General features: G+C 49.1%; 21 protein-coding genes, 1 long non-coding RNA gene and 1 pseudogene across 54 annotated transcripts in view; 14 read left to right on the top strand and 9 right to left on the bottom strand.

Moving 5' to 3' along the window:
* Positions 1-36,504, top strand: part of M1AP (meiosis 1 associated protein) — a 71,534-nt gene extending 35,030 nt beyond the window's left edge. Inside the window, exons 5-11 of the mRNA XM_032410612.1 lie at positions 14,234-14,407; positions 17,883-18,045; positions 19,245-19,386; positions 32,925-33,131; positions 34,224-34,364; positions 34,866-34,877; positions 35,384-36,504. Of these exons, the coding sequence (XP_032266503.1) occupies positions 14,234-14,407; positions 17,883-18,045; positions 19,245-19,386; positions 32,925-33,131; positions 34,224-34,364; positions 34,866-34,877; positions 35,384-35,563 (1,019 nt within the window). The 3' untranslated portion in view covers positions 35,564-36,504. The remainder of the gene's footprint in view (positions 1-14,233; positions 14,408-17,882; positions 18,046-19,244; positions 19,387-32,924; positions 33,132-34,223; positions 34,365-34,865; positions 34,878-35,383) is intronic.
* Positions 36,505-36,623: 119 nt separating this feature from the next.
* On the bottom strand, positions 36,624-39,926 carry DOK1 (docking protein 1). Of its 3 annotated transcripts, XM_032411150.1 has the most exons (5): positions 39,416-39,926; positions 38,809-39,108; positions 38,547-38,640; positions 38,160-38,344; positions 36,624-37,905 (listed from the first exon to the last, which is right to left on the bottom strand). In XM_032411150.1, exons 1-5 carry the CDS (start codon positions 39,758-39,760, stop codon positions 37,093-37,095), a joined length of 1,737 nt encoding a protein of 578 aa, XP_032267041.1. In that variant the 5' UTR covers positions 39,761-39,926; the 3' UTR covers positions 36,624-37,092. The 3 variants fall into 3 exon arrangements, with proteins under 3 accessions (XP_032267041.1, XP_032267042.1, XP_032267043.1); XM_032411152.1 differs by lacking the exon at positions 38,160-38,344 and having other exon boundaries at positions 37,799-37,905; XM_032411151.1 differs by lacking the exons at positions 38,160-38,344; positions 39,416-39,926 and having other exon boundaries at positions 38,809-38,901.
* A 401-nt stretch (positions 39,927-40,327) lies between these two features.
* LOXL3 (lysyl oxidase like 3) lies at positions 40,328-57,593 on the top strand. 4 transcript variants are annotated; one of them, XM_032410615.1, is made up of 14 exons: positions 40,328-40,415; positions 41,702-42,114; positions 43,784-43,947; positions 44,588-44,802; positions 54,366-54,585; positions 54,830-55,010; positions 55,150-55,304; positions 55,527-55,694; positions 55,827-55,989; positions 56,179-56,422; positions 56,514-56,629; positions 56,709-56,845; positions 56,952-57,063; positions 57,248-57,593. In XM_032410615.1, the coding sequence occupies exons 2-14, from the start codon at positions 41,802-41,804 to the stop codon at positions 57,319-57,321; spliced, it is 2,262 nt and encodes a 753-aa protein (XP_032266506.1). In that variant the 5' UTR covers positions 40,328-40,415; positions 41,702-41,801; the 3' UTR covers positions 57,322-57,593. The 4 variants fall into 4 exon arrangements, with proteins under 4 accessions (XP_032266506.1, XP_032266505.1, XP_032266504.1 ...); XM_032410614.1 differs by having other exon boundaries at positions 41,790-42,114; positions 56,952-57,341; XM_032410613.1 differs by lacking the exon at positions 40,328-40,415 and having other exon boundaries at positions 41,431-42,114; positions 56,952-57,341.
* Positions 57,594-57,741: 148 nt separating this feature from the next.
* On the bottom strand, positions 57,742-60,966 carry HTRA2 (HtrA serine peptidase 2). Of its 2 annotated transcripts, XM_032410617.1 has the most exons (8): positions 60,377-60,966; positions 60,072-60,276; positions 59,787-59,981; positions 59,542-59,574; positions 59,224-59,329; positions 59,003-59,072; positions 58,216-58,311; positions 57,742-58,108 (listed from the first exon to the last, which is right to left on the bottom strand). In XM_032410617.1, the coding sequence occupies exons 1-8, from the start codon at positions 60,880-60,882 to the stop codon at positions 57,943-57,945; spliced, it is 1,377 nt and encodes a 458-aa protein (XP_032266508.1). In that variant the 5' UTR covers positions 60,883-60,966; the 3' UTR covers positions 57,742-57,942. The 2 variants fall into 2 exon arrangements, with proteins under 2 accessions (XP_032266508.1, XP_032266509.1); XM_032410618.1 differs by lacking the exon at positions 59,542-59,574.
* Positions 60,967-61,168: 202 nt separating this feature from the next.
* AUP1 (AUP1 lipid droplet regulating VLDL assembly factor) lies at positions 61,169-64,580 on the top strand. Its single transcript, XM_032410619.1, is given in 13 exon segments — positions 61,169-61,207; positions 61,210-61,304; positions 61,385-61,522; positions 61,602-61,752; positions 61,949-62,133; positions 62,377-62,449; positions 62,545-62,618; positions 62,864-62,930; positions 63,032-63,134; positions 63,267-63,386; positions 63,502-63,617; positions 63,803-63,921; positions 64,031-64,580. Coding segments are annotated over 13 exon segments (1,317 nt in total). The 3' UTR covers positions 64,068-64,580.
* A 134-nt stretch (positions 64,581-64,714) lies between these two features.
* On the top strand, positions 64,715-71,326 carry DQX1 (DEAQ-box RNA dependent ATPase 1). Its single transcript, XM_032410620.1, has 11 exons — positions 64,715-65,345; positions 65,589-65,782; positions 66,165-66,549; positions 66,880-67,113; positions 67,208-67,307; positions 67,412-67,570; positions 67,654-67,845; positions 69,661-69,780; positions 69,940-70,130; positions 70,452-70,642; positions 70,869-71,326. Exons 1-11 carry the CDS (start codon positions 65,109-65,111, stop codon positions 71,023-71,025), a joined length of 2,160 nt encoding a protein of 719 aa, XP_032266511.1. The 5' UTR covers positions 64,715-65,108; the 3' UTR covers positions 71,026-71,326.
* Positions 71,327-73,011: 1,685 nt separating this feature from the next.
* TLX2 (T cell leukemia homeobox 2) lies at positions 73,012-74,410 on the bottom strand. The gene is made up of 3 exons (XM_032411082.1): positions 74,011-74,410; positions 73,380-73,617; positions 73,012-73,228 (listed from the first exon to the last, which is right to left on the bottom strand). Exons 1-3 carry the CDS (start codon positions 74,408-74,410, stop codon positions 73,012-73,014), a joined length of 855 nt encoding a protein of 284 aa, XP_032266973.1.
* A 5,282-nt stretch (positions 74,411-79,692) lies between these two features.
* On the top strand, positions 79,693-83,520 carry PCGF1 (polycomb group ring finger 1). 2 transcript variants are annotated; one of them, XM_032411153.1, is made up of 10 exons: positions 79,693-80,368; positions 80,794-80,899; positions 81,057-81,209; positions 81,379-81,450; positions 81,573-81,678; positions 81,857-81,890; positions 81,990-82,076; positions 82,211-82,291; positions 82,395-82,438; positions 82,606-83,520. In XM_032411153.1, exons 1-10 carry the CDS (start codon positions 80,276-80,278, stop codon positions 82,661-82,663), a joined length of 834 nt encoding a protein of 277 aa, XP_032267044.1. In that variant the 5' UTR covers positions 79,693-80,275; the 3' UTR covers positions 82,664-83,520. The 2 variants fall into 2 exon arrangements, with proteins under 2 accessions (XP_032267044.1, XP_032267046.1); XM_032411155.1 differs by lacking the exon at positions 82,606-83,520 and having other exon boundaries at positions 79,695-80,368; positions 82,395-82,532.
* A 5,001-nt stretch (positions 83,521-88,521) lies between these two features.
* LBX2 (ladybird homeobox 2) lies at positions 88,522-90,389 on the top strand. Its single transcript, XM_032410509.1, has 2 exons — positions 88,522-88,877; positions 89,938-90,389. Exons 1-2 carry the CDS (start codon positions 88,673-88,675, stop codon positions 90,309-90,311), a joined length of 579 nt encoding a protein of 192 aa, XP_032266400.1. The 5' UTR covers positions 88,522-88,672; the 3' UTR covers positions 90,312-90,389.
* Positions 90,390-93,185: 2,796 nt separating this feature from the next.
* On the bottom strand, positions 93,186-101,298 carry TTC31 (tetratricopeptide repeat domain 31). 4 transcript variants are annotated; one of them, XM_032410636.1, is made up of 13 exons: positions 101,204-101,298; positions 100,955-101,043; positions 97,694-97,796; positions 97,333-97,574; positions 97,080-97,163; positions 96,539-96,595; positions 96,358-96,438; positions 96,041-96,235; positions 95,740-95,791; positions 95,562-95,652; positions 95,332-95,473; positions 95,013-95,114; positions 93,187-94,830 (listed from the first exon to the last, which is right to left on the bottom strand). In XM_032410636.1, the coding sequence occupies exons 1-13, from the start codon at positions 101,283-101,285 to the stop codon at positions 94,531-94,533; spliced, it is 1,620 nt and encodes a 539-aa protein (XP_032266527.1). In that variant the 5' UTR covers positions 101,286-101,298; the 3' UTR covers positions 93,187-94,530. The 4 variants fall into 4 exon arrangements, with proteins under 4 accessions (XP_032266528.1, XP_032266527.1, XP_032266529.1 ...); XM_032410638.1 differs by lacking the exon at positions 97,694-97,796 and having other exon boundaries at positions 101,204-101,288; XM_032410637.1 differs by lacking the exons at positions 97,694-97,796; positions 100,955-101,043 and having other exon boundaries at positions 93,186-94,830.
* Positions 101,299-101,481: 183 nt separating this feature from the next.
* On the top strand, positions 101,482-108,035 carry CCDC142 (coiled-coil domain containing 142). Of its 2 annotated transcripts, XM_032410622.1 has the most exons (9): positions 101,482-102,571; positions 102,891-102,977; positions 103,055-103,204; positions 103,339-103,469; positions 103,542-103,655; positions 106,746-106,860; positions 107,069-107,246; positions 107,374-107,573; positions 107,732-108,035. In XM_032410622.1, the coding sequence occupies exons 1-9, from the start codon at positions 101,503-101,505 to the stop codon at positions 107,986-107,988; spliced, it is 2,301 nt and encodes a 766-aa protein (XP_032266513.1). In that variant the 5' UTR covers positions 101,482-101,502; the 3' UTR covers positions 107,989-108,035. The 2 variants fall into 2 exon arrangements, with proteins under 2 accessions (XP_032266513.1, XP_032266514.1); XM_032410623.1 differs by lacking the exon at positions 102,891-102,977.
* Positions 108,036-108,962: 927 nt separating this feature from the next.
* MRPL53 (mitochondrial ribosomal protein L53) lies at positions 108,963-111,477 on the top strand. Its single transcript, XM_032410648.1, has 3 exons — positions 108,963-109,150; positions 109,251-109,363; positions 109,473-111,477. Exons 1-3 carry the CDS (start codon positions 109,059-109,061, stop codon positions 109,604-109,606), a joined length of 339 nt encoding a protein of 112 aa, XP_032266539.1. The 5' UTR covers positions 108,963-109,058; the 3' UTR covers positions 109,607-111,477.
* MOGS (mannosyl-oligosaccharide glucosidase) lies at positions 109,798-116,409 on the top strand. The gene is made up of 5 exons (XM_032410621.1): positions 109,798-109,883; positions 112,428-113,048; positions 113,242-113,468; positions 113,938-114,134; positions 114,373-116,409. Exons 2-5 carry the CDS (start codon positions 112,706-112,708, stop codon positions 116,114-116,116), a joined length of 2,511 nt encoding a protein of 836 aa, XP_032266512.1. The 5' UTR covers positions 109,798-109,883; positions 112,428-112,705; the 3' UTR covers positions 116,117-116,409.
* Positions 116,410-116,489: 80 nt separating this feature from the next.
* Positions 116,490-119,032, bottom strand: WBP1 (WW domain binding protein 1). Of its 2 annotated transcripts, XM_032410646.1 has the most exons (5): positions 118,693-118,907; positions 118,262-118,363; positions 117,641-117,743; positions 117,337-117,513; positions 116,490-117,167 (listed from the first exon to the last, which is right to left on the bottom strand). In XM_032410646.1, the coding sequence occupies exons 1-5, from the start codon at positions 118,759-118,761 to the stop codon at positions 116,713-116,715; spliced, it is 906 nt and encodes a 301-aa protein (XP_032266537.1). In that variant the 5' UTR covers positions 118,762-118,907; the 3' UTR covers positions 116,490-116,712. The 2 variants fall into 2 exon arrangements, with proteins under 2 accessions (XP_032266537.1, XP_032266538.1); XM_032410647.1 differs by lacking the exon at positions 118,262-118,363 and having other exon boundaries at positions 118,693-119,032.
* Positions 119,033-119,036: 4 nt separating this feature from the next.
* On the top strand, positions 119,037-146,363 carry RTKN (rhotekin). 10 transcript variants are annotated; one of them, XM_032410627.1, is made up of 15 exons: positions 123,063-123,153; positions 129,062-129,181; positions 130,466-130,647; positions 130,755-131,609; positions 139,724-139,923; positions 141,677-141,738; positions 141,855-141,908; positions 142,006-142,123; positions 142,329-142,538; positions 143,285-143,379; positions 143,483-143,589; positions 143,826-143,954; positions 144,616-144,784; positions 144,944-145,048; positions 145,629-146,363. In XM_032410627.1, exons 4-15 carry the CDS (start codon positions 131,499-131,501, stop codon positions 145,961-145,963), a joined length of 1,695 nt encoding a protein of 564 aa, XP_032266518.1. In that variant the 5' UTR covers positions 123,063-123,153; positions 129,062-129,181; positions 130,466-130,647; positions 130,755-131,498; the 3' UTR covers positions 145,964-146,363. The 10 variants fall into 10 exon arrangements, with proteins under 10 accessions (XP_032266516.1, XP_032266518.1, XP_032266525.1 ...); XM_032410625.1 differs by lacking the exon at positions 123,063-123,153 and adding an exon at positions 119,037-119,241 and having other exon boundaries at positions 130,466-131,609; XM_032410634.1 differs by having other exon boundaries at positions 130,466-131,609; positions 145,442-145,716.
* On the bottom strand, positions 119,280-122,993 carry INO80B (INO80 complex subunit B). Of its 2 annotated transcripts, none has more exons than XM_032410640.1 (5): positions 122,790-122,955; positions 122,366-122,573; positions 122,032-122,150; positions 121,692-121,861; positions 119,280-120,054 (listed from the first exon to the last, which is right to left on the bottom strand). In XM_032410640.1, exons 1-5 carry the CDS (start codon positions 122,845-122,847, stop codon positions 119,524-119,526), a joined length of 1,086 nt encoding a protein of 361 aa, XP_032266531.1. In that variant the 5' UTR covers positions 122,848-122,955; the 3' UTR covers positions 119,280-119,523. The 2 variants fall into 2 exon arrangements, with proteins under 2 accessions (XP_032266531.1, XP_032266532.1); XM_032410641.1 differs by having other exon boundaries at positions 119,287-120,054; positions 122,366-122,558; positions 122,790-122,993.
* Positions 146,364-146,455: 92 nt separating the features above from the next.
* On the bottom strand, positions 146,456-150,409 carry WDR54 (WD repeat domain 54). 4 transcript variants are annotated; one of them, XM_032410645.1, is made up of 10 exons: positions 150,326-150,409; positions 149,653-149,785; positions 149,276-149,338; positions 148,820-148,886; positions 148,674-148,727; positions 148,217-148,344; positions 147,227-147,327; positions 146,990-147,152; positions 146,722-146,796; positions 146,456-146,642 (listed from the first exon to the last, which is right to left on the bottom strand). In XM_032410645.1, the coding sequence occupies exons 2-10, from the start codon at positions 149,725-149,727 to the stop codon at positions 146,511-146,513; spliced, it is 858 nt and encodes a 285-aa protein (XP_032266536.1). In that variant the 5' UTR covers positions 149,728-149,785; positions 150,326-150,409; the 3' UTR covers positions 146,456-146,510. The 4 variants fall into 4 exon arrangements, with proteins under 4 accessions (XP_032266536.1, XP_032266534.1, XP_032266533.1 ...); XM_032410643.1 differs by having other exon boundaries at positions 146,999-147,152; positions 149,506-149,785; XM_032410642.1 differs by having other exon boundaries at positions 149,506-149,785.
* A 106-nt stretch (positions 150,410-150,515) lies between these two features.
* CUNH2orf81 (chromosome unknown C2orf81 homolog) lies at positions 150,516-156,543 on the top strand. Of its 2 annotated transcripts, XM_032411156.1 has the most exons (4): positions 150,516-150,609; positions 153,789-154,019; positions 154,113-154,334; positions 154,502-156,543. In XM_032411156.1, exons 1-4 carry the CDS (start codon positions 150,592-150,594, stop codon positions 155,888-155,890), a joined length of 1,860 nt encoding a protein of 619 aa, XP_032267047.1. In that variant the 5' UTR covers positions 150,516-150,591; the 3' UTR covers positions 155,891-156,543. The 2 variants fall into 2 exon arrangements, with proteins under 2 accessions (XP_032267047.1, XP_032267048.1); XM_032411157.1 differs by lacking the exon at positions 150,516-150,609 and having other exon boundaries at positions 153,930-154,019; positions 154,133-154,334.
* A 33-nt stretch (positions 156,544-156,576) lies between these two features.
* LOC116636385 (retinol dehydrogenase 12-like) lies at positions 156,577-162,015 on the top strand. The gene is made up of 6 exons (XM_032411167.1): positions 156,577-156,782; positions 156,914-157,153; positions 157,397-157,486; positions 160,023-160,211; positions 160,710-160,816; positions 160,929-162,015. The coding sequence occupies exons 1-6, from the start codon at positions 156,605-156,607 to the stop codon at positions 161,115-161,117; spliced, it is 993 nt and encodes a 330-aa protein (XP_032267058.1). The 5' UTR covers positions 156,577-156,604; the 3' UTR covers positions 161,118-162,015.
* A 7,403-nt stretch (positions 162,016-169,418) lies between these two features.
* Positions 169,419-179,275, bottom strand: LOC116636162. The gene is made up of 3 exons (XR_004300291.1): positions 178,859-179,275; positions 173,428-173,552; positions 169,419-169,726 (listed from the first exon to the last, which is right to left on the bottom strand). It is a non-coding gene; the product is annotated as an uncharacterized LOC116636162 (long non-coding RNA).
* On the top strand, positions 173,124-203,550 carry DCTN1 (dynactin subunit 1). 7 transcript variants are annotated; one of them, XM_032410652.1, is made up of 32 exons: positions 173,124-173,229; positions 186,091-186,336; positions 186,603-186,681; positions 186,882-186,916; positions 187,641-187,661; positions 190,069-190,086; positions 191,472-191,492; positions 192,737-192,928; positions 193,282-193,479; positions 193,631-193,835; positions 193,912-193,990; positions 194,113-194,272; positions 194,385-194,489; positions 194,667-194,858; positions 194,946-195,062; positions 195,290-195,442; positions 196,060-196,220; positions 196,327-196,495; positions 196,768-196,836; positions 197,061-197,123; positions 197,236-197,385; positions 197,548-197,709; positions 197,792-197,923; positions 198,135-198,260; positions 198,508-198,650; positions 198,938-199,104; positions 200,440-200,454; positions 200,646-200,779; positions 200,895-201,087; positions 201,350-201,429; positions 201,963-202,052; positions 202,665-203,550. In XM_032410652.1, exons 2-32 carry the CDS (start codon positions 186,109-186,111, stop codon positions 202,800-202,802), a joined length of 3,795 nt encoding a protein of 1,264 aa, XP_032266543.1. In that variant the 5' UTR covers positions 173,124-173,229; positions 186,091-186,108; the 3' UTR covers positions 202,803-203,550. The 7 variants fall into 7 exon arrangements, with proteins under 7 accessions (XP_032266543.1, XP_032266546.1, XP_032266541.1 ...); XM_032410650.1 differs by lacking the exon at positions 173,124-173,229 and adding an exon at positions 184,054-184,388; XM_032410651.1 differs by lacking the exons at positions 173,124-173,229; positions 200,440-200,454 and adding an exon at positions 184,054-184,388.
* A 6,938-nt stretch (positions 203,551-210,488) lies between these two features.
* On the bottom strand, positions 210,489-222,745 carry LOC116636432 (annotated as a pseudogene).
* Positions 222,746-241,674: 18,929 nt separating this feature from the next.
* SLC4A5 (solute carrier family 4 member 5) overlaps positions 241,675-249,519 on the top strand; it is an 82,774-nt gene continuing 74,929 nt past the window's right edge. Inside the window, exons 1-2 of the mRNA XM_032410657.1 lie at positions 241,675-241,753; positions 247,722-247,913. Coding sequence (XP_032266548.1) covers positions 241,675-241,753; positions 247,722-247,913 — 271 coding nt within the window. The remainder of the gene's footprint in view (positions 241,754-247,721; positions 247,914-249,519) is intronic.

The following is a 249,519-nucleotide window of genomic DNA, read 5'->3' on the forward strand; positions in this document are numbered from 1 at the left end:
AGGAAGGGAGGAAGGGAGGGAAGAGAGGAAGGAAGGGAGGAAGGGAGGGAGGAAGGGAGGGAAGAGAGGAAGGAAGGTAGGGAAGAGAGGAAGGAAGGGAGGGAAGGGAGGAAGGAAGGAAGGAAGGAAGGAAGGAAGGAAGGAAGGAAGGAGGAAGGAAGGAAGGAAGGAAGGAAGGAAGGAAGGAAGGAAGGAAGGAAGGAAGGAAGGAAGGAGGAAACAACCCCCCAGTCTCAAAAAGACACCATAAGAAAGTGATAAGACAAATCATAACTCTGTATCTAATTCAAATGACCAATAAAGACCTGGTATCCAGAATAAACAACTTCTTAAAAAAATCCAATTTTGAAATGAGCAAAAGATCTGAATGGACATTTCACAGAAGAGGAAGTGTTAGTGGCAAATTAATATAAGAAAATTTGTCACCCTCATTAGTAAGCAGGGAAATACAAATTGAAATAATGATATACGATTTTATGCCCGCTAGTTTGCAAAAAATTAAGAAGTCTCACTGTAGTGTTAACAGCAGAGCAGTGTAAACTCTTATACACTGAAAGAGTGTAAATTTGGTACACAACTTGTCATTTTGTTGTAAAGTAACATTCACAATATCCTATAATCCAGCAATTCCATTCCTAGGAGAATATCTCCAGAAAAACTTCTACAAATGTGTACCTAGAAACACATACAGGAATGTGAATATTGATATTATTCAAAAAGCCAAAAAATTAGAAATCACTCAAATGTCCATTGAATGAGGAATGAATAAATATTATAAGGTATATTCACAAAGTGGAATATCATATAGTTATGAAAATCAATGAACCACAGCTACATACAACGTGGATGAATCTTCTCAATATGGAGAAAAAAGCAGATAACCAAAGATATAAAATATGATACCTCTTTATAAAGTTCAATCAAAATTAAAATAATAAAACATTTGTTTAAAATAATGAACATTTGTTCGTTAAAAACATTTGTTTAACTACTTTTAAAAGGAAAGGAATGATAAAAAAACAAAATTCAATGTGGCAAGGTTTCCCTTGGAGAAGATCAAGACAAAGCATACAGATATCTTAGTAGTATTGTTGATATTCTACATCTTAAGTTGAATAAAGGATCCATGAATGTTCCTTTTGCTATTATGCTTGTAGCTTACATATATGTTGCATGTGTTCGTTTGTATATAATAAAAATTTTATAATAGCTTTCTAAAGAATGACTAACTAATAAATATGCCAAAATTAAAATGGCTGGTATGATCAATGCACTTTGGCATCCAGAGGGCATCTGTCCAGATTGACAGCAGCGTACTGGTTGAGTATGTAAGTCTTTCAGCCAGTTACATATCAACCTAACGATGCTGTCAGCCAGCCTGCACTTCTCAGCCTTGTACACAAGGGTATCAGGTTCCCTTTCTAAGTGCTCACAAACCATCTGTTTAGTATTTCCTCCAAACTTTGCTAAGGATCAGTGTCAGCTCTTTTGGAAAGCTATTGTATCCATATGTGTTCTCAGGAAACACCAAATGTTAACAACCCAAACATAGAAGGTAAAGATTCATTGCTTCCTAAAGGAGTCCAGAAAAAAAAAGTAAAAACAAAAACAAAAAAACCCTATCTTATGCTTCATGCTTCAGTGCAATTGTCAGACTCCATATATTGATTGTTTCCCCCTTCCAGTGTCTTGGAAAATAGACCAGAAAACGCAGCTGTTCACTGAGTTTGTCTTTGATAACCACAGTAAAGTCATTTCCCTGTGGTGTTAAGACTAAATTAGAACCACCATTGTATTTATTACCTAAAGATTTTCAACACAGAGAGACATCTGCTTATTTCATTAACAGAAGCCATGGTCTCAGAAAATGTTAGTTCTTCCCTTTTTTTAAATTGAATTAAAGAATTTTTTTAGAGCTCAACAAAAAATCTAAAGTTATTTGAAAATAGAGGTTTAATAAACATTTCCTCTCCAAGATTATGAAGGAATAATTTACATACTATACATTGCACCCATTCAAAGTATAAATTCAATGAGTTTTGAAAGTTGTATATGCCCACAAGTCATCACCACAATCAAAATACAGAACATTTCTATCATCCCTAAGATTCCTTTTGCCCCTTTACACTCCTTCCCTCCCTCATTCCCTAGTGTATGCCACTGATGTGCCTTTTGTCTGTAGATGAGTTTGCATTTTGTATAAATGCAATCATACAATATTCTTTTATGTCTGACTTGTTTCTTTTAGACTTTGAGATTAATCCATGTCATTGTTTATACCATAGTTTCTTGTTATTGCTGACTAGTAGTATATTGTATGAATATGCCACATTTTGTTTAACCATTCACCTGTTAATGGGTGTTTCACTTGTTTCCAATTTTTGTCTGTTGTGACTAAAGCTGCTACAAATATCCATAAACAAATCTTTGTATGATATGTTTTTATTTTTCTTGGGTCTTACTGTGTTTATGGTTCACCTTTTTTCATCCATTTGTTTCAACCCATTTGTGTCTTTATACTAAAGTGTATCTCTTATAGACAGCCTGTAATTGGGTCTTGCTTTTTACCCATTCTACTAATCTCTGCCTTTTATTTGGAGTATATAATCCCTTAACATTTACCATAAGTATTGTTATGGTTGGATTTAGGTATACCATTTTATTTTTTGTCTTCTCTGGTGTTTGTTCACCCTTTCCCTGCTTTCCCACTTTTTTTAGATTATTGAATATTTTTAGAATTCTGTTTTAATTTATATTTTGTCATTTAGCTATATTTCCTTGCATTACTTTTTAGTGGCTTCTCTAGGGATTATGTTATAGATCCTTAATTTTTCACAGTCTACTCAGAGTCAGTATAGTACCACTTCATATAAAACGTAGAAGCCGCAAGATTACAATACTTTAGGGTGCCTAGCTGGCTCAGTTGGTGGAGCATGAGACTCTTGATCCCGGGATTGTGAGTTTGAGCCCCACATTGGGTATAAAGGTCACTTAAAAAAATAAAATAAGAGGGGCACCTGGGTGGCTCAGTCAGTTGTTTGCCTTCAGCTCAGGTCATGATCCCAGGGAGCCCCACGTCTGGCTCCCTGCAGAGTGGGGAGCCTGCTTCTCCTCCCTCTGCTACTACCCCCCCACCCATGCTCTCTCTCTCTCTCCCAAATAAATAAATAAAATAAGATTATAATATTTTACATAAAATGTAGAAACCTTACAGGCATTAAAAGATATTTTTTAACTTTTATGCAGCCTACTTAGAATTAATATAGTATCATATCATGTGAAATATAGAAACTTTGCAACCATGTAGGCCCAGTTATCCCCTTCACACACAAACAGACACACACTGTCTTTTATTTTGTAGTTGCCATGTGGATTACATCTACATTATAAATTACACAAGACATTATTATAAATTTTGCTTTAAACAATAATATGTATTTTAAAGAAACTAAGAGAAAAATATTCTTTTCTTTTCCAATGCTCTTCATTCATTCCTGAAGATCCAAGTTTCCTTTGGATATTATGTCCTTCAGCTCAAAGAATTTTTGTATTTCTTTTTTTTTTTTTAATTTTTTTAATTTTTTTTTTTTTTTTTTAATTTGAGAAAGACAGAGATAGTGAGAGAGAGCACAAGCGGGAAGGAGGGGGGAAAGCAGACTCCTCGCCGAGCAGGAAGCCCTATGCGGTACTCGATCCCAGGACCCTGGGATCATGACCTGAGCCAAAGGCAGATGCTTAACCGACTGAGCCACCCAGGCACCTGAATTTTTGTATTTCTTATAGCTAGTTCTGATGGTGACAAATTTTCTTAGTTGTTATTTATCTGAAAATGCATATTTCACCTTCATTCTTGAAGAATATTTTTCTTATATATAGAACTATGTGTTGAAAGAATATTTTTTTTCTTTCAGCATGTTAAATATGTTGTTCCACTATCTTCTGGTCTTCAATGGTTTCTAATTAAATATCACAGTCCTTGAATCACTTTCCCCTGTATGTAAAGGATCATTTATTTATCTGGCAGCTTTCAAGAATTTTCTCTTTATGTTTGTTCTTCAGCAGCTTTATGATGATGTGACTAGGCACAGATTTCTTATTTAGGGTTCACTGAGCTTCTTGAATCTATAACCATACTGTACCCAATTTCGATGTGTAGGGGCATTTTCCCACAAGCAATTCTACACCAGCTGGGTGTCCTACAACTTAACTCAATTCCGGCACTATCCGGAGATAGCATCAGATCCACAAACTAAGGGCTCAGTCCCACAAAAAAAAATCTCACACACGCACACATGCACACACACACACATACCAGATACCAATCACAAGTCCAGGTTGTCACCTATGCTTCTGACTGATCAGGTATAGGTCAGAAATTCCAATGACCCCCTCCTTGGATTTATTTAATTTGTCAGAGCGGCTCACAGAACTTAGAGAAACATTCTACTTACTAGCTTACCATTTTATTATAGGAGGAGATAATTCTGGAACAGCCCAGTAAAAGAAATGCATAGGGCAAAGTGTGAGGACAGAGGATCAGAGCCTTCAGGCCCTCTCCCAGAACACCACTCTCCCCAAATCTCTACATGTCATCAACCCACAAGCTCTTTGAACCACGTCCTTTTAGGGGTTTTCATGGGGAATTCATTACATAGGCACAGTTGATAAAATCATTGGCCATTGACAAGTGATTCAACCTCAGGGTCCCTTTCTCCTCCCCAGAGGTCACAGTGTGGAACTGAAAGTTCCAACCCTCTAATCACAGGACTATCTCCTCTGGCAACTGACCCCATCCTTAGGTGCTTTCCAAAAGTTGCCTCATTAACATGACTAAAGATATCTTTATTGCTCTCTCACTTCGGAAATCCCAAAGGTTTTAGGAGCTCTGCCAGAAACAGGACAAAGACCAAATGTATATTTCTTATTATAAGCCACAATATCACAACCTATAAATTTATATCCTTGATTCAATTTGGGAAATTTCCTGCCATCGTCTCCTCAAATATTTTTTCCATCTCATTCCCCTTTGTCTCTTTTTCTGGGAATCCAATTACCCACATGTTAAACCTTTAAAATTGTTTTTACAGTTTTCCAAGCCTCTGTGGTTGGTTTTATTTGTTCAGAATTTTTTCTTTCTCTTTTTTAGATTAAATTATCTTCATTGACCTATCTTTAAGTTTACTGCCTCTCAGCTCTCATTCCCAAGCCCATGCAGTGAATTTTCTTGTTCAGATACTGTATTTTTCAGTTCTAAAATTTCCATGTTATTCTTTTTTATATTTTTTATTTCCCTGTTATTTCCTATATGGTCATTCATTATGAACATATTTTCTACTCCTCATTGAGCATAATTATAATTTATATGTATAGTTATATAATTATGCTGCTTTAAAATCTTTGATAAGTCTGATACCTTTATCATCTTGGTGTTTGCATTTGTTGATTGTATTTTCCTTTGAGACTGGGTCACATTTTCTGACTCTGTATGCCAAAACATTTGGGTTGTATTTTGTGAATGTTGTTATAGGGACTCCAGATCCTAGTATATTACCCTGAAAAGTGTTTGTTTTGGTAGACAGCTAACTTTGTTAGACGCAAACTGCGACCTGTCATGGCCTGCAGTAGTCAGGGACTCAGATCTCAGTTGCATTCGTTAAGCCTCAACTATGAGCTGCTTTCAGTTTGTCCCATACATGTGTGGTGCAAGGGTCAGCAAGGTGCATGGACTGAGTTTTAAACACATAATTTAGGGTTCTCAGGCTCCCTCCTTTCTTGGATTTCTTCCCCACTTTCTGGAGGTTCTCTTTGCCTCTGGCTCCTTCCCCTGGTAAGGCCAGTGAAAGAGGGAGGCCTTTCTATTGAAGTTTAAGCTGCTATGCTAAGTTCACACTGTTACAACTGAGGCCACCCTCGGGGAACTCATTCTTTGCTGGTCACTTGTTCCCAAGTTTCAGTTCCTCTCTGAAATCTACCTTTGTTCAGTCTCCACAGTCCTCAGACAGTTGTCCTCAGATAGTTGGTTTATTTTTTTAACTATATTATCTAGAGTTTATAGCTATTATTTATAAGGAAATTAGAACTCAACCAGACTGGAAGGCCCTCTTCATTGTTGATCAGTTTGGTTCTTTCTTTTTACTTCCTTTTCTATATTCACTTTAGTAAGTGCTCCATCATTTCTCTCTGTCTTTACAAGACTATGACTTAAAAGTTCTTCTGACTAAATCCCAACTCTACTCTCCTCCTCCTTTCTCCTTCTCATCCCCTAACAATTACAGATGCACATACCCCTGCTTCACTTGGCAGATGCCCTGTGTTATTTCCACCCAACCTTGGACAGTCTGGCCACTTGCCCATCTGAGATTGGCCCCATCGTATCCCTAGCACTGGAGCCCTGGTTAGCACAACACAAGGACTAACTGGGGACAGAAATAGACATGAGTACAGGTATAAATTTAGTACAAGATAAAGGTGGCCTCTCCAATTACAAGGGCAAAGATGGACTTGTTCCAAAAGTGGTGCCAGGCAACTGGTTACCATCTAGAAAGCATTCCAAGTGTACCAGGGACCTAACTGTAAAGAATAATATTTAAAGAGTAGTAAAAGAAAACATTGGTGAATACCTTTATAATCTTAGAATAGGGAAAGTTTCTCTACCTATGACTCAAAATCCATGTGCAGTAATTTATTTAACTGCATAAAAATAAAAATATAGCAAAACAAAAATATGGCATGGCAAAAGGTACCCTAAATAAAGTCAAAAGACAACTGAAAAAATTGGAGAAATTATTTACAAGTTATATCTTGGGTGGGGGGTGGGGACATAGAGAGGAAGGGCTAATATCTCTAATATAAAAAGAACACTTAAAAACTTAGGGGAAAAAGACCAAAAACCCTACAAAAAATGGATAAAAGACATGAGTAGATAATTCAAAAGATATTTTTAAATGGCCCTTAAACATATGAAAATATGCTTAACCTCACTCATAATTAGAGAAATGAAAATTAAGACTGCACCAACATACTACTTACCACCTATCAGGTTTGCAAAAGTTAAAAAGTATGAGAACACATTTGCCTTGCTGATAGAATGCACAGTGGCACAACACTTTTGGAGGGATATTTGGCAATACCTAACAAAATGACATGTGTGTTTACTTTTTGTTTTGTTTTTTTGTTGTTGATTCATTTATTGAACATTTATTTTTTTATTTAATCTTACTCTCTAGGTCCATCCAATGGTAAATGGCAAGATTTCATTGCAAAGGCAAGATTTCTTTTTTATGGTTGAGTAATATTCAATTATATATATATCACATCTTCTTAATCCATTCATCAGTCTGTGGACACTTGGGCAGTTTCCACAGTTTAGCAATTGTAGATGATGCTGCTATAAACATTGGAGTGCATGTATCCCTTTGAATTAGTATTTTTGTATTCCTTGGGTGAATACTTAGTAGTGCAATTGCTGGGTCATAGAGTAGTTCTATTTTTAACTTTTTGAGGAACCTCCATACTGTTTTCCAGAGTGGCCGCACTAGTTTACATTCCCACCAACAGTGCAAGAGGGCTCCCCTTTCCCCACATCCTCACCAACACCTGTTATTTCCTGTATTGTTGATTTTAGCCATTCTGATAGGTGTGAGGTGATCTCTCATTGTAGTTTTGATTTGCATTTCCCTGATGATCAGTGATGTTGAACATTTTCCATGTGTCTGTTGACCATCTATATGTCTTCTTTGGAAAACTGTCTATTCATGTCTTCTGCCCACTTTTTAATTAGATTATTTGGTTTGGGGACATGTCCATTTACTTACCACTCCCACTTCTAGAAATCCAATACCTTGAAGATACACCTCCAACAATACAAAAATGCATACACATATGCAGAATCACAAAGCTGTCACATAGTCTGTCTAGACATATGTTAGGACTTTCTTGGGTTTCCATGTCTTTTTAAAACTATTCCTTCTTCCTCCTAGCTCCCCAGTAAGTATTCTGTTCTTTCTTGGTTCCTCCTACTTTTGTTTTCACCTCAGAGTAAATCTTGACCTTGGCTCCCTTGGACATTATAGAGGCAAACAAAGCTCCTTGGGCTAGTTCTTGGGGCCATACCAATAGATGTAATGCCTTCCTAGCCCCACTTCCTCTTCATTCAAACCTCCTAAATAACCCATTTCCCTGTTCTCCCTCACCGTACTGCCTATGAAAACACTTTCTCCCAGTCAACTTTTCAGATTTGCATTGCAATTTACAATAAATGCTTCTTTGTTTATAGAATATGTAAACACGTTTGTGCAGAAAAAGAAGACTCTTTAAATACCTTCTAAGTCTAGTGTTTTCCAAGTTAAACTATGTTTAGACTTTGGTATGTCTCAGTCAGTAGGGACCAACCTCTTTTGCACGTGGGTTGCATTTTTTTTTTTTTTTTTTTTTTTGTAAAATGAAAATAGAGCTCTTAAGGCCCATAAATAAAATGTATTTTCTTACAACTTGGATCATAAACTTTCCTGAAGAGAAAAATGTCACACACACACACACACACACACACACACACACACGCCATACCCTTATCTTGCTTTATTTTTCTTCATAGTACCTATCATTATCTGTAATTGTTTTTTGTTCCCATTGTTTGTTTATTGTTTGTTCTCCCAATAGAATGTAAGCCACAAAAGCAGAGAATTTATCTCTTTCATTGTTGACACAATCAGTGCCTGGATCATAGAAAGCACTAAATAAATAATTATTTGAATGACAAATGAATTGAATGAAAGGATGAATGAATGAATGACATCTCTACTCTCCCTGAGAAGAGTTCTGGGAAATAAAGTCTCTCTAGTCTCATTACAGTTCTAGTGATGTTTTGCTCTCTTATAGATTGGAACCCTAGGAAGATGATCACCACTTGCTCAGTCCTGCACTCACCTCTCTAGAGAGTCTACACCACTATAATCATCACTACCCTACTACCTCCTTTCAAGGAGCTTCCCCTTTTTTCCAGGGTCCAAGCATCATCTCCATAAATGAGGGACATGAGCTCAGAAAGATAAGCCAGGCTGCGCCCAACATTGTGAGCTATTGGAGATTATCCTCATGCCATTGTTGATTTAAAGACAGTGGTTAAATGACTCTGCACAGTTGTTCCTGAGCAAACTTTGTCCACTCTGATTACTTATCCTAGTTATTAACATTCTGTACTACTCCTATATTCAGAAACTAGACAGCACTGATTGCAAACTGGCCCAGGGAGGCTAAGATATCACAATTCCATAGTTTTTGCAGTGGCTCTTGACCTTTTTTTGGAGTCACAGCACTCTCAAGAATCTGATAAAAGCACAGGACCTGTCCCCTTCCTCCACCCTATTAGAATACACCTCTACACGTACAGATGGAATTATATATAATTTCAGGAGGTTCCCAGAACCCCTAAAGCCCATCCTGCTCAAGGACAGGCCATATGAGGGCCATTTGGAAAGGAACAGGTCTGGCCTATAGGTCAGGGCCTTTGTAGGACAAGGGAGGATCTACAGGACTGAGCTGGAGCACCATTTTCCTAGGTCTTTACTTTAGATATTCTATGTCTGTGTATTAAAGTGTTACATTCTATCTTAAATACATTTCCATTTTGCAACCTTGTTTTAGGGTTGAATTCTGAGAAGGACTGCTTTAGGCATTACCTTATTTTCAATCATTTGGCTCTGTTAGTTTTTCCTATTATTGTGGCCCTTCCGCAAAAGTTCAGTAAAAGGTGTCACTACTTGTGGCCACAGGAGGGCAGGGCAAGTCCAAACACTGAATGTGAATGCTGACTGCAGCCTGGCTGCAGTGAACCAGTCCTTCCTTGTCCTCACCACCCAAACACTTAAGAGCCCCACTCACTCCCGTAACCTTCCTGTTTCATACTGTCAGGGGGACCGGCTCATTCAGTGCCCAGTGCCCTGCTCGCCAGTCAAAGTGGGAGCTGCTCTTCAACATCTGAGAAGTGACAAGTCTCTTCCCCATTCCCCAGATTTAGCACATTGCTTTTTTTTTTTTTTTTAAGATTTTATTTATTTATTTTTGAGAGAGAGGGAGGGAGAGAGAGCACAAGGGGGGAGGGGCAGAGGGCAAAGCAGACTCCCTGCAGAGCAGGGAGCCCGATGCAGAACTGGATCCCAGGACCCTGGGATCATGACCTGAGCAGAGGGCAGACGCTTAACCAACTGAGCCACCCAGGTGCCCGGTTTAGCACATTTCATTGTATTTGTGAGGATCACAATTCTCTGCCTTTGGTGTTCTTACATATGTCAGTGGTGGGGAGAAAACAGTCACCAAGGGAAGTGATGGGGAGGCAAGTTTAAAAAAAAGGAAAGCACATTCTTATCCTGTAAGAGCAAATCATTTTGTTGATGAGAGAAAAGGGAAAAAATGCCATTTGTTGGACCTAGGCATGCCATTCATAGATAATCATCTCACTTCTTATGCCTCATATAACTATGAAATAGGTTGTATTATATCCACTTTGTCCAAAGTAATATAACCCTGCTCTTCCCATCACATCCCACCACTTTTCATAAACTCACAGAAAGAGAAGAAAACCCTTCTGAAGAAACAGATTAGCAAGAGTAATTAGTATCGCCCAGATGAAGCCCACAGATACCCAGGAGTTGATGATTAAACCCAAATAAGGGAGGATATAATTAAGCATAACTTCCGGGACAGAGTCAGTTTGGAGTTGAGTTTTGGGGGAGGAGCGAGCCATGGATTGACAGAGTAATAAAAGCGCTAAGGAAGGAAGGAAGTCATGTGGCAAGGAGACTAATTTAGTTGAAGCAGAAGAGTTACAGGAAAAAGTAATGAGAGCTGAGGAGGGGGAGCAAATGTTGAACTCAACAGGCATTTGCTAAGCTTCAGCTCTAAGCTAGCTACTGAGCTAGGGAATGGGGAATGAATGCGCATATAGGATCTCGACAGCAGGGGGTGGGGAGGAATCTTATGAGCCATCACAGAAGGGAAGAGTGGGATATTTGAGGAATAATGAGTAGAACCAAGTGGTACAGGGTGAGTGAGGGGAATAAAGAAAATGACCAAGGAAGGCAGTATGTGCTCTTTAGCAAAGGAGGGAACTGATGAAACCATGTTTTAGAAAAATTAACTGGTAGTAGTACGTAAGAAATACTGGAGGGGAAGGAATGGAATTGATAGGACAATTAAGACGCTTACTGCGATCCAGGCCTAAGGAAAAGAATGCCTGAACCAGTGACAGAGAAATGGATAAAAAAAAAGTTCTCCCTCTAGTCTGTTCTGGTTTCCACATTAGTCTTTAGCTTGGCCAATGTGACTGTCCCTCAGAAGCTGCTGACTCCCTTCTGAGCCTGCAAAACTGTGGACTCAAATCTGAAGCACGGAGCCTCTATGGAGATTACATGAGAACTTTTGCAAAGGAAGAAGCTCTGTGGCTCTCCCAAGAACCTGTAGGTTAAGAAGTTGGAAAAAATTTCAGGAACATTGATGGGGTATCTGCAGGGAAGGCTGGTATTTTCCTTCATAAAGGCACCATGTTTTAGGCTTGGTTCTTCAACTTTGCAGGATCAGAAAGTTGATTTTGTCAGTAGTCTCAGAGGTAGACTCACCTTACCAAGCTCAAGACCAAAGTATAAGTCAGAATATCTTAGAGAACCATAACCACCATAACATCAAGAATAGCAGAGACTCGACAAACACATCCTGCCATCAGGACATGTCATTGAGCCAGCATGCCCTCTCCTCTGAGCCACACTTGGATGGGCACTGCCTGCGCATTCTTCTGTTGCTCCCCTTCTCTGTGTTCCATTTCTGGCCAACCCTCTCCCCTTCTAATGGACACATTCATTCTTTGGATAAGCCAGTCTCATCCATAGGCTATAGCCAAATCTTGCTCTGGTCTGTAAGCCATTCTCTTTTCTTAAGGTAACTGTTTTTCATTGGCCTCACTACTCTGTAGTACTCTGTTGATACTGTAGCTTAACTAAGGAAAGTCCTATTTTTCTATTGGAAGAGAACTTGCTGTGGTCTCCTTATACTGCCATGGTAGGAGTTTCTAATCTTCCACCCTTTCCCCGGGGAAAAGAAAAGAAACATTTCTCTTCTGCAAAATCTGTTGTTTGAAATCTAAACCATATTATCTTCTCCACTTTTGGAGATCCTTTGCTCAATTCCATTTCTTTCATTTTGTATCTGCCTTCTCATGCTTTAATACTGATTTTGCCTCACTGAAGTTTTGGGTTCAGTTCTTTCCGTACTTGTTACTCAAATTGAAGTCCAGGCCTCAGGCTCAGTAAAATTAACTTACTTCTCGTTTTGCCTGTGACAAAATAAAATTCATGTTATTAAAAAGATACTTTCTCTTTACTCACGAGGAACATTTCTTGGGCAGTGACTTCATACTTATCACTGTAGTACCTAAAATATAATGTGGCAGATGACAGTTTGAAGAGGAATGGTCAAGAATAATGTAGCTTTACAAACTCCGTAAGAGAAAAGAGCATCATATAATCTTTGTACCCTGTACAATATTTCATATTCTATATAGTACACAGTAAAAAATTACTGCTTGATAGAATGAATGAAATACTTGGTTAATGAATCCTCAGAACTGTTCATGGAAGATGGCAGAGTTTTAATCATACTGGTCAAAGAGAAATGCATTTGGAGCCCCTTTTCAGGCACAGAATAAGTCATTAAGTATGACATGAAGTCATCTGAGTCTCACCACACCTCCCTGTGTGGGTACCAACACGCTGGACTGAAGCCCTTTGTTCCGTTTGGAAAGTCTGGTACCTCTGCCGCGTTGTCCTCAGGAATGTCGTTCTAGAAATAAACCAGCCTTCTCCCTGGGGTCTATGAGTCATACACAGAAGTTAATTCATCAATTTTCTTAGGCTCTTTGTAAAAGTATTTCAGAGAGTCCTTCATGGTAAGGCAAAAAAAAATCAGGTTCCTCTTCTGTTTCTTTCCAGCTCTTGCCTCATTTCCTCTTTCTGTGCTTCCTCTACTACCTTACATTTGGCTTTTACTGATAACCTTTACCTGCAGACCCAGACCCCAGTGCCTGAGCGAGTGTTGCCTAAAACAGGAAGTAGACCAGCAAAGCCTCATCGCCCCACATACCCAGTTCCATTCACTCAGATGTGGAATCAAATCACACTCCACTAGACCATTTCTGTCTTCCTGGCTGCTAATTACCCTTGTGAGTTACAGCATGCCAATGACAAATTTGTATAATCTATGTCTGAGGTGAAGCCTGGAAGTGCACCATTTTTTTCTTTCACGCTTTTTATAGCAAAAGTAATAATTAAATACATTTTTACTGTGAAATAAGAGCTGAAGAAGCAGTGCCTGGGTGGCTCAGTTGGTTAAGCATCTGCCTTCGGCTCAGGTCATGATCCCAGGGTCCTGGGATCAAGCCCCATGTCGTCGTTGGACTCCCTGCTTAGCGGGGAGCCTGCTTCTCCCTCTCCCTTTGCCAGTCCCCCTGCTTGTGCTCTCTTGATCTCTCTCAAATAAATAAATAAATAAAATCTTTTAAAATAAATAAATAGCTGAAGAAGCTGAAGCTCCCCCTTGTTAACTAAGTATTTAACTTGCATTGCTGTATTATTTTTTGGCTGTTTTTGTATTCCAGAGTGTTTTTTAAATACAACAAAATTTAAGCAGAAGTATGAATAATAAAAAGGAAACATATTTTAGAACTCTGCCCTGTTTCCACTCCTGCCCACCATTAACAGTTTGACGATAGCCTTCCAGACCTTTGTAAAATGCATTTACATACATATGTATGTACTTAGGCCAAGGGTTTCATTTTTATTTTTTTTATTTTATTTTTATATAAATGGTTCATACTATACATCTGTTCTACAACTTTATTTACTCACTATCTCTTAGCTTTCCTTGCCAGTGCATTTAACTTTACTTTGTTAACAGCTGCGTAATTCTCCAAAGGTTGAGTGTGCCATAATTTATTTAAACATTCCCCTATTGATGGGTATTTGAATTGCTTCCTGTTTGAGGTTTTGATTATTTGTTATTACAACAATGCTGTACTGAATATCTTTGCATATGTGTCCATGTGTACTATCTAAGAATGTCTCTAAGTTAGATATCCAGGGGATAGAATTGGTGGGTCAAAAGATGGGCACATTTAAAGTTTTACATTTTTCAAAGTTTACAATTAAAGAATTAAACACTTTACCCACTAATTCCCTTTCTTCTGCAGAGAGTTCTATCCTGGGAACTGACATTGACCTTCAGACTATAGACAATGATGTTGTCAGCATGGAGATTTTCTTCAAAGCCTGGCTACATAACAATGGAACAGACCAAGAGCATATCCATCTTCTTCTTCCTTCACGATGTTTCAGCAACATTTCCAGAGCCAGAGATGATTCAAGTACACAGCCCCAAAAGACCTATTATATAGGCTATGATTATCCTAGTCTTGGATTAAGATTCTAGATTTGTGAGTCGTCAGAATACACATTAGTTGAGGTTTAGAGACTGAAGGAGGCTGTGCAGTGTAAGCACAAGGAGTAAGAAAAGAATTTCTAAAAAGTAACCACAGTTAGAAAAACTGAACCTAATTAAGCCTAGACAGCAAGGGCCAGTTAGTTTAGGAGCAAAGACTTAGATACCTCAATAATAGGGCAGCACCTAAACTAAACAAGAGCACAATGAATCATATATTTTTCTCAAGTTTTTCATTTTGAATTGTAATAGATATTATTGACATAATAACTTGAGGCATGCTGGTACCTCAACAATTATCAACAGGGCCTGTGAGAAGGTAAAGAACAAAGATTAAACCAAGATTAAATAGAGGTCTTCCGGATAGGAAGACATCAAACTGAGGTAAACTAAAACAACTACAGAAGCAGGTCCCACAGAGGACAACTAGTAGCCCAACTAGTAGAGGCGGGAGTTCAATGAGAAATATGGGTATAGACTCCCACTCCAAAAGGGGAAGACACATGGTGGTCCTTTCTTTCTGGGGATAGCCATCAGATCTTTACCCGCCACCCCTCCCCACACCCCCATTTCAACCTAGGGCCTGGGATGCCTTTGATGACTTACCTTGATTTCAATCTGTCTTTCCTTGGTGTGTAAATCTTCCCTGGACCTCCTTTCCACTCCTTTTGTCCAAGGCTGATGGTGCCAATTCCTCCCTGTCCCCTCTTCTGGAATCCACTTCATATCTGTTTTTCCCAAGCACTATGCTACCTCCTTTTCTGCATTATCTCATTTCATCTTCACCCACCACCATGAAGCAGGTACTGTTACCATATGTCATTGAATCTAAGATGCTATCAGTTATGAGATACACCATTACTTTATGTACCACGAAGAAAGAAAAACACTGCCAATTAAACATGACACAGTGCTTTCTATCACTTAGAAATATTATTTTATCCTTACTGAGAAGTTAAAGTAGTAAATAAGTGTTTGGAGTGTGTGTCTGGCCAATGGCAATTGTAAGACACATATAGAGATGTTAGTATGTGGGGGGGGAAATGTGTCTTAGAATCAATTAAATACCGATATTATCTCCCTGTTTTACAGATGAGAAAACTGAGACTTAGAGAAATTAGACATTTTCCCAGGACAACACAGAAAAATTAATAGCAGAATTTGAAGTTTTGCAACTCCAGAGCCCACTCTTAACTCTTAAGATTAGAAATCTATATTTTGTACATTTGACCACACTCAGCCCAGAAAACATTCATCAAACCCAGGTCTGTCTGCCTCCAGAACCTGGACCCTTACCTACTACACAGCCTGCTTCATGCTGGGCAGTTGTGAACAAAGATGCTGCCTCGTGCTGGGCACTTCTCTCATAAGGAGGGCTGGGGCCCTCCAAGGCCAGGAACTCCAGCAACCAGACTTTCAACTGTTGTACAGCACTTTCCCATGGTATAGTTGAGAATTTCTCTACCTTTCCCCTCCCTCTTTCCATGGCTTTCAGTACCAGGGTCAGAGCCAGAATGTTTATCTCCATCTGCAATCATTTTTCAGAAATTTGCAGGTCTTCTGGGTGCATGGTGGAACTTAGACCCAGATTCATCAGCTCTTCTACTAGGGAGGCCTACACTGGAATCCAGATGTTCAGGCACAATTGGAGTGAGATCTGGGGAAAGTAGCCCTCCTCCATGGTGGGTATGACCAACCTGAGAGTTTATACAACTACAATAAAGACCATACTATAGTTATCCATTGTTTAAAAAAAAAAAACTGCTGCATTACCACACTGGATTTCTGGAAATGTGGCTCACTATAAAAAATAAAACAAAACAATACAGAACGGTGAGCTCTTCTACTCTAGAATCTTTTGAGGACTGCTCCTCAGATGTTCACTCTGACTCCTTACAAGGTTCTCCACCCACTCCACCTTCTTCTGTAGCTGCCCAGGGCCCTTCCCCCCCACCCCTTCTCTAGGTGCTTCCCTCAGAGGCCTCCTTCTGACAGAGTGCACAGTCAGCTTCAGATGAGTGTCTTTTCTCGTTTCGTGGGTTTGGAGTCAGCCACCTCTGCATCTGGGTTCAGGGTGGTGAGAAGCACACCTGATTCTAGACTCTAGTCCTGGTAAGACAGTTTTCTCAGCTTTGGAATACTGTCGAGATTATGGTGCCAGTAGTTCTCAGCCCTGGCTGCAGTAAGAATCACATGAGGGACTTTTTAAAAATACCAGTATCTAGATTCCATCTCCAGAGATCCCACTTTCCTAGTGTGAGGTAGGGTCCAGACATCAGTGTCTTTTAAAAGTTCCTTAATAAAAAGGTGATTCTTATTGCAACCAGAGTTGAGAATCTCAGCCAGATGAACACAGCTCTCCAGTCCTAAAGCCCAGATATCTAACAATGGAGAAGTCAGGCACAGAGGAAATGAGGGGAGTCCTAGGCCAAGCCCTCCTACTGACTTCCTGGGCTCTGAGACACAGCAGGCCAAGACTGTCTTACCCAGAATTAATGTCTGCATCTGACTGCTGGGCCCAGGAGGGCCAGATGGATCTGACCTTTAATTCTGCCATCCTATCTCTTTTTCTACATTATTTCTGCTTTCGTTTTTATGTCATGTTTGTTAACAGTATTCAAACCTGGTATACATTTTATTGAAAAACTTTGTATTATCAAGACTGCAAGCCTAGTGCAACAGTATATTGTACACTGTGGCATGTGAATGTACCTGCCAGAGCAGAACCTTAATATAGAAGGGCATAATACCTTGATGAATAATTCATACCTAGGTGAAGCCCCCTCAGAATGGTTGTCTGTTGCCACAGTGATGCTCCAGAAGGTTCTACCTTCAGGTTTCTTTGGGGAATTAAAAAATAAACCATTTCAGGAACTTATTCCTCCCCCTCCCCTGAATGTCCCTAGAAGAGCCCACAGAGAAACAGTAGCTGTCAGCTGACTCCCTGACTTCTGCTTTCCTGCTCTTCCTTCATCTGACCTATAGTCTTGCCAAAGCTTAGCCAGAGGGAAGCAGCAGAGATCCCATCTGTGATTGCAAAGGGCCTCTGCATATCATAGTGTTGGCTGCCTCCTCCACAGAGGGCCCATGTTCCTCTCGGACTGGATCACAAGCTAGATCTCTCACTATGAGGCAACTGCTCAGCCAGCCCAGAAGTAAAACAAGTAAAAACCATATCAGATGCAGAGAATAAGTTAACTATTGTATTGAGCAACACTGTAGGTCCAGACCTGCTCTGCCTTTCCAAACCAATCATACTTTCCCCTTTCCACTCCCCTGCCTCCTCCCAAGCCTTACTTGCCTGGTGGATGTGGAATGGGTAGCAGATGTTGTCTCTTAATCACATAGCCTGAGGTAACTTGTGACAGACTATCCCTCCCCCAATGCCATTTTTATTGTAGTGTGCCTGAAATGTGATCTCCAAGAGCGACTCCTCAGCCCGTCCCTTCTCCCTGGCACAGCTGATGGCTCCTTGAGAATGGATGACCCCAAAGGAGACTTCAGCACACTCTACCAGATGGCCTCCCAGTCGTCAGCCTCTCGTTACAAGCTCCGGGTGATCAAGTATGGGATAAGGGAACTTCCCCAATCCATGCAAATGCTTATTCTTCCTGGTTCCAACTAGGAAGTCCTGAGGTAGAGGGCATCTCCAAGTGTCAGGCAGGTGGGAGTCAGTTCCAAAGCAGAAACTAGTTATGGGAGTGAAAGAGCAAGCTCAGGCTGCTCAGCATGTGGAGACAAATGGGCAGATGGTGGATGATATGCCTCAGTAGGACATTCTGAAACCTGGATGAGGTTTGGAAATCCAGAAAGTCTCTGAACACAAAGAAAAACAAGATCAGCAGTGTTTATCTATTCAGCAACTGTGTATTGAATACCCTGCTGTGTTTAGGCATCAGGACAGAGGTCTGACCTTCAAGGAACAAGGGGGTAGATAGGATCTACTCCTGCCTTGCCATTTCTCTAAGTACTAGAATTCCTGCTTCCAGGGGAACCAGTTCTTGGGTAAAATTAGCAATGATGGCAAAGACCACTTTTACTGCTTCCTAGGTCCTATCACAGTGCCTGTGCACAAGTATCTGAGTAAGCTTGTCCATGAGTTTGTGACTGCAGATGCTGCTGGGGAACTTTCTTAAATTTATTCTCTTTTTCTTTTTTTTTTTTTTTAAGAGATCAAGAGTGAGTCGGGGGGGGCGGGGGGGTGAGAGAGACAGAGGGAGAGAATGAATCTTAAGCAGGCTCCATGCCCAGTACAGAGCCCAACACAGGGCTTAATCTCACCACCCTGAGCTCATGACCTGAGCCAAAATCAAGAGTTGGACACTTAACTGACTGAGCCACCCAGGTACCCCAATTCATCCTCTTCTTAAATGCATCCTCTCTCAGCACTTGCCACAAGAGAGCCAGGACTGGGATGCAGATGGTTAGCATACTATCATGTTACATGGTTACTATAGCAGGGGTGTTCTGGAAGTATCCCCAGAAAAGTCACTTGGAATGGAATAAGCTCAGGAGAAGAAACATCCATCAGAGTCTAGATGGCTTTTCATGATGATGCTTCATTCATTGATTAACAGGCTTTGAGCATCTGCTATGTGCCAGATACCTTGCTAGGTGCTGGCCATGCTAAGGTAAATAATTCACAGGCCCTAACCCAAAGGATTTCACAATAGAGTCTTAGACATAAGCTGAATTTAAGCTGATCTGATGTCAAGGTTCTGCATATCACCGAGGAGACTTTCACTGCCATTGTCTCTTGCCAGGGCTCTAAATTCCAATGGGATCTGCGAGTCATTGACATATGGACTGCCCTTCATTCTCAGACCCACAAGCTGTTGGCAGCTGGACTGGGATGAGCTGGAGACAAATCAGCAGCACTTCCATGCCTTGTGTCACAGCCTGCTGGTAGGTGTCCATGTTCCCAGGTGAGGAGGTAGAAGAATGTTAAGGCACCAACCACAGAAGAGTAGCTAGCTTAATCCTACCTTGATCCCAAACCTGTCCCAGTTCTCAAGAGGACAGGAAAAAACTGGAACTACTCTGAAATGTGGATTAAATATGACTTGTCTTTGTTGGTTTCATGCTTAGAGAATACTTCCTGAACTCAGTTATATGACAGTAAACTTGAAAATCCCTAATTTTGTACATTTAAATGGAAACAGGGTATTTTCCGTAAGTAACTATATTTTAACACTTCTCTAACACTGGGCTGGACATTATGGTTTATTTAAATGAAGAACACCTAGACTGTGCCAGACATCTTGCTAAACTGTAGATATTCAATGGTAACATGAGAGACATTATCCATGGCCTCAAGAAACTTACTCTGTAATAAAAGAGACAGAATTTTATATATATGTATATATATACGTATATATAATATGTATATTATATATATTTAGAATTATATATAAATTACATAATTATAAAATGTAATTATGTATATAAATATTTAATTGTGAGAAGTTTATGAAGGAAAAGAAGAGCCTGGTGCCAGAAAGCCTCTCTGTGAAATGACATTTAAATTGAGACCTGCCAGTTTATGGGAATGAGAATTAGCCAGGTGAAGGGTGGCGGGAAGAGAATGCCTGGGAAAGGCATGTGCGAAGATCCCAAGCCTGGAAAGAGCTGAGAGAAGAATCAAGAATGGAAAGGCCATTGTGACTGAAACAGAGAGCCAAAAGGTGGGCTGGAGAAGTGAGCAGGGGTTAAATCATGCAAAGCTTTGTAGGTCAAGTTAAGGACCTTGGACTTGAAGTACAAAAAGAAATCATGAGAGATGATTTGAGTTTTTAAAAGATTACTTACACCAAACATTGGAAATGAACTGGCAGAAGCAAGAATGGGAACAAGAAAATGAGGTGGGAGAGGATTGTTGTAGTCTGGGCAAGAGATGATGGTGGCTTGGACTGGAATGTTGAAGTCAAGAAAAGTAAACCAATTAAAGAAATATTTTAGGGGCACTTGGGTGGCTCAGTTGGTTAAGCATCAGACTCTTGGTTTCAGCTCAGGTTGTGATCTCAGGGTCATGAGATGAGCCTGGCATCGGGCTCCCTGCTCAGTGGGCAGTCTGCTTGAGTTTCTTTCTGCCTTCTTCTCCCGCCCCCTCTGTTCCGCCCCCTCTTTTCCTCCCCCTCTGCTCCTTCCCCTGCTCCTATGCTCTCTCACTCTCTCTATCTCTCAAATGAATGAATAAAATCTTTAATTTTTTTAAAAAAGACATATTTTAGAGAGAGAGTCAGAACTTGGTGAAGGATTGGATGTAGGGAGTGAGGAAGAGGAAGGTATCAAATAACTGCTTGGTTTCTGATTCAAATATCTAAGTGGGTGCCCATTTCCTGAAATGGAAAAAAATAAAAGAGCTTAGGAACACTTAGAAAAGAGCATGAAACACTTGAAAAGCAAAATAAAACTGCAAATATAATCGAGGACAGGTCTAACTGCAAGTGGAAATAGAGGAACAGTTTGACCTAGTAGCATATGGGTGATCAGACCAGCACAGCAATGTGTCTCTTTCACTATCAGAAGCAGGCTTCTTTTTTCCTGTTTCAAAGCCCACACTCCCTTTTAGGCCCACCCACAGAGTTCCTGTTTCCTATCTGAAGAACACCCATCCCCTGTCTTTGCAGAGCCGAGACAACAGATACATCCTGACCGTCAGAGCCCAAGAGCTCAGTTGACTATTTACTCCACCCTATTCCTCAGGATCTGAGAGATGCTACATCACTCAGGAAGAATTTCCCTCAAGTGGCTTCCCTACATTCTTATAGTACATGATATTTTAAACAGACATTTGCATTTTAATACACTGCTAGAAGGAGTGTAAATTTTCTGGAAAGTGGTAACTACTTCAAAACTTTAATTTGATTGCTGGGAGTGTATGTAGGACAGGAAAACAATCAGCAAAGGGAGCACAGATGTATATACCAACATGCTTATCTCAGTGTTATTTACAGTGGTAAAAAATTCAAACCACCTAAATGTCCTAAATAGAGAAATGGTTAAATCAAAATAAGGGAAAGGTTATGGGAACAACAGTTCAGCCAAACAATTAAATATTATGTAGCCGGGGCGCCTGGGTGGCTCAGTCATTAAGCGTCTGCCTTCAGCTCAGGTCATGATTCCAGGTCCTGGGATCGAGCCCCACCTCGGGCTTTCTGCTCCGCGGGAGGCCTGCTTCTCCCTCTCCCACTCCCCCTGCTTGTGTTCCCTCTCTCGCTGTGTCTCTCTCTCTGTCAAATAAATAAATAAAATCTTTAAATAAATAAATAAATAAATAAATAAATATTATGTAGCCATTAAAAATAAGGATGGGAAAGAGTATTCTATTCCCTCCTGGCTTACATATATAAATCAGACTCTTCCTGCCTCTGAATTTGACATTTGAGCATCTAATATTTATTTATTTATTTATTCATTCATTCACTCACTCATTCATTCATTAACAAATATTTATTGAGCACTATATGCCAGGTACCATTATAAAGGCCAAAGAGACTCTTATTTATCACTTCTCTATCGTGGAAATTCACAATTATGTGGCTGACCCATCACTAGTAGATTACCCATGATTTGGAGCACTTACTAGGGGCTAGTCACTTAACCAAGTGCTTTGCATGCTTTATCTCACTTAATCCTCACAATAATTCTGTGAGATAGGGATTGTTGTCCCCATTTTTACACGTGTAGAAGACTGAAGTCTATAGAGATCAAGTGACTTACCAAAAGTCACATAGCTACCAAAGTGGCCAAGTCAGAATTTGAACCTAGTTCATTGACTACAAAGCCCCATGCTTTTAACTTTCTTGCTAAATTCCCTACCCGGGATGTAGCCAGATAAACATAGCCTACAACCCTGATGCTGATTCTCCCCTCACTTAACACCCCAGGCTTCTGTACTTCGCTGGACTTGAATTCACTTAAGGTGATGGGGTACTTGTAATAGCTCCTCACCCATCTTGTGTTACTGTTGTCTCTACTCTGTGTTTGTTCCACATCAGCAGATTAAAGAACACGCTCCTTTTCTGGAAAAGACAGAAGCAAAACAGTGTTTGAATGGCTCTTCCTTCTTTGCTTTTCACATGACATATCCGAGTAGCAAAAATCCTAAAAGGCAGTGTGTTATACAGGGGAGAATTCCCCACAAACCTCTTCTGTTGCATTCAACAACAAATCTTTCTCCAGTACCTACTATGTGACAAGACCTTATTTAGAGTTTGAACCTCTCTGATGCTATATTTACAAGTTTTCAGCACTTCTCTAACTCCTTGATTTTCTAGTCTTTCTTACACCTTTTTCATATGTTCTTTTAAAATCTGATGTCCTCAGCTCTCTGTGTAACTCTAGTCTTCTGTTTCTTACTGTGATATTTCCCCTCCAGCTAACTTCTCATTCTAACTTCTGTCTTTCTGTTAATAGCGGCACCACCATTGTCTGCTCATCCAGGCTTGAAACCTCAGTGACCTCCAGCCTTCTTGTCCTTTACACCCACTTCATCACTAAGTCATATCAGTTTTCTTCTCATGAGTTGTAACTGTCCCTTCCTTCCTGTCCCTGCTGTTTATTCTCACCAAGGCTTCTTCAGTAAACTCCTAACTAGTTTCCCTACCTCCAATTTCTCCCTCTTCTAATTTGCCCTGTTTGTTAGACCCCGTTAATCTTCCTGAAGCACTCCCCTGACTGCCACATGTTTTTCAGAGGTGCCAATACCCAGCGACGTAAGCCTTGCCTGTTCTCTCCCCATGGCATCTGCTGCATGTTTTTCTCCTCTCCATTCTTATCATCACCATCCTAGTTCAGAGTCTGTTTACCTCTTCCCTGTAATGTTGCAATAATCTCTTGTCTCAGTGCCTTTAGTGTTTCCCTTCCCAGTCCATTTTATATACTGCCACCAGTTTAATCTTCTTGAGACACAGCACTGATCCTGCCACTCTTCAGCTTAAAGATATTTTGTGGCTTATTATTGATTATACTTTAAAGTTCATATTCCTTAGCCAGTATTCAGACTCTAGTCCATCTCCCATCATCCCCTTTCATGCACCATAGAGTCCAGCCAAATTAATATACAAACTTTAAATTGCCACACCTTTGAACCTTTGTTCATATTGTCCCTTCTCCTCTCTCACCATATGTTCAAACCCTACCCCATCCTGAAAAACTCAGCTCAAATGGTACTTCTGCAATGAGGTCTTTCTGGATTCCTTTATTTATCATTAGACATTTGTGTGGTCTATTTTCTTTTTAGGGAAAAGAATGTTTCTATTAGCTTTTCAAATATATGATCTTATGATTTGGGTTAAAGTCTGTGATATAAGTCTGACTACCCAGACTCCAAGTTAATAGGATTGCCTCTTCCTGGCATTTCTACCATTTTCCCATTTTACCAACTAATTTCTCAGCCTTAGTCAAAGTTAAGTTCAGAGTAGAAATTCTCCCTTTGTTACCTCTCTTTTTGGGGAGTCAAGGCAAGGAAGCTTCCTAATCTATTGTGGTAAAATGTAGTTTGTATTGTCCATGAAAAGCATGGGCTTCGAAATCAGATGGCCCTAGGTTCCTGACAGCTTCATTATTTCCCAACTGTGTGAATTCAGGTAACATATTTAACCTCTCTATGCAACAGTATATTCATTTATTTGAAACCTTAACAAACCTAGTGGCCCCATTTGGCTAATCTCTGCATAAATGGTACACAAAGAAGCACTATCCAGAGGCCAAAAAGTAATTTTAAAATTTATTTGTACTTTCAAAGAACACCAAAGAGGAAATAGTTCATAACCCACAATGACATTTCTCAAATATTCTTCCTTCACTCCTCAATTATATCTAACCAGGAGCTATTCCAAGAGCCTTTCACACACACACACACACACACACACACACACACACACTTTAAAAAAAATAAAACTCTATCTACATCACCAGTCCCTGTTCCTCTACCTTCTTCCCTCTCTCAGCTATATACATATTCTATAGATTGGCTTAGCCCCTCTGACATAGTCTGCCTCCCCCTCAGGTCCTGTCTCTCTCTTCCTATTTAAAACATCCAGGAATAGAATTCACAAGGCTTCTCCTTTTGTGAGTAGAAGTAGAGTGGGGGAGAATGAAAAAAGTAGAGTGGGGGAGAATGAAAAAAGTAGAGTGGGGGAGAAAAAAAAAAGGTGCATGACAGACACACATTAGTAACTCTTGTCCCTGTCACATGTTAAATAGAGACAACAGGATATATCTCATATAGTTTTTAAGATGATTAAATAATATTGCATGTTTAAAGCACCTAGCTTATGTCTGGCATATGATTTGCATGTGGTGGTTGGTTAGCTGTTCTATGATTTACATTTGTTTCTTTTTTTTTAATAGATTCTAATTCTCTGGAGATATTCTCCATTTTTTCACCTATTTTTTTTTAAAGATTTTATTTATTTATTTGTCAGAGAGAGAGAGTATAAGCAGGGGAAGCGGCAGGCAGAGGGAGAAGCAGGCTCCCTGCTGAGCAAGGAGCCCAATGTGGGACTCAATCCCAGGATCCTGGGATCATGACCTGAGTCCAAGGCAGACACTTAACTGACTGAGCCACTCATATGTTCCTTTTTCACCTGTTTTCTTGAACATACTAATCATAGCTATTTTAAAGTTCTTGTATGCCAATCCCAATACCTGGATCACCTGTGGCTTTGTTTTAGCTCTCTTTTTTTCTTCTGATTTTCAGACATGTGGTCCTGTCTTTTGGTGTACCTGGTAATATTCTAATGAAAGATGCTCAGTGTGTCTAAATAAATCGCAGAGGCTCCAGTTGGTATTCCTCTAGAGAGGGTCCATCCTGACCCTGCACTATGCAGATAGAGTGATGACACATCATCCTATTCTACTCAGAAGCTGTATTGAGTCCAGGCTGGACTGCAGTCCTACTAAGGCTCCATCTACCCCTGGTTTGCTCTTGGCCTTCCAGGATTTTCCCCTGAAACCTAGTATATTATGTGCATCCCCTTCCCTTGGACAACCCCAACTCTAATCACTCTATCCCAAGTCTGTTAAAATACACCGCTTCTAAAGGCTTTCTCTTGGGCGTTTTTGCCTCCTGCTCCATGTAGCCCCCATATTTGGTAAATGTGCTGAGTGAAAAATTGGTTTGAGTACCCACCCCACCCCTGGCTGGTCTCCTTCAAAAGATCTGCTGGTTTCTCTGTTCCCTTGCAAGTGCCTCAGCATATGCAAATCCTAGATTCTCAGCTCCCACCTGCTCTCCCTCCAACTCAGAATCAACATGCACCCTCAGGGTAAAAGCAGTTGCAGTAATTTCCTCATCTCTCTGGATTCTTCCCTCTCCAGAAACTTAGCTACCTCTCATTTTCATTGTCTCAGCATCTCCTCACTGCCTTCAGACAAATGGTTTCTGTATATTCCAGCTTTTCTAGCTGTTCTAGGCAAGAGAACCAGTGTGCCTCTGGCCATTCCATCCCACTCAGATGTAGAAGGAGATGCTTATTAAATGTTCATTCATCCCCCACTTCACATCCCTTATTCAGCTAGACAGCCTGTAATACATTTTCTGGTTTACTCTCAGCCAGTTGGCTGGCTCCACCAAGTTCTCATTTTCAGGTTCCTGGGTTTCCTTACAACTATAAGCATAGCTCAGTTCATTCAATGCTGTCTCTTTCTCTGCCCCCTTCTTTTAGAGTAGTTCTTCTGAACAAAGTCCACACTGCCATAATTAAATTCTAATCCTTAGTACCAGCCCACCAGTCCTCATCAACTATAAACGTCATGTAACTTTTCTAATTACACTTTACACATGCTCTAAATCTTAGTTGACTACAGCCTTAAATGTTGTTCCATCCCCTGATTTTCTTAGGTGAGAATTGACTGTTATATCTTTCCATCCTCCTCATAGATTATTTTGTTTTATTTGAGTATTTTACTTCCTTTTCCTCAGAAGAATATCACTTCATCAGATAAGCAAGGCTCTTGATAAACCCATTCCCTGGCCCTTCCTGAAAGATGTGTGCCATCCATCCATTCCCATAAATTTCACTCTTAGATCAATCCAGACCACAAGAGAACAATGTGTTTTTACTTCATTCTCTGGAACTTTTATAGATCTATATCTAAGAATTATACATTACTTTTAATTTCACAAAATTTAGTAAATATTATCTAATAATTATTCAATATATTTTTGTTAAAAAAGTTAACACTTCATGGTGCCAGTTGTTTGCCTGAAGCAGTTCTAAAGACTTCACAAATATTAATTTATATATTTATAAACCATCTGTTGAAGTAGGAATAATTATCTTTTTTTTTTTTACAAATGGAGAAATTGAGGCCTAGAGAGGTTAAATAGTTTTCCAAGATTACACAGCTAGTAAATGGTAGAGCCAGGATGGAATCCAGAAAGGTTGACTCCAGGACCCAAACTCTTAACCACTCTATAACCATATGAAGTTCATTATCATATTGATTGCAGGAGTTCTCTGAAATACATCCACTCCTCAGTAAGGATCCATAAGATAACTTCTCAAACACTTTTATCAGGAAAAGCTGTGGAGCTCCCTTTTAGCAAAAGTGGGTGGTTTGCATTTCTCTGAGCTTACCTAATCTTGGCTCTTTTATTGCCCTACCCTTATTTTTCCTTTGTCCAATCCCTTGTGTATTTTATCTTTTTTGTATTGTTGCATTTTTCTAAACTGGCATAACTGCGGAATGTGGTAGAGAATTAATATATAAATAAATAAATAAATAAATAAAATTAATTTTTCTAAGTATTTATGAGATGAATTTATCCATCACCAGGAAAACATAATTTCAATTACCAAATCCTACTGTGTAGTCTCAGTTATGTAGCTAATGACTCACTTTCCACATCCTCATTTCTCTTACAAAGTCATGTCTGTATGAACTAGAAAAAGAAATGAAAATACCACCTAGGTCTTTCAATTTCCTACTTAAAATGTCAGAGTCTCTTGAGACACATTCCAGAGCTTTACAGGCCATGTCTGCCCTAATTGGCCACAGCAGTGACAGAATTCAAGCCAGGATGTGTCCAGCAGGAGAGTAACTACATAGGCAATGACCTGGTTGGGCTGTAAATGGGTGGGGAAATGGAAAGTCCTTGGTTACATTAGGCAAAGAGTCAAGAACAAGAATCCAAGCTGAGAGTGGGGTGATAGCAGGTCAGGAGCCATTAAAAAAAAAATCAGAATGAAGTTAGTGTGTTGGGCTGCAGGGGAAACAGACAGATGCTAGAACAGACAGCAGGCTAACATGGGATCCATGGGCTTCTTGTGACCCAGCCTTGTCTGTTTCTCTTGCTTCTTTTACCATGCCCCTTCCATCCTTTATTCCAGTCACACTAATAAATTGCTAAATGTACCCCAAATATGCCAAACTGTTCCACACCTCCGTACCTTTTTTTTCATGCTGCTTCCTTTCTTTTGCCTCTCCCTGACAAATATCTACCCATTTTTTCCAGATTCTGCTTAAATACCTTCACTAGGAAGCTATTCCTGCCCCCACCACAGCCTGCCCCCACTCATTTTTTTGCCCTTTACCCACCCATATACCTGGTGCTCACATCTATCTTGACCTTCACAGCAGTGGTAAAGGGTATGAGGGTGTACCTTAGCATTCTGATGTGAGAAATGTCATATTGTATTTTTTTCTAACCCAAGTTTAGAAAATATTAATCCCCAAGAACTAGGATGTTGACACACCCAATATCTTTATGAGTGCCTCTCCCTGACTCATACTCAAAATCCTAGAGCCCTTAGGGCGCCTGGGTGGCTCAGTCGTTAAGCGTCTGCCTTCGGCTCAGGTCATGATCCCAGGGTCCTGGGATTGAGTCCCACATCGGGCTCCCTGCTTGGCGGGAAGCCTGCTTCTCCCTCTCCCACTCCCCTTGCTTGTGTTCCTGCTCTCGCTGTCTCTCTCTCTGTCAAATAGATAAATAAAATCTTAAAAAAAAAAAAAAAATCCTAGAGCCCTAATAGTCCAGAAAATGTGGAAAATGGCCCTCTGGTCTTCAATACACCTCCAGTACAATGTTGAATAGAATTGGCAAGAGCAGACATCTTTGTCTTGTTCCTGACTTCAGGGGCAAAGCATCTGGTCTTTCATCACTACTTATGATGTTAGCTGTGGGATTTTTGTAGAACTCTTTGTCAGGTTAAGTTCCACTCTGTTTCTCATTTGTTCATGAAAGGGTTTTGGATTTTATCAAATGCTTTTTCTGCATGCATTGAGATGATTATGTAGTTTTTGTCCTTTATTCTAGAAACATGGTGTATTACATTGTTTGATTTTGGGGTATTAAACCAACCTTGCATTCCTGGGATAAATCCCACGTGGTTGTGATATATATAGTTGATCCTTGAACAACGTAGGGGGCTAGGGGTACCAACCTCCCATGCAGTCAAATCCATGTATAACTTTTGACTTCCCAAAAACTAATTGCTGAATTTGGTCCCAGGACATCATATTGATGGCAGACCAAGGAAGTGCCAGTTTGGTGAGATTAAAGATCTTACCCGTTATAATAAATTCCCATCCATCCTGGCAAGGCCTATACTGGTATCATTAAACTTGTCCTTTCTACTTCTGTCTCCCCATTAGCTATATCCTCTTCCTTTCCTTTGCTATCTGTAAAGGACCCCTTTGGCTGCAACTAACAGACCAATCCAACTCTAACTTAAGTAAGTAAGAGTTTATTTTTCTGATATAACAAGAAATGTGGGGACAGGCAATTCTGAGACTGATACCATCAAAGACCCAGGATCTTTGCATTTTTCCACTGCAGCCTCCATAGCAAACGTACTTCATCCTTATGCCTGTTCCTCATGTGGCTATTGTGCCTTAAGACCAAGCCCTATCCTAAGGAAAAGGAGTATGGTCAAGAGGCAAAAAGCCTGCCAGCATATTATAAAGCTTTTCCAGAAATCTCACACAGCAACTTCTGCTTATGTCTCATTATTTAAATCTAGGTCACATGTCACCCCAGACCAATCACTGAAAAACTGAAAAATGTGTAGAGAGAAAGGAGAGGGGCAGGGAGGGTAGTGGCCAGTCAACCAACAGTGGTTACCACGCCTTCTTTCCCAGCCTTAGAAATTAGAAGTTAGGGCAGAGGTGGGGGAGAATGAGCTTGGAGTATGGCATGCCCTTCAACTCTGCCGCTGTCCATACCTGTTCTAAACAGAATCAGTGCCCACCTTCTAAAATCTAAGCTCCCTAGCACCTTCTGTAGCAAACACAACAAATACAGATACATTTTTTACCTGCTTTCTGGTAAATTCAGCATCTAACTCATTCTCCTTATTTTAGAATTAGCGAAGGGGCACCTGGCATGTGACTCTTGATCTTGGGGTTGTGAGTTCAAGCCCCGTGTTGGGTGTAGAGATTACTTAAAAATAAAATCTTTTTTTTAAAGATTTTATTTCTTTTTATTTAGTTGATAGAGAGACACATGAGAGGGAGCACAAGCAGGGGGAGTGGCAGAGGGAGAAGCAGGCTTCCCGCTGAGCAGAGAGCCTGATGCGGGGCTCGATCCCAGGACCCTGGGATCATGACCCGAGCCGAAGGCAGACACTTAACGACTGAGCCACCCAGGTGCCTCTTAAAAATAAAATCTTAAAAAATAGAATTAGCAAAAACAGATTTTGTCATCTGCCATCATTAAGCATTGTTCAATTTGAAGACCCCAAAAGCTAATCTTCTGGGACATCCCATGTCTTTTCTCAGCCTCACATACCTGCCCTGGCAGCTAAACATTTCCATCACAGGTACAACTGCCTGTACCTACAAGTCAACCCATGACCTGGATCAAGCTTGGATCCTGGACTTCAGATCTCTAGTGCCATTAACCACTATCCGGATAGGAAAGGGTTAGAAATTCAGAGTCCAAAATAAGGACCTTAAAATTCAACTTCCCTATCTCTCACTTTCCCCAAATGTTCCTGGGAATTACAGATTAAGTTAATATATTTATCAAACTCTAACAAGTGCATTTGCCTCTCTTCCTTCCAGAGCCTTCTGCTAACCTCTCTGTAAACCGGCCCAGAGGTTCTAAAGCATTCTGTAAAATCCTTTCAACTCGATCTCTTGCCAGTCCTCTGATATTCCACACATCAGGAGTTACTTTTGAGAGGCTTCATTCAATCCTGCATACTATTTCTCTAATAGGAACTTAGCTATTGTCTCAAAATCCATAGGCACAAATTCTAGGGATCATACTTTTTCTGTGTGCAACATTCAAAGTTTCTTAGTAACGCCACAACATAGCAGTCATGAACTTATTCCATTAACACCGAGGTGTAAGAAATGTCACATTGCTTTAAAAAAAAAGTCCAGAAAATGTCTATTGCCATAGTTTAGCCCCCCAGGGACTTGCCACAGTGACAAGATTTTCTATTCTCTTTCTCACCCTAATTAGAAGGGTGACCAACCACCCCCATTTGCCCATGACTGAGGGGTTTCCTGGGATGTAAGACTTTCATTACTAAAAATGGGCAAACCAGAAGAATTGGTCATCCTAAATACTGGACTAACATTAATTTACAAACCTTCCATTTACTATATTATAAGCTCTCAAGGGGCAAGGAACATGTCTAATGAATTTCTGTATACCCATGCCTAGTGCTTGGGACATAACAGGCACTCAATACATTCTTAATAAATAAACTAATTCACAAACAATGCATAAACGAGCATAAAAATAGAAGATTAAATAATTGTAATAATCCAAGCCTGATCTACATCAGAAGTTATTTGAGCCAGTTAAAATGGAATGCCCCGCCACTTGCTACTTACCCCTTCCAGAGAACATCCCTTCCAGGCTTAAAGAGGCCATGTCCTCAGAGCAGGGGCAAATCTCCCCACACACAAAAACACACCATGATTTCTACATCATCTATTTACAATTTAATGAATTTGAGAAGGATCAGGTAGACTTTCCATCGCATTTTGGGTCTGTTTTTCAAGAAGACAGCACATTACCAAATATAAGCAAAATGTTAAGAAAGCATAAACTTCTGAAGGTAGCTACCACCCGCCCAGCCTACCAGACCTCCTCAGAGTTCTGTGCTGCACAACGTGACGACACTGCTTTTAAGTGTCCAGAACCTTCCACACCACCTCCACCCCAGCACATTCCCCCTGAGGTATAACAATAATGTTTCAGCAAGGCTTTTCGTGTGCTTCACTGTGTCACTTTCCACTTGTCTTCCACAAGACACTGATGTTCCTTTATCCCCTAAGATCTTTTTTCCTCTGTCTGCCTTTCCTCTCATATTATTTCTTCCAACTTTTTGTATAAGTTAAGAGTGGGGTAGAACTAGTATGCTTTCTTTCATCTTCTGTAACAGGGAGGCTGTTACGTTTGTGCCAGGTGTAAGTGATGATCACCTCCAGCAAGAGGGCACAATTTACAGATGATTTTAACAGTTCTGACTCCACATTTCTTGGAGTTTAGTGGTTTTCCTTGAAACACTACCACAGCAAATTGCCTTATTCCCATGCCTGATTTAAAAGGGCACACCTGGGGCGCCTGGGTGGCTCAGTTGGTTAAGCGACTGCCTTCAGCTCAGGTCATGGTCCCAGGGTCCTGGGATCGAGCCCCGCATCAGGCTCCCTGCTCGGCGGGAAGCCTGCTTCTCTCTTTCCCACTCCCCCTGCTTGTGTTCCCTCTCTCGCTGTCTCTCTCTGTCAAATAAATAAATAAAATCTTTAAAAAAATAAAAGGGCACACCTACAAAATCCGGATATGTCCACATCTCTCTTCTCCTTAGCCATGGCACATGACAGAGTCACCCCTCTGTTCTGAAGTAGCTTTCACTCGGTGTCATTGCCCCCAGAATTCTGACCCTTCTTTTTGTCCTGTGATGGGCTGAGTTGATCTCAAGGGCCCTGTCCCCCACGTACCTACTCATACCTAAGCTTTTTTCTCCCTGCTCTCTCCTCCTCCTCTCTCTTGGCAGGTGACTTTGACCACCTTCTTAAACCCTTTCTGGGTATTCCAGGGATATCCCCTAGCCAGCCCACTCTGATCTGAGTTGTGCAATACAACCAGATTTTTTTCACCCTCAAAATAAGACTTGAATTTTCACAAGTCTCTGTTTCAAGACTCTGTTTTTTAAGAATTATAATTCTCAAAATTCTACATTTACCATTGAGGAATATGTTAGCCATCTCCGGGGTGAACACCTACTTCAGGTTAAAGGGCATCTCTTGTCGCTGCATTGTTAACCCTTTTGTGTACAACTCCAAGCTGAGAGGAAGAGCAGTACCTTGGGGTACTAGCAACTTAAGCAGAAATCCCTCTCTCCCAGGCCAGAGTAAAATGGTTTGGGCCTCCCTGACACCTCCAGAGAAACTTGGGGAAGTCTTGATGGGGATTGATCTTTAAAACATGCCAAAGACTGAAGGTGAACCAGCATTTATATATGTTCTTGTTTCAGAAAAGAGAATGGCTGCTGTTGGCCAAAGGGGAGCCCCTGAGCGGAGGACACAGCCTGAGACAGCCTGCCAACACCTTCTATGTGATTGTGCCATCACGCTCCCCCACTCTGCTGGTGAAGGCAGTGGCCACTCGGGAACTGATGCTGCCCAGCCCCTTCCCCCTGCTGCCTGAGGACCCACCTGATGACAGCCTTAAGATTATGGAGGCACGTGGAGCTCGGATCTCATGGGACAGACAGAGGGAGAGAAGAGTTGGGAGTTGGAGAAAGGGATGAGGGAGAGGAGCGAGCCTGTGGGGGAAAGGACTGGGGAGCAGAGGGAGAAGTGGTTGTGCCAAAAAGGTGGTGGAGGGTCAGTAATGTGATGTGTGTCTGTGTGATGGTGTGTTCCCACAGGTCTTTCTCTGCATTGTGTGTGTGCAGATGTGGGTACCTGCTTGTGTGCATCTGTTTTTGTTTGTTGAGGAAAAGGTAGCCAGTGTAGGCATCCAGGATAGGAAGGGCTTCAAAATGAGACTCCCAGACAACAGAGGGAACTGCGCTGCTGGCCGTTTTCTCCCCCTTCTCCCGCTCCTCCCCCTCCTCCTCCTCTCTTCCTTGGATCTGGATTCTGGATTTCCTCTGCCAGCCTCCCCTGGCTGAGGGCAGGAGGAGGGGCTCTGGGCAAGGAGAACTGGAACCACATCACTGCTGGATCACTGGCTTATGTGTAGAGAGGACAGAGCCTGGGATTGTGTTCTTGCCTTGGCGGCCATGGGCATGCAGAGAGAGGTGGGCACGAGTGGTCATGGCTCACTCAATGTCTCACTTCGGGGCCAGTGGTTCCTGGCACAGGATATTGTGGCCGGAAAACCTGACTGCTCAGGAATGCTGTGCTTGTGTGTCCTCAGGCTATGCTCACCTCACAGGCCAGGCAGAGAACTCAGTGTACTCGACCGGCAGACTGTGAGCACCCCCAGGCCTCGGACACCCCCTCCCGCCGGATCCCTTGTAACCCTCACAGCACTCCAGCCCCTCTCAGAATTCCATGACACACTTCTTGGGGTCAGACTATTCCGCGTCCCTAACCACTCAAGGTTGCCATCTACTTGTTATACTCTTGCCAGAACTGTACATCATCACAAGCACTCAGATCTGGGGGCCAGGACACCCAGTGGGACCCACATCTATTTCAGTCTTCAGTGAAGCGCTGGATCTTCACACATCCTCCAGCCTCTCACACTCCAAGTTCTCTGCCTGACATCTTGTGTTCTGTGACCTCAAGTTCCCTGGGTAAGCCTCCTCTTGTCTCTTCATCAGAGCGTGCTGGACAGCCTGGAACTAGAGCCCACCTACAACCCCTTGCAGGCTTGGAGCCACCTGTACTCACACCTGAGCAGCACCTTTATCAAGCCTCAGGACCGGCTCCACCCAAGCTGGGAGAGCCGGGCCCTGAGAAAGGTACAGCTCCCTCCCTGCTCCCCTTCCTCCCCATTGCACCCAGAGAGAGCCCTCCTACCCTATCCTCAACTCCCCTCTCCCCGAAATCAAGGGAGTAGCCCACTGCCCTGGGATTCCCCCCCCCCCCCCCACCATGGAGGAGAGAACCAAGCCAACAGCGGAAGAAGAAAACGACCAGTGTTTTGCCCTAGACAAAGGAAATTACAACCCCTGCCTGGTAGGGACGCTTTTCTGCCTGGGCACTGGGCATTTACATATGATAATGTTTAGGTATCTTAACTGTAGCACTTATGATAACTCATTAGTCATTTAACAGACCATTGTCCCACTAAGCAAACTGACAGCACCAAGACCACAACTTCTGTTTAAAGAAGAGGCTAAATGGAAGGTGGAAAAATAAATGTCCAAAGGGAAGGAAATTAGCATTTACTGAACACCAGCCATTTGCCAGGTTTTGTGACAAGTGCTTTCACATGTGTCTTTCTCATTTAATCCTCACAGCGTCCCTGCAAGGTAAGTGTTAATGCTCATTGTACAGATGAGGAAAAGGAGGCTGACCAAGGTTAGTCAACTGGAGTCAGGGCTTTAGCAATAAGAGTTAAAGAGAGAAAAGGAATTGAGGGTGGAGTTATTTTTATGAAATTCATATTCTATAATATTTCCCTTTGTCCCTATTAATCTTTTCCTAGTTTCTCAGTAACAAAACTTTAGAAACTCCTGCTTTGCCTTAGCTGAAGTTATAAAAGAAAGATCTTTCCAAACTACAGTCAATCTAGAGATGGGAGAAGAGCCCTCCACAAGTTAGTTAGCTGGTACGCAAGCTAACAGAGGAGGGACACTCAGCCAGGAGATGGGCACTGTGGAGACGAGCCCAGGGGACTCCACTGCCCTGGGCCTTGAGGCTGTCACTCAAGGGATGGAACACATGAAGGAGTTAGGATAGGAGAAAACAGGAAACAGGACAGGAGATCAGGAACTGTGGTCTGGGCTTCAGAGAAGTCAGCTTGCTTTCTTTGCAGGCTGGGCAGTTACAGACAAACCGAGTTCGAGCCACAGTGGCCCCCCTGCCTATGACTCCAACCCCTGGCAGAGCCCCCCAGATGCCAGCAGCCAGCAAGTCTTCCTCAGAAGCCTTCTTCTGGCCTTCCAAGGAGGAAGTGGGGGAGGAGAAAGAGGAGGAGTATCCCTGGGGACCCTGAGTCCCCAGCGCCAGAGCCCAGCTGCCCTGCTCAACCACATCCATACTAAGGCTCATGCAATGAATGGCTTTCCGTGGTGAGACTTGCTTTCTGTCCACTTGAGCCTCTGTGAGCTCCAGGTGACTGGGAAACAGAGCCTTCCCCTCCTCTGTCTTCTGTGTTGCTACCGCCCCGGCCCCTGCCACTCAGGCCCAGAAGAGACACACCTGAACTTTTTCCTTCTCCAAGCAGGAGTTCATTTTCTTTTGGATCATTTGATACCATTAACACAGATGAAGATTAAATACCCAGTAAGTCTCCACTATTGTTAAGAGCATTCCCAACCCTGAATTTCTCCTTGTAGTTCCCTGTAAGCAGGTAGATGAGGTCAGGTCACCTTTGGGAAACTGGACCTCAGGAGGCAAGGACAAGGTTTTCAGAGCTCATGAAAAATAAGTACATTGAAATTTAAGCCTCATTCCGAAGCCTATGCTCTTCCCACTACACCCACCACACGGCAGTTCCCTTCGACCTTCAAACAGAAAAATGGTTGGTGCTTCAGTACCTATAGGTAAAGTGTGTGTGCGCGCATATGCACGTGTGTGGATTTGTGTGTGTTGGGGCAGGTGGTGTCATATAGCTGAGAACAGGAGGAAAAGATGGTGTGAAAAAGACCTATTGCCTTCCTATTCTCCTCTCCCCGTGCCTGTCCACCTTTCTGTTGGCCCTCTCCATCCATGGAATAACTACCATTTATAAAATGCTTAATCTGTGCTTCAGACTGCACTAAGAACTTGAGAAACTTAACTCCTTTCACACAAACAACCCTGTGAAGTAGAATCTGTTGTTGAGTTTTCCCATTTTACAAAGGGGCATTGAGGGAAACTGAGGGTTACAGATGTTATACAACTCACCCAGCGTCCCAGAGACAGGCTCAAGCCCAAGTGGGCCTGAGTGGACCACCTAGGCTCTCATCCACCACAATGCTCAACTCACCTCCCTGGGACCCCTTCCTCCTTCTGTGGCCCCCCATACATTCTCCTGACCCCCTCCACACCCACCCAGCACACCGTGTCCCCTCTGTGACTATTCACACACATAGACCTCTTAAACCCAAGCTGACTTTAATGAGAATAAACTTTTCTTAAAATCTAGGTCTCTGGCAAAGAACAATGCAGGGGTGAGGATCCAGGCACAGTCCGGCATCACCCTAGAGCCTCCATGCAGGCCCCTCAAACTGCACCAACTCAAACCAAGCACCCCTTTTCATAGACCTGGTCTGACAGCTGTCCATTCCTTTGGGGAGGATGACTTGGGGGTGCTGGTCTCTCCCAGGTCCCATCCCTCACCCCTGCCATCTGTCCCACTTCCAGGACTTCTTGAGATTGATCACCCTTCCCTTGACTCCCCTGATCCCTCCCAGGTCCCCTGGGCTGGCTTACACAGGACTCTCCAGCCCTCTGGTTCCTGCAGGTTCTAATAGATTTCTTTGATCCCGGTACCACCTCCCCGTGGTGGCCCTATCAGCAACCCCAGCCTTGCCCTACCTCTCATGTGGAGCCCTCGGACTTGACCCCGGTCCTGTCAGCCCCTGCTCTAGACAGCTCACAGTCCCAGCTCCCTGAGGCACTGCTCTTCTGGACCTGGCTGTACAGGGCAGTGTCTGAGCTGTGGCCTTTGCTGCCACCACCAGTTGCAGCTCTGGGTTCAGGGAAGGCCAAGCCCCGGGGCTTGGGAGCTGGAAGGGGCTTTGTGCTCCGAGGAGGTGGCACAGCATAATCATCAGTGGCAGGGTTGTAGGGGAGCTCATAGCCCTCCTCCTTCACCCGAGCCTGGCACCACCAGGCATCCTTGGGCTCCTGAGGCAGGTCGTAAAGGCCCCGGAGAGCAGCTGGGGCCAGGCCCTCAGGTTCATCATAGATGGGGTCCTCTTTGGGGTCCGTCAGCTTGGCCTTCAGCAACTGCTGCTGCACATGCTCGTACAAGCCGCAATAAAGAGGTTTCTTGAACTGTACTCCCTCCCCTGCCCGAGCAGGGGTGCTGTCCTGGGGGTCTGAATATAGGGAATCCTGGGAAGGGCCTGGAGGAATGCGCAAGGAGTCTAAGGGTTCAGCATACAGGGTGGGAGGGCTGCCCAGGAACTCCTGAGGGCCAGGCAGGGATGCCAACTTCCCCTCTGCCACTTCTCCTTCCTGGGAATCGGCTTTGAGACTATCCTGCCCTTGACCATCCTTTCCCTGGACCTTCTGCCGGTGAATAGCAGTCTCAACCGCCTGAAAGATGTCATTCCCCTGTGCCGTCTGGAAGGTGAAGGTTCCAGGGCCTGAAGGGCAGCGGCGACCAGCCTCAAAAGAGAACATGACCTAAAGAAGGTGTGGAGGAAAACACATTACCAGGAGCCATGAAAGGAGATGAGTCCCAGGGCCTGGCCTAGTATAGAGGATCTACAAAGAAAAGACTACCTGGGGAGGGAGGTGCGGCCACGGGCTGAGCAAGGAAGGGTTATCCAGAGGACAGAGCTTCCCCTCTTTCTGTCCTGCCCCACCCCACCCACCCCACAGCTACCCCGACCCAGGAAGTCGGGGCTCCCTGACAGCCCCCCCCGCCCCCCCCGCACCTTGTCCCGGCCATAGCGGCGCAACAGAGTGTAAGGCCAGAAAAGGAGTGGCTCCAGTATCTGACTCTGGGCCCCTACGGTCAGGAGAGTCAGCCTCTCAGCCTCCACCCTCAGCACATAGGAGCCATGCAGGCCACAGCGCTCAGCGGCTTCGGTCCTCTGCACTGTTACCCAGAACTGGGATCCTGGAAGGAATACACAATTAGATTGCCAACCGCCCAGACTGCTAGGTGAGGGCGCTGGGGAGGTGGGGACAGGTTGTCCAAGCACTCACTTGGAAACTTCAGGAGCTTCCTACTTCCCCATGAGTCCCTGACCCTTTAATCACTCCCTTCCTAAGGACACCCTTCCTTTCCACCCCATCCCTGCCCAGGCTCAGGCGTCTACCTTCCCAGGTGGGGCTATACAGCGAGTTCTCCAGCATCTCCAGGGCAGAAAGCTTGGGTGGGTTCTCCGCAGGCGCCAGAGCCCAGCTTCCTTTCTGGGGTAAGGAGAGAGAGTATCGAGGACCCTGCAATTCCCTCACCGCTGTTGCCAGGGTCCGAGCCGGCCCAGGCCCTCTGCTGCTGTAACCGCCCCCACCTCGCGTCGCCTCTTGGGCCCAGTGCGTTTCGCCCCAGCCCCTCGCGGGCAGCCCCGGACGGCTCACCGGAAAGGCATTTCGGCACAGTGTTTGCACCCAGGCGGCGCTGGACGGCGCGTCCGCCGCCAACAGGTGGGAGCGCTGCGCGGTGTCCAGGCGGAAAGCTGCGGCGCCAGGCTCTGGGGGGCTCTCCACAGCCACGGGGACCACGCTCACACACTCCGCCAGACGGATCACCTTGCAGTCCAAGCGGCGCGAGCCCCCTCGGCCCCCTCCGGAGCTCGACCCCTTGTGGTCAAAGAACTCGAGCCGCGCTACGCCGTGGGGACTGGCAGGATAGAGTACCGCCCAGGTCTTCCTCCACCTCTAGGAAGAGAGAGCGAGACGCTGGGGAGGGAGCGGGCGAGCGCCGGCGCAGGCCGATTTCGGGTCTGCAGCTTCCCGGCCGGGGGCGAAGTTTCCCGAGAAGAATGCAGCTCCGTCTCCCCAGGACCAGAGAGGGCGTACCCGAGGCCAGCGGACCTTCGGAGTGTGCAATCAACTTCGCGGGAACGTCATAGGGTTCTTCAGCTCCCGGCCCGCGCTCCAACCCGCTGCCGCCCCCTCCCTCCCTCTGGGCTCTACAGCCCACTCCTAAGTCTGATGGGGTTCCGCAACCCCTGCCCCCGACTACCTTGGTACCGAAACGCTGACTTTGCAAAAAGAGCGGCCCTTCCATCACAGCTCCGTCCATGGCCCCCGGCGCTTCCTTCCGCGCTTCCTGGCCCTGCGGGCTAGGGGCGGGACCGCGCCACCGGAGGCGTTCCCGCCCCTCCTCCGGCCTCCGCGGACGGCGAAGGAGGAGCAAGGAGAGCCGCAAAAGAAAAAGGGAGGGGGTCCCCAGATAGTTGGACGGTTCACCACCTTCAGACCCCTGCCACAGCCCTGGGACGCGCACAAATGGCTCCACCAGGAGAAACCTCGAGGTTTCGGCCAGAGGGGTCTGGCGCCTGGGCTTACGGGCTGTGTAGGACGTCATATGCTCAACGTGACATCAGAGTGAAGGCCGTGACGTCACCCCGAAAAATGCCAGTGGGCACCGTGGGGCACCGGAGGGGCTCTGCGGGCCTTCATCGCCTCAGTTCCCCTGACCGGACCCGCCCCTAGCCCGGCAGGGGTCTGGCTGTTTACACTCCGCGGAGCCCGCGACATGGGGGAAGGGTTGGGGGCTGGGGGCTGGGGACTGGAAGGCTTCCCGAAGCCGGGAGCTGAGCCGCGGCCTCTCGCCGCCTCAGGGGCCGCCGCCCGGGCTGGTCCGCGGCCCCGTGGCCTCTTGCGTGTCCAGCTCCCTGACCGCAGCTGCCCGGCCTCCAACCCGCGGGAAAAGAAAGCTTCATTGAGCAGGCCGGGGGAGGGTCGGCGGTGGGGGGTGGGGGGAGGTGGAGCGGCCGCGGCCAGCTCCACGGGGGAGGGGAGGACCAAAAGGAGAAGAGGAGGGAACTGGCCAGGGAGGAATGGAAGGAGAAGGCGGAATGTGGGAGGGCGCAAGGGGACGTGGGAGGGACGAACGGAGAGGGGGGGGAGAGAGGGGGGGTCCAGTCTCCCCTGGCCGAGCACTTTTTTTGGGAAGTCCTAGGACTGATCTCCAGGACCTGGATTCTTCTCCCAGCCCCTAGAGCCCCGCTCACCCAAAGGTAGGGGAGTCACGCTGCCGCGGGAGGAAGGGGAGTTTCGGATGGAGAGGATGGTGGTGGGACCACGGAAAAGGGGTGATGCAGGATGGGGTCGAGGGGAACCAACCAACAGAGGGTTTTATCATTGTTTAAAAAAAAGAGAGACACAAGAAGAGTGGAGTGAGGAGGCACATATTTGGCGGGTGGGGGGTCTGCAGGGTGTTCCAAATAGGGCAGCGGCCAGGGCCCTAAGCCTGGAGGCTCCTCTGTGAGGCCCTACCCCTGGGCCCCCAAGCCAAAATGTCCCCAGAACAAAGCTGTCCTGTTGTGTTGTTTGTCTGAGTTGGGGAAAGCATGTTTGGGGGGCCCGTTGCTGGAGAGGGGCTGTTCTCAGTCCCAGACAGAGGGAAGGCCTTGGCTGAGGAGCTGATTGGCGCCCTGGCCTCCGGTTGCCCAGTGACAGCGATGGCAGTGTTGGCAGGAGGTTTGGACAACCCCACCCCATTCCCCCTCCCAGCTTGAGGCCCGGCCCTCCTGGGCCCCTTGACCCTGCAGGGCATGTGAGAGCCTGTGTGCTGGGTAGGGTGTGCAGGGGGTTCTCGGTGCATCCTGGTCTCTGCCGGCTCCGCTGTGGAATCTGCCCAGACAGGATTCTGGGCTTGGCTCCCAATCAGAGAACCTAAGATCTGAGGGGCTCCTAAGCCCCCTGGCCTGCTTCTCTCCACAATCAGTAGCTGTCTGTCCTCTGTCTGACTGGCTGAATGGAATCATCTAGGCTCCTGCTGCCACCCCTCCTTGGCTCCTGCCAGGCCCTCTCCCCACCTGTTGCCTGCGTCTCTCCATTGCTCTGTGCGCCGGCTCTCTCACGGTCCCCTTCTATCCGTCTTCCACATTGTCTCTCTCTGCTGTCTCTTTGTTCGCTCCCCTTTCGTTCCCACAGTTTCCCTTCCTCTCACATCCTGTCTGGGTCTCCCTCTGGCTCAGTCTCTATCTCTTTCTCTCAACCATTCTCTGCCTCTTGGTCTCTAATCACGGTCTTTTGATCTTTGGGTCTCAGAGCAGTGGGTGGGGATAATGGAGGTGATGATGACAGAGCTAGGAAAGGTCCTTGTGAGGCAGAACAGCTGATGGTGAGGAAGAGCCTCTCTATCTCTGTGTCTCTGTCTCTCTCTCCCTCTCTCTCCCCCCTCCCTAGTCTGCACCTCTCGGGCTCTGTTTCTGGTCTTATTGAGTTTGTGTTTCTTTCTCACTTAGTCCCTGGGTCTCTGGCTTTCTCTCACACGGTCTCTTGTCTCTGTCCTTTTCAGGGTTCTGTTCCTCTCCTGACCTCTCTCTGCGACCCAGGCCCGGCTTGGTCTCGCTTTCTCTCACACACTCTCTCTCTGGGGCCCCCAGGCCTTCCCTGCCATGCGACATGTCAGAACCTGCCCATGGAGCCCATGGGGGCTGCTGCTGTCCCTGCTGTGCAGCTCCTGCCTGGGGTCTCCATCCCCGGCCACGGCCCCCGAGGACAGGGCTGGCAGCCAGGGGCTGCGGTTCCGGCTGGCCGGCTTCCCCAGGAAGCCCTTCGAGGGCCGCGTGGAGATCCAGCGAGCTGGCGAGTGGGGCACCGTCTGCGATGACGACTTCACCCTTCAGGCTGCCCACGTCCTCTGCCGGGAGCTGGGCTTCACAGAGGCCACGGGCTGGACCCACAGTGCCAAATACGGCCCTGGAACAGGTGAGCAGTGCTCCATGCATGGCCTAGGTATTGCCTTAAGGCAGGGAGAGGGAACACCAGGCCAGGCGCAGGCAGCCAGGACACCAGAAACAGCCAGTGTCAAGTAGAGCCGTGGTTGACAGTCAGTTCTCAGGCCTGCATGACCTTAGGCTGGTCAGTGCCTTCTCTGAACCTCAGATGCCCTGTGTGCAAAATGACTAGGCGATCTCTAAGTGCCTTTCTTCGGCAAACGCATGATTCCACAAAGACACATGCAAGGACAGCCCTGATACAGCTGAGCCCTGTCCGAGTGAAGCACAGCTGGTTTGATGGAAAGCTGAGAGCAGATAAATGATGTCTGGATGTCCCCAACCAGAAGGGATCACAGATACCGCAGCTGACAAAATCGGATTATAGGCAAGAGCGGAAACCAACAAGCTGGAACTAAGTTTTCTTAGAACTAAGCTTTCTGACTAAGCTTTCTTGGAACTCACAAGTATAAACTCTTAGGACAAGAATGAATGTGGGTAGTAGGGGCTTAGGAGGAATTCTGAGACCTGAAAGTGCTTACATTGTATGAGCCCACAGAAGGATTGCCGGACAGAAGCCAGTGCAGTCTGCAGCGCATCCCCCACTCCCCACTGGCTGGACCACTTCTGGAATAAAGTGTCCCTTGTAGGTGCCACATTTAAGAGAGACAGTAGAAAATGGAAATGCTTTCAGAGGAGAGCTGCCCAGATGTGAAAGATTGGAAGCCAAGTTTCAAGAGGGAATAGCTGAAGAAACCAGGGGTGTTTGGTATGAAAAGAAAAAGCTTTGGATAGCATTTACCTGAAGGTTGTCTTCAAATATGAGGACAGTCATTTGGCTGAGGGAGTTTTCTGGATGGCAGCAAAGGACTGAATCAGACCTGGTGGGGCAAAGTCATAAAGAGTCACGAGGACTTCTGTGATGGTTCCAGTGGCCTGGTGGGGCAGGAAGTAGGCATCCCAGCAGAAGCTGGGTAAGTCCTGTCAGGAGGTGCATGATGGGTCCCTGCCACTGGCTGGGACAGACGAGTCACATTGGGTGGAATCCCATGTGGATTGCGTCCATCCAACTTTGAGAAGTCAGATATTCATTTCAGTGTGGTCCAGGGAGCAATGTAGCAGCACAGAAAGGGCAGGCCCATGGGAGAAAGCGAGGCTGAGGTGAAAAGATCTTAGATTTCCAAGTCTCACAAATGGCTTAAACCCCTAAGTCCCCGTGTGTTGGCTGTGTAGTCTTAGGCAAGTTACTTAACTTCTCTGAACCCCAATTTCTTTATGTAAAATGGTGGCAGATCTAAGAGTAATCATGTATATGTATACATAGCAGAGTGCCTAACACACAACAGGTACTCGATAAATTGTAGCTATCACTGAATAGGTCAGGACTGATCAGAAATTCAGTGTTGACTCTTGATTGTTTATTCACCATACCAACTTCTTGAGTTTCCCCCAGATCACCACTGACCCTCCATCAATCCTGTGCTCCCTTTAACTCCCAGGGTGTCCTGTCTCTTGCACACCCATTATCTTACCGGAAAAACGGGATCATCATGGCCAGATGCAAGGCCTGTATGCTCACTCTCCCCAAAATCCCCATCACCTCCCTCCCTCCTCCATCCTGCCTCCACAAGCCTCTCTACCCCCCATCTCTCTCTCCACAGGCCGCATCTGGCTGGACAACCTGAGCTGCAGTGGGACTGAGCAGAGTGTGACTGAATGTGCCTCCCGGGGCTGGGGGAACAGTGACTGTACCCACGATGAGGATGCTGGAGTCATCTGCAAGGACCAGCGCCTCCCCGGCTTCTCAGATTCTAATGTCATTGAGGTCTGCCATTCATACACACACACACACACACACACACATACACACACACACACACCCCACCCAGGATGACCAGGGTGGTTATATGTGGTTAGAGGGGATACTAAAAGGTAGGGGATCCCATATGCCCCACAGGCTAATTTGGGTTGGTGGGAGGCTTAGGGGGTGGGGACAAAGGATAGAGCTAGACATATTAAAGCCCAGGTTTGTTTTAGCATTGGCATTCAAGTTACGAAGCCTGGCATGAGCCTCTCCAGCTTCATCCCTGGTCCCCAGGGCATCCCTTGCTCTCCCTCCTTTCAGGTGTTCCTGCTCTCCTGGAACATCTCCCTTCCTAATCTCTCCTACTGCTTCCATACCACTTCCTCTGTGAACTGCTCCCTCATGCTGGGGCCGCCTTGGGCGCTCCTTCCCCAGCTTCCTCAGCACCCTCAATCGCCTCTCAGAGCACATGTCCTTCCTTCCACTCTCGTGGTCCAGGAGAGTCAGTTCATCACAGACAGCAGGCATGCCTCCCAGCCCTGTGGCAGCCCCTACTCGCCACGGGCTTTACAGCAAGCACATGATCAGGGGTCCGTGAGGGTGGGAGGACATGTAAAAGGCGCCACTGATTCTCTTTCCTCTGCTTGTGGTCCCATCCCAGGTAGAACAGCACCTGCAAGTGGAGGAGGTGCGACTTCGACCGGCCGTGGGGCGGGGCAGGCGGCCCCTGCCAGTGACCGAGGGACTGGTCGAAGTCAGGCTTCCCGAGGGCTGGTCGCAAGTGTGTGACAAAGGCTGGAGCGCCCAGAACAGCCACGTGGTCTGCGGGATGCTGGGCTTCCCTAGCGAAAAGAGGGTCAACACGGCCTTCTACAGGTGAAGGGATGTGGGCGCTGAGTGGAGCGGACTGGGATTGAGGGGTGCTCACTAAGGGGTGGTGTCTCGACCCCCGGGAGGGTCCGGGGCTCTGCAACAGTGGAGAAATATGGAGGCCCTTTCGAAACTGGAGAGTTGAGACATCTTCTGGGGCGGGTGTGAACTGGGGCAAGCAAAGCTCCTGCTCTCTCGGGTCCGCAGCCGGGGCGGGGCGAGTGGCGCCGGTCGCGGGTCGGTGCCCATGACGCCATCGGTTGGCAGGCAGACTCTCCGCGCCTCGGGGCGCGCGCCGAGCCTCGCGAGGCCACGCCCAGCGGCCGGCAGTCCCGGGGGCTGTTACGGTTACGGCGCCGGCGCGGCCCCCGCCGTCCGAGCTCAGGGAGCGCGCGGCCGCGCCCTGCGGAGGCGGCGCCTGGGTGTGTCCAGCGCGGGCCTGGGCGCGCGTGTCCCCGCCAGAGAGCCAATCCCCGAGGGTCGGAGGGTGCGGGGAGAGGTCGGGCCCTGCCCTCGGGAGCCCCCGGGACTCCTAGCAAGTTTTCCAGAATATCCTTCGGCCGAGACTCCCGGCCCTCTCCACCTGCCCTGGAGCCCTGGTGTACGCGCTGGCTTCCAGAGTGACGGATCACACCGGTGAACGGCTCTGTCCTTACGGCGCCTCGCTACCCTGGAGAATCTTATGCAGTCCTTTTGAGGAGTTTAGAAATCTTTACAGTCTCTCTGTAATCTACTACGCAGGATAAAGTGCTAATTTGTTTTCAGCTCTTCCTTAGTTGAGTTTTGCAGAAAGACCTCTTGACATCCAGGTGAGCTTCCATTGGGCACACAACTTCAGATATGGTCCGATCAGGGCAGGGTGCAGTAGAAATGCTCAACTTTGGGTAGAGCATGCCCAGACTTGGTATTGACTTTCTGTTGAGGAAACACCCCACTGTTCATATTGAACTGGTAATCATCTAAGACCAATTTAGATCTTCCCTTATCCTTGATACTAATAGAAAAGCCTATTTGAACCTAAATCTATGTTGAGTTTACCCTATTAAATTAGTTGGATACATCATTTAAAAACCATTAAAAAGCCACCATGAACCCATGAGATTATCCTGAATCTTGACATTATTTTCCATTTGTCATCCCTCCCAGCTTCCTCTGGAGGATATACATGATAGCTATGCCTTCTGCCTTCATCACAGCGAAATGTTCAAAACCAAAGTCTAACTCTTCCTTACTCATCAAGTCTTTACTCATTAGTTGTGAAATGTTTTTTCCATTAATTGGAAACAGACTGAACACTACGATGACGTAGCCAACATTTCACCATTTTATCTATAATGAAATCATGGGAGATTTTGTTAATCTCCCTTAAAATCCAGATATATTATGTTCATAGCCATTCTCCAGTCTTCCAATTTAGTAATCTTATCAAAAAATGAAATCATGGTGGTTTGAGCTAATTTTTACTGAAATCCTTCTAGGTCTCTAAGGATCTCCATATATTTTCCTCACTGTTCACAAACTTTCCATTTAATAATGTATTCTAGAATATTATTCTTTAGATTAAGGAATCATTTTTCTTCTTTTTGAAAGTCAATACATTATCCAACCTCTAGTCTTCTCCACACTTGCTCTGATTTTCCTTGCCTTGGCTCTCGGCACATCTGAAAGTTCTTTCAGCCCCAAGGAATATACTTTATCTGGTCTAGAGACTCAAACTGTTTTAAAACAGCTGTGTGCTGTGCTCCTTTACTGCTATCTGTCTTCGGTTATATTTCTTTCTCTGTGCTGTTCTTTACCTTCCCTAACCCAAACATCAGGTTCTGAAAGATTCGTACAATTTAAAAAGCAGAGATTTCAGTGACGAGGCTAGCGTGAACAAAGGGGAAGAGACCCATTCGTCCAGTATTTATTTATTAGTGTCTACGGTGTGCCAGGGACTGTTGAAGACACTGGGGATTCAACAGTAGGCAAAAGAGACAAAAATCCCTGATCTCATGGACTAGGGAAGAACTGGAAAATAGTAAAATTTTAAAATGCAAGGATGGCAAAGCGTGTAATCAATAAAAATAAGGCAGGGAAAGAGTTAGGAAGTCGAAGTAGGATTGCAGTTTTAGATAAAGCGGTCAGAGAAGGCCTCTTTGAAAAGGCATCATTTGAGAAAAGATTTAAGGGAGGTGAGGGCACAAACTGTGTAGAAATCTAGCCAAGCATTTACAGGAAGAGGGATCATAAAAGATCCTAGGGGGCAGGGGAGGGGTAGAGGGAGGGAGAAGGCACTCTTGTCACGCTCCTGGAGGCCACTGGGGCTGCAGCTGAGGCAACAAGAGAGAAAATGACAGAAAGGTGATATATAGGAGGAGATCGGGAAAGAATGGGGAGCCTGATCACGTAGGGACATTTGAGAGACTGGTTTGTTCTCTGTGTGAGATAAGGTTTTGAACAGAGGTGTGACATCTGACTTCCATTTTTAAAGTATTATTTTGGCTGTTTTAAAAATAGACTGTAAGGGATGCAGTAGAGTCAAGGAGGCAGAGAAATTAGTTAGGAGGTTATTGTCTCCTGAAAGCCAAGTAAAGAAAGTGAGAGGTGATGGTGACCAGTGAGAGTGGTGAAAAATCACATTCTGTGTATGGCTGAAGGTAGAGCCAACAGGATTTGCAGATGGATTTAATGTGGTATGAGAGAAGGAGAGGAATTAAGGTTCATTTCAAGGTTTTAAGCCTGAGCTAAGTATGGAGTTGGCCTTTTCTGATAAGGAAGACAGTGGGTGGAACACATTCTGTGTGAGGAGGGGATGGGGGACACTGAATATTAAAACTTGGTTTTGGACCTGTTAAATTTGAGGTTCTCTAAGACATTGAAATGGTGAGGCTGAGTAGGCAATTGGGTATATGACTCTAGAGTTCAGTTGAATAAAAGTATTACAAGCCCTGAAACTGGACAATGTCACCAAGGGAGTGAGTGTAAACAGGAAAAGAGGGGTCCAAGGACTGAACTGAGAGCTTAAATGTTATGAGGTCAGGAAGATAAAGTGAACACGCAAACAGTGAAGTGAGGTAGAAAGAAAACCAAGGGACTGTGGTGGCCTGTAAGCCAAGTAACGGGCTTCAAGGAGGAGAGGGAGAGAGTGATCACCTGACTCAGTGCTGCTGGTGGGTCTAAAAGAACAAGGACTGAGAAACAAAAGCTGGATTTAGCAAAATGGAGTCATTGCTGACCCAGACAGAGATGACAGTGACTAGGATATTTTTCAAAAGATGGTTGACTAGAGTAGAAGGTTGTGCTGAAAAATAATGGAAGGAAGATCTGAATTACTTAAGAGCCAGAAAATGGAACGCTTTTCATGCCAGATTAGACAGTTTCATCTTTATCTTATGACAAAATTAAAAATAAAAGTATTTGTATGGGACACTGATAAATTAAGACCAGTGTTGTTAAAGTGTACCCAATAGTAGTGAATTGGAGAGAGGAGGTTCTAGATGCAGTAAGGCTAGTTAGGAGTTTGTCATAAAGTTGAAGCTGATTCGGAGGGTGACAACCAAGAGGGAGGGGGATGAACAGCTGTAGGATGACTGGTAAAAGAAAATAAGAGAAGACATACAGGAAATGACCCTGAAGCTGCTGGAAAGAAGGATGGTGTGTGCCATCAGGCACCTCTGGGCTTCAAGGTAATATGCACTAGCTTTCCAAGTGAGCCATCCTCGGCAAGTTTGAAACCCAGCAGTTATCCCTAGGTATGCATGGTCTGAAGTAACTTGCAGAGATCAGGAGTATCTGTGTAGATATTGCAATCTGTTACTGAATCTGGGATATGAAGGCTGGAGAAGGACACATACTAAGAAGAGAGATCATCTGTAGTGAGGAAAGGGGTTACAGTAGTCCTGGGAGATTCTGTGATGGGGATATGATCTAGATTTCCTTTCACAGGTCACATCAGACAAAGGGAGCATTCTCACAGGTAATACCATCATAAAGGATAGGCAAGGTCATTACGAAGAACTCCACCTTCCTTAGAGAAAGAAGATACATCGGCTAGCTTTTAGAGGAAACCAGTAAGATTTTGGGAATGATAAAATCAGAACATGATGCATTTATCATTTTTCCACTTGGTTTTATAGTCTGCCCTAGAACACGTGAAAGTTGTAGAATTTTAGAAGAGGAAAAGAATGTAAAGATAATTGAATCATTTACTGTCCTTTTGCAGGCAAAGAAATTGAGGTTCTAAGAGCTCAGGGGCTGAAAGCTATTTATTGAACTCCTGCTATTTGAAAAGCACTGTGCAAGGTGCTGAGAACACAGAGGTGATGAGAGATCACGGAAGACCTGACAGGCTACTACGTTAAGGATTTGGGTCTTTATAATAAAAGCCCTGGGAAACAAGTGAAGTGTTTTCATAAGGAGGGCTGTAAGAGGCCATGATGAGGTTTGGGGCTCCAAAAAATCACTCTGACAGCATTTCTGAGAATGGTTTGGAGAAGAACAAGAGTGGATGGACTGGAGACGTGTTTAGGAAGTAACACTGACAGGACTTGGTTATGGACTGACTTTGGGAGTCAAGAAGAGAAGGTTAACTCTTAGGTTTCTGGAGTGGATTTTACTGAAAGAATTGTGGTTTATTTTTTGGACCTACATTACATTTTAGAAAACTCTGAGACATCTAAGTAGAAACATCAAGAAGGCAATGGAATATACAAGGTTAGGTGTAAATGAGAACGTATAAAGAGAGGATATGGAATGATAGAATGCCTCAGACAGGACTCCAAAAATTTAAGTGACTATCTAGAGGAGGAGCCTGTGAAGAAGGCCAAGAGAGAGCAACCAGAATTAGGAATCAAACCAGACTAGTAGTGTTGGGACAGCCAAGGAAGGAGAGAAGATGAGAACAGCAGTGTCAGATGCTACTGAGAGGTAAATAAGATGAAGATTGAAACTGTCTCTAGATTTATTATCGCAGAGTGATGGGGAAAACCAGAAAAGAGCAGGTTAAGGAATGAGTGGTAAGAGAGAGAATATAGAAGTGGAGCGTTGACAACTCTTGACAGTGTTTTCTATGAAGAAGCGGGGAGATATGGGGTGGAGGCTGTGTGGGGGAGGTGTAGGGGAGATCTGAACATGTTTAAAATGATTCAGTTGAGGAGAGATTGTATGTGACTTCTCAACTGAGGAGAAGAAAAGATCCTAAGGGATGGAATTCAGAAACATTGGGGGGAGTGGCCTTAGAGACGAGAGATAGAATGAGAAGAGGGTGCACAGATGTAGGTACATTTTGATGGTTGAAGAAACAAATGATAGGAGGAAACGAGCACATTTGTGAATGAACGAGTGTAAATAAAGACAGATATCAGTACTGGTCCTAAACAAGCACCAGGTTCTTAATATAATCTATATTGTACCTTATATATAACTAGGTATGCCATATGATATTTTCTGAGTACTTGTTGGAGGATCAAGATAATCTTGAAAGAAAACACAAAATATATTTCATTTTAGACAGATCTGAGAAAAAGACATTTGGAGAAAAAGTTTCACACTATACTTGTATGATGAGAGGTTCTAACTCTTAGTAATGTCTCAGGAAAGGGACCTGAGAGTTATTGTACACTCTTTTCTAGGAATGTTGGACATATTGGATATTTTGATAAAAAGACCAACTAAATACATCCTCAGGAAGAAGCCAGGGCAGGAAATACCAAGCAACTGCAGTGCTCTTTCAAATCTACATATTAACATCCTAGTACATCTGCACACAGTATATTATGTCCAGATAGGACTCCTCAAGAGAAAACAGCAGAGTAAGAACATGTTTAAAGAAGGGATAAGTACAATGATAACAGGGAGTCCCATAAATTTATAAGAACAGACAGGCAAAACCTGCATTCATCTGTACGTAGTTGGACAGGACAGAGAGGGAGCAAAATTAAAGTCTTTGAAATCAAAGGGAGAAGGAGAGGAGAAACAGACCCAGTTTCCAGACATTAGACTTAAGGCAACCTCTTGAAGAAGAAAATAGGTCAAATATTTAGGCCAATTAAAAAGAAATAAAGTTTTAGAACTTATTTCTCTGGAAGTAAGTCTGGGAGCTGAACTTGGTTTGTGAATGACTAAAGCATATGGGATTTAATTTAGGCAGGAAGGATGGTGGCATCCTAACCCACCTGGCCTCATGTTCCCCAGTCAAACCAAGTTAACATCCTTGGACATCCAGCCTTGGTCCTGGTCCACAGGCCTCAAACCTGGAAATGCCAGAAGTCAGAGAGAATCCAAGAATAAAAGACAGTCAGCCTCCCTATAACCAGGCCAGTTCTCTCTCCTTGCCTGGTCATTCTGACAATCTTAACAGTCCTAACACCTTCCTACTTATACCCTTCCTCATAGCCCTCCCCTCGGGTTTAGATCAACCCTGATATTGACCCTAGTCCCATTACCCCTCTGCCCCAGCCTAATTTCTGTGGATGCTGGTATAGGGGCGCTATCAGCCTGAGTCCAGGTGCCTCACTGCTGCTCATCACCCTGGTCATGGGCATGTGAAGCCAAACAGCTGTGAAGGGTTGAGTCTTGGGAGTATCTCATGTTATAACATCCTGCTGACTTTCCAACTTCCCTGTTGGAAAAGAAATTTGCCCTTGGCCCCAGCTGCACCAGCCTTTCCCACTTGGTTCTAGACTGATCTTGACTCTTCTATTGTCTTATCCTCACAGAAAGTTGAGGAAGCGAGCGGCCAAAGCCTCGGCCCGACACCCCAAGCCCCTTGGAAGGTAATGGGGCAAGAGCCCCGGGACCTCCTGCTCGCCCCTGTGGCCCGAGGAGGTGGATGGATGGAAGGCAGCCTATCCATGTCCATCCCAGAACCCAAGCTAACGAATTAGGGATGTAACTGCAAATGGCCATTCCTGGGGATGGGGAGGCAGGCATGGGGATGGGCAAGCTTTGATCTTAGGGTGCCCAGGGAGGAAATAATGTAGGCACGGCTGAGGAGAAGCCTCCTCCTCCTTATACTTCCCCCAAATAGCTTAGACTCCAGCCTCAGCCGCCTGCATGCTTCCTACCCCCTACTCTTCACCTGCCCCCCAGTTCACCCACATTCCCCTTCTCTCTGCTCCCTTTCCCTCTTGTCCCCTCTCCCCTCACCCCCTGGACTGACTAGATTTCTCATCACTGTTGTGGAATCCAGAGAGCAACCTGAGTTCCTAAAATGGAGTTCAGTGGTGTGCAGCAGTCAGTAGGGGTGGAAAATCTGGCCCCCTTCACTTTACTCCTTCCCACACTCTGCATAAAGTGTCCTTCCTGGGCCACGTACCTAACCACTACCTCCACTAACTTCTTTCTCCTTTTTTCAGACCAATCACCAAGTTTAAAGTCAAACCCAAACCCCGAGTGGGCAGGGGATCAATCAAGAGGTAAATGAAGTTCAGGCTGGGTGTGAGGAGAGGGAGAGCGCAGTGATGATGAGTCAGGGCAATGGGGCTGTGGCCAGGAAGGGGTCCAGGACGCCCCCACCAAGACGTGGCAGAGCAGCAGTAACTGTTACAAACCACCTTCCAGATGAGTTACTGAAACATAAAGTGATGCTGGCCCTTATGTTGGTTTCTGGGGAACTATGCTTGTCACAGGATTTTTGCAAGTCCCTTCTTCCACATGCTTATTTATCTTCCCCCAGTGAATTCTAGCAGATCCTCTGGCACTTTTGTCCTTCAGAAGCCACACTTGCCTCTCCCTCAAGAAGTTCAGTTTGCCTAAGGGATCCATGTTCCCCACTTACCTTTATTTGATCAATTTTTTAAAAATAATACGTGCTACCAGCTTGGAGGTGAGACTCAGGGTCCCCTCTGAAACCTTTGCCAGGGATGGGTTCAGATTATAGTCCGTGTGTCTCTGGCCCAGTTGACACAATGAGGCTCCCCATTCCCCAATTTTCTCATGGGTTCCCTCAGAATTCAAGGGAGTGGAAAGCTTCCACCCCAGCGATTACCTCTCACTAGGCTTCCAAAGGCCATTTGCATGTGAGAAGTCTCCCCAATAGCTTCTTCAGCAGTGGCTGAAGACGAAGAAAATCCATCCCTTTCTTCCGTCCCCTCCTCTGTTCTGCACATTCTAGGATCACCCAGTGGTCCCCTGGTGGCCCTCCTTCCCCAGCTCCTCCTTCTGGTGGCTTCAAAGGAGCTCGGAATTTGGGGGTGTTCTTGTAGTGCCTTCTAGCTAAGGGTCATCTGTGCCCAACATGGCCATGCTCTGGTCTTCCCTGAACCCCAAACTCAACTGCACACTGCTGTTTTTACTGTGTTCCTTGTGGAGAAAGGGGAGGAGAAAGTTTAAAAGAGCAATCTCTTTTTCCTGTGATGGCCTCTTTGACTTTTATTTTCAGCCACACAGGACTTTGGGAGAGTACCTGATCTGTCTGAGCTTCAGAATCCACTGATCCTGAGCCTCCAAAGGTATTCTGTAGAGTCTCCAGGCTTCCTTTGTCTGTTGTATTTATAAACTTCTCCTCTTCTCTGTGTCCTCTAGCCAGTGACTTCAAGTCGTCAGAACTCTTCCTTCCTCTGACATCAAGCGATGGGCACGTTACTACAATAACTCATTGCCAAGCCAGCCTCGCAGGCTCACTTCACCAATACGAGCCCTTCTCCCGGGACACTGCTCTCATCGCGTGCCCCACTGCCATCTCTCACTCTGTTAGTGTCAGTAAACAAGCCCCCTCGATCTCACAAGTCATCTCTCCTAAGTGCTTCCAAGTTTTAACGTCTCTAGTTTAGTCTCATTTTCGTGCTTGGGTGGCTACGGAACATTCTGTTACATTTAAATCGCAGAAACATGGACTACCTTATTAAAGCTCAGCTCAGGTCTGGAGAGATCTCTACCATTCCATTCTGTTGTGCGTATTCACTCCCCTCTGGCCATGTGGTCTCTAACTTGTGTCTGTCTTACATTTCTACATCTTCATTCCCACATGTGCCAGCCCAGTCCTTCCCTGTGTCCACATTCTGGTATATTCTTCTCATAACTACCCATCACATTCTGGCCTGGAAGACTCTCTGGCCTCAGAGAAGCCATGTAGACCCAAGACTGACTCACTCCTTTACATCCTGACCCCGATTCAGACCTCAGCCTCCGCGTAATAGCAGGCTGTGCACCCCCCGCTGGCTCTTCAGGCTTCCTGTTTGTGTCAGCCACTCCTTCCTGCCCATCTCTTTCAGCCGGGCAGTCCTGGCTTGCCCCCCTCTCTCTGCACAGCAGTCTCAACCCCAGCCTCCGTTAGGGCCAGCAGCCTGAAACCATTTGGAGCAAGGTTTCTGTCAGGCAAGTCAAGACTAGCTGTCCTGCCCAGAGAGGTCTCGGCTGCAGGTCCCCCCCAAATCCTCCTGTCTGGGTAATCTGGGCTTTTTCAGCCTGGAAACTTGCCCGTTCCCTTTGTTTCTATGGAGGGAAATGCAGCAGAGAAGAGGGGAAGAAGAAGGGATAAAATGGTCCCGAAAGGTTGGGGGTGGTGGAGGCATGGAGGGGAGGAGGGTTGTGGGCAAAGAGGTAGGAGCATTGTTTTACCCTACTGCACCCCACTCCTGTCCCCCCAGGCTGCTGGCCCAGCGGCAGCAACACTCCTTTGGTCTGCATGGGGTGGCGTGCGTGGGCACCGAGGCCCACCTCTCCCTCTGCTCCTTGGAGTTCTATCGTGCCAATGACACCACCAGGTGCCCTGGGGGGGCCCCTGCGGTGGTGAGCTGTGTGCCAGGCCCTCTCTACGCAGCGTCCAGTGGCCAGAAGAAGCAACAACAGTCAAAGCCTCAGGGGGAGGTGTGTGAGACAGTGACTATAACCTTCCCCACCCCAGGTGGAGAACCCCATAGCCTAGCCACCCCCTGACTAAGCACAGCCCTGACCTTTGAGGATAGAGAGGAACCTCTCTCCAGGGGGTGGGCCACAGACCTGAGACCACCCCCTCCCTCCCACCAGAATCTCATTCATCTCCCAGGTCTACTTAGCCCTCTGTGCTGATGTTTCCATTCACTGCTTTTGGGCACATCTCTCTCCTCTATAGACCCGAGTGCGTCTAAAGGGTGGGGCCCACCCTGGAGAGGGCCGGGTGGAAGTCCTGAAGGCCAGCACGTGGGGCACAGTCTGTGACCGCAAGTGGGACCTGCAGGCAGCCAGCGTGGTGTGTCGGGAGCTGGGCTTCGGGAGTGCTCGAGAGGCTCTGAGTGGTGCCCGCATGGGGCAGGGTGAGGGGGATGAAGATGGGAGGAAGAGGGAAGGAGAAGGTACACACTCTCCTGGGGGGTACATTCCTTGGGAAGGAGACCCCGAGGCAGACAGTGAAGGTCCAGTTATAACCTCCTGGTCTTTGGCCTCTCACCCTAGGCATGGGTGCCATCCACTTAAGTGAAGTTCGATGCTCTGGACAGGAACCCTCCCTCTGGAAGTGCCCCCACAAGAATATCACAGCCGAGGACTGTTCCCATAGCCAGGATGCTGGAGTCCGATGCAACCTGCCCTACACTGGGGTAGAGACCAAGGTCAGTTTTCTTTCCAGTTCAGTTCAGGGATCTTGCATCCTCTCCAGCCCTGGTCATGATGTGCAGCCTGACAGCTTCCCAGCCCACTGTCCCAGGCCCCCACCATCCGGCAGCTCCCACCCAGTGCCCCCACTTGCCAGCCCTTATGTGCCTCTGAATCACCCATCAGCCACACGCCTGCTGCAAAAGCTTACCCAGAACTTCCATTCTGTGTCACTACAGATCCGACTCAGTGGGGGCCGCAGCCGACATGAGGGGCGAGTGGAGGTGCAAATAGGGGGACCTGGGTCCCTTCGCTGGGGCCTCATCTGTGGGGATGACTGGGGGACACTGGAGGCCATGGTGGCCTGTAGACAACTTGGACTGGGCTATGCCAACCATGGCCTGCAGGTGAGTGGGGGAAGGGAAACCAAGGCCTTTGCCTCCAAAGCCTGTGTTTGGGGTAGAGGACTGTGGAAATGAGTCCCTTGGCCCAAGAGGCTGGATGGTGGGGCTCACAGAAACACCAACATATGTTCCCAGGAGACCTGGTACTGGGACTCAGGGAATACCACAGAGGTGGTGATGAGTGGAGTGCGCTGCACAGGGTCTGAGCTGTCCCTGGACCAATGTGCTCATCACAGCACCCACATTGCCTGCAAGAGAACAGGAACCCGCTTCACCGCTGGAGTCATCTGTTCTGAGAGTGAGTGAACCCAGGGAAGGGAGGCTCTGGGCCACCCCCTTGGAGAGAAAAAGAGAGCTGTAAGCTGGAGGGGTACTCCTTGCCTGTGAAGAACCAGCCTCTCCCCGCCACAGGGGGAGGAGAGGCACCCCCGTCTGCCCCCCGCCCCCAGCACTGACCTCCCACACTCTGTTTCCTTCCTGGGGGCAGCTGCATCAGATCTGCTGCTGCACTCGGCCCTGGTGCAGGAGACGGCCTACATCGAGGACCGGCCCCTGCACATGCTCTACTGCGCCGCCGAAGAGAACTGCCTGGCTCGCTCGGCCCGCTCGGCCAACTGGCCCTACGGCCACAGGCGTCTCCTCCGGTTCTCCTCCCAGATCCACAACCTGGGACGAGCGGACTTCAGGCCCAAGGCTGGGCGCCATTCCTGGGTGTGGCACGAGTGTCACGGGTGAGGGGGCGAGCCGAAGGGCAAGGTCACTGGAGATGGGGCAAACCCGCTGGGGGCAGGGAAGGCAACAGGGGTCCCCTTGTCCCCACAGGCACTACCACAGCATGGACATCTTCACCCACTATGATATCCTGACCCCCAATGGCACCAAGGTGGCTGAGGGCCACAAAGCTAGTTTCTGTCTAGAAGACACTGAATGTCAGGAAGGTGAGTTGGGCCTCGAACAGACGCCGGTACCTCCACCCCACAGCCTTGCCTCACACTGACATATGCCAATCCCTCTCAGATGTCTCCAAGAGGTATGAGTGTGCCAACTTTGGAGAGCAGGGCATTACTGTGGGTTGCTGGGATCTCTACCGGCATGACATCGACTGCCAGTGGATTGACATCACAGATGTGAAGCCAGGAAACTACATTCTGCAGGTGCCGGGGGCCTGAGATCCAGCTGGCAAGTGGGAGGAATGTTTGTTAAAGACACCCTTGGATTTGAGGACTGCAACTGGTTATGCTGCCTTTCTCCCACTCACAGGTGGTCATCAACCCCAATTTTGAAGTAGCAGAAAGCGACTTCACCAACAATGCAATGAAATGTAACTGCAAATACGACGGGCACCGCATCTGGGTGCACAACTGCCACATTGGTATTTGGTGGGAAGAGGAGCCCAGAGAGACTGGGGGATGGGAGGGAAAGACCTTCATTCTCGTCTGCCTAAGTTGGTTCTGTGTCTTCCCACCCACCTCTGGATCTCCCAGCCTCTCCACTTCTACCCACCCTTCCCCACAGTGGGTCTGTTTCCCCACCTAAACTGCCCATTCACCTTGTAGGCGATGCCTTCAGTGAAGAGGCCAACCGGAGGTTTGAGCGCTACCCAGGCCAGACCAGCAACCAGATCGTCTAAGGTGCTGCCACCCTCCTCCGCAAACCACCACTGGCCCCTAAGGGCGGGGGTCTGAGGCTGCCATTACCTCAGGAGCTTACCAAGGAACCCCAGATATCAGCAGGCCAGCCGCACTCATCCAGTGTGCGCTATGGAGGTGGACTGTCAAGCCGAGGTTATCGCCCTCCTTCCTAGGCCAGCTGCCGGATCTGTGGCCAAGCGTGGGGAATTTTTGCTCCCAGGCCCAGCACCGAGCCAAGCACACGACAAAGAGCAGCACCTGATTAACTGCCCAGAACAACAGACAGCAGCAGCTGGTTTTCTTGAATAGGGAGGTCAGAATGGTCAGCTCCAGTATCTCCCCTCAGTTGAGGGGGGGATACAGCTTTACCTCTAGCCTTTTTGTGGGGGAAAAGATCAGTACCCCCCCCTTATTTTTGACTATAACATGATGCTAGGTATAATTTTATTTTATATAAAAAGCATTTTTATGATTCCTCAGAGCCCAGGGATTGGTGCTGGTGGTTGGAGGGACCTGCCCCCCACTGGTTCATTTAATCCTCTGTCCAGGTACCCTCAGAGTCTAGGCCAGGAAAGCAAGGTGGAAATCAGAGCAGGAGCCTCATACTTCTGCTGACCCACTCATTCTGTGACTTCAGGGGTCACATATAAGGTCAATGTTTCCGGTCCCCGCCGGATGCGCACTGCCAGCTGGGATTGGGTTCGAACAGCTTCATAAATATCTTCAGCGTTTTGTACCAGCTGCTCCCCAATGGCCAAGATCACATCACCCGGCCGTAGACCAGCCCTATGGTGAAAGACAGACAGAGAGAGAAAGGAGGGAATAGACAGCCCAGTTCAAGGGCACATGCACACCTCACCCATCCCCACCTCACAAAGCAGTCTCTCCCTCACCGGTGTGCAGGGGAGTCCAGGATGACTTTATGGATGAGCACACCATGCTGAACATCAGGAAAGCTTGGTTCTCGAAGCTGTAGTTCAGCAAGGATGCTGAAAGGACAGAGATCACTCTGTTAACCACACCAAGGCACTCTCCCCATCTTACGTTCACCTCAAATCTTGCATCAGCACACTGACAACTGCATGGACAAGGGCATACACTAGATACTCCGGATACAAAGGCAACTGGCTTTCTGCCTTCTGGAAGTTAGGAAGTGGGACATGTATATAAAAGGTAACTAATTCCAAGTGATACATAGTGTTAAGACAATAACACTAATGTCATTCTAGAATTCTAAGAGAAACTTTAAGGAGAGAGTAGAACTTAAAAGCTGAGCCTAGAAGAATGGTTCTGGCATTTAACTATATAAAGCAAGAACAACATAAATAAAACCATGGGAGTAGGAAATCAGGTTGGCTGGAACAGAATATATTCATGTAAGAAGCCAGATCTGGAAGGTTAAATTGGAGACAAATGGAAAATGGCCCCTAAATACCAGGTTAATTAAGTTTTTAAATCAAAGCAGTAACAGGATGCAATCAATCTGGTAGCAGGCGTACAAGATGGATTGGAGTGAGAAAGTCAAGATCATGAGAGAGAACAGCTCTTCTGATAGCTCCAAGTGTGAGGCAACTTATCTTAGATAAAGATAAAATTGAGAACAAAGCTCAACAGAAGTGCCAGTTGCCCACAACTGAACACACTGGTGGTCCTACAGGTCACTACCCCCAAAGCTCATACCTGGGAGTCAGGGTCAGCATCATCACCCCAATGTAGCGGCGTTGGGACCCACTGATTCCAAACCAGGAATCTGTGATAGAGGGACAAATGAGCCTCACCCAGTTACCTCCTTCCTTCCCCAACCCTTTCCTCCCAATAGACAGCCCCCCAGCAAAGCCCAGTGAATGCCCCTCCCACCACTTAAAGGAATCCCCCCCACCCCCCCGCCAAGCCAGGCTCACTCTTCTTTTCCCCACGATGCAGAAACTCTCGAAGGCGATCAGAAGGGATGGCAAAAGAGATTCCAGCTGTGACCTTCATGGTATTCACTCCAATCACCTCCCCATCCTGCAGGGATAGAGCCCACTATTCCCTAGCCCAGACACATAGTAGGAGATGGGACTACCTGAACAAGAGTAGCTGGGAGTATTGGGGAGTTGGGGAGACCTTGCTGGATTCTGGGAGATAGCCAACAGGAGAATGCTCAGAAACTTAACCAAACACCCCTTCTCACACTGACCTGGGGCAGGGATTCTTGGAAAGAAGGATGTCCCACTCACCAGGTTAACCAGAGGACCTCCAGAGTTTCCAAACTGCAGGACAAGGAGAAAATATGGAAGAGATCCAGGGACTCTATGTCTGGGGGCATGACCAAGATGTAGGCACTTTCTCCAAATTTTCTCCTTTCCCAGCCCAACCTCTGTATGTAGGCTCATCCACCATCTATCACAGTTGGTGCCTGCACCCCACAGCCTCTCCCCCAACCCCCAACCTAGTTTGTCATTTCTCTTATGTCAGAACGCACATCAATAGCTGCATCAGTCTGGATGTATTCCACATTGGTTTGGGGGAGGCCCAGGTCTCTGGCTGGACGCTGAGCAGAGCTGACAATGCCAGAAGTGATCGTATTCTGCAGTGCAAAGGGACTTCCCATGGCAACAACAAACTCCCCTTGCCGGACATCGGCTGAGCGTCCCAGGGGTAGTGTGGGGAGAGGTTCCTGAGGGGAGAATGGGTACAAGAGACCTGTCACCTGGAGATGTGACCAAATTCACAGCCCCAACCAGACCCAGCCTGCCCAGACCCCCACCTTGGTCTGAATCCTCAGCGTGGCAATGTCTGCCACAGGATCCACAGCTGTGACCATGGCCTCATACGTGTCACCGCTAAGCAGCCTCACACGGACCCGGCGCCGATCAGCCACCACATGAGCGTTGGTTACGATGAGCCCGTCGGCAGCCACCACGAATCCTGAGCCATTCGAGATAGGGACTTCACGGCCCGAGAAAGGGTGCCTGGGATGGGGGGAAAGCAAGGATGTAAGGAGGCTCAGACCCCTGCTCGCCCGCCCTCTAGCCCGCGGTTTGGGTGCCTTCTGCTCTTCCCCACCGTTACCGGCCCAAGATCTCGATATAAACCACAGCAGGTGCTGTCTTCTCCACCACGTCTGCGATGAAGTTGTACTGGCTCCGGGGAGAGGTGGGCGGCGAGCCAAGGACCGAGGCGAGGACCGCTGGGGGACCCCGACCCCCGCCCCACAATAACAACAGCACTGCCCCCCCAGCGCCCAGCGCCACCGCCAGCCATACGCGCAGACGGGTTCCAGGGGTCCCTGAGACCTCCCGGGTCCTGGGATCTGGGGTCCCTGCAGTCAGCCGTGCTCGGGAATCCCAAGTCCCCGACGTCAGACACGTCCGTGGTTCAGGGACCCCCACAGACAACCGGGCCAGGAGACTGGGGGTCCCATAAGTCACTCGGGCCCGAGGGTCAGGAGTTCCTGACGTCAGCAAGGCCCGGAGGTCAGGGGTCAACAGGGGTCCCTTCCCCCAGCGAACCCCCCCCAAAGCCCGCCATCCCCGGAGGTTCCAGCCTGCACCCCGCCCCGCCCTCAGTGCAGCCATCAGCTCCGCCTCGGCTGCCTCCTCGCCCGCCCTACACAGAGGCGGCGCCCTGGATGCGAGCTAGCGGACCGAGGGACGCGGGGCACGTCGGTACCTGAAGTCCTCCAGAAGTGCACGCCGGGACCCAGGATTCCAGGAGGCCGACTCCGCCCCCGCCCCGCGAATGCCGGGAGTTGTGGTCCCCGCGGGACGCGAGTTATGAGGTGGCCCAAGGGCCCGCGAGGCATGCTGGGACACTAGCCCTTCCGGGGCGCCTCAAGACCTCGGGTGCCGGCACCCTGGGCGGATGCCCGAAGACTCCGCCTTCCCAGGAGCCCCTGCGGCGGGGCGCGAAGATGGCGGCGGCGGCCTGACAGCCCTAAAGGAGCAGCAATGGATCCTTCCCCGGCGCTAGGGCCGGAGCGGCTCTTTGACTCGCACCGGTAAGAGCCCTGGCGTAAAGAGGCCGGCTCCCGCGTCCACGCGGGCTTCGGCGCCCGATCACCCCGCCTTTCGCCCCCAGGCTCCCGGGTGACGGCTTCCTGCTCCTCGCGCTGCTGCTCTACGCTCCAGTCGGGTTCTGTCTCCTCGTCTTGCGCCTCTTTCTTGGGATCCACGTCTTCCTGGTCAGCTGCGCCCTACCAGACAGTGTCCTTCGCAGGTAACGACCTGGGGGTTCCGGGAGGGTCTGGGCTGGGCCCGGCCCGAGGCCGTGAAGTCACCATTGCCTGCGCCCCCAGGTTCGTGGTGCGGACCATGTGTGCGGTGCTGGGGCTCGTAGCCCGGCAGGAGGACTCCGGACTCCGGGATCACCGCGTCAGGGTCCTCATTTCCAACCACGTGACACCTTTCGACCATAACATAGTCAACTTGCTCACCAGCTGTAGCACCGTGAGTGGGGGGCGAAGCCGAGAGCTCCACGGGGCGGTTCCCTGGGGCCCAGCTCGGCTCCCCTTTGCCCGCCCGCGTTTCCCTTGGGGACCACGAAATACTGAGCCTCACCCCTAATCCCGCTTCTTTATCCCATATGTCAGTTTTTCTCACTTCCCAATGTTCTTTTCTTGCTTTCTCTTTTCTCGATTCCCAGCCTCTACTCAATAGTCCCCCAAGTTTTGTGTGCTGGTCTCGGGGCTTCATGGAGATGGATGGGCGGGGGGAGTTGGTGGAGTCACTCAAGAGATTCTGTGCTTCCACGAGGCTTCCTCCCACCCCTCTGCTGCTATTCCCTGAGGAAGAGGCCACCAATGGCCGGGAGGGGCTCCTGCGCTTCAGGTGGGTGAGCACAGGTATCGGTCTCCAGCTGGGTAGGTGGTCAGGCTTGGGGGCCCTTGAGTTTTCAGTTTTCAGCCCTACCTCTTACGCCCTAGTTGATTTCTTTTCTGTTCGCTTTTAGTTTTTTTCCCTTGTATCTCTATTCCTCATTTATCTACTTGTACAGTTTGACAGTTTTCTGTTCTGAGTCAGGTGCTGACCGGCTGGCTAGAATCCCATCCTACTTTCTCTTCCATCTTCCAGTTCCTGGCCATTTTCTATTCAGGACGTGGTACAACCTCTTACCCTGCGAGTCCAGAGACCCCTAGTCTCTGTGGTGAGTGTGTGTTGGACAGGGAATCTCTGGGGCTTGAAGGGTAAGTTTCCCACTCCTGGCCCAGGCTTAGAACTCACTTCATGTCCTCCCTCCAGACGGTGTCCGATGCCTCCTGGGTCTCAGAACTGCTGTGGTCACTTTTCGTCCCTTTCACAGTGTATCAAGTAAGGTATTAACTGTCTTCACTTTTTGGTGGCTGGGAGAAGCTCACCTCAAGGTCAGGGAGGTTGCCTCTTCCCTGTCCATTTGCAGATTGTTTAGTAACAAGGTTCTATCACAGAGGCAATACAAAGTGTTTACTGTCTCCCCACCCTGATCACAACTGTTACATGAAAAGAAGTATTAAAGGGGGAGAGGGTGATAGCCTCTACCTAGATGCACACAACATGGTCCTGGATTTTTTTTTTTTTGCAGGTGGCTCCCTCCTGTTCATCGCCAGCTGGGGGAGGGGAATGAAGAGTTTGCCATCCGTGTACAACAGGTGGTAGGGTACACAGACAGGGTGGAGGTGGGGTTTTTCCTTAAGGGTAGGAGGAGGAAGTCTTGAGACCTTGACAGTTTCAACCTTCCAATTCTCCCTAGCTGGTGGCCAAAGAATTGGGCCAGACAGGGACACGACTCACTCCAGCAGACAAAGCAGAGCACATGAAACGACAGAGACACCCCAGGTTGCGCCCTCAGTCAGGTATGTGGTCTCTGTACACAAAGTTGTTTGGGTTTTCTCGGCCTCTTGTGATTCCCTTCCTATTCCTGTGCTAGTCAGCCTCTCCTTCCTCCCAGTTCTCCACTCACCATGTTTCGGATTTCTTTTTTGCAGCCCAGTCTTCTTTCCCTCCCTCCCCTGGCCCTTCTCCTGGTGTGCGGCTGGCAGCTCTGGCTCAGAGAGTCAAGGAGGTTTTACCCCATGTGCCACTGGGCGTCATCCAGAGAGACCTGGGTATGGGAAAGGGTAGCCTCGCACAGGAGACAGGCGCAGAGAGGAAAAGTGGGTGGTGAGGGGAGAAAGCGAGCAAGGAAACAGACTCCCTTCTTCTCTCTTCCCTTCTCCCCAGCCAGAACTGGCTGTGTAGACTTGACCATCACTAATCTGCTTGAGGGAGCTGTAGCGTTCATGCCTGAAGATATCACTGAAGGGACCCAGTCCCTTCCCACAGCCTCCGCCCCCAAGGTGAGACCCAGGAAATGGTTAGGTCCAGGACTAGGGCTGGGATGGGCAGTCTATATACTCCCTATCCTTGATGTCTCTTTTTTGATCCTGAGACCCTAGCACGGTGCCTCTCTTGCAAAGTAGGCATTCGATGCGTGTTTAATGATGATGACTTCGCAAGCCCTCTGACATTGTGATCACCTCAGTTCCCCAGCTCTGGCCCGGTGACCCCTCAGCCCTCAGCCCTCACATTTGCCAAGTCCTCCTGGGCCCGGCAGGAGAGCCTACAGGAACGCAAGCAGGCACTCTATGAATATGCGAGAAGGTGAGGGGCTTAGAGGACAGTGGGTAGGAAGGGGCAGGTTGGAGAAGAGAGCTAATTATAGGGCTAATGTGGCAAAGCCCACACAATGTCTTCTTCCTATGTCTCGCAGGAGATTCACAGAGAGACAGGCCCAGGAGGCTGACTGAGCACAGGATGGCACCCAGAGCCGCAGGACGGAGACTGGGGGCAGCCCTCACCCAACTTACAACTGGCTGGAAGGGTGGGTGGTAAAAAGGGAGGGATGGGGCTCCCCCCAAAATCATATTAAATTCAGGGTTTTCACTCAAGGTCTCTGTTGCCTCTCTGGGGCTCAAAAGCCCACTGAGCAGGTTCTTTTTCCCTTGGTTGGGGGGAACAGGGGTGAGAGCCTCCTTGTGGGTTTGTGAGAAGTGGTTGAAATCACCCCTTCGTGTCAAGAAATGAGTGATACTATGGAAGTGTAACTGAATTGAAGACCAGCAGCAACTGGACCCTAGCTTGGGTGTTGGCCCCACTTTGTGAAGAGACAGCTGCAAAACTACAAGTCCCAAGATGCCTTTCACTAACAAGCACAATGTACACTGTCTGTAGAGTACACATGCTCAGTGTGGTGTCTGGAACCTGTTTTCCATAGGCTTCTGACTAATTAAATAAGGTGGAGCAAATGGCCCCACCCCAAAACCAGGCTTAAGGATTCCTGTTTAAGCCAAGCCCCAGGGTGGAGCCGGAATTTACCTTTGTACTTCACTCGGGTCCGGGTTGGTGGTGACTGGCTGGGTGGGTCTGGAACTGGCTGCCATCGTGACACGTCTCAGAGCTGCAAGCAGGTTTGAATCCAGGATCCTTGTGGCCCTGCTCCCCGGTTCCTACCCCTTTCTTCCTCCTGTTCTTTATCTCTTTATCCTTTTCGCCTCGGAACCTTCCCACAGGTTACCATAATTCCTGCTGCCCTGGAGGCCCCCTGTGTTAGTCACAGGAATTTTACTACCTGACTAACAGGTTAATAGTCCACTTTGATAGTCCCACACTTTCAGACTCAAGTCTCCACTGTTTCCTGGCAGGCAAGAAATGCTGGGAAGGATGGACCCCAGCGCATTACTGCCTGAGGGTACAAGTTAGGGATCAAGGGTGGGAAGTTGGTGTAAGTCATTTTAATATGAGGCCTTAATCACTGCCCTGCCTTCTGTAGGTACTGCCAGTCAGCTCCCATGGCCTCTCAGCGTCTTGGGCTGGCAGAAGAGTCTGGCCCAAACCCCGGGGAGTCTGAGTTGGCTGTGAACCCCTTTGACGGGCTTCCCTTCTCTTCCCGCTACTACGAGCTGCTTGAGCAGCGCCGAGCCTTACCCATCTGGGCTGCTCGCTTTATCTTCTTGGAGCAGTTGGAGAGTAGCCCCAGTGGAGTGGTGCTGGTGTCTGGAGAGCCTGGCTCTGGCAAGAGCACCCAGGTGGGGGGAGATTCTGGGAGTAGACAAAGGGAGGGACTAGAGAACTGGTCCTTCCACTGGCAAGGTGGGGATTGGGTTCCATGGGGTTTGAGGGGAGTGGTCAAAGGGAGACTGGGTTAGACTGGCCCCTGGGGGGCTGGTGGACCAGGGGACTCCCCAAATTAGAATGGCCACAGCCCCCCTGCACTTCTGACTGAATCCTACATCTCACTGACTGGTTGTCCTTTTCTATTCCTACCCCAGATCCCTCAGTGGTGTGCAGAGTTTGCACTGGCCAGGGGGTTCCAGGAAGGCCAAGTAACTGTCACTCAGCCCCACCCTCTGGCAGCTCTGAGCCTGGCCATGCGGGTTGCCGATGAGATGGACATAACCCTGGGTCATGAGGTTGGATACAGCATTCCCCAGGAGGACTGCACTGGGCCAGACACCCTGCTCAGGTGAGGCCTCTTGTAGGCCTGACCCAAATCTGATTTCCGTCCCCCAGTAGAAACAAGCCCAGTCCTCTGACATCTCACCAACCCTCCCTCAGCCCATGTCACCCTTTAGATCATGCCCGACACAATGCTGAATTAAGCCCTTAACCCCAGGCAGGGACCTTGGATATTCAATCTCATCCTCATCACGAGCCTCATTTGCCCAGCTGGAGTACAGCTTGTGAAAAAAGCGTCATCAGTGAGGTTGTGGGTCTCAATACAGGTTCACGGCGTCTTTTTCTGACCTTACTATCAAAATCTAGGCCTCCCAGGAAGACGTTCCCCTGGACTTCTGGAGTTGTTCAGTGTCCACACTGACTCCTCTGCCCACTGCCAATGTCAACAGGTTTTGCTGGGACAGGCTGCTTCTACAGGAGGTGGCCTCAACCCGGGGCACGGGAGCCTGGGGCGTGCTGGTGCTGGATGAGGCTCAGGAGCGGTCAGTGGCCTCGGATTTGCTCCAGGGGCTACTGCGAAGTGCCAGGCTGGGAAACTGTCCAGGGGACTCGAGAGTGGTTGTGGTTACTGACCCTGCCCTTGAACCTAAGCTCCAAGCCTTCTGGGGCCATCCTCCTACTGTGCATGTACCCAGAGGGCCTGGCGCGTGTCCCACACCTGTATACAGGGACACTGTCCCTACCGATCGAGTGGAAGCTGCCTGCCAAGCTGTGCTTGAATTGTGTACGAAGGAGGCTCCAGGAGATGTGCTAGTGTACCTGCCCAGTGAGGAGGTAAAAATTGGCTGCAGAAGGTTCTTGTGTACGCTGCCTTCCTTCCCTGGGGGAGTTGGAGCAATGCTTGTTAGGGACAGTGAAGTTGTAACATTTACTATGTTGGAGTCCTTAGGACAAACTCAAGGATTTCGGGGTAAAGAGGTCTACCGCCCCTTTTTTGACTCCATCTAACACAGAGACTGTGGCTCAGTGAGTTCCTGAAATTATAACAACTTTATGAGTATGTGCATTTTTTCAGAGTGAAAAACCATAGCTTTCATCAGTTTTTCAAAGGGGTTTGTCACCAAAAAAGTGAGAACTGCCTTAATGCCCCACCCCTCTCTTCAGGAAATTTTGCTGTGCTGTGAATCCTTGTCCAGGGAGGTGGAGCCCTTGGCTCTCAGAGGTCCTCCACCACGGGTGCTGCCCCTTCACCCAGGACATGGCCCAGCTGTTCAGGCTGCATACGAGGACATGGACTTGGGTGCCCGAAGGATCGTGGTCACTCACTGGCTGGCTGACTTCTCCTTCTCCCTCCCTTCCATCCGACATGTCATTGATTCAGGACTGGAGCTTCGAAGTGTGAGTGAGAGAGATGAGGGGATGTGGGGGCTAAAGATAGAAGTGGCCCACTCTGAACTGTCTTGGCCTTGGTTGGGGGGTGGGGCGGCGACAGGTGTACAATCCTCAGATCCGAGCAGAATCCCAAGTGTTGAGACCAATCAGCAAGTGTCAGGCAGAAGCAAGAAGACTGCGGGCAAGAGGGGTCCCACCAGGTAAGAGCCTTTGCCCTTCCTGAGATCAAACATGAAAAGAGTCCCCACACGCAAACCCTGAGAAATCTACAGAGGCCTTCTTTCCCAGGTCTTTCTCCCCTCAGGGTCCTGCCTCTGCCTGTATCCTAAGTCCTTCCTAGAACTAGAGGCGCCCCCGCTGCCTGCACCCAGGATATGTGAGGAGAATCTGAGCCCCCTTGTGTTACTTCTAAAGAGGAGACAGATTGCAGAGCCCGGGGAGTGTCACTTCCTGGACCGGCCTGGTGAGCAACCCCCTGCCCAAGTCCTGCTGTCTGACCTCCAGGCTCTGAGACTCCCGGCCCTATCAGCCTTCTTTCCTCACCAGCTCCAGAAGCACTGATGCAGGCCCTGGAAGACTTGGACTACCTGGCAGCCCTGGATGATGATGGGAACCTGTCAGACCTGGGAGTCATCCTATCAGAGTTCCCCCTGCCCCCTGAGCTGGCCAAAGCCCTGCTGGCCTCCTGCGAGTTTGACTGTGTGGATGAGATGCTCACCCTCGCCGCCATGCTCACTGGTATAAATCACTTCTCGCTCTGGCTCTTGCAGCCACTTCAGTCCTTCCCAGCCCTTTCTGGTGTTCTGATGCTCCCAAGACCAGCTCTTTCCCCTCTGCTCCCTTTACAGTGCCCCCAAAAACCAGCCCTAACCACTTAGCCCTCTCCTGTCTTTTTAGCCTTTTCCCAGTGCTGGTCCTTGCCCCCAGCATGTGTAAATCTCTCCTGTTATTACTAAAGCTCCATACCCCTCTCCATCCACCCTCTACTCCCCTGCAGCTATGCAGAATCACCTCTGCCCCAGTCGGCCTGGTGTGTTCCCGCCCACTGCATCCCAGGCTCAGGCCCACAATAATACTGACAAATCTCTCAGCTCCGCGGTGACCACCACCTCACCCCCCACCACCCCTCCCCTTCCGCCAAGGCTGAACCCACTGAATACTTCTGAGTCCTTATTCCTTACGACCTTCTGACACTTGAAAATGCAACCTCTCCTGCCTTGAAACTGCCCCCTCCCTAAGCCTCTGTGACTTGCTCCTCCAGGTTTTCATCCTACTTCTCTGGCTGTTCGGCTGTTCCCTTCATCTCTTCCCTGGCTCTTTGTCCTCTGCTCATCCACTGTAAATTGGACCTCAGAGTTCCATCCTTGCCCCTTCTGCCTTCTCATTCCTTGAACTCTCTGAGCAAGTTCACGCACACCCATAGTCTGAAGTGCCATCTTTACACTTAAAATTTCCAAACCTTCTATCTCCTGACAATACCATTCTTCTGAATCTTAGATTTATATATCCGATGCCTGACGGACATTTCTATCAGAATTGGCCACAGTACCCAGCCCAGATCCGAACTCAAGCACTTGCTTAAACTCTTCCCTCACCACCACCACAAAACCATGCCATCATCTCTGCAGCTCCACTACCATCATTCTAGACTAATCTTTCTCCAGGTTCTTTCAGTTTTATCTCCTAAATGTTGTTGTTGTTTTTTTAATTCATCTATTTGTCTCCATACTCACTATCAGTGCCAATGTTAGATCCTCACCACCACTCAGCGTAGATTCCTTTAGCCTCCTAACTTGTCAAGTAAACTTCTTTAAACACTTGGACTCTCTTCCCTCAAAACTCTTCTTCAACAGCTATTCTCTATCTTCTGGACAGAACGTAAACTCATTGGCCGCAGCACATCCAGCCTCTCATGACCTGGCCCACACCTACCTCTCCAGCTTTGTCTCCTGCCACTCTGCCACACATGCCACTCCCCTGACCCTTTCTAGGTGCATGCAGGTCTCCAAACAGGCCATGCTACTAATTTCTGTGCCTTGCCATGCCCACAGTTCAGATTCTCTCTGCCCCCTCTCTACTGAGCTAATTCCTAACAAAACTTCAAATATTGGGATGCCTGGGTGGCTCAGTCGGTTAAGTGTCTGCCTTCGACTCAGGTCATGATCCCAGTGTCCTGGGATCAAGCCCCGCATCGGGCTCCCTGCTCAGTGGGGAGCCTGCTTCTCCCTCTGCCTGCCACTCCCCCTGTGTTCTCTCTCTCTCTCTTTGACAAATAAATAAATAAAATCTTTAAAAAAAAAGCTTCAAATATTGGTCCACACACCTGTTGTGCTGATCAAGTTTGCTTATCTGTCTCACCAGACTCTAAGCTACTTGAGGGCAGAGACTGTCTTTCGTTTATCTTCAACGTCTAATAAAGTGCAAAGCACCTAGAAAGTTATCAACGTCTTTTGAATAAATTTCCCAAAGTGACACTTCCTACCTTTTCACCCTTCCTTCTGTACTGCTATCCTTTCTCATTCCCCAGAATGACCTTCCTCTCTTCTCCTCCAGCTGCTCCTGGGTTCACCCATCCTCCACTCTCTGCAGAAGAATCTGCCTTGCGTCGGGCCCTGGAACATATGGATGGTGATCACAGTTCTCTGATCCAGGTGTATGAAGGCTTTATACAGAGTGAGTAGCCCACTCTGCATCTTGTATTTTCCAAAGAGGGGAAGTGGTGTGCAACCAGCTGGTAGATCTTTGTGCCCAGGAGGAGGAGGCCCTTTGGCCAAGGGCTGGGTTCTCTTCGGGGTCTCTCTGCAGCTATAGCTGTGCCCTTTCTTCTTGTAGGTGGAGCAGACAAGGCTTGGTGCCAGGCTCGGGGGCTCAACTGGGCAGCATTGTGCCAAGCCCAGAAACTTCGAGGTGAACTCCTAGAACTCATGCAACGAATTGAACTTCCCTTGTCCCAGCCAGCCTTTGGCTCTGAGCAGAATCGCAGAGACCTTCAGAAAGCGCTGGTGTCAGGATACTTCCTTAAGGTTAGGGGAAAGATTTGGGGTGAAGGTCATAAAAGGAGTAGAAAGCAGAGGGACCAAAAATTGATAGGCCATCTCTGAAACTGGAGTCCAGGTTCAAAGGATTTTTTAGAAGCAGGAGAAACTTTTCCTTTGAGGTATTGGGGTGCAGGGGGCTATGGGAAATGCCATATGGTAGGGACTCTAACATCTAGAGATGATGCTCTACTTTTAATACTCTCACCACCCTTCCTAATTCTTTCTCAGCCCCCCCCCCTTTTCTTTTTCCTACTGCCTTCCTTTTCTCCCTCACTTACTCCTTCACTATCTTTGCTTTTAAATGAGGTGGCCCGAGACACAGACGGGACTGGAAATTACCTGCTCCTGACACATAAGCATGTGGCCCAGCTTTCCCCATACTGCTGCTACCGAAGCCGCAGGTCTCCAGCCAGACCCCCGCCGTGGGTGCTTTACCACAATTTCTCCATTTCCAAAGACAACTGCCTTTCCATTGTTTCTGAGATTCAGCCACAGATGTGAGTTCCCTGACACCCCTCTTACACTGCCCATTCCTCTTCTTGGGGCCAAAATTATGGCTGGGGAGTTAGAGGATATCTTCTTAAGGAGAAGAGGATATCTTAGTGGTCTGTAGTGACATATGATTTGAGGGGACAGGGCTTGTGGAAGGAATGGGAAGAAGTTTAAGAATCTGCATTATAAGGGAGGATACAGAAATCATCTAACTGTGACTCTCTCTTTCAGGCTGGTAGAGTTGGCCCCTCCATACTTCTTGAGTAACTTGCCTCCCAGTGAGAGCAGAGACCTCTTGAATCAGCTGAGAGAGGAAATGGCAGATTCTTCAATAGAGAGTGAATCTCCCTCTACCCAAGAGTTTGGAGATGCCTGTGTCTTGCAGTGACATGCCTAAGGAATGGAACTGAGCTCATCTGAAGGCATTAGGTCCTCTCTCAGGCTAGCACCAAGGTAGCCAGCCAAAGCTTAGGATCAAATGTAAATCCTGGAACCTGAGTCTCAAGAAATGGTAGACTGAGAATAGAGGAAATTGGGTAAGCCACAGTATACATAAGGTTGGACCCTTTCTTTAGCCTTCTTCTATTTATTGGAGAACGACTGATGCCCCCCAAACCCCCAATTTATGTCAAACCCGTCTTTGTGTGCTTCACTTTGATCTATAAAAGTTCTTTCTCTATGGTGCCAAATTTGAGTTTGATTCTGCAGCAGCATATACAACATCCATGAATTAGAGATGACACAATATCATCCAACTCCTCCAGCAATATCCTCTTGCCTGGTTCCCACCTGTGGTCAAGCTTTGCGGTATGAATGACCTAGCTGTCACTAACCCAGAAAATGTGTAGTTTGACTACAATTGGTCTCTGACCCTGCCTGAAGCTCACTTCCCTTTATCTTGCTCTCACCTACAGGGGAAGAAGAATGAGAGTGCTATAAGAAATCAGACAAAATCTTCCCTTGTTTCCACATACAACTTAGATCCAGCTCCTTCTTAACCCTCAAGGCTATTGAAACCATCCCCAAATTCTCAACTTTCCACCAACAAGCTTCCCAGCAGCCCCTGGCCTACCAGCATGCTAAAGCTTTTCTAAAAAATTCAGGGACATCACACTTTCCTTTTTTCCCAGCTGGGTACTCCTTTCCCTTTTCTTCCTTTAAATTATTAATTTTGATATCTTCCATCATCTTTCACATTGTAAATATGTTTGTAGAAATTGGTGGAAAGAAAGATTTAATCCTTAGAACTCTGTTTGTCTCCTCAGAGTGTCTTCCCTTGGAGAGTCTATCTGTTCTCATCATTCCATCTATCTCCACCTCTATGTGGATGTCACCCAACCCCCCCCAAAAGCACTTTTCCAGAATGTATTCTCTTTAGGTCTAGCATTCAGTTTTGCCTGTAGTTATCTTGCTCTAATCTTTCAATTTCCCCTTCATTATCCACAACACCATTGATCTCCCAATCCTCTATATCTGCAACCCTGGAATTATCTTTGATTCTTCTTGGATATTCCTAGTTATTTGCCAAAATCTGCTCACCCTAACTCCACGGGGCCCATTAATTTTATCCACTGCTTCCCCCTTTCCTCTCTCTGTCCCACGGGAGACCAGAGCCAGATTAGTGTTCCTGGATTTTCTGTTTCGTTGGGTGTGTAAGTATCCGTCTTCCCTGCCGCCCATGTGCGTTGTGACACTCAAGGAGGAGGACGGAGTCAGCAGGTTGAACACACCTGACAACATGAGGTTCAGAGTCAGAAAAGTATCCTTAGCGATTAATTTTACGGTTGAAGAATGAGATGCCTAGTGTGGATAACCCTCTGGTTCCTGTCACAGACCCTTGCCCTGCAGCACCTCTTCCATTATTCTGCTGTCATTGGTGTCTTCCTTCCTTTGCACCTTTGATACAGACCCAAGTAGAGCGAGCTGCCGCCGCCCCATCCCAGTCCCACCTTTAGCCTGTTCTGTGGGTCCAGAACCCCAGCTTCAACCCACCCTCCGAAGAATCCAAAGTCCTCAGGAGAGCAGCTCCCATTGGCCAGCCCGCCCCCTCCCCTCACCTCATTGGCTACCATTCTGCAAGTCCCGCCTTCTTGGCTCCTCGGGTTCCAGCTGCCGTGCGACCGCAGTTAAGTGGGAAATGGCGGGAAAGGCCAAGTCTAAACGCGCGGCGCAACCTCGAAACGCTAGCCTAGGAGCCGCGGTGGCCGAGGAGCCCTCGACGACAGCCTCAAAGCCAGCTCCTCCTCACAAACTCCGCTACCACGGCACCACGGCACACGGGGTGGTCAGCCGCGCGCTCCGTGGCCCTGAGTCCGGCGCTCCGCACGGCGCCTCAGTCCGTTAAAGAGCACTCGGCCGGTCGGGCAGGCGTCGCTCACACCACCGAGGCGAGCCCGGACACGGAAGCCACCTTGTTGTCCTCGGCCCAAGGCTGCAGATTCTGCAGCGCGAAGAGCGACGAGTTGTGCAGGCAGAGCGGGTCCGGGGGCAGCGGCGGCCGCAGAGGCCGTGGTAGGGCATCCTGCTGCAGGTGCAGGAGCAGCCGGCCCGCGCGGTGCCGCTCCGCCTCGCGCTCCTCCGCGGTCTGGCGCCTAGGCGAGCGGAGACGCGGGGTCAGCGAGGCCGGCCCTCGCCCACCCCGCGCCTCGTCGTCACCCGCCGGGCCCGCGCGGTTCCTCACCCGCCCCGCGCCGCACCGCCACTTGACGCCTCCCGCGAGCCCTCGCTCGCCCCAAGCCTCACCGCCACTTGGTGCGCCGGTTCTGGAACCAAGTCTTGACCTGGGCGTCGGTCATGCGCAGGGCCTTGGCCAGCGCTGCCCTCTCGGCCGAGGCCAAGTACTTCTGGCGCAGGAAGCGCCGCTCCAGCTCCAGCACCTGCGAGCGGGAGAAGGACGTGCGCGGCTTCTTCCGCTTCGGGGGTGTCCGGTTTTGGTACGGGTGGCCTATGCGGCGCGTCCCGGAGAAGGGCGAGAGTGCAGCTACGGGCAGGAAGAAGGAACAGGGCAGGGTTTTCAGGGCGGCCCTTCCAGGTGCCCCAAGCTCGGCCCCACACCAGCAAAGGCCTCCAGACAAGAAAGGGCCTCGGAAGAAATGGCCCTCCCCCTGGGATGAGAAAGAGAAGGCCCCCGGAACTTCACCCTGCCCTACCCGCAGTGTGGACAGTAGACTGCAAAGGAGGGCGCGGACATCGACGGCAGCTCCCTCCCCATTGCCTCTCTCAGCATCAGGACCAAGAGATACATGTTGGGGGAGGATCCCCTGGGATGATCCGGGCGGGGAGCGTACGGGGAACTTGAGTTGGAGCAGAAGGATCAAAGATGAGGAAAAGGGGTCAATGTGGGGCTGGACGCTGGAGGGTCGGACAATCTCACCCGTGAGCCGGTCCTTGGCAAAGCGGCGGCCGCTGTCCATCCAAGGGAAGGTGAGTCCGGCTAGGCCCCCGGCTCCGCCCAAGCCAGAGGGTCCAGGCACTGCCGGCGCGCCTCCCGCGGGCGGCGGCACTGGCATTGGACGATGCGCGGGGACGCGGATCACGCCGCCTGGGCCCATGCCGGAGCTGCCAGGTAGCGGGGCCAGCGAACCCGCGGGACCGTAGCTTGAGGTTCCGTGAAATCCACCCGAGAACGCCGCACTCTCCCCATGGCCCTGGCCTGAGCGACCGGGGCCTAGGCCGCTCCCGGGGGGTTCCGGGCAGCTCAGGATCTGATCGATGCCAAAGCTGATTGGCTCGTGGTGCGGGAGGTTGTGCGAGGCCAGGACCGCCGGCTCCATGGGTCCGGGTCAAGGAGGACCACAGGAGGTTTGGCGGTTGGGGAGGGCGCCCCAGGCAACTCTGGGAGCCCAGTAGCGGAGCGTTCGGGGCGGCGGCCTCAGGGGCCCGCGGGGCTGGCCGCTGCGGGTCGCCGGGGTCCCCGGGACAGCTTCATCCCTGTGCACGGGGAGTAGCCGCGCCCGTGCCGGCCTCTGCCGGGCGTCGGCGCAGGGACTCGCATCCCGGGGGAGCGCGACCGGCGGGGGCCCCAGGAGCGCCCTTGCTGTCCCTGAGGCGCAGATGGACGCTGGGCTGCCGGGGCCTCTGCCCGAGTCCGGGGTGGAGAGGGTTGGCCGGCTGGGGATGGGGCAGTGACTGACAGATCAGCATTGGGTGGGTAGTGGGGGCTGGGGGTAGGGCAGGGGCGGGGCCGTACCCGTTAAAGGGAAAGAGACGCCTGTTTGCGCCAAACGCCTGGACGACTGGCGGGCGGGGATGGTGGGGATGGGGGGGGGGGGGGGCAAGGGTGTTAGGAACCAGGCTCAGCACGGGAGGGGCCAGAGCATGGGCCGCTGCGCGCTGAGTCAGGCGAGATGCGCACAGCAACTCCATCCTCGCCGGCCTCCGCCTTTGGGCTTCCTCGGCCTCACCGGCTTCCTCGCAGGTGCCTCCTCCCACAGCCCCCACTTTTCGCCTCGCGATGGGTCCTGCCTGCCGACTGCCAGATTCGTTGTGGCCCCCGCCTAAGTGCCCTCGAAGACCAAATCTCGTTGTGGCTTCCTGGCTGCGATGGGAAGCGGTTGGGAACCGCGCCGGCGAGTTGGAGGCCCGGGAAGAGGACAGGTGTGGGAAGGGGGTGGCTGGGCGCGTCTGGTGGGCTAGGGCGGGGAGCAACCAACCACCCTGGGCCAGCGATCCTGGTGCACTTCCCGGCTTCTGCCGTAGGGCCCCTACCTCCTTCCCGGAACGCCAGTAATTGATGCCCTGTGTTTCTTAGCATTTCGATTTTCTGAAGTCGGTGTAAAGCTCAACCCGGGCTCAACCCGGGGTAAGTCAGGCGGATGAGAGCTTGGGGCTGGCGTTCCGCCCCCCACAGGGGACCACCAACGCGGGACTCTGCCCCTCCACTCTGCGCCTAGGAAGTCAATTCTCACACACTTCCCCCTCAAGGGCGAGAGGACAAAATCGCCACAGGCGACACGTGGGTCTTCACTGAAGCCTTCGGCGGTGTCAGCCGCCTCATTTCCCACAGACGCTTCACCCCACCCAACCCCAGAAACTGTGCCTGGAGTGTGTCACGGATGGGAGGTGGGGAAAGACTGAAGGGCTCGGTGACCTTGTGACCTCTGGCCGGGGACCCAGGAGCTGGGAGTGTGTGAACTCTGCGTCCTTCCCGGGATGGGACCCGGGCCCAGCGGGCCCCTGCGCCTTAGACCCGCCCCCGCCGCCGCCCGGCCCGGTGCAGGCCGCCATAATCGGGTTAGCTGGGTCGGAATTACATTACCTTCCCCGGCCCGCCCCGGCCCCGGGGGGGCCCTGGCGCCTCCGAGCCGGTGAGACTGGGCGCAGGGAGGGGGGTGTTGCTACCATTCCGAGGCGGGTGGGCACGGATGAGCCGCTCCTTCTGCCTTGGACACGTGGTGGCCAAAGGACCCCACCCTGCTGTGTCAGCCCTAGCCCCTAGACCCCAGCCCACTCTGGTGCTCAGCTACAGTCTGCCTGTTACCCGCGTAAGCCGAAATGCCTTCCAAGTCTCCTAGATGGGTCTCCCTGGGAGCACGGATCTTCCACTTGGTTCTCCAGGATCTCCTGGGAAAGACTGCCCCTCCTTTCTCCCCAGCAGATGGGCTGCAGCCCTGCGCCAGAGGCAGGGTGAGGGGTCTTTTCTCTCCAGGGAACTGGGAACGATATTTGGGCATCTGGGCAGGAAGATAAAGAACGGAGGGAATGGACTCTCCCGACTAAAGCCACCAGGCCCTCCTCCCTCAGCGTTCCCAGAAGCCTCAGTCTGAAGGGGGTGAACCATGGAGGAGGGAGGCAGTTGGCATCAATAATATGTGACATCCTCCCCCAAATTCTTGTCCACTTCCACTATCCAATTTCTCCAGCCCTTTCTGACCCTGCCAATAGCCCCTTCTGAAAGGGGAGCACGGGGGCTTCTGCCAGTTTGGCAGCTGTGTTGTTATCTTGGGTTGGTGGGACAGACAGACATTATCACCTCCCCTAGCCCCTCACAGAAGCCCAAGCACCCTTTCTCAGCAGTAGAGAGGTGGGGCTACTAGGGGGCATGAAACTTCTGCTGTTCAGGGAAAACCTCCAGAGACCACTTGGGCTGGATCCCCTGAATGAGAACAGAGAGCCTAGGGAGACAGCAAAGTAAATAAAGACCCTGAAGGGGACTGGCCTACAGGTTAGGAATCTGTCGGTCCTTTTTCCCACTCTAGTGGGTGGGCCTCTGACGAAAGGGTGGGCACTAGTGTGTCTCCAATCAAGCTGAATAAATCCTTCTTGAATGAATCAGTGAGGGAGGAAGACCTGTATACCTGCTGACTGTTCATCCGGCCTTTTGAGGTCAGCACAGTTGGCACTGCCACTCAGAGATTGCCCAGCTGACCCTTGGAGGAGAATGGTCACAAACCCAGTAATGTACACACATCTTCTGGGGAGTTACCAAAAAAGAAATGAGTGCCCTACTTCAAGAACAAAGGGTATCCAATTCTGTCAGCCACAGTCCTAGGGATTCTTCTGCTTGTCTCCACCTCTCTGATCCCCTGATTCCCTGGAAAAGCTGGTTCCTGCTAGTTTATATCTAAGATGGAGGCCCTGGGGTCAGAACCCCAACCTCCTATACACACTCCTTTGCATCTGTCTCACCATAGCCTACGTGCATGTGGTCCCCAACCCTTCAAGTTTTCAGGCCTTCAAGCTGGCAGCTTCACAGGAAGAAGCATGTTCCCAGCCTGTGCTCTGGTGCCGTCCCTTCCTTCCTGCTTTATGTGCAGTGTCTTTCCCACGAGATGGTCCCCACTCCTGTATCATCATTTCTCTCATTAGCTTAGTCCTTCCTACCCCCAACTGTCTTAGGTCTCTTTTACCTGGACAAAAATCTTTGCCTGACTCTTCAAGAGAGATTGTATTTTTCCTTTCCCGTGTACTCTGCACAACCACTGCCTCCACTTTCTCATCATTTATTCTTTTAATTTTAATTTTAAAGTAGTATCTACACCCAACACGGGGCTCAAACTCACAACCCCGAGATTAAGAGTAGCAGGCTCTACCGACTGAGCCAGCCAGGCGCCCCTCATCATTTATTCTTTTAACCCACTACAACTTGGCTTCACCACACTCTTTTTCAAAGAGCTCCAGGGTCTATTATTGAGGATTTCTCTGACATATTTTGCTCTGTCGATTACCAACTATTTCTTGAAATATCCCGTTTGGTTTCTGTAATATTGTCTTATTCTATATCTTAGGCTTTCATAGTCAATGCTTATGTTTTTTCGCCACCAACTTTGCTTTTTCCACTGAAGACTGAGCATTCTCAGAGCTCGGACTTCAGCTTTCCCTCTTTCTATATCTACTCAAGGTTTCACCCATTCTAATAGTCCCATCTATTATATCCACTCAGGAAATTCTGGATCTCTATCCTTGGCTCTGACACTTGCTGTGTTCCAGCCCCTCTGTCCTAAACTTCTGGCCAGCTCCACCCGCCTTTGCTGCAGCCACCTTGAAGTCCAGCAGGCTGGAGAATGTGCTCCCCTCCCAAGCTCCTCATTCACTCCCTCCTATGCTTCCCTTTGAAATGTCTCAGATACAGCCCTTTCTTTCCATTCCCACTGATAAAATCTAATCTAGGCCATCATCACCACCACCTACATTTATTCATTTGTTCATCCAGAAAATTTTGATTGAATACCTACCATGCACCAGGCACTGGAGATAGAGCTGCAGACACAACAGAAGGGGAAAAAAAATCCCTGCCATACAAAGTTTATATTCTAGTGGGGGAGGCAGGTAAAACACAAGACAATATATATTAAATAATAAGAAATGCTAAGAAGGAAAAAAAAAAGGGAAGGGGAGAAGTGAAAGGATGGGGTTGTGATTTATCTAACGTGATCACAGAAGCCCTCACAGAGTAAAGACCTGGAGGAAGAAAGGAGTCATTTGGATATCTGAGCATTTGATAATGCAAGTACATCTTGGTGTTATCTGTGGAACAAACAGTAAGGGGTCCAGTATGGCTGGAGAGACCATGCAAGGCCTTGAAGCATTAGAAGGGCTTAGGCTTTTATTCTGAAAAGGGAAGCTATTGGAAGGAAAAGAAGCCTGATTAAAAAATTTTGTTTTTAACAGGTTTCTTAGGATAAAACTAACATACAATAAACTGTACATATTTAAAGTGTATAAAAGTGTATGTGCACACGCAAAGCCATCACAAGATAATAAACACGTCCATCAACTCAAAAAACTTTCCTTATATCCTTTTTTATTCATATGGAAACGTGGAAACAAGGAAAACAGGCCAGAAGCCACTGCGATCAATCATCCAGAGAACCGATGATGGTATCTTGGACCAGGGAGGTAAGCAGTGGCTGTAGTGAGAAGGGGTTGATTTAAAAATCACTAATCTCATAACTTCTTGCTGCGTATCCACCCCAATTATTCAAAGATAAATGAGCAAAAATGTTTCTTTCATAAGGTAACTCCCTCCCTTAAAAAAAAAAAAGTCTGCTAGCTCCCTACTGCCCTCAGGCTAAAGTCCCAGCTCCCCGAGGCCCTGCTTCTATCACTACTCTCAAATCCACACCTTGGCCTTCTTCCTGTCCATCTCTCTGGTCATTCGCCTCCACTCTGCCTTTCTTTTCTATTTCCACCACACTTCTTGTCCACGCACCCCATCCCCATTCTCTAAATTGTGCCCACACAAAGTCCCACTTCTTCCAGAAAGCCTTTGATGGCCTCCACTGGGATCTCTCCCTTGAGTCTCCAACTACACTTGATGTTAATACTTCACAGTAAACTTATCCTTGGTTTTTAATCCCCCTGGAAGTACCTAGGGATGGCGGTGTACAAGGTCTAGAGCTCCTGCGACCTTCCCAAGTACGGGGCTGGGCCTATGCTACTGCGGGCGCTGGCTGCTTCGGCGCGTCTATGTGCGGTAGTGTCCCAATCCTCCTCCCCTCCTCCTTCGGCATCTGCTCTGCATTAGTCTGTCCCAGGCCTCCGCAGGCGCCGATGATTGAATCATCATCATTAACCAGGGTCTGCCCCCCGCCCTCCACAAGCCCCGGCGGCAGGGGAGGATGGGAGGGGGGGGCGAATAAGATCACTACACCAAGTCCCTGGGGGTCCCTCCCTCCCCGCCACCCTCTCCGAGACTCCGCAAAGCCCCGAGAAACTCCCGCCGTGGAGCCGGGAGAAGGCCTGCCATCCGGATGAAGCTCCGTAACGCGGACGCGTCAGCTGACGAGAGCGACATTACGAGGAAAGGACCCGGGAGGGGCTTCTTTAGCGGGGTCGTGGTCACAGGAGATCGACGACCCTGAGCAGCGGCGGGCGGAGACCTCTGGGCCCTTAGGGGTAGAAGGGGGCAGTCTTGCAGGCTCCAAAAGTTAGTCCCGCGGTAGAGTAGGGTCTATTGTGATGATTACTACAAGAGGTCAATGAGATAGGACCCCCTCCTCACCACCCCCCCTCCCTAATTACGGATTGAGGAGGGGGAGGGGCCAGTGGGGCTCAGGTGAGCACACGGGGAGAAAGGGACATGGGCGGGGCCTTACAGAGGGTCAGCGAATCCGAAAAGACCTAAGCCCTCGTTGCTGGGCGACAAGTCCCGCCCCGCAGGCGGCACCGGAAGTGGCCGGCCGGGATCAGCCTTTAAGATGGCGTCTCCTCAGGGGGGCCAGATTGCGATCGCGATGAGGCTTCGGAACCAGCTCCAGTCAGTGTACAAGATGGACCCACTACGGAACGAGGTGCAGGGGCGGCAGGGTTACTGCTGTGGTCGGCTAGCGGTGCGAACTAGGGCCGGCTAGAGGACGGGCGGTGGCTGGCCCGGCGCCCAGTGCGCCTGCGCAGAGACAGGGTGCCCAATGCGCCTGCGCGATTGCGGTCGGGTTGCCAAACTCCGAGCTAGGACGCTTGCGCATTGTGCCGCCCACGTCGTGTAGTCTCCCCTGGGAAAGGAAGGTCGGGCGAGTCCACGTGAAGGGAGCCCCCGCTGTGCGCGGAGCCCCCTGCTGGGCGGAGGGGGAGTGTCAGCTCCCGCGAGCTAATCCCCTGAGGACCGCGCAAGGTGCGAGACTTGGCCGTGGGATGTGTTGAAAGGTATCACCCCAGCTGGGAAGGCGTATGATTTGGGGTTGGAGGGGGTGATCGGTGACGGAGAGTGGGTCCGCAGGAGGAGGTCCGAGTAAAGATCAAAGACCTGAATGAGCACATCGTCTGCTGCCTGTGCGCTGGCTACTTCGTGGATGCTACCACCATCACAGAGTGTCTTCATACTTGTGAGTGCCCTGGACCCTGGCTGGTTCTTCCAGGCCCTAGTCCCCACCAAGCTGGTTGCCAGACTGCTGGCTGCCTGCCCCAACCACCCAGGCACCCCACCCAGCCCATGAACCCGATTCCCAGAGGGCCTGAGAGTCTACTTTTTTCTTCCTGCAGTCTGCAAGAGTTGTATTGTGAAGTACCTCCAAACCAGTAAGTACTGCCCCATGTGCAACATCAAGATCCACGAGACACAGCCACTGCTCAACCTCAAACTGGACCGGGTCATGCAGGACATCGTGTACAAGCTAGTGCCTGGCTTACAAGACAGTGAGTGACCAACCCAACTTTGAGGGGCCTCTAGAGGGCTGATGCTGGGTGGTGACTTGAGATGACAAGGGCTTTCGTGGGAATCACATAGGTAAAGAAGTTGACAGTCACGGGGACAAAGTATGAGGGAGGGGTAATTCTTTATTTCCCACACTCCCCTCCCTTCTAGGTGAAGAGAAACGGATTCGAGAATTCTACCAGTCCCGAGGCTTGGACCGGGTCACCCAACCCAGTGGGGAAGGTATGTCCCTTGGCAGCAGGAGGGTAAGATAAAGCCCCCAGAACATCACTCTTGCCCAGTTTTGCTCTCTGGGGGAAAAGGACTATGGAATCTGTGCCACTCTCCTCACTACTCTTTCTTAGAGCCAGCCCTGAGCAACCTCGGCCTCCCTTTCAGCAGCTTCGACCACTCGAAAGCCCACTACTATCGCTATGATGAGCAGCTGAGCCTATGCCTGGAACGGCTGAGGTAAGGAACAGGTCATGAACTGTCTGAAGTAACAGTGTGAGTGACTCAGAACCAGGGAGGGGCTTGGTGAGAGGGCAAGCAGTGAGGGAGTGTCTGTTCCCTTGAAGAGAGTATACCATAGCTCTGGGTGGGGGACAGGAAAAGATCAGACTCCCTAACTTGTGTCTGTTTCCCCCAGTTCTGGCAAAGACAAGAATAAAAGCATCCTGCAGGTGAGAGGGGCTGAGGGGAGGGCCTCTCTAAGGAGACTCACCTCCCTGTGGCCCTTCCCTCACACACCTTGTCCTTTTGCTTTCCATCCCTATCCCCAGAACAAATATGTCCGATGTTCTGTTAGAGCTGAAGTTCGTCACCTCCGGAGGGTCCTGTGTCACCGCTTAATGCTAAATCCCCAGCATGTGAGTATTCCCACAGTAGGTTTTTGGGGAAGGGAGAGGTTGAAAGGGAGGGACAGAGTCTGTAGTAGACCAAGGTAGTTCTTGATCTACATGAGAGAGCAGTTCCTAAAGCTGTGCCCCCATCTCCCTCCTAGGTACAGCTCCTTTTTGACAATGAAGTTCTCCCAGATCACATGACTATGAAGCAGATATGGCTCTCCCGCTGGTTCGGCAAGGTAAGCCAGAGCCAAGGCAGTCCCCAGGGCAGCAATGGGCTGAGGGGGCATTTTGGGTAAGAACGCGCCCACTGACTGCTTCTTCTCCTTGTTCTCTCCTTAGCCATCCCCTTTGCTTTTACAATACAGTGTGAAAGAGAAGAGGAGGTAGGGGCCAAGCCCCCACCACATCCCTGTCCCCTTCCCTCCCCAGATATTTATGTGAAATTAACTGCGGCTTTATTTTTTGAAATAAAAACTTTAAAAAAGCATCTATTTTCTTCCTTTCTTCCTTCCACATACTCATGCTTTGTTCTGTGTTCTGCTTCCCTCAGAAATCCTCTGAGTTTCATCATGAAGGAGGGCCTCTCTATGTCCGTGGTCCCTCAGTGAATTGCCAAAGGAGAGGGGTAGAGGACCCTACACATATAAAACTCAGAAGGTGAGCTAAGTGGAACCAGGTTACCCATACCAGCTTTTTCTTTTTTCTTTCTTTTTTTTTTGGTGAAGGGAAGGCTTTCTGGAGGGGAGTTCTCACTGTACTTGAATGTTGTAGCATATGCTGCAGGCTTGAGTGGAGGTGTCCTAATTCAGGAGTGGTGAGGGTAGGGCTAGGGTTAGACAGTGGCCACTGCAGGACTGAAGAAAAGTGATATGTTAAAGAAAGTTCCAAAGAATTGCTTTATAGGAGGAATCTTAAAAAAAAAAAAAAATGGGGGGCTAGGACACAGGGAACACAAGGGTGTTGAGTTGGAGACATGGTTGTCCATATAGGTCAGGTCGGTAGGCCTTCAGGTCCCTGGATTAGGTGAAGCCAGGGTGAGGAGAGGGAACTGGTGTCCAGGAGAGCAAAGCAGCTTCAGGTAACAAGAGGGAAGCAGCAAGGCTATTAATTCCCTTGATTAATTCAGTGAACGTTCCTTTTCTGTATGAGCCCAGCCATGAGCCTTGGGCTCTAGAAGTACACTCAGCCAGGCTCCCTGTTCTGTGGCCTCTCAGTAGGATAGTCAGAAACTTGCCTGACTGGGATAATGACAGATGGAGGAGGAAGCAGCGAGGTCCTGAAGGGAGCTAACGGGCTGTGGCTGAACCTGGGACGAGTGGGACGGAGCAGGCAGCAGAAATGTTGCCAGAACTCATGCTTAAAGCCCAAGTCTTCAACGGGCCTAAGTCTGACTCCAGTGAATTCAAAGGGGTCATTGTGCATCGCTGGTGGGCTGAAGGCCTGAAGCTTCCAGGGATAGAGACGGGGTGGCAGAAGACCTAGGGAGGAGTACAGTGAAGATGGTGTGAACTGGCTAAGAGAGCCTGAGACTGGGGCGGCCGGGGGTGGAGGTGGGTGCAGTGTGAGGGGCCTGAGCATAGTGGCCAGTGCACAGTAGACCTGGCCTTCCCTCCACACAGATGAAGCTTGTAGGCCATGAGAAAAGCACGGGTGGAGAGACTGCAGAAAGCAAGGAAGAGCCGTCAGGTGTGATGGGCGGACAATGAGGACCAGGGTGGGGACATAGCAGAACAATCAGCCTGACAGAATCTCCATGATTCCCAAAGCGTCCCATGTTTCAGGCCTCATGCCTGGAATGCCTCTCCCTCACCCCATACTCAGCTGTTCTTTCAAGGCCCAAGTATCACTTCCTCCAGGAAACCCTCTCTCTGCCGGAACCCAGGCTTTTTCCACCCCTTTGTGCCTGCCTGTACACCAGCATATATCTTGAGGTTTGGGATGAATTATCTCTCTCTTAACTGGGCTCCCCCCAGGTCTTCTGGGACTCCACGGCCCACTCAAGCATGCCACACTGAGGCTGTTCTCAAGGGGTTTGCGGGTGAAAGGGCATTTTTAAGGAATGACCCAGGGAGAGGTGTGGGCTGAGGGGGAAAGAGAGTAGAAATGCTCCTGAGGATTTTTTGGGTCCCCAAGCAGCTGCAGGAATTGGGGAGCAGTCTGGGGCTTGGCAGCAGCTTGGCATCAAAAAGGCCCAGTCAGAAGATAAGGCTGACTGGGGACCAGGCCTCAGGGATGAGACTTTTAATGGCACATGGCTTGAGGCCAAGGAGCATTGGAAGGAGCTCAGGCGGGGACCTGGGGTGCAGCGGGCCACCTCCGCTCGCCCCCAGCTCTGCAGAACCTTCTTTTTGTCCGTCAGCGGCCCTGGCAGAGGCAGCTGCGGTGCGTCTCCTGAGGTGGCTGATGCAGGCCAGCTGCGGGCTGAGGGCTGAGCTCTGCTCTTCCTCTGTCGATGGGTCCGTTGCCCCCCTGCCTGGCTTGTGCCGGGAAGACCCAGTCCCCCAGGGTCCCTCTGGTTACGATCTGCGCCATGGGGAGAATCAAGCCCAGGGTTCTCTTGAGCTGTGTGACCCAGAATGCGCTGGTCGCGTTCAAAGAGGTGGCCGCGGAGCCGTCTGGGCGCATAGCGGGGCCTCTCCGGGCGGAGCCCTTGACCTCTCGGCGCTTCTGGGTGGAGGCGTCAGTCCTCGCCCGCAGGGTCAAGCTGGCCCTTGCCCCTGTCGCCCTTTCTCATCTAGCCGTTTCAGTGGGCCACACTCACCTGGGGGGAGGGGGCACCGAGATTTGCCCCCGCCTTTGGCACAGGGGAGAACCGGTTCCTCTCAGCCTGGCCAGTCTCTCAGCGCCAGGGGTGGGCAGAAAAGGAGGGAAAAGGGACTTCACTGGTAGTGGAGCAGTGGGTCTCGGGGGGTGGGGGGGTGGGAGGGGTGTGTGTGTGTGTGTGTGTGTGTGTGTGTGTGAAGGATGGGGGGAGGGGTGTGTGTGTGTGTGTGTGTGAGAAGGATGGGGGTCTGAGTATCCCACTGCTCCCCCGGTGCACACAACCACCGAGCTTTTTGTGAGCCTGCGTAAAGGGCTGCCACGGGATCACGGACTGAGCGAGGCCCTAGAAGAAACGAAACTAAAATGTTAAGTGTCTGAGTCTATTCATTCCGCAGCAACGTTTTCTGAAAGAGAAAACAACCTCGGAAGTGTGCGAGATGGACGGCCGCCCCGCCCCACGCCCCGCTGCCTGGAGTTTCCTCCCTTAACTCCTACTTCCCTCTCCCTGGCTAACGGACTTCCCTAAGGGTCGGGAGGGGCGGCCAAGCACCTCTCTGTGACTAGCCATATCCATCCGCCTCCCTGAGGGGGTTATTCAGAGGATCCCCAGTTGCCCCTTTACATTCACAGAATTCAAAGGAATGCGTGGGGAGGGAAATTTGGAGGCTAAAGGTTGTTTATTGAGCAGATCTCAGTGCCTAGAAGAGGGGCATCAATCTGGGGGGGGGGGGGCCTGGGTCAGGGAGCCCGCCAGATGGGAAGCTGAGGTGGGCAAGGTGGTTGAGAGGTGCAGTGTCAGGGAATGAGGAAGAAGGTGGGGGCCACAAGGAAAGGGAAATCTGAAAGTGGGTGATGAACAGAGGTGTGAGAAAGCATCCTTAAATAGGAATAGAGGCACCTTCCTGAGGGAATGAAAGTTGGAATGTGGGGATCTCTACAACGGGGAGGAGCAGAGGACCCCCAAATGTCTGAAGGGACAATGATGGGAATCCGAGGAGGTGGGAGACCACGAGGGGTTGCTTGAGAATGATGAGAGAGGAAAACCGTCCACCACTGCCGGGGGGGGGGGGGGGGGGGGGGGGGGGGGGGGGGGGGGGAGAAAAAGGAAAAAGGGGGGGGAAGGGGGGGGGGGGGGGGGGGGGGGGGGGGGGAAGGTGCATAACTATGAATCACTCTGTGAAAGAGGCCCAGGACAGGAAGGGTTGGACCTTGGGGTGGGAGGTATGGGTGGGGGAAGCCTACAAGACAGCTGAGCGCCACAACCCCCTCCCCACCCCCAGCCCAGAACCCAGGTTTCATCTCTTAATCTCCCTCATTAATCATTCACCTTCCTCCTACCCCCATCAGCGGATCTGGTTTCTTCCCAGCTCAGGTTCCAGAGGTTTTGCTGGGAGAAGTCCCCTACTGTGGCCCCACCATCGTCTGGACCGTCCCTGGCCTCGGGGCTGACTTTAACGGGCTCTGGTGTCAGTGGCCTCCTACCTTTCCTAGGCTCTCCTTGCCTTTCGTCCCCCAAATGGGGATCGCCAACTCTTTTGTGCAACCCCATTACTTGAGACTGGTTGCTGGGGGAAGATAGGCAGGAGAGATGGATGGGGAGGAAGGCAAAGGCCCTTCAGGAGAGAGGGTGCTCCCCACAAACACTAGTAATTGAGAGCAGAGGAAGGGATGACCTAAAAGCTACGTAGAGGAAGCCTGAGTGTCTGTCTGGTGACAGGGCCGGGACAAGAGCTAGGCTGTTGCAGCAGCCTCCTGGAACCCTCTTTAAATGCAGATTAAGTGAAACGGCAGGATGGTTCAGAGGGCTGAGGCCTCCAGCCAGGAGGGTCTCTCTTGCCCCCCCTCCACCTCCCACCATTAATAACCAACTAGCAAGGTCCTGAGGCATCTCAGCTTTCTGCTGTGGCCTGGCTCTGCTCTCTGCCCCAGCAGTGGCCCATTGGACTGAGTGTATTCCTCAGGCTACCATGAGGGTACTGTGCAAGCGTCTGGGTGTGTCTGGGGGAGGGGAGGGGTCTTACCAAGAAGACCCTGTGTTTCTCCATCTTTGTTTGGTGGGCCAGGCCAGTGCGTCAGGCTATGTGAGGTTTCCTTACCCCCACTATCAAAGTGCCTTCTTGTCCTTGTTAAAGAGTCTTTGGCCCAGGTGCCTTAGATCTCCCAGGCTCTGTTTAGGGCACCTCAACTGCAGGCTCCACTTGCCCCAGGGAATAGGCACAGAGGATCACTGCACAAGTGATGGGAGGTGCAGAGGTCTACAGAGGTGACATAATGGACGGTCCAGGAGGGACTTCTTCTTGGCACTGTTGGAAAAAACTAGAAGAATCCTGTGGAGGTAAGTTCCTTAGGAATGGTGAGCTCCTCAGGAGTGGTGGGGCTTCTCTGCCTCTGGGCTGTGAATCCCCTAGCTATTTGGGGTGTTTATGTGAACAAAACCCTTGCCTTGTTGGGCCTCCACTGGTGAAGCAGCGTTCTCCCAGAGCTGCCTGCTTCCTACAAAGGAGAGCTGTAGAGTGCTCACCCAGGTATGAGCTCAGGACTAGAATAGGTGTGGGAGAAAACAAAGACACAAATAAGAATGAATATCCCTGGGGCGGCTGGGTGGCTAGTTGGTTAAGCGGTTAAGCGTCTGCCTTCGGCTCAGGTCATGATCCCGGAGTCCTGGGATTGAGCTCCAGGTCCGGCTCCCTGCTCAGCAGGGAGTCTGCTTTTTCCTTGTGTGCGCGCGCTCTCTCTCAAATAAATAATATCTTTTAAAAAAAGGAATGAATATCCCAGACCTCAGAGTTTGTCCCTGAGTTGGCAGGGGTTTTTGTCCCAGGATCTGGTTGGATCCATGAAGTCTGGCCTTAAAGTCACTTCTCTATGGAGAGTGACCAGTAGCCCTTACCATTGCTGCTCCTACACGGTGGTTTCTGGCTCTCCAGGCTGGGGAATCCCTATCTGAACTATAGGAGCTTAGTAAGGAGGCGAAGACAGATGGACTGCTGGGTCTTGTGGAGGCCAGTCTTCCCTGGCAAAGACCCAGCCCAGGCAGTAGCGCTCGCTCCGCATTTGCTGTGTCCTCTCTCCCGAGGCCCAGGTCTCCTCCGCTTCTCCATGCGTTTTGACTTTCGCAGGGCCTCTGAGCCGTGGTGGAACGGCTTGGGTCCAGCGAGCCGGAGGAGTCCACTCACCTGCCTTCGCTTCCACGTCGCATCTTGGTTGCAGACGCTCTGCCAGGCCAGGTCCTGCCGAGTCTCGAGTTCCCCCAGCCCCCTCGCGCCGCACTAATAACTTCCAGCCGCCAGGACCTCTTTAAGAGCGTTCGGCAGGGGTGGGGCGGGGACGAGGGGGCTAGGTCAGGAGACTGAGGTTCTTCTAGGAGAGATTGGAGATCCTAGAACAGTCAGCTCTGATCTCCCTCCTCGGAATTTTGCAAATCCCCATCCGCCGGGGGTCGGGGAAGCAATCTTATTGCCGACTAGTTTATGAGCCAGAGCCACGGCTTGGCGGGGAGTCAGTGGCACACAGAATCTGGGGGCCGTCCAGGAAGGGTCCAGCCTGAATGTGCACCGGGCCGCGCCCCGCAGCGCGGAGCAGCTCGGCGGCACGGTACGGCAGGTTGTTCCGGGGCTTCTCTCCGAGCCTCCCCACCTTGTAGAAATACCGCTGCCGGGACATCTACCAGCTCCAGACCCACTGCGGCCCCGAGTTGGGGGCTGGGGGCGCAGGAGGAGGGGCACACGGGGCTCGGGCCCAGCGCGGAGGGCGGGTCCGAGGCGGGGGGCCCAGATCGGGAGCCGTGCGCCGGGGCCCAGGCAACTGCGGAGCGGATCGCAGCCGGCTGCGGGACCGCCACAGCCCGACCGGCCATGAACTCGGGACCCGAGCCCCGGACACCCCGGACACTCTTCAGCATCGCAGACATCCTAGGCCCGCGCATGGTTCCCCGAGGACCTTCTACGTCTCCGCTTCCAGAGTCGAGCCCTGGTCCCACGTCGCCTCTGTGCGCGCTGGAGGAGCTGACTAGTAAAACTTTCCGCGGACTTGACGGGCACGCTCCGGAGTCCTCTGAAGGTATAGCGCCCGCGAGGTCGCGCACTTTGACTCGGCCTTCTCCCCGTTTCTCTCCTCCAGGTCCGGGTCTCGAACCTTCGTTCACCCTGGCCCCCACCCTAATCTGCCCCCTGCCCTCAGCCCAAGTGCTGGGACTTGCATCTCCCGCTCCTCACCTCCCCTCCGTTAGTTCCCAGGCTCCGCGGCCGCTTCTGGAGGCCGCCAGCGCCGAGGGGAAGGGCCGGTCTGTCGAGAACTGAGTGACCCGCGGGTCGGTGCGCTGTAGGCGGGGCAATCGCGACAGAGAGAGACCGGTGAGAAGGAGACAAAAGGCCTGAGCCGGAGGCTGTAAACGAGTGAGCTAGGGCAAGGGCGGTGCAGAAAGTGCTGGGAAGCGAGGCTAGGGCCTCTCCGGGTGACCTCGCTCCGCTCCACGCCGTTCTCTTCTGGGGAGGGCACAGGAGCAGAAGGTCCTCGGGGCGGCAAGGGTCGGGGGACTACGGACTTCGCCTCTCCTTACGCTTTGATCCCCCATACCTCCCTTTTGGGCTCGAGGAGGAGGCGCCGTGTCATATGTAAACCGAGAGTGCCCATCATGACCCGTGAGTCTTCAGAAGGGCATGATCCGGGTCCTAGTAACACTCATCATGCTGGGCTAGCTGCCCCTATTTTGACCATGGTCGGGCCCCACCTCGGGTGCCGGCCCCAACCTACAAGCCCGATTATCCTGGGGCTCCCGAAAGGCCTCAAAGGTCCCGCCCCAGATGGCCTGCCTCTGCGCCAGGTCTTCTCTGGCCCGTCCCGCCCTCCTCCCACTCCCTCACCTCCGCAGGATGCCCTCAAGCCTGCTGCCTCCCATACCCAAGTGGCCCGTTCCACTTTATGCCCCCCACTCCCATCTCGGCCTGAACCCCGGTTGGGTAAGCGACCACGGTTCTGGCTCCCGTCTGCCTTCTCCCACCTCCGCCTCCCCGACCCCGGCTTGAGCTCCACCACCCCCCCCACCCCACCCCCGCCCCGCGCCCCGCCTCAGTGTCTCCTTCCCTCAGGCTAGAGACTGACCCCCGCCCTATCTCCGCAGGCCGCGCCGCCCCGGGTGCGCTGGGCCCTGGCCCCGCCGGCCGCAGACGCCGAAAGTCCCGCACGGCGTTCACGGCGCAGCAGGTGCTGGAGCTGGAGCGACGCTTCGTCTTCCAGAAGTACCTGGCGCCTTCGGAGCGCGACGGGCTGGCGGCGAGGCTCGGTTTGGCCAACGCACAGGTTGTCACGTGGTTCCAGAACCGGCGCGCCAAGCTCAAGCGCGACGTGGAGGAGATGCGCGCCGACGTGGCCTCGCTGAGCGCGCTGGTCCCCGAAGTCCAGTGCCGCCTCGAGCTGCCGCATGGCGCCCCAGGCCCCGGCCCGCCTGACGCCGGGCCCCACCTGTCAGAAGAGGAGATTCAGGTGGACGACTGAAGGCAAAGCCGCCGCCAGCCCCGGGCTCTGGGGCCCCGGACTCCTCACCTCCGTGCGCCGCGCCCTGTCCGGGTTCCGGGGTGGAGGGAGGGTGTGGATCCGGCCTCCTCTGGCTCACGGTCCAGACGCTCGCTTTTCCCAATTGTTGAGAATAAAATTGAGACTCAGTCGCATGAGTCGCATGAGGCCTCCATCCCGGAGCGGTAAGAGCAAAATCTGCTGATTATGGTGCAGATTGCGTTTGGCTGAGCGCTTTAAACGCGGTGTCTCCTTTAACCCTCAAAGCAACTCCATAAGGTAGGTGATATAATTATGCCCATTTCACAAAGGCAGAACCACTAGGTCAGGATTTGGACCTATGCATCCTGCCAGACTTCAAAGCCAGTGCTTGTCAGCCCGGACAGTGCTCTGGAAACTTCAAGCTGAGGGGTAGGAGATGGGACTCTGGTAGCTGTGGGCCACCCACCCCTACTGACTGCCTTTGGTTGCAGGACTCCACCAGGCCTTTGATCCCCACCCCACCCCACCCCCAGACCTTGCTCCTAACCTCTAGGTGGCCCCAGAGTGACAGTGACCTGCCTGATTCTACCCTTTCCCCACCCTGAGGTTACTTGTCAATGGGGTCCTGACCCTTCTCCTACCTCCCCTGAAAGAACCCTATACTGAGACGGCTAAGTGAAGCCCCGAGGGAGAAGCGGCACAGCCCTACTTCCGGGACCTCTGCCCCGCACTTGGGCAGGAAATGTCCCCACCAGGATGGTGGCCTTGGCAGGAGGATGGGGAGGCCGGCTGAGGCGGAGCTTGGAGTAGCAGCTTGGGGCCTTGCGGGTAGAGTCAACAGCCTACCCCCACCAGTGGACATTTCTGAGACTAATTTATTCTGCGGGTAATTAATCACCCTCTGGCAGTGTGATGGGGAGGGAAGAGGCCTACCACTATGCAGGGCCATCCCTGCTGATCTTCAGAAGACCATGCTTAGGCTCTTTCCTGGTTGCCGTCTCTCCGTGTCAGTACTTCCTCCCCCCGTCAGACCTTTCCATGCTTTTGCCCAGATGCCACAGTCTCATTCTCAAGAATGCTTTGAGAATGACCCTTCCAGGATTCAAGGGGAGTCAGCTAGGGCCTCAGTTGCAGGTGGAGGTCCCAGGAGAGGCTCTTCCAGGGAGAGTGAACAAGGCTGGAAGGCAGAAGGGAACCTTGTGCTCTTAGACAATAGCTACCCCTTATTGAGCACAATTCAAGTGATTTGCATGGATTAATCTTCACAGTAATCCCAGGAGATAATGAGATTTTAATTTCATTTTAAGTGTAAAGAGACTGAATCACAGCCCAAGAAGTGTTGGTCATGTCCTGAAGCTTGTAAGTGGTGGGGCTGGCACTAACCTGCTTCTTGTCTGACTCAGGGGCTCATGCTTTCGACCACTACAGGTTCTGTCCCTGTAACTGTGACTGGGCCTAACTGAAAGAAGAAAACGGTTTACGAAGAAAGCAGAGGAGAAAGGGCCAAAGGTAGGAATTTAGGCATTGTACTGTAGATAGAGCATGGTCCATGGAGGTTTTAGAGAGGAGAGGCATGACAGCAGTGTTCGAGCAGGCTCATCTGGCTGCAAGTGTAGGGTAGACTGGGAACTGGCGGGGGCCTGAGGTAGGAGTGTTATCTCTGGTCACTGCAGAAGGTAAGAGCCGAGGGAATTCAGGGCCAGACTTGGGGGGTGGGGGAGGCTGTAACGAAAGAGGAATCTGTGTGATTATCCCAGTGACCAAAGATTGCTTCCATCAGTGACAACCTCACAAACCTGGGCAACTGGAAGAAAAATGGCATCATGGGAAGAAATAATGACTACTGGTGTAGAGCTAAGAATTTGTCAGCCATTGTGTACAAAAAGTATTCTTTGTACCTGTGTTGCCCTTTCAATACACATAGACAACACACACACACCCCCTGATTCTGGCTCAGAGCCCCTCCTTATTCCTTTCATCCCCTTCCTAAGGCTGCCTCTCTGGGACCTTTAGAGTGACTGACTCATTCTAGGACTTTCCCACCTTCCCACCTTCAGCACGAAAAGTCCCACACTCCAGGAAATCCCAGTCCCAGGTTGGTCACCGTGCTTTCCAACCCTAGGGACTCAGAACTCTGGCTGCTGGGTTGGAACCCAACCAGTTAGCAGTGTGAGTGTGGGGCAAAATGGGGACAAGGTGTCAGGAGTCCTGTGGCTCTCAGAGATAGTCCAGGACTCAGAGAAGTCCAGGATAAGTCAAGGGGTACTGGGGAGGGGACATTTCTTTGAGAGGCTTGAAAAGCAAGGAGCTGGCTCAGCTTCAAAGCAAAGATACCACAGTGGTGGCGGGTGCCCATTCTTTGAGGAACCCTAGAGAAGTACCTCCCTGCTGCCTAGAACAAGAAGACCACATGAACAGGACTCTTATGGAATCATCATAATATAATCACCCCTCAAACAAACACAACCACCTCTCCCCAACCAGGCATGAGCAAAGAACTTCCAGAGCAAATAATTCTTGTTAAGAAGGTACGATTTAGTCAAGTTAATTGGCTCTGAGCCATAATCTCCCTCCACTTGAGGCCTCCCAAATTCCTGTCCGGTGCTTCTACCTCCCATAATCAAACCTTGGATGAACAAAACTCAAGCCTCTCCCACCAAAATGGCCTCCTCTGCCAGGTCCTAGAACAAGTGGGTGGGCATTAGGATCACCCGGAGGGCTTAAATGAAACGCAAATTGCAGGGCCCCACTGTTGTACTTTCTGATTTAGAAGGTCTAGGGTGGGGCCTGAGAATGTGCATTTGCAGGAAATTCCTAGGTTGCTGTTGGTCTAGGGACTACACTTGGAGAACCACAGCCCCAGAGCTCTGTATTTTGTGACATAAGCAACAATTCACTCATAGTCACTTCTTTCCACTGTGGGGGAATCATGAATATGTAGGACCGTTGCAGATAAAAACCAGTTTATTTAGCACACTTTATGTACCAGGCACTTGGTATTTCCTCACACTCTGACTTTCAGTCCTCACAACAGCCCTGTGAGGTAGGGATTGCTCCCATTTTACAGATGAGGGACCTGAGGCACAGATGTTGAGAGACCTGCCCAAGGTGACCCAACTCATGATGGCAGACTTCATTCTGCTATACGGTATTTAAGGAGCCTACTCAGTAAACAAAAAGAATTTGGGAAAACCCTATATAAAGGAGGTTTTGCAACATCTGCTATACAGGTGTGAATGGTGTTGAGCAAGACCATAGGGCGGCAAGAATCATTTGTCCTGACGAATGGGCAAGGCATTCTGAGAGACCAAGAGTCCCCTGCAGATCCACATTTCAGTGAGCTGAGAGTCCCAGGCAGGGCTAGGGAGGAAGCAGCCAGGCGCAGCTGCCAGGATCTTAGAGGAGAAACCACAAGATCATGATTCTTGCGTGGCAAGTAGGGAATGACAGCCTTCTTTGGGGGCAGTGACCCTTGGTGGAAATACTGAGTAAACTGACATGGGGAAATGCTCACTACAACACCCAGTGCTGGAGCGGGGAAGGAGCACGGACATGGGAGCAGCACCCTAGGCGCCTGCTGAGGTCCCATCAGCAGGAGAGCCAGCAGGGGGGGAATGTGGAGATGCGTGAACCCTGCCACCTCCAGGCAGATGCTGGTAAGGGACTTCCCAAATGTCAACCCCGTGACTCTTCTAGCAGTTGGAGGAGGTGAGACCACTGGGCAAAGGAGAAGTCAGAATGTGCACCAAATGACAGGAAACAAGGCAGGAGGGGCTGGGGCTAGAAGAAACAAGGTGAGAGCTGGGCTCAGGAAGATGTGAGCATCTATCAAGATGAAGGGTGGGACTCAGGCCTCATTCATCACCTGAACCCGTTCCTGAGCATAGAGTTCTGCTGGTGAATGAGTCCCCCAGAGCCAAAAAAGAGAGCAAGCCCTATATGCTCCCTTCTGGGTCTGTTTTAGTCTGAAAACCTGAACTTCTGTACAGTTCCCTCCGTAGCCTTGGTGGATTTTATTTTTCTTTACTGCCCCCAGAGGAAGCCATCTGCTTCAGAATCAAAGTGGACATGGGGCTCCTTTCTGTCATCAGGTCTCTGGGGCAAGAGGAATGGCCACCAGGGGTTTCTTTAATTATGGCTTTAGACTACAAGGTCTCAAGATATGCAAGGAAATGGGGGATGCACACATGGCCTTGTCCTGTGAGGGAAAGGTCCTCCATCATCTGGCCTGAGGTAGATGCTGGGGCCGAGGTCCCAGGATACCAGGGCCATTTGAGGCGCCCAGGAGATGGAGAGGGTGGGGTCTTCTGCTCCGTGTCTGGGGGAGGGGTGAGTTGGAGTGGCTCAGGTGACAAGGGGGATGATGCAGGGGTGGAGACAGAAGGCCAGCGGCTCTTGGAGCAGTGCTTGGAGGGCGCCTGACAGACAGGAGGCTTGAGGGGCCCGGCCCAGATTGGGAAAATGGCTGCGGGAACCCAGTTGACAGGTGTGGCTCCCTGATTCCTCCTCTCTGATCTTGCTGAGAAGGGAGAGAGAGGGGCACCTGTTACTCCTTTTTAGCAGCACAGCCCAAGCCCCCATCCCACCCATTCCTGCTCCCACTGCCCACCCGAGGCAGAAGGGAGCAGCGCTCGCTGTGGAAATCCCAGCCAGTTCTCCTGCGGGCCCCTCCCAGCATGCCAGTGGGCCTGGTTCCCTTACCAGAGCGAGGTGCAGAAGGCAAGAGTGGAGCTCCCGGGCTGCATCAGGCTGGGAGCCGCCTCTCAGAGTCTCCTGGAACACAGCAGCTGCCTCCTCAAAACGCTTTAGTCCCAGAGGGATTAGAAAGAGGAAAGTTTAGGTATCAAAGGGGTGAAGGAAATTAAAGCTGCCCCCTTCCTCAAACTGACCTCAGCTCCTAGTACCACTGACACCGTGACACTGTGGTACTAGGAGCTTTACCAGAAAATGCCAGTATAGACCCAATCCCTGCCTCATGCAACTCAAATTCCACCTACGCTTCCAATCTCGGACCCCTTACCTGCAGTCCCATCAGGGCCTTGCCCAGGCGGAAAAGGCCCCGGGGCCAGCCAGGTCGCAGGGTAAGGGCCACCTGGGCATCGGCCAGGGCCCACATGGGCTGACCCAGCCGCTCATGGCAGAAAGAGCGGTTTCCAAATAACCTGATAAAGACAAAGTGGCCAAAAGTCTGGATCCTCAATGCTTTGCCTTGCCCTGACCTCCCAGCACAGTGGCCAAGCCCCCACTCACCGATGATCCCGGGGGTTGAGCTTCAAGGCCTGGGTGAAGAGAACCACAGCCTTGTGGTAGAAGCCATTTTGGGCAAAGCTGGTACCCAACGCTGAGGAGGAAAGAAGGTGGGAGGGTTCAGATGGGGCTGTCCCAGGGAGGGTAGGGTGAGGAAGGAGAGAGAGAGAGAGAATCTCACTTGCCAGCTCCTGGCTCTGGTGTAAGGCAGCTTCCAGCAGTCCCGGAGATGCCTAGGGATAGGGAGCAAAGTCAAGCAGGACTCAGGCCTCAGCTTCCCCAAATCCTTCTCCTTTATTCAAACAATGAATATTGCAGTCAGCATCACCCAACTTATGTAATTCTTATGACAGTTCTGCAAGAGGGTATCAGCGCTACCTTCCTGCAGAAGGAACTACCCAGGGTCAGGGTGTCAGTGATGGAGCCGGACCCCAGGTCTCTTAATCCTAGAGCCAGAGAACTCCTTCTACTGGTCACCTCACCTCTGCCTTAGGATTCTGCCTGGGGCTCTCTTCTATTGGAGAGCTCGCTTCCTCCTGGCCCATCTTCTCTTGGGGGCTCTGGCTTTTGCCTCGAGGCTCCTGGCTCAGTCCCTTCTCTCTGCGGGCACTGGGAGGCCAATCCCCAACCTTGCGCAAAGCCAGAGACACGAAAGTGCTAGATAGATCCAGTGAGTCCTGTGAGCAGAGAGGAAAGTTAGGAGAGGGTGGGGATGAAGTATGTCCTGGAGTAGGGGGAAGGGAAGGCGGGGGTGGGGGGGGTGGGCCGAGACCAAGAAGAGAAGGAAGGGGACTCTCACCTCTTCCTCACCACACTGTCCCTGAGGAGAGTTCCCGGGGCTGGATGGGGGGCTCCCATCCCCATTTGGGGTGGCCTTGACCTGGAGGGAAGGCAGATGGGGATCACCTTGAGCTGCCTGCCTTCTCAGCTCCCACCCTCCTGGCACCTAGTGTTCTTCAGACCTGCCTGCAGACACTCACCTTGGGCTCCCCACCCTCCTGCTCCAAGCGCTCCTGTCGCTTGCGATCCTTTTGACGCTGCAAATGATAGAGACGATGATGCTGATGATGTGTTTTGAACACTATATGTAAACACGCAGACACACACACACACACAACTTGTATCTTGAAGCCAATTCTTTATGTGAACAGTAGAGACTATAGGTTGTGTACTGGGTTAAGAGCTTTGCATACACTATCTCATTTAATCTCTGCAGGTCCATGAGGTAGGTTTTGTTGTTATCCTTGTGTTACAGCTGAAAAAGCAGACAGGAGAGTCACCAGGCAGAGGTCTCCCAGTAAGAAAGAGGCAGACTCCAACCCAGGCGGTATAGTGTGACTCCAGAACCACCACGCCGTATGGCTTCCACGAGACCCTCACCTCCAGGCTTCTGAGCCCCTGGGCCCTCTCGCAAGAGGATCCACTATGGGCCACCTTGAGTTCTTTCCTGTCCTCACAACGTGTCCCTCTTTCCCTCTCCCAAATCCCTCTGGGTTCCCACTCCTCCTGCCCTCTAGCTACCTTCTTCTTGAGTCGTTTCTTCTCTGCTTTCTGTTTCATGCGCTCCTCTTCAGCCACCAGCTCCTCAGCCAGCTGGTTGGCTTCCTGGAGAAGGAAAGGCAGGTGACAGGAAAAGAGAGAGAGCGACCAAGAAAGCCAAAGGGAGGCCAGCAGGATGGAAGGACCCTGAAAGGTCCTAATTAGGGGACAGATGAGGGAAGCTGGCAGCCGGAAGAGCACTGGGAGAGGTGAAGCCCCTTGCTGACAGTCTCACCTCTTCGGTCAACAGGAGCTTCTGGGGCATGGCCACCTGAAGTAGGCTGTCTGAACCACCAGGGGCAGAGGCAGAGGGAGAGGCAGAGGCGGGGGGCCTAGGAGGGCAGGGCTCTGACCCTTGGGGAGGATCTAGGAAGGACTTCCGGAGACCACAGTAGGTACCCAGTCCCTCGACCCCCTTGGCCATGTCACTCTGTCCAGGCGTTTTCCCCTCATCACAGAAATGTTCCAGGAGGTAATCTGTCAGGAGGGATAGGGAGAAGGGAAAGAAAAAGGTACATGAGAGAGAGGAGCATCTGAGGGCCAGCCCCCCCAGGGCACCAGCCTCGATCCCTGGGCCCGGCCCCTGCACGCCCCACCATGGTGCCACAGCTGTAGCCGCCCGCTGCTCCCGTCCATGTGGATCCGGTGCAGGCCCCGGGGATCACTCTCCACAAGCCGTCGGAGAAAATCCACTATGTCCTGGGAGGGGGAGGGGAGGGGAGGCTGGTGTTGGGGGCAGCTCTAGGAGAGAACGAGGGGCCTGGCTGGGTTGACCCCTCCACCGTGGCGACCGCAAACCAGCCCCCCAGCCTGGAGAACCTTACTGGCTGACCTCTCCCCACTCAGCGCCTGAAGACACGCTTCTCTGGTTTTCCTGGTATATCACCTCCTTCACTACTCTCTTGCTCCCAAGGGTTCTGTGTGGCCCTCAGCCCAGCCTTCTTCCTCATATAAGATCTCCCCTTGACCTGCCACTAGGTTGGCTACACTGAGGCTCAGAAAGAGACTTCTTACCTGCTCTTCCAGCTATGCCCCCTGTCATATCCTTGAATATGGGCAACCCTATAGAACCTACTCTGGAGCTACCTCATGCCTAAATGAGCGCAGTAGTTCCTGGCTGGCCTCTCCCCTGCATGTCATCTGTTTTCCCCAAAACCAAGCTCTCAGCAGTTACTTCCCTACTCAGAAACTTCCAGTAATCCCCCACTGCCAGGCCCATAGGCAGGAATGAGTTTAGCTCCTCAGCCTAGGATTTGGAGCCTTCCAAAAAGCTCCCTGGCTGACCCTCCTAATCTTCCCCTGTAATTTGCTCCTGCTTGGCTGCTGCTGTCCCTCAGCTATCAGGTTCCTTCTGGTGTTGGGATCTTCCCTCCAGCTGCCCCCAAAGCCCTCCTGGCTCAGAGCTTCTCACCACACCTTGTCTCATCTTCAAGGTCCAGTTCAAATTCCATCTTCCCTCAAACCTCTTCATCTCCAATGATCTCTGCCCTCATTCAACCAAGCTGTACTCACATAGTCTGTGTTGTGCAGTTTAGAACCTTATTATCCACTGCTTTGTACTGCTCTCTCAATTGGTGAGAAGCATGGAACTGGAAAGAACACTGTGCTGCTTGCACCTTAGTTCTGGCTTTGCCACTGCCTGGCTGTTTGATTTCGGACAAGTCATTTAACCTCCCTGAACCTTGGCTTCATCATTCACAAAATGAGACAAGACTCTTCAAGCCTTCGCCTGTTACATTCTGTGGTTCTTAGGAGAATCATTTCCTTAGTTAGTGTCAGCTTTGGAGGAGGACAGGAGTCATCTTGTCCCTGTGTGGCCTATTCAGGCCTAAACAGAGCACACACCTGACTAGCTGGTGGCCCAGGACTGAGAAACTTAGAAGCCACATGAAACTCCAGAGGGCTAAACTGACACATAGGAAGGACTTCAGATCACGGAAGTATAGTCAACTTTCTAAACAGTTTTAGAGGCAGGGTATCCTTCAGGAGATAGTCCTGACTCAACAGCATCTTCATGGACACTGCTGTGTGCAGTCATCAAGTCTTACACTCAAATTCAATTTCCTCGTGGGTTTAATTCAGCTTCCTAACTGGCCCAGTCTAGCCATTTCTTTCTTTCTTCTTCTTTTTTTTTTTTTAAGATTTTACTTTATTTATTTGAGGGAGAGAGAGAGAGAGCACAAGCTGGGGGAAAGGCAGAGGGAGAGAGAGAAGCAGGCTCCCTCAGCAGGGAGCCCAATACAGGGCTCAATCCCAGGACCCTGGGATCATGATCTGAGCCAAAGGCAGACACTTGACTGACTGAGCCACCCAGGCGTCCCCCAGTCTAGCCATTTCTAAAAACAAACAAAAAAGGCATTACTTTGACCTTCTACTTCTCCCCAAAGCACAGTCTATGCTACTCTCTTAATTCACCACATGGCCGAACACGATCTGCTCCCCAGTCCTCCATGAATCATCTCCTACCCTCTGGCCCCACCTCTAGCTACAGTGATCAGTGGTCTCCTCTAAAGTTCCTACAACACACCAAGTGTGCTCCTATCTCAGGGCTTTTGTCCTTGTTACTTCCTCTCCCTGGAATGCTCTTTCCCCAGTGAAGGCTCACCCCTTCAGATCCCTGCTTAAACCTTTCCCAGGAGGCCCTGACTACTCCCTTTAAAAAGAGAAACTCAACTTCATTCAGCACTTCCCATCCTTCTTGTTTTACTTTTCCTTGCATTTTTCATATTTGGCATACTATATTGTTTATTTGTTGACTGGCCGCCTCCACTAGATGCTTCTAATTCATTGACTAAAAGGTTTTTGTGTTTGGTTTACTGCTGTCTTCCCAGTACCTAACACAGTGCCTGGTACATTGGTGGTGCTCAGTGTGTTGAATGAGCAAAGGCACAGAGATTGGTGAGGAGACTATTCTATTAGAGATGCAGCCAGGAGCTGGGTCTGAAGAACCCTGTGTGACCCAGTGAGTTTGGACTTCGTCTTGTCAGTGATGGGAGTGGGCCTGATCTGGGGAGTGAAGCACTCAAGGGAAACAGCACTGGGGAAGGAGATGATTCTAGGGGTGGAATGTTTAGTTAGGAGGCCCCTATGACAGAAAGAATGAATTCTTAAACTAAGGCAGTGGCAGCAGGAGCAGGAATGGAAATGATGGGCTTGAGTCAAGAGACATTTCCAAAGTGGATTTTAGTGACTGACTAAATGTGTGAGGTAAAGGAAAGGGAGGATTATATACAATGATTCTCAGATTTCTGCATTAAGTAACGAGATGTCAGTTTGCATTATCAGCCAAAACTGTTAGAGGAAAAGCAGCCAACTTGCAAAGTAGATGAATTAACTGATGGACTTGCTGAGTTTGAGGTTTTGGAGATACCCAGGAAGCAGCTGGAAACACTGCTTCTCAAGTGCTCCCAAATCTGATGCTGTCCCTCCCTCAATAACCCTATCACCTACTTGAGGACATCCAAGCCCTTGTGCCAGACAAAGCATTTCATGCTACTTGCTGCCTTTTCCCCACTTCATTTCTTACACCACTCAGGTCTCACTTCAGTGAGGTTCTCTAAACTCTTCCTTGCCTTGGTGTCTTTGCTCGCACTCTTCCCTCTGTTCGTAAGATCTTACCCTAAGGAACTCCCACCCACTCCCTAATTCTCAACTCAGAGACCTTCGTCCGCCCAATCCTGCCCACTTCCACCACCCTCCATCTGCCAAGCGCTCCTCCAAGCCCGAGCCCGAGGCCACGCCTTCACCGAGCGCTCGGAGCCCAGTGGGCGCCCGGCTGCGGCGGGGCTCAGCACAGCTGGCTGGAAAGAGGCGTGACCGAGATAAACAGGGCAAGGGGGAGCTCGGAGTCCTTTTACCTCGGTGCCGTAGTCCTCAGGACCGAATTCCTGGCAGAGTTTGGGGACAGCAGCGACCCCCAGCGGGCAGCCAGGTCGCAGAGGACAGTCTATAGTAAAGGAAGGCGGTGGCGCGTGAAGGGGCGCGGGATGGATGGGCCGGAGCCTTCCGCCCACTGCGTGAAGCACAAGACCCTACTGAAAACAGGTAGACCCAAGTGGGGCTGTCCCTCCCCTCCTGGACCCCCTTCCCGTCTTGTCACACCTTACCTAGCTTTATCCGCCCCACTGTCTTCGGAATCGGCGCCATCTCCCATCGAGAGTGACCCGAAAGTGAAAGATGGTCTGGCATTCGATACCGCCGGGGGGTGGAGTAGGACAGACTAGGCCGCCATCTTTGTTAGGGGCAGAAGCCTCCGATTACGGAGCGCAAGAGAGTCCACGGCGGTCCCAGCGGCTCCCGGGCTAGAGATGACGGCTCTTGGGACTGGGCGGAGTCCCGGCGGCAGCGGGCGTTGGGCAGTGCGGGGAGGTGGGAATCGTTAGGTTCGTTCCGGACACGGCGGCCCATGGCCCAGGCGTCTCGCTCCGGTGGCCTTCTGCCTCCGCTCGCTGCCGTGCCGCCGTTGACGGCGCAACCCGGAGGCGCTGTGGAGGAGCAGTGGGAGAGAAGGCAGGCGGGGACTCCTCGCGGGGACTTTCGTGGCTGGCCGTGGCTGCCGGTTGCCGGGAGCATCCCCTGCCTGGACCCGCGGCCCCGCGGAACTCGGGGAGGGCGGCCGTGGTGGGCGGCGCCGGCGGACGCAGGAGAGCACCAAGAGGAAGGCGCCGCGGACTCGTGGCGGGAGCCGGCAGCCGGCCGCCCGATCCCTCCCGCGCTGCAGCGTCTCCGGGCGGTGTTGCTGCGGCTGCATCGCGAGCGACAGCAGCTCCTCCATGCCCGGGACTGCGCCCGCCACCTACAGGCGGCCGTGCGCCTCCTGAGGGTGCTGAGTCCCAGTGCGCAGGTCCCCGGCCCCGGCCCCTTGCCTCCGCTCTGCCGCGACCTGCTACCGCACCCTTCCCGAGGGGCTGTCCTGCGAATCGGCCTACGGGAGACCCCCGTACGGCTCCTCCTGGCGCGCCCCGTCGGACTGGCCGCCCAGCGCCTGGATGCTGCCATCGAGATGCAGCTTCGGGCTCTGGGTCGCGAGCCGGCCAGCCCCGGCTTGTCCTCCCAACTTGCCGACGTGCTGCTGGCGCTTCCCGCCTACCACCAGCTGCAGGGAAAAGCCTTGAGCCATGTCCCCGGGGCAGCGCGCCCTTTCCCGCCGGCCCGTGTGCTCCGCCTCCTGACAAGGGAGCGGGGTTGCCAGGTGGCTGGTCAGCTAGATGAGGCGCTCAAGGGATCGGGCTTGCGGGATCAGCTCTGCAGTCGGTGCCAAGAGGAGCGGGAGCTGCTGCCCGGGCTGCTGGGGCTGCTGGGGGGCGTGGCGGATTCAGCTAGCAGTGGACTGGGGCTTGAAGGGGCTGGAGCCCTGTGGAGCCGGTACTGGACCCTGCTGTGGGCAGCTTGTGCTCAGAGTCTGGACCTAAGTCTAGGACCCTGGAGGGACCGCAGGGCAGCGGCACAACAGCTGAGTCAGGCACTGGGTCAGGGTGAGTGATGGGCCTGGGTGGGCATTTGGGAAGACTGGGATCTCTTTCTCCTCCCTAGCCACGTCACTCCCCTGCCAGCCAGACTGCAAAAGCAGGCCCTTTAGAATGAACACTACCACCCCCACGGCTTACTCCCACCCCTCTAACCCCCCTCCCCACCCGACAGGCTATAGCATCTGGGCTTTCAAGGCCAGTCTTGTTTTCCACTCAAGTCTTGAGTCTTGGTGGAAGCCTCCCCTCTTCCCCCATCATTGAGTGGGCAGTGGTTCTGGAAAAGAGAGGCCTTCTTTTCAGGCTCCAGAGCCATTTCTCCCACTAGCATCCCTGCCTCAGGAGTGTGAGAAGGAGTTGGCTTCTTTGTGTCGCAACCTATTTCATCAGTCTCTTATCTGGAGCTGGGACCAAGGTGAGAAGGAAGGGGCATTGGGAGTGAAACAGCCCCAGATTGCCCCTTCCTCATCAAACCCTATCCCTCATCCTCAGGTTTCTGCCAGGCCTTGGGATCTGCTGGTGAAGATCAGAGCAGCCTTCCCTCATCCTCTCATACCACTGAACTTTTGCAACAGCTCTTCCCTCCTCTCTTGGATGCCCTTCGAGAACCCAGGTCAGGGCTACTCCTCTGTCAGCCTCCAGGTGAGACAAGGTGCTGGGGATGGAGGAACAGAACAATTGAATATGTCCCCTTTATTCTTTTACTCTCTTCTGAAGCCTGCCCCCTCCCAGAGGGGTTTTGTGACCCCTCAGATACTCCATCCTCCTCTCCCCAGGTCCTGCACCACTTGCTCTGGGGCTCTGTACCCTGCAGACCACCTTGGTCTGGTTTTTGGGCAAAACTCAGCAGCATCTGGCAGCGTGGGCCCCAGGTTCCTTCCTGGTCCTGATCCAGAAGAACTTACCTGTGAGTAGCTAGCGAGTGGGAAGGGGAGCAGTCTGGGCTGGGCTCAAATCTCACTTCCTGTTTCTGCCAAAGCCTCTATTGCACGAGGCAGCAGCTCTGTCTAGACTGGCCTCAGAGGAAAGTTTGGCCCTGGAAGTGGAGCAGCAGCTGGGCCTGGAGATCCAGAAGCTAACTGCACAGATCCAGGTGAGAAGAGCAGGGGCCCTGACAGTGGCACTTTAAGAGTCAGTTCTGTGCCCAGTTTGGGGGTTGGGGTGGTGGTGGTGGTGATGGTGGTGGTGGTGGTGGTGGTAGTTGTGGAACATTCCAGTGACTTGGAATCTCCTTGGAGTCTCTGCTGAATTTATTTTTTCTTGCTCTGTTCATTTTTTGTTCTCTCTTTCCTTAGCTTGTTACGGAAAACTTCAAACATATACACAATTAGAGAGAAGAGTATAATGGACCCCCATATTCCTACCACTGAGGCTTTAACAATTATCAACTCATGGTCAATTTTGTTTCACCTATATGTGAATTTTGTGATGTTAATAGCCACTGATGATCACTGCCTAGGTCCATTATTTCATTAGGGGGTGCAAAGTGGTGATATTCCAATTCTATCATATCTTCTTCATTTATTAGTTGACTCACTCCTATAAAGTAAAATTTGCCCTCATTAATTACTTGGTTACTTTGAAGTATATTTTATAGAGAAAAAGCAAGATAAATGATTGACTCTTTCCTTTTACCTACTAGCTTTTTTTAAAAAAAAGCTTTTATTTATTTATTTGAGAGAGAGAGAGAGAGCACGAGCAGAAGGAGGGGCAGAGGGAGAGGGACAGGCAGACTCCTTGCTGAGCGCACAGAGGTGGGGGTGGGGGGCCTGGATCCAAGGACCCAAGATCATGACCTGAGCAAAAGTCAGCCACTTAACCACTGAACCACCCAGGGGCCCCTCCTTTTACTTACTAGCTTTGAGACGATGTTTGTCCTCTTTTCTACATATATCATTTACATTTTCATTAAAGTAATACATATCCATAGTTTAAATGTGAAATAGGATATTATATTAGAAGGCTTCTAATGAAAAACATAGCATTTTAATTGCCCCCACCCCACCTCTGCTTCCTGTTCCACAGTGATAACCTTCATCCACTCTTGTCTGTCTTCTAATATTTTATTTTATTCTAAACTTATGAATAAAATTATTATACTTCTATTTTAATTTTTCCCCATTCTGCACAGTATCTGTTCCTACTATGGAAGATGTTTCTGTTTTTTTGTTTTCTCTTCCTGCCCAAGTTTCTCCTCTGCCCTGAACAGGGGCAAGGCTATAGAGTTCGGGCTTTGTCCCACTGCTCCTTTGCTCTCTGCACTCCTGCTTACCCACAGTGCTTTGGTGCTATGCGCTGCGCCTCCCCCCCCAACCCGGCAACACACACAGTTTAGCCCTAATCTACCATCTGCATCTGCCTGTTCCACCTCAATTTATTACTGCCTCCTTCAACTCAACATACCCCAGAGTAGGCTCCTCATGAGGATGTTGGACAGTGATGGCCATGGAAACTCTGAGGAAGGAAGGCCACGGCAGGCATGTCATTAGAGAGGCTCCATACAGGGTCTGTGGCTTGAGCTGGTGGCTAGGCAGCCTCAGATGAGTGGCAGGGGTTACTGGAGGTGGGAAGTTCATAGTTCCTTGAGGGAGTAGTGGGGAGATGACCTGACCAAAGCAGAAACTCCCTGTGTGTGTGTATGTGTGTGTGCATGCACACACACACGCGCACACACACATGCACACACACACACATGCACACATGCACACACACGCATGCATGCACACACATATACGCATGCACGCACGCATGCACGCACACACATACACACGCATGCACACACACACTTTTGTCCAAGCTTGGGTGGGGGGTTGTGGAGGAGAAAGCAGGTTGGCATAAAATTGTGGAGGGCATTGAACACCAGCCCACAGAATTTGGGCTTTGTCTCATGAATGATGGAAAGCCATGGGAAGAGCAGGAGGGGAAGGGAGACCGTGATAGAGTCTGATCCAGCTATAGTGGTCAGGTTGGGAGGTGAGGAGATATAAGAGAAGGGTCTGGCTCTTGGTAGTTGTGAGAACAGGGATAGGGACAGTGTGCTTACCATGTGAACTAACCATTGTGGGAAGGACTCTGCATGCCTTGTTCCTCTGCCTGGTGATTGCACTGTTGGGTATCTGCTCTGGGCATCCACTGCATATGGCCCTGGGATGGGAAAGAAGAATCAGACGTTGTAAGTTCTCTCCCCAGCTGGACTGTGACATCCCAGACAGAAAGACTATTTCATAGTGTGACCTTGTGTGTCCTCAGAGTATTGAGTGCAGGGAGATTCCTAACAAATGTCAGTTGACAAAAGGGTCATTTCCTTGGCATAAATAAGAGGGAGTTTTGGTTTTCAGGAGAAGAGAGGAAGAATTTGAATTTAGGATAGGCTGTTTTCAGGATAGATATGTACCAGGAGCCGCTTGGGCTCCACTTCCCCCCGTCCAGCCCCCAGACCCCTTCCTCTCCTCAGGCTAACAGGCATTCAGTCACCTTCTCTTTACAGAACTGCCACCACATTACCCATTTCTTGGGGTTCCTCTCCAAGATGGGCTGTAGAGAACCCTCCTCTTTTTTGCTCTCCCATTCCAAAAAGATAACCTGTCAAAGCACAGAAACCAAACCAGCACATGGGCCTTTTCTTGCTTTATAGTTTACTCTGGGGAAATGGAGGTAGGGTGTAAAAAATATTCAGTGTAAGGACATTCCAAAGTTCCTGAATCTCAGAAAGTTAGTTGTTGCTCCTGGTCTGCATATAGTTCCTGCCTTCCTTTCACGGATGTAGATCATACAATTCCCCCTTTCTTCAGCCTCTGCCTGTCTGTAGATCATGCAGACCCCTCTCTCTAGCATTTGCTTTGGAACATTCGTAGTGGTGAGGGTGTCTCCCTCTTTTTTTCCTGTTGATATTCCTAGAGAGTAAAATTATCCTGAAGGATTTCTAGACGCTGAACCAAGCTGAGGAGAGCAGGGTAATCCTATGGCAATTGTCTGTAATCTTTTTGGGGTCCAGGCCTTTAGGAAAACCCAATAAAAGCTAGGGCATCTCTCCTCAAAACCGCCCAAGCCCATAGAATTATGCACACAATTCTGTTCTAGGGCTTTATGGAAGCCAGGTTAAACACCTCAGATTTAGAAGAGCATCATAACTTGGCAAGTCCCTAACAGATAAGCCCCTTTTACTTTCTCCATATGTCCACAGCTCCTGCCTGAAGAGTCACTAAGTCTCTTTTTTCAAGAATGTCATAAACAAGCCACACAGGGCTTCGAACTCTACATGCCACGGGGTCGGTACTGGCGGCATCGTCTCTCTCCTGGTAACTCCTGTTCCCAGCGTCCCCTCCCACAGTTCCCAGGGGATAACAGCCTCCTGACCCTTCCAAATCCTAGCTCCACTCCTCTGTCTCCATCCTTGTCCTCGCCTTCTATGCCTCTGCAAATCCTATCATCTTCCCCCAAACACTGTTAGGGGCTCAGTGGATCTCCATAGCCTCATATCCTGTCCTTTCTCTTCTCTCACTCTAGAACTGCCCAGCATTCCTAGTGAGTATGCTGGGTTGGTGGTTCGCACTGTACTGGAGCCTGTGTTGCAAGGATTGCAGGGATTGCCACCCCAAGCCCAGGCCCCTGCCCTTGGCCAGGCACTGACAGCCATCCTGGGTGCCTGGCTTGACCACATCCTCGCGCATGGGATCCGGTTCAGGTGGGGAGAAAAGGAGGCAATGGCAGAGGGCTGAATGGAACTGGAAACGGGGAGGGGATAGGTGGGGCAGAGCAGTTCGAGAGGCAGTAGAGGCCCGTGGCCACATTGTACCTTGGCCTTCATTCAGCCTGCAGGGGGCGCTGCAGCTCAGACAAGACTTTGGAGTGGTCCGGCAGTTGCTGGAGGAGGAGCAGTGGGGCCTGTCCCCTGAACTTCGCCAGACTCTGCTCACCCTCAACATCTTCCAGAGGCTGGATGGGGCCCTGCTGTGTCTATTCCAGCAGCCCCTGCCCAAGCCTGAGGTCCAGAGGAGGGCTCCCTGTTGCTGTGAGTCACTCTTCCCCAACTCTAGGCTCTCTTTGCCCTGCCCCTTGCTACTTTATGTGCCCTACCTCCCATCCTCATCAGTGACCTCGTGTGGTTGTCAATAGTGGTCAAACCCCCTCCTCCTGCCCACTGCCTGTCTTCCACTCCTGCCTTCCCAGGTACCTGCAATGAGGTCCAGTCCATGGAACTACCCAGCAGCAGCCTCAACAGCCTGGAAAGCTTGGAGCCCCCTCTTCGGCCTGGAGCACCCCCAGCCCAGACAGCTCAGCTGCTAAGCACACTGTGGGGAGGGGGACCTAGCCCAGAGGCTTACCTGGTGGGAAATCAGCAGGCCTGGCTTGCCCTGAGGCAGCACCAGCGCCCCCGTTGGCACTTGCCTTTTCTTTCCTGCCTGGGGATCAGTCCTGAATCCTGAGGAGCCTGGGACCAGGAGCCAGAAAGTCAGAGCTCCCCATCTGTGGCTGGAAAAGCCCAGACATTTAGAACTGCATATTAAAGAAGCCTACATTTGGGAACTTAGAAGAAAGGTGATCTGAGAACCACAAGCTACATAGAGCCTGGACTTATAAGCGAGGAATCCAAGATCAATCCAGTGCCTGCAATCCAGAGTAAAGAGCCAAACCACAGCCTGGAACCTGGAGGTCAGCATCCAAGGGAGGCTCAGGCCTAGTTCCCCAACAGTGAAGACCTCTCAGGGCTAGGCGCTGCGAGAAGGGCCATTAGGGTTGGATCCCAGAGGAAAGGGAAAGAGAAAAACCAATAGAAAGCAGAGAGACTAGGATGCCACTTTTAAGTCCCAGGAGCCAGGCTAAACACTAAGTTAGTTCCTCAAGAACCACAGAGGTGGAATAGGCATTTCTACACTTGGATCAGTCCCGAGGGTTGTATTACCCTATCTATACTCGCTGTCTCGTAACTATCTTCAGTCACTTAAGAATACTGGGCTAAAGGACCTTCACGTTTAAACTGTGGTTACTCAGAGTTCAACATGTTTAATCTTCAGTTACCAGAGTAGGGTTTACCCCCTGGTAGCTGTATAATCCCTGCCATGGTCGTGTCCTCACCGAAGGGACCAGCGCTTAAGATGGTGTTAACCTAGATCTGGCACAGCCGCGTACAGCGTACGGAAGGCGTAAAGGCTGCAGAAGACGGACGTGTTATCGGAGGGAGGCGCAACGGCTTTTGCAATATTTATCGGCTTCACCGTGGTACAAAAGGACTATTAATGATAGGTGTTTACTGACTGCTTACTTTGGGGCCCTCCATACCCTGTGTGGAAACTACCTCCCTCCCTGCTGGCCTTCCTCCCCCTCTCGGGCTGGGGAGCCCGGGGCGGCGGTCGGGGTCGGGGGCAAGCACCACGGAACGCGGGCGCCGGAGTCGGAGGGTCGGAGAGCTGCACGCGCAGCAGCCGAGGGCAGGAAGGGGAGCATTGCGGTAGAGGACACTTCCGGCCGCACTAGGCCTTCCGGGGCGGAGGTCACCATGGCGGCGTCCTTAGCTCGGCTCGGCCTCCGATCTGTGAAGCAGGTTCGGGTTCAATTCTGCCCCTTCGAGAAGAATGTGGAGTCAACGAGGTACGAGGCGGAAGGAGTGGGGACGGGAAGGGGCCGCGTCTACCTCCCGCCGGGGGTCTACCCCCCTCGGCCGGGCGCTCAAGCAGTTTTCCCTCGGCAGGACCTTCCTCCAGGCGGTGAGCAGCGAGAAGGTCCGTTCCACTAACCTCAACTGCTCGGTGATTGCGGACGTGAGGCACGACGGCTCCGAGCCCTGCGTGGACGTGCTGTTCGGTGGGCTCCGGTGGGGAGGCGGGCGGGAAGGGTGTCAGGCAGCCCACGCGCGCCCTCAGTCCCGGCCCCGCCGCCCTCCCGGTGCCTTACTCGTTTGTTTCTTCCCCAGGAGACGGGCATCGCCTGGTTATGCGCGGCGCTCACCTCACTGCTCAAGAAATGTTCACAGCCTTTGCCTCCCACATCCAGGCCAGGGCTACAGCGGGAAGCGGGGACAAGCCCGGCGCTGGTACCGGGCGCTGACAGCGCAGAAAAGCCCAACAATCAGATTTTAGCTTGGGATTGCTAGGATACCTACCTAAGAAGAGCTTGAGAGACTTCATCACTCGAATCACCGTCTGAAGGGACACGGAGCGCCAAAAAAAAGAGAGAGAGAGTCCCGTGATTACTGATAAACCAACGTTTCTGGAACGAGACACGATCAGATAGGGGTCTGGACAAACTTGAATTTATTTCACTTTCTTACCATCGGCCCGTGCTTAACCCTTTTGAATTTGGCTTCTCCCATCACTCACTCAAGGTACCTCTTAGTCATCAGCCAAATCCAGTGCTGTTTTTCTCAGTCCTCATCTTTCCATCTCAGTAGCATCTGCCACTTTTAATTCACTACCTTGTGGAACTTCTCTTCCTCTTGGGTCTTTTTCCTTTTAATCATAAAAGTGTACTGCTCTCATCCTTCACTTTTTTCTCTATTTCTGGGGCATTTCATCCTCTGTCATAGCAGAGGGTTAAATCCTGCATTTCTCTTTGGCTCTAATCTCAACTACTCTGCTAAAGTCAGGTTACATACTACTGATTTCCTCCAAATTCCACAACACTCTTCGTCCAAAATAGAATTTATAATCTTACATACACATATACTTGCCTCTTCCCCTGACTTCCCCATTCCTTTTAAGGGCACTCATCTGCTCAGCCACTGGGGCTGGAAACCATAGCATTATCTCTGGTTCTGCCCTCTCCCTTTCCCTGCATATCCAGTCAGTAAGTTCAGAATATGCTGTCTTAAAAGCTTCTGAAATGTTTTCTCCATTCCCATTCATTTAACTGTATCATTGTATTCTCCACCCAGTCTCCTTTTTTTCTGATCATTTTTGCTGCTGCTTAACTTTATTTTTCAAAGCACATCACTGTTTTTGTCTTGCTACTACTTGTTTCACACTGTGCCTAACATGTTTTTCATACTGGTTGTGGATCATGAAATCAATTTAGGGGGATAAATCAACCTTTAAAAAACAAAGTAAAATAGAACAAAAAGTATCAGAGTGCATGGCACAGGAATGGGAAGTATTCTTTTAAGAAATTTTTCAGCCATAATCATAAATATACATATATAAAATAGAAAGTATGTATATATGTGTGTATCTGCATGTACTTGGTTGCAGTGTAGAATTATTCTTACCTCGGATTGTAGGAAAAATGGTTGATGGCTACGGGTTTAGAAAACTTCAGAATGCTTAGCTAGGCAATCAAGGATCTCTGGACACTGGCTGCTTGTGTCCTTTGCCAAATACATTTTCCATGACTTTGCTACAGCGTTAGTACACTGCTGCTCTGCTTAAAAGGGTGCGATCTTCAAGAGCTGGTTTTTCCCCCCTCCCCCTTTAAAAAAGAAACTACCAAAAAACAACCTACCAGGAGGGAGTATGGTGTAGTAAAGAGCCAGAATTCCTGGGGTTGAAATCCTAACATGGTCCCTAAGTAGCTCTGTGACTGTGGAAAAATTACTTAGTCTCAGTGCCTGTTTCCTCACTAGTAAAATGGGGATAATAGGACCTATCTCCTAGGACTGTTGAGAGGATTAAATGAGTTGGTATCTGTAAAGCGCCTAGAACATTACCGTGAGCATAAATGTTGTCTAAGGCCTTATGCTATAGCCGAAAGGATACTGCCCGCCTAGATTGTAGTTCCTCAGCTTGATGGTTAACTGGCTGTTATCTCTGGCCAGATTTTACCACTCTCCTCATCTGTAAATATGGGGATGGTTCAGACATTGCTGTAAACATAGATTGAATGCTGGCACTGTGAACTTGAGGTTGGGGCTGTTTTCTCTGTGTCCCCTGCACTTTACATAGTGCCTGATACATGGTGTGCAATAAACGTGTTGAATTTACAAATATTTACTATCTACCTTGTGCCTCTAACTTTGATTAGTACTGGCATACAAAGATGAATAATGAAACCCAGGTATGTAATGAGTGCTACAATAGAGATATGAACTAGATGCAATGGTAGCAAGATAAAGACAGGAGTGACCATTGGGATTGTCAGAAGGTGATTGTTGAAAAAGCGAAAATCTAGTCGGGGGGGAGGGGTGGTCAGATATCAGGTTATAGCAAAATAGAAAGTGAATATGCAACATACAGTATTAACTTTATATAATGAGTTTGGATGGGAGGTGTGATAATAGCTAGAGTAGCATCATGGTGTTGAGTAGGGTTTTTTAAAGGGTGATAGGGACTTGTACTTTATGAAAATACCTTTTATGCCAAGCTGTTTGTGAGAAACAAGTAACTGAATCCAAGTTGCTTTTCTGAACCACCATTAATTGTAATGTCAACTCTCCTAGGTCCACTTGAGGTGCAGCTGCCACTTCCTATAGCCTTCTCTGACCTGGATATAATTGATCCTTCCCCTAAGCTTCTGTGCTTCCTGGGTTGTAGAAAAGAGGGGGTAAAATGCATTCTTTAAAGTGCATGCACCACCGTTACGGTCCTTTTAGGGTTCATCTAGATAAGGAATCCTAAACTGTCAGAGGGTCGCTTAAAGACACTGTTGGAACAGATCTCAGGCTTCCTCTTGGGTCCACCCCGGCACACTCCACTTAACTAGGAAAGAAGGCATGGGCGTGGGCAAAGTGATCCAGTCTGTTTCAGATACACTTGGGCTCCAAGCTAGCCACTTCCTGGCTCTGTGGCCAGGGCCAAGTTACTTTAACTTTCTAGGCCAGTTTTCAGCCACCTGATTGGGGCGGTTACATGTAAAACACTCGGAATGGCGTTTCAGGTTCTTTATATAGTCATTTGAAAAACAAAAAAGCCAATGTGAGATTACTTTTCTCTACTAGCTTGTGAAATCCGTGAGATGCCAAAGAAACGTTAACCCTGGAGACAACCAGCCCTTTGCCACGCCGGTGGCGGCGGTTCGGGACTCGGAGACTCAGTCGGACGTGGCGGGGCGGGGCTTCCGGCAGGAGGCGGAAGCGGAGCGGGAGGCGCGGGCCGGCAGGTTCGGCTGACAGGTCTGTGGCTGCCCGTGCGCCGCGCGCAAGCCGGGGAGACAAAGCAGGACCCGGGCTCCATTGCCGCCTCTCCGAGCTCCCGCAACGCCGACCTCCCTTCTAGGATGGCTCGGGGCGAGCGGCGGCGCCGCGGAGCGCAGGCAGACGGACCGCGGACAACTGAAAGGGCGGTTCGGGGTGGCCCCGCACGACGGGGCGGCGAGGCCCGTGGTTCTGCCTGGAGAGCGGCTCTGGGCGTCGTGGTCCTGTCTCTGGCCCTGGGCCTGTCAGGTTGCTGGCTGCTGGCGTGGCACCGTGCGCGGCGGGCGGTCACACTGCACTCCGCGCCCCCGGCACTGCCTCCCGACTCTTCCAGCCCCGCCGTGGCCCCGGACCTCTTCTGGGGCACCTACCGCCCTCACGTCTACTTCGGCATGAAGACCCGCAGCCCGAAGCCCCTCCTCACCGGTAACTGGGCCTCGGGACGGGCGGGTAGGCAGGCGGACTCTTAATCTGGGAGCCCCAGCTTCACGCCAGATCAAGAGTGGGGAGGGGTGTGGTTCAGGAGAGTTATGAGGAGGGATGACCCTGAAATTCTCGGAGACCCAGAGGGACAGGTCCCCTGCTCTCTCTTTGACTTACGTGGCCATTCTACCCCCAGGACTGATGTGGGTGCAGCAAGGCGCCACCCCAGGGACCCCTAAGCTCAGGCACACGTGTGAGCAGGGGGACGGCGTGGGTCCCTATGGCTGGGAGTTCCACGACGGTCTCTCCTTCGGGCGGCAACACATCCAGGATGGGGCCTTAAGGCTCACCACTGAGTTCGTCAAGAGGCCTGGGGGTCAGCACGGAGGGGACTGGAGCTGGAGAGTGACTGTAGAACCTCAGGTCAGGGCCTCAGGACACCCTTCCCCCAGCCCAGACTCCCTTCACCCTTTCTTTGCTGCCAGCAAATGCAGTATGATGTGGCAGTTAACAGCAGGGGCTCTGAGTCTGGCTGCCTGCCTTAAACATTTGTCTGTATGACCATCTCTATTTACTATCCATAAGCCATGGTTTCCTTTTTGCAAAATGGAGATACAAATAGCACTTAACTCATAGAATTGTACGAATGAAAGAAAATGATGTGTAGCGTTCTTAGTATAGTACATGACACAAAAGCATTCTATTATTTCCCAGAGAACCCTGTGCAAAGCTTTATACCTCATCTCACTGGGTGCTTAATCCTCACTGACCCTCAACACTGTAGATGTATGTTTACCATGTTGCTCCTGCATGGTGCCCCTTTCAGGAAAGCTTAATTTTCAGGAGATACTGCTAATCTAATGCTGTTTTTCTGTCCTCCTTGGTCATCCAGACTTCAGGTACCTCTACCCTCCCTTTGGTGTCCCTGTTCTTCTATGTGGTGACAGATGGCAAGGAAGTCCTAGTGCCAGAGGTTGGGGCCAAGGGGCAATTGAAATTCATCAGTGGGCACTCCAGTGAACTTGGTGACTTCCGTTTTACACTTATGGCACCAACCAATCCAGGGGACACTGCCCCTAAGTATAGCAGGTAACTAGGGGAAGAGAGAAGGTGGGGGTGCTGGTAGGGGTGGTATGGATGCGGACGAAGCCTGATTTCAATCTCCCCCACTCTACCCTTTCCACCATTTTTTTCCCTTCTCACCAGGCTCCATGTCCCCTGCATTGCCAAGACCCTTCCATTCTGACTGCTGATCTCATCTTATTTCTCTTTATAATCCTTACCATATTCTCCTGAGTAATTTTCTCCATATCTTCTTCTCTTCAAGCTACAATGTCTTCTGGTCCTCCAACCCAGGACTTCCCTTGCTGACAGAGATGGTGAAGAGTCGCCTAAATAGCTGGTTTCAGCACCGGCCACCAGGGGCTTCCCCTGAACGCTACCTCGGCTTGCCAGGATCTCTGAAGTGGGAGGACAAAGGCCCAAGTGGGCAAGGACAGGGACAAGGGCAATTCTTGATACAACAGGTGACACTGAAAGTCCCCTTTTCCGTGGAGTTGGTGTTTGAATCGGGCAGTGCCCGGGCAGGAGGAAGCCAACCCTGGGAGCAGCTGGCCGGCAGCCTGCTGACCCGAGCCCTGGAGAGCCATGCTGACACCTTTAGAGAGCACTTTGAGAAGACTTTTCAACTGAAGGGGAAGGGCCTGAGCCCCGAGGAGCAGGCTTTGGGTCAGGCTGCCCTCAGTGGCCTCCTTGGTGGGATTGGCTACTTCTATGGACAGGGTCTGGTGTTGGCAGACATGGGGGTTGAGGGGTCTGAGCAGAAGGTGGACCCAGCCCTCTTTCCACCTGTCCCTCTTTTCACGGCAGTGCCCTCCCGGTCATTCTTCCCACGAGGCTTCCTTTGGGATGAAGGCTTTCACCAGCTGGTGGTCCAGCGGTGGGATCCCCGCATTACGCGGGAGGTCCTAGGTCACTGGCTGGGGCTGCTCAATGCTGATGGCTGGATTGGACGGGAGCAGGTGCTGGGGGATGAGGCCCGAGCCCGGGTGCCCCCAGAATTCCTGGTGCAAAGGGCAGCGCATGCCAATCCCCCAACCCTGCTTTTGCCTATAGCCCACATGCTAGAGAGTGGTGACCCTGCTGACTTTGCCTTCCTCCGCAGGGCCTTCCCCCGCCTGCGTGCCTGGTTCTCCTGGCTCTATAAGAGTCAGGCAGGGCCAGTGCCACTATCTTATCGCTGGCGGGGCCGGGACCCTGCCTTGCCAACCCTACTGAACCCTAAGACACTGCCTTCGGGGCTGGATGACTATCCCCGGGCTTCGCATCCTTCAGCCAGCGAGCGGCACCTGGACCTGCGGTGCTGGGTGGCACTGGGTGCCCGTGTGCTGGTACGGTTGGCAGAGCAGCTGGGAGAGGCGGAGGCAGCTGCGGAGCTGGGCCCACTGGCTGCATCACTGGAGGCAGAAGAGAGCCTGGATGAGCTGCACTGGGCCCCAGAGCTAGGAGTCTTTGCAGACTTTGGAAACCACACAAGAGCAGTGCAGCTGAAGCCTCGGCCCCCTCAGGGGCTGGTGCGGGTGGTGGGCCGGCCCCACCCTCGTTTACAGTATGTGGATGCCTTGGGCTATGTCAGTCTTTTTCCCATGCTGCTGCGGCTGCTGGACCCCAACTCCTCCCGCCTTGGGCCCCTGCTGGACGTCCTAGCTGACAGCCGCCATCTCTGGAGCCCCTTTGGTTTGCGCTCCCTTGCAGCCTCCAGCCCCTTTTATGGTCAGCGCAATTCAGAGCATGATCCTCCCTACTGGCGGGGTGCCGTGTGGCTCAATGTCAACTACCTAGCCTTAGGGGCTCTCTACCACTATGGTCATCTGGAGGGTCCCCACCAGGCCCGGGCTGCCAAGCTCCACAGTGAGCTCCGTGCCAATGTGGTGGGCAATGTGTGGCGGCAGTATCAGGCCACGGGTTTCCTTTGGGAGCAGTATAGTGACCGGGATGGGCGGGGCATGGGCTGCCGCCCTTTCCAAGGCTGGACCAGCCTTGTCCTACTGGCCATGGCTGAAGACTACTGAAGAGGGAGGCTGAGAGGGGTGCCAGGCCCCCACTCTGGAATAGAAGGACAAGGTCTCTAGCTTCTGCCCCCAGCCCTCAGATACTAGTGCTTCAAACCCTCTTCAGCTCATCTCAGGTGTCTCCTTACTGTCATCCCACATAGCCCTGGGGTGAATGTGAATTCAGAGTCTATTTTTCTAAATAAATTGGAAAACCATGCCAAGCTCTATTGCTTTTGCCAGCTCTGCCTCACCAAGAGGTCTTAGCTCAGTCCAGACCTGAGGGCTGCCTACTATTCTTCAGAGGAGGGTGGGAAAAGTGGCCATTACATATCCCCTCCAAATCCAGTTAGGTCAAATGCAATGCAGCAAGTTGAGCACTGGTCCACCCAAATTCACAAGCAGCTGGTTCACATCTCTTTAATGAGATCAAAGGCTCCTGTGTATGTTTTTTGGGGGTACAGCTAGCACAGTCCCCCAGACACTGCCGCTCTCCTCAGGACTCCACCCCTTTCAGGCAGATTCGAGGCAGCAGGGAGAGGCCAAGGAGAACTCGAGGATATGGGCCCCGGACTGTTTCTGGTGGGCAAGGAATCCAGCCACCCTCCCAAAACTGTTTATGGGATGTCCCCTTCAGTGGAAGCTAGCCCCACAGGAGAGACCTGGGGTACAGGATCGAGGGGCAGCACATAAGGGCCCTCCAGATCTGGTGGGGTGGCACTAGCCCTAGCCTCCTTGACTGGCTCGCCCTCGCTGGAGTCAGGACAAGGGCAGAGCTCAATACCTGAGTCACCAGTCAGGCGGCGATAGCGGCAAGAAGGGGGTGTGGGGGCAGGGCTGAGCCCTGCCCCAGGCTCACCCTCCTGATGAGGGGGCGCACTCCCGTGGGAGGCAACACCTTCCACATTTGTTCCCTCGCAGTGGGCAGGGCAGCTAGAAGCAGAGGAGCGGCCGGTGCGGTCACTGGAAGCAGTCAAGGGGCAGCCTGAGGCTGCGGTGTAAGGAGGCGGCGGTGTGCCGGGCCGGTGAACCACATCCTCATAGGCTGGGGGTTTGAAGGCGCTGAGGAGGCCTGCAGGAAAGATGGCATGGTTGGTGGGGCAACCAGCGGTGGGGCAGTGGTACCTTTCCTATTAGGGAAAGGGTGCTCTGAAATGTCCGAAAAGGGAATGTGGGGATGATTCAGGGTTCTGGGTTGGGAGGGGCCACTGCCAGTGGGCCCAGAGCCTCAAGCCACTCACGAAGGTCAAGGAGTGAACCGGTAGGGCCAGGGCCAGCCCCATGGCATGCCCCGTGGTAGGCCAACAGGTTGATCTCCCGCTGGCGCTGCTGTTGCTGCAGCCGGAGTTTAGCTCGCCGGTGACGGAAGGCGCAACAGCAGCTAAAGAGGATGAGGACAGTCCAGAGCAGCCAGAACCCTGCAAGGGGTGAGGAGGGAGGATCTTAGATACCTCCCAGGCAGAGAAAGGTCCATGAAGGTTGGAATTTGGAGGCCCAAGGGAGGGTGGGCAGAAGGACCCAAGAACAGCCCCCTTGGAGACTCACACCAGAGCTCATAGTAGTAGGTGCAGCAGCCCGTCTCCCCGCAGCAGTGGCCACTCTCACAGAGGTAGGGCTGGTTGTTCACTCCTGGGCAGAGCTCTCGAAGCTGGGAGCAAGGAGGCACTTAGAACCAAAGGAGATCCCAGCCCCAGGCACTGTCCACCCCCACCCCCCTGCATGCAGGGACACAGTCCCACCCTGTGAGCCGAGTTGAGCTCAGAGAGATCTGTGGGGAGGGGAAGAGTGACGGTGAGAGGAGTGATCAAATATCTGAAGGGCTGTTGACACGGAAGAGGATTTGGAATAACAAGAATCTGTCTAGAGAACAAGATGCAAGGTGTGGACATACAAAGAGGCGGATTTCAGTTCTGCATACAGAGACTTCTCTCACACTCAGGCTGGCTCCCCAGGGTGTCTTCTGTTAAGGGAGTGTTTGGGCAGAAGCCAGGGGGCAGTCTGAGCTATCTCAAAGTCTCAAACAATGGGTAAGGGGTTTAAGGTAATTTCCAATGCTAGGATGCTTTCATTATCCCCCGCACGGTCTGCCTCTCCACCCCCACGCTGGATCTTTCCACCCCTGGGTCTCAGGAAGGGCCATATGAGACCCAGAGCACTGCTCCCAACCAGATGGGACTGTTGTGGATGATAAAGGATGGCATCCAGGGCGCGAGTCTGGGTTCCAGCTCTTCTCCAAATTGCTCCCTCAAGAGAAGACGCTGCCGGACTCTGTTGTGACAATAGGCACACAGAAAAACATCACAAATAACTGTTGCAAGACAGAGGGAGCTTCCCTGGGCCTCATTATGCCTTTGGTCACTGGAGAGCCACTGCAAGCTTCCACTGCAACCACGGGATGGGGGTCTAAGAAGCTGCAGGCAAAGTCAACTGCATCTACGTTACAAAGTTTAGACAAAGAGTAGAAGGGACATATTTAGGAACTTCACAGTATCTTTGGCTACGTGAGTTCCTCCCCAACCCCCCAAAAGGAAGGGACAAGGAGAGGGGAAAGAGAAATAAATGGCTGTCGTGATAGGCTTTTGGAGCAGTTGGGATACCTGCTGTTGCGGCACGCGAAGTGCCCCCCAGGCCTCCTCGCTGCCGTTCCCGCTGCTGGCCTGAGCCATGCCTCCACCTACAGCCCCCTGTAGACCACAGCCTCCTCTATCGCCAGGCGCCCCGCCCCTGCCACTTCTGCCGCCACCGCCATGGTCCCTGCCCGGCCCATCTTCGCTGCCGCCTCCATCACTCCGCGGCCGGAGCTTCCATCCGGGGAGAGCTCTGCCAACTAGGACCCAGATTGCTCGGCCCTGCCAATCAGCGATGCCCGCCGGCGGACGGGCCAATAGGAACGGACCAGAGGTTTCTCCCAGGGACCAATCTACAGCAGCGCCTCCGCCACTCTCCCAGACAACAAGAGCTCACACAGACAAAGAGTGGGGCAAGGTTCGACCCATGGCCCTGACTGACAGCGACAATAGCCAATATGGACAACAGAACGGGCTCTGCATTATCAGCCAATAAACGGCCGTCCAGACAAGCAAAGTCTCCGCTGATTGGCCTGAGCACTACTTTCAGGGATGACGCCGAAGGCCCGGCCAAGCCAGGTAATCCCACCGGAAGAGGCGAAGAGGCGGAGAGGCGGGGCGGCGGCGGGGGGGTGGTGTCCCCAAAAGTCCGCCCAAGTCTTCTTGCGGCCTAATGGCCGTTTCCCAGGTGTCGACGCAATCTCCCGTGAGGGCAAAATGTGTGTACGGGGCATTGGCCTGCCCATATCCCATTTCCCCAACTCTGTACAAGTCGAGGCACCGGATGAAATTTAATAAGGTGGGGAAAATAATGAAAACGGGGCAGGGGAGAGGGCGCAGAGTCCAGGTTAGGTCAGAGCCTTAAGTAGCCAAAAGGGGGGATCCGGGGCCCTCGGGCCCCCCAAGCCGCATCTGCAGGTTGATGCGGTAGCACTGAAGGCTGCAGAGCGCCTGGCCCGTGCGGGAGCAGGCGTAGCGGCGCGGGTGTGGGCAGCCGGGGACGGAGCATCGAGGAGGAGGGCCAGATGGGCATGGCCGCTGGGACACTGGCGCGGGGGCGGGGACGCCAGGTGGGAAGGAAAGGGTGGAACCCTGTGCCCCGCTGCTGTAGCGCACCATGGGGGCCGGGGCCACGGCCCGCCCTCCCCGTCGCTCGCCCCGCGCCGCCCCTCGGCCTCCCCGCCCGCTGGGCGCCGCAGTCTTGGTGAGACGCTCGATAGTCTGGTTCTTGTGCTCCTCCGCCCGCCGGGCCGCCTGCAGCCGTCTCTTTCGCGCCCTCTCCTCGCGCTTCAGCAGCATCTCCTCGGTGAGGGCCGGGGCCGGGCAGCCCGCAGCCACAGGTAGCGGCAGCATCGGGGAAGGCTGACTCCGCGCCTTCTGCAGCAGAGCTCGCTGGGGAGAGACAGACCGAGTGGTGTCAGAGAGCGAGGTCTGCCCAAACGGGGGCAAGGGCATGTGGGGGTCTGGAAAGCAGGGTCTTGAGGAGCACTGGCCTTGAGAGAAGGGGTGGAATGAGCACCCTCTCCAGGTGCCTTTGTACAGCCTCCTCCCAGATCTCCAGACTTTCATCTTTAGAACCTTGACTCTAAAGAAGAAAAGCATTCATGTTTCCTGCCTGCCCTGAGTACCAAAACTCTGTTTACCACCTCTCCAGAGGTTTGTTTTGTTTTGTTTTCTGTTTTAAATCTTTTCATCTCATTCCAAACAGTGGGAAAGGATCTTTACTTCATGTCATCGGATGATACTACGATTGAAGAAAGGGGGTCTGGAGGTGATATAGATTTAACAGTGGATCCATAGATGTGGCCAGTCAGAAGCTGCTCTTAAACAAGTGGCATCTCACCCAGACAGAGCATTTGAGCAAATCGAGAGCATGTAGTCACAAGAAGCTGTCATTTTTGAAAACTTTGATATGCATTGAAAACAAAATAGATCTCAGGGTGACTCTGCAGTGTATTTATAGTGGTGTTGCTGTATATATGGATCTGAGATCTTTCTTCTCCCTTTAAATGTGTTAGGTTCCTAAACAGAAGGATTTATTTTGCTAAACAATTTGCTAAAACATTACACAAATTAAAAAAAAAAAAACAACCACAACCTATTTTTGTTTCTTTTAAATTAAAATAGAAAATGACAGGTTTATGACAAGTATGTGATGCTACTTAAGGGGATGGCTTTTTAGAAGTAACTGCTTCAGATTTTTTGTTTCTGAAGCTTTGCCTTGTCTGTCTAGTTAAACATTTGACTGATAATTCTGTTTGATTTTGGAAGTATTCTAACATGACACAAGATCTGAATAAAGTTTCTCCTGAAAAAAAAATCTTTTCATCTCAGGGGTATAGCATCAACTGGATAACTGCTCAAGCCCAAAACTCAGGGTTACCCTTAATTCCTCTTTTCTGGCCGCTCCCTGACTCCCAACAAGTATCTATTTCCAAAACATATCCAGAATTCATCCGATTTCCTCCATATCCACAAATTCCACCTTGGTTCAAGCCACCACCATCTCTCACCTGACTACTTCAATAGCTTCCTGGCAGGTCTTGCTTCTACTCCTTACCTCCACTAAGAAGCCAAAGTAATCTACTGAAATATAAATCAAATATATCACGTTCCTGCATACAACCTTTTCATGCTTTAGTCACATTTATTTTTCTCCTTGGCCATTACTAGGCATGTTGCACTCTCAGGGTCTTTGCACCTGTTGGTCTCTGCCTGAAAGGCTCCTCTGGTATTGGAAATGTAATCTCATCAGAGAGGTCTTCCCTGCCTTCCCTATCTAGTGTTGTCTCTTCCCACCACTTTCTACTTCATCATCCTATTTTTGTTATAAACTGTACTTTTCAAAATTATTTATTTACTTACCCCTCTCCCCCCAACACACACACACACACAAATACCAGCTCCATGAAAACAGAAACCTTCTCCCTTTTTTCGCCATTGATATCCCCACTGCCTAGCAACATTCTTGGGACACAGGAAGTTCTCAATATATATTTAGCCAGTGAACAAAGAATGAACCAACTTACCTGTCGAGCAGTGAGCAGCCGCTCGTTGATCTCCTTCTTGAGATCTCCATTGTCATCAAGCTCCCCCTTCTCCAGGGCATCCAGCCACCTCTGTTCCTCCTCTTCTTCTTGACCTCCTAAGCCCCCTGACAGGTCCCGAAGTGGGGAGGGGGACAGATTACTGTCTTCATCTGGAAAGCAAAGTTGGGGAGCTAAAAGTAGAATTGTTCAGATGCGGAACCCTAATTTGGCCAAGTTAATACTGAGACACTCAAAATTCTCACCCTCCTCAGAACCAACCCTCTTCCTTTAACCAGGTATAATGAGAAACCCAGTGTCCCCACCTCCAGATTCTTCTCACCCAGCCAGGCACGGTACTGCTCAAGGGGTACTCCTTCCATAGGTTCCTCTTCATTGTCCACAACCATAAGGGGAGAGGGTGAGCGAGGACCCTCAGGGATCACAGTGAAAGTAGGAACACTGCAGAGAAGCAACCATTGTGTAAGCTGAGCAGTTCTTTCCTCCTGCTTGGTAGCAAAACCAGCACTCCCCTACACCCTCCTGGGTTCTGCCTTCACCTGGGCCCTGAAGTCAGTGTCCATTCTCTGTCTGCTGGAAAGCCCAGCCAGCTTCTCCTTCTATCTCTGCCTGCTCCTAAAGTCCCCCAAGTAAAACCTTGGCTTTCTTGGCCTCACCTCTTGGTGCCCAGGACCTGCCCACCCAGTTTGATTTTGAGTTTAAGTTGGGGCTTAGCAGGTGACGGCTGCGTTGGCCCAGCCTCCTCTTCCTGATGATGTTTCTTCTTGTGTTTTTTCTTGTGCTTCTTGTGCTTTTTCTTGTGCACTCCATGGCCGTGGGCACCCGCCAGACTCAATTCCAGCGCTTCCCCTGCGTGAGGAGAGCCTGTCAACGGTGTACGATAAGAGAGGGGCAGGGAGAGCCTGGAAGAACCCAATACCCCCGAGGGGCCCCACTCTTCCCGCGGTACACGCTGTTACCATAACAACAGCCCCGCCTTTCTCCTTCCCACCTGTAGCGAAGTACCCTGGAGGCTCGGAAGAGCAAAAAGGGGACTCCTTTTCTGCGAACGCCTAACTTGCTTTATCGACCCGCGCTTACCGGGTTCAGGGGCTTCCATAGCCCCAGAGGTGCTCCCGCGCCGCCACAGCTTACTCATGGGGTCCTGCAAGGAAAGGGGGCTGGAAATGGTAGGGACACATGCTGACGGGCCTTTTCCGCCCCGCGGAAAAACCGACTCCTGCAAAGTAACAGGCTACTTCCGGCGCGTAACAACCATGCTTCTGCGGGGCTCGCGCTGAGGCTAAAACGCTCCCTGAGAAACAATGAGGCTTCTAACAAAGGTTCCGGGCCCTCTGAGGCCGGGACAGCTCAAACGGGGCTCGGCTTTCCCCTCGCTCCACCTCCCGGCACTCGATTCCAGAACTCAGCGCGGGCGATTCAATTATTATTGCACTCAAACGTGGTGAGTGTATACTCTGGACCAAATTCGGGGTTTTAGGCTATGAGGGTACAAAGAGGAATAGGAACACTTTCCCCTGCTTTTGAGGAGCTCACAGTGCAGTGGAGGAGTACGGAGGAAACTACCCCACTTGGGGGCAAAATGGTAGAAGTGCTTAATAGTGTAAGTGCCCTAGGAGCAGAGCAACGGTATTTAAGCCTAACCTCTTCAGTAGAGAAATGGATAAATGAATATGGTGCATCTATACAATCTGGAACACTATACTGCTAACAAAAGTTAAGAGTGATAAGTAATTGATAAGACTGACATGGAATTTAGATCCTGTGGGTAATAGCGGTGGAAACAATCTAAGTGTCCCTCTAATGAAACACCAAAATAATTTGGTGCATGGATTTGGTACATCCATACAATGGGCAGCTATGCTGCTCGTCAAAGGAATGAGGCCTCTGAATGCTACCCAAGAAACTAGTGGCATCATTTCTGATGGGTGACTGGGGAACAAGGGTGAAGGGAGACTTTTCATAATATACACCTTTGTGCCTTTTGAACTTTGTATAAAGCATGTGTCGATTTTACCTAATTTAAAAAAGAAGGGGTGGGGTGCCTGGGTGGCACAGTCAGTTAAGCGTGGGCCTTTTGCTTTGGCTCAGGTTGTGCTCTTGGATCCTGGTGTGCGTTCGCCACCACCCCCCCCGCCCCCCCGACCCCTCCCCACCCCCCCCCTAGTGCTCAGGGCAGAGTCTGCTGGAGAGTCTCTCTCCCTCCCCCTCTGCCCCTTGCACTCGTGCTCTCTCTCTCTCTCTCAAATAAATAAATTTAAAAAGCGCGGGGGGGGGCTTGCTCCTGGGTGGCTCAGTTGGTTAAGGGTCTGTCTGTCTCTTGATATCGGCTCAGGTCATGATCTCTGAGTCATGTGATCAAGCTCCTCCTAGGCTCTGCGCTGGGAGTGGAGCCTGCTTGGGATTCTCTCTCTCCCTCTGTCCAGCCCCCCTGCTCTCGTGAATGCGGGCTCTTTCTCTCTGGGGAAAAAAAAAAGAACAACAATGAGGTAGATCTGTATGTGCTGATATATGAAATAAGAAAGGTGAGTTTCAATATGATGTGATGCCATTTAAAATGTGTAATATGCTTCTATATACACCGAAAAAATTGAGGAATATATACTACACCTTAATGTGGTTATCTTTAGAAGCTGGGGTTGGAGAGGGGCCCCTGGCTGGCTCAGTCAGTGGAGCTTGTGACTCTTGATCTTGGGGTCCTGAGTTCAAACCGCACGATGGGCGTGGAGCCTACTTAAAAAAAAGTTGTTGGGGTTGGGGAACTTCCACTACCTAGATCTGTAATGAATTTTCTTAACAGCCAGTATATATCACATTTATAATTAGAAAAATGTACCACCTATATACATACATTTAAATATGTACAAGATCAGTGTCTGAAAAAGGTAGCATTAATGAACAAAGAAAGAACTGATTCAAGAGACATTTCAGTGACAAAATTAAAAGGAATCAATGAAATTATATATGGGAATTCAGGAAGAAGTCAATGTTATATAATGATTAAGATTAACAGAATGAACTTTGGAGTCAGACAAGCCTATTGTAAAAACCCATTTCCCATATTTATTAGCTGTATAACCTTGAACTCAAAAGTTATTTAAGCTCTCTGAACCCTAGATTTCAGCCTTGTAGGATGGAAGGAAATAGGATCTACTTTAGAGGGCTCTTTCAGGGGAGAAAGCAAATCAAGAATGCAAAGCACAGGGGTGCCTGGGTGGCTCAGTCATTAAGCGTCTGCCTTCAGCTCAGGTCATGATCCCTGGGTCCTGGGATCGAGCCCCGCATTAGGCTCCCTGCTCCACGGGAAGCCTTCTTCTCCCTCTCCCCCTGCTTGTGTTCCCTCTCTCTCTGTGTCTCTCTCTGTCAAGTAAATAAATAAAATCTTAAAAAAAAAAAAAAAGAATGCAAAGCACCTAGTATCTGGAAAATAGTAGATGTTCAATAAGCAAATGACAACAACAAAAATAATAAATGACTTTTTTAAAAAAAGATTTTAATTTATTTGACAGAGTACAAGCAGGGGGAGTGGCAAGCAGGGGGAGTGGCAGGCAGAGGGAGAGGGAGAAGCAGGCTCTCAGGGAGCCTGATGCAGGGCTAGATCCCAGGACCCTGGGATCATGACCTGAGCCAAAGGCAGCCGCTTAACAGACTGAGCCACCCAGGCACCCCTAATAAATGACTTGTGCATTTCTAGCCCAAGTATTTAGAGGGAGTGTGGTTTGTTAAATAAGAAAGAGAACACAGGAGGAGAAGCAAGTCAGTTAGTGTTGCCCTGGGTGAATTTGAAGTGCCTGCGGGGATGCCCAGACAGAGATGGAATACTGACCGCAGAAGCCAGTGAGTGCAAAAGGTGTGAGTGGGGGCGTCATCAGCATAATAACAGAGGTGCCCCCAAAGGTATGGGAATAGATGAGACATTCCAGAATGAACAAAAAGATGAAGAGGAAAGGACCAGGAACAGACGTGAGTGAGCACCTGTCCTGGACAGGGAGGCAGAGCGGCCAAGCAGGGTTGAGAAGAGGAAGTCAAGAGAGAGGCAAGAAAAGCACGAAGGGCGGAGAGTATCGGTAGACAAAGGCTAATGATCACTTGTGTACTGTCCTGCAGAGGGCAGGCTGAGCTCCGAGAGGAGGATGCCGTCTAGCAGGCAACAGTGCTGCGTCATCAGGAGTTAAAGTGAGGGATCACCTGCAGCTAGTGTTTGTCAAACACATTATAGCTTATAACCTGCTTTCATATCCCTTCTCTCCCTTGAGCCCCACGGCAGCTCCGTAAGAGAGATACTGTTGTTCCCTCATGAAGAAACTGAGGCTCAGAGAGGTTAAATGATTTGGCCAAAGTCACATAGTTAGGGAGTGGCAGAGCCAGCCTCCAACAGAGGCTTCCTGACACCAGGCCCAGTGGTGTTTCCACAACATCCTGATGCCCAGCAGGGAGGAAGTGGCGACAGCAAGTAGCCTCTGGCTTCATTATTTTGTTTTGTTTTGTTTTTGCTTTGTTTAGAGTGGAAGAGGTTTGAGCATGTTTGTAGGCTAAAAGGAAAAACTTTATTCTCCTGAAAGGGTTCTTAGCCTTATTTTTAAAATATAATTTATTTAGAAATAATTGCGAACATATAGAAAAGTTGCAGGAAGAATACAAAGAACTCTTTTGCTTCCTAAAATCAGATTCTGCAATTGTTAACATTTACTATTACCCCTTCCCCTCATTATCATTATTCCTTTTCTGATCAATCTGAGACAAAGTTGCAGACATGATGCCATTTCACCCCTAAATATATCACTGTGTATTTCCTCAAAACAAGTACTCTGTTCTATAACCTTTGTGCAACAGTCCCAGTCAGGAAATTAACATTGATAGAGCATGACCATCCAACCCACAGACCCCCATTCAGGTTTCACCAGCTGCCCAGTGTCTCCCTTTCCTTTCTAGCCCAGGATCCGAATCCAGAATCATGCAGTACATTCCCTTGTCATGTCTCTTTGATCTGCTTTAATGTGGAACAGTTACTTACCCTTTCCCTATCTTTCATGACCTTGACAGTTGTAAGAAGTACAGGCCTTTGGGGACACCTGGCTGGCTCAATCTGTACAGCGTGCAGCTCCCGATCTCGGGGTTGGAAGTTCGAGCCCCACATTGGGTGTAGAGATTACTTAAAAAAAAAATCTTAAAAAAAAAAAGTACAGGCCTTTGATTCCTTCGGATGTCCCCCAGCCTGGATCCATCTGGTGTTTGCTCATGTCTTGACTCATAATTGTTGGCAGGAGTACTACACAAAAATGACTCTGCTGTGTTCTTCTCAGTGTATCTACATCAGGGGGCACCGCTGATGAAGCTAACCTTGATCACCTGGTCAAGGTTGTGTCTGCCGGTTTTCCCCACTGTAAAGTCACCATTTTCACTTTTGTAATTAATGAGCTATTTTCTGGGGAAATACTCTGAAACTACTCTGATATCCTGTTCCCCATCAAACCTCCACCCACCGGGCTTAGTATCCATTGATGAACACTGTACGAATCGACAGTACTGTAATAATTGACAATGGAATCTTTCTACTTCTGCAATTGTTAGTGATTTGCATCAATAGTATCTGTATAGTGGAAATACTAGGTAACCGTGAGCTATTGCATCTCGTGCTACGTTCCTGGGTTCCATCATGTCACGTTTGAAATTGGGCGTGGTGGGAGCAGTTACACAACAGAAACAGGTGAACACTAAAAATCAGGGCTGTTTTTTTTTCTTTTCCCCTGGGGATCACTTCCATTATTCCATCTACATATATTAGTGGGCATGCTACTGTGAAGAGGAGCTTTCTCCTCTTACATTCCTTTACATATGTATTTTTTTGTATCATTATGGTTTCCTATTTCAGTCGATGGGTTGTAGTCCATTACTATCATTATTTATCTTGATGCTTAAAGAAATGTGGGCATTTCTTTAAGATGATTTCTGTGTCCTTTTGACATATCTCCATCATGCTTTGAGGACTTTTTTACTTCCTAGCACTACAAAATGTTTTGGGCTCATCTTGTACTTTCCTTTGATAAGGGGTGGGAACCAAGAGAGGCCAGGAAGTAGGAACACGTGGCTGAGGTTACACGGAGGCTACACCAGTCACACCACAGTAACCTGCGGATGAGGATTTCGCTGCTGGCACAACCACCCGCCCTTCATGGACTGCAGGTGCGATAATTATATCATGAACTCTCCCTGGGTCTTGTCACTTGCTCAAGATTCAAAGTCCAGTTGGGAGCATTCCAATTGGTTGGCTGAGGCCAAGTGCTTACCCCTGGGCTGTGAAGAAGTGGGAGAGAGGAGGAATGACCTCCAGTTGCCATAAAGAGGATAGAACCTCAGCCTACCAATATTGTCCACAGTAGGGGACCATGCAGAAACAGGAAGATGATTTGAGCACTGGGTGACCAACAGCTCCTTTTCCAAATATCTACTTCATAGCTGGAGCGACAGAGATACATACATAAGCAAAGGAAAAAGTGGGAAAGATCATGTAGCAAACCAGTGGTATGCTGGTAAATTTTTAACAAAAGCTCCCCAGGGGAAAAGAAAAAAAAAACAGCCCTGATTTTTAGTGTTCACCTGTTTCTGTTGTGTAACTGCTCCCACCACGCCCAATTTCAAACGTGACATGATGGAACCCAGGAACGTAGCACGAGATGCAATAGCTCACGGTTACCTAGCATTTCCACTATACAGATACTATCGATGGAAATCACCTCAAGAGATAATAGGAAAACACAGTGAAATAATTAGGAAGTGATGAGTTTTGAGTATTTATCACCTTTGCTTACGTATAATTTATTTAATTGTGAGTTTTTAGATTCAATTTTTAATTAAAGCTGTGTTTAACACCTGGAATGCATAGTTCTGGAAAATTCAGCAGTTGTCTCTTATGAGCCTGTGTGGGGCTTCAGTACACCATGGCACCAAATGTCTCAGGGCTTTCCTTTGATGGTGGGGAAGGCATGCCTTTATTCTTATTTTTTTACTTTATATTATATTTGAATGGTACAATTAGGAGTGTTTTTTTTTTAACTGTATGTGTATCTTCAAAAAGGAATTTAATTTTAAAAATAAATAAATCCACAGAACTGTTGACCCTTGTTTCTCCACTCTCAGTCATGAACAACAGTGTCCATTGGCTTCCCTGACCCCAGTCGCAACCTCCTCCAACTGATTTATGCAAAAGGCTGCCAGATTGTAATCTCTAAAATACAACTCTAGCTGTGCCGCTTCTTTTGCAAAATCTTCAGTCACGTGGAGTCCAAATTCTCAGGCAGGATTTGAGCTCTATTTCCTTTCCAAACACCTTCCATTCTTCCACTTCTTGTCAGGGGCTTCCAAACCCTTCCCGAGAGCCTGTGGGCCACAGCTGAGGGCCTGTGGAGAGGACAATGCTTGAAGCTCCAGCCCTGCTTCCATCACAGCAGCTGATTCTATTTCACATATTCCAGGTAAGATTTCATTTGGAAAAAAACAAAAAACAAAAAAACACATTCTGTTGCTAAAAAAAAAAAAGTGTTTGAAATGAACCCTTTTAGTCCAACAGCAGGGCTCATCCCAGTCAGGTGCTCTGAAATCTGCATGTTTCCTTGAGGCATTTCCTGTGTTCATTTACTTCACTGATGGTTGACTGAGTACTTCCTATGTGCCAGACAGTGGGCATGAAGCAGTGGACAAGACAGACTGTTCCTCCCTGGGGAGCTTACAGTTAGGAGAAGTGACAAGAGATATTTGAAGAATTAACAATTCCAAGGGGCCTGGCTGGCTCAGTCACTAGAGCATGTGACTCTTCATCTTGGGGTCATGAGTTTGAGCCCCATGTTGGGGGTAGAGTTTACTAGGAAGGAAGGAAGGAAGGAAGGAAGGGAGGGAGGGAGGAAAAGAAAAGAAACAAAGCCTTTCCCTTTCCTCCTCCTCCTCACCCATCCTTTGAAGTTTATCTCAGAGGCCACAGATTTTATAAAATTTTTTGATCTACCATTCCTACGGACCAGAAGAACTCCCTTCTCCATGTGATTTTGTATGTCAAGGCTGTTTGCTGTTCTTCCTGTGCAGCCTCCATTCCCTCACCTTCTGGTGGTAGTACTGGAACAGTTTTTGGGAAACTACCTCTCCCTTCTCTCCTCTCCCAGCTCAGTAGGTTCCAAGTGGTCTTCAGGACTGGGCAGGTGACCCAGGCCTGGTTAACTGGCACACAGAATCCCCCCCTAGCCATAGGCGACCCCTCTGGCTACAAAGGTTGGATAAAAGATCCCAGATGGCTCATAGTGACTCCAAGACATGTGTAGGAAGTTCAGGAAACAGGTGCTGTCTTTTCCCCTGAAAAGATACAGACCCAGAATTTTTGGCAATGCTGTGCTGTGGAGGGTAAAGCCAACATGGAACCACGTAGAGCTAGATGAAGGGAAGAGACAGGATCATTGTGACCTGGAATGCCTGGGTCAAGCCACCTCTAAAGCCTGACCTCGGGACATTTTAGTTCCTTAAGACAATAAATTTCTCCTTTTGCTAAAGTAATTTTAAGTCAGGTTCCTTAGAACACTGAGTAATTTGCCATAGCAGAACAATTCTAATGTCTCTAAAGCTAAAGGCAAGTATTTCTCTGGCTCCAGCCCATCTGCTATGAAGGAGCTTCACTGTCTCTCAAGTTCTCTCCAGTAAGTTCTGGAGTCCCCAGAAGACTCCCCAGTGTGGTCAGCAAGCTAATATTCTGCCATTTCCTTCTCTTTCACTAGGCTCTGTGGGGGCGAGGAGAGCGCCCTTTTCTGCACAAACTGAGTGGTAATCTTGTCTTGGCCATCCAGCAGCAGCTGAAAAATAGTCAATATTGAGGTCAATGATCAACGCACCCTCTTAAGACACTTAAGGTCTGGGTCCAGGGAGCTGAGATCACCTGTGCCCCATCCAAGGGCACAAGGTGCTGCACCTGCTTCTTTATCTTCATAGCTCCACTTATGGGGCACTTGTTTTATGTCAGCACTATGCTGGGCATTTTACACCCATTCTCGTATGTAATCCTCATAGCAACCTGAGGGATGGAGATAATCACTATATGCCCCATTGAACCGAAGAGAAAAACCGAAGCTCAGAAAGTTCAATGACTGGGTCAAGGCTCCACGCTTAGTGACAGAACGGGATTCCAAGACGTGCTTAAGCACTGCCCCACGAAGTGGGTGGATGGGCAGGTGGCCGTGAGTGGGGAACTTAAAGCGGGAGGGGGACGAAGAAGGGACATTTGGGACTGCAGGAAGTTGAAATGAGCACTTCGGAAGCTGCTTTGGGGCGCAACTGGGCGCGGTCCCAGGGCCCAGCCAGAACCGCAGTGTGCCACGCGGCTATCCCTGTGGCCAAGGGATTTTCCGCGCGGAGGGAGTGCAGCTTGCCAGGTGGGGGCGGCTGGTGGGGCGGGGCTTCCCTGGACCCGCCCCTTGCCCAGGTGAGGCGCCTGAGACTGGGGCGCGACCGGATGATGCTCCCCCGCAGTGCTCGAGAAGTGTAGGGTGCCTGGCTGTCGGGTTGTCGGGCCAGGCCTGCTTGGCGCCCCGGGACTGGCCGGGCCGGCCGAGCCTTTGGCGGGGGTGGAGAAGGAGGGTGCCGCGCCCTGCCCGGCCCAGGTGTCGTCTCCGGGGGCGGAGTTTGGGAACTGGGCTGCGGGAGATTCCCGGCCTGACTGGCGGGCGGGCGTCGAGGGACAGAAGCGGACGAGACCAGACACAGCCAGGCGGCTCAGGGAACACACCGAGCAGGTAAAGGCGCGGGGCCGTCAGCATGTTCTCGCGAAACCACCGGAGCCGGGTCACCGTGGCCAGGGGCTCCGCCCTGGAGATGGAGTTCAAACGCGGCCGCTTCCGACTCAGCCTCTTCAGCGACCCGCCCGAGGTGAGCCCCACGTCCCTGCCTTCCTTCCCCTTCCCTGGCTCCCGCAGCCCAGGCTGCCTCGGCCCCCCGTCCCCGCCCGCGCGCACGCCGAGGGGCGGAGACGCCGCGGTTCGGGTACAAACCGGTTGTTGTTGACTTCAGAAGTGAGGCGCGGACCGTCTGAAAGTTCATCGGACCCCTCTCAGAAAGCTCAGACACTCCCTGACCAGTTGGGATGACTTGCCTCTGCCTGGAAAAACTCCGGGTTGGCTTCACTGTAAGGGTCCGCAGGCTCGATTCCCAAAATATGCCTGGACCCGACCCCTCCCGGGCATCCCCCTCAGGGCGGTGGGCAGGTAGGCGGGCCCCAGTCCGCTCGGACTCGGCCGGGGCGCCCGCTTCTTCCCCGGCCGCCGGCCCCATGTCACAACCTGTCTCAGCCGTCTGGGACAGCCTTCATCATCAACTGGACTTCTAGGCCCCGTCTGACCACTTCGCTGAAGCCCTCCCCAACTGCTCCTGTGTGCCCCTGAAGGGCTGAGTGTGTGTGTGTGGGGAGGGGGGGTCCCTTTTAACGATTTGGGTTATTTACCACACCAGAACTTGAAGTCCAGCCTCTAGTCTGACAGTTTCCTCCCCCGGCCCACCGCTCTACCCCTTGCCCGGTCCGAGCCCTACCTGTTACTCCCGGTGGAGACCTGGGAGTTGCTGAAAGGTGTGGGCCTGAGCTAGGACTGAGAAGGCGAGTAGCGACAGCAAAGAGGCTGTCCCGAGGTCAGCTCTCTTACCCTGCTGGGCCTGGAAAGGGTTAAGTGAGGGGGCCTTCCTCCCGCCCCCCTCTCCCTCCGGGCCGGGATTCCAGGCCTGGCTTCTGCCCTTTCCCCCCAGCCTGCCCAGAACAAAGGCCTTTTCACAGCCACGTCCTGGTGTCCCGGGCCTTTTCTGACTCAGAAGCTAGAGGACCTGGGGGACAGGGGCTTAGTCGGGTCCCTTACCAGCAACCCCGTGCGGGGCCAGCGTGGGGGAGGTAGAGGCGAAGCCCGGGGACCAGGAGGAGGGGCCTGTGGGCTGGGGCCGCCCCCGGGATAAGTCGGGCCTGAGGGGCCGGAGCAGAGGAGCCGGGGCGGAGTCGCAGGGCCCGCCGGCCGCCGAGAGGAGTGTGACTCCGTGGGCCCGGGTTGGAGGTTGGGGGGGGGGGGGGGGGGGGGGGGCGGGGGGCCCGCGGGGCGGGGGGGGGGGGGGGGCCGCGGGGGGCGGGGGGGGGGGGGGGGGGGGGGGGGGGGGAGGTTGCAAAGCTGCAGCTGGCTGGGAATCGGGGCTGGTTTCCTGTCTGGAAGGGAAGGGGCCCGCAGAGGGGAGCGGGGGCAGCAGCAGACAGGCACACCCCTGCCTTTCTCCCTCCCACACCTCCCTTCTGCTGGAAAAGCGAGGTAATTGTGAGCCCAGGGTGGGGCGGCCTGGAGAAGGGCCCCAAGTTGGAAGAGGTGGCCCTGGGGGTTGGGCCGAATTTACCCCTTTGTCCCGCTCCCTGGGCTCACTCTCCCCGCAGGTCCTCAGCTCCATCCTTCTGCGAGTGAGAACCCCTCTCCGAAAGCTCCGACCTCCTGCCAAACCCCACAACTCTGTAAAACAGCCTGAGGCGTCCCCGCCCTGCCCCCTTCCAGCTGTGCCTGCCCCTCAGGCCCTACCCTCACACAGTTTCTCTGTCCGCCGGGCCCAGGATGTGGGCGGGGGCTGGGGAGGGGCCAGAGTCGGAATGAAAGGGCCTTTTTCTTCCACAGCTGGGAGAACAGCTGCCACCAAAGCAAGACTGGACACTCTGTGCTCAGAGCCCCCTCTGCAGCTGGCCTCCCTTCCTGGGACCCTGCTCTTTCTCACCTCGCTTTCCTTTCCTCCCATGCCTGGCTCCCACCAGGGCCCGGGAACAGTGAGTGGTAGGCAAGGAAGGTTTGTCACCGCAGCCAGAGGGGTGTAACAGGAGTGCAGAGGGACGGGGGCAGCCTCTGCCCTCTGCCCACCTCTTTCAAGACCAGGGGAGCAGCGGGAGGAGGAATTGTGGAGCAGCGCGGTGCCTGCCCAGCACCCCCCCTCTGGAGGGGTCCACAAGGGAAGGGGCACTGGGGGCACAGAGATGCAGGACAGATTGCACATCCTGGAGGACCTGAATATGCTCTACATTCGGCAGATGGCGCTCAGCCTGGAGGTAACGCCCCCACCCCCAGAGTACACCTCCTCTGCATGCAACCCAGCCTCAGTTTGTGCCCTGCCCATCCCTGCCGGGGCTGAGGAGGGAAGGGGGGCCTGCTCCAAGTGGGGAGAGGGGACAGGTGGTCCCGTGTATCTTGCGTTAAGTGCTGTGTGTGGACCTATGCTCAATTCTGCCAACCAGAGCATTATGTTGGCAAAAGGGTCTTTACACCTATTTCTGAAAGCTCTGTGGGTGGGTGTGGATATGTGTTTTGGGCCTGAGGGGTCCTTTTAGGTGTGGGAAGAAGAGAGGACTTCAGTGTAAGAGAGGGTTGCAGGAAGGATATGGCCTTGCTAGAGAAGGGGAAGGGGACTCTGTGACGGGATGTAAGGATCTGATGGCCCTGGAGGTGGCAGGGAGCTGTTTATTCATTTATTTATTCTTAAACACTTTTATTGAACAGCTCCCCTATGTCGAGCTCCTTCCTAGACCATGGGATGATACCTCAGTGAACCAGACAGGAAAGGCCCATTCAACTGGGGGAACACAATAAACACGCAAACATAGAAATTATCTCCCGTAGTGAAATGATGATAAAAACGGGGATGTAACACACATCAGGTAGGGAAGGCAGCATTCAGTGTGGAGGTCAGAGAAGGCCTCTCTGATGAGATCATGAGCTGAGACCAGAAAGATATGAAGATATGTGAAGACTGGAGGAAGGGATTTCCAACTAGAGGGCATAGCAAGGGCAGAGGCTCTTAAACGAGGCTGTGTTCCAGTTCCAGTGTGGCTGGAACATAGGAGTTGGGGCTGAGATCATGGGCAGAGCCCAGATTAAGGCCTTACACAAGGCCTTTTACTCTAGGTGCGATGTTGGCCCACCCAAAGGTTTTAAGCAGGGGAACAACTCACCTAATGTTTTAAAATAATGGCTTCTGTGGTGAATAGGCTAGGTAGGTGTGGCGGGTGGGAGAGAGGAGAGTTGACAAGAGAGATCGCAGAAGACCACCAGATAGGAAGTTGTTATGGCCTTAGGGGAGTGAACCTGGTGGTGTGGATGGAAGTGCTCATGGTGGAGACAGAGAAGGGCATGGATTTCAAATGGTGGTGGTAGATCTGACGGGGCTTGTTGATGGGTTGGCCGTGAGTACTGGACACGGATGGATTGGCCTCATGGCAAAGAGAGAGCTCTGGGATGATTCCCAGGTATGGCCAAGCTGGGTGATGTGGCCATTTACTGAGAGGGGGCAGGTGAAGGAAGCTATGGAAGTGACCACCTGGACAAGGCAAGGCTGCTGAGGAAGGTCAGAGGCGGACTGTAAAGAGTCCAGATCAGGAATGGCAATTTATTGCAAGTGTTGCCCCTCTCAGCCCCGGCCCCCACTCCCTGGACCATAGTAGACACTGCTAGTCAACCCCGGCGCTCTTGACCAGCAAGCCCAGACGTGGACTCGAAATCTTTCTCAGCACTTCCTTGTCACAAATTGTGCAGGTTGTTTCCTTCACAAGGGCGCCAGCCAGAGGCAGGAGTCCCAGCCTGGTTTTGGGCTCTATCGGGAGGGGACACCTTTATCTAACTTGTTTTTCTAGAGAGGGTTACCTTTTTCTAATATGCAGAAAGGTGCTTAATGAACCCGTTGGGACTCTGATACTATCTGTTGTCCTGTATTAGCACATGGGATAAAACCTATTCCTCTGCACTGTCCAGGTTACTAGTTACATGTGGCTACTTAAATGTATAATTTAGTTAATTAAAATGAAATAAACAATTCCTTGGTTGCTCTAGCCACATTTCAAGATGGCTGTGGAATGTTTCCATCATTGCAGGAGAGAGTATTGAACAGAGCTGGTCTAGGTATTTAAATGTTTAAATTCAGCATCCTCTCTGCTCTCCTGTGCCCCCCCCCCCCCATGTAATTTTTCTTCATCGGAGGTCTATCCAAGCTCTGGAACAGAGGAGGGGCTTAGATTTCACTTGGGTCACCTCTCCTTCAGCTAGGGTACAGGCTGAGGGTGCTGTGTGCTCTCTCCACCACACTCAGCAGTCCCCTCCCCCCACTCCCCACTCGAGAGAGATCCACTGATGCTTCAGAGATTGGCAAGAGAGGGAGTCATGGCAGAGTAAATCCAAGACCTTCTGGAGGAAGCAACTTAAACTGCAAGTAAAGGGAAGGTGGGAGTGAGAGAAAGGTTGTTTTTAAATATGTGCTGGGCCAGGGTAGCGATTAGACTTTCTCACTTAATTCTCAAACAATACTATGAAGGAGGTGGGACACTCCCCAGTTTACAAACAGTCTCCAGAGGCTACGTTCTCACAGCTAGTCAAATTCCCAAGCCAGGATTTGGATTTAGCCCCAGTGGAGATTCTTAAGGGAACAGAGGTGATGAGAAGCAGAGCAGTAAGTCAGGGACAGAAAAGAATGGGAGGGAGGGACAGGAAAAGACATCCACGGAGGGCCTAATGTGTGCTGGGCTTCTGCCCATGACTCATCCTCCTTCAGCCCCTTGGGCCTTGACCCAAGTCCTGCTGACATCCAACTCTGGGCTCTTTCCCAGGAGAGTCTGGTGAAAACACTGCCTACTTCAGGAGAAAGGGGTGTGTGGGTGGGGAGGGGGGACAAGAAGCTATCCCTGGGGTGGCGAGAGGAGGACAAAACACAGGGATCTAGAAGCAGTGCCAGGATTCCTGAAATGCTCTGCCCAAAGGGTGGGAGCCAGGATTTCTAGGGCCCTCTCCTCCCTGGAGCTGTGGGAGAGTGGATTGGGGGCCAGAGTGGGGTGGGGGGGTGGTAGCAGGGGTGTTCGACTCATCCAGGCTGAGCCAGGAGACTTTTTCCACGGCCCCAGTTTTTCCAATTTACACACTCTCCTCCCTCCCCCACGCTCCTGGGCAAGGGGTCACCTTGGAGGGCAACCGCAATGCAGGAGGGGCCTCCGGCCTCCTGCAGCTCTAGCGGCACCAAGGCCAAAGCCCTTTCCAGGGCGCCGTGGGAGCTCCGCGAGGCAATGTTGCACACGACTGGATCTCGTGGTTCTGCTGCCCCGAGCCCGGAGCCTAGCCCCGCCAGGCGCAGGGAGGGACTGCCTGCGCCCTGGAGCCCCTAGACTGCTCTCGCGGCAGTTGGGAGCTGATGTCACCGGCGCCCTGAGCGCCAGGGGCAGGGCGGGCGGGGGCACTTGCGACTCCCAGGACCCAGCGCGCCGCCAGCGTTGGTGCCTCAAGCGCAATGGACAGGGCTAGGGAAGGATCCGTGAGTGCTGGGGCCCGGACAAAGAGACTAGCCAGGAGAGGGCTTGAGCACGCTTCTCTGTCCCCACCCTCCCCGCTTCTCTCATCCGACCCTGGTGTTTGTGGCTGAAGCTGGATGCAGAATGGGATGGGGGTTGGCAAGCAGGAAAGCTTAGCTGAGGTGGCACCCTGCTGCACACAGACATAGAGGGGCTTGGGGGGGGGAGGGGTGGCGGGAGCTGTGTAGTCCGGGAGGGCTTCCTGGTGGAGGGGGCATAGGGACCTGGTTGGCCTACTTCTGAAGGGCCAGGAAGAGAAACTGGGAGAGGGGTGATGAAGGTCAGGCCTAGCCTGGTGGTGGCCCAGGAAATAAATTGTGAAGGAAGAGTGTGCAGGGAGGCTGCACAAGGCTTTTGAAAGCAGGAATTTAGGGTGTTCAGGTCTTGGAGACTTGAAGGCTGGAGCCACCAGGGACAGAAGCAAGTGCACAGTGTGAGAGCTGGTGTGAGGGAGAAGACAGGTTTTGGGTGATCACATTCACCCCCCTCTTCCAGCCTGGTGCCTCCACCTGGGCTTCCTCTCAAACTAATCTCACACTGTAATGCAGTTAGTCTTCCCCCTCCTTTCTGAAGCCTTCCCCATCGCCTCAGCCAGAAGCAGACAGGGTCTGTCTCCTGTGAGCGTGTTTATGCCATGGTACGGCGCTTCTGGTGCAGCCATTAGCGTCTGCATCCCTCACTGCCCGGCTGGGTTTTGAATGTGGGCCCTCAGACAGCACAGGAACGCTCCAGGATTTGTGGGGTGAATGCCACTTCTGCCAAAGTAGCGTCATTTTGAAAAAGCATCCTCACCAGTCATGTGTACCGTGTGCTGGGCGCTGTGCTAAGTGCTTTACATTCCTGGCTTACTGAATCCTCACAACCCTAGTGTGTGCGGACTATTTCCAATCTCATTTTATAGATGGAGAAACCAAGTCTTAGGGAGGTTGAGTAAATTTTAAATAAGTCTCTTCCCAGCTTCTCAAGACTGGCAGGACTGACTCAGACCCAGGTTTGTTTTATGTCAAACCAGAACTCTCGCCCTCCACTCTCTGCCAAGACCTCCAGAGCTCTTTCTGAGTGAATGTTCCCGAGAATCCTGGTGCCTCTCTCAGTGCCTAAACCAACCCCCCCCCCACCCGTATGCACAGCCTATTTAGCCCCTCACTCCTGATCTCCTGCCCCACCTGCCTTCCCATCCCTAATCTTTGCCTCTGTCCTCAACTTCCCAAGCTGAGAGGGCCAGCAGGTGGCAGAGCCCCTAATTTGGAGTGTGTACAGGGTTCTGTGAAGTATGGGTGAACTCTATAGGGGGTATGCTCCTTCTTCACAGATCCCTTGCCAACTAGATGCCCCCCCACCCATCACTTGAGTCTTTGGGTAAACGAGGATGGTCCATTTTCTTTAGTTGGTGGTTCTTGGCCCTGGCTACACCTCAGAATCACTTGGGGAATTTTCAAAAAAATGCACCCACTTAATTCTTAGAGATTCTTATGCAAGTCTGAAGTAGAGCCTGGTAATATGTGTGTGTGTGTGTGTGTGTGTATGCACGTGCGCGTGCACATGCATTTAACTGAGAAGATTTAATTTTTTAAAAAGGTAACACAAGGGGTGCCTGAGTGGCTCAGTCGTTTAAGTGTCCAACTCTTGATTCTGGCTCAGGTCATGATCTCAGGGTTATGAGAGCCAGCCCCAAATGGGGCTCCCCACTGGGTGTGAGCCTGCTTGAGATTCTCTCTCTCCCTCTCCGCCCACTCTCTCTCCCTCTCTAAAAAAAAAAAAAAGGTAGCACAATTTCCAATAGTACAGTAGTAAAGAAAGGTATATGTTAAAAAACAAAATAGTATAGATCTGTTTTCCATTCCTTGGCACCCAGTCCTACAACCTCTATTTTATTCATATATATATGAAGTGAGAAAAGAGAGTAAAACAGTATTACAGCATGCATACCATTATTTTTACTTTTTATTTTTTATTTTTTTTTGGAGAGAGGGAGGGAGAGAGAGAGCGAGCGAGCCTGTGCAAGCACAAGCAGGGGGAAGGACAGAGGGAGAATTCCAAGCAGACTCCTCGCTGAGCACAGAGCCTGACATAGGGCTCAGTCTCAGAACCCTGAGATCATGACCTGAGCCAGAATCAAGAGTCAGATGCTTAAACGACTGAGCCCCCAGGCACCCCCTCACTTCATACGTTTTGAAGATTATTTCATGTCTGCATATATATGTCTATCTCAGTCTTTAATGTCTGCAATATTCCATATTCCAGAGAAATGCTGTAACTTATTTAACCAATGCCTGAATGAAGGACTTTTAATCTTGGTGTTTTAAAACAATGTTGCAATGAATATGGCTTTGCTCACATGTGTAACCAAATTTGTAGGATAAACTCCTAGATATTGAATAGCTGGATTAGAGGATATGTGAATTTCTAGTTTAATAGATTTTTCCAAATTGTGCTCAAAAGACGCTGAAGGAATTTATACTCCTACCATCAAATGCATGAGGACATCTGTATTTTTATAAAGCTTCTCTGGTTATTATTGGGCAGCTGGGGTTGAGGTGCCTGAAACATAAGTTTCTTAGTTTCTCCTGGGCCACAGCCCGCTTGGGGACCGGAGGGTGCTTCAGCCTGTCCCCAGCTGACATTTCCTTCTCATCCTTTTCCCCACTCTGTCTAGGACACAGAGTTGCAGAGAAAGCTAGACCATGAGATCCGCATGAGGGAGGGGGCCTGCAAGCTACTGGCGGCCTGCTCGCAGAGAGAACAAGCTCTGGAGGCCACCAAGAGCCTGCTGGTGTGCAACAGCCGCATCCTCAGCTACATGGGCGAGCTGCAGCGGCGTAAGGAGGCGCAGGTGCTGGGGAAGACAGGCCGGCGGTGAGCACGGGGGAGGCAGGCCTTACGGCGGGTAGTGGTGCAGGGTGTGTATGTTCGGCGTGTGGATCACCCTGAAGATGACTTCCCCATGAAGCCCCGTCAGAAGCCTGGGAGACCCCTTGGTGTTTTATCACCACAGTGTGCTGCCCAAAGGTGCACTAGTGAGTAACTAGGGCTGGATTCAGGAAAGCCAATGTATCTGGTGCAAGGCTGGCAGGCTGAGGGGTTATAACGTCAAAGTGCTAATTTGCTAAGCCCTGCCTGTGGTCTGATGAGGCGGGCTGGCTGGCTTCTAGAAAGCTGATTTTCTCGAAGTCAATTCACCAGATGGCCAATTTACCACAAACTGACAATAGTGTACCTGAGGTTCACCATCACGAGCAGTGCTTAAGAAAGGAAATAATAAAAAAATGTTTAAAGGAATGCCTACCCATTCACATAAATTAGATCATGTATTTTAAAAGAGGTCAGCTTTGGATGTGAAACACCAGCTACACTGACATTAGACGCTGCTGATCTGACAAAGTTGCAGTGAAATGGTTGAGGTGATGCTCTGGTAAAACTAAAATGTTGGAGACAATACCTGGCAAGTTTATCATCCTGAGAATTGGCCACTTTTGGTAAACTGATCATTTGGAAAACTGGCTTCTGGCAAAGTAAGCCTGTTTGACCCCACAAGGCTGAGTGGGGACAAAGTCGCAGCCACTCACTGGCATGATGCCCATCCCAGTTCTGCCATGAAGGCTGCCACAAGGAGAGGTTGCCGGGAGCCCTCCAGAGCTCACCCATGAAGCCCCCAGGGGAAGGCAGATAACCTTTGTGGCTTCCCCACAAAGCTAACGGGCAAGCAGAGGGGGGCAGTTCCTAATGTGAATTTGCTGTCTCCTGAGAGGCAGCCATCAACAGGCTCTGCCCTGCCCAGGTCCCCACATAGCCTACACAGTGTGGGGTGAAGTACACCCCAAATCACTGACAACTAAATGCATTGCTCTCAGTGCCACATCTAGCTTAAGGTCCTACTAAGTTGCTAATTACATTAGTGGCATTATGAATTTGTATGGCTAAGCTGGCTGTCACCTTAGCAGAGATACATGCTTGATGAGTCCTGTTGAAGAGAGGGGAGGGGAGAAAGGCCAGGTGTCTGAGGCCCTGCAGTGGGGGCTGAGGAATTTGGGGTACTGGGAAGGCTCAGCCTACCCAGGGACAGTAGAGGAGAAATCAAAGCTGAGGAGGAGGGAAGAGAGAGGTTTGTGGCAAATGGAACACAGATGTTCTTTACTTGGGTTCTTGATTTTCCGACTGACCCAGTACCCTCCTATATCAAAGAAGTGATAAGAGGTTGAAGAACAGCCTCCCCTATTGTTAAAAAGAAAGTCTGCAAACTCCAAGTCTGGGGTCTAGTGGAGAAGAGCCCTTGAGGAGTCTCTCTGCAGGCACCTGTTCCCTCAAGCCTCACTTGTGCCTGGCAGGGGTCTGGGGGATATGGGCAGAGAGGGTGCTTGGAGGCCGAGGAGCCTGGAGCTTGTACTGCCTGTGAGCTAATGTGCCTCTAGTGTCCCCAAGCCCAGCAAAGCCCTGGGTTCAAGCGACAGTTCTAACAGTCCCTCAGCCCTGCCCTCTCATCCTGGCTGGGGACCTGGGGGCTAGGCCCTGGGCTGCAGGCATCCTAGAGCCCTTGGGAACCGGGATGGGGCGGCGGGGGGAGGGGAGTAATGTCTAGAGGCCAGGCCAGGATACTGTGATTTGCCCACAGGCCTTCTGACAGTGGGCCGCCTGCTGAGCGCTCCCCTTGCCGAGGCCGCGTCTGCATCTCTGGTAAGAAGCACAGGACCCCCCCTCCCCCCCCTTCCCCCCAGCCGCCGGCATTCCTTGCCCAACCACAAGATCTCATGCCCTGTCTCAACATCTCTTCCTGCCCCTCTGCCCCTCAGACCTCCGGATTCCACTCATGTGGAAGGACACAGAATATTTCAAGAACAAAGGCGGTGAGTTCCACACATGCTGGGACAAATTGAGGGGAGTGACCTGAGGTTGAAGGCTCCTGTGGGCACCGTCTTTACCAGTTTGGGCCTCTGTCCCCAGACCTGCACCGCTGGGCTGTGTTCCTGCTGCTGCAGCTAGGGGAACACATTCAGGACACAGAGATGATCCTGGTGGACAGGACCCTCACAGACATCTCCTTTCAGAACAACGTGCTCTTGTGAGTGCCTCGTCCCTGTGGCTCCCTCCTTTCTCCACTCTGCTCCAGTCCTTGGATGGAGCTGCAGGGGAGGAAGGAAGATGGGCCTCACCTGGGGAGCTGTCCTATACTTGCACCACCTCCATCTTCCACCCCCACCCATCCCCTCATGCCTCCCGGGACTTCCCCAGGGCCAGCCTCCTCTCTTCCTCCCACACTCCTATAGCACCGAGGCAGGGCCAGACTTTGAACTGCGACTGGAGCTGTATGGGGCCTGCATGGAAGAGGAGGGGGCCCTGGCTGGAGCCCCCAAGAGGCTTGCCACCAAACTCAGCAGCTCCCTAGGCCGCTCCTCAGGGAGGCGTGTCCGGGCATCGCTGGAGAGTGCTGGGGGTTCGGGGAGCAGTCCCATTTTGCTCCCCACCCCGGCTGTGGGGTAAGGCCCTATATCCCCCCCACTGCCCTCAGCTGCGTATGTCCTGGCTACGGGTGGCCTCTGAGCTGTGTTGAGAACGCAGACCTCCTTTGCACTGCTGCCACAGCGTGCAGACCTACATGAATGAGCAGGGGCCACACAGCTGGGGGGCACCCTGGCCTGTGCCCTGGAGCTGGGCCCAAGTCGACCAAGAGGACCAGGAGGAATGCAGGGAGAGCTAAGTTCAGGGGTCTTCAGTTTTTTGCAGCAGCAAATGCATCTTATGTTGACAGAACAAGTGCCCTGGTTGGAGTAAAGTAGCCTGGGTCCTGCAGGGTTGCCTAATGGCGCCTGGAAGCACCGAGTGGAAACACTGGGTCTCTGAGAAGCAGTTTAAGACGCTCTAGGGCAGTGACTTTGCTACCTTTGGGGACAGACAGGAGGTCAAATTCCGGCTCCACCACCTACCAACTATAAATTATGGGCAAATTTCTTAACTTCTCTAAGCCTCAAGCTGTCTCATCTATTGACGAAACAATGCCACCAATCTCCCAAGGCTGTCGTGGGAATACAGTGGGATAACATATAAAGCACAGGACGCGGCACTTAGCAGAAGCTCGGTCAATGTTCCCACCCCTGTGGGGGAGGCAAGCTAGTTTTCTGTGGGACAACCTGAACAATGGGGCAGGTCTGCTCCACCCTCAGAGCTCCTGCCGTCGAGGACGCCCATCGCTGGGCTGAGGCCCACTTGTCTGTCTGTCCTGCAGTGGTCCTCGTTACCACCTCTTGGCTCACACGACGCTCACCCTGGTGGCAGTGCAAGATGGGTTCCGCACACACGACCTCACCCTCGCCAGCCATGGTGAGTATGTGTTGTGGAGGGGCAGAGACGCTGGACAGTAAGAGGGGCTGTTGGATGGTCCCTTCTCATTCCCCACCCTTACCCTGCGCTTCCTGTCCCCCAGAGGAGAACCCTGCCTGGCTTCCCCTTTATGGTAGCGTGTGTTGCCGCCTGGTGGCTCAGCCTCTCTGCATGACTCAGCCTACCGCAAATGGTACCCTCAGGGTGCAGGTGAGGGGCCCTGAGGTGTAGAAGGGAACATGGAGAAGGCAAAGGAGAGTTGGATCATCTAGGCACCGAAGGACTATTGAAAAATCAAGATCTGGGTGGAGGAAGGAGGGTTATGGCAAGAAGACAGGAGGATCAGACACAAGGGTGGGCAGAAAGGAGCAGACTGTCATTGGGGGAATGGGAAGAAGGGTGTTGGGGGTGTGATTCCCCCAGGAAACCTTGAGTCATTTACGCAGCAAGCTGGGGAGCTGCAGGACTGGGCGCGAGTGCATGGAGTCCTGAAAGGCACAAGCCTCTTCTGTTACCGGCAACCCGAAGACGCAGACACTGGGGAAGAGCCGTTGTTTACTATTGCCATCAACAAGGTGATGGGTCCCTTGGCGGTGAAGCTACCAGGTGCCAGGGCCCAGGAGCGTCTCCTTCGGGTCCCAGGAGGGTGGGTGCAGAGAGATGGAAGTCTAGCCAGCTGCTCCTAACAGCACTACACCCAGCTTCAGGGCCGGGAATGTTCTCACTGGCATCACTGGGAAAGGCTCTTCTCACCAGCTTCAGCCTCTGCCAAGTCCCACAAAGAGGGTCCCACGGTCAGTTTAGGATTTTCATCCTCTTTCCGCCTTTTCCCTCAGATTCCAGTCTGCATCTTCTTCACCCTTTCCCGGCTTTCTCTCCCAACCCAAGTCCAATGACCCCTCTTGATTTCTGAGCCCTTTTGCTGGCTTTCCTGCCGACTTTTATGAAAGTACTGAGGGACATTAGGCCTCAGCATTCCTGCTCGCCTCCCTCCGTGCCTTCCGTGCCTCACTCAATCCCTCTTTCCCTGTCTCTGTCTGTTCTTCTTTCCTGAGGACGCTATATCTCATCCCCAGTCCTTTCCTGCCATTCCTTCCGGCTTTGCTCGATAGGAGGCAAATGAGAGACCTAACCAGCTCCTCCTTCTAAGGCAGGGGTGAGCAAGCCTGCCTGATATCACTGCTGACTTCTGTGACCAAGGTGAAGGTGGAAGCAGGCCCCTTTTTTCTCCTTCAGGAGACTCGAGTGCGGGCAGGGGAGCTGGACCAGGCTGCAGGCCGACCCTTCACCCTGAGCATCAGTAACCGCTATGGGGAGGATGAGGTGACACACACCCTTCAAACAGAGAGTCGAGGAGCCCTGCACAGCTGGATGGAGGCTCTGTGGCAGCTTTTCTTTGACATGAGTAAGAGGAGGGAGCTGGTTTGAACCTTTGGGAGGGATGGGGTTTATTTTTATCAAAGGCCTCTATTTCCAGAAAGTGTGGAAGGGAACGTAGCAGGGGAGAGGATGGCCTGGCCCTTCGGTGTTCCTCCTCCCACCCCAGTCCTTGCTCTCCCTTCAGGCCAGTGGAAGCAATGCTGTGATGAAATCATGAAGATTGAAACCCCTGCTCCCCGGAAACCACCCCAAGTACTGGCCAAGCAGGGGTCCTTGTACCATGAGATGGGTGAGTGAAAGTACACTATGGGAACCTGATGGGAAGTGGGGTTGGGGGCTTCAAGGGAGCTCAGATAATGGAAACAGAGAAAGCAATAGGCTGAGGCAGAGTTCTGGGAACCCAAGGTCCTCTCGGTCCTTTTGTCCTTGTTTCTCTTCTCCAGCCCTTATAGCCATCTCCACCAAAGTTCCAAACAAACCCCCAAAGAGCCAGATTCATTTCATGGATTTCTTTCCTAATTTCTTCTTCTCTTGTTTCCCTCTCTGCATGTGGATTCCTGTCTCTTCCTCTGACCCTTCACTTGCCTGGCACTGCTTTCATTTTCCTCCTCTTTCTTGATTTTTTTCACCCACTTCTGCCCACCCCCTCATCTCCGTCCCCCCTGCACACCGTATCCCATAGTTTTATCAGAGCCCGTGGCTCCAGGGGGCCCAGGTGAGGGGCTTCTCCTGCAGGATAACACAATCTCGGCTGAGATCCGGGCTTTGCTTTCCTCCTATTACAGTGACAGGTGATGATCAGGGCTGGGCAGGCCTGAGGCCTAAGCTCTGACTGGCCCCCTCCCCTCAACCCCTTCCTGGTGTCACAGCTATTGAGCCGCTGGATGACATCGCAGCAGTGACAGACATCCTGGCCCAGCGGGAGGGCGCAAGGCTGGAGACACCCCCACCCTGGCTAGCAATGTTTACAGAACAGCCTGCCCTGCCTAACCCCTGCTCACCTGCCTCAGTGGCCCCAGCCCCAGCTCGGACCCACCCCATGCCCTGGGGGCGACCCCGAACATTCTCCCTGGACGCTGTCCCCCCAGACCACTCCCCTGGGGCTTCCCGCTCGGTTGCCCCTCTCCCACAGCAGCGATCCCCAAGGTCCAGAGGCCTCTTCAGCAAAGGCCCGCCCCGCACTTGGCTCCAGTCGCCAGTATGAGAGAGAAAGGTGCTGGCAACAGGATCTGGCCAGAGGAAGAGACGACCTGTGTGCAGCTGGGCTCAGGACGCGGCGCTGTCAGCAGCAGGTTGGCCAGTGTGGCCTCCCCTTCCTCTGCTGGGCCGGGGTAGGCGGGGGAGGGGGGAGCAGAAGCCCCTCTTCGGTTGTGGTTGCCAAGGTGCTGGGGGGCTCATTCCTGGGACTGGCTGGGACCCCCTAAACCCTTCCTGGGAGAAAACTGGAACCAATCCTGCCCTACCTCCCTGCACTAACCAGCTTTGAGGATGGCACTGAAGAGCCTTGGGAGGGAGTGCACCTTCCTTGTGACTCTCACATCAACCATTAAAGTTATTTAACGGCAGCCCTCACCTGGTTCTTGAGGACAGGTTGCCTCTCCGCTTGGTCTGGGCCTGCCTCATCCCTTCATCTCTGGAGTTTAGTTGACCGGTAGTCGTGAAGTATGACTGTGATACTGAGTAATCAGACAAGGGCTGGGTGCAGGGGTACTTTATAAATCCCACAGGGAGAAAGGCGGGCTGCTCTTCTCTCACACGCTGCTGAATCTCAGGATCTCAGCAAGGTCATAGCCAGTCACAGCAAAGGAGCTGCCAGCGGGGTCACAGAATCGGGCACCACACACCTGGGTGTCAGGTACACACTCAGCATGACAGTGCTCCACCTGGGGGAGAGGAGGGCTGCTCAGGGCCTGCCGCCTCAGGCTTGGGCCCCCCCCTTTCCACTCCTCCCACAACACACACCTCAGTGTGGCCACTCTTTGGGCTTCTGCTCAGCTTCCAGATGTGTACAAAGGTGTCCTCGGCTGCAGAGAGAAGCTATAAAAACAAAAAAAAAGGGTGGTAGGATGGGGGCATTGGCACGTGCTGACAGGGGACGTGTATAGGCTGGAGTGCCTGGCCCAGGTGCCCAGGGAGAGGGCTCCACTGAGTAGCAGACAAGCCTGTGGAGTTCCTCTCCACACCCCAGTACCAGGAACACAGGTATATAGGGATGGAGGAGGAGACTGACCTTGCCCACCTCGGGAGCCAGGTCCAGGGCACAGATGGCCCGGGCGTGGGCGCTGATCTGGACGTGCAGAGTTCCCGTACTGGCCTCATAGAGACGCACTTGCCCATCCCCGTAGCCTGCGGCTACTGTCCCATGCCACAGCTGCACGGAAGGGCACGGGACCCTGGAAGGGTGATAACCCACTTTATTTTCCTCTGACCCCTCAGGAAGGCATCAGCCCCCTTCTGCCTCACCTACCCAAATCCTGGAATTTGGGTCATTAATTTGAATTCAGGCCCTGACCGCCAGACACACAGCAAGCCTGAGTCATCTGCCGTCACCATGTCAGCCATGCAGTCCTGAGGAGAAAAGCGGGATCAGTCCTTCCCTTCCTCCACTGCTGGGTCCTATATACAGGGCAGGTGGGAAGGGAGGCAGCATTTGCATCTTTGCCTCTCCAGGGAAAGGGCAAAATGTGGAGCCCTCACCAGCTGAATGCGGGGGTTCCCTCAGGATGCATAAAGTGCCTCCCTTGCATTCCTTAGAGTCTCACTCCCCCTGACCTGACAAACCATGTGTGAGGGGCAGGGTATATAATTGTCCTTACTGGATGGATGATGAAGCTGAGACCACAGTGTTATGATCTGGAGGTCTTGCAATGAGCCAGTCACAGTAATGACTAGAGTCCAGGCCTCTTGAAACCTCCAACCCCAGGCAACCAACATAGCCTCTGGGCCCAGCCCTGGGTCAGGTGCAGTGGAGGATATGAATTAGAACATACATACCCCATTCTCAAGAGGTTTGTAATCCAATTAGGGAGACAAGAGTTGTCTTTGAGGATAGTACCAATTCAGGGCTCAGCCAAGGGAGATCAGTGGGAGCAGGAATAGGGGGATGGCTTCCCGAAGAGAGTAGCACTGGAGGTGGGCCTGAATAGGTAGGACTTGCCCAAGTCCAGAAAAGGAGGCTGCGCATGTTAGAGTTGGAAAGCATCTTAGACACCATCTGTCCCAACTCTTCAATTCACACCAGTATTGAAAAGTGTTCGTGAACTATTAAATGCCATGTAAATGGAAAATCAGTCTTCATCACTGGACTTGAGATTGCTGAAACCTGGGAAAGGGCAGCAATGTCCCCAAAGTGATCCAACTGCTTAGCGGTGGAGTCAAGACTTAAACCCAGGTCTGCTGCCTACCAAAGTGGGAAGGCTCCCAGGCTCACTGGAATTGGTAGGGGGAATCCACTCACCTGTCCCTGGGCAGGCTCGGTCGCAATGTCTGTGACTGATGTCTGGTGCCCAGCCAGCTCTTCACTCAGGACAATGTTGGGACCCTTGGCTGGGATGTCAAACACCAGTACCCGGCCCGACCACGTTCCTGCGGAACCAGTGCCCCACTGATGGTTTCCTGATCCTCCCGAGTCTCCAACCACCACACATAGCACTCCCTCCAACCCAGAAACCTTTGTAACAAAACCACCAGTCACTGCTCCAACAGCTCTACTCCTCCACTGACTACCGTTATTCTGTCTTATCCTGCCCTTCTGAAGCCCTCCGTGGCTTTTTGGAGTCTCTATAAGAGCCCCCTTCACTCCCACCCTTCCCTCTAACCCTCAAAAATTCCCTCAAACCTTCAGCATCCTCCTGGCCAAGGCCCACACCCCTATACCCCAGCACCCCCCAATGCCCTGCCTTTGGCCCCCTCACCCACACAGATGAAGTGGCCACTGGAAGCAATTCCTCGGGCAAACACAGCCTGTACTGAGTATGCAAAGGGAAAACTATTAGAAATAGCACCTTCTCCGGCCCCACCAAACACTGCCTACCCCCATCCCACTCAGTCCTGCAGGTACCTGGAGACACATCTCCAGAGTCCAGTGCGTGCCAATAGACCATGACAGAGCCATCTGACTCATACATCTGGAAGACAAGAGCAAGGATGGGGGCACAATCCAGCTGACCTTTGCTGAGCTATGCTGAGTATTTCACATACTCATGTTAGCCTTAGCCCATTTAATCCTCAAAAACAACTCTGGGAGGCAGGCACTACTTTTATTCCCATCTCAGGACACTGAGGCTCTGAGAAGTTAACTAAATTGCCTGAGGTCATACAGCTAGTAAAAGGGCAGGTATTGGAGATGGCACTTGGGAATCAGAAAAGATGGAAGGAATGAAGATGAGAAATAAGGAAGAATGGGCTAAACATGTGACAAGTTTGTAAGTGTTTAGAGGCAAGTGGGGAAGTGTTTAGGGGCCTGGGGGAAGAGTTGAGAAGATTATAGTGGGGGAGGGTAGGAAGCTCTCCTTACCTGTATTCCTCGATGTGAGGTGAGTACCAGCAACACTCGGAAGGGGAGGACACACCAATGGACCTAAAGGGAAGTGGCCCAGAGTAGGAAGAAGTGGTCAGAGTGGAGGATAGGAGGACTCAAAAGTGAAAAATCAGAGGGTTAGGGAAGGCCTATTCCTTGAGGCTTGGAGAGGAAGGACTGGGATGAGGACTGGGTTCAGCAACACCACTCTCAAGTCTATGCCTCACCTGGGTGATAAGTGGAGGGCTCACTCCAGCTCCCTCCTTAGCGTGGAGCTGGCGCTGGGCCAAGGGCACACCCTCAGGAGCAGCGCTGAGAAGCTGGGCGCTGGGTCCATGGACTACCCCAAAATGTGTGAGGTTGCGGGAGGGTACCTGCAGCACACTGAGGTTGTTGCACAGGGCTGCAGCCGAACATCGAAGGGGAATAGAGCGCTCCCGGCGGAACATACTAGCGGAGAAAGGCCCGAATCACAGGCGCCCCGGAAACAGACGACAGTGGTGATTCCTGCGGGAGGAATGGGGGATGCTGTCATGAGGCACTGAAGGAGACCATTGAAGTAGGTCAGGATGTGATGGGGAACCCGAGGACGGCAATAGGGGAGTCTGGCGTGGGGACGTCTTGGGGAACGGGAAAGGGGAGCCCCAGGGCTGAGTCAAAGGGGCGATGGGGGAATCCCAGAGGAGGAACGGTGATGGCACAGGACCCGATGGCCCCAAGCGCCCGAGCGAAGGCAGATGAAGCAGGGTAGCCCCCAGACACTTCTTTTTTTTTTTTTTTAAGATTTTATTTATTTATTTGAGAGAGAGAGAATGAGAGAGACAGCACATGAGAGGGGGGAGGGTCAGAGGGAGAAGCAGACTCCCTGCCGAGCAGGGAGCCCGATGTGGGACTCGATCCAGGGACTCCAGGATCATGACCTGAGCCGAAGGCAGTCGCCCAACCAACTGAGCCACCCAGGCGCCCCGCCCCCAGACACTTCTTCTCTCAGCTGGCTCCCCGAAGCCCCCGGCCAGAGGTCACACCCGCAGCCCCAGGGTCGCTTGCCTGACTCCGGGAATCCTTCGGTCCCTGCGAATCCGCCGCCACCATAGAGACGACGCACGTACGCACGGCCATTGGGCGGGGCCGAGCAACCCAGACACGCACAGCGCGGCGCGGTTGCCAGGGCAACCGTGGGCGGGGCGAGCCACTCTACGCTAGGTCAGCCGCTGGGTGCAAGGCGCCGTTGCTAGGGCGACGGTTAGGCGGAGGAGGCTGCAGCAAGGCAGGGAAGCTGCCGAAGCCCCGGGGTTGGAGCGACAGCTGCGGCGATGGCTCACGAAGGCTCGGTGAGCTTCAGCTCCGCTAGGGGTGGGCCAGAGCCGGGACCGGCCTTTAAGGTCGGTGTGGGGAACCGTGGGTCGGCCCCACGCCGCCCGCCGCCCGCCCACCATGCGGGCGTTCATGGTGACCAAGGAAGCCACGTCGGTCTTGGGCAGAAAATCTACACCTGCACCACGCACACTAACACGCTTTGTCACACTCGGAACCTGAGGGAAAAAGTCAAATGTATGGTGCAGAGCGCAAGAACAGGAACTGACTTTGGAAGCAGCTATGCATGTAGTCTCTTACGCTGAGGCACCCATTCAAATGGATAAACCAGAATTGGTCAGGCACTGGGGAGAGGCGTTGCTAAATAAACTCCCTTTCAAGGATTTTGGGAGGAAGGAATGGATTAAACAACTTTGAGGCTGCACTTGAAAGTCAAATTGTTTAAAAGCCAAGAATTTTTTTTTAAGATTTCTTTTTATTTTAGAGAGAGCCCGCGCGAGAGGGGTAGTTGGGGAGGGGCAGAGAGAGAGGAAAGGAGAAAATCTCAAGCGGACTCCCCGCTGACTGGGAGCTCCATACCGGGGCCTGAGCTGAAATCAAGTGCGGAGGCTTAACCTACTGAGCCACCAGGTGCCCCAAAAGCCAAGAAATTTTTAAATAAAACAGATTTGAGGAGACTTCGTGCAATAATATCTCTGGCCTCTCTGGCCAGGCCACGTCTAGATACAGTCACTATCAGGGGTGGCACAGGAGAGGCTGGGAGGGTAAGTCTAAGGAACTGGCTCTCCTCTCCCAGCCCTATCTGCCCTGCTCTGGCCAAGCCTGGACTGGGCTGTGGGCTGCTCCCTGGGCTTGCCACCAGGGCTGTTTTCATTAGCAGAGAAAGGAAATGAGGCTTAAGGGATTTTGAGTTCAGTGTAAAGTTTAGGAAACACCAGATATGGGGGAGAATGAATTTGAGGGGACATCTGGTAGGAGGCAATAAGGTTGGGTGGGGGTGAGGAGGTAAAGATTTGAGAAGATTACCTTTAGAGGTAAATTTTGGAAGGAACCAAGTTCAGGGAGACTTGTAGGAAAGTGAGGAGGCTCCCAAGAATCTCCCTGTAAGTTTCCTATGCTAAAATGAATTTATGGAACTAGCCTTTTTCTTTTTATGCAGATTTTTCTTGATTATAAAAGGACACAGACTGGGGCGCCTGGGTGGCTCAGTCGTTAAGCGTCTGCCTTCGGCTCAGGTCATGATCCCAGGGTCCTGGGATCGAGCCTTGCATTGGGCTCCCTGCTCTGCTGGAAGCCTGCTTCTCCCTCTCCCACTCCCCCTGCTTGTGTTCCCTCTCTCACTGTGTCTCTCTCTGTCAAATAAATAAAATCTTTAAAATAAAATAAAATAAAATAAAAGGACACAGACTCACTGTAGAGAACTTATAAAATAGAGAAGAGCACAAGAAAGAAACATATCCACTGTTACAATTTTAGTGTTTCCCTTTTCTTTAACATATACAGATTTATACATCTGAGATGATACTTGGTATGTAATTTTGTATTCTGTTTCTTTCATTTATCATTACCTATCCTATTGCAAATTCTTCTTAAAATTATCTTTAATCATTGCATAATATTCGTTAGTATAGAGGGCACACAATTAGCCATATATTCTTTTTGTTAGACATAGGTTTTTAATATTCTGCTATTATAAATGGGGAATATGTTGGAGGATATATTTTTATTTTCATTTCAGGATACGCCTTTGGATGTGTTCATAAAACTGGAATTGATATTTTTGAAGGTTGGACGTCTTTTCAAATGTTTATTAGTCATTTATAGTTCCATTTTTGTGAAATGTTAATGTCCTTTGCTTATTATCCTTGGGGGTCTTATGATTTTATTTTTTATGTGAGTTTTTAATATACTTGGGGATATTTATCCTTTTTTATATTTGTTGCAATTTTTTTTATTTTGGAAAGCAGGATAAAGTCAGGCTTTAGAGTCAGGCATACCTACATATGAATTATGACTTCACTACTTCCTTGCTGTGTGATCTGGACAAATTCTGTAAAATGAAGATAAAAATAGTATGTAGTCTAAAAATGTAGGACTTGAGTGAACGTTTGTAACTGATACACTTAAGTGCCAGTAAATGGTAACTACTGTCAGCTTGTAACTGGGAATGTCTTAAAAATAAGTATAGGAAAATTTTGCCTATATGTATACACCTCTCTAGCTATTTCTTACATAATTTTTATGCTGAGGCAGTTTTTTCTCACCCAGAGATGATATGACAATTTAACTTATTTTTTTCCTACATTTTATTTTTTGTTTATGTTTTTGTTTCATTTGTGTGTGTATATCCTTTAATCCATCTGGAATTTATTTAGGTGTAAAATGATCTAAGTTGATTTGGGGGAGAGGAGGAGACTCTAAAGAGCACTAGCCATTTATTGACTCGTCTTTAATTTTTCTGAACTCTTAAGAACTTTGAACCTTTTGAACTAGTGCCAATAGCAGGGACTGTGGAGTAGAGCTATACATAGCCAGGGTGTACTCTGTAATCTCAAGCAAGCGATGGTTAACTTGTGTCCTTTCAGTTTCTTTGTAAAATGGGCTTAGTGAGATGTTTTGAAAATTAAATTAACGGGGCACCTGGGTGGCTCAGATGGTTAAGCGTCCGCCTTTGGCTCAGGTCATGAGCCCCGCATTGAGCTCCCTGCTTGGCAGAGAGCCTGCTTCTCCCTCTCCCTCTACCGCTCCCCCTGCTTGTGCTCTCTTGCTCTCTCTATCAAATAAATAAATAAAATCTTTAAAAAAAAATTTTTTTAATGAAAATTAAATTAGCTAGGTCAGGGGCACCTGGGTGGCTCAGTCAGTTAGGCCTCCTACTCTTGGTTTGAGCTCAGGTCATAATCTCAGGGTCCAGAGATCGAGCCCCATGTCCAGCTCCCCACTCAGCAGGGAGTCTGCTTGAAAGATTCTCTCCCTCTGCCCCTCCCCCCTCAGATAAATAAATCTTAAAAAAATAAATTAGCTAGGTCAAACATCTAAAATAAATTTGACATGTAGTAGGCTCTTAGTAATTGTTCCTTTCAGAAGGCTTTTCCTTCCTACTGGACAGCTTGAGAAAGCTTCTTCCTAGTCTGTAGCTGCTTCTCCATTCCACTTCTCTGTTTCCTGGCCTGATTGCCCTGTTTTTTCCTCCCAGAGGCAGGAGAGACAGATCCGGGACCGCGGGGTGACCCGATCCAAGGCAGAAAAGGCGCGGCCTCCTACGGTGCAGGTGCCACAGGTGGACATCGTGCCTGGGCGGCTCACGGAGGCTGACTGGATGGCGCTCATGGCTCTAGAGGAGGGAGAGGATGTTGTGGGGGACATCTTGGCTGATCTGCTGGCTCAAGTCATGGACTCTGCCTTCAAAGTCTACTTGACTCAGCAGGTGGGCCTGGATCCCCGTTCTCCAGACTCATCTCCACCCACCCACCCATCCCTCCGGCACCCCCTGGGCTGAGACCCTTTCTCACCTCCGTAGTGCATTCCGTTCACCATTAGCCAGGCCCGGGAGGCCATGCTGCAGATCACCGAGTGGCGCTTCCTGGCCAGGGACGAGGGAGAATCTGCAGTGGCCGAGGACCCCACGTGGGGCGAGGACGAGGAACCCTTGGCATGCACGACGGATGCCTGGGCTCAGGGATCAGTGCCCGTGCTGCATGCGCCTGCCTCGATGGGGCCGGAGGAGACCTTCCAAGGCGAGGTAAGCCCAGCCCCAAACTCCCTTCGACCCCCACCCCCCTACCCTGAGCCCCACCGAGTCTTCCTTCTCCTCAGGGCCTCCCTGGACTCCTCTACCCTTAGTTCCTCTCTCCTCTTTCCCGCGTCTCACTACCCACCCTCTACCCCTACCCCCAATGCATTTCCTAGGACCAGGGGAGCGTGGACCAGATCTCCTTAGGAAGACGGTGGATGGTGAGACGCTCTCAGGAGCAGATGGAATCTTGGGAGCATTCTCCAGAGCTGCAAGTCACTCCGGGCCCCCCACCTACCCCAGAGCTGTTTCAGGAGACAGGGTCCGGGGGTCCTTTAGAGGACTTGGACGTCCAGGCCAGAGACCACCAGGCCACGGTGGGGTCCTTGAACGCGAGCCGCCAACCATCGGTGGAGATGGCTCCCGATGGCAGTCCCCAACCTTCTCTGGAGGTAGCCAGCACCCAGGCCTTGACCCAGAGGGCACAGCCCCCCGGCTCCCAGTTCTTGCTGGAGGACCTCTATTATTGCACGTCCCAGCCGCACATAGCTGGGGGCTGGCTGAAGCTCAAGAAGGAGGACGTGCCCCTCATGGACTCGGGCATGTCGGGGGCGGGCCTCTCCGCTGGCGTCCCCACGGCGCTCGGCCCCTCCGCCTCATCAGAGCCACAGCAGCCCAGGTTCGCGGACGCGCTGCGGACCCGGCTTCCCTACAGGGTGGGCCGCAAGGCCGGGGTGCGTCTGGACCCCACGCGCCTGCCACGCCACTGGGTGCGCCCGCTGGCCGAGGTTCTGGTTCCGGACTCAGAGGCACGCCCCCTGGAAGCCTACCGCGGGCGCCGGAGGGTTCCGAAGACCGAGGCTCCCGAGGCTCCCGAGGCTCCCGCCAGACCGCTAGCGCCTGGACCCTGTGTCCGCGTCTCCCCGACAGTTTTCTTCTCTCTCCCGCCTAGCGCTCCTTTCCCTACCTTGGGCCGGGGCCCTGGCCTCCAATCCCCCACTTTAAGCTTAGGCCTGCCATCGCCAGGCTTTGGGTCAAAGTTGCCCTTTCCCAAACCTGGGCTTGGCTTTCTTGCCACCCCGCATCTGGCCTTCCCTGATCTGGCCCGGAGCCCCAGCCCCAAAATGTGGCCTGGTGCCAAGTGGCCCAGTGGCTGGGAGGGCGAGGCTGAGTTGCTGGGCGAGATGTGGGCTGGCCGCAGCCGCATAAATCCACAGGGCCTGGATCCCAGCTCCTGGGAGCGTCAGGATCCTCACAGGTGGCCACATACAGCACCCCGAGTCCTTGAGGCCACATCCCAGGTGATGTGGAAGCCCGTGTTGCTGCCTGACACAATGAAGCTGGCTCCTGGTGTGAGCATGTGGAACCCAACCACCCAGGTGCTGCTCAGGGCTGCAGTATCCCAGCAGGAGGACAAAGAAAGTGGCACCTCTCTTCCCATTGAGCAGCATCCCATCCAGACAGGTGCCCCAAAGCCTCAGGTGTCTGTGAGACAACTAATGAAGAACCCAACCCCCAAAGTGTGGTCACTGCTCCCCAAGCACCTGCCCTATTTTGGGCCCTGAAGCTCAGGCAGTCGGTTCCTTCTTTCTGCTTGCCAGAATAAACACCTGAGTTGCCTTAAGGGTTGACCTGATGTCTCTGTCAGTTTCTTCCAAGGGTACTCACTCAGGAGCAGTTGTCCCCTACAGTCCTAGAAGAATATAGAACACTGGTTCCAGGGAATAACCCCATGTCCACCCTTGGGAGACCTTGCACTAGGGGTCACTGTTGCTCCCCAGCAGAGGCATTCTGGAGAACCATCCCCCTCTCCACAGAGGAGTAGACATAAGGGCTGCAAGAGGGGTCTGCCTCAGTTGGAATCACTCAGAGCCTCCTTGCAGTAGGGGAGTAAGCTGACGGCTCTGCTTAAGTACACATTGATTAAAGACAGGAGGAATTTGATATTTTGCTTTTCCAATCCCTGGAATTCATCAATTCAGCTTAGTTTCACTTGGAGACAACCATCAGCCTATACTGGCTCAGAGAAGCACTGACTCTGGGCCAAAGATAGCAGTGAGGCAATCAGGTGTCCAAGGCTTGCAATTTAAGGTGGAATGCACTCCCAAGTCCAAGCAGGGTGCTTGACCAAATCTGAGAGTGAGTAGCCTCTTTAAATTTTGTGTCCTAGGCACCAAACCTGCCTGATTGCTAATCCCCCGCTCAGCTTTGACTAGCTCCTCCCCAGCTTACCTGTACTGCAGCCAGCTCTTCCGGTGGCCAACCAGCAAGTCTTTGCTATGTCGCAGTGGTCTCTACTCAGCACCCTGGTCTGGAGCCCTGGCTCTGTCCTGCTCATGCTGGTCCTTCTGCTTAGACTAAGTGTGCGACTCTGGCATGAGTCTCATCTTTGGGACCTCCAGCAGTGCTCCACAGACCTAACTGGGAAGACAGCAGTGGTGACTGGTGCCAACAGTGGTGAGTTCTCTTATCCTGCTACCTCACTAGGTGCCTCAGTGCCCCGCAGCCCCACTGGGGAGGGTGGGGGTGTGGACCAGCACCTCTCATCACTCCCCAGGCTAGCCTACTTTGAAGCTGCCCTCCTATAGGCATCGGGAAGGTTGTATCCCAGGAGCTGGCCCGCCGTGGGGCCCGTGTGATCCTTGCCTGCCGTAACCAGGAGCGTGGACAGCAAGCCCTGGCTGAGATCCAAGTAGCCTCAAAGAGCAACTGCCTCCTGCTTGGCCAGGTGGACTTGAGCTCTATGGCCTCCACCCGGAGATTTGCCCAGTGGCTTCTGCAGGAGGCTCCTGAGATACATCTGCTGGTCAACAATGCTGGAATCTGCGGTATGTTTCCCCCGGACACATCTCAGGAGCCTCCTTTCCAGTTCAGGGACCCTAAAACAGGCATCCACCAAACCTAACCTGTGCATCCTGCTGAAAAACTTGAATTCATACATGACCCTAAAAAGCCTCCCTTAAGTTTTTGGCCCCATCCTTGCACATACATATTCCTGTGCCGTATCTATTGAACGCCAATCTATCTCCCAAACCTTGTCTCCCTCCATTACCTGTGTTATCTCCTCCCAGGATTCCCCAAGACACTTACCCCAGAGGGCCTTGATCTCACCTTTGCCACCAACTATGTTGGGCCCTTCTTGCTTACAAATCTACTCCAAGGTAAGGAAGAATGGGTGCCTCCCTTCTGTGCCACCCTTGCTTCTCCATTCCCCTGGCATTTTCATGGCTTACTGTCTCCATGGCCACTTCCTTTCCCTCGGCCCCAGCTGCTCACTGAGTGATGAGCCAGTATGCCTTTTCCCCACACACAGCAAGGGAACCCACCTGACACAAGTCAGGAGTCGGAGGCTGGTAATGAAATCAGTCAGCCCCAAATATAACCAGCAAGGGGATTTAAGATCCCACCTCTCCTTCCCCCAGCTCTGAGTTTTAGCTAGGCCAGTTGAGTCAGTCCTCTCAACAAAAGCTTCTTAGGGGAGCACTAGACCACTAGGAACATAGACACCAAGAAGACCTACTTCCTGCTCTCAAATAACTCAAGATCCACCAGGAATCTAGACAGAACTCATCTCTGTCCTGGGCCCAAGTCCTTTGGCTTTCTGATTTTTTAATACTTTCTGATTAAGGAAGTTTGGGTTCTTCCTGGGGAGGCTGGGGCAGAGTGAGGGGCAGGTGCCTTCTTCCTAACATTTTCTCCTGGACTGTGTAATAGCCTCTTTAAAATAAAACCAATTGTTTGGGTTAGGTAATATGTGTCCAAAACACAAAATTGAAAGTGTACAAAAGGGATTACATTTAAAAAAGTCTCCTCCTCTCCTTGAAAATCAGCTACCCATGCCTTTCTTGGGAGGCAATTCATGTTGCCAGGATCTCATGGGCTCTTTAGTGGCTGATTAAATTAGCCCCAACTGGAAAGGGAACAAAGAGCAAGGCAAAACTCTATGTATGAGTTCGCAAGAAGTAACTTTTTTCCCCCTTTCGACAAATTGTCACACCCTGTCTGCACCTTGCCTAGTTGTATTTTCTTAAACTGTCTTCTCTCTTCCCCTTCTCTCTCTCTCCTTTTAAAAAAGATTTTATTTAATTATCAGAGAGAGCAGGAGCAGGGGGAGTGGCAAACAGAGGGAGAGGCAGGTTCCCCCCTGAGCAGGGAGCCCCATGCGGGGCTCCATCCCAGGACCCTGGGATCATGACTTGAGCTGAAGGCAGACACTTAACCAACTGAGCCACCCAGGTGCCCCATCTCCTCCCCTTCTCTAATCTATTCTTCCTGCCACTTGTAGAAATCACTTTTCACCATATCACTTGCTTAAAATCCTTGGAAGGTACTCTATCCTTTAGCGGAGAAACTCTAAGCCCCTTCTTTCCATGCCCAGATTCCCTGCAGACTGAGAGCCTCACCTTCTGCCCTTCCTGAATCCATACTCTCCTCTCCAGCAGACAGTCTGTAGCTATGCTCTGTAGCTCTTGGACCTTGCTTTTTTCCCCCCTCTGGCTCTGCTTTTTGCACACGTGCTCGCCTCTATGTGGAATATCCTTTTCCACTCTTTTAGCTGACCAACTTTAGTTCCTTCGCCAAGACTCAGCACAGATATTGCCTGTGCTGTGGATCCTGCCCTTTGCCTCCCCCAGCAGTCCCCCATTTACAGGGCTCCCTCAGCCCTTGTACACATCCCTGTTCCCACATCGACACTGTTCCATGAGCATCAGTCTCCAACTAGGCTGTGAGCCCCTATGGCCTTTATATCACTATGCCTGCAAGTCTGGGGTCTGTTCTCTTTAAGAATAATTTTCTCTCCAGCAAATTTTGGCTAAATACCACCTGCTCAATTTTTCATTTGTGATTCGTAATTTAAATGTATAGTTCAAAATACTTTTGGCATTTTGAACACTGTAAGCTCATATGTGACAACTACTATTTTTCATATTTTATATAATCCAGACTTCAGATAGTAGCATATTTTTTTTAAAAAGATTTAACTTGTACTATTGATTGTAATTTCATTTTTGTTACTTTGGAAGATAGTTGGGTTTTAAAAGATTTTATTTATTTGTCAGAGAGAGAAAGAGAGAGAGCGCACAAGCAGGGGGAGCTGCAGGCAGAGGGAGAAGCAAGCTCCCCACCAGGACCCTGGGATCATGACCTGAGCTGAAGGCAGACGCTTAACCGACTGAGCCACCCAGGCATCCCGATAGCTGGGGTCTAAAAAAAAAAAAAAAAAAAAACACTTTCCCAAGCATCTCTACATACGTTTCTTTCCCCCCTCAACCTAGCACCCTTATGTCCTTAGCATCTGTCTTGGTATGCCATAATCCAGACACCTAATGAACATCTGTGTGATGAATACACAAAAGACAGCTTTCACAGTGTCTGCAACTTCTGCTTTTCTCTCTTAGCTACCAGTGAGGTAAAACACAAACAGGGATCAATTAAAGTAGCTCCAGCTGACAAGTGGGAGAAAAGCAAGACAAAAATCCAAACACTACAATAAGAGAGGAGGAAAAATGTTAGGAAAGTAGCTAATGAAGATGAAGTCTCCATTCACATTAAGCTGGGGGGGCCCACTGACCCTATCCTGAAAGCCCTGGATGGTCTCTGCTCTTTTGGAGTTTCCTGGAGAGGCAGGTTGGGGAGTGGCCATGGGAATTCACTCCAGAACTTGGATTGAAGGAGCGTGGTCCTCTTTCCACCCAGGGGCCCTACAACGGGCAGGGTCAGCCCGGGTAGTGAATGTGTCTTCCTTTCGGCATGCACACGGGTGTGTTGATGAGAAACATCTGACAGGGGCTGGTAAGCCTTTGACCTTTAACCAGAACTACGACTGCAGCAAACTGCTCTTGACCTCCTTCACTGGGGAGCTTGCCCGGAGACTTCAAAGGACAGGTAATTGTCTCTGACACCCCCTACTCCTCCATCCCCAGCACCCCCTCCCAATACTTCACATCTCATCCCAACATGTCCTGGCCATAAACTGCTCCCTGTGTCCCCCAAGGCAGCTGTTAATCTCCTCCATGTATCATCTGTGCAGCTGTGGTTCCCTCAACCCTGTCTTCACATCTCCTTTTCAGTCTTTCCAACTCTCCTATCACTCACAACACCCCTCTCCTCTCAGGATTCTCCAAAACCGGCACCATCCACTGCATTCCTCCTAAAGTTCACCCAGCACTTTAAAATACTTCCGTCTCCTCACTGGCTTAAATACCACCATTTGTCTGAGTTTCAGACGACTGACTTGCCTGGCACCACCCCCAAGTCTCTGGTTCCTTCTGCCCAACAGACCTCGTAGGATCCTCCCATCGTTGGAGAACCACACTTACCCCTTTCTTCCCAATATCCCCCTCTCATTCCACTTTGCACTTTACCCGTGTCCCATCCTCTCAGGTGTGACTGTGAACTCTGTGGACCCAGGTGTAGTATACACGGGGATCATGAAGCATTTCTCTTGGCCCTACCGCCTCTTCTTCTGGCTCTTCAGCTTCTTCTGTAAGGTGGGTAGGGGGGGCTGGCTCAGCCTGAACAGGGTGGGGCAGGGCTGTGCTTCTGTGTGTCCCCAGCAAAGCAAAGTCAGCTTGGCATGACTCCCTCTCCTCCCCTCTACAGGATGCCAAACAAGGTGCGATCCCAGTCCTCTACCTGAGCTTGGCAAAGGAGCTGGATGGTGTTTCTGGAAAATATTTTAGCAGTTCTTGTATGATAATTCTTCCTACTAAAGTTGCTCAGGATCCTCAAGTGGCGCAAAGGCTCTGGAATGCCTCTGTCCAGATAACAAACCTAGATAAGATGGACTGATCCTCTGTGACCCCTGCCCTAACTTGCCATCCTCACTGACTCCCAGCCCTTACTCTGATCATGCTTTTTGTTTATTGGTTCCAAGCATCAATCATCTTGTCTGGTATAACGATCACTTCCTCTTCCTGTTGGCTCAGGGGCATGAAAGCTCAGATTAGCCAGAGGATAGTTTCACCTTCTACTTTCCTGCCAGTTCTCTGATGGAAGTATTCATCCCCTGGCAACTAGGATCTCCAAACCTACAGAGTCCCGCTCTGTGGTGACAGGGAGTAAAACTCCTTCCAGTGGGAATTAGGGGTACTGGTAAGAAGGGAAACTTCCACCTGTACCTCTTGGTTTCTACACGTATGCTTCCTGGTTTGGGGGGAGACAGCACCACACTGCCCTCTTGATTAAAGCATATACCACACGTACTTTACAGAGTGTTGTCTCCCAACTGGTACTGTACCTGAGCTTGCAGATGATCATTCCACCTTTCCATCAAACCAAACCAAGATCACAAGCAACAAGCCAAGCAACAAGATCAGTGAATTCTGGTGCTGGGAGCCCATTGCTTTTCTCCGGGGTCTTTGTTCATTTGTATACATTTTGGGATCAGCTCTTCAAATTTCACATACACACACACACACACACACACACACACACACACACACACACGAACCCTTCTGTGATTCCATTACATCTACTTGGGAGGATTGACATTTTTATGATATTGAATTTTCCTAACCTTGAACAAGGTATACTCCTATCTACTTAATCCTTTTTAATATCTTTACAAAATTTTAAATAATTTTATCTGTAAAGATCTTACACCGGATTTATTATATTTAATTCAGGTAACTTCATTTTGATGCTATTGTAAATGGTGCCTTAACCTTTGTGTGCTGATTGTCTATTGAACAACTATAATAAATTGTCTAATTTTAATGAATTATCTGTAGGTGCTTTGGTTTTTCTACATAGAAAATCACACTAAGAAAAATAACAGTTTTACTTCTTCCCTTTCCACTATTCTTTTATTTCTTTTTCTAGAAGACATTTATAGATTTTCTAGTATTAAACCGAGCTTGCATTTCTGAAGTAAACCCAATAAACAACCCTGCATTTCCGGTCACTGTGTTGTGTAGACATTGCTAAATTGAGCATACTCAGGTTTTTGTTTAGCACTTAGTACCATGTTCATAAATGAGACTGGCCTGTACTTTTTTTTTTTTTAAGATTTTATTTATTCATTTGACAGAGAGAGACACAGTGAGAGAGGGAACACAAGCAGGGGGGCTGGGAGAGGGAGAAGCAGGCTTCCAGCAGAGCAGGGAGCCCGATGCGGGGCTCGATCCCAGGACCCTGGGATCATGACCTGAGCCGAAGGCAGCTGCTTAACCGGCTGAGCCACCGAGGCGCCCCTGGCCTGTACTTTTTTTTAAGTTTTGTTTTTATTTAAGCCATCTCTATACCCCATGCAGGGCTCTAACTCATGACCCCAAGATGAAGAGTCACATGCTTTTCTGACTGAACCAGCCAGGCACCCTTGGCCTGTACTTTTCTTTACACGTATTGCCATTGACTTGTTTCACTGTCATGGATCTATTCATTTCATAAAATGAATTGGGGATTTGTGTGAGTCCAGGAGCATCATCTGAGAAGCAGATGCCAAGTTGGGATTGAATGTACAAGAAACTCGTTAGGGGAAATGGCTGTGAGAGAAAGTGGGAAGGAAGCTGGGAGAAGCTGAGAGGACCACCAGACTGGGATCCGAGTCTGACCCTGAGAGAGGGAGGGAAAGAAGGCTGGTTGGGAGCCTCAGAGAGTGCTGGAAGAATTTTTCCATTTTTAAACTCCCTCTCTTGTTTTGAAAGTATATAATCTATTTCTGTTCTTTAGTGGTTAATCAAAAAATTTCAACCTGCATATTTGACTTAACAGTCTTTTTTTAAAAGATTTTATTTATTTTAGAGAGCTTGCAGCAAGGGAGGAAGGGGCAGAGGCAGAATCTCAAGCCGACTCCTCAACTCCTCGCTGAGTGCAGAGCCCAGGAGAGGCTTGAGGCTCAAGGCTCCATCTCACAACCCTGAGACCATGACCTGAGCTGAAACCAAGAGTCCATCCGCTTAACTGACTGAGCCACCCAGGTGCTCCAGACTTAACACGTTGTCTCTTTAGTCAGTATTTTTCTACTTCTTTCGAACAATACATAGACGTTAGAATTCTTTTTTTTTTTAGGTTTTATTTATTTATTCGACAGAGAGAGAGACATAGCGAGAGAGGGAACACAAGCAGGGGGAGTGGGAGAGGGAGAAGCAGGCTTCCCGCGGGGAGCCGATGCGGGGCTCGATCTCAGGACCCGAGCCAAAGGCAGACGCTCAGCCGACTGAGCCACCCAGGTGCCCCAGATGTTAGAATTCTTTAACATTAATTATTCCCTTTGAATTTATATGCTTTTGTAACCTGATATTTTGGTGATATTGTTATTTTGTTAATTGCACAAATCAAATACATTGTTATTATTTTAAATAGTTCATATTTCTGTAGATTTACCATATGTTTAATATTTTCTTTGCCTGCTCTTCTTTCTTGTGTCTCAGATCTTCCACCTGGGATTATTTTCCTTTTACCTGAAGTACATCCTTTCGAGTTCCTGTCATGAGGATTCAAGGCACACAGAATTTTACTAAGACAGTCCCCAAGATTCCTACTCTCTGTGTGCACACTCTGTACAATCTCCTCCCCTCGAGTGTGAGCAGAACTCATGAATGTGATGCAGTTTCACTCCTGTGATTACCTTATATACTGACAAAAGGGGTTTGCTGATGTAATTGAACTGTCATCAGCTGACTTTGAATTCATCAAAGGGGAGATTATTTTGGGTGGACCTGACCTAATCAGGTGAGCCCTTTAAATGTGTTCAGGTCCTCCCAGAATTCAGAAAGATCCTCCTGTTTACCATGAAGAAATAAACTGCCACATTGTGGAGAGGACCACCTGGCCTCTAGGAGTCCAGGCTTCAGTTCTCCAGCCATAAGGAACTGGATTCTGCCAATACCCAGTGAGTCTGGGAGAGGACCTGGAGCCCAGATGAGACTGCAGCCCTGGGTGACACCATGATTTCAGCCTGGTGACACCCTGAGCAAAGGACCCAGCTAATCTGTACCCAGACTCCTGATACATAGAAACCGTGAGACAATACCTGGGTTCTTTCAAGCCACTGAGTGTAGTGATTGGTTATGCAGCAACAGAAAACTTATACAGGATCTAATGATAATAAACCTTCTCAGTTTTATTGGCTTGAAAATGTCTTTATTTCACCATTTTTGAGGGATCATCTTGCTGGCTAAGGAATTATAGGCGGGAAGGTATTGTCTTTTATCCCGTTGAAGATAATATTCCTTCATCTTCTGGCTTTCATTGTTGCTATGAGAAATCAGATGTTAATCTAACAGTGCTTTTTTTCTCTCTTGCTCCTTTTATGATGTTATCCTTGTCATCACTTTCCTGCAGCTTCACTACTGTTAATCCAGATGTGTATTTCTTTTTGTTTATTCTGGTGGGAATCTTTTGGGTTTCCTGAATCTGAGGATATATATGTCTCTGTATTTCTATTTATTTGTTTGATAGATTTGACACGTTACATTTTGTAAATTTAAGGCATACAGCGTGTTACTTTGATACATTTATATATTGTAATATGACTGCTATGGAAGCAATATTTATCACATCACATCATTACAGTACAATATTGTTATCTATATACATCATACTGTGCATCAGACCTCTATGGCCTATTTGCTACTCTTTACAAGTTTATACCCTTAAACACCATTAATCTTATCCTTCCCATCCCTCCTGTCCCAGTAACCACCATTTTACTGTTTTTTTCATAGGTTTGACTTTTTTTAGGTTGCACATATAAATGATATCATACAGTATTTGTCTTTCTCTGTCTGACTTATCTCCCTAAGCATAATATGCTCAAGGTCCTGTGTCATGTTGTCACAAATAGCAAGAGATCCTTTTTTCTCATGGCTGAATAATATTTCATACATATATATATACATACATACATATATATGCTCTCTCTATATCATCTTGGAATTCTTTTGGCCACTCATGTGATATACATTCTGGTCCCAAACTTATGTGAGTACAAGCTTATTGTTTTGAATTACCAGAGAGGATTTTCCCATTACACCCACAACTAAGGATGAGAAGCTTTTATCCTTACTGTTTCCCTCTGTGGGACACTTTTTTTTTTTGAAGTTCACTGTCTGGGGTGTTACTCTTTGACTCTCCTGGCTTTATGTGTGTGTGTAGGGGGTGGTAGTTTTTTATTCCAATCTTCTCTGCTCAACCCCAGATTTAGTCTTCTGTCCCTACTTAAGGCCCTTTAAACCCCAGTTCCAGGCCACTAAGGATTGTTTTAGCAAACACTGACTCCAGTGATCATCTGTGCCTTGGGATTTATAATTTCGCATCATCTCTAGCTTCTGAGGAATTCCCTTACTTTCCCACCAATTCATTTAGGCAATACTGGCAGGTGTGCGCGTGCGTGCGTGCGTGTGTGTGTGAATGTTGCATTCCAGCATTTTTAGTTGCACTGTATCAGGTAGAATTTCCATGATATTTAGTCCTCTATTGCCAGAAATGAAAGCACCCATTTATTCCTTCCTTTCTCCTTCCCTCCCTTCTTTCGAGTTTGTATAGCCAATTATTCCAGCACCGTTTGTTGAATAGTGTGTCTCTCTCCCACTGACCAATAATATAAATTATGTCAAATATCAAATGTTCATATGCATCTATGTTTGTTTTAGGTCCAGACTCTTTTCTGTTCTAATGGTCTATTTTTTTTCTATACCTACATCAGTACCATATTGCCTTAATTACAATAACTTTAAAATAAGCACTTCCACCCCCGGAACTGTGTTCTTTTACTTCAGGAATTTCTTGGCTATTTTTGGCCCTGGGCTCTTCTCTACAGATTTACTAATTTGTTAGCATAAGCTCCTGGAATATCCTGGTAGGTTATTGACTGGGATTATTTCAAATACATAAATATGGGGTAAAAACTTCTTTATGACATTAAATTTTCCTGTTCATGAATATGCTATATCTCTCATTTATTTAGGCTAACTTAAATTCTTCAATAGGATTTTATAATTTGGTTGTGCACATATTTTGTTAAGTTTATTCAATTTGCATCAAATTTCATTTAAAAATTATATTAATTAGGGGTGCCTGGGTGGCTCAGTCGTTAGGCGTCTGCCTTCGGCTCAGGTCATGATCCCAGGGTCCTGGGATCGAGCCCCACATCGGGCTCCCTGCTCAGCAGGAAGCCTGCTTCTCCCTCTCCCACTCCCCCTGCTTGTGTTCCCTCTCTCGCTGTCTCTCTCTGTCAAATAAATAAATAAAATCTTTAAAAAATAAATAAATAAATAAATAAATAAATAAAATTATATTATTTAATTTTTCATTGTTGGTTATGGAAATGTAATTGATTTTTTCTGTAGATTTTCTATCTAGCCACTTTGCTATTTTTAAATCAGTTCTAATAATTTCCAGATTATTTTTTTAAAGACTTTATTTTGGGGCACCTGGGCAGCTCAGTTGTTAAGCGTTTGCCTTCAGCTCAGGTCATGATCCCAGAGTCCTGGGATCAAGCTCCACATCAGGCTCCCTGCTCCCTCCCACGGGAAGCCTGCTTCTCCCTCTCCCACTCTCCCTGCTTGTGTTCCCTCTCTCGCTGTGTCTCTGTCAAATAAATAAAGTCTTTAAAAAAATATTTTTAATTAAAAAAAATATTTTATTTTTAAGTAATCTCCACCCAATGTGGGGCTCAACTCATAACCCTGAGATTAAGAGTTGCATGCTCTACTGACTGAGCCAGGCAGGCACCCCTTGAAGACTATTTTTAAGTAATCTCCACACCCAACATGGGGCTTGAACTCACAACCCAGAGATCAAGAGTCTCATGGTCCATTGACTGAGCCAGCCAGGTACCCCAATAATTTTCAGATTCTTTTGACATTCTCTATGTAGGTCATCATATCGTCTGTGAGAAATTACAGTTTAATTTCCTCCTTCTAATCTTTATGTTTTTTGTATCTTTTTATTATTTTATTAGTTATGTCCTAAAATACAATGTTGATTAGAACCAGACATATTGGACATCTCTGCATTCCTGATTTTAGAGAATCTAATGAGATCTTGTGGACTTTGGTACTCTGATTTAAGAAAACATCTGTATTTGTAGATACATTTTTTCCCATGATTTCTACAATAGAACTTGTGTGGTCTTAAGTTCCCATTGTAAGAGAAACTTTTTATGGGGCACCTATGTGGCTCAGTCATCAAGCGTCTGCCTTTTGCTCAGGTCATGATCTCGGGGTCCTGGGATCGAGCCCCACATTAAGTCTCACATAGGGCTCCCTGCTCCGCGGGAAGACTGCTTCTCCCTCTCCCACTCCCCCTGTTTGTGTTCCCTCTCTCGCTGTCTCTCTCTCTGTCAAAAAATAAATAAAATCTTAAAAAAAATTTAAAAAAGAGAAATTTTGTATGATTGTTCTGGCTTATCCCACATAGTGGGTTCTTATTACATAGTCCTCAAGGTCCCCTGAGGGGCCATCCTCATGCTGTCCCCACCCCTACCCCAGAAAGAAGTGGGGAACAGCAGGCCTGGCTCTCCCTGGGCCACCTTGGCTCCTCACACTCTACCAGTGTGTGGTAACAAAGCCAAGCAATGATGAATTGAACATTAGGTTCTTTTTTGAAAGGCTAGAGCTCTTGTAAAAGTATAAAAAAGCAGGGGGAAGAAGGGTTGAAGTTCAATCTCTAGACTGTCCATTATGAAAGCACTTCCCACATGAAGCTATTGAGTATGTGAAATGTGGCTGAGGAACTGAATTTTAAATTTAAATTTTAATTCAATTTAAGTTTAAAATATATATTCAATCCGGTATTCAAACACTTCTAAATATTTTTGAAACAAGTTGCATATATGAATATACTTCTTCAACTATAAATTATTTATTTATTTAAATTAATTTAATTAACATATAGTGTATTATTAGTTTCAGGGGTAGAATTTAGTGATTTATCAATTGCATATAACACCTAGTGCTCATTCCATCAAGTGCCCTCCTTAATGTCCATCATCCAGGTTCCCCATCCCCCACCCCCCTCCCCTCCAGCAACCCTCAGTTTGTTTCCTATCGTTAACAGTCTCTTATGGTTTGTCTCCCTCTGTTTTCATCTTATTTTTCCCTCCCTTCCCCTATGATCCTCTATTTTGTTTCTTAAATTTCACATATGAATGAAATCATATATTTGTCTTTCTCTGACTGACTTATTTCGCTTAGCATAATACCCTCGAGTTCCATCCACATTGTTGTAAGGGACAAGATTTCATTTTTTGATGGCTGAGTAGTATTCCATTGTGTATATGTGTGTGTGTGTGTGTGTGTGTGTGTGTGTGTATGTGTGTATATATACATACATACATATATATATATGTATATATACCCACCACATCTTCTTTATCCATTCATCTGTCAATGGATATCTGGGCTCTATCCATATTTTGGCTATTGTGGACATTGCTGCTATAAACATTGGGGTGCAGATGCCCCTTCAAATCACTGTTTGTACCTTTGGGGTAAATACCTAGTAGTGCAATTACTGGGTCATAGGGTAGCTCTATTTTCAACTTTTTGAGGAACCTCCATACTGTCTTCCAGAGTGGCTGCACCAGTTTGCATTCCCAGCAACAGTGTAGGAGGGTTCCCCTTTCTGTGCATTCTCGCCAACATCTGCCATTTCCTGACTTGTTAATTTTAGCCATTTTGACTGGTGTGAGGTGGTATCTCACTGTGGTTTTGATTTGTATTTCCCTGATGCAGAGTGATGTTGAGCATTTTTTCATGTGTCTGTTGGCCATTTGTATGTCTTCTTTGCAGAAATGTCTGTTCATGTCTTCTGCCCATTTCTTGACTGGATTATTTGTTCTTTGGGTGTTGAGTTTGATAAGTCCTTTATAGATTTTGGATGCTAGCCCTCTATCTGATAAGACATTTATAAATATCTTCTCCCATTCTGTCGGTTGTCTTTTGGTTTTGTCAACTGTTTCCTTTGCTGTGCAAAAGCTTTTTATCTTGATGAAGTCCCAATAGTTCATTTTTGCCTTTGTTTCCCTTGCCTTTGGTGATGTGTCTAGGAAGAAGTTGCTGCAGCCAAGGTCAAAGAGGTTGCTGCCTGTGTTCTCCTCTAGGATTTTGATGGATTCCTGTCTCACATTTAGGTCTTTAATCCATTTTGAGTCTATTTTTGTGTATGGTGTAAGAAAATGGTCCACTTTCATTCTTCTGCATGTGGCTTGCTCTGTGCCTTTATCCAATCGCCTCTCCAAGTCTCTCAGCCTGAAAACCACCTCCTCCTTCTAGGAAACAGTATTCTTTTCCTCAAGGGGAGGTTTTCCCCTCTTGGTGCCCTCCCATGTTCTGGAATGCACAGGATTCCACCCGATGAGCACAGATATTCTCTGTTCAGCATCACAGTTTGGGAGGATAGACTCCAGTCATGCAAATTGGAATTCCCCATCAGAGGGACCCTCAGGCTGGCACCTATGAAAAAAAGACATAGAACAAAGACAATATTAATCTTCCTTGAAGACTATGCAGCCTAATCCAATGTAAAAGAAACAATATTTCTCCTATTATCACATCCTATCCTTAAGACTCAGGGGGACCCCCTTTCACGGTGCTGAGAAGCATTTGGGTCTTTCCTGTATCCCTACTCCCATTCCACCCTGAGGTCTGGCTGCTTCACATGAAAACTCAGCGCATCTGTTAAAGATTGTTTAAGTCACTCAGAGGGATGACTCCAGCTCAAAAATGTTCACTTAAAAAAAAATTTCAAGAGATCAATATGTACTAATATAGACAGCCTCCAAGATTTAGTGTCCAGTGGAGATAAAAACAAGGTTTGGAACAGTGTATATAGGAAGCTGCTATTTGCATCTAAAATGCTTAAGTTTTCAGAGCCTGACTCTGGAATAACAAAACAAACAAACAAAACACTGGCAATGAGCTGCTTTGGGTAGGCATCTTGGGGGATGCGATGAGTGGGATATATATGTTTTTAAAATATGTGCATACTCACAATAGCCAAAAGGTAGAAACAACCCAAATGGCCACTGATGGGAGAATGGATGAACAGAATGTGGTATATACACAGAAGGGAACATTATTCAGCCTTAAAAAGGAAAGAAATGCTGACACATGCTACAACATGAATGAACCTTGAAAATGTAAGCCAGGCACAAATTTTGTATGATTCCATTTATATAAATTCTGTATGATTCCATTATATACTTAGAGTAGTCAAATTCATAGAGACAGATAGTAGAATGCTTGTTACCAGGGCCTGGGGGAGGGGAGAAAAGGGAATTCATGTTTAATGGGTACAGAGTTTCAGAAAGGGAAGATGGTAGTGGTGATGGTTGTGCTGGGGAGGAAAACTTTTCCTGTACCCTTCAAAATTCTTCTAGCTGGTCTAAGAATTGAATTGACATGAGACAGATTAACAAGAGAAAATCAAATTTAATTACATACAAACAGGAAGTCCACACAGACATGAGATTCCAAAGCAGTCAGGCAAACTGAAGTATGTATGTCATCTTGAACTAAGGAGAGGGCAGTAGAAGTCTGGGACTAGAAAGGGAAGGAAAGCAAGTCAGAAGCAGATGAAAAGAGTAAATGTTTGGTGAACAAATAGTTGCTGGGCCATCCAGAAACAAGGGACATAGAAGGAATTTTTATCAAACAGGCCTTGCTAGGTTCCTCCCTTTCTACCACCCCTAGTTCATATTATAATGTAGTTATTTATGGGGAGAACTCTTCCTGAAGCATGTCCTCCAGCTAAGTTAATTTAGGCAGTTAGATGGGAGGTCAAAATGTCTTCCTCTCTTAGTCCTTGGTTGTTTTTAGTATATGTGCTGCTGAGGCGAGCACAGTCCTTGGTTGTTTTTAGCTTGAAATAATCTGCATGTCAAAATGGCACATTTTGGGGCAGACTGCCCTTGGTCCCTACAGTTGCAGGATAATGTAAGTGTACTCAGTTCCACTGAACTATATGCTTAAAAATAGTTAAAATGGGACGTTTTATGTATGTGTTACCACAATAAGATGTGCATGTAGTACTTTTCACATTTATTTTTATATGCTGTTTCTCTTCGATTGAAGGGGATGGAGGCCATTTCTACTAAAATTACAGATGCATTTATTATTTGACCCAGATGTGTCCTACCTGTATATACCTGCTCACATATGAAGTGCCATATGTACAAGGTGATTCGTTGTAGCTTTGCTTGCAGCAGCAAAAGATTGGAAACAAAGTATCCCACTAGAAGAGGCTGGTTCATAAATTATGTATATCCAGGCAATAGAGTACTATGCAGTGAAAAAAATAAGAGGGGCACCTGGATGACTCAGTTGGTTAAGCATCCAACTCCTGATTTCGGCTCAGGTCATGATCTCAGGGTCATGGGATTGAGCCCCACTTCAGGATTCACACTGGGCATGGGGCCTGCTTGAGATTCTCTCTCTCCCTCTGCCTCCTCCACCTGCCCCACTCCCTCATCCTGTGCTTGCTTTCTCTCTCTAAAAACAAACAAACAAACAAAAAACCCTAATAAAGAAGCTGTCTATTTACTGATTTAGAAAGATATCCAAAATATATTAAGTAAAGAAACCAAGATGCAAGTGTATATAGCATGCTACCTTTTGCATAAGAAATGGGAGGAGTAAGGCTATATATTCATATTTGCTTGCATTTGCGTAGAACACTGAGAGGATAAACAAGAAACTAAAAACAAAGGTTACTTGTAATGGGCAGAAGGAAGGAGTAGATGGAAACAAAGTTTGAAGGGAGGTTTTTCAGTGTGTACTTTTTATATTGTTTTGATTTTTGACTTATGCAAATGCATTATCCATTCAATATACCAGAAATATTTAGAATATGAAATGGGGGGAAAAAACGGGGCCATGGTGGAGACGTTGTCCAATTCATCCTTTCTACCATTTATACCTCCACCCCCACCTCCACCTCACCATCAATTTTATGGACTTTTCAGGTTGTTTTCAATCTTAGATTAACTGAGATAAACATAACATTACAATGGTTATTATTCAGGCTCTTTAAATGGATTCATTTAATTTTCCTAACAACCTAGTAATATAGATAATATCATTAACATTCCCATCTTACAAATGAGGAGACAGGGACATGGAAGGATTAAGGAACCCACCCAAAATCTCACACAGCCTGTAAATTGCAGTTAGAATTCAAACCCCTCATCTGTCAAATCTTGGCTCTCCCAACATCCTTGTACAAGTATCTTTGAACACTTGCCCTATTATTTCATTTCTTTGATTACACTATTAGAAGTGGGTACATTGGGTCAAGGAGTCTGTCCTTTTAATGTTTCTTTTTTTTTTTTCTTTTTAAATTAAAAAGACCAAAATGCCATTACATGCATTTGCATTATTTGCATTCCCATCGTAAGGGCATGAGAATGCCTGTATCCCCATACGGATAACGCCGAGTAGCCGCAAAATTTAATTTTTTCCTCAAGCTTCCTGACGAGATATGGTTATCACTAATGTTTTAATTAGCAGTTTAGCGCTCAAATGCTTAGAGACCCCTGGAGATACATTTGCCCAGAGCAAGGAGTCCTCCAGTTCCTGAGCGCTGTCTCCCCTCGGCCGGCAGAGGGCGCAGGCCTAGAGGCGCCTCTCTCCTGTGGTCCTAATTGGCTGCCCAGACACATTGCGCACGCGCACATTTCGCTCCAGGTGTCCAGTTTTGTGCCTGACCGCGGTCTCCTCGGCTGCGCTCAGCGCGCAGTTTTTAACCAGAGCTGGTCTTTGGGAAGAGTAGCGTGTTCCCTGGAGCCGGAGCGCCGCTGGGCCTCTGGGATGAGAGGGTGTGGGGCGGACCTCAAGGGGTCGGGCGGCGCGTCGGGCAGCCCACGCGGGCGGGGCGGGCGGGGCGCGACCGGCAAGGAGTGGGGCGTCGGTCGCCTGTGGTGGGGCCGGATCCGGGCGCGGAGCCCCTGACAGGACAGGTACGGAGGCGGCCACCCTGCCAACCGTCTCCTCCGCCGCCCCCCGTGTGTTCGCTAGGTTCCCGGCGGTGGACCGGGGGGTGGGGGGGCTGGTGCTGGGCTGGGGCGCGGCGTGGAGCCCGGTGTGCGGAGCGGGGACGGTAAGGGTGGGCCGCGGCGGGGTGGGCGCCTGCCTGCGTCGGGGCCTGTCCGACCCACCTGCGCTCTTCAGCCTGGCCGTGTTCTCCCGGGGTCGGAGTGGTTGCGCCTCCGAATTCCTCCACAGCGGCGAGGGTCTCCCTCCTTTCCTGGGAGCGTCTGAACCCATTGCGAGCCACAGGTTTCTATGGGCACATGGTTGAGAAGTTTGTGTCAAACGAAAAACAAAAAACCCAAAACCCATAGAGGACTCAAGCGTGGGGGCTTGGATATGGGTCTGTTGTGTCTGTGTCTCCCACTCCTGGGGTCCGCTTTTACTGGCAGGATGACCCTTGAGTAGTCATCTTGCACATTGCGCTTGTCTTTAAGGCAGAACCACAGGTAAATCACACAGATAAGGAACCCCACTGTTTTTAAAGAGGCAGTGATTTAGAAGCTGCCCCTCATGTATTGCAGTGATGAGAACAGCAAGCCCATGCTGACCACTTGCTAATCCAGTACGCTTAAGGTACCGAGAGTCCAAGAGCTATGAGGTCGAGACTGACGCTTTACCTGGTGTACAGCCAGAGCCTGAGCTACGGGGATGTTAAAGGAGAGTGCCATAACTTTTTCTTTTTTTCCTTAAGGCATTTCGTGCTCAAATACGTTTAGAAACTTCATGGTTAAACTTTTCTACAGAATATTTCAGAGCCTTCACTATGCTAAAGATAGTTACCATGAATCTCACACTGCAAGTATTGTATGGAGACTTTCCCAGATTTGAATGGGAAATGCTGTTTTTCTTGAGTGCTGACTCTGTTTAACATCTGATATAGTTTGGGAAATGCAATTCCAGAATGAGAAAATCAAGGTTTGGAAGGGACAGTGCAGGTCAATGCTTTTCAGACTTTAATGGCGCATACACCTGCCGGTCTTGTTAAAAAACAGATCGCTTTTGGGTCGACATTTCTTACAAGTTTCCACGTGCTGCTGCTCTTCAGATCACACTTTGAAGAGCAAGGGTGTAAATCACTGGGTTGAGATTCAGAGGCCATATTCTTCCTGCTCTCGGATACAAACTTTGCTGCCTTGAGTGAGCCACTTCACCTGTCCAGACCTGTAAAATAGGAGGCTGGACTAGAAGAGCACTGAGGTTCCTTTCAGATCTAAACTGCTGTGATTCAAGTTCAGTTACCCTTGTGAGAGTTGAAGTCCATCTAAAATATCCTTCCCAAATAGCCAGTTTGGGCTTGAACATTTCTAATAATGAGGAATTTACTACATTTCATCTTGAGATAGCTTAGTAAGGAAGTTTTTCAGTTTGCTGAAATACGTCTCTGCAACTTCCATCCTGTCGGTCCTAGGTTCTCTTTTACAGTTGAACAGAAAAAAAAGTACAGTCCCCCTTCAAAAAGGTGACTTAAAGTATTAGAGGATAACTGTTCCCGCCAAGTTTCCTCCGCTGAGTTATCCTTAATTCTTCCATGACATTGTTTCAAATGCCTCTCTTAAATTTAGTCTTTCTGCGTGGAGTGTAGTGGGGCTTTGGCTGGCCTTTGAAGGATGGTTGGGGCTTGCAAGACTAGGGAAAGCATCCTAAGCAGCTGACTCAGTGGTGCAGAGATGACAGTGCATATGTGAGAGCCAGGACTGTTTGATTAAAGTAAGAAATGGTATGTCAGTGAAAGATTTGAGGCAGGTGGGCATATGAGCGAAATAGTATTTAAGAGAGTGTCATTGTCTTACTGTGGGATATAATGTGGTTGGAAATGGAGAGAGAGGCAAGGAGCCAGATACGCTTCACGTATCAGTAATAGAGGACTTAGGTTGATGATAATAAGAATGCCTTATATTTATGTATAAGATTTTACAGATTACAGAACCTTCCACAGGTATGATCTCATTTAATAATTCTGTGAGGTAGGCAGAGCAGCTGTTACCCTGTTTCGTAGATGAGGCACCAAAGAGGGAAAATAGTTTGCCTCAATTCTCAAAGCTTTAAATGGCCAACCAAAGAGATGACAGTGGTAATGGAGGAGAAAAGAGGGATGCGGGAGGCAATACTAAGAATTGGTGAGTTGGGCCTGACTGACGTGAGGATACAAAGGAGAAGAACTTGTTAGGGAGGATTCAGAAGACGCGAGGGAATCGTGATACCGTTGACAATTTCCACTCTAGGTTTTTCTCTACCATCTCTGTCATTGCTAGTGGCTGCCTGGAGTTATGGGTTGGGAGGGATTGTAGTAGAGGATTCCCAGGGTGCTTGGACTGTGTATAGCTACTGGTGGTACTGTGGGGACTTGGGTGGTCCGCCCCATACCAAGCGAAATGAGAACTGAATCCTCAGTGTCCCCTGAGGAGGTAAGTGTTGAGCAATTGACTGATTCAAATCTGTCTTAGGGCCCTTGCCATCCTGGAGACTCTGGAATTGGCTTTCTATCAATTTTCTTTCTTTCTTTTTTAAGATGATTGATTGATTGATTTAACAGAGAGAGAGAGCACAAGTAGGTGGAGCGGCAGGCAGAGGGAGAGGGAGAAGCAGGCTTTCCAGGGAGCAGGGAGCCCGATGTGGGGCTCGATCCCAGGACCCTGGGATCATGACCTGAGCCGAAGGCAGACACTTAATGACGTGCCACCCAGGCGCCCTTCATTTCCTTTTCAAGTTCAGGCTAGTACCAGTAGCTCTTGGCTGATGGACAAATTGAGTGTCCCCACGCTCCTACATATCCCCTGAGGGCTTCACTTAAGCAAAGACTGGACCTTTGTCACCCCAAAGCCTCACTCAAGCTGTTTTCCCAGATCTGCATTTGCCCTAGAGCCTAGAGATCTCTCTGTGGTCCTCTCACCATGGAAACATATGAGATTGAGAACTCGTGTCATTACCAAATTCTGTAGGACGTGGGGCTGTCCCTCCATTTTTAGTTTCTTAGGCTCCTGTCTGGAGAGGAAAGAGCTACATCTGCTGGGGTTCATGGGTACAGGACTGTTAATTTCCTCTACCGGGCGGGGTCTTTAAGGGTGGAGCTACTCTGGGAAACTTGTCAGAGCCGGCTTATATCCCAAGGGGCTGGTGTTGCTACAGGCTTGTATTTAACATTGAATGTCTTCTGTGTTCGGTGCTTAGGATACTGAAATGAATAAAAGCTCTCTTCCCTGGAGGAGTTCATGATGGGATAAGGGAGACAATATTTTAATAAAAATGTGATGTTGTTATATATGTCCAAAGTGCTGTGTGAGGGCACAGGAGGGAATGACTAGCTCTGCATGGAGACGTTGGGAATCTTCAGGAAAGAGGTGATAATTGAGCTGAGCCTTGATGATGAGGAAAGAGAATGGCCTTGCGATTTTTGCAACATTTATAGAGGCAGAAGGGCGAAGGTAAGTAGGTCCATGTAGCTGGAATATAAGAACTTTGGGATCAGAGGAGAGGTGATTGATGAGACTAGATATTCATAATGAGGCCAGGTTTCGACCTGAAGTGCTGTGCTAAGAAGATTCAGTTTTGCGGGCAGAGGTGATGTGATTGTATTTTGGGAAGCTAACTGTGGAAGTAGACTAAAGGGAGAATTTAGATCGGGGACATCAGGAGACTCTTGTAATATAACATAAGCATGTATAACACTGAACTAAGGATTAGGTTAGTGGGGGTGGAAAGGAGATGAATCTGAGTGAGATCGTAGAGACAGTCAACCTGATACAATGATTAACTGGTTGTTGAGAACGAGAGAGGGAATTGTTAAGGATGACTCCGTTTTCTGTTTTGGGTGGGTGGTGGTGCCAGTAGTAAAGAGGAAATATAGAAGAGGAACATTTTTTGAGGGGGAAGATACCAAGTGTGTTTTGAGTTATGTTGAACTTGGGGGGCGTCTGTGGCACTTAGCAGACAGGTGGAAGCGTGGGTCTAAGGTTCAGAGGAGAGTCTATGCCTGGGGCATAGGTGTGAGTGGGGGTTGATGCCGTGGGAATGGATGAGCCCAGCTATGCTTATAGGAGGCTGAAGATGACAGAGGAGGCAAGAAGGGTTGGTGTGCAAGGTAGGAGAGAATGTTGCCCAGGGAGCTAGGAGAGGAAGAAGTTCCAGGAAGAGGATCCGCAGCTTCAGTTGCTGCAGGGAAGTCAAGTAGGATGAGCTTGGAAAATGCACCTTGAGACTGCACAGTTAGGAGATTGTGGTCACTGGGGCTCTTTCACTTTTTTAGTGTGAGCAGCTTCTGAGAAGTGGTAGGGACAGGAGCAAGGTTGAGCCAGATTGAGGAGTGGATGGGAAAGGAGGAGAGGGAGGGTGTACTCACTTGAGTAGCCCAGCAGGGAAAGAAGGGAGATGGTGGCATCTTGCTGAGCAGAGACTAGAGACTAGAGACGGTTTTTCCTACAAGTCTTGAGCATAGGTTTACCTAATAATGTGTAAGAGCGAGTAGAGAGGGTGCAGTTGAAGGCACAAGAGAAAAGATGATTGCTAAATCAGGTCCTCAGAGGAGGGTGGAGGGGTTGGCCCTGAAAAGAAAGGGACATCATTTTCTTTGAAAGAGGAATGACAGAAGAAAGGAGAGCATGTGGGAAGAAAGGGGCAGCGATGGTGGCAGATCTGGCTAGATTTGCAAAGGAATTTTTCTCTAGTAGGTTCAGTTCTCTTTCTTAGCAACTTTATCTGCTGGGGGAGGTGTGGTGTGGGCTCAGACAGGAACAGGGACTTAAAGTAGTAAGGGAAGCCTGAAATAACTGTCCAGAGAAAAGCGACGGAGATCAGACCTGAGATTCTCTCCACCAGTGTTGAGTACCCTCGGAACTTAAACCTCACACTGTAGGCCCCTCCTTCCTCTTTCTCATAATAATAATGGCTGATGTTTATTGAGTGCTTCATACCAGGACTCTTCTGAGTGCTTTTCAGGCCTTCTCACAACAACTCTGTTAGAAAGGTATTGTTACGGTCTCTATTTTACACAACTGGAAATGGAGGCATGGAGGATTACTTAGGCTTAGTAGTGCTTGTGTTTGATGAGTCTCTTACCTCTGCAGAAATGGCACTCCTCCCCCTGAGGCATCAGAGGAGGCAGAAATTGAATCCCAGTTCCCAGTTTCTGGACCTTGAGGGGCTGGAGTCTAGGGCTGCTAAGGAGCAGGTCTTATCTGGCCAGTGTGGGCATGCTAGTGGCACGGGTGGGCAGGGTGGTGGGGTCAATGTGGCTGCTGGCCTTTTACAACTACGTAGGGAACTCTGAAGTCCTTGAATGAGACTAGCATCCTGACGAGAAAGACAAGTGACTGATAGTGCTTTGTCGGTATTGCAGGCTGAGACTGTGTCACCTGAGACAGTGAATACTTAAAAGGGAATTGTCCCCATCCAACCAGAAAAAGAGAATTTTTTTTCTGCCAGATATGGGAGTAGGCAGACTTATAACCTTACATAATAGCATAGATCATTAACACTCACCTTTTATGTTTTTCCCTTTAATGTGATTGAATGAAGGGGGAGAATGGTGGGATAGCATGGATGGAAGAGAAACAGGCTTACCTTTTGCTGCTGCAGCTACTGGAGCATCATATCCGTGTCCTTCCTCTTGTGGTTGCTATGGATACGCCTTTGCGTGGTGACCTGAGGAGATTGATTTCCATTATGATCAAACGATGACGTGGATTTAAAAAGAGAAAGGACAGAATGCTCTGCTTTTGGGGAGTGGCCGGTGAGCTGCCCAAAAGGCAGAGCCCAAGCACAGCCAAGGTGGCTGTGGCTTTGTTGGCTGCCTTGGCTTTTGCTGAAGTTGTGAAATGGTGCATCTCTCTCTTTAGAGCGCAGGCTCCGGGTTCCCTGTCTGCAGGGTCCTAGTGCCAGAGAATTGCTGGTTGATTCACGGGGAGGAACCAGCAGGAACTTCAAACAGGCTGTCAAGTAGGACTTCTGCTAGCATGGGGAAGGTTGCAGTTCTTGAGTATGGGGCTGGGGGCTACTCACGTACCCGCTGCCTTCCTGCAAAAGTTCCTTTATTGAGGATAAGTGAGTCATATTATGTAGACTTCCTTCCTGGCTCTTGGAGGTCTGGGCCTTTGGAGGTGGGCCTGGCAGTCACTGGGTATTCTTGGGGCAAGGGGATAGTTTGGGAGGAGGTGGAGTTGCATTCAGATTGAGAGTGGGCTGCAGACATTTTTGGGGATAGCAAGGAGCTGGAAAGGTAAAGAAAGTCCATTTAGGATTTAGGCCCTGTCCGTATGAGATCTATAAGGCAGATACTGGAGTAGGACATTGGAGCAATGGGGTGTGTACGTGTCTTCTTTCTGGGTTCCTGTGTATCTGAAATCCAGCCTTCCATGCTTCTAGTCCCACAGCCTCTGTTCCCCACTCAGTGAGCAAATAGCTCTTTTTTCCTGATTCCTGAGGGACTTACATCCACACTTATCCCTTCCTTACCAGTGCTTTCAGAGATGTACAATTTTGTCCTAGTCTGAAGAAAATCTGAATCTTGCTAGTTACTATTGTGTTTCTTTTATCTTTGTAACCAGACTACTCTATACCCACTACCTGATACAGTTCAGTTCAAGTGTGTGGACTCTGCTATGAGACTGCCTGGGACTCAAACCAGCTCCTCTATGAGAGGGATGAGTGAAATCAGACAGTTGGGTTAGCTCAGGATCAAGTTTAGGTGAGATGAGACAAGAGGAGGTCAAGGGCTCAAAGGATGCTGGGGTGCTAGTAAAACAAGGTAGGAATAGTGCAGGCTCGGTGCCAAAGAGACTTCTTCTTCTTACTTGTTCCTTAATTCTTAACAATCTACTCGCTTTCCTGTCATTTTCTGAAATAATCTCCAAGACCATTGGTTACCTATTTATCAGACAGAGATTGAGATTTTTTCCCTCCTCTCTTCCCGTTTTCCTAGATATTTCAACAGTATTTAATATACGTGGGGAGGAAAATGAATTAAATCCACAGCGTATTGGTCTCATCTCTGGCTGAGGGAACATGTAACACAGAATTGTCCCATGTGACATGGGATGGGGCCCAATGGTGCTATGGAAGGATCACGTGTTTGTACAGCTAGTCAAATGTGCCCCCCTGCCATTTCTGGCCATGAGACTTAGGAGAGTTATTTGACTTCTGAGACTCACTTCCATCACCTATAGGATAGAGATAATGCAGTCTGTTTTGTCTGCATCACAGGTGCATTTTGGAAGGAGATAGTGACATATGTGTGTTAGTGTACACAGTCAAATTTGCTCCAGAGAAGGCCCTAAGAACAGACTTATCTTCTCTCTCCTAACATGTTCAGTTTGCCTTCCCATTTCCTCCCAATTCTTTTAATGTTTTTGATCATCATTCTTCCATTACTCATGCTTGAAAGCTCCTGAGTTCATTCATTCATTTTTTTGTTCATGCATTCCTTCATCCATCCACTTATTTATGCAACATTTAAGTTCCTACTGTGTGTAAATCATCATTGATGTATCTTCTCAATAATGATGAAGATGGTATCTACATTTTGTTGAGCATATATTCTGTGCCAGGCACTGTGTTAAATGCTTTCTTCAATCTTATTTAATCCTCACAACATCCCTGTGAGGTAGGTATTATCTCCCCCTTTTTTCAGATGAGGTAGCTGGGCTCAGAAGGTTAAATATCTTGACCAGAATCATACAGGTGAGGAAATAAGGAGAACCAAAGCTGTATCTAGGTCTGTCTGTCTCTGGAGCCTGTGCAGGCACTCTGCCTCTTTTCCCACGTGTGATCTGTCCTAGGGCCTTCTCAGGGCATTTTTGTACATTCTCTGAATTAGCTCCTATCCTCCCCTCCTTCTTCCCCTCTCCTTCCCTCTCTCCTTCCCTCCCTTCCCTGGTTCAGACCCTCCTCACCCCTTGCTTAGTGTGCAGCAGTCTCCCTGCTGTTTTCCTGTCTTTACTGAGTTGCCCCTGCCTCCACTCCAGCCTGCTCTGCCACCCATTTGATCCTCCCAAAATAGTTTTCGTTATGCCAGTCTCTTGCTCAGGAAGAGACCTGGTTGTTGCAATCATGTAGATGGACTTATCTATCTCTACCTGAATGTTAAACTCCCTGACTATCCATACCCACCTTCTAGTACATCTCAATACTGATGTGTTTATTTTCTCAATAAATATTTGACTCCATGAACTAAGGGTGATGGGATCACAAAGAGGGAAGTTGTGGGCTGTGCTTTAAGAGGCTTATAGTTCGATAGAAGAACTTGTCTAGAATTCTTTACTAAAGCCAACCTAGTCGTCTTTAATATTCCCTAGTCAAGCAAAATTATACTGTCTCTACTCAGTGTGTTCATAACTTACAGTATTTGTTGGCCTTTTTACATATCCAGAAAACAGCCCATAATTCAAGATATAGGTACCCCTTTTCTTTTTCTTTTTTCAACCCCTTTTTAGTTCACCTTTCTTTTGTCTGTAATTCCTTATAACATTTGTTGTCTAAATACTTTATTTTTAGACTTATATATCATCTGTTATCATGTCAGCTAATTTTTTGCACTTCTGTAGCTTCTGTATTTTTTGCAAAGCACTTTCAAATGCATTACCTTATTCGGGCCTAGTAACATTAACATAGAGATGGCAGATGATATTCCCATTTTATAGGAGAAGAAACAGCCTCCAGGAATTTAGGTGACCATATAAACCTGTGTGGCTGGTGAGTTGTGAGGTTGTTCTTAGATACGAGTTCTCCTGAATCTCGAGGCAGTGTGGTCTAGGGGAGGAGCATGACCTAGGAAGAAGCCTAGAGAGGTGTGTGGTCAACACTGAGGCTAGTGGAAAATGCAGAGGGTCCCGGGTCAGGCTCTGGTTCCAGTTTTGGCTCCACTCCTCACCTTCTGTGTAACGTCTGGGAAGTTACTCAGCTCTCTAAGCCTCAGTTTCCTTGTCAGCACTGTCCCCGGCCTGCCTCTCTCTGGGGTTATTGTGATGTCCAAATATGAGGATAACAGCATCGATACTAGCTGACTTTTGTTGAGTACTTACTAAATACCAGGCAATGTCCTCAATGTTGTACATGGATTATCTTGGCTAATCCTCACAACAGCTCTCTGAGATATGTCCTTTGTTCCCAAATGACAGATAAGGAAATCGAAGCACAGAGATGTTAAGTAACTGGACAAAGTTTATGTAGTTCACCAGTGAGGCCAGGAATTGAACATAAGCAGTCCGAGTCTAGAAACAGTACTCTTAACCGTGGTACTATAAAATTGTGTTTTTCAAGGTGCTCTGTAGACTGTAAAGTGCTCTGAACATGCGAAGTCCAGGCTGCAAGGAGCTGCATGGTCCTGCCTACCTGGGTAAATGTAAATAGGGAAGGGAGGGGGCAAACATGGAGATTTTTGCAGGGGACGAGAGAAATGGTTCCCTAGGGGGTCTGGCCAGGATTGAAGATGTGGAGAGGTGTTTTGGGGCCATATATCTGGCTGTTGGCTGTCATTCTCCTGTTGGGCTATCTGGCCTGCCTTAGAGGGTGGAGTGGAGGAAGATTCTGTTTGGCTAGTGAAGTGCAGCACAGACAAGACAGGTATCACTAGATCCCCCCGCACGTAGTGGAGCTATATGGGTCAGACCCCAGGCCAACCTTGTTGAGTGCTCAGGGGCAGGGAGCCTGATGTGTTGGCTCCTAGCCCACATTAGATGGTTAAATGAATGCAGTGGCATCATGACATAGCCCTCTGGAGACCTCTCACTAGAATGCTTAATCTTATTAAATTAAATATTTGTAATTATAAAAGTAATAGGGTTTTTTTTTTTTTTTTAAGATTTTATTTATTTATTTGACACAGAGAGAGAGACCCAGCGAGAGAGGGAACACAAGCAGGCAAGCAGGGGGAGTGGGAGAGGGAGAAGCAGGCCTCCCGCCGAGCAGGGAGCCTGATGTGGGACTCGATCCCAGGACCCTGGGATCATGACCTGAGCCGAAGGCAGACGCTTAACGACTGAGCCACCCAGGCACCCCAGTAATAGGTGGTTATTAAAGAAATTTGGTGAAATATAGAAAAGAAACCATCTCATTTTTTTCTATTAAGGAGATGGCTAGGAAGCAAGGCCAAGCGTGTAAGGGGCAGGTGGTTGAGGTGGACTGGGCTCTGCGCTACAAGGGGCATGTGGAGCTCTCTGCTCTTATTCATCCAGTTGAACCTGATAGTCTTGGGGTTTGAGCCTGGCCCTTTATAACAGCCGGAAGGGAGAAAGGGTCTGACAACCTTTGCCAGTGTGGGGGGAACGTAGGTACTTGAGTTGCTTTGCTCTATGAAGTTATCTCCATTACTGCCCTTCCTTTGCTGTGTAGTGCACCGGGTCTGGCTGCTTTGGCCCAGTGTGAAATTGAAATCCAGACTAATTCTATGGGTTTGGGTCCAGAGTCTAGAGTTTAGAAAAAGGAGGGAGAAAGAAGAGCCCCAAAAAGGGGGGTAAGAGACCCTTATTTTGGCTGCGTGGAGGCCCGTAGGTAGCTGATCTTTTTTGAAGTGTCACTTGATGCTTGTGGTCCTGCTGAGGCACATTGTGGGAGGGGGGAGTGTTGGGGTCGGCAGCAGTGATGCTGAGGGGTGCAGACTATGAGGACCAGTCAGGGCCATGCTCCCAGCCCTAAACAGTAACATTTTACTCTAGAGGTGACTACTGAGGGTCTGTGGTGTGGGCAGAGGCCCTGAGTCCCTGCCTTGCTTGTCTGGCCCAGGTGAAGCAGGGGGGCACTAGGACCCAGAGGCTAACACGGTTCCTGACAAGTCTAGAGCAGCACTAGCGCAGAGTGAGACTCATCAGCTGGCAAGCAGGATTCGGTGTCTCTGGGTTCAGCAATCATCAGGCAGCAGAGAGGACTTGCTCCTCAGCCCCCATCTCTGCCCCCATCCCTACCCCGGTAGGCCACCGAGTGAGGTCCATGGACTGGGGAGGGCCGCGCCTGACGGCTTCTGTGTCTGTCCATGAGGGCCTGGAGCCCTGACCCTCCTGCCTAGGTTTCTGCCTTTTCTCTCTGTCTTTGGCCCGCTGGGGGAGGGGGTAGAGGCCGGGTGAGCAACATGGCCCAGAGCAAGAGGCATATGTACAGCCGGGTAAGTGGTCCTTATCTGGGATGGCCCTGGGAGGGCTGCTGGAGAAGGCCTGGGTGCCCGTGGACACTGCTGTGGGGGCTGGGGAGACAGGCTGGAGCTAGGCTGGGGCCACTCACAGCAGGGACTGATGGTGTTAGGCTGGACAGGCCTCCCCTCCCAGAGTTGAACTCTCGGTGGGGACTGGCAAGGCCTGACCTTTGACTCTAATTGGACCTCTGACTAGAGGTTCCTGAGGGGATTGGACTATATTGGGGACTCTTAATGGGGTTGGTGGGTTGGAATGGCCTTACAGTGACGCCTTTCTTTAGAGCTGCTCTGTTGTTTGTCACTTGCTTTCTTTCTCTTCTGGTTGAGACTGAATCTGTACCCACTATTGTGTCCACCTGGTTCTGAGAGGCTTATTAGGGTTGGGAGGTTGAGGGAGTCTCTTGAGTTTGGGGATAGCCCTGATGTCACTGTCAGTTCTTTTTATTGTCAGATCCATGAGAGCAACCATGCTGTCCCAGGTGCGATTTGGGGTCCTGAAGCCCCTGGGAGCTATATCCTTATCTTCCCCGATGAGCTCTTTAGGGAAGGGATTCGGGGAGTGACAGGCTCTGGCAGGGCTCCCTTCTGAAGCCAAGTGGGAGCATCAGAGGGAGCCCTGTGGAATCTTTAGAACCAGGGAGTCACTTTCTCATGCCTCATTCATCTGTTTGCTGCAAGGCCCTTAGTTCATGGAGCTGCTATTGCTAAAAATGGCTTAGGTGTGATTTTCTTCTAAACCATGGCCCTCTTTGGAAACCTAATTTCATGTTGTGTCCTGTCATCACGGGTGTGTCAGAAGCTGAGAACTTCCGAAGGACAATGTTTAGTCTATTCCTTTGCCGTGTCCATCCATGGGGTGATAAGCCATTCATTTGGACCACTGGGCAGAGTCTAGGGGACAGTATAGGTCAGATCTGAGGGCACCTGATTTACCTGGCCTTTGTTTTTCTTTTTATAGCAACATAGTGTGGGGGAAGGATCTGCAGAGCTTGGGGTAGAGTTAATAGGACAGGGCTCAGGCCAGGAGGAAGGGAACTAAATGGTTGAATGGGCTGCGGTGAGGCATCTAGAAATGTCATGGTGGGTGTGTGGATGGGGTGGGCCGAGTCGGGTCCAGAAGGAGTGATGGTGACTTGAGGGCTGGAAGGACGCACAATTGTGTACCTTTGAAAGGGAGAGGCCTAAGAGAGCTGTTTGACCACAGGGAAGACAGACAGCACTGGGGAGTGGAATAGGATTCTGTGGGGTCACCCACGAGTCACCTGTCTTCTCAGCTTGGGCACCTGAGTCAGGGCATTGGGTTTCGGAGAGCCCGGTCTCAATTGAGTTACTCGCTTGAGCTTCATTCCCCTCCTCGGGGGCAGTGCTCCTGAGAAAAAAGCCATGTAGTGACATTCACAGGTCTGTCAGTGAATTCTGATTTGTTATGAAATTTAAATGTAAACTCTTAAAAATTGTGGCAGATTCCAGAGGAGTTCGGAGAAGTCTTAGAACATCACTGGTATTTTTCAAAAGGGAATTTGGGGTCCATTTCACCCTGAAAATGGGGTTCAGGGAAGTGACTGCTTGTCCTTCTTTAGACTAGGATCCTGACTGGGGCCTTTCTGGTGCATTAGGATGACCCCGTTGACCTGAGGCCCTTACCTGCGTATGTTTGCCCGTGTCTTTCTTTCAGACGCCCAGCAGCAGCAGAATGAGTGCAGAGGCAAGCGCCCGGCCTCTGCGAGTGGGCTCCCGTGTGGAGGTGATTGGAAAAGGCCACCGAGGCACTGTGGCCTATGTTGGAGCCACACTCTTTGCCACTGGCAAATGGGTCGGCGTGATCCTGGATGAAGCAAAGGGCAAGAATGATGGAACTGTCCAAGGCAGGAAGTACTTCACTTGTGATGAAGGGCATGGCATCTTTGTGCGTCAGTCCCAGGTACCTCTACCCTTTTCTGAGTGTATGCATGTGCACATGCTCTGTTGCTTGTGCAGCTTTTGTGTGGGGCTCCCTTTTCCTGGGCATGAGTGTACGTCTCTGGTTGAGAGAGTGGGAGGTAGCGGGGGAGGGAAGATTGGTGATCCATCCTTATGTCCATCCTTATGGAAGCTGCCCTATACCCTGGGCTTGCTTGGGGCCTAGGGAGGGGCCCAGATCACAGCCATCCTTGATCTGGCTATATTGAGTCTGTTCTCTGGCCTCAGATCCAGGTATTTGAAGATGGAGCAGATACTACTTCCCCAGAGACACCTGATTCTTCTGCCTCAAAGGTCCTCAAAAGAGGTAACAGCCACCCAATTAAGTTGCCTTCCCACATCCAAAAGTCCCCAGGACTTCTCCCCAGAATACAGGGCCACAGTGGTACATGAGATTTTTCCATCACCGCCATATTCCCTTGTTACATCTCTTCTACCCCACCACGATGGTCTCTGCCCCCACCCTTCTATACAAACACACACTTTGTTTCTGCTTGCTTTCTACAGAGGGAACGGACTCAACTGCAAAGACCAGCAAACTGGTGAGTGGTTGGGGGTGGGAGTGGAGAATAAGAGAGAGAAAGAGGGGAAGGAGACAGAGGAGGGAGACCATTCCTAGGCAGGTAGAAATAGTAGGTGAGTAAACGGAGTTAAGCCTTCCAGTCTCCAACCTCCCTGAGAAGGAAGCTTTCTGGGTATGAGTTGCTGCTTTACGGGTAGAGTAAAGGTGGTAGCAGGGAAGAACTGTTAGGGCCCAGAAGTTTAGGGTCAAATGGAGCCAAGGCTAGGGGTGATAGGAAAGACAGGTCTGACCCTAGTAGTGTTGTTGCCAGCTTCCTACCTTTTGGTACCCAAGGCTGCCAGGATCTTAAAGATCAGAGGTTAGGGGTAAGGTGAGAGCTAGAAGAAGAAGGAGCTCTCCTGTTCACAAGTGAATGGTAAGGAGCCAGGCCTACTGCTGCCTGTTTTAGGCTGTATGCAGAGGGCCCGTCGTTCTAATTCTCCTCCACTGTGCTGCGCAAGGTGTGTGAGGTGGGGATTCAGACCCCCCCCCCCCCAGCTTCTCTGTGTCAGGGTGTGGACATCCTGGAAGCTGATCCTTGAGGGACCCCTCTTCTCACTTACCCAGGAGTTGGCAGTGACCTGACTCTCCCCTTTACCTGTGTGTACCTGAGTTGGTCTTAACACCTCTACCCAGGATGTCTGGTCAGCTAGCGCACTGTGATGTCTGTTCTCTAACTCTGCCCTTTCCTACTCCTCATGCAGCGGGGACTGAAGCCTAAGAAGGTGGTGTGTTTACTATTTGTACCTGGGTGGGGGAGGGCCATGAGCCCCCTCCCCAGCTGTCCTGCATGTCCTTGGGCTGCTGCATGCATGTTTGTGTGACCTTGGGACTGGGATGGCCAGAGGAAATGGCGGCCTTGGCTTTCAGGGTTCCTTTGAGGGATGCAAGGATGTCAGGCTCAGTGTCCAGGCTCAGGTGGCACTCATTAGAGATGACTCCTGCACCTACTTGTCCCCCCTCCCCACTGCCTTAGGACTTCTAGTCAGAGACTCCAAACATTCGACTGTAAATGTAAAGCAGCAGCATGGAGTAGGGCATTTACTGGGTTACACTGGGTTTTCAATCTGAGTTTGGGGGCAGTGGGAGGAAACCCTGGGAGGTTGGGAGGGGAGAAAGTACCAGATGAGATGATTGGGCAAGGAGGCAGGAGGCCAGGGAGCAGAGCACAGGAAAAACAGTCCTGAGTTGGAAAGCTGGAGAGTCTGTGTGTGTGTTTCTGGGCGGGCGCTAGCCATGGATGCCCACCCTTGCTCTGCTCCATCGGTCTTTCCCTGCCTCTTCCTGCCTCTGGTGCTGTGCTGAGGCCCACCTCCCACCCCTTGTAGCCTTCCATCAGCCATCATTGTGTGGGGCTCAACTGTGCCACCCCCAGACACTTTTTAAACTCTTAAGTCACAGCCGTGACCACTTCCTCACACCAGCCCCTGCCTTGGGCTTGTGCCCAAGCCATCTCTGACCTGCATGTGCCCGTCTGACCTGTATGTCCTGTGCCGTATGTATGGTTCTGTGATTTCCTTGTGGCCAGCTGTCTCAGGCCCTTCGGACCTGCATGGAGAGCTACTGGATTGGGGCAGTGGGTGGGGAGAGGAAAACATCTTTTTGACTCCTGGTTGTCCAAGGTCCCCACTCTTGCCATGGAAGAGACCGCATTCTGGTACTTGCTTTGAGGTCCTGGCTCCGGTGGGAGTGGGGATGTAAGAAGGAAAATAATGCCTAAAGGATGCTGAACCCATTACAAGGTTATAGAAACTTGGCTTCTTCCCTGGATTATTGTCTTCTCGTTGGGGTTCCAAATCTTGCCTCAGGCCCCTGAGTAGAGAAGAGCATGGACCTGCAGTTCGATACCCATGGAGGAGTTCTCGCCACGGGGGGACCTGACCCTGGGCAGGGCCTGAGCTATGTCCGAAAGCGGGGGTTTGGGCCGCTACCTGGGGAGATGTGGCAAAGCCCAGCCTAAGCTGCCTGTGCTGGGTTACAGGGCCTTCTTTGCTCCTGTGCAGAGCGCCAAATAGTCCCGTCCACAGCCAGGTCTTCCTTTCCAGTGGCTCTCTCACAGCAGACCACTTAGCCCAGGGCCCTGCTCTCACCCCCGGGGGAAACAGGGAGCCAGCACCAGAACCAAAAAAAAAAAAAAGGAAAAAAGAACCTTGAAGGGGAGGGCAGAAGGGAACCCAGATGTCTCTGCAAGGTGCCCAGTCCCTTCTGGAAGGTCTTTAGAGACAGGCTTTAACCTGCCTGCAACCAGGGGAGGTTTGGGGGAGGAACCAAATACTGTCACTAGAGCTGCTGCTGAATGTTCCCTGGGGTTTCTTAGTGTCATTTTGTGCCCCTCAGAGCGGGTGCTGTCACAGGAGGGGTATTCTGGGTGCGTGTGCCTCATGAGAGACCAACCTTAAGGGCGTTGTCTGTGTGTGTAACAGACGAGTGGAGTTGATGGGGCTGTGGGCAGAGGGGAGTGTATGAGAGGCTGGTGGAGCAGTGAGGCTCCTGGCCCTGCCCAGTCATGCCCCGGCCCCAGAGAGTACCATTTCTGGGATGGCCCCTAGCCCAGTTTCTTGGAGCAGACTCTTGGGGATGGGGGGGGGGGGGGGGTGGGCAGGGAAGGGGAGGGAGGAGTCAGAACCTGTTCTATGGAGGAAGAAGCAGGGCGGGTTCTGCGCAGGACTTTGTCCAGTCATGTGGAGGAGGAGGAGCCAGCAGAGCCCGGCCGTTGCTAGGAGACCGAGGAGCCGTGGCTCCACCCCCACGGATCAGAGGAGGGTGGGTGCATGACGTCAGGTGGAGCTGGTGCTGCGGCCACTGAGGCTGCCATCAGCCTTAGCTGGTGAACTGGGCCGGGCGCCTCTCCGGTGCCTGCCGGAGCCTGGCCGTCCCACTGCGCACCTGCGGGCGGCTTCTGCGTCTGAGCCACAGCCGTTTGCGGGCTGGGAGGCCGGCCTGCCGGGAAGCTGAGGCTGCATTGTTGGGATTTGATGCACTAATCTCCTGTCTCCGCCGCCTTTCCCTCTGTTCGGTCTCTTTCCCTCCCTCCCTTCGTCTGTCCTTCCTCTGTGTGTTTGTCCATCCTCCTCTGTCCCTCCTTTTCTTTCCTCTCCTGGCTTTCTTTGGTTTTCTGCAATGATGAGACAGGCACCGACAGCCCGAAAGGTACTCTTGCTTGCTCTGGTCCTGCTGCCGGGTTGCCAGGGCGATGGTGGCAGCAGGCTGCTGGGGTGGGGGTGGGGGCTGATTGACTTCCTCTGTCTACCTGGTTGGGGGAGGAGGGTGGGGATGAAGTGGGGGGGCAGGGAGAGGTGTGTGTCACTGCCATGCCCCACACCCTGGGCATTTGCTCCCTGCTTTGGGCTCTGATTGTGTGTTCTGGGCCTTGTACCCAGTGGCCTCACAGCCTTGGGCTTCAGGCAGCTTTTGCTGCAAACTGGCTTTGGGAGTTTCCTGTGAGAGGATGTGGGGAAGCAGATCCCGGTGTCTTCATGCCTCTAGCAGGCCTGCCTCACCCTTAGGCTTTGCTAGGAACCCTCTTGGTTGTACTCCCAGCATCCCTTCTCCACCAGGGTTTGTATTAAAAGGCTTTTCCAGGGTGGCATGGGGACCCTAGAATAGTTTTTGACCCACAGCTATGGAGGCTCAGCTCAGGGTAGGAGGGGTGGGGTTTGGTCTCCTTGGACTCAGTGTCTCCTAGAGGTAGGGTCCAAGCCAAATCTGTTTTTGCTGTTTTGCTGTAAGATACTGGGTAGCAGGAACACAATTTGGAACTTGGGATTAATCATCTATTTTGGTTTAGGTCACTAGTTTCTCTATGCTGCTGCCCACCCCCATGTCCTTTCTTGCAGCTGGGTGGGGTTACTTTGCTGAGCTCTAGGCTTCTGGTTAATGCAGTATTCATGGTCCTGACACCTGAGCCCTCTGCCCTAGGGATGGGGACTGCTGCAGGATCTGGTCCTGGGGGAGGGGGTGGGGTAGGGAGGAGGGCAGCACTGTTTTGCCTAGGGGGCCTGAGCCCCCCTGCTGGGGTCATATCACTCACTTCTGGGCTTCTAGCATCACTCTGGTCACGTGGTATTTCTAGGGGGTCTTCTGTGGAGTCTGGCACTTGAAGGAAGGGGCTGACCTGGGAAAGTCCTTGGGAGTGGTGGGTGGGCGGGGCCTCTGGCTCTGGGCTGGAGTGCCAGAAGGACTGTCTCTAGGGACCTCCACCAGCTGCTGCCTTTGGTCCCCTGTGGCTCAGCCTAGGAGATGGGGATATCTGGGATTTTCAGGGTGTTTGAAGGGGTGAGGTCTGCAAGGGTTGGGCATAAGTGGGGCAAAGGACCAATGGGGAATAGGATTCTGAGGTCCCGGAGTAGAAACAAGGTGATTCACTGGAGGGAAAAGGGGATGGGGTGGGAATGGGAGTGGGGAGGCAGCTAACTGTAACGCCATTCCTGGTACTTCTTCTGCTCTCATTGCTGTCCCTTCTGCTGTCTGTCTTTCTGCCATTATCCTTTCTTTCCTGACTCCTCCTCCTCCTCTGGCTCCTGTTGCCTGTCCAGACCACAACTCGGCGGCCCAAGGTGAGAAAAAAAAGGCCTCTGTACAAACCACTGCTGAGTGTAGACTCACATTTCAGGCATGTGCATGTGTGTGGGCCTGTGTTTGAGCAAGTTAAAGGTGGTCGCAGTGCATCCTGGGTCCTCTTTTTCAGAGGAGTGAGGGGACTGAGGGTGGTGACAGGCCTCTCTTGGGAAAATGACTCTGGCTCTTAGGAGGTTGTCTGAGCCAGTAGCCTGAGTGCAGAAGAGAAACGAGAGTGATTGTGGTCAGTTAGGGCTGGCTTTCTTGAAGAAGGGCATTTTGACTAGTTTTTTGATGCATGAATGGGGGTGGAGGTTGGAAGAAAGGTGAGGAAGAACTTGGCACTGTCAGCGTCAGGGGATAAGGACCTGGGGTTATCTGTGGGTAGCATGTGATCTCTGAGTGTCAGCACATCAGGAGAGCTTCAGGGCTCAGTACTGCAAGGGAGAGCACTGGGCAGGCCTGTCTGCTCCAGGGCCTGGGGCTTCAGGGAGCTCTGCCCCAGTCCCACCGGGGCGGGGTAAATGTTGCCTGGTTAGAGCCCCTTTGTCTTGGGGGGAGGGAGATGACAGAAGGTTGGCTGTACTGACCATGTTTCAAGGGGGAGCCTAGGAGTACAACTTTCACTTTGGCCCTTTTGCCTGCAGGGTCCCCTAAGGTAGACCAAGGGAGGGAGAATCAGCTCAACTCCCAAAGAGTGGGATACAGAGCTTGGTACCCCCACTTTTAGCCCAGGCTTCTCTGGGAACATGAAAGTTAGAGAACAAACTCCAATTTGTTCTTTTGCTTTGGGAATGATATTGAGGCACTTTTTCTTCCTGGGGGAGGAGGGTACAGGCCCAGAACAATGATAGGACTGGGAGTATTAAGAAATTGCTAGAATGATCACAACTGGGTCACAGAGGGGAGGTCTGGGGAGTAAGGGATTCTGTTCTAAGGGGGTAGTGCCAGAGCTGGGAGGAATGTGGGGTCAGTGCCAAGGGAGAAGCATTATAATCTCATGTCTTCTATCACTTCCTCCCTTTCTCCTCTGCCCGCCTCCTGCCTCCCCCGTCCTTTGTCACTGTCTCTGACTCTGTCATTTTTCCTCTCCCCTTCACTCTGCTTCTCTGTTCTCACTGTGCTTTGATACTCTCTCACTGCCCTTTTCCTTCTCTGTCTCCTTCCCTTGGCGGATTCTCATATTCTGTCTTTCTTACCACCCCTGTTCTTTTTCTGGCTTGCCCCTGTCCTCTCTGAATAGCCCACCCGCCCAGCTAGTACTGGGGTGGCTGGGGCCAGTAGCTCCCTGGGCCCCTCTGGCTCAGCATCAGCAGGTGAGCTGAGCAGCAGTGAACCCAGCACCCCGGCTCAGACTCCACTGGCAGCACCCATCATCCCCACACCGGCTCTCACCTCTCCTGGAGCGGCACCTCCACTACCTTCCCCCTCTAAGGTAAGGACTGGGTTGGAGTGAAGAAGAACCAAGACATAGGGGGGCTTGTGACCCCAGGCAGGATCTTAGAAATTTTCCAGGGCTGGGGGAGACCCAGAATTTGGATCCGAAGGGTGGGGACATAGCATATGTCCATTGACTCTGCCATTGACTCAGCTACCCTTTCTTTTCTGCCCTCCTTCCACACTTTCCCCTTATGCACCCATCCTTTCTCAGATGTTTGTAGGCCACTTTTGCTTTTGACCCTGGGGCTGGAATGATGTTTGCTTACATTCCTGTCCTTTCGCTCCAGCTCAGCTTTGGTGGGGTGGAGGAGGAGGCTATGCACCTACCGAGGGGTCTCTCCTTTGTAGGAGGAGGAGGGGCTGAGGGCCCAGGTGCGGGACCTGGAGGAGAAACTGGAGACTCTGCGGTTGAAACGGGCAGAAGACAAGGCAAAGCTAAAAGAGCTGGAGAAACATAAGATCCAGCTGGAGCAGGTGCAAGAATGGAAGAGCAAGATGCAGGAACAGCAGGCAGACCTGCAGCGACGCCTCAAGGAGGCGCGGAAGGTGGGACTTGGGGGGAAGGAGGTGGCTGGGGAGCTTGGGACCCAAGCCAGTGCACTGGACACTAGGCCGGAGGAGCCTGGAATACCCTGTGAGAAAGCGGGCATGAGGCGTCTCTCTGCTTGCACTCCCACCAACATCCCCCCCTCCTCAGGAAGCCAAGGAGGCCCTGGAGGCGAAGGAACGCTACATGGAGGAGATGGCTGATACTGCTGATGCCATTGAGATGGCCACTCTGGACAAGGAGATGGCTGAAGAGCGGGCCGAGTCCCTGCAGCAGGAGGTGGAGGCATTGAAGGAACGTGTGGATGAGCTCACCACTGACTTAGAGATCCTCAAAGCTGAGATTGAAGAGAAGGGTAAGGGGCCAGGAGCTGCTGGGGGCCAGATGGTGGGCTTGGAGCTGTGTCTGAAAGTGTTAATGGTCTTCCCCAGGCTCAGACGGGGCAGCGTCCAGTTATCAGCTCAAGCAGCTCGAGGAGCAGAACGCCCGCCTGAAGGACGCCCTGGTGAGGTAGGGTCCCCTCCCTGCTTGGCTCCGAGGCTCACTCTCCTGTCTCTAGATGTATTAGAGTGCCCATCGCCAGTGACTCAGACACAACACTTTCTCCCTTCTCCCTCCCTTCTTCCCCACAGGATGCGGGATCTTTCTTCCTCAGAGAAGCAGGAGCATGTGAAACTCCAGAAGCTCATGGAGAAGAAGAACCAAGAGCTGGAGATTGTGAGGCAGCAGCGGGAGCGTCTGCAGGAGGAGCTGAGCCAGGCAGAGAGCACCATAGATGAGCTCAAGGAGCAGGTCTGGGGAGCGCAGGCCCTGGCCCAGGGGACCCCTGTCCTCTGAGGCTTGTGCCTCCTCTTTCTAGGTACCTTTCAGCAGCCCTTCTCCCTGTTCCCTCCCTGTAACACAGGTGGATGCTGCTCTGGGTGCTGAGGAGATGGTGGAGATGCTAACAGACCGGAACCTGAATCTAGAAGAGAAAGTGCGAGAGTTGAGAGAGACCGTGGGGGACTTGGTAAGAGAATAGACCCCTGACTTCCCACCCTGATGGAGGGCATTTGGAAGGCACTTGCTGAAAGAGGGATTGATGTGACCCCTGACCTTTGAGCAGGCTATGTGGTGAGCGGCCCCTCCCTGACCTGCTACCCTGACTCTGCCTTTCCTTTGCCCCGACTGCCTTGTGGCCTCCCAGGAAGCGATGAATGAGATGAACGATGAGCTGCAGGAGAATGCACGCGAGACAGAACTGGAGCTGCGGGAGCAGCTGGACATGGCGGGCGCACGGGTCCGGGAGGCCCAGAAGCGTGTGGAGGCGGCCCAGGAGACGGTTGCAGACTACCAGCAAACCATAAAGAAGTACCGCCAGCTGACCGCTCACCTGCAGGTGCCTGTGTACCCCCTGCTGTCCACCCACAGTCACCCTGGGCTCCCTCGTGACCCAGCCATGCTTCATCGCTGTCTCTTCTCCCAGGATGTGAACCGGGAACTGACAAACCAGCAAGAAGCATCTGCGGAGAGACAGCAGCAGCCACCCCCGGAGACCTTTGACTTCAAAATCAAGTTTGCTGAGACTAAGGCTCATGCGAAGGTCAGGACTGGGGAGTGTTGGGGCATCCACCCTGGCTGTGGCTGTGGGCTGCTCTGATGTGGTGTCTGGACTCCACGTGGCTGGAGGAGGGGATGCTTTGCGTGGTGGTCTGGAAGACTCCTGGCGGAAACTTGTCCCAGAAGCAGGGGACCTGGTGGAACAAGGCATGATAGTTCCGAGGCTCTCTCCAGCCTGGCTGAGAGGCCATCTACCTGTCCACTTCACAGGCAATTGAGATGGAATTGAGGCAGATGGAGGTGGCCCAGGCCAACCGGCACATGTCCCTGCTGACAGCCTTCATGCCCGACAGCTTCCTTCGGCCGGGTGGGGACCATGACTGCGTCCTCGTGCTGCTGCTCATGCCTCGTCTCATTTGCAAGGTATGGCCAGTCAGTCTAATCACGTGTTCAGCAGGACTCTGTTGAACTTGCTGTGTAGCAGGTCTGGAGGATGCCGAGTGAAGAGAGCAGTCAGCGTCCCTGCTCACAGAGTTGATCTTGTAGTGGAGGAATGCAGTCAGCTAAGTCGCAGATGGATGTGTATTACAGGCGCTGGGTTGTGAAGGGCGGGTGGCTTCTCTGAGACAGCACTATTGGGGCTCTGATTTAGATGGCAGGGTGGCACCGAAGGAAGAACATTTGAACTGAGACCCAGAAGATGACTACGAGTTAGTGGGGGGATAACCATCAGGATAGAATTCAGGTAAAAGGGTAGCAGAAGCAGTAGCTTTAAGGCAGGAAAGAGCTTGGTCCCACTGGTTCACTACCCTTTCATCTTCACATCCCAAGTCTTCACAACCGCCAGTAATCACATCATTATCCTTTCCCTAGGTGAGACTCCCTACCCATCTAAGAGCTGTTTCTGCTTTCCTCCTCCACATGGATCCATGTGTGCCCCCCCCCCCAACCTAGTTGCTCAGTTTTGTGTCCTGTGTTCCCGAGTCTGTGTTCTCCATCCTCTACTCTGAGCCCCAGGTTCCTGGTGCTTCTTCCCATAGGCAGAGCTGATCCGGAAGCAGGCCCAGGAGAAGTTTGAACTAAGCGAAAACTGTTCAGAGCGGCCTGGGCTCCGAGGAGCTTCAGGGGAGCAGCTCAGCTTTGCTGCTGGGCTGGTGTACTCACTGAGTCTGTTGCAGGCCACACTCCACCGCTATGAGCAGTAAGTGACCCGCTGGCCCCTGCTCTGGGACCACAGGGCCAAGATTGGATGGAACTGAGGTTGCCTGGCTGGCCTTGGCCTCAGAAGACCCTTCTCTGGTCTCTAGCGCCCTCTCTCAATGCAATGTGGACGTGTATAAGAAGGTCGGCAGCCTCTACCCTGAGATGAGTGCCCACGAGCGCTCCTTGGATTTCCTCATTGAGCTATTACACAAGGATCAGCTGGATGAGACTGTCAACGTAGAGCCTCTCACCAAGGCCATCAAGTATTACCAGGTCTGGGGCAAGAACTCAGGCTTGGCACAGCAGGGGGGGAAGGTTTCTCTTGCTGGGGCTGTTGCCAGTGTGGCCGAGGTTGTGTGTCCTAGGCTGGCTGCTTAAGGCTTGGCTTGCTCCTAAAGGAACTTGCCTGAGGATGCAGCTCCTTGGGGACTCAGATTCTCTTGCACCTCTGGAGTCCTATGATGACCGGGGCTCAAATTGTAGTTTGGAGAGAATTCTCCATCCTTCCAAGATCTAAAGGTTGTCCCTCTGTCACTTCTCCTCAGCATCTGTATAGTATTCATCTTGCCGAACAGCCCGAGGACAGTACCATGCAGCTGGCTGACCACATTAAGGTGAGGTGTCTGGGCCAGTGTTTGAGCCCCCTGTAGAGATCAGCAGTGGAGGACATCAGGTCAAGAGATCTGGCCCTCAAGGGCCGTCCCATAAGACTGGAATAGATCAGGGAAGTCAGAGAACCGAAATCTCTGTTGGCGGAGGGTAGGGACTATTTAGAAATGGCGATGGGGCAGAAGGGCTCCTGTTGGGGGCTGACAACCACACGTGTCTGTCCTTACAGTTCACCCAGAGTGCCCTGGACTGCATGAGCGTGGAGGTGGGACGGCTGCGTGCCTTCTTGCAGGTGAGAGCACAGCCAGATCTCTTTGACCTCCTCTTCCTCATTAGTCCCCACCTCCTCACCTCCAGCCCTAATGCTCTCTTGGTTCCCCATCTATTTCCTGTTCCCTGAATAGGGTGGCCAGGAGGCTTCAGATATTGCCCTCCTGCTCCGGGACCTGGAAACATCGTGCAGTGACATCCGCCAGTTCTGCAAGAAGATCCGGAGGCGAATGCCAGGGACAGATGCTCCTGGGATCCCAGCCGCACTGGCATTTGGACCACAGGTTTAGGGCAGCGAAGGGGGGAAGGAAAGGAAGCTGAGGAGAAGCAGGAGGGGCCTAGAGCGTTGAGATCTGCATCTGGTCAGGGAACAAGACGGTCTTGAGGTAGCTGGGAGCTGTGGCGTGGGACCCAGGGTGGGCTCCTGACTCTGGGCTGTCGCACAGGTATCGGACACACTCCTAGACTGCAGGAAACACTTGACGTGGGTGGTGGCCGTGCTGCAGGAGGTGGCAGCTGCTGCAGCCCAGCTCATTGCCCCACTGGCAGAGAATGAGGGGCTGCCCGTGGCCGCCCTGGAGGAGCTGGCTTTCAAAGCAAGCGAGCAGGTGGGCCTGGACGGCTGGGCAGAGGTGGTGGTGGAGTCTTGTGGCCAGTATGGGATTTTCACTGCTGCCCTTGACCCTGTAGATCTATGGGACCCCCTCCAGCAGCCCCTATGAGTGTTTGCGCCAGTCGAGCAACATCCTCATCAGTACCATGAACAAATTGGCCACAGCCATGCAGGAGGGCGAGTATGATGCAGAGCGGCCCCCCAGCAAGGTGGGTAGGGAGCTCTTTGGAGGATTCCAGAGGAGCCAGACTGCCAGAGCTGCTGCTGGTTATGGGAGGGCTGGGAGGCGGGAGAAGGGAATCTGGAGAGCACCACCCTGCTTGGAAGGCAAGGCTTTCCCTATACCCAGCTCTCTCTGGAAGGACCATGTTGGTGACCTCCTCTACCCATCCCTGCCTTCTGCTCCCACCTGACCCCTAGCCTCCCCCAGTTGAGCTGAGGGCTGCAGCCCTCCGTGCGGAGATCACCGATGCTGAAGGCCTGGGCTTGAAGCTTGAAGATCGAGAGACAGTTATCAAGGAGTTGAAGAAGTCACTGAAAATCAAGGTGAGGGTGTAGGGTAGGCTCAGGATCTGGGGGGCCAGGAAATGTTGCTGAGGTACAGTACAGCACTGAGTGTTGGGGATCTCCTGGGACTGGGACTGGTTGGGAGTTGAGGGGAGAAGTGGCACCTGTGATCAGTGGGGGGGAGCACCTGTGGGCCCTTCGCAGCTTTCTAGCTCGTGGTCTATCCCAGGTCCCTCGGGCCCATGAGAGGATGTAAGGGAACTAGACACTCTCTGCCCTTGCCCAGGGGGAGGAGCTGAGTGAGGCCAATGTGCGGCTAAGTCTGCTGGAGAAGAAGCTGGACAGTGCTGCCAAGGATGCGGACGAGCGCATCGAGAAAGTCCAGACTCGGCTGGAGGAGACTCAGGCACTGCTGCGGAAGAAGGAGAAGTCAGGCACCTTCCCTGGGTCCCTGCTTATTCCACTCCTCCTTCCGGCCGGCCGTTCTCCCTCCTAACCCATCCCCCTACCTGGGCCCTCTCAGAGTGAGACTCTCCCCAGGGGAGCAGGTACCATTTTCCTTCCCCACTGCCAACCCCATTGTGTCACCCCAGTCAGAGCACGTGCTGCTCCTGGCTCCTCACTAGCAGGGCTACTCCGAGGACCTGTCAGGACTGAGAAGTGGGGGTGGGGCTCCGGGGAAGGGACACTGCCTAAGCCCAGATTCTCTTTCACAGAGAGTTTGAGGAAACGATGGATGCACTCCAAGCTGACATTGACCAGCTAGAGGCAGAGAAGGCAGAGCTAAAGCAGCGGCTGAACAGCCAGTCGAAGCGCACGATCGAGGGGCTCCGGGGGCCCCCTCCCTCGGGTATTGCTACCCTGGTCTCTGGCATTGCTGGTGGTGAGTGTAGTGGGACAGGCAACGTCGGCCCAGAGGAGATTGAATAGCTTCCCTCCTGTCCTTGGCCTCAGTTTGACTTCTGCCCCCCTCTTACTGGATGTTCAGCCAGGAATGTGTTCGCCCAGTTTTGCTCTATGACAGCTTTTTACCAGGCTTTTTACTTCCCCTGAAGATACGTGCAGAGACCCCCTGATCAAGGTGGGGCATTACCAGCTTGTCCGTGGAGCTCAGAATTACGACGACAGTTAGACTCTAGCAGATGTCCCTTCTGGGTCTGGCCTTTCTGTGCCAGCCCTATATCCCAGAGGGTGATCAGCCTACAGCAGATTAGGCTAACTCTGTTGCTGTATCCAGCCATGCCTGCTCTTGATTGCTCCTCTGCTTGCACTTTTTATTTCTCCCTACTGCGTTTACGTGACTTTACCCTGTGGTGTGCTTGTCTCTTCCATTGCTGAGTTCTCCCATTTCCACTTGGGGCTTGTGTTCTGACCTCTGCCTGGTCTCTAGTGTGGTCAGGGCTCCTTACCTGGAGTTTTTCTGGTTCTGAGGCCCAGTCTTCCCAGTTTTCCTGGCCATGTTAGTTCTTGTCTGCTCTGTAGTTTTTTAGTTTCTTTCTTACCTCCAGAAGATAGACTCCTTGCCCTGAAGCCCTCAGGATCTCCAGAGCTCCCTCCAGAGCTCCAGAGCTATGCCTGTCTTGTCAGTTGGCCTTACCTAGGGTCTTGTTCCCATCAAAGCCGCCCTCACTGGTGCCTCTTGTTCTTGGGAGGTGACTGAGTACTTGTTGGCTTTGGACTCCTGTGGTACAGTTGGCTCCTGTTCCTTAGGCAAGGGGTCTCCAGAGTTACCACATTGTGTTGTTGTAGCACAGGCTTTCTAAACAGATACTGGTTCTGATTCACAAAACTTCCCACCAAAAAAGCGCATCTTTTGCCCCAGAACAATGGGGAACCCGAGGAACAGGGAATGCGGCTGCACCTTCAACTTCAGCTTTGCTGCTGCAGAACACTAAGGGTGCAGACATCTTGGGGTCTCGGGGTCTCGAGTACATTCCCTCTGCCCTTCTTGGAGATGGAGTGTGAGGCAGAGAGCAGGAACGCCTCCTGCCCCAAGTGCTTCCTGCAGCGCACACTCCTGCTGCCGCTCTTCCTCACACTTTGCCCCTCTTTCACGCAGAGGGCAGGGGCAGGGTCTTGTTGGAGGGGGAGTGATGGTTAGGAAAGGGTTTTCCTATAGGTCATGTCCAGGATTCCTCTGGTGTGGCCCCTTAACCCCCAAGTTGTCTAACTCCTCTTTCCTCTCTTCCTGCTCCCCCGTGGGCTATCCCGAGCACAGAAGAACAGCAGCGAGGTAGAGAGCTGCCCTGGCAAGGGGTTACCAGGGCTGTGGGAAGTGGGTCTGGGGGAGCAGGGTAAGACTCCCCCCTTGGGAGCAACCAGGACTGGAGGTGGGAGTGGATAACGAAAGGGGATGAGCAGGGATGGGGCCCATCTTCCATTCTCTCCACTTGGGGCTGATGACACTTGTCTTGGTACATACAGGAGGTGCCCCTGGGCAGGCTCCAGGGTCTGTGCCAGGCCCCGGGCTGGTGAAGGACTCACCACTGCTGCTTCAGCAGATCTCTGCCATGAGGCTGCACATCTCCCAGCTCCAGCATGAGAATAGCATCCTCAAGGTGAGAGGGGTCACAGGAAGGACTGGGGTGCAGGTGGAGTCCACCTGCCCCATTGATGATAGATGGCAGAGCCTTCTGTCACCTCTTACCACCATTCCTCTTCTTCCCCCAACAGGGAGCCCAGATGAAGGCATCTTTAGCAGCCCTGCCCCCTCTGCATGTGGCAAAGCTCTCCCCCTCACCTCACGAGGGCCCTGACAGTGAGCTAGCAGCTGGTGCACTGTATCGTAAGACCAGCCAGCTGTTGGAGACGTTGAATCAACTGAGCACACATACCCACGTAATAGATATCACTCGTTCCAGCCCTGGTATGGACCCACCAACCCGTGAGATGAATAACGTACCCCCCTCCCTTTGCCCCAGGGCTATAACCCCTACCCAGGCAGCTGCCATATTGTAGAGGCTCTTCCTTGCCTTGCTTTCTGGCCTCGGTGTTCAGTTTGCTTGATTCACCCGTTCTCTTATGGACCTGCTCCACGAGAGGGTCTAGTATCTGCACTCCTGACCCTTAATCCAGTACAGCTGCCTCCCTGGGACTTAGTGGGCCTCACTAGCCTTCCTTCCCCACAGCTGCCAAGAGCCCATCGGCCCAACTCCTGGAGCAGGTGGCTCAGCTCAAGTCCTTAAGCGACACCATCGAGAAGCTCAAGGTTAGCTCAGACCCTGCTCTTCCTCAGTCTATAGAGTTTGCTTCATAATGTTCCCTGCTGGAGCTCTTAGCACATTCATTTCCATGGGCAGTCCCAGAGTTCCTCTGGGCCCAGCCCTGTGCTAGACAGCCCACTGGGGAGGAAGTGGAGGGCAAGGCAGGGTTCCTGCCTCAGAAGCTCACTGTCTTGGTGCAAACAGAAGACAGATTCTCATCAACAAAATGGGTTGAGTTAGGATCATCTTTAGAGTGTGGGGTTTGGGTGCAGCTTCTTTAGTGCTGAGATCACTGTGGGGTAGAATGGTTGGGGATGGCTTCCCAGAGGCTGTAGAGTTTGAGTTGGGCTTTAAAGGATAAGTATCTGTAAAGTAAGGATGTTGGGTGGGGATGGGGTTGGAGGTGAGAGCAAAAGTATGGTGACAGAGAGGACCAGGTCCCTGCTCCTCCTGATATTAGTGTCCCTGTGAAACCAGGAAGATTCTGGGCTAGCCTGAGGGGGTCCCCTAAATGAATCCTTGTTCTACTCCTTGCCAGGATGAGGTCCTTAAGGAGACCGTATCTCAGCGCCCTGGAGCCACAGTCCCCACTGACTTTGCCACCTTCCCTTCGTCAGCCTTCCTTCGGGTAAGAGGGAGCATGGGGAGGAGGATGGGCAGTATCAAGGCCTCAGGTGGGTCCTTCCCCTCTCCCCCAGAATATGAAGAGGCCTTTGGGGTCTCAGGTTCAACAACTGCACATCCTGAGTTAACTGGCCAAGTCTTACTTGTAAGCAACTCAGGAGTGCTTGCAGTGCTTCCAGAAATTTCAGTATTTTTTTTTTTTTAAAGGTTTTATTTATTTGACAGAGAGAAAGACAGCCAGAGAGGGAACACAAGCAGGGGGAGTGGGAGACGGAGAAGCAGGCTTCCCGCGGAGGAGGGAGCCTGATGCGGGGCTTGATCCCAGGACCCTGGGATCATGACCTGAGCCGAAGGCAGACGCTTAACGACTGAGCCACCCAGGCGCCCTGAAATTCCAGTATTTTAGCAGTTAAACATCTTTTATGACTTTTGACGCCAGGAGAGGCTCAAAACTCCCTTTTCAGACTGATTTGGAATATGTGGTCACCATAGTCTAGGAGCCCCAAAGTCCGTCTCGCGGGGGCTGCCTTTGTCTCAGTGCTCAGGGTCCCTATCAGTGGTACACAGCTCAGATGAGCCTCTGACCTGGGGACCTCTTCCCCTTGCCAACTCCCAGGCCAAGGAGGAGCAGCAAGACGACACTGTCTACATGGGCAAAGTGACCTTCTCGTGCGCAGCTGGCCTTGGACAACGACACCGGCTGGTGCTGACCCAGGAGCAGCTGCACCAGCTTCATGGTCGCCTCATCTCCTAAGTGCTCCTTCCGCCCCATCCACCTCCACCCTCCACCGTCTGGGTGTCACTCTGCCTGATGCACAGCCACCTCAGCTAGTCCCCATTGTAGAACTGTGTGTGCACAGCTGTTCCTGCCCTGTTCAGCTTCACTTCCACCTGTCAGTGCCCTGCCCCTGCCTCTTGACTTGGGTTCCCCTATTTCCATTCCTTGGCCTCTGCCAGGATTTGCTGTTCAGCTGCTCCCTCCTTCCTGAGGGGCCTCAGGGCATGTGGGGGGTAGGCTGAGACCCCACCACCAAAGGTTCAGTGAGGTCCCCCTGATAGAGGACTTCACCCCTTGATTAAAGCAACTCTGCTTCAGTGCTTTCTGTGTGGTCTTGGGAGTGGGACTTGGGCCTTTTGGTTCAGAGCAGGAGTGGAGGAGAAGGGATGCTGAGGAGGCTTTGGCTGTGCCAGATTTGAGGGCCCCTCTCTGTAGAGACCAGTGGAACAGTGTGCCCCTCACATTCACGGGTGGTAAGTTACTATGAACAAGGGGAAAGGGGCTAGACCAGGGGCTTGGCACCTAAGTTCTTTATGGAGTTAGGGCCAGGACTTAGGTTCAGCCACCCTACCTCCATGCATCTGTCAACCAGTTCCCACTCACAGCAGAGGGACCTTTCCAGAATGCAAACTGGGCCACGTTATTCCCTGCTTTAAATCCTGAAATGGTTCTTCCAACTAAAATTTATAATTTAAATAAAATCCTGAAGTAGTTTCTCTAAGTATCTAGAACTTAAAATTTAAATTCACTAGAATTGCACGCAAGGCTATCTGTGTTTTGGGTCCTGCCCATCTCTCCAGCCTCTCGTGGGGATACTTGTCCACGTGTGCCTTGTGGCCTTCCCTTAGTGAATCCCTGCTGTTGCTTTGCCACCCTGTGCTCTCTCAGGCTCCTTTCCGCTGCCCAGAATGCCAGCCACCTGTCCACTCCACCTGCCTGCCCCACCCCACCTCAGCTGACATCCTGTTCGTTTATTAAGACAGCTCTGACATTGCCACCTTAGGAAATCTCCAATTCCTATGGCCTGTTGGGTGCTCCTGTACTGGAGGGAGCAGAGAATATGAACATTTTTTCCAGAGGTGCTTGGATTTAGTTGCTTTGTTCCTTGACAAAAGGTTTTTAACCTTTGGTTTGCTTTCTCAGCGGCAGAATGGGAAGAATGCCTCCTCCCAGGGTTGCCGTGAAGGCTAAAAGAGATAACACGTGCCAGCTTCCAGCACCGTGCCTGGTGCACGGCAGCCTTGCTTCTCTTCCCAGTGCACGCATCTGCAGTACTGCTTCTTAGCGGGAAGCATCTCTTGTCATTGTAGTCATCAGTTAACCCTTCTTCGGTCACCCACTGTAGACAGACTGAGAGTTTCTAGAGGATGTCTTTTATCTCGGCATCCCCCGAAACACATGTTTGGGAAGGAGAACTGTGAGTTTCATTTTGGAATGGATATGAGGTGCTTAGAAGAATATCTGAGTGCAGATGGCCATTGGCAGTTGGAGCTAGCTGGGTCTGGAGCTCAGCAGAGAAGTCTGGATTGGAGATACAGTTTGGGGGATGAGTTGTGTCAGTGGTGGTTGGTTTGGATGAGGTGTAGGGTCTTAATTCAGGTTACTTAGAAAACCGAACCAGAGGCAAAGCTGAAGTGCTAGTGTTTCATAGTAATTGCAGTCCCAAAGCACTGCGAGTGAGGGAAAGGGAGGGAAACTAGGCAGGAAAGAAGAAACAAGGTTTGTTTTAATGAGTTGCCCACTGCTTCACCAAGACACAGCTAGTCACCTGCCCATGTGTGCTGTCTCTGGATAGACTTCACAAACACCATGCCTGGCCGCAGCATTACATTGGGGTTGATGGAGGAATGGAGAGCAGATTCGCCTGCTCTCCCTCCTGTCTTCTGTCTTTCGTTGCTCCAAGTTTGCCTTGTGAGGTGTTTGCTCTCCCTCACTTGCTGGGATTGTATTACTTGGCCACCAGGAAAGCCAGATCCCATGCCTGCAGTCCCCCCAAGTCCTGAAGTAGCACGGTGAACAGAAGGGCATTGGCATACAGGACTTGGTCAAGGCAGAGCAAGCAACTGAAGGCTTGGAAATCAGGTGAGGCCACAAGTCACCTGAGGAGGGTGTCCAGGTTGGGAGAGGGCAGAGCCCTGGGCAGTCCTGAGTGTTAAAGAGCCTGCTGTGGAGCCCAAGGGAACATCGATTGGAGCAGAGGCCCCCAGAGGAAATGTCAGGGCCAAGGAGGAGAGATTCAGGAGAGGTAGTCAACAGCCTCTGATACAGCTCAGAGGTAATATGGCTGCGTTCTAGAAAGTAGCACCTGATTCTCAGATGCCTGGTGAGCTGACCAGAGCAGTCTCAGTGCGATAGAGGGAGCAGAAACTGGGTCATGGTGGCAAGAAGCAGGAGAGAGCAGCATGTGTGCACTGTGCCAATGTTCAATCGTGGAAGCTGGGTGGCCAGTGGATGGCAGACAGCTGATGCAAGCATCATTGCCTGTGGATGGCAATGGGAGCTGCTCATGGGGCCCAAGAGGTTTCTGGAAACTGGGGTGTGATGATGGGGGGAGAGAGGCCTAGTGAGGCACTCTGTACGATGGATGGGGCATAGCATGGGAACGGCCTCCTTTAGTCCATCCACGCAACTGCCAGTTGTGACGTGAGAACCAAGCAGACTGGCTGGCAATTGGCAGGGGCAGGGTATGAGCAGTCTCAATCTTGTCAACTAGGAACCCCTCTCTTTTGGGGGTTCTTGGACAGATTCCCAGGGTCAACAGCACTTTCCCCAACATGGCAGCAGCTTTGTGAAGTAAGAATAAGGCTCATATCCCAGCTCTTCCACTTATAAGCCATGTGAACTTGGGCAAGTTGCTTAATCTCTCGTCTTCAGTTTCTGTATCTGTACTGAGGCTAATTGCACCTTCCTCAGATGGTATTCCTTCCACGGGTAATCTTCAGGGGAAGATTAAGTGAGATAGCATGCTTGACGCAGGTACTCAAAAAAGGATACTTGGGAGAGGCTGATATTAAACAAATGAAATGACATACAAGCAGCCAGTTCCCAAGACATACGTTTATGACACAAATAATCATATTTTGGGTCCCAAAGGAGACGCAGTCCTTGGTGCCCCAGCTTTCGGCTTGTTTTTGTGGGCAGTTAGCATCTTACTTTTCTACCATCCAGGCACTATTTCCTCCTCCTCTTAGCAGGCCAAGCCTGAGGGAGAGTCAAAGGTTTGTGGCATTCTCCCTCCCTCACCCCAATTTGAATTTGCTTGCTTAGTGCCTGTTTTCTGTGCTATCCCACAGTGGGGAGCAGAAGTGGAGGCCATACAGAGACTTGAGCCTCTACAGGCTCATCCTAGGAAACTTATGAGGCCCCAGAGCCGATTGTGCCCTACCCAGCCTTGCGGCTGAAAGCGAACAAAGCTTCGTAGGATGGAATACCTTGACCCCTGTCAAGGAGGCCCAGGGGCACCTGGAGAACATGGGCTCTGAGGGTGAGGGCTCCTCCTGCCTCCCTATGGGTGTTACGCTCCATGTAGCCCTCTCCTCTAGGTATACTGAGAAACCTGTCATTCACCCAGGCTGCTTTCATCTCTACCACATGTGCCAGCTGAAACGGGCACTGCTTGCTCCCAGGGACACATGGCCGCTACTGCTGAGGCGCGCAAAGGGCCGGCCTGGCATGTTTGACCTCCGTTCTTCTCCGGAAGCCTAGGGAGTTTGGGAGTGAGACCTGGACTCATCTTGCTCAATTAACTGGTGCCAGAGTAAATATATGTCTGTCACCCTGTGTTTTGTTTTGTTACTTTTTATCATGGGAAATTTCAACATTCAAATGAGGAGAGTAGGGTGTAATGAATCTCCATTTGCCTATATTTACCATTTCATGACGGATCGTGTTTCCTCTATACCCCTTCGCTCTCCTGTCCCTCCAGATTATTTTGAAGCAGATCCCAGGCATCATCTTATCATTTCATTTCAAAGTATTTTAGTATCCCTAAAAGATAGTGCTCTTAAAACTGTAATATCATTATCACACCTGAAAAATTTAATTCATCAAATATCCAGTGTTCAAATTTCCCTGATTGTCTCATAAATGTTTCGTTTTACAGCATGTGTATTTGGGTAAGGTTCAAGGGAAAGACAATACACTACAAATAGTTGTCTCTTGAGTCCCTTTTTCTAATTTACCATTATTGCACCAATACAACATATGCTTTATATGCATATGCCTTAAACTTTATTTTTAATGTGTCAGCAATATATACATATATATTACATATATGTATATACACACACACATATATATAAAATCATCTTGAGAGTACAAAAAAACACAACAGGAGGAAGATTGAGAACATAGGTCCCCAGTACTTAGTCACAAATGGTTGTAGAGATTTTCCTTTTGGTGTTCTCTATTTAAAACTTTAAAGATGCCCTGCCGTGGTTCTGCAAGCATAGAGCTGCTGGAGGGGGAGTACAATGGAGGGGGAGTACAATGAAAAAAAAAAAAAATGGACCCAAAGTTAGGAAGAGATAAAGGAGGGAAATCAAGAGAGAGAATATATTTTGAAACTAAATTTAAGGATTTCCTTCATTCAGATTGCAAGCATCAGTCTTTGCTTGGGCTGTGATAGCAAAATACCATAAACCAAGTGGCTTAATCAACAACAAAGTTATTTCTCACAGTTCTGGAAGCTGGAAGTCTGAGATCAGGGTGCCAACATGGTTGTGTTCAGGAGAGGGTGCTCTTCCAGTTGCAGGCAGCTGACATCTTGGATCCTCACATGGCAGAAAGAGAGTAAGCGAGCTCTCTGGCCTCTCAGGAGTGGACTAGTCCCATTTATGAGGCTCCACACTCATGACCTAATCACCTCCCACAGGCCCTACCTCCAAATACCATCACATTAAGGATTAAATTTCAACATGAATTTTGAGGTACACATACATTCAGTCCATAACAGCATCCAAATAAGTGCTAAGAAATTCTATCCTCTTATTTCTGCCTCAACTTGCCCATTAATTCAACAAATTGATAGGGCCCCTTCACGTGTGAAGAAACATTCTCCTCACAGCATTGTACATGGAAAGGGGGGCTAGAGGGAAGGGAAAGTGGTGGGAGAGCAACCTGCTTTTGAGGGTCTCTAGGTGTTGGGTACTAGAGCCTTCACTTTGGGAAGCCATCAGTTAGCTGGAACTATGACCCTTCAACTTTATAAATGATGATGTAACACATTTCTACTGAAGAACTTTAAGACTGACAAATGTTCACAGAAAGGGGCCAGATAGCAACATGGGTATTCATCATGAGCTAAGTGGTTTCAACCTCTCTGCTCCACAGGTCAGGTTAGAAATTCTAAACCTGTCAATGATTAAACAATGGGGCGAATACCAAGGAAAGCTTTGCTTCACATGCAGCAACAGGACAGAGCTACAAGAAAACAAACACTTTCCTAGAATATAACTGAGAGCAGCCCCTTGAACTTCCTTCATCCAAGCCATACCTACAGGCCAAAGATGTGCTTCTCAACCAACAGAAAAGAATAGCAGAGATACCATCAACACAACCTTTTCCCATAGGAAGGGATGTGTGAACGCATGAGAGGGTGATGGAGCTGCAGTCAGCACTGGATGCAGTGAAGAAGGGTATAGAACAGCACCCAGGGAAGACAACTTTCTCCATCCCTATCCCTACCCAAATTCTGGATTTATAGACACTCAGGTTAGTCTATCCATTTTCAGAGAATTAGCTCAGGGGAGAAGGAAGTGCAAGGATTTCTTGTCCCCTGAAATTGCTAAATAAGACTTCACAAAGAGGTGCACAAGGATCATAAGATGACTGAAATAAATGTAAAAGGTGGAGAAGAATTTTACAGACGTTAGAGGTCATTTCTCCCTGGCCTGCTGTGCCCTTCACAGTAAGCCACAGGTATGGTAAGCCCCACTATTCCCGCCTTGTTAATGAGTAGGAGATGGCAGATACACAGCAAGTAACATCAAAGGAAATGACATAAACCAGCTTGCATGCCATGGGAAAGTTAAGAAAAAGACTGTCCAGTAGTTTTAGTTCTGGGACAGAGAAGAGGTTTCCAACTTAAAGATTTGTGTCCCTAGGGTCATGGGTCATTTCTTTTTAATTTTTCATATTTTATTCCTGGTATTAATAGCTTAAGAAAGTAGAGTTTTCCCAATTACTGATTTATAATGTTTATAAACAGCACACAAAATGCTCCGTTTCACAAACAGTTAACATTCACTGATCTCTTTAAATGCAATTTAAATCTTATTTTAAACTAAGTGCAATAATAATTTAATAAAGTATAGCTAATTACACACAAAATATGTATATCCTGAACTACAGGAAGGTGAGGAAGTGGTTTCCATAGCCATATTTGATTTTAATCAAGTACATATTTCCATAATGAACAAGAACTAACAAATATGTTAATAAAACACTACCCCAGATGCTTATTCTGCCATCAGCTCTTTAAGCAATTCCATTCCAACTACTACTAAAAGCATGTATTTTAGAAGCTTTAATCTGATCCAGGAGAATGAGTTCTACAACTTGACACATAGTATGTATCAGCCCCAAAGGTTTTAAGTCAAAAAAGCTTTCCAACACAAGCATTCACGTGAAATTTAGTTTCTCCAAAATATCACTCGCTATCTAAAGAAAAGAATAAAGCAAATTATCTTTTAAGACATAAACATTCTTACAAGACTATATTCCAATACCATCTTCTACTTAAAAGAAACACAGACCAGTTCACTATCCTTATTTTTCAGTTTTTATTTAAATTCCAGTTAACATACAGTGTGATATTAGTTTCAGGTGTACAATATAGTGACTCAACAGTTCATTATCTTTAATCTGTTAGATTACTGTTGTCCAGAAACTTGAAAATAATGAAACATATTTCAGGTATCACAGGGTCAAAGTGACATTTAGATTTCACATATTAAACAGCTATAGTATAGCTTACAATGGCACAAAGACACCTAATACAAGTACTACTTCATCATTTGGAGTCAAAAGTCAGAAGGAGCTGTGTGGTTTGCAAGATAATTTAACTTTTGTGTGGTCATTGAAACCCAGTGTAATTCAAATATGATAATATCAAAGGCAATTAAAATCTCAAATATCACTCTAAAATTGAAGACATGAGAATTTTGTGTTTCTCCATCTTTCAGTTACATGGACCTTACTGTAGAAAATATTCAGTTACTATCTATGGCTGCCCCACAAGATAATGAAGCTTCAGAAATTAGAAAAAGTGTCAAGATCCATAGTAGGCTTCATCAAATTCTTTTCCAGCCTGTTTCAATTCTTCATTCACAGTAATCACGAGTAACCTTAGCAAACTTCCCTGGATCCTTTCAAATCAAGAAGATGAAATCTTCAACTTGTAATTGATCTTGTCTTTCAATTGACATTGCCTTGTGCATCATTTCAGTGATGAACTCTATGACAAGGTCTTCAAGAATATCCGCTGGCTCTGTGTAAGTATTCTGATCATCCCCCGAACAAATATATTATATATTGCAATTGTTTAGAAAAAGTCTTTTCTGCACCTTGTCCATTTTCCTCATCAAAGATGGAGTTTCTTCCGCATCTTCTCAAGGTCATTTTTATTCTTCAAGTCTGTTCTTGATGTTCTGCCAAGGCTGTTCAGTCCTGGACTTAGTTGGATGGCTGTGGTGCCAGGTTTGGAACAGAGCTGGATGCAGGGCCAAAGTCTCCCCAAGTCATTGCTCAGACACTGGAGCTTGTGTCATGAGAGGAGTAGGAGAAGCCCATCCTAAAATGTTACCTGTGTCACTACCTCCATGGTTAGATTTGGAATGGATGGTGGGGGCAACGTGATTGCTCATGGCATCCTCTGAGGATGGAGGGGGAATAGTGACTTTGCCTCCAAGTGGGTCTGGGAGTAAACTTAGACCCCCAGTCCCCTGTAGTCCTGGGCTAAGAAACCCATCATCTCTTGGTTGCAAGGTTCCTATTACTCAACTTGATGATCTGTCCTTCCTTGAAGCCCAGATCCAACTTGGGATGAGTGTCCAGTCCTTGAGATTCATTGGACATCTTAGATACTTGCTTTACCCACTTGAAGTAATTTTGCAGAAGGATATAAAGTCAAAGGCATCACCTGATCTGTGAAGTAAATGTCAGTGAAAGCACTATGCCCAGTGTCATCCTGGAACCAGATTACACAGTAGAAGCTGGAATCTGTCACTATCTCCTCAACAATGATAGGATATTGTTTCTACTGGTGCTCATACAGAGAGCTCCCATGATATTTTATACTCGAGTTGATAGGCAACCTTCCCTTTTGAAATTATTTGGAGGTGACCAGTCTAAGTAGGCTGTCCTGAAGTCCAGCCTGTAGCTGCTGTTGGAAGCACTGGGCAGAATCTGGTAGATGTTGACATCCAGCTTCATACAGAGTTCAAGGCTTGTATTTTAACTGTGCTATCTTGGCCCTACTCTCCATGCCTACTAAGTCTCTTGTAATCTCTAGGTTCTTTCTTGCTTTCTTTTTCCTTATAATTTATTTGTTGAAGGAACTATTTCTCAGAGTCTGGATTTAAAATATATCCTCATGGTGTTAATAGGTTCCTCTGCCTTCCACATTTCCTATACATTTTTAGATTTATAGCTGTGATTCTCAAAGTGTGGTCCCCTGACCACCAGCATCAGCACCACCTGGATTTGTAAGATATGTTAATTCCTACCTCACGAGAGGGGCTGGCCACCTCAGAGGGGCAGGCCATCAAGGTCACCATCTTGGTGAGGCTTAGCATCCCATTTTTGAAGTCATCCACTGAAGAATAAAGATCAAAACAACTGGGGTAGGGAGGGATAAAATATTGGGTAAGGTAGTGGTTGGCCTCTTGATGGGATGGTATGAAAGTATTTCTAGGTTTTAATCAATGAAAAATTAAAAAATTTTTGCATCATGTCAGAACAAATGGAATGCTGGATTTATGGTTAAAAAGTTAACTTAGTTGATTTAATGTACTTTGAAAACTATATGCCTACTAAGGGTCCAAGTTTCCCTGCCTTTCTTGGAGAAGTGTGGGGACAAGTGTTCTCTCTCCCTCAATGCTTAGGCTATCAAATCTTGGCACTTTCTAGATGACAAGGTAGCTTAGAAATGGCTGACCCTCTCCTGGAGTTTTAGGTCGCGTATATACTTGGCAGCCGAGGGCACCTGGTTTAGATGATCCTTGGCTGGACCTTTCACCTGCAGCAATGGCTTGTCAAATGTCCATAGAGAGTTGAAAGCCAGGCCTGTTTTCCCTTCTGATCTTGGTGGAAAGCGTCAGCCCATGACTGGCCATTCTAGAAGACAATCAGAACCTATGCAAACAATTGAGCAAGGACCAATAGGTGAAACTGAACTTCTGTGAACTCATGGAGTAAACACAACTTGCTTACCAAATTGTGAAATCAAACTTTGTTTTCCAAAGTCTCAGATCTCCGTGGACAAAATGTAAGATAAATTACGTGAGACCATGTTGATACTCCTTTGTGAAAAGAAAAAAAAAAAAAAAGCAAAGGATAGGCTGTATGCATTTGTTAACACTCTTAGAAATGAACGCTGGGGCGCCTGGGTGGCTCAGTCGTTAAGCGTCTGCCTTCGGCTCAGATCATGATCCCAGGGTCCTGGGATCGAGCCCCACATAGGGCTCCCTGCTCAGCGGGAGGCCTGCTTCTCCTTCTCCCACTCCCTCTGCGTGTGTTCCTGCTCTTGCTATCTCTCTCTCTGTCAAATAAATAAATAAAATCTTAAAAAAAAATGTTAAAAAAAATGAACGCTAAAAGAGAATGGATTTTACTGTATATAAACTTTTAAAAGGGGATTAAAAAAGAGTACTTAGATGAACACAATGATAAAACAAGTAGTTGACCTCAACTTCTTAGAGTTTTCCTACATATTTACACAATGATATAGGAAATTGATTTTTCAGTGGGGGAAAAGAATCCTGTTTTGTACAGTAGGTAGTTGGGCTCCTGTTTTAAATGAAAATATGTTGTCTGAAAAAGAAATCTCCCCATTGATGCTAGGTTAGTGGGGGTCAGAGTGAGGAAGGGTACAGAGACTGGAACTTATCCATTCTGCTCTTGATGGACATTTAGGTTGCTTCCAAGTTTGAGGACCTATAAACCAGGCTGTATAAATATCCTTGTTCACGTGCCCTGGTACATATGTGCAAAAGTGGAATTGCTTGGTCATTTGGTATGTGTATTTTCATCCTTATTAAATATTGCCACATGTTTTTGCAGAGTGGCCGTACTGGCTTACCCCCCAGCACCAGAATGGGTCCCCTTGCCTGGATTCAAGTGTTCTCCCACAGAGAATGGGGGGAAATAAGTCTTGGAAAGAATGAGGAAGCTGGGCAGGGGAAGGCCTTGGGTGCCAATCCAAGGAGCTCAGACTTTATTTGACTGCCCTGGAAAGCCTCTGGTGATTTGGGGGCAGGGAACAAAATGCAAAAACGAGGTTTAGGAGAGTGAGCCTTTAACGCTCTCAATTGGTTTGTGTTGTGGGGAGAATGGGGATGATCATGGGTTTGGCTTAGGCCAGCAGCAGGATTCAAGTTCACAAGAGAGAGATTTGTGGGGAGAAGGTGCACAGGGGGATGCTGAGCAAATGGTGTGGGGCAGAGACCCGGAGCGCTCAGCTCTACCAACGCTAGTCCTTAAATAATCCTGTTAGTCTAACGCACACTGCTTGTGGGCGTGTGAAGTACTATAGTCCTTCTGGAGAACCCTGTGGTGGGATTCAGCAAAGATGAAGATGCACGTGCCTAAAGATCCAAATGTCCCCAAATATACCAAAACAAAACAAACAGGCAAACAAAACCACCCCCAAAAGAAGGGACTTCAAGAAGGAAAGAACTGTCAACAATGTCAAATATACCAGAGAGGTCTATCAAGAAAAGCCCTAAAAAGCATGCACAGACTTTGGCTATTAGGTGTCTGATGATGAGCTTTGCCAGAGAAATGTTTGTAACACAGTGGGAGCAAAAATCCAAGCACAGGGGCGTCTGGGTGGCTCAGTCGTTAAGTGTCTGCCTTCAGCTCAGGTCATGATCCCAGGGTCCTGGGATTGAGCCCCACATCGGGCTCCCCGCTCTGCTGGAAGCCTGCTTCTCCCTCTCCCACTCCCCCTGCTTGTGTTCCCTCTCTCGCTGTGTCTCTCTCTGTCAAATAAATAAATAAAATCTTAAAAAAAAAAAAATCCAAGCACAGTGGTTTGAGGGGAGAGCGAGTGGTAGCAAAAGGTAACCGTGTGTGTAACATGCTGTCAGGATGGTTGGCTGAGCACAGACTCAGCACACAGAAACATTTAGGATGTGATAAAAGTAGCATTTCAAATTATTGGATAAAGGATACATGATTTGACAAATGGTGATGTAGCACGGGGTGGGGAGGGGTAATAAAGTTAAATCTTTATCTTACACCATAAACTAAATTCAAGTCAGATGACTTCTAGAACTAGATGAAAATATAGGTGTACATAAACTTGGGGATGGTTAAAGTGCTTCTGAGATTGGCAACAAAACTAGAAATCTTAACGGAAAAATGTGGATAAATTTGACTTCATTAAAACACACACACATGCACTAAGCCCTTTGGGAAGGAAAAAAAGTCCATTAAAATTGAATAACAAATGACAAACATAGAAAAATATTTACAATATATGAAAATTCTTACACATAAATAAGAAAAGAGAAACACACCAATATAAACATAAATACGAATAGCAATTCACAAATAATCCAGTGGTTCAATACCAGCTGAAAAAATTCAATCTTAATAAGAATCAAAAACTCTAGTTTCAAGAGGAACTGAACTCTTACATTTACTTCTCTTTCCTCCCTAAGTTCAACTGAAACTACATTTTTTATGAAAGAAAGGAAAGAAAAGGGGAAAATTCCAAAGCAATGTTGGAAAACAAGTATGGTAGTTCCCCCTTACCTAGATACATTCCTAGACCGCCATGGATGCCTGAAACCACAGATGTACCGAACTCCATATAGACTATGTTTTCTCCTATACATGCATACATATGTTAATTTATAAATTAGGCACAATAAGAGATTAACAACAAGTAATAATAAAATAGAACAATTATAATGATATACTGTAATAAAAGTTATGTGAATGTGCTCTCTCTCTCTCTCAAAATAGCTTATTGTATGGTACTCACTGTTCTGGTAACGCTGTGAGATGAGAAAATGCCCACATGATGAGATGAAGTGAGGAGAATGATGTAGGTGCTGAGACGTACGTAGCCTTAGGCTCCTGCTGACCTGCTAATGAAGGAGGAGCACCTGCTTCTGGACCACAGTTGATTGCAGGTAACTGAAACCATAGAAGGTGAACCTGTGGGGAAGGGGGGACTGCTGTATGGTAGATTCTTTGGGATCTGACATCGAGCTCTTGTCCCTTTGGCAGGAAAGTCCTCCAGCCTCACTCCACTCACGTGGTTCAGGTGGGACGACCACGTTCCTGCAGAGCCAGCTTCCTAGCTGAGGCTGAATGGCTCAGGCTGGGGCACAGTGAGGGGAAGGGATGCCTCTCACCCCACCACCCGTCCTCAGCTTGGGTTCTATTTTATGGAACAGACACATCGTCATTGATTGGAAGACCACATGTAGCTTTACCATTGGTCAAGACTTAGAAACCTTGTGGTACATTCTTGGATAGGCTCTCTTAAGCTCCGTTGCACCCTCCTAATGGGAGAGATTGGAAAGCCCCAAATCTTATTTCTCAGTGTCCCTTGCTGCTAGAGTTCTGGACGTAAACTGAACTTGCATCACACTTGCAGAGGAACCTGCCTCCTCACATGGAGAGAAGAGGGATCACCTGAGAATTAGGTAGAGTGGGAAAGCCCTGAGGCCCCGAGACACCAGGCATTGTGGCGGTCGGTGGGAGTGGGGGCACGTCAGGCCATGTGCCCCAGCCTCCACCCTGCTTTGCTCACACACAACAAATGAACGACTGTTCTTCTACAGCAAGGCAGAAAGGCTCTCAAAGTAAATAAGAATGCTTGGAATTATGTTTTTTGTTTTAAGCCAAAAAAAAAAGTAAATAAGAATGTGCATTGGTTGACAGCAAAGGTGTTATTAGAGCTGGACAGAGAACAGGCAAGCACTCCAGTGAACCCCCGGTGGACACAGGACACAAGCAGGAAAGCACTTTGCTGCCAGAGCAGTCCCCTCCCTATTTCCTTTATCAGGAAGGATCCTCAGCCTGCAGACCTGTTCCCTTTGGGCAGCCTGTCCCCTCATCAACCCAGGGTGAACCTCACCCTCTAATTCCCGCATGAAGTGAAAAACAAAAACAAAAACCAAAAGCTAAAATATCTGAACTAAATATCCAAATGATTGAAACAAAATCTGGGTGGGTTGAAACCAAAGGGTCTCCCTGGAATGCTTGGCAGTGACGGCCCAACGGGTCTTCCCACCTGTGCTGCGATCCACTCTGAAGCCAATCTTTCCATTCTTGTACCAAGTCCCATTCCACATTCCTTGGAGCTCAGACCCATTTGCTGATAATTATGTCTCTCCCTAGAATGGCCCAGTCCTTTTCCTCCCCAAAACCGCCCTGTACCAGGGAAACTGCCCCCCAGTTTCTGGGGTACACTGAATTCTTCCAGCACTTAGGTCTTTGTTTTTATGACTCCTTCCATCCTGCCTGCTGTTCCAAATCCCACCCCTATACCCTTTCCCTTCACGTCCTACTGAAGGTCATTTTCTCCATGAAGTCTATTTCTTTTCTTTCTTTCTTTCTTCCTTCCTTCCTTCTTTCTTTCTTTCTCTCTTTCTTTTTTTTTTAAAGATTTTATTTATTTATTTATTAGAGAGCGAGCGAGAGAGAAACAGCATGAGAGAGGAGAGGATCAGAGGGAGAAGCAGGCTCCCCGCTGAGCCGGGAGCCCGATGCGGGACTCGATCCCAGTACCCCGGGATCATGACCCGAGCCGAAGGCAGTCGCTCAACCAACTGAGCCACCCAGGCGCCCTCTCTCTTTCTTTCTTTTTCTTTCTTTCTTTCTTTTTCTTCCTTCCTTCCCCTCCCTCCCTATTTCTCTCTTTCTGAGAGAGTGCGCATGCGCACGTTTGTGCGCATGTACGAACACAAGGGGGCAGTGCAGCGGGAGAGGGAGAGAGAATCTTAAGCAGGCTCCATGCGCAGTGCAGAGCCTGATGTGGAGCTCCGTGAGCGGCGGCTGCAGGGCTTCCGCAGACTGAGTCATGACCGGAGCAGAAATCAAGAGTTGGACGCTCAACTGATTCCACACCCAGCTGCCCCTCCATGAAGTATTTCTTTAACACATTGGGCCTAAGCTATGGCCCAAGACTTTGAAGGTAAGCAATGACCATTTGTGAAATGAGTAAGTCCTCTAAACACATATGGTTTCTCTTTTACTGAACCCCTCCCTCCCTTTGTGCTGTTTTATGGGGCCTTGCACTCTTCTGCTTGTGTATTTATCTAATTCCCGATTTGCTGGAAACTCCCTGAGGCTGGAGACTGTGTCTTCTGGGCCAGGCTATCCCCATCTGCCCCAGACAAGGGGTTTCCTAGGTTGCAGTTCTTTCAGAGCTAAAACTGGGGAAGTGTCAGGCAAACCAAGGTGAGTCGGTCATCCTAGTCTTGCTAGTCTTTGATTCCATGGGTTATGGAAAGAAAGTAGGATGTAGGGTTAAAGTTATGGCTCAGCCATGGCCTCCAAAACACACTTTTCCACATGTCTGCTGCATGTGTGGCTTTTCCACTGGGGGAAACCCCAGTGAGCTAGGAACAGAGTCAGGACTTTATACAGAAGATAAGTTTCCTATCTGAAAGAAAAGGTAAACCCTGAAATATGGGCCTGAAAACACTCAGTAAATCTACAACAGGACCTGTGTGAGAAAAGGGGTGGAGTTCATTTTTTAATGGAGCTCCCAACCCCTGTTCTTCCTCCTACATCTATGAGTCCATGGGCCAGTATTACACTCTCTGAGTCTCAGTTTCCATATCTGCAAGGTTTCATCTGGGGATGAAAATCCTTGCCTGGCAGGACTGTTGAGAGTTAAATAAGAGAAGCTGTGTGTGTCACTGAGCCCAATGCTTGGTGTCCAGAGATGCCTAGACTAGCAGAGATTTCAGCATCCCTCCTACTCTGTGTACCCACAACCCAAACCGTGTGCCCATCCCCCAGCAATTTGTGCCCACACCCAACACTGTGCTCACACCCCAACCTTGTATACCCACACCCCAACTCTGTGTGCTCACACCCAACACTGTGTGCTCACACATACCAACACCGTGTGCCCACCCCAAGACTGTGCTCACACCCCAACCTTGTATACCCACACCCCAACCCTGTGAGCCCACACCCAACACTGTGTGCTCACACCAGAACCCTGTGTGTTCACACCCCAATTCTGTGTGCTCACATCCCAACCCTGTGTGCCCACGCCCAACACTGTGTGTCTGCCCCCAACATTGTGTGCCTGCACCCCCTACACTGTGTGCCCACACCCAACACTGTGTGCTCACATCCCAACCCTGTGTGTTCACACCCAACACTGTGTGCTCATACCCCAACCCTGTGTGCCCACACCCCAACTGTGTGTGCCCACACCCAACACTGTGTCTGCCCCCCAACATTGTGTGGCTGCACCCTCTACACTGTGTGCCCACACCCAACACTGTGTGTCCCTTCCCCACTAGCACTTCTTTTCCCCTCACTTCCCACTCACTGTCTCTGCCTTCCCCCTGCCCTCTTCCCACTGATAGTTATCTTTCCTACTTACAAAGCAGTTAAAATGAGGGCAAAAATCAGCACAAAACTTAAAAAAATCACAAAGTACACAACGTTTTTCTTGTAGGGTTTGATTTGTTCAAATGCCTTCTTCATTTATCTTGTCCATATCCTTCTCCGAAGAGTCAGGAATTGGGGCTTGCAGAGCTGGAGGGGCTGTGGGATGTGGAACGTGCTCCTTAATTTCAGGCCTCTGAAGAGAAGAGGCAAAGCAAAGAAGACATCTTTCCCAGGGATTGTCTCTTAAAGGAGCTGATTCTCTGGGGCAGGGGGAATGCCTCAGCTGGCTCCCGCAAGCTAAACCCACAAGTAATAAACCTCCCTAGGACATGCTGATTAGATAAACCAGTAAGAATTGCGGACAACACAGACATTAGATTTAAAAACTTAAAACAAATGTTACTTTTACAGTGTCTGTGACTAGACAAAGACTTTTTGGTTCTAAAATAGTTGGTTGGTGAGGTAATAGAGGAGGGGCTATGTTAATAGCAGAGGTAGAAAAAAAGGAGAGGTGGGTGGGTTCCAACTGCAAGGCCCACCCTAAAGGATTGGATTCAAGGGCGCTGGAGCGACAGGCTACTGCACGGGGTGAGTAGAGTGGATTTTAAATATATGGAGTTAACAGCTTGGTTGTAGGTTCAGGTTTGGGGATGTGAATGAATGAACCCAATAGTGTAGGCAGGAATCTCCAGCCCACAGAGGGTCAGGTGAGAATTGTGTTGCTTTTTGCTAAAGGCCTGTGCAAGATTTAGAGAGCAAAGATAAGGGACAATCTGTTGTCTAAATTAATTTTTAACTATTTCAACATAGTGAAGGACAAGTAAGATAATGATCAGGTTGTCCTGTTGGTGGTGTTGCTATTCTGCGTTCCCCTGCCCCCACCTTTGGAGAGGGGAGTATCTATGCATACGTGCATCTGTGCAATGTCAGACATGCACTGAGGGGCTGAGATCTAGATCTAGTTGTATTCTCTGCATGGAGTTCTAACTTCTTAAATCCAGGTTCTTCAGCCATGGAAGTCATGGGGGTTGGTCCTGTGCTTACTTCAAGCTTCTTTCAGTTCGATAAGGGTTATTTCCAGCATCTTCTTGGAGGCTCCTATGAGTCCAGGAAACATGAGACTTATATAAAAATCCCCACTTCAATTAAGCTTTCCCACCTGAAGGAGGTGACCTTTACCAAGGACCAGCTTTATGGGCTCTAGGGAATGGGAGGGAGGTGATGCATGAGAAGCCAGGGAGATAGTCCTCATCTCTCTTCTTAGATGTAACAGACCGTAGTTCTTGCAAATCAGGACTTCTGGGGATCAGTTGGCTATCCAAGAAAGGGTCACCCAGCCCTTGATGAAATTCTAACTTAGAAATCCGGAGCCCTTAGCTCTGTGGACTTCTGTCCCCAAGAAAGGGTTTTTTTACTTTCCTGCAATTTGGGACTGAGCTGTGAGCTCATGAGCTGAGGAATGTTCTCAGGAGTACCCTAAAAACCCACCAACTATGCTGTTTCTCCCCCTCCCCTCCCTAGCTTATTTTGGGTTGCCCAGTCTGAGGAGAGCCATCTTTCCCCATCCATTGAAGGTGCTCAGTAACTGGCTTGTTGCTCGACTGAATGCCTGCCCACTCTCCCTTCGGTTCAGTTCATCTTCTCAGAGAGGCAGTAATCAAGCACTTAGACTTACTGATGGAGATGCTCAAATAGCTTCTCTTTTACCCCCCTGCTCCATGACCATCGACAGAGGCCAGGCCAACAAAGGAGATACTTCAGCACAAGTGATGCGGTCACATGAAATAGATAGCAGAGTGTGTTCTCCGACGTTACCGTCCACAAAGCAGAACCAGCTGGCCTTGGGTTTCCTTTTCATAACCTTCATCTGTAGAAAATTTTGCTTCTTGAGCTACTTGAGATCTACTTCCCTATCTAAAGAGCTGGGCTCTGTGCTGCTTCAGCTAATTTATTCTCTCAGAAGTACATAATTTGGATCATTTTATATAATCTTGAAGACATGAGCCCTTTAAGATTCCTTACTCAAAAATGGATTCAGCTTGGTTTGAAGCCTAATGGGGCACTGCAGCGTTCATTCCTGCTATCTTAGGGCATGAGCTGGGTCTGATTGCACCCTCTTCTTGCGTCTTAGCCTGCTTCCCCTTAATTCAGAACAAGAGCGGCTCTAACAGAGAAACAGAACATGATCATCCACACCTACTTCATTTCTATGCCTTTTACCCTAAACCTGGGCAAACTGCAATATCATTTTATATCAGAATTCCTTGAACACAGGCTCTTTTTTCTTTTTTTAAAGATTTATTTATTTATTTATTTATTTGAGAGAGAGAGTTCATGAGCAGGGGGAGGCGCAGAGGGAAACGGGAAGCAGACTCCCCGCTGAGCGGGGAGCCCAACGCAGGGCTTGATCCCAGGCCCCTGAGATCATGACCTGAGCCAAAACCAAGAGTCAGATGCTTAACCAACTGAGCCACCCAGGTGCCCCCCCCGCCCCCCGCCTTTTAAAGTGTATTTCATGAACTCAGTGATCTAGCTAAGGAATTTTCTGGGATGAGTTTCCAACGCACTGCCTGGCTGCTTCTAGCTACCTAGCCAGTTTTTACCATGGTACACATGTACACTAGTAATGTCATCAGCGACACTGTCCCCATGCACTGAATCATATAACCCTACGGCTTACTGTGTACGTGCAAGGTACTTTGCTGGGCTTTGGTGGCAGTATGGGGATAAATGGCACATGGGCCCTGCCCTCAGAGAGCTTACAATCTAGTGGGAGGTGCAAGATATATGCATGTTAAGTAACGGTTGAAGATAGTATTGTGTAAGTGTTCCATTAAATAAGCGTGAATCATGGGGTAAAATCAGAAAGCAGCCTGATTTTTTTTACCTGTGATTGCTCTTTTAAATTTATTCTGTGTGGCTGAACCTTGCTCTGCCTCTGGATGAAATTTAGACAAGTCACACGATTGTTCTGGTCACCGTTGGTCTCAGGCTCATCTCAGAAATGATAATGTTGATCCCAATGATAATCCAGACCTCAATCTCAATTTAAAATTGGGGCCTCTTCCCATCCCAACCTGGTGTTGCTGAAGAAGAGAGGCCTATGGTGGTTGGCGGTCTGGATGGAAAGTCCTGCTTTCTACTCTTCTTTACTTATTTAGCTCCCAGGGGTCTGCGAACGCTTCAGGGTTGTTGCCTGGGGAGGGAGAAGAGGTGGGAGGAGTAGAAAAATTCTCTCTACACGTCTGATCTCCAGCCTCACCAGGGTCCTCAGTGGGGACATGGCAATTCTTTTACACATCCCTGGGCTGACCCCTTGAAGGTCAACCTTTCCACTACCCTCAAAATCCACCCCAAAGGCACACACTCCCACCCCTCACCTCTTTCCTCATGGAGAAAGTCTGTGTGGTCAGGTGGGAATTTTCTCTGCTTCTGCCCCTGCCCATCATCTCTTTCCTTCCTTTTTCTTCCCTGTCTTGGATGAAGTTGCTTGTCCTCCTTCCTTGGTCCTGCTTCAGCCTTTCACCTCTGCTCTGTATCAGGAATCCCCCAGAAGCCAGTCAGCACAGTAGGTTCACCTGGCATGGAGACTGCCAGGGTTTGGAGACCAAGGGTCCTTTTTTAGGGCTTATTCTTTGTTGTGTCTCATACATTATAGCTCCTTGTAATCAATCTCTACATCTAATATAACTCCAATCAAAGTAAAAAAATGACTATTTCAAAAAAGTGTTTACAGTGATATACTATCTTATTTAAAATTAAATTTAAATTATTTACTTTTTTGTGGTAAAATAAATATAACAAAATTTACCATTTTAACTATTTTTGAGAGTACAAATTTAATAGCATTAAATACATTCACACTACTGTACAACCATCACCACCATTAGTATCCAGAACTTTTTCATCTTCCCCAACTGAAACTCTGTATCCATTAAACAGTGACTCCCCATTGCCCCTTCCCCCAGCCCCAGATCCACTATTTTGTCTTCTGTCTCTATGAATTTGGCTATTCTAGGTACTTCGTATAAGTGGAATCATACAGTATTTGTCTTTTTTGGGTCTGGCTTATTTCACTTAGCATAATGTCCTCACGTTTCAGCCATGTTGTAGCATGTGTTAGAATTTCCTTCCTTTCATTAAAAAAATTTTTTTTAAGATTTTATTTTTACGTAATCTCTACACCCAATGTGGGGCTTGAACTTACAACCCCAAGCTCAAGAGTCACATACTCTACCAGCTGAGCCAGCCAGGCACCCCCTCCTCCCTTTTAAAGTCTGAGTAATATTGGATTGCATGGATATGCCACATTTTGTTTATCCATTCATCTATAGATGAACATTTGGGTTGTTGCCAACTTTTGTAAGTAACGAACATTGGTGTACAATATGAGTACCTGTTTGAGCCCCTGCTTTTTAACCCTTTGGGGTATATATCCAAAAGTAGAATTTATTTGTTTTGAATAGCAAATACATCCCTATGTGGACAATATAAAAGGGACAAGAGGTTATAGCAGTGGCCCCTGAGCACCTGCCTCCCAGTTCCGCTCCCAGGAACCTTCAGTGAAACCAGGTTCTTGTGACTCCTTCCATGGAGAGACTGTGCTCCTATAGACGCGCCTGCCCCCCGCCCCGATGGTGGCAAACCATAAGCACTCTTCTACACTTTGCTTTTGTCCCTCCACTTAATATTTCTAAGGATCATTTCACAGCACTGTTTAAAGAGTATTCACTCTATTTAAAAGCTTCATGGTTTTCCGGTGTACAGACAAAACTTTTTTTATCAGTCCCCAATAGATGGACATTCAGGTTGTTTCCAGTGCTTTGCTGCCACAAACAGTGCTGTAATAATAACAGCCAGAATTTACTGAGCATTTACTGTGTGTCATCTTTAAAATTCCTTCCATGTAGGGGCGCCTGGGTGGCTCAGTTGTTGAGCATCTGCCTTTGGCTCAGGTCATGATCCCAGGGTCCTGGGATCGAGCCCTGCATTGGGCTCCCTGCTCCGCGGGAAGCCTGCTTCTCCCTCTCCCACTCCCCCTGCTGTGTTCCCTCTCTCGCTATGTCTCTCTGTCAAATAAATAAATAAAATCTTAAAAAATAAATAAAATAAAATTCTTTCCATATATTATATCATTTAATTCCCATGATAATCTTCTGGCATAAAAATGCAGGGAGGTTGGGTAACTGCCCCAAACCACACATAGGTGGGAGTATATCCGTAAGATAAATTTCTAGACAAAGAGTTGCTGCTACCCAAAGGTATGTGCATTTTATTATTTTTTTTTTTTAAGATTTTTATTTATTTGCGAGAGAGAGAATGAGAGACAGCATGAGAGGGAGGAGGGTCAGAGGGAGAAGCAGACTCCCCGCCGAGCAGGGAGCCCGATGCGGGACTTGATCCCGGGACTCCAGGATCATGACCTGAGCCGAAGGCAGTCGCTTAACCAACTGAGCCACCCAGGCGCCCAGGTATGTGCATTTTAAAGTTTTATAAATATTGCCAGAGTGGCCCTGTAGAGTCTGTGCCCAACTGCAGGGTCACTGGCCATTGTGTGGAAGAGGACCCATTTCCTTCCACTGTTGGTGTTGTGAAGCCTTTTGATATTTGCTGATTTTCACTGTGGCTCTAATTTGCTGCTGCTTCTTTTTTTTTAAGATTTCATTTATTTATTTGAGAGAGAGAGAGAGAAAGAGAGAGAGCATGAGTTGGGGGAGGGGCAGAGGGACAAGTAGACTCCCACTGAGCAGGGAGCATGACTCTCAGATTCCAGGATCCTGAGATCAGGACATGAGCCAAAGGCAGATGCTTAACTGCTTAACCGACTGAGCCAGCCAGCCCCCCCCCGCCCCATTTTTTTTTAATGAGGTCGAACATCTTTTCAAATGTTTAAAGGCCACTTGTTTTACTGATGGCATTCTTAAAAACTTGACAAAATGATTCCACAGTTTATCTAGAGAATATGGACAAGGTAGCCTGGTTCCTTAAAATTTCCATATTGCTTCTGTATTTTTCTGAATAGGTAATACAGTCACAAGATTCAAAATTTAGTAGGAGTAAAAGGGTATAGAGTAGACATCCCCCCTTTCCAAGTCTCTCTTTAGCTTCCCAGACCCTAACCCCAAACGCAATCTGGGTTCCATTTCTTGCCTGCTCCATGGGCATAACCTTGGCCATGCTGTTGTTGAAACACCCTGAGCTGTTTCATGCGTGAAAGATTAAGTTCAAACACCCCATTCTAACCCCACCAGTGTCCTCTTAACTCCACACAGCACCTGACCTTCAACCTTAACCAAGGCTCCTCTCATGAGACACCACCTGCCCCTTCCTTTCCCATCCAAGTGAGATTCTCAGGCCCTCCCGAGGCTTCACTTCATTGCTCTGCTGGCCTCCAGCCGCCCCTGCCTGGAAATTCTTACTTTCTGTTTCATAGAGTCTAGCTAAGAGTTGCTCACCCACAGGATTGCTGAATTTTAAAATTTTAACAGAGTAACAACGTAACTTATTGCCCAAACTGGAAGGCTTTTGAGAATGAATGGGGGCACTACTAACAATGAAGCCAAGACAAGTGGGCAGATGGTGACTGTCCAAGGCAAACTGGGATGCAAGTTCAACCCCAGTCTTAAGGACAATCACATTTAATTTCAGGGTAGAGATGAATGTGCTGAGTCCAGTAAATAAATACATTGCTGCCTTTGTCCACTGCCCAAGCTTCTCCTCTAAATGGAAAATTTTTTAATAGCACATTTCTCCAACACTATTTTCTTTAAAAATCTATCCTTTGGAATCTCAGTTTCAGCCTCTAACCTGAAGTGTATAAGAAGCATTAGTTTATTTTCTAACACTCTCCATCTGTATTTTGAGCCCCCATTTAAAAACGATGCTGTCTTTTTAAAGCCCTGTCCATTCCAGTTTCCAATCCGGGGTCGGAGTGGGGTGGGGTGCTGGACTCTTAGGGACCTACAAAGGCTCCTACCCTTGACATCATCTGTCCTGTCCATCGGTTCTTGTTTGTTGGCACCTAGAGGTCCCTGTGGAGCACCGAGTCTCTCCCCAAGTCTTTGTGCCACCTTGGGTGAGGGGGATGGGACAGCCTTGATCATCGTAACCATCTTTCCCATACTTCAGTCTAGGTTTGGTCAGGAGTCTTTTCTATTGTCCTGAGGGAAGAGGCTCCTTTTGTCTCTTTTTTCTGCTTTCACATGCCCTCCCTGAGGCAAAGCATGGAATGGTCTGTTTAATGGGGGGAAGGAAACGAAGTAAAGAAAATAGCAGGCTGGCTATTCATTCATTCATTCATTCATTCATTCATCAATAGCAGGTACTGGCTAATCATTCAGAACATTACTTTGCAAGGTATATATAAATGCCTTTGAGGTGTGCTTCCTGTTTTAACTATTATGATATTATAATTTTCTGTATCTTTTAGGAAAGCCTCCCTAACCCTATCATCCAGGCTAGTTCAGCCATTTGCCAGCTGTGTGAACTCAGGCAAGTTATTTTATCCTCTCAGAGCTTTAATTTCCTTATCTATAAATGCAGATAGCAGTAGTTCATATTAATTAAGTGCTTGGCACTTACCAGGCACTATTCCAAATTATCTCGTTTAATCCTGAGCAGAAACTCATGAGATACATACTATTATTCCCATTTTACAGATGAGGAAACCAAGTCTCAGGGTTATAAGTATCCTGCCCAAAGTCATGTGACCTCCTGCTCTTAACCACTACCCAGCCCTTTCCTTCATAAATGATAATGATCACATAGGGTTGCTGTAGCAAAATTTTCTCATACATTCTCATATAAAATATGCATTTCTAGGCAAGTTTATTTCTAGATGTTTTAGGACTTTTGTCACTATTGAAAATGAAAATTTCCCCCCATTATATCTTTTCATCAGACAGTGTGTGTGTGTTTCCAGATTCTTGTTAATGAATCACCATCCAGAAGCCCCCAGAGGAGTGGCTTTTTCTCTCATTTTAGGCTGACAACATGAAGATCCCTTGACCCACATGGTGACACAGAGTCCAATAGGGAATGAGGCACAGGGTGAGGAATGGCTTTCCAGGGTGGCTCAGGTTGGCTGACAGATCACTGTCACCAGGCTCAGGAAGTACAGCCTGGGGGAAGGGAGAAGTGGGTTTGCTCTGGGTCCCTCCTGGAGCCCGTCTAAGGGATGGATTCCCAAGCACCTGCAGTTCCTCTGTGGCCTCAGTGATTCCTAATTGAGTTTGTCAAATGATGGCCCCAGTGGCAGCTTTGGCAAGGGCCAAGCTTGCCACCTTGGGAGTGTGGCTTGCTTAAAGAAAGGGATGGCTCATTTTTCTTTGGGAAATATGTCATCCACGGAGTCCTTAACATTCTCTTTTGCCAGCCTCCACCCAGGGCCTTCAGAGGGCAGCAGAGAGCAGAGGCAGAGGAGAAAAAAGGTCCCAGTTCCGGGCCTGCAGAGGGATTTTTGGTTCCCAGAGAAGTAACAATAACTGCTCCATTCCTGCAGACTGCCAGGAATACCACTCACCACCTCCTCAGAATAGGCAGGGCGTGAACTTTCCGGGTGTAGAATAATTATAATATTACTAGCTGATCCATTTTTCAGTTGAGGAAATTGAAGAAAAAAATAGATAGGTGACTTGCTCAACATCCCATAGTTTGTGGAGCCAGGATTCGAACCAACCATTTATAAGCCTCTATTATAGGTGTCAGGAATACCTCAGTGAACAAGACAAAGTCCCTGCCATATCAGAGGAAGAGAAAGTAATGAATGAACAAACAAACACAAAATGTGGTTTTGGATAGAAATGCCATATAGACCAATAAGGCAGAGTTAAAGACTAGAGAGGGGCATTTTAGATAGGCTGGTCAGGGAGGACCTTCTTGGGTAGATGGCATTTGACCAGAAAGCTGAGTACATGAGAGTACATGAGAGAGCTGAAGGTTGGGGAGGCAGTAAGTGCAAAGGTCCTGAGGTGGGAATGAGCTTGGGATGTTGGAGGAACAGCAGGACGTGCAATGTGGTTGGTGCAGAGTGAGCCAAGGCCTGTGCTGTTTGCTGGCCACAGGCCACAGCAGTGACTGGGGGTAGATGGAGATGGAGGAGGGAGAGAACCCATCCACTGCATAACCTGAGCCTGGCCTCCTCAGGCTTCTCAGCTTCCCTTTAAGATATCCCTCTCAGCTTTTCTTGCCTTCCCGTACAGTCTTGACGTGCCACATATGTTCCCTCCTTAACCCTGGATACAGTTCAAAAGCAGCTAAAGTGGACAAGAATCTGGGGCAGCCAGTCTTGTACCACCTGCCAAAGCTTGGCACAAACAATCTGAGAGCCAAAAATCGCATATATTGGCATGAGGCTTGCCCAGCTTGTGGAAGACCTCTTGTGGGCAAAAGTTCTATGTAAGCCTGATGGGGCCCCAAATGAATCCTTATTCCCACCAACACAGGGGTAGGAAGCTCATTTTTCCTTCATGAGACTTCACCCCCTATGCCAGGACCCAATGTCAAACCTGCCTAAGCCCTGCCATCTGTTAAACCCAGGTGGGGTTCAGGTGGCATTGAACTGAAGATGGAAAGGTATCTGTCCCTGTTGGTAACCACCCCTGTGTGCCAGGTCTCCAAAGGAAATGGAGGCCCAGAGGTCAAAAGCTGCAAATTACTAAGAATCTTTGCCCTTCCTCCCTCCTTGTAGCATCCTGGTGACTGACGTGGGCCCATGTGGAGTACTCTTTTGGCCTAGGTTAGAGGCATTTTGGTTTCTAGAACCAGAGGGGTCTGAGCAGTCTAATCCAGGATTCTCGACCTTGGCACTATTGACAGTCTGGGCCAGCTGATTCTTTGTTGTGGGGGCGTCTTGTGCATTGTAGGATGTTAGCAGCATCTCTGGCCTCTACCCACTAGAGGCCAGTAGGACTCTCATCCCAGTGTTAACAACCAGAAATGTGTCTAGTCATTGCCAAATGTGCCCTGGGGGGGGGGGGGGGGGGAACACTTCTGACTAAGAACCCACTGGGTCCAGTCTCTTCCCTTGCTCCCAAGCCAATGCATGGGTCTCAGCCATTACTGCTCTGGTGGTGAGGAAGGACTGAAAGCCGTCAAGCATTTGTCCCAGTGCTTAATGCCCGCTGGACAAACCAGTCTCCTTAGCAGTAATGTGAACGGGGCCAGAGGTGAGGGAGAGGAGAGAAATGGGATGGCCAGCTCTCCCTTCAACATTTTTCAGTCACAAAACTAAACCACGGGAAAGGACAGGGGTAGAGCTGGCCATAGGTACCATTGGATGAGGTCTGTCTCTCTCCATTCTGTCTCTTAGTCACACACACATACACACACACACTTCTACCACTCTCTGTCTTGGTTCTTTTCTCTCCCCCTGAATACAGGCTTTCTCCAGAGACAAAAGAGAGCTCAGTACGGGAGGAGACGGGTAGCAGTGGGGCTGATTTAGACCAAAAGATTGGCAGGGCAGGAACAAGAGGTTGTGGGTATCAATGAAGGAAGAGTGAAGTAATTCATCATGGGGTCCAGACCAGAATGGGGGTAAAGAAGCCATGCAGGGCTGGTGGAGAGGGAGAAGAGGAAGATGTCTGGAGAGAGGGAACACAAGCAGGAATGGGAGAGGGAGAAGTGGGCTTCCCGCTGAGGAAGGAGCCCGATGCGGGGCTCGATCCCAGGACCCTGGGATCATGACCTGAGCTGAAGGCAGACGCTTAACGACTGAGCCACCCAGGCGCCCCAGAAGCTACCACTTTACAGGGAAGGGTAAAGGGCTTAGAGGGAGAGGGAAGAGTTTCCCCTAACAAGATACCATTTAAGTGCAAACTCTACTTCAAGAAAACTGGAGTCCAGAGAGGTGAAGTGATTATCTTAAGACTGCACAGCTCTGGGGACAGAATGAGGTTCTTCAGACTTCTAATGCCATGGCTTTACCATTTCATGCTGTAATCCCAGCAGGTCAGCTTCATCAAGGGACATCAGCTTGAGTCAGTAACAAGAATCTCCTACTCTGTCATTCAGGGGATCTTCTTGTCCCTTCCCCCATCACCACGACTGCCTCCACCACCTCCATCTGCCCCATCTGCCCCTCATCGCCTCCATCCTTACCTCCAGCACCTCCACTGGTGCCTCTCCGACGTCCATGTGTGCCCAGCTACCATATTGCCACCGCTACCATTCCCCCTACCACTTCTCCCTCTACCATTTCCACCGTCATTACTACTATCTCCCTTTTTGGTTAGCAGGCAGCCGGCACAGACCATTTGGGTGAAGAAGGGGCTGTGAACTAGAAGGCTACTCACATGGCTCTGGTCTTGAGAAGTCTTCAGGGTCTTTGAGATCAAATATCTCTCCAGCTCCTGATGTCCTCTAATCCCTCCAAAAAGATCATCTTGGAGGGTTTTAAGAAGACTGTGATAGAGATACATAAACATAGGTACACATGTTTATATAAACTCCTTTTTTTAAAAGATTCATTTATTTACTTTCTAGAGAGAGTGTGCATGAGCGAGGTGGGGGAGGGCAGGGGAGCGAGAGGGACGAGCAGACTCCACGCTAAATGCAGAGCCCCACATGGGGCTCAGTCCCAGGACCCTGAGATCACGCCCTGAGCTGAAATCAAGAGTCAGACACTCAACTGACTGAGCCACCCAGGAGCCCCCATATAAACTCTGTGACCACAAGTACAAACTGCCACAATTTCTAAGCCATGGCCTAATCTTACAGCTGCAGATTTAGGCACCTGAGAAGTGATAAGATTCATTACTGGCATCTCAGCAGTCCTCAAAACTCTAACCACCTAAGGGTTGAAGATATTCAAGTGAGCTGTACTTTGGGGTGCCAGCCAGCTGGGGTCCCCCAGTACACAATACCAAACCCAGGCCTCTGCAGGCTCCTGGAAATGCTGCTACCCATCTGTAAATGGGTGACCCTGGGGTAGGGGATGGTGCTGGATCATCCGTAAGGTCTTTTCCAGCTCTAACATCCCTCCAAGACAGAATCCAAAAAGGACTTAAGATAGAAATCGTGTAGGGAGATAAACAAGCATTTAAAAACCAAGGCTGAAATGCAACACTGCAATAAGAAGATCACTAAGTTAAAATCCAAGAAGAAATTTAGAGCAAAGTTGTCCGCCTGTAATTCTGGCCAGCTCTGCTCAGACCCTGCTGTACCCTGGTCTGTCAGCAGAGCAGGCGTCAGTCCCTTGCCCCGCAGGAGTGTCCCTTCCCCCACCCTGGTCACATGGCTGGCCGCCACTGAGCCCCACAAGTCAATCTCCAATGCCCCAAATACTGTTCAGCCTGGAAATCACAGAGCGTCCTTCTTGCCACCTAACAGCACCAGAGCAAGTGATTCTGGCCTTCCTGAGATTTGGATCCTGGTTTCCAGTGCTAAGAGCGTGAAGGTAAGTTTGCGACTTGGAGTTTCAGAGGTAGTAGATAAAACTATACAGATAAGGAAAAATGTACTTGACAGTGTGAACACAGAATATTTGAGAGTGAGCTTCACGCACACTGAGAAGGAGAATACCATGAAAGCTGAATAAATCCTCCAAATGAGCATTTGCCTTTTCTTTAAAAAAATTATACGCTATTAGTCACCCTGGTGTCTTGAGTTCACTGGTTTGGGGCATAAAACCTCATGCCAGATTAACCGAGATGACATGAAATGCACTCTCTCTGACACCCTGGCAAGTTAGTTCATTTTTGTTCTCATCTGATCGAACCGAGAATCTTTTTCTCCTAGGCAATGGAAATTTCTGTTGCCTTTGCCAAATTTACAAGACTGGCTGAAATTTTTATGGGAAGTAAGCAAGAACCCTGAGACTTGCTTCTTCCCCAGAAAACTATGGGAAAATAGATTCCATCTGTTGATACAACATCTCAGGATAGAAACTAAGTAATGGCTAGCCTCCTTTCATTACACATTTCTGTTGTTAGGTTTGGATACTGCACCTGGTTTTGTTACTGGTGGTTTGCTAGGGGATATTTTGTTTGCTTGTTTTCTCTTTCTCTTCTGGAGCATGCATGGGTGAGGTGCGCAGGGCCCAGAGGCAATGAACAAGCTCTCGGTTGGGAGGGTGGCCTTTCTCTAGTTTCTAAGCTTAGTCTTTAAAGCCCAGCATGACCCCATGTCATTTTTGTCAATTCAGCTCACAAAATCATCCCAGATGAGCTCTCCAGGAGGTCCTTTTTTGAAATACTTTGAGCTGTCAGAGGAGTTCACTGGATACTATATTGGGCTGGTCCCTGTTCTTAGATATAATGTCAAATGGCTTAAAAGATGGGATGGGAGGAAAAGCTCCTAAAAGACTGACCAATGCATGTGGCATAACCTTTTTTCTCGTTTGTTTTTTCCCCAGACATATGGGTGTCTAATCTTAAGGATTTATTAACCATATTTTGCCCTTCTTCCCTTATAAACTATTTTGTTCTGTTTGTTTCCAGTGTCTAGAGCAAATATCTGGAACAAAGTGGATTTGTTGGACTGAACTGATGTGCCTCTGTGGCCAGGGGGCTCGGGGAGGGGGCAGTGTTAAATGGCCCATGATTCAATGACGAGGGTTTTGATAGTCAAAATGCGCTGTATGCCCATCAGGTTGGCTGTATCACCACCACCTTGCTGTAGTGGACATGAAGGCTGCTTGGGCAGGGACCCTGTGTGTCTGTTCCCTGGTGTGGCACTCTGGTGCTTAGTCTTACAGGCTTAGGGCACTGATTTTGTCAGTAGGGTTTGCACACTCTCAGGGATCCACAATGGGATTCTAGGCTGGTGGCAGGGGTAGTAAAGTGGAATGGGTCCCTGGTGACTCAGGACAGAAGAGCATTTGGTCTGACCCCTCACTGTAAAGCCATACTTACCCCCAGGGTCTAAAGATGGATGGGAGAATAATGATGAGGGAGTGGAGCAGTGGAAGGGCTGGTGTAGGAAAAACTGCTGTACCGGTTCTTTCATTTGCTACATGGCAGGGGCTGCTGTGTTGCTAACAAATTCCTCTGGCAGCATATTGTAGTGGATGGTGGTACCGGTTAATATTCTTGGGATGCAAATAACTCCAACCAACTGAAGCTAGCTGAAGAGAAAAGAAGAGTTTATTGTAAGGCCATTGGGAGGTCTTGGAGATGGGAATTCAGCTAGACCTCAGGAAGGGCCTAGAAGTCAGAAGTCGATGGCTTCTTCCAGACCTCTCTTTCTCTTATGTCTTCACTTCTTTCTTTCGTCTTCTACCCCCCTCCTCCCTTCGTTTTCCCCTGCCCTTTCACTTTCCCTGCCTTCCTTCCTTGGGTTGGAGAAACAGGGAGAATCCAATTTCAATCTTAGCTCTGCCTGTGACACAGGAAAAATTTCTTAATTCTGTGAAACTTCATTTTCTTATCTGTAAAATGGGGGTGAAAATTATGCATCTCACTGAATTTTAATCAGGATTAAATGAGATTATGAAGGCAAGATATCTGACATTCAATTAATACACATTATACAAAATGGTGGAGATAGAAATTCTGTTTCAAGAGGTAGGTCACTTTTGCAAATTTTTGTGATGAGCCATGCAGCTGCTGATTAGAATAGTTGATCTAAACACTGTGCATATGGTCAGCACTCTGCTTGAGTTGTTTCAAATGAATGGTTTCCGTTGAAGATGATCTGGGGCAGCCTGGGTTCTTCTCCTACTTCTGCAACCTCCTGGAAGGGAGCTTCTCTTAAGTTGTGAGGAGGTAGGACCCAGGACAGAGGAGGTGGGGAAAGGATGGTCTGAACTAGTGCAGAACTGGGAGGTATGCATCTACCTGAATAGGAACTACATTACATCTCCGTGCTTCTATAGTTCCATAATGTTTTCATCTGTTTACATCTCTTTTGTCATTTTGCGTTCACTTGTGTTTGGTTTCCAATCTGAAAATCCATAGTACTTCAAATATGAAAGAATACGTTTTTAAAACATGCTGGAAAATTCTGTTTCATTTGTAGTAGTCAGGTCAGTTCAGAATTAACTGACTCAGGGAGTTACAGTGTTACCAGTACTCTGTTTCTCTACTTTTCTTGGATGCTTCCCTCCCTGTGGCAAGCAACATAGTAGCACCCACCCGTATCCGCTTCACAATGCCAGAGCCAGAGCCAGAGCAGGCAGTTTTTGGATGGATCAAGCAGAGATGTCCTAGGAAGAATTCTGATTGGCCCAGCTTTGGGCATGGAGTCAGGGCGGAACCAGTCTCTGTGATGGGGGAATGGGAGTGTTTGGTTGGCCAGGCTGAGTCACATGGCCTTTCCTGGTTGTGGTTGGGGAGAGATGGCCTGAGCTCCACCTGAAAGATTTGGGGGTGGTTCTATATGGGAAAAGAGGATCTGTTCCTCAGCTTCTCTTTGCTCATGCTATGAGGGTCGAGGAAGATACCAGCTCTCAAAAAAATCACCAACCAATTGGGGCTACCAGTGCATCCTCACTAAGCTTACTGGTTCACACTGCCTTGTTTGAAATTCAAGCAAAGATGTGATATTGTTGTGTATGTGAAGCTCATGTGAAGTAAACTCCATGTATGGTAGTTCAGTTTAGTAGAAAATATAAATAGGAGTTATTTCCTTAAGACAGCGGTTCTCAATGTGTGGTCCCTGGATCAGCAGCTTCAGCATCAAGTGGAAACTTGTTGGAAATGCAAACTTTCAGTCCCAGATCCATAGAATCGGTAACTCTGGAGTGGAGCCCAGAAATCTAGGTTTTAGCCAGCCCTCCAGATGACTCTGACACATGCTTACGTTTGAGAACTCCTGTGAACCACTTTCTTAAAGGTTCTTAGTTTTGTAGTTCTCCTGAATATGTAAAAATGATTCACTTTGAACAAACGGGTTTAACCATAAATTTTCAGGGGATACAATTACTGCATGAAGTGGGAGTATACATGTCATGTTAAATTATTTGCCTTAAAATGTGTAAAGTAAAAATACTATATAACCATAATTAAAAATCAAGTAACACATGTAAGAGCTTATAATAAAAAACAAGAAAACTCCATTCCAGCTTTCTAAACACTCCACTGTTGCATCTCCCAAAGACGATCACCTGGAATTTGTTTAGCTTTTTCTGTTGGCTACCTACACCCCTCTAATAATACATACATATTATTTATATATATGTATCTCCTGCTATTTATCAGAGTTGGATATTAGCCACCTACAGGCAAATAATTATCTTATACCACACCCATCTCTTCTTCATTCTCCCAATGTAGATACATCATCGTTTTTAGTTAATTCAAAAATCAATGTTTATACTCTTACGACTGTGTACCATAATCACATTTTATTTCTTGCAATTTTATTTTTTTCCTGGTATTTCTAATTGCCTTTCTTTGCATTTTCTGTCTTTGTCACTGTCTTAAATTGTTCCAGACTCTCAAGAAGTGTATCAGATCTCTGGCATTTCATCTTTTCCTTGGATGGCTCCTTCTGAAACCTCATTTTTAGCTCTTCTGAGGAGGGACCAGGGCTGTGGTGCAGCTCCTGTCTAGGGACCTCCCTTCATTATTCTTCAGCTTGCAGCCCTCTCCTGGATCCCATTGTCTTCCCCTTCTTGGTTCATTGTGGTAACATACTTAAATAACTTTGTAGGAAGTTGTAAGAGAGAAGTAAAATGATTTCTTGCATGTCTGAAGATGTCTTCTACCCTCTCTCTTGCCTGGTGGTTTGGCTGAGTAGAGAATGCTAGGCTGGAAATCATTCTCCCTCAGAATTTTGGATGCATTGCTCCATCATCTTCTCTTCAAGTTGCTGATGAGAAATCAGATAGTCTGATTTTTATTCATTTGTAGGTGACCTGTACCTGTTTCTTTCACTCTAGACATTTTTAGGATTTCTTTTTTTCTTCACATTTATTTAGTGTTCGAAAGTTTCACAATGACATAGCAAAGTGTGAGGATTTTCCCCACCAGTCATTCTTTGTGCAGGATACTCACTTGGCCAATTTTATTTGAGACTGTTATGTCATAGTGGTGGGGAGTTCTCTTATTTCTTTAAAAAAACTCATTTTAAAAAATTTAATATTAAATATTTCAAACTTGTAAATGTATATCACTGTCCAGAATTAACAGATGTTAACATTTTATCATATTTGCTTCATTTCCATCTATATCTATCCAAAACATCAAAGATAAAGTTAAAACATCAGCATTATACCTTACCTTTCCCTAGAAGTAACCTGAAGTTAGTGTGTCTCATTCCTCTGGGTGATTTTCTGCTATTGCTTATAAATGTAGCTATAAACAATAAAATTTAAAACAATGTTTTTTAAAGTTTTATATAAATAATGTCATTTTGTTTATATATCTTTATAACTTGCTTTTTTTACTTCCTATGTTTTTGAGATTTATACATGTTAATACACAGAAATCTAGTTCATTCATTTGAACTCCCCATAGTATTCCATTATGTATCAGTTAGGAAGGTCTTTATTTTTTAACTTTTATTATTATTATTCTTTAAGTAGGCTCCATGCCCAGTGTGGAGCCTAACACAGGGCTTGAATTCACAACCCCAAGATCAAGACCTGAGCTGAGATCAAGAGTTGGATGCTTAACTGACTGAGCCACCCAGGCACCCCTGGGAAGGTCTTTAGCTAAAAGTAACATAAAACTTGGCTAGCAATTTAAATATACAAAGTGATTTCTTTTCGTGTAACAGGAAGCCCAGAGATAAGCAGTCTGGAGCTCAGTGACATTATCAGGAACCAAGATTTGTTCTAGCCTTTTGCTTTGTCCTCAGCCTGAGCCTTTGCTCTTCATACCTGTCACATTATTGTTGCAAGAGGACTGCTTCATCTAGGAGTCTCATGTCCAAGGTCTGTGCAGGCAAATAGGGAGTGATTGGCCAAATGTGCATTCCAGAGGGTCTGTCACTTTTTGTTAGGGAAATAAAAGCTTTCCTGGAAGTCTACCTAATGGACTTCCATTTAAATCTCACTGGCTTGATAGGGGTACATGACTACTCCTAAGATCGGTTACTGGTCAAAGGCCATACGATTACCATGAATAACTTAGACACATCCAATTCATGCCTGGAGTTGGGGAAGGTGTCTATAGCAATGAAGGGCCCTGTGTCTCTACCTGAACAGAACAGCCTAGACAAGAAGGGAATGGGTGTTGAAAAGTGTAGCAGACACTGTTACATGACAACTCAGTGCCCATTCCCCCTGTTTTCCTTACTAACAGAACCCAATCTTTTTTTTTTAATGTGGTTTTCTTTTTTGGGGGGGGTTAAGATTTTATTTATTTGCGTGCACGCGTGCATGCAAGATAGAGAGAGCATAAGCAGGGGCGAGGGGCAGAGGGAGAGGGAGAAGCAGACTCCCTGCTGAGCAGAGAGCTTGATGCGGGGCTCAATCCCAGGACCCTGGGATCATGACCTGAGCTGAAGGCAGACACTTAACTGACTGAGCCACCCAGGCGCTGCCAGAACCCAGTCTTATTTGCCCAGTAAATACAGTCCCAGAGTCTTTTGTCCTATGACCCAGGTGTGGTTTTGAGTAACAGAAAAGTTAACTATAATATTTAAACAAGTAAGTGGTTTAACTGTTCTTCATAACAAGAAACCCAAGTGTGGGCTGTCCAGTGCTGTAGAATGACTCAGTGAAGACATTAAAGATCCAGGATCCTTCCTCCCCTTGTATCTACAGTTAGCATGTGGCCTCCATTTCCATGATGACAGGATGGCCGCTGCACTTCCAGGCACCATGTCTGTGCTCCAGATGCAGAGGTGAAATAGTTTGCCAGATAAAATACAGTTTGCCCAGTTAAATTTGAATTTCGTATAAACAATGAGTAATCTTTTTGGTATAAGTATGTCCCAAATATTACATGGGACATACTTACACTGGGAAGTATTAATTGTATCTATAGAACTCAGATTTAACTGGGAAAACTCTATTTTTATTTGCTAAATCTGGCAACCTTATCCAGGGAGGAAGAAGAAGGAAAAATGGAGGAGCTTTCTTCTGCAGAGGCTTCATCCAGGAAGGGTATCTTTTCCTAGGTTCCTTCTCCCATATCTCTTCAGCAATTGCTGAAGGGCATTTGGGGGAAGTAGTTATTTTTAGTCAGCCACATTGCTGCCCTGAATAAAATCAGAGCAGAAAGGGGGATGGACATCAGGCAGGTAGTTAGCAGTGACAAATCCTCATCTCTCCAAATAGTTACACCCAATGTAGAAATTAAAAATATTTAATAACCCATATGGCATTGACACTGACCAGTTGGAATGGATACCTGAACACCAGCCACAAACAGCAATGTACGCATAATACTGCACACTGGTGGAATACCAACCCTGCATATATCACAGTTTTTGGTTAAATTAATATTCATTTTTATTTATTATGACTATATAAATACTGCTCACATTTGAGTTACACAGTGTTCAATGATCACTTTTCCTTTCCATGGACTCTTTATTCTTGAAAGAATCTTGGGATCCTCTCAAAACAGTGAAACACATCCAGATAATTGATCAGTTTCAGGTTTTTCTTTGGGAACCCATGCAGAGCCTGATCTAAGATGCACGCACTGTTCTCTGGACCGCTACACAGCTTCTTCCCAGGGACTCCTGTGTCAGTCTTTTGTGGTGAATCCCATTTTCTAGATGTTCTATTCCTTCCTTAGATGCTCTTCCATCTTGCTGGAGTTCTTCCTTCAACCACTTCCTGAAAAAAAGTGCATGAGCAGTAAAATCTTAAGACATTTCTTGTCCAAAAAATGCCCCTTTTTCTACCCTCACATTTGATATTTTGGTTAGGACTGGAAATCTAGGTTGGAAATAATTTTTTGTCACTTTTGGAGGCATAACTCCATTGTCTTACAGCTTCCATTGTGTCTGATGCCAGTTCTCACATCTGATACTTTGTAGGTGACTTATTTTCTTCTTCTGGAAGGTTTTTAAGGTCTTTTTTATATGTAATATTCTAACACATCATAATGATGTCACTTGGAGTGGATTTTGTTTTAAATTCATTTTCCTGGGTCTCAGCAAGTTCTTTCCACCAGGAAATTCAAATCCATCAGTTTTGGGAAATACTCTCCTGTCCTTGATAATTTCTCCTCCATTATTTTTTCTGATCTCTCTTTGAGAGCTTCTGTTGCTTTGATGTTAGACCCCCTGGATTGGTCCTCTGATTTCCCTGCCTTTTTCCTACTATTTAAAAAATTATTTGTGTTTGTGCTCTATTAACTCACCTATTTTTTTCAACTTTATGTTCCAACTCTTTCACTGAAATTTTTCTTCTAACATATCTTTAATTTTCAAGAGTTATTTCTTATTCTTTAAAAGTTCCAGGTTATAGCATTTTACTTTTCTTTTTGTCATAGATACAAGGTCTTATCTAGTCTACTTGAAGATGTGAATTATATGCTTTTTAAATGGTTTTTTGGCTGCCTAGATTGCTCCTGTTTCCTTGGACTTCCTCTTTTCCTGCTTGTTTTGGTCTCTGTCATTCTGGTGATTCTTGGCTGGCCATGATTTTGGAGTGAGCTGCCAAACAACTGTTTGACAGGCTGGACTTATTGAATGATAGACTCATGGTGGGCAATAGGGTGGAGCTCTAACCATTTGTTAGAGCTCCCCAAAATATCAGGATCTGTAAGTCCTCCAATCTCCCACCTGGAGTGTGTAAACTTCATTAGTGTTGTAGGGGTCAAGTAAGCAGAGGCCTGAATGGCTAACTGCCTTTGCTTAAATCCTCTCCCCACCCCTCAATGAAATGACTCCTTCTTGTCCTTAGTTACCCGGAGGTCTTCTGGTTTAACCCCTCCATATTCTAGAAGGGGGCGCATTCTAGGAGACTGGAGCCTAGGAGAGAGATCTGAGGGTTTAACTGACTCCTTATGAAGATTTTCAACCAACTCTTCTGCTTTTAGTCCAACCCTGTATTCCTTGTCTTTAGATGTATCTACTGCTTCCAATTTCCTTTTTCCTACTTTTGAAAACCATTTTGTATCAGTTAGAGACTATCTAATCCTTGAAGGTTCAGATAAAACATTTTTTTTCAAAGATTTTATTTTATTTATTTGACAGAGAGAGACATAGCAAGAGAGGGAACACAGCAGGGGGAGTGGGAGAGGGAGAAGCAGGCTTCCCGCTGAGCAGGGAGCTCGATGTGGGGCTCGATCCCAGGACCCTGGGATCATGACCTGAGCCAAAGGCAGACACTTAACGACTGAGCCACCCAGGCGCCCCAGATAAAACATTTTTTAAAAACTATCTTCTTCTGGTGTTTATTTTTTTTCACTATAGAAAAAAATTCAGACATAACAAAAATAAGAAAAAATGATAATCCTTTTGTACCTATAATCCAGCTTCAGTAATTATCCATGGGGCATGGGAAAGGCTGTTTGTAATGACTTCCCCATAAACATTTCAGTTAATGGTTATTAGTTAGTCAAGGTTTTCTAATTTCTTTTACTCTTTTTTTTTTTTTTTTAAAGATTTTATTTATTTATTTGAGAGAGAGAGAATGAGAGAGAGAGCATGAGAGGGGGGGAGGGTCAGAGGGAGAAGCAGACTCCCTGCCGAGCAGGGAGCCCGATGCGGGACTCGATCCAGGGACTCCAGGATCATGACCTGAGCCGAAGGCAGTCGCTTAACCAACTGAGCCACCCAGGCGCCCTCTAATTTCTTTTAAAGTCAATTTTGATCACTTCTATTATTTTTCTAATAAAATATCCATTTATCAGCCTCATAGCTAAGAACTTTAATTCCAGAAACAGATTGTCTGGGTTTGAATCTCTGTTCTTCCATTTGGGCAGTCAGTTAAGCTCTTGTGCCTCAGTTTCCTCATCTGTAAAATGGGAATAATAATGTTACTTATCTCATAAGGTTGTTGAGAAGACTCAATTAAGTCATACAATGCAGAGCATTTAAAATAGTTCCTGGTACATAGAAATGGTAATCATTATTATTATTATCAAAGCTAAAATGTATTGGCATGAAGTTTTTCATGGCATTCACTTTTAATTTTTAAATTCTCCACTATATTTTTAGTTATGTCTCTTTTTCATTCCCAATATTGTTTACTTGTGAATATTCTTTTTTCTTCTTGATTAGTTTTGCATAGTTTGCCTATTTTAATAATCTTTCAAATAATTGCCTTTGGATTTATTAACCATCTATTCTTATTTCTATTTCATTATTTTTTGGTTTTATATTTTATATTTACATTTTTCTACTTTGGGTTTTCTCTTGTTTTTATTCCTATGTTCTTTAGTTGAATGCTTATCACATTTATTTTCCTTCTTTCCTCCCTCCCTACTCTCCTTCCTTCCCTGTTTCCTCTAAATATGTTGCATCCCATAAGTTTCAATATTTAGTAGTTGTAATTGTTGAGTCCTAAATATTTAATAATTTCCATTGTGGTTTCTTATTAAACCCATGAGTAGAAATTACTTTTAGTCTAAAGTTATATGTGTGTGTGTGTAAGACTATCTTACATCTTACACACACATACATATATATGTATATATATATATATATATATATTATATATACATTCTTGCTATGGAAGTATGATACAGAATCTTTGAAATTTACTAAGGCTTTCCTGTGAACTAGATATGTGCTTTCTTTCTTTCTTTCTTTCTTTTTTTTTTTTTTGAAGATTTTATTTATTTATTTGACAGAGAGAGACACAGTGAGAGAGGGAACACAAGCAGGGGGAGTGGGAAGGGGAGAAGCAGGCTTCCGGCTGAGCAGGGAGCCCGATTGGGGCTCAATCCCAGGACCCTGGGATCATGACCTGAGCCAAAGGCAGACGCTTAATGACTGAGCCACCCAGGAGCCCCTAGATATGTGCTTTCTATAAATGTCCCATTTGTACTTGAAAGAGAGATCTGTTCTCTATTTGTTAGAGATAGATATTTGAACTTCTCCAATTTGTTTATATATTCTTTTGCCTTAAATTTTTCATCTGCTTTAAGGTCTCCTACTGTGGGTGTGGATTTGGCCATTTCTCCTTGAAATCCTACCTTTTTGTGTCGTATATATTTTGAGGCTGTGTTCATCTTTTATAGTTATGAAGGTGGAAGAAGAGAAGGCTGGGGTAGGGAAGCTGGACCCTGCTAACTACAGGAGGAGATGTCAGGATCAGGAAGGTAAGGTCATCCTGAGAACTTGATGCAAATCCTAGGAGGGTCTGCCAGTTTCTTAAATATCCTTATAACACCCCTCCAGCGGAGGGATCTAGGAGAGCTGGTCCCTTTCCCTGACCTACCCACAGTGTCTTCTCTGGATCCAATGGGACCAGGCTTCACTGTGTCTTAAAGAGACCACATAGTGGGCAGAAGACAGGAAACTGGCACTTTGTTTCTATGAATTAGGGCATAGCATCCCCAACACAAAATTAAACTTACCTAATTTTACAAGATCTACAAATTATACAAGATGCCACTATTATATAGATTCTAAAAATGGCAGCTCAGTTAAAACTAGTGCAAGAGGATATTGAGTGGGGGTATCTGTTGATCCAAAATTGCTGACTCAGAGGCCCTAAGTTCCTACACTCTACAGAGAAGCAACCACAGAACTTATGAAGAGGCAACCAGACAGGCTACTGCCCTGCCACTGCCCCTGTCCCACTTGGAGGGAAACACTAATCTCACTGCCCAGCTGGATGTTTGCTGAGCTTCAGAATGTGTAGAGCCATTCTGGGGCTGTGAGTGGAGAAGAATGCAGTTGAGGAGTTCCTAGGAGAACTTGGCATTGTCCTGAGCCAAACTGCAAGATATTCACAGTGAATGAAGAGGTGTCGCAGAGTGAAGGAGGAAGCTTGGGAGAGGGCTAGCCATTCTCTATAGTTCAACAGCTACACAGCCACACTCTGATGATTATGATGGGAGCCAGGATGAAAAGGGACAAGTTAGATTCAGTGCAAATATTTTCATGATAGCTATCTCCCCTAATTTCTTTAATAAGCATAGTCTTCATGTGTATAGCCCTTATAATTTTCTAATCATGTTCCCATATACCATCCCATTCTATCTTCTCAAAAACCTTGCCCAGACAGTAGAGAAGGGATTTTATTCCCACATTACAGGTGAGGACACTGGGTCCTTGAGAGGCAGATGTCCATGGCCATAGAGCAAGTGAAGAACAAGCCAGGGAACATCCAGGGCAGGTGACTCTTGGCAGAGGCCTTTCTGATATATCAGCTGCTTCTCATTTCTGTTCCTGGCCTCAACAGTGGAGAATAGGAACTCATCTGCTAATCCCTTAGATGAAACTACTTACCTCTTATTGGTATCCATGGCTTACTTGAATGACAGCTTGCTTAAGAAATGGTAGAATCGAGCAAGGGAAGTCACACCATCCTGGAGGGAGCAGAGGGAAGGAAGGAGGAGCACCAGTCATTCTGATATTGGTCCACTAGAAAGCAAGGCTGTACTTCATAAAAATCTCCACCTCACATTCCTCGTTACAACCTAGAAAGACTGGAGGTTCAGAAGAGTGAGCTGGGCTCTAAAGAGATTTGGACACTGACATCCAGATAAACTCACTTTCCCATGGCTAGGAATGACTCATAGTCTTTTCACTAGAGTAGACACTCAACATATCTCTAAAGGGCTTAGTTAGATATATTCTCCAAGGTTCAGCTTGATGTGGTTTCTGTGTGATACCTGCAGTCAATGAATGCCCAGACATCAGCATCTGCATTTCAGGAGTTTGAGCCGAGAGGCAGACCTCCCCTCCAAGGAAAATAAAATCAAGTTAATGTAGATCTTGACATAAGAACACAGAGTCTAATTTCCCATTCTGCAGCAGCTTTCAACTCTCAGTTGCCATCCTTGGGCTTCAAAAATACAGTAGTCCCCCCCTTATCTGTGATTTCACTCTCTTCAGTTTTAGTTACCCATATTCAACCATGGTCTGGAAGCAGGTAGATTCTCTTTCTGACACATCATCATCAGGTCAGTAGTAGCCCAACACTATGTCACAGTGCCTATGTCATTTATCTTACTTCATCTCATCATAAAGGCATTTTATTATCTCACATCATCACAAGAAGAAAGGTGAGTGCAGTACAATAGGATATCTTGAGAGAAAGAGAGACCTCATTCACATAACTTCTATTATCATATATTGTTACAGTTATTCTATTTTATTATTATCATTGTTAATCTCTTACTATGCCTAATTTATAAATTAAACTTGATCATAGGTATGTATGTGTAGGAAAAAGAAAGGTATATATAGGGTTCAGTGCTATGTGCAGTTTCAGGCCTCCACTAGGGAACTTGGAGCATATCCCCTGTGGAAAGGGGGAACTACTGTAGCTACAATAATATTTTTTGGCCAGCCTGCTCTTTGGAAAATTGTCACCATGGAATTTCAGGCTCAAACTTATCCTAAACTAGTAGCTCTCAAACATTCTTGCTGCAGTTCACATAAGCAGAGAAAAAGATCTTCCCACTCATTTTACCCCACCCATTCTCATTTCTCTTCAGAAGGAAGAAAAAAAGAAAAGAGAACAAAGTGTAAAGGTCCAGGAGGAAAGTAGCTTTAGTATTCAGGAAGGGGAGCGATGAGTAGGTGAAGCACAGGGAATTTTTAGGCTGGTGAAACTATTCTGTATGATACTGTAATGGTAGATGCATGTCATTATGCATTTGTCAAAACCCATAAAACTATACAACACTAAGAGTGAAACTTAATGTAAACAATACACTATAGTTAATCATAACACATCAATATTGGTTTATTAATTGTAACAAATGTACCACACTAATGCAAGTTATTAATCATAGGGTAATCTATTCATAGCAATAAATGTCTACATTAAGAAAAAAGAAAGAGCCCAAGTAAACAACCTAATTTTACACCTCAAGGAACTAGAAAAAGAAGAACAAACTAAGCCCAAAGTTAATAGAGGAAGGAAATAACAAAGATCTGAGAAAAAACAAGTAAAATAGAGACTAAAAAGGCAATAGAAAAGATCAATGAAACTAAGAACTGGTTTCTCCCTGTCAAATAAAGAAATAAAATCTTTAAAAATAAATAAATAAAAAATAAAAAGACAAACAAAATAGACAAATCTTTAGCTAGACTTATCAAGGGGAAAAAAAGAGAAGACTCAAATAAATAAAATGAGAAATGAAAGAAAAGACATACAACTGAAAGCACACAAATACAAAAGATCAAAAGAGACTACCGTGAACAATTATATGAGAACAATTTGGACAACTTAGAAGAAATGGATGAATTCCTAAAGATACAACTTACCAAAAATAAATAGTGAAGAAACAGAAAACCTGAACAGACCAATTACTAGTAAGGAGATTGAATCAATAATGAAAAACCTCCCAACAAACAAAAGTTCAGGAACAGATGGCTTACCTGGTGAATTCTACCAAACATTTAAGTAAGAATTCATACTAATCATTCTCAAACTCTTACAAAAAATAGAAGAGAAGGGAACACTTTCAAATTCATTTTATGACACTAGCATTACCGGATATCAAAAACAGACTAGGATACTACAAGAAAAAAAATTACATGCCAATATCTCTGATGACCAAAGGTGCAAAAATCCTCAACAAAATATTGGGAAACCAAATTCAACAATACATTAAAATGGTCTTGCTCCATGATCAAGTAGAATTTATTTCAGGAGTGCAAGGATAGTTCAAAACCTGCAAATCAATCAATGTGGTATACCCCCATTAACAAAATGAAGGATAAAGATCATATGATCATCTCAATAGGTGCAGAAAATGTATCTGACAAATTCAACATCTATTCATTATCAAAAATCTCAACAAACTGAGTATAGAGGGAATGTACCTCAACGTAACAAAGGCCATATATGACAAGCTCACAGCTAACATCATACTCAACAATGAAAAGCTGAAAGTTTTTCCTCTAAGATCCGGAACAAGGTCAGGATGCCCACTCTGACCACTTTTATCCAACATTGTACTGGAAGTCCTAGCCAGAGCAATTAGTTAAGAAAAAGAAATAAAAGGCATTCAAATTAGAAAGGAAGAAGTAAAACTGTTTCTATTTGACGTGATAAATATATATGGAAAACCCTAAAGACTCCACCAAAACACTGTTAGAACTAATAAACAAATTCAGTAAAGTTGCAGGATACAAAATCAATATACAAAAATTAATACAAAAAGGTATATTTCTATATACTAATAATGAAATAACAGAAGGAGAAATTAAGAAAACAATTCTATTTACAATTACCACAAAAAGTATAATATACATAGGAATAAATAAACTTAACAAGGGAGGTGAAAGACTTGTACACTGAAAACTGTGAGACATTGATGAAAGAAATTGAAGAAGACACAAACAAATGGAAAGATATTCCATGCTCATGGATTGGATGAATTAATATTTTTTAAAGTGTCCAGGCTGCCCAAAGCAATCTACAGATTCAATGCAATCCCTATCAAAATTTCAATGGCGTTTTTCACAGAAATAGAACAAATAATTCTAAACCTTATATGGAACCATGAAGGACCATGAATAGGCAAAGTGATCCTGGAAAAGAACAAAGCTGGAGGCATCATGCTTCCTGATTCAAAAGATATTACAAAGCTATACTAATCAAGACAGTATAGTATTGGCATAAAAACAAACACATAGATCAATGGAAAACAAGAGAGAGCCCAGAAATATACCCACAATTTTAAGTTCAATTAATTTATGACGAAGGAACCAAGAATATACAATGGGGAAAAGATGATCTCTCTGATGAGAAAACTGGACAGCCACATTCATAAGAATAAAATTGGACTACTATCTTACACCACACACACACACACACAATTCAAAATGGGTAAAAGTCTGATGTACGACCTGAAACAACAACATTCCAAGAAGAAAACACAGAGGGTTAGCTCCTTGGCAGTCTCGGCAATGACAGAGAAGACAAATACTGTATGATCTCATTTATATGTGGAATCTAAAGAATCAAACTCATAGAAACAGAACAGATTAGTAGTTGCCAGAGGCAGGGGCTTGAGGGTGAGCAAAAGGGGTGAAAGTAGTCAAAGTTACAAACTTCCAGTTATAAGATAAATAAGTTCTGGGGATGGAATGTACAGCATGGTAAGTATAGGTAGCAATCTTATTGTATATTTGAAAGTTGCCAAGAGAGTAGATCCTAAAAGTTCTCATTGCAAGAAGAAAAGTGCAGCTATGTGGGGTGATGGATGTTAACTAGGCTTCTTGTGGCAATCATTTTGCAATATATACATCTATCAAATTAGTATGTTGTACACCTTACACTAGTACAATGTTATTTGTCAATTATACCTCAATAAAAAATACTAGGAGAAACTGTGGAGTGGGGGTCTGGTAGGGGTAGGATGGAAGTCCAAGTTCCTATGTACTATCTGCTCAATTATTCTGTAAACATAAAATTAAATCTATTGATTATTTAAAAAACTGTTGTCCAATTCAAGCCAACACTGATGAAACACTGATGGCAGAACGTCCATCCTGAGAGCTGAGAGAATTGCAGCTACTTTTTGTGTGCAAAGATCCAGTGGGGGCTTTACAGAGCAGCCAGGCTTCTTAGTGGAATTTGAAATTAAGGTTCTTGGTGATTCCAGTTCTTGAAAATTCTAGTATACAAAACCAGTTTTGAGAAATCCTTAGTAACTCACTTTTCTGGTAAGTAGTTTATGTAGTCTTTGGTTGTGAGTAAAAGTGGCCCTCGATGAAAATACATAGGGCTTTCCCAAAGAGGGGGCGTTGGCGTTTTGGACTAAATCTGTGACTCACAGAGGGACTCTCTCCCAGGCCATGTGTCATAAGCCTTATGCGGTTACTGCCATTCTGGACAAGCAAGAACAGAGTGATGGGAATTCTGTTCACTCTAATTGAGTTCTAACTACAGCACCAAGGGTATCGTTTCCAGCAACTGTTGAGTTGTTCAGAAATGGAATTCCATCAAACCCAAGACTCGGGGCAGTGGCCCTGGCCAGGAATCCCATCTCTCCCATTCTGCTTTGGTGGCCCTAGCTCTTTGTAACTGGAGCATATTAAGGAGAAATGCCCATTTTCAGTAATCCTTGCCTCCCCCGCTCTTTTGTGCTCTGCCCACAGACTGCCGTTCCATCCACATTGGGCTTTCAGTCCCCAGTTACCCTCAAAGGAAGAGAGACCAGCAGGGACGTCTTCCAGGCCTGCAAAAGGTCTGCTGGGGCCTGCAGGCAGACAAACCACAGCAGGAGCTGACTGGCACGGGCAGCAGGGGAAGCAGCAGGGACAGCAATGTGGATCATGTCAGCAGGACCCGTGAGTTCTTGAGGGGTGCATTTGGCGGGAGCCACCTGCTGGGGAGCCCAGATGGGGCGACAGGGCAGGGAGATTCTCTGGAGACTGGGGTCAGGGCTCTCAGCGCACTGTGCTCTGCCACCCCCACAGACCAACCTCCCTGCCCAGGGTCACCTTTAGTCAGGCTGAGCCCCGTCTCTCTCTGGGGACTTTGAGTCTTCTGCTCTGATCCATTCCAGGCTGATTTCATCGTTTAATTATTTTCCTCACTTCCAAATTCTTAGGGGCCACACAGCCATTGCCCTAACCACAAATATGACACTTTGGCAGGAGGCATTGTGCTCAGTAAACTGAATTCCACATCACATTACCTCCGCCCTCTTTCCTCACCTGAGCTTGAAGGAATGGTACAGAATTGTCTAGGCACCTGCGTGGTAGCTTGCAGACCCCTGGGAAGCTCTCTCCCAAGTCAGCAAATCCCCTGAGGCCTGCTGCTGCTGCTGTAGAAATCAGTTCTGGGCTGATTAAAAATCAGTCTTGTGTTCCTTCCTGTGGAAAGAAAAGTATCAGTCTTAAGTGAAAAGACTGGAATCCTTGGAGCCCAGCTATGACATTTTATTCTTTTGAGACTTTTCTGTTTCTAGGGACATGATTTCACCCCAGCATATTCTAAATCTGCCCAAAAAATGGTATTTCATTGGTCTCTATTACATATTTCCACTGTCTTGAGCAAGGCAAAATTAGTTATTTTCCCATCTAAACCTTCAAAGGAATGTCAGAGGCAGTAACAGTGTCTCAGCATCCCTGTAGGAAGAGATCTGACATACATGCTCCCAAAGGCCAACTGAGTCACCCCCAACCTTGCAGCTGCCCTGAACAACTGCTCTCCTTGGCACCAAGTCTCCCAAGTCCTGTGGCTTTTCTAGAGTAAACGTGTCTATGTGGGAGATGGGTTAATGGGAGTCCTTTGGAGCTGTCTAGCGTAAGAGATGAGCACTGATGAAGCCATGCATGCATACCTGGGCCAGCTCAGGGGTGGGAACATCAGAGACCCAGAGAAGAGCAAGCCTGCGGGGAAGACCTCCTGCTCCCCATGTTGGATCTGGATGCCTCACCCTCCCTTTCTGGGGCACTCTCCTATAACCCCACCACCTCCCCCACATTTAGGGATGAGGTCCCCTTTTAAAATTGAGTTTGCTGGATTCCTCCTGAGGCAGAGAAGAAACAAGTAACATGGTAGGTATGTGGTAGGCACTTAATAGATATTAGTTCAACTAATACACATTAACCCAATTTAAGAGCAAGGACCCCAAATCTTTTTCCTCTACAAGTGGGTATTGGTTTAGTTTGGATGTCCTCATTGGTACCAAGGGCTTATGAGATCCTTCTGGTGGGAGGGATGTGAAAAATTATTAAGGTCTTCTTCTACTTGCCCGGTATGAACTCTGGGGTCATCAGAAGATCAAAACCAAGGGGCGCCTGGGTGGCTCAGTCATTAAGCGTCTGCCTTCGGCTCAGGTCATGATCTCAGGGTCCTGGGATCGAGTCCCGCATCGGGCTCCCTGCTCGGCGGGAAGCCTGCTTCTCCCTCTGCCACTCCCCCTGCTTGTGTTCCCTCTCTTGCTCT

Source organism: Phoca vitulina, unplaced genomic scaffold, assembly GCF_004348235.1.
Source record: "Phoca vitulina isolate PV1807 unplaced genomic scaffold, GSC_HSeal_1.0 scaffold12, whole genome shotgun sequence".
NCBI classification, from domain to species: domain Eukaryota; kingdom Metazoa; phylum Chordata; class Mammalia; order Carnivora; family Phocidae; genus Phoca; species Phoca vitulina.

What these genes read in the sequence shown, in the direction of transcription:
- RTKN (XM_032410625.1), top strand. Translation starts at nt 131,499, where the DNA reads ATGTTCTCGCGAAACCACCGGAGCCGGGTCACCGTGGCCAGGGGCTCC. An exon ending in TTACTATTGCCATCAACAAG is followed by an intron (nt 143,955 to 144,615) that starts GTGATGGGTCCC and finishes TTTCTCCTTCAG; the next exon opens with GAGACTCGAGTGCGGGCAGG. An exon ending in GCAGCTTTTCTTTGACATGA is followed by an intron (nt 144,785 to 144,943) that starts GTAAGAGGAGGG and finishes CTCTCCCTTCAG; the next exon opens with GCCAGTGGAAGCAATGCTGT.
- LOXL3 (XM_032410614.1), top strand. Translation starts at nt 41,802, where the DNA reads ATGCGACATGTCAGAACCTGCCCATGGAGCCCATGGGGGCTGCTGCTG. An exon ending in TGGAGTCATCTGTTCTGAGA is followed by an intron (nt 55,990 to 56,178) that starts GTGAGTGAACCC and finishes TCCTGGGGGCAG; the next exon opens with CTGCATCAGATCTGCTGCTG. An exon ending in CAGGAAACTACATTCTGCAG is followed by an intron (nt 56,846 to 56,951) that starts GTGCCGGGGGCC and finishes TCCCACTCACAG; the next exon opens with GTGGTCATCAACCCCAATTT.
- PCGF1 (XM_032411153.1), top strand. Translation starts at nt 80,276, where the DNA reads ATGGCGTCTCCTCAGGGGGGCCAGATTGCGATCGCGATGAGGCTTCGG. An exon ending in AGTGCCTGGCTTACAAGACA is followed by an intron (nt 81,210 to 81,378) that starts GTGAGTGACCAA and finishes CCTCCCTTCTAG; the next exon opens with GTGAAGAGAAACGGATTCGA. An exon ending in AGTGTGAAAGAGAAGAGGAG is followed by an intron (nt 82,439 to 82,605) that starts GTAGGGGCCAAG and finishes TGCTTCCCTCAG; the next exon opens with AAATCCTCTGAGTTTCATCA.
- TTC31 (XM_032410636.1), bottom strand. Translation starts at nt 101,285, where the DNA reads ATGCCAGACCATCTTTCACTTTCGGGTCACTCTCGATGGGAGATGGCG. An exon ending in CTGAGGACTACGGCACCGAG is followed by an intron (nt 97,797 to 100,954) that starts GTAAAAGGACTC and finishes TCCCCCTCCCAG; the next exon opens with GACATAGTGGATTTTCTCCG. An exon ending in GACAGTGTGGTGAGGAAGAG is followed by an intron (nt 96,236 to 96,357) that starts GTGAGAGTCCCC and finishes CTCTGCTCACAG; the next exon opens with GACTCACTGGATCTATCTAG.
- INO80B (XM_032410640.1), bottom strand. Translation starts at nt 122,847, where the DNA reads ATGAGTAAGCTGTGGCGGCGCGGGAGCACCTCTGGGGCTATGGAAGCC. An exon ending in TATGGAAGCCCCTGAACCCG is followed by an intron (nt 122,574 to 122,789) that starts GTAAGCGCGGGT and finishes CACCGTTGACAG; the next exon opens with GCTCTCCTCACGCAGGGGAA. An exon ending in GCAGTACCGTGCCTGGCTGG is followed by an intron (nt 121,862 to 122,031) that starts GTGAGAAGAATC and finishes TTTGCTTTCCAG; the next exon opens with ATGAAGACAGTAATCTGTCC.
- CCDC142 (XM_032410622.1), top strand. Translation starts at nt 101,503, where the DNA reads ATGGCCCAGGCGTCTCGCTCCGGTGGCCTTCTGCCTCCGCTCGCTGCC. An exon ending in TATCTGGAGCTGGGACCAAG is followed by an intron (nt 102,978 to 103,054) that starts GTGAGAAGGAAG and finishes CCTCATCCTCAG; the next exon opens with GTTTCTGCCAGGCCTTGGGA. An exon ending in ACTCCTCTGTCAGCCTCCAG is followed by an intron (nt 103,205 to 103,338) that starts GTGAGACAAGGT and finishes TCCTCTCCCCAG; the next exon opens with GTCCTGCACCACTTGCTCTG.
- TLX2 (XM_032411082.1), bottom strand. Translation starts at nt 74,410, where the DNA reads ATGGAGCCGGCGGTCCTGGCCTCGCACAACCTCCCGCACCACGAGCCA. An exon ending in TGCCAAGGACCGGCTCACGG is followed by an intron (nt 73,618 to 74,010) that starts GTGAGATTGTCC and finishes TCCTGCCCGTAG; the next exon opens with CTGCACTCTCGCCCTTCTCC. An exon ending in AACCGGCGCACCAAGTGGCG is followed by an intron (nt 73,229 to 73,379) that starts GTGAGGCTTGGG and finishes CCGCTCGCCTAG; the next exon opens with GCGCCAGACCGCGGAGGAGC.
- DOK1 (XM_032411150.1), bottom strand. Translation starts at nt 39,760, where the DNA reads ATGACGTCCTACACAGCCCGTAAGCCCAGGCGCCAGACCCCTCTGGCC. An exon ending in TGTGCCGAAATGCCTTTCCG is followed by an intron (nt 38,641 to 38,808) that starts GTGAGCCGTCCG and finishes TCCTTACCCCAG; the next exon opens with AAAGGAAGCTGGGCTCTGGC. An exon ending in GCCGCTATGGCCGGGACAAG is followed by an intron (nt 37,906 to 38,159) that starts GTGCGGGGGGGG and finishes CACCTTCTTTAG; the next exon opens with GTCATGTTCTCTTTTGAGGC.
- DCTN1 (XM_032410650.1), top strand. Translation starts at nt 184,356, where the DNA reads ATGGCCCAGAGCAAGAGGCATATGTACAGCCGG. An exon ending in AGGCCATCAAGTATTACCAG is followed by an intron (nt 196,496 to 196,767) that starts GTCTGGGGCAAG and finishes ACTTCTCCTCAG; the next exon opens with CATCTGTATAGTATTCATCT. An exon ending in CAGAGCGGCCCCCCAGCAAG is followed by an intron (nt 197,924 to 198,134) that starts GTGGGTAGGGAG and finishes CCTGACCCCTAG; the next exon opens with CCTCCCCCAGTTGAGCTGAG.
- MRPL53 (XM_032410648.1), top strand. Translation starts at nt 109,059, where the DNA reads ATGGCGGCGTCCTTAGCTCGGCTCGGCCTCCGATCTGTGAAGCAGGTT. An exon ending in AAGAATGTGGAGTCAACGAG is followed by an intron (nt 109,151 to 109,250) that starts GTACGAGGCGGA and finishes TTCCCTCGGCAG; the next exon opens with GACCTTCCTCCAGGCGGTGA. An exon ending in CTGCGTGGACGTGCTGTTCG is followed by an intron (nt 109,364 to 109,472) that starts GTGGGCTCCGGT and finishes TTTCTTCCCCAG; the next exon opens with GAGACGGGCATCGCCTGGTT.
- WDR54 (XM_032410642.1), bottom strand. Translation starts at nt 149,727, where the DNA reads ATGTTCCGCCGGGAGCGCTCTATTCCCCTTCGATGTTCGGCTGCAGCC. An exon ending in CCTCACATCGAGGAATACAG is followed by an intron (nt 148,887 to 149,275) that starts GTAAGGAGAGCT and finishes CTTGTCTTCCAG; the next exon opens with ATGTATGAGTCAGATGGCTC. An exon ending in TGGCTCCCGAGGTGGGCAAG is followed by an intron (nt 146,797 to 146,989) that starts GTCAGTCTCCTC and finishes TTGTTTTTATAG; the next exon opens with CTTCTCTCTGCAGCCGAGGA.
- CUNH2orf81 (XM_032411156.1), top strand. An exon ending in AAGTCTACTTGACTCAGCAG is followed by an intron (nt 154,020 to 154,112) that starts GTGGGCCTGGAT and finishes TCACCTCCGTAG; the next exon opens with TGCATTCCGTTCACCATTAG. An exon ending in AGGAGACCTTCCAAGGCGAG is followed by an intron (nt 154,335 to 154,501) that starts GTAAGCCCAGCC and finishes TGCATTTCCTAG; the next exon opens with GACCAGGGGAGCGTGGACCA.
- HTRA2 (XM_032410617.1), bottom strand. Translation starts at nt 60,882, where the DNA reads ATGGCTGCACTGAGGGCGGGGCGGGGTGCAGGCTGGAACCTCCGGGGA. An exon ending in AGACTGATGCAGCTATTGAT is followed by an intron (nt 59,575 to 59,786) that starts GTGCGTTCTGAC and finishes CTTGTCCTGCAG; the next exon opens with TTTGGAAACTCTGGAGGTCC. An exon ending in CTGGACTCCCCTGCACACCG is followed by an intron (nt 58,109 to 58,215) that starts GTGAGGGAGAGA and finishes CTTTCACCATAG; the next exon opens with GGCTGGTCTACGGCCGGGTG.
- LBX2 (XM_032410509.1), top strand. Translation starts at nt 88,673, where the DNA reads ATGAACTCGGGACCCGAGCCCCGGACACCCCGGACACTCTTCAGCATC. An exon ending in CGCTCCGGAGTCCTCTGAAG is followed by an intron (nt 88,878 to 89,937) that starts GTATAGCGCCCG and finishes CTATCTCCGCAG; the next exon opens with GCCGCGCCGCCCCGGGTGCG.
- WBP1 (XM_032410646.1), bottom strand. Translation starts at nt 118,761, where the DNA reads ATGGCTCAGGCCAGCAGCGGGAACGGCAGCGAGGAGGCCTGGGGGGCA. An exon ending in CTACTACTATGAGCTCTGGT is followed by an intron (nt 117,514 to 117,640) that starts GTGAGTCTCCAA and finishes CACCCCTTGCAG; the next exon opens with GGTTCTGGCTGCTCTGGACT. An exon ending in CGGTTCACTCCTTGACCTTC is followed by an intron (nt 117,168 to 117,336) that starts GTGAGTGGCTTG and finishes TCTTTCCTGCAG; the next exon opens with GCCTCCTCAGCGCCTTCAAA.
- LOC116636385 (XM_032411167.1), top strand. Translation starts at nt 156,605, where the DNA reads ATGTCGCAGTGGTCTCTACTCAGCACCCTGGTCTGGAGCCCTGGCTCT. An exon ending in GGTGACTGGTGCCAACAGTG is followed by an intron (nt 156,783 to 156,913) that starts GTGAGTTCTCTT and finishes GCCCTCCTATAG; the next exon opens with GCATCGGGAAGGTTGTATCC. An exon ending in CCGGAGACTTCAAAGGACAG is followed by an intron (nt 160,212 to 160,709) that starts GTAATTGTCTCT and finishes CCATCCTCTCAG; the next exon opens with GTGTGACTGTGAACTCTGTG.
- DQX1 (XM_032410620.1), top strand. Translation starts at nt 65,109, where the DNA reads ATGGCCTCTCAGCGTCTTGGGCTGGCAGAAGAGTCTGGCCCAAACCCC. An exon ending in TGTACCTGCCCAGTGAGGAG is followed by an intron (nt 66,550 to 66,879) that starts GTAAAAATTGGC and finishes CCCTCTCTTCAG; the next exon opens with GAAATTTTGCTGTGCTGTGA. An exon ending in TGTCAGGATACTTCCTTAAG is followed by an intron (nt 70,131 to 70,451) that starts GTTAGGGGAAAG and finishes CTTTTAAATGAG; the next exon opens with GTGGCCCGAGACACAGACGG.
- MOGS (XM_032410621.1), top strand. Translation starts at nt 112,706, where the DNA reads ATGGCTCGGGGCGAGCGGCGGCGCCGCGGAGCGCAGGCAGACGGACCG. An exon ending in CCCGAAGCCCCTCCTCACCG is followed by an intron (nt 113,049 to 113,241) that starts GTAACTGGGCCT and finishes TTCTACCCCCAG; the next exon opens with GACTGATGTGGGTGCAGCAA. An exon ending in GAGTGACTGTAGAACCTCAG is followed by an intron (nt 113,469 to 113,937) that starts GTCAGGGCCTCA and finishes TTGGTCATCCAG; the next exon opens with ACTTCAGGTACCTCTACCCT.